We start from the raw sequence: 288,358 nt of genomic DNA, 5'->3' as shown, positions 1-288,358 counted from the left end.
GTTAACTCTAAATGGTACTAATAGGTTATTTTTTAAATAAAAATAATTTAAAACCGTTCTGAATAACTAAAACATTTTGCAGGATTTAAAACTTAAAAGGTTTCAAGGGATATATAGTCTCCTTTCCATAACTGTTCCTCATAACTGTTCCTCAGTTACCCAGTTTCCTTTCCTGAAAGTAATTGTTATAAAAGTGGATAGGTATATATGAACTTTAAATGAAGTACACTGAAATGTAATATCTATTACACTGTTTTTTGTTACATTTCTTCGTATGTTATTTGTTTTACTTACTTGATGTAGATTGATTTCCTTATAGTAGATAAGGTGAGCTATCAAAAAAACCTAAACAGGAAACCTAATAAAACACAGTAAAGGCTGCATCAATATTAAAATCATAGCTTTGTCAGAATAAATTAAACCCTAGAGCCTGGAAAAGGGGCATTAGGCCAGCTGTGGTGGCTCATGCCTGTAATCCCAGCACTTTGGGAGGCTGAGGTGGGTGGATCACTTGCAGTCAGGAGTTCAAGACCACCCTGGCCAACATGGTGAGGCCCTGTCTCTACTAAAAATACAAAAATTTGCTGGGCGTGGTGGCGTGCACTTGTAATCCCAGCTACCTGGGAGGCCAAGGTAGGAGAATCGCTTGAACCCGGGAGGTGGAGGTTGCAGTGAGCCGAGATCGAGCCACTGCACTCCAGCCTGAGCAACAGAGCGAGACTCCATCACAAAAAAAAAAGAAAAGGAAGAAAAGGGTCATTAATTGTAGCCCTTCAGAATCCAGGTTGATTCTAGATAAATTCTGGTCAACTTTGTGTCTTTCAGGTAAATTTCTAGGACTCTGTTTATGCCACAGTAAGTACATGGGGAATTTAATGTCTTTATACTCAGGCTGGAGTTAACACAAATTTATGTCAGCTAGCCTTTTATTGTGTGTGTGTGTGTGTGTGTGTGTGTGTGTTTTAATTTCACTGAAGGCCTTTTCTAATTGAACTGCCTATAGAAGATCATATACTTGTCGGGCTCGGTGGCTCACGCCTGTAATCCCAGCACTTTGGGAGGCAGAGGTGGGTGGATCACGAGGTCAGGAGATCAAGATCATCCTGGCTAACACGGTGAAACCCTGTCTCTACTAAAAATACAAAAAAATTAGCCGGGCGTGGTGACAGGTGCCTGTAGTCCCAGCAACTCGGGAGGCTCAGGCAGGAGAATGGTGTGAACCCGGGAGGCGGAGCTTGCAGTGAGCCGAGATTGCGCCACTGCACTCCAACCTGGGCGACAGCGAGACTCCGTCTCAAAAAAAAAAAAAAAAAGATCATATACTTATGAAATATGTGTAAAATTAACTATATTTGTGGTCATTAAAATATTTTTCCTAAGGAAACACATATATCAGTTTCTCCAATCTGTCTATGTTTCGAGTTTTTAATATGCCTGAGTTTGCAAGCACAAGCGGCTTTGAAGCCACAGATCGACTTGCTTTTGTATAGAGTCTGTTTGTTAATTAAGGAAATGCTGGTTTTGTATCCTCTGGTTTTTGTTTTAAATAGTATTTGAACACTACTCTAGTGAGCAGTTGCTCATTGAAATTTATGATATATATGTTTTTAATTTAAAGAATGAGCTTAGGGTTTAAACCTTTTTCTCACGTATGAACATAAACATAATGTAATAACTCTTCTTAATTGATGGTCAGACCAGTATGTATTGAGATTTAAAAAAAATGTTTTCCAAGTGAATGTCTAATCATTTAAATATAAGAATTCAGTGCTGTAAAGCTTATAGTAGGTAAGGAAATATAGATTCTTAAGTTTGTATCCTATCTGGAAGGAAGGCTAACATGTAAAGTCACATTTTTTGAGTCTAAAAGTTGCTGGACTATATTTTTTAGATCTTAATTTCATTAGCCCATTCAATTTTAGAAGACTTTGAAATGATTTGTGGGGGAAAATCTGTTATGTCTTTGCATTTTAATATATATACACAAACACTCCAAAAAGATACTGATGCACTACTGACTGGTTGAATTCGTTTTTTCTTTTATATAGTTGGGCATTAGGAAAAAAATACTCTGAGCTTTAACGAAGCATTTTTTTTCCACTTAAGATAAAATAAATAATGTAAATTATAGTTCATGAAAAGATTCTTTTAGCTAGGAGAACTCATTTTTAAAAAGAAAATGGAGGAAATTGGAGAAAATGTAGACTACCAAATAGTGCAGGTGGTAGTTCAGAGACTAAAGATAGATTTCTCCCTCATCCTGAAAGCTCTCCTAGACCAAAGACAGGTATGTGTTTCATATTTCTTTCAAGTCAAGATTTCAAGTGCTTACAGATCTAGAAGAATAACACAGTAGAAAAACCACTCAGCATTCATAACCCAGTAGACAAATGCTGTAAATAGATCACAGAAAAAGAAATACAGGACACTCAATCTCATAAGGAAATGCAAATGTAAAAACCACGTTAAGATGCCATTTTTTACTTATTTTATTGCAAAGATTTAAAAGATAACTATTAGTGAAGGTGTGAGGAAACATAAATATGTTGCTGGTGGAAGAATAAATTAGCAAAAAATTATGTAGAACAATGTGGCTTATTTGTCAAAATTCAAATGCACATCTTGGCCAGGCGCCGTGGCTCACGCCTATAATCCCAACACTTTGGGAGGCTGAAGTAGGTGGATCACCTGAGGTCAGGAGTTCAAGACCAGCCTTGCTAACATGGTGAAACCTGTCTCTACTAAAAATACAAAAATTAGCTGGGTGTGGTGGCACAGGCCTGTAGTCCCAGCAATTTGGGAGGCTGAGGCAGGAGAATTGCTTTAACCCTGGAGGCGGAGGTTGCAGTGAGTCAAGATTGTGCCACCGCACTCTAGCCTGGGCGACAGAGCGAGACTCCGTCTCATAGCAAAACAGAACAAAACAAAACAAAAAACAAATGCATATCTTGATTCTTGAAGTTCAATTTAAGGGAAGCTATTCTACATATATATTTCTGCATGTGAAAGTTATTTATGCCACTACATTAGTGTGTGGGAAGTAAAATTTTTCAAAATAAAAAGTTATTCATGCTAAGGGTATTCGTTTTAACATTATGATAGTGAAAGATTGGAAACAATATAAATGTCCTTAATTAGGATATTTTGATAAATTATGTTACAGTCATGCAGTGAGTTAAGGAAGCTCTGTGTACTGCTGTGAAGGAGATTCAGGGGTATTGTATTAGATCAGGGGTTGGCAAATGTTTTCTTGAAGTGCCAAACAGTAAATGTTTTAGGCTTTGCCGGCAATGTCGTCTCTGTTGAGACTGCTTAGCGCCTTGTTGCAGGAATGCAGCCATAAACAATTCTTAGATGAGTGAGTATGGCTGCGTTTTAGTAAAACTTCATTTACAATGACAGGTGACTGGCCTGCAAGCCATAGTTGCTGTACCTGTGTTAAGTGAATGACGTGAAGTGAAGAACCTTGGTATGTAAACTATAATAGAACTGTGAATGAATTATTGAAAGCATAGAGAAGAGAGTTCAGGGAACTTTGCCTGGGATATTTAGGAAATATAGATGAAGTGATAATTTATAATAATAAGGTAATTGAGTTTCTGTGGGTAAGAGCTCTAAAGAAGGTCTTCTGGGATCAGTGAGAAGTTGTCTGGCTGAAATAAAGAGTTCTTTGTTGGGAGTTGATGAAGAGGTAAGTTAGGAGATGCTAAACACTCCTGATTTATAGTCAGTTTTCTATGATGAATAAAAAAATTTTTGGCTGGGTGTGGTGGCTCATGCCTGTAATCCCAGCACTTTGGGAGGCCAAGGTGGGTAGGTTACTTGAGCCCAGGAGTTCAAGACCAGCCTGGGCAACACGGTGAAACCCCATCTCTAAAAATACAAAAATTAGCTGAGCATGGTGGCACACACCTGTAGTCCCAGCCACTTGGGAGGCTGAGGCAGGAGGATCGTCTGAGCCTGAGAGGCAGAGGTTGCAGTGACCTGAGATGGCACTATTGCACTCCAGCCTGAGCAACAGAGCAAGACCGTCTCAAATTTAAAAAAAAAGAAATTCAATACTAGCTCTGTTAAACCTTGACATTTTGCCATATTTGCTTTAGATCTCTTTTTCATATTAAAAAAAATTTTTTTGACTGCCTCTGCAGAGCAGGGCTACGCCACAGGCAGTGTGCTCAGGGCAGCCATATTTTTTAAAAGAAGCAATTTTATTTTTATTTTGAAAATTTCAATGTAATAAAAGATTATTAATGAGATGTTTTTCATTTTTGTACTGTCTTTAAATTTGGTGTTCATTTTACACTTACAGCACGTCTCAATTTGCAATAGCCACATTTTAAGTGTTCAGTAGCCACATGTAGTTAGTGGCTTTTACTGTACTGTACTGTGATTCAAAGAGAACCACTGCAGGTACTTAAAAGTTGTATTTACTTCTACCACTAGGGGTCAGCCAAGTGTCATAATGACCCAACAAGACAGCATTTTGTGTTGGAGTTTTAAAATTTACAACTGCAGTGCAAAGATTGTTCTGTGTGCAACAAAGGAAACCTCTGTCAAGAGTAATGTTTACTGCTGGTGAAAAAGCTGGAGCCGAAAGGGTGATGGAAGTGTGATTTATGGCCTCTTTAGACACATGGGCTGTATGTCCTTACAGATGTATCCCTTCTCCTTTCCTGTTTGTCTTGAATAAACTGTTGAAACTTTTCCTCCTGTTATTAGGGAGGTCACATTGTAGTAAATGTACTGCTTCTCCACATTTGGGCCTTATTAACTAGGTAAACTTGTTGGCTTGCTTGTTTTCACTAAGAATCTCAAGTAGGCACCATTTGATTACTGAGCCACATATTGTATGCCTTTCTATTCCTGCTTTAAAAAAAAAATTCAGCCTGGTTTAAGGTTGTCTCACCATTAAGGTCTGTATTAGATTTATGTTTCTTTTTCTCCACAGAAATGACCTCATAGAAATGCCCTAGACTTCATATGGATTCATAGCAGAAATTCCCACTTACAGTGCATTAGTTTCATACACATCACAGTTAGAGGAACTTTTCATTATGCTGTTAATATCCCTTGTGTAAAGACCAAATGAAGAAAGTCTAGCTAAGAACAAAGATTTAGGGAAAAATTTTCTCCATCTTACCCATTCATTGCATAGTTCCTGATCATTTTTTCAGTTCTAGAGGGTTTGTTTTAATGCATTTCTTACATGTCCACTTCCTCTTTGTCATAATGCCGGTAATTTACATCTATATTCATGTCTGTTAACTCTTAAGATAGGACTTTGATATATTCTTCATTCTGTGACTTGATGGGTAGCCTTTCAATAGCAGTTTTAATACAAGGTACTGTTAATATATTTTCTGCCGTTAGGTTGAGGTAGAGAGTTCTGTGGTTCTGTTTAGTTAAGGAGAATTTGATAAAAGCAGTCATTAAGTTAACTTTCTGTAAGTTAGCAAAATAATTGTTGTTAACATTATGTCACAGCTTTCCCTTCAGGGTAGCATAATTTCTAACTCCTGCATGGTAATATTTTACTGGGGTCATCAGCCATTTGGAAATTGATTGCTGGTTATTTTTATATAAAGATTTAAATACTATATGAATTTACTTCTAAATCCTTTTGCTTTCTGTTGCATGAGTTTGATCAGATAATTAAAAAAAAATTCTAAACTGAGAACAGCCACTTGCTGGGGTAAGGGTAGAAATGCATGTTATGATTGGACAGATGGGAACTGAGAAAAGTAATTCTCCAGAGTAGGGGTTTCGGTGAGTCTGGTAGGGAGTGAGAAATGAGAGAGCGTTAGGTCTCAGTAGGATGCCATCATGGAAGTTCCCTTATGTAAGGAATAGCACAGAGTCCTAGAGCTATGAGTTTTCAAAAGCCCCATAGTGTTCTTTCTTATTTTGAAGTGGGACATACAAAGGTTATATGGGCTACTAGTAAAGTGCCCTGTTGCTGCTTGGAGCATGCCAAACTTAAAGGCCACATAGTTAAAGATAAAAAAATCATTAGTAGGAGTAGATTTGGAAATTGGATTTGATTTGTGAACCAAATTTAGGAAATACAGTAGTGAAGTTTCTTTTTACTTCTTGACATGATATTAGCTGATTGTATACATTTTCCTTTGGCTTCTTATAAGACTACAATTTTAGTTTCCTCAGGATTATATTGATTTGCCAAAATTCCTGAGAAAAAGCCTTTTCTTGGTAAAACTTTTAGTGGTTTGAAAGTGGAATGATGGATCTTACGTGAAGGAAATATGTAATGGCAGTGTGGTGCTAGTAGGTAGAGATCAGTTTGGTTGTGAACCTCTGGTTTGGTGTAATATATTTGTTATCATGTATGTTTAATTAGAGGGCCGTTTCCCATTTTCCCCATGAAAATATCCCCTCCCCCAAATTCTTCTGTCAACAAATATACCTGACACATTAAACTCTACATCTGTTTAATCTAATGTAAACAATTGGGTTACATATAAAATTTAGAAATAAAGTTATGTTGTATTTATTGTCCCATATGATGAAGTACTTTTGTTCAAACTCTTCATATTTAATTGGGATCCCTTTGGAATAATTTGTCTTTCTAAGACAGTTGTTCAGGGTGACAGCTATTAGGAATATGAGTGACTTTATAAGTCTACAGATGTAAGGGGACTCCTTTTTTCTGAAAAATAATTTTTGAGGGCTAAAACCCTCATCTGATATCGGAACATACATAATAATTCCTTATACCTTTTATTTTTGATATTTAGAAGTATTTCTTGATTGTGAGAAGTCAGAGTCTTAGCTTATTCTTATTGAATAAATGAGTAAGTTTTTAGTTGTTAATGTGGATTTTGTCTTTTCCTTTTTTTCTTTGAGGGGTTGGACATAATTGCCTTATTTCATTTCAGGGATCCTTCTAAAGTAAATATTCTGGTACCTGGTGCTGGACTAGGAAGACTGGCCTGGGAAATAGCTATGCTAGGTTATGCTTGTCAAGGAAATGAATGGAGTTTTTTTATGCTCTTTTCTTCCAACTTTGTACTCAACAGGTATTTAATTTATTTTTTGCTGGAAATAGTAATTTCTCAGAATCAGATTGACTTACCTATTTTCTTGAACAATTTTGAATTTGAAGATAAGTACATAGTATTTGATTATTATATATATCACAAATGTGTCTTATGTTAAAATCAAAGTACTTACACAAATTATCACTTGAACCAATTGCCTAGTTATTAGAATGTTGAAACAAGATGGGTAAGTGACTTTACAGAAAGTGACTGGGCATTCCGTCAAATGATTTCTGTACAAAATCTTCAGGACTAAGTATGAACCAGGAAGGAGTATTTCTAAATTTATTCCTTAAGCTTCTTTACTTCCTTGTTTCTTTAGTTAAATAAGAGTTTAGTTTAGCAATTATAACTTTTTCTCCTTAATCAAGTTCTTATAAAATGGCCAAGTATGCTCTCATGACTGAGTTGGAAAGATCTCTCAGAACTTCTGTGGCCTCTTTTGGAAGGCAGTGGAAAACAATTGTTATTTTTAAAGCCAGAAGATGTACATTGAGTAGCTGCCTTGTTTAAATAATACATTGTCTCGGATGGCAGTATGAGTTTTAGGGGGTTGGTGAAAAAGGGAAAAAAGAAGAGGGTTATACAAAAAATAGCAAACTGTTTTAGTTGAAACCAGTACCATTTTAAAAAAACCTCGTTGGACTGTTTTACTTGGTTTTGAAGTTTAGAAATACATTTTAAAAAATCTGAATGAACAGCACATTTATATCTCTGAATTTACTTTTTTTTTCTGTCTTTAATCCATTGATTGGTTGCTCATCTACATGTATATGTACATTTTCAGATAATTAGGGAAGCTGTAATAGTGACTCTTTAAATATTAATTATATATGCAAATCTTCAATTAAACAGTATATTTTTAGTACTTAAAGTGGATTTTCTTGGTAAAATATTTAGTTAACACCTGATTTTATACTCATATTTTGCAGATGTTCTGAAATTAATAAATATAAACTTTATCCTTGGATCCATCAGTTTAGCAATAACCGGAGATCAGCTGATCAGATTCGACCCATCTTTTTCCCTGATGTTGACCCCCACAGTCTTCCTCCTGGTTCTAACTTTTCTATGACAGCAGGAGATTTTCAAGAGATTTATTCAGAATGCAGTAAGTCCAAATCAAGCGTTTAAAAAGTCTTGTCCTTTATTCTAAATTTAATGAGCTAGTTTTATCCTAAGCCAAGGTTTAGATCATTCATTTTGATGGTAGAACATAAGGCATATGTCAGTGTCAATTTAGAATGTTTTCAAGGTCGTGTACAAGGCAGTGATAGGAAATAAGAAGTGTAAGATATCTACAGTCAAGAAATTTAGAATCTGTTGGGCCCATTAATACTAAGAGATACCATGTAAACCAAGTTTAAATGAGTAATGAATACCAAAAAAATGAAAGGTTATTAGTGTAAGAAGGAAGCTGTTCATAGTGAGGCTATGACTTTGAAGGTTGAGAGAATAGCATTTGAGGCAGACAGAAGTACAAAGATATGAACAAGGTGATTGGGGATGGCAGCACAGCTGTACTGGCAGGGAAAGAAAAGATTTAATGGGAGATTTAATGAGATTTAATGGGAGCTATTGCTAGAAAAGTAAATTTGTTCCAGATCATGGAGGACTTGTATAGTCAGGCTGCACAGTTGACTTCAGCCTGGCAAACTGTTGAAGAAATCTGAGCTAGGCAGGAGAGAAAGGGAGATGGTAATAGGGAAAGAGGAGAGGGAGATTGGCACTAAAAGGAAAGCAAAATAGAATACCGAGGGTTCAGCAAGATCATTGAGTCAATAGGTATTTGTTGAGCACCTACTAAGTACTAGGTATTTTTCTAGGTGTCAAAAGAGAACAGTGAACAAAACAAAATCCCTGTCCACAGAGAACTTCCAATAGAGAAAGTGAGGCAATAACAAATACAATATTGTAAGGAAGAAAAAATAAGGCAGGGAAGAGGGGTTACAGAGTGACTGGGGAGAGGCTGCTGCTTTATATATATATATATAGAGTTGTCAGGGAAAGCCTTTCTAAGAGTAGAAACTAAAAAAAAAAAAAAATGTCTAGTAGAGAACCTTGAAAGAGTACAGAGGCAAACCACTGAGATATTTGAAGGCAAAATGTTGCAGATGGGGAATGGCAAGGGAAGAGGATCAGGGAGTAGAGCGAGTGCTTGCTCTGCTCAAGGAGGAGCTAGGCTGTACTAAGCAATGGGTACAGTGGTGAGAGGTCAGCCTCGAGAGGGTTTGATGAGGCAAACTTGTTGGCAGGCCATAGCAAGGACTTGGAATTGTACTCAGAGAAACAGGAAGCCATTGGAGGGCTTAAAGCAGGGATAGCAACAACAGATTGTTTTTATTTATTTATTTATTTTACAACATAGAAAGTTTTTGTTTATTTTTCTCTGAACTCTGAGATTGGGACAACCTGTACTCTGAAGGAAGAAAGGGAGAGATGGAAGATGTTAGGTGTTGTGGATAAGGAATGAAATAATGGAAAACATCACTTAGGCAAGTAAAAGTCCCCTTCTTCTGGAGCAAGGTTTGAGAGAACAGATGATGAAAGTAGTCCTCCATGAGATCAAGTGCCTTTATTGCACCAGCATTTGTATGACACCATACCTCCTAGAGGCAAACGGTGTTCTCTACTGGGTTCCCACCCACTGCTTCTGCCTGCCCCTGGCTCCCCTTTTTCCCTGGTAATTATTCGAAGTTGTGGTAGATGTTGAAGTATTTGGATGTCATTCATTTCTCAGTTGGCAACTGGTGCCTGCAGTCTTTCTGAAACCTGCCAGAATTGGTGGTTAACACTAGTTTAAATTTGAATGACTATTATTTTGTTTTAAGTGATCTTAAATGAAGGCTAGAAGTTGAATAGAGGATAAACAAAACTCTAACAAATATCATTTGGTAATAATATGTAGAGATTAGATTATAATATCAGTGTTATTGGGGATGATTTCCAAATTGATTACTTAATCAGATTATTGATATCAGTATTTCCCATAAATGACTGTCTGGTTACTGTAATTATAATGTTGATCAGAAGTTTAGCTTCTGTATCTCTGTCAAATATTAATACCCTGTAAAAGGTAACTGGCAGATTTAAATAATTAATTAAAAGAAAAAAGCAAAATAACATAACAGATGCAGTAATTTGATTTTTCTTCATTAGATACCTGGGACTGTATTGCTACCTGTTTCTTCATAGACACAGCTCACAATGTAATTGATTATATTGACACAATATGGAAAATACTCAAGCCAGGTGGAATTTGGATAAATCTAGGTAAGTTTTTTAGTATTTACTAAAATTTTGTATATTAATCTGAGTACTTACAGCTGTATTACATTTAACTTCACAGTCTCAAATGTGCATGAACATTAGAATTATGTTGTAAATGTTTTAAAACCACTACAGTTTCCTTTAGACTGCATCCTGGTGGTGATCCCTCCAAAGGCAGTGGAAGCTCAGAAGTTGTATATTCACACTTAGGTCGGTCTCACAGTCATTGTAATTTCAGTGTATACTAATTGTTGATCTGATGGTAGGTAATCATTCCCTCATTATCACCATCCCACATGCTGAGACAGTGGTCCATTCTGTTAGGAAGAGTGTGTTCTCTTTTTCTTTCTATAATGAAGCATGGGGGGAGATTTTACCTCTTCCGTGGAATCTTCCTCCCTAGTACATCCATATAGTGGGAAGGGTGTAGGTGTGATAACTTCTGTGATTACCTTGAGTTTAAGAAAGAATAGAAACACAATTTTTTTTTATGCAAAAATGTTTTTTTACTGCATTCTACTTACTACTCGATGTTAGAAATTAAATGTTGAATATAACATGGTCCCTCCAGTCCAGAATCTAAAGGAAATTGCCACTTTGCTCCTTTTTAAAATAAAGGGGGTATAATGATAATATTCAGGTAGATATACATGTATTCTTTCGTGAGATATATAATCTGTGTTCAGAAAGACATCACGACTAGAACGTAAAGGTTTTCAAGATAAGGATTATTATACTACATAAAAGGACATAACATACATGGTCTTGAGCCCTTGGCCTTCCGGGTGGGTCTAGTTTTGTGACTGATTTCTGACACCTACTCTCTTTTTAATTTTAATTTACCAGAAATTTTGCCATTTGGGACTAAGCCCTGGAGGTAGTAGTAAGTCTTTTGCAGACTTCTCTTAAGAATTCCTTAGGACCAGATGAAAGCAGCTGTACAATGCAATCATAATAAAATAAATATCCCAAACTGTAAGTCTTCTTTAAAAGTAGTTACCTTGGGAAATTTTTCCCAAGGAAAAATGGAAAGATATTACCTACTGGGTATTTGCTTACTGTGGGTTAGGTACTGTGTTGGTCCCTTATAAATACCTTGTGGAATCTCAAAGCAGCCCTATATTGAAATGGCACTATGTTATAGTTGAAGAGACTTAGAGTCTTGGGTTAAATAACTAGCAGAACAGTCCTGTAGCTTATGTGTGGCAAAGACAGGCTTGAAGCCCAGAGCCAATTTCTTGATTACCCTCAGTTAATTTGTAAGTTAGCATTAACATGACCCTGTGTTTACATAATTAAATTTTTTGACCCCCATTACTGAGTTATGGTAAGGTTTTATGTATTTCCAGAGCATGTGACTTTCATAGAAACAGCTTTTTTTTAACATTTGTTTTATTGGTTTATGACTATTTTATTAAGTTATATAATACAATAATTGTAACTACCTGAAGCACATAAAGTTGGCTCCTGGTAAGTATACTGTTTGATAAGAGTAGAGGTACTATAGTGTGACTTATGATCTGTCATGGGCATCAGAAGTAATGGAGCATGTTGGTTAACAGGAAGTCAATTCGGAGAGCTAATTCCATTATGGAGTCTCAAAACAATTTTGAAAATTGTAATAATGGAGAAACACAGTCCTTAAAAATAGTTATTTGGAAGGTTAGTACTTTATAAAGTATTAACTTATACATCTTTTGCATGTATAAGTTAAGGAATGTAAAAAAAAGTCTCAGAATCAGCTTTCTTTTAAATGTTATTGTGTTCTGGGCATCTAATCTGTGTTTTTCATTTTTTATGCCATGTACTCATTTTTGACTCCATATTCCTCCTACCTAATCTCATGGCTTTTCCTACTCTTTTGATTCCCAATCTGTATCTCTGGTCCAAACATCTCTCTTGTGCTCCAAGCCAGTATGTCCAACTTGGGTGTACCACAGATACCTCAAAATCTTTGTGTCTCAAGACCAGCCTGGGCAACATGCCCCGAGACCCCATCTCAAAAAAAAGCCAAAACAAAACAGAAAATGATTCCATGCCTCCCAATATCTTTTCTATTCATCATCTACTCAGGTTACCCCGAAGAAAAATACCGGGAGCCTTTCATTACCCCTTTTATTAGGTCACTCAGGCTACCATAACAATACCACAGATTGGGTGGCTTAAATAACAAGTTTATTTTCTCACAGTTCTGATGACTGGAATTCCAGGTGCTCACCAGGTTGGTGTCTAGTGAGGGCTCTTCCTTTGATTTGCAGGGGTTACCCTCTTGCTGTGTATTCACATAGCCTTTCTTTGGTTGTGCATAGAGGGAGAAGGAGTGAATGAGAGCATGAGTGAGCTCTTTGGTGTGTCTCTTCTTATAAGGACACTAATCCTATTGGATGAGGACCCCACCCTTACAACCTCATTTACCTTAATTACTTCCTTAGAAGTCCTACCTTCAAATACAGCCACACTGGGGATTAGGGCTTCAACATGTGAATTTGGAGGCGGGGGACACAAACAGTCAATAGGACCTCTCTTTTTCCTCGCTGTTTGTCTCTAGTCAGTCTAAAAGTTGTATCTCCTAAAGCTACTTAATCGCTCTTGAATATCCTTCTATTCCAGGGTTTCTCGATTGTGGTTTTGACATTTGGGCTGGATCATTCTTCAGTGGGAGTGGTGAGGGAAGTGGGGGTCTGACCTGTATAGTGTAGGATGGTTAACAGCCTTCTTGGCCTCTAAGACTCCAGTAGTACCTCCCAGTTTTGACAACCAAAATGTCTTTAGATATTGAAAAATGTTGCCCTCTAGGGGTGGAGGGTGTTGGCAAAGTCATCCCCAGTTGAGAACCATTGCTCCAATTTCATGGTTTCTTGCCTGGATTAGCATTAGGATTACTGTAGTAATTTCCTTAAGGACCCCCCTGCCTTCAAGTTGTCTTTGGCCCTTTTCATTTCTCCACATAATCATCAGTGACCTTCCTAACATGCAAATCTGTTCCTGTAAGACTCCCTGCATGAAATTCTAGCTTTCTGGAAAACCTAAACTCTTCAGGATTATGTTTTTTACCTTCAGGATTGTTTTTTACCACCCCTTCTCTGACCTCAAGTGCCAGTCCTTTGACTTAGCCCTTTCTTTCTCTTCTGTTTTCCCTTGGTTAGTCCTTATGTGTTCTTAAACACTTAGCTCAGGTGATCCTTTCGGGTTGGGTTAAGTATTCTGTATTTCTTATGTTCTAAGAGACTCTGCTGTAACATATACTTCAGTTTGGTATTAGCACCCATATGCTTTTGTTTCCACTGCTAGTCTCTAAGCTCCATAAGGGCAAAGATCTAATGCTTTCTAGTCACCTGGTACAAAGCCTGGCAAACAGTGGGTATTAATGACTGTTACATGTATGTATGAATGTATTGTTTCAAAATTTGAAAAAGGGAACATACTAAGATGTCTCGAAGACATGATGAAGTGCCATCTATATTGATAAATTCATAACATTCTTATGGTTTTGGCTTTAATTATATAGACCTGGAGGCTTAATTTACTCTGTAAACTGAGAGATCAACCTCTTAGGGATGATTTTACCCTAACCATGCTTAGGTGGACTAGAACATCAATATATTCATATATAATGGGAAATGTAATGGCCAGCCATTCTGGAACAAATGACATTGGAGGTAAAATTATATATGAAAATGTTGCCCAAACTGCATGAAATCAGATTTGGTGGGGATCATTAATTTACAAATGCTTTAATTAAGGAGGATTTGATGGACTCTTTAACACTACCCAGTTTAAGGAAAGCTAGTAAGCCTTTTAAGGGAACTATTATGCATATGTCCTTTGGGTAAGGCTATGATTTTGGCAAAGAACAAAAGAATGCCTGTGAATTCCCTTTTTCAGTTATTCATCCTGACCAGCACTCCTTAAACACATTTATTTATAATTTCTTCTAAAAAGAAAGTGTGTGTGTATGTATCCACTGATAAATTTGGGAGTCAGGTAGTGGAGGGCAGGCATTTAGCTACATCTGGAAGAATTAATAAAATGAATCTAACTACATCTGAAGAATTAAAATGTAACTACATCTGGTAAAAGTACCAAAGGAGATCTTTGTAAAGTGTACTGAAAGATAGGTCTTATCAGATTTCAGAGCATTATGAAGCTACAGAATTTTTTTTTCTTTTTTTTTTTTTTTAGACGGAGTCTCACTCTGTCACCCAGGCTGGAGTGCAGTGGTACCATCTCGGCTCACTGCAACCTCTGTTGCCTGGGTTCAAGCGATTCTCGTGCCTCAGCCTCTCAAGTAGCTGGGGTTACAGGCGTGCGCCACCACACCTGGCTGTTTTTTGTATTTTAAGTGAAGATGGGGTTTCACCATGTTGGCCAGGCTGGTCTTGAACTCCCAACCTCAGGTGATCCACCTGCCTCAGCCTCCCAAAGTGCTGGGATTACAAGCGTGAGCCACTGTGCCCGGCCTAGAATTTTTTAAAACGAGATTCCCTTTAAAAGATAGATGACTGAACACATACAGCCTTTCCTCATTATAGTAGTAGTAAAAATATAAAAAGATATAAAACACATGGACAAAGAATGGCAGGCATGTTATTGGGGGACAAAATAATGTGCCAGTTTTTAGAAGTTGGGGTAGATAGGTAAGTTTTGCAAAGAAAAACACATGTGAGAGCCACCTTACCCGAATAACTCTGGAAAACGAGGTGCTGTATGGAAAAACCTAACTTGAAAATCTGTATATATTGAACAGATGACTCCTCTATAATCAAGATGCCTACCTTATATGCCCATTTCCACTCCATGCTCAGGTGAGAGACCATAAGTTTAATTCCCTAGAAAAAGTAAATAGGAAAGGAGCAGGATTTAGGAAAGCGTGTCCTCATATAGAATGGGGGCGAAATGTAGGGCAGAAAAGAAGGGGATTAATTAAAAACTTTGGAAAATGCTCAAGCAGTGAACATCAGCCCAAGCCATCTCCAACCCCTACCCTGCCTATAAAACGTACCAAGGTTTGGCCGGGCATGGTGGCTCATGCCTGTAATCCCAGCACTTTGGGAGGTGAGGCAGGCGGATCACGAGGTCAAGAAATTGAGACCATCCTGGCCAACATGGTGAAACCCCGTCTCTACTAAAAATACAAAAATTAGCTGAGTGTGGTGGCGCACACCTGTAGTCACAGCTACTTGGGAGACTGAGGCAGGAGAATTGCTTGAACTTGGGAGGCAGAGGTTGCAGTGATCTGAGATTGTGCCACTTCACTCCAGCCTGGCGACAGAGTTTTCCAGACTCCCTCTGGAAAAAACAAAAACAAAAACAAAAAACTTACCAAGGTTTGAATTCCAGATGTTTTGCACAGATGCAAGTCACATTTCTTGGAGTGGGCATGTCAATATCGCTATATGAGCTTATTTTAAAATTAATAATTGTTTCTTGTATCTTTTTCTGTCTCAAATCTTTATGCCTAACTTTTTAGATTTTTCTGCCTTTTTGTGGCAATCTTTATGTTTTAGTGTGTCTCTTACAAACAGCATACAGTACATTTTTACTATCCAGTCAGACAATCTTTATCTCTTAACCAGAACTTTTAGAGCCTTACAGGTGTAAATGGTTTAAATCCACCTGTCACAGATTTGGCAAGTGGTTTGGCAACCCCCTTTAAGCTAGTTCCTGTTCTTTTGACATATCCCTGTCACTGTTTGGTACCTCCTTTGTGAAACAACCAGATATTCCAAGCCCATCTTGTACTTTCTCTGACCAGCCATTATTTCCAAGGATTCCTAGTTCCTTTTAATGGGGAATGGTTTGTAGAAATGGAAAATCTAGTTCCTACCACCGAAGTGGTATTTTGTCTAGGCCTTTTTGGCAAACAGGGTAGGAAATATATGTATATGTCCGTCTGTAAAAATCATGTATATGCGTGTATGTAAAAATCATCAAAGGAGGGCCTTAAGAAAAACTAAACACACACACATACATACATACACACAAACATACAGACAAAATCGTAAGTTCATACTGATAACTTTAGTTCCAATGCAACACTCAGTATAAAATACTAAGGTGGCAGGTAGCTTTCAACACTTAGAATATATCACACCCAGTGGCCTCTAGCTTCCGTCTTTGCTGTTGAGAATTCAGCTTTTTAAAATGTTGCTCCTCTGAAGGTATTCTGTTTTTTTTAAGATTTTTACCTTGTAGTTTTATCAGGTCTAATATTACATCTAGGTGTGGAGTTCTCTTTTTAATACTGTGCACAGTTTGTTAGGCTTCTTAAGTCTATGAATTGACCTTATCAGTTGTGAAAAATTCTCAGCTTTGCGGGGGGATCCCCTCTTACCAATCATAGGTTTAGCATTAAAATATGTAACAATAGCCATTATTTCTTCACATACTGCCTCTGCCTCATTCTTTTTCTCTGTTTCTTCCGGAAATGCAATCAAATATATTTCAGAACTTCTCATGGTAGCTTTCATATATCTCAACCACTTCTCTTGCTGTCTTTCTCGCCATGCTGCACTCTGGATAGTTTCTTCTGACTGATAGTCTTTTATTTGAAAATACTGAGCATATTATTTCTGATAATTCTGACATCTCAAGTCTTTGCAGGTCATTTTCTGCTTTCTTTTGCTTTTCTTGGTTCTTGTTCATGATTCCTTGTTTCTCTGTGCTGTTGACTTTGAGTGTTTATTGGGGATTGTTCATGAGAAATCGCACTTTGGATTTCTTAAGGCCTGGGTTGAAGTGTTTTTCCCCAAAGGAATTTGCATTTGCCACTTTTAAAGCATCAGATCTTGCAAGAACTCAGTATCCTGAGAACAGCATGGGGGGAACCACCCCCATGATCCAGTCACCTCCCACCAGGTCCCTCCCTCCACGTGGGATTATAATTTGAGATGAGATTTGGGTGGAGGCACAAAGGCAAACCATATCAGCAGTAAACTATATTTTTAGATTAAAAAAATTCTTTAAAGGGGGAACAAAGAGAAAACTACCCAGCAGTGAAATAGGCTGTACAACATAAATATGCAAGTTATTTTAATAATAAAAAAACTGGATGACGTAGCTCATGCCTGTAATCCTGACAACTCCTGAGGTCAAGCCAGGCAGATCACTTGAGGCCAGGATTTCTAGACCAGCCTGGGCAACACAGCAAGACCCTTCATCTCTAAAAAAAAAGTTTAAAAATTAGCCAGGTGTAGTGGCCTGTGCCTGTAGTCCCAGCTACTTGGGAGCTGAGGTGGGAGGATCACTGGAGCCCAGAAATTCAAGGCTGCAGTGAACTATGCTTATGCCATTGTACTTCAACCTGGGTGACAGAGCAAAACTCCAAAACTCAGTAAAAAAATGAAAAAAAGAATAAATGTAAACAACCTATATACAGAAAAAAATGTTCATTCTCACTGTTAAGTAAATAAACACAAATGTGCTACCATTTTTCACCTATCATATTCAGTAAGTTTTTTAATTTGCTTACTTAAAGCTTAGGTAAGTACAGTGAGATGGGATATGCTCTTGTTCTGTTAGTGGGGATGTAAAATGATATGACTTTCTTCTAGAAAAACAGTAACATGTTATAAAATAGTGTGTGGGAAAACCTTAAATATTCATACATTTAGTCAGGGGTTGGCAAACTGCAGCCCAATTTGGCCTGTAGCCTATTTTTGTATGGCCCTACCACTACAAGTATTTCTTACATTCTTAAAGGGTAATGGGGAAAAACACAAATAAGAATATATGCTAGACACTGTAAGTGGGACACAAAGCCTCAACTATTTGCCATCTGTCCTGTTACATAATTAATTCACTATTACCTATATTTATTAGATTAATTATACTTCTAGAAGTCTGTCAGAGGCAAATAATCAGATGTGGGCGGACTAAAGACTGATGAAATGGACAGACATACTCAGCAAGAACTTAGAGTGAACTTACATTTCTAACAGTAATGGAGTGGACAGTCATAAGACATTCATACAGTAAAACTATTTTCTAGAAATAATGAAATAGAGAAATGTTCCTAATGAAGTATAAGATGTAAAACTGTATATGGAATATACTGTACATCGAGGAAAGACTGCAAGGAGATAAATATTCAAGTGCTTACTTTGAATGTTAGACTTATAGGTGATTTTTAAATTTTTTAATGCTTTTTCATGTTATCTCAGCTTCCTAGTTTTGATCTTATAATCAAGGAAAAAAACATATCTTTGCTCCTTCTGTTATGGCCACTAAAAGAATATAAAGAAAGCTGCGTGTGGTGTTGCATGCCTGTAGTCCCAGCTATTTGGGAGACTGAGGCAAGAGGATTGCTTGAGCCCAGGAATTCTAATCCAGCTTGAGTAATATAACAAGACAGTGTCTCTAAAAAAAAAGTTAAATAATTAAAAATTAAAAAAGAAAAAAAGAACGAAGAGACATGAGAGTTGAGAAAATAAAGAACCCTTTGAGGAATGTGTCTCTGTTATTCATCTTCATATATATCCAGTGCCAGACATTAGCTAGGTGCTTGGTAAACATTTGTTTAAAGAATGGGCAACTAGGTCATAAATATGAAAAACTGCTCAGCCTCAAAGAGATGCAAATTCAAATTATATATAATTTTCCCCATATCAAATTAGCAAATATTTTGTTTAATAAAAATTCTTGTTGTGTTTTTTTTGTAAGTTGGATTTTTTGGAGATATAATTGACATATAATAAAATTCACCCTTTTTACAAATGTACAGTTTGATGCATTTTGAAAACTGGATAATTGTGTAACCATGGCCACTATCAAGACAGGGAATCTTCCCATTTCCATCACCCCAAAATGTCCCCTTGTACTCCATTCTCTCCTCTTACTCCTAATACCATGCTGTCACTACTTTGGATTCTGTTACTATAGTTTTCCCTTTTCTAGAATGTCATATAAATAGAATCATACAGTATGCTACTTTTTGTCTCTGGCTTTCTTAGCATAACACTTTTGAGATTCATCATTTTGTTGCATGTACTATTGTGGTGGTCTTTTTTTATTGTTGAGTAGTTTTCCATTTGATATATTACATTTTGTTTATCCATTCACTGGTTGGTGGACGTTTGGGTTATTCCCAAATTATTATGATTAAGAATAAAGTTGCATTAAATATGAGTATAAATCTTTGTGTGGCTGCAAATTTCCATTTATTCTGCGTAAATACGTACCTAACAGAATTGCTGGGTCACATATGGTGAGTGTATCTATAACTTAGAAACTGGCAAGGTGTTTTCCAAAGTGACTGTACTATTGCATTCCCACAACTTAATATAAGATGCTGAAATAAGTACTTATTGCAATTGTGAGTGAAAACTTATAACTCTTTGGGAAAGCATTTTTGGCAGTCTGAATCAGGTCAGTAAAAATGTTTATTCTCTGGCCTTCAAGAAACATCTTTGTAAGGGATAATCTAAAATATGCACAAGGATATTTGTCAAAGTACCATTGTATTAGAAGACTAAAAATATACACTCCAGCTGTTGTCTTTGGTAAAATTTATAAATTCAGCACTAAGCTAGGCATTGTGGTAGGTTCAAAAGCAACTTAAGATGTGTTCCTTGACTTACATAACTTGTAATCTAGTGAGAAAACTGTGCTAATTGCCTGAAAAATTTTCACTGAGCAATGCAACACTGCATTAAATGAGTGTTAAAATATGCCACATTAAGAACAATGAGCAGTAGGGATGAAGACTTGGATGGATTTCAGCAAGGTTTTGAAGCACGGCTAAAGCTTGAGTTAGAGGGTTGGAGCTTTCTAGGTGGAACACACCATGACTAGAGGTAAAAATGGTCTAAGTATGTAAAAATCATTGGAATATATGTATGTATGTAGAGATAATAAAACTATGTTATTGGAGGCTCTTAAAATAATGGAACAGGAACAGCATAATCTTTAAAAGCTAGAAAGACTCTGCTGTGAGGCTCTGCATTCTTATAAAAGCTTTGGGTAGTCTAGGAAACAGCAGTGCTCAGGAAATGGTAGAAAACAATCATTTTTACTACTACTAATATAACAAATTTCAGCTTGATAGAGTAGTTTGATAAGGAACCATTGTTATCTTTTGTAAGTAGCACTAACATATACATTTTATTCATGGTCATTTTTTCTAGTCGTTTATGTAGGATACAGAAAGGAGAAAGAAAAACTTTTTTACCCTGTGATCCACAGAATGTTAAGCCTCTTGGTAGCAGAACCTTTGTCTTGTTATTAAATACTTCTGTCTTCCATGATTAGCACATTGTATGGGGAGTAGGAGTAGAGAGCTGGTTGCAGGATTTATAATTAACCCAATGAAAGGTAAAGAGAAGATTGTCTAGATTAGCCTGAGGTATATATAACTGTGTTAAGTGATAATGGTTCCTGGATGAGGTTGATGGATTGGGCAAAATGATAGATTGAAAGATTTGAAAATCATGCTTTAAATCATATGTGCATTTCGTGAATGTATAGAATGAGCAAATAGTAAAGGGAGGATGTCATATAAACAGTGTAATACCTGTCATTTACTTAGTGCCTTGTTTATGACAGGTGTAATACATATTATCTCATATTAAAGTCATACTACAGGGCACACATGGTGGCTCACGCCTGTAATCGCAACACTTTGGGAGACCAAGGCTGGTGGATCACTTGAGGTCAGGAGTTCAAGACCAGCCTGGCCAACATGGTGAAACCCTGTCTCTACTAAAAATATAAAAATTAGCCTGGCGTGGTGACAGGTTCCTGTAATCTCAGCTATTCAGGAGGCTGAGGCAGGAAAATCACTTGAACCTGGGAGGTGGAGGTTGCAGTAAGCCCAGATCGTGCCACTGCACCCCACCCATCCTGGGCAACAGAGTGAGATTGTCTCAAAAAAAAAAAAAAAAGTCATATTGTAGATGAAGTGGAGTTATTGAATTGCCCACAGACACACAATTATTAGATGTTAGAGCTGGGATATGAACAGTGCACTTAAAAAAACAAAAGCCAGCTCTAATGTTACTTCTTCCTTTCAGGAAACCTTCCATATAACTTCTGTCCATCTTTCACTACCTAGGTTAACTTGAGGCTCCTCCTTTGTTTTCATATGATATACAGTTGGTAACTGCAGTTTTGCATTTGCTTATGGAATTATAATTGCAGAATACATTTGGAATTTGAGGACTTAGCATTCTCTGATTCATCTACTCCTTCAGTAACTTGCAAGTTAAAGGTGAAGGCCCATGGTGTGAATCACAGTGCAAGGCAGGTATGCCAGAGGGACTCACTCCTCATGAGTGTAGGCCCAACTCTTGAGGGTGTCACATACTAGGCCAAATTTTCAGAGGTCTGGGCATTTTCAGCAAATGCCCAGACTTTTTATGTTTGTCTCATCCAGTACCTAACTTAACTTGGAATTCAGTGTAACACAGCTATGAGTGTATGTTTATATTCAAGTAATTCGTAGTATCTTTAAACCATAGGTCCTCTGCTGTACCACTTTGAAAATCTGGCAAATGAACTTTCCATAGAATTGAGCTATGAGGATATAAAAAACGTTGTTCTGCAGTATGGATTCAAGGTAGAGGTAAGAATGGAATAAAATATTGCCAAAGTTTAACTCCCAAAGCAACTCAACAGAAGTGTTGATATCATGGCTGTTAGTGACTATTTGAATTCTCTGTTTTCTTATCTATAAAGGGAAGATAATACAGGTTGAGTATCCCTTATTCAAAATGCTTGGGACCAGAAATGTTTTGGATTTTGGATTTTTTTCCAATTTTGCAATATATGCATATACATGACATATCTTGGGAGGGGACTGAAGTCTAAATGTGAAATTCATTTATGTTTTATATATGCCTTATAAGCATAGCCCAAAGGTAATTTGATACAATATTTTAAAATTTTGACCACCTGCCACATGAAGTCAGATGTGGAATTTGTCACTTGTGGCGTTATGTAGGCGCTCAAAACATTTTGGATTTTGGAGCGTTTCAGATTTTCAGATTAGGGATGCTTGACCTGTGTTACTTAGCTTTCAGAATTATAAGGATTTGGGATAATGTGTACATAAAGGGAAAACTACTTTCTGGTGAAATAGCCTTTCAATAAATGGTAGCTGATCATTATAATACTGGTCTTACAGACTCTCACTGATAGAAAGTAGAGTAGGCTCTGGGGAAAACAAAAGGGGGTCGGAGGGCAGGTATAAGAGGGATATTCACAATATGTCCTTGTGTACTGCTTCATCTTTTTTTAATCATGTGCATTACTATAAAGTTTTGTGATATTTTGGCTATTGTGTTTCAGTTCATTTATTTAGAAGCATTCCATTTTAGAAACAATAGGTTTGTTTTTAAGAATGAACGAGAAGCAACATATTATGGTAGTTCAGAGCTCAAGACTGCCTGAGTTTGAATCTCAGTTCCACCACTTACTAGTGTGACTGTTCTTTGTAAAGTGAGACTACTAATATTAATAGTACCTCTCTTATGGGGGTAGTTGTATGTAATAAATGAATATGCTTAAAATAGTGCCTGCCACTGATACATATGTGCTCAGAATTTGTTAGTGGTGTGGTCATCATGACTGTCATAGTATTATGATTATTGTTTGCATTGCAGGTGGAAAAAGAATCTGTATTGTCAACATATACTGTGAATGATCTCTCTATGATGAAATACTACTATGAATGTGTCTTGTTTGTGGTCCGTAAGCCACAATAATGGTCTCAAGTGATACCACCTGGAAAAAAGTTTAGTAAGAACAAATGCTGAAATCAACGACTCAAAATCAACTATCAGTGATGACAGGACACAACCTCAAATCAGTGGTGCCTTCTTATTCCTAACGAAATTTAGAAATAGTGTCTATTTTCTTAATATGTCTATTGCTTTTTCAGAAATATACTATGCCATGCAGATTTGTACTACACAAGTAAAAATGGAGGAAATGTCTTGAAGTATACTTTTTCCTTGAAGCCCAGAATTGTGTTTCAGTAGGAAAAAAAAACCCTAATCTCCAGTGTCTTCATGATGCTGTCCATTGCAGGTCTGCTGAATTAATGACTAATAGTATTGAAGTCCATAATAATCTTCCTTTTTTTGTTGTTTTGTATGCATTGCACATGTAACTTTTAGAAGAGTCTAAGGATCCTCAGTCATATTCAACATCTGGAGTTGGGACTTTGTTCACTTTCAATCTAAGAAAACTATGCGTAAAATGTGTCTTTTTTTTTTTTTTCTTCAGAGACAGGATCCCGCTCTGTCTCCCAGGCCGGAGTGCAGTGGCACGATCATAGCTCACTGTAACCTCAAACTCCTGGACTCAAGCGATCTTCCTGCCTTAGCCTCCTGAGTAGCTAGGACTATAGGCATGTACCACCGCGCCTGGCCTGTGTCTATTCTTTTATCATTCAGATTAATTTAATTTGTATTTTCTGGCTCAGATGAACTTAAAGAAGCATCAAACATTTCTTTTTTATGAAATGTTAAATTTAATAGCATCACAGGCCAGTAAAATATATTCAAGTAACTGAGAAATATCCAAGTCTTTTGGCCACAATAAACAGAACACTTTATGAAAGCATACTCATCATGGATCACTTTGAAATATACGAGATCTCAACATTCAAAGTGAGAAATAAAAAGCCTTTATTAAAAGTAGTGCTAGGAAACAGAGAAAATAAGAATAAAATTTACCCATTTGAAATATGTGATTTTCAGACTCTAAATGAATACAGAGTTTGACAGTGTGATGTTTACAATAATGTCTTTTCTTTAGATTATCTGGATTATGAAAGCAAGCACTTTTTTCATTAAAAAAATTATATACTAGGAAAAACTGTCATAATAGTATTAATGTGGGGAATCTTGATTATGAAATTCAGGGATAAATTACTGCCCGTGGTCTGTGTCTTCAATATTGTAAGCAGCAGCCATCATGTAATTTCAGATTAATACCAATTTTGTTCCCTGATAGATGGAGCTTAAACAGTATATGCTGCTTTAAATTTCTACCTCTAGCAGATCTTTATTGGAGGGAGTTTTCCTTTATATTTTTTAATGTATGATATTCTGTTTCCAGTAGCTTGGAAAGTAGAGATGACTAATGTTTTAGCCTTTTCTTGGAGAAAAGGAAGAACTCTTCTTGAATATTTTCACAGATGATTGTGATTGCTTTACATGACCTCTGTGGCAATTTAAATTAGATGGATTTAATCTCAGTAATGTGCTGGTCGCATAAATGTCATGTTTTAATAGGAAAAGTTACTTGTAAATCTTTAGACCTTTGTTGTCACTTAGGCTGGGGAGTCACTACCCTATTTGGCATCTTACTAGTTGGGGGGACCTTTTCCGTGTACAGCGATGGGACTTTTGTGACCTTTACTCTCACTATGCAATAGAGGGTTTCATGTAGTTAATCTGACATGTCAAAATTGGGGAGACTAACCTTTTTTTTTTTTTTTTTAAAGATTTCTCCTTTTTGTGTCCCTCAATACTTAGCAGATGTTCATTTGGTGGAAATTCTTATTACTTACATGAATGAGTTTGAATTTAGTGGCAAGGAAGAAAAAAAGACTCAAATTATTGTTTTAAAAGAAGAAAACTTGCAAAATACATAAGTATTTTTTAAAAATCAATTGAACAGAAAGGAATGCATGCTGTTTTTCAATGGCTTAGACATGCTTTTTATTCACTGACTAGTATTCACTTTTTTACAACTTGTATCAAAACAAATGATCTTTGTTTTTGTCACAGGCAAAAACAGGTTGACACTGGTGGGTTGGCTTTATTAATTAATTTTTTTCTATTAGGTTTTCTTTAATAATGTTAAATTTCTAAATTATAGCATATGTTTTAGTTAATTCTGAAATCAGTTACTTCATTTGTTAATTTATCCCTCATATCATGAATATTGTTTTTTAAATGTTCTATACAAATTTGCATCACTTTTTTTCTTACAGCTTTTGCAGTTAATATATTCTAAACTTGAAAATGTGGTATCAATCAATAATAGAAGTATCACTGGAGGATTTATTTAACTTTGTATTTCTTAATTTTAGTCCTAGCTACTAAAGTATGTAAGCCTTAAAGTTTAAAATGTTTTTCTTAAATTAGCTTTATACACAAACATTTTCATTTACTTTATGAAATGGGAGGAGATAGTCCATTGTGCTTATGTTTTTTTGTTTAATTTCTATATTCTGAAGCAGTGCAGATATAGGGTATGCTAATCAAGTGAGCAAGGTGGAATATGTACAATATAAGGAGAAGCTGTAAAAATCACAGTATAAAATTATGAAGTTTGGTAACTGTAAAATGTACTGTATTTATATGTAACTCTCATTCTAAAAGTTGCCACAAAAGCTGAATTGGAAGCTTCATGTCTGCATGAAATTTCCTATATTTTTAATGTGTATGATGAAATTAATTTTTCTTGAATATTAAAGTCTGCCAATTGCTATGAAACAATAGTTGCTTGGTTTTCATCTAAGTTAATGTAACTATAGATGTGGGGATTTTAATGAGTTGAGCATATATACTTTTGAACTCTTGGATTAGCCTATTTTTATATGCTTCTAAGAAGTCAGTAACATGAATACTTCGCCTTATAATATGCCAGGCCTTACACTAATTATTTTCACTTTGTTTCATTCAAGTTCACTGTAATAAAGTTAGAATCCATTAAGGAAAATGAATAATCTTGATTTTCAGTTTTGTTAAATAATGGAAAAAGAACTATAAAAGGAACTAGTAGAAGACAGTTCTAGGACCAGCCATCAGTGGGATGAGCACTTAGATCTTCTGGGTTCATTTTCCTGAATGATTGTGATCTCAGGCAAGCCACTCTTGGCTTGTTTCCTCATCTGTAAGAGAGGATTAATACCATCTATTTCAGATGGTTTATTAGGTCATATGAGCTTTTATATATATTTTTGTGTGTATGAAAGCACATGATAGATGATTACCATAAAGGTAATTTCAGTCTGTGTTGACTGCTATATAGTGATGGAAAAAATAAGGATTGTTAACAGGACATTAGTTTTAATTATCTTACAGTGACCCTTTGAAAAAGGTTTCCGTGGAATCCTGGGGAAAACAGTAAAAAATGGTAGGTACAGATACAGATTCCAAAAGTTTGTTGGGAATTATAATGAAGTATAATAGTAGGTAATGGGTGAGGGCATAAGTAAAATTTAATGGCATGTTACTCCCACTTTTATTAACCTGCTAGCACATCCCTCTTATATATGTTTGATTCTTTCTCTTTGATACCTATTTAGATGTGGGATCTTTCAGTCAGTGTGTCTGTGCATTTTCAGTGAAAAGTTGCTTTTCAGAAGGACTGCACCAATTTACATGCCAGGAACAGTGTTTAAAAGTAACGTATATCCATTCTGTGGCCAGTACTGGATATTGCTGAGCTTTTCATTTTTGTCAGTACAGACATACCTCATTTTATTCTACTTTGCTTTATTGCACCTTGCAGATACTGTATTTTTTTTTATTTTTTTATTTTTTACAAATTGAAGGTTTGTGGCGACCCTGCATCAAACAAGTCTGTATTGGTGTCATTTTCCAACAGCATGTGCTCATGTCATGTCTCTGTGTCAGCATTTTTTTGCAATCACGTATTTTTAAATTAAGTATGTACATTGTTCTTTTAGACAAAATGTTATTGCACATTTAATACGCTACAGTATAGTATAAACATACTTTTATATGCACTGGGAAACCTCAAAATGTGTGTGACTCACTTTATCATGATGGCCTGGAACTGAGTCTGCAGTATCTCCAAGGTATGCCTGTATAAGAAGTGTTATCTAATTTGAATATTCATTTACTTAATTATTGGGAAAGTTAGGCAATTTCTCTGAGTTTAATGGCCAAAGAGAAGTGTTTTTAATCTGACAGTCTATATGATTTCATGTGGCAGACCTGATAGGCCATTGGCAACAGCTCCAAACCTAATTAAAACATAGTGAGGTTCATCAGAGAGAGTATTGGCCAGAGCCATGAGGACTGCCTTGAGTTCTAGTAATTGAGAGGAGCAACCACATCTGCTTTTGGATTTACATAGCTGGCACTGAAGCTGAACAGCAGCAGCAGCTCCTCATTGGACTCCATTATGTTTCATTGTAGCCAAACAATTCGTGAAGTAGGCCCAGAAATTTAGGGGAAACTAAGTCAAGGGCCCCATTGAACCAATGGGATTGCTTTATGCAGTGGAGTTGGCCGTACAGTTTACCTCCAAAAGGATAGCTGCCATTTTTTCATGTAGGACCAAAAAGCTGCTAGGGCCAGGCCAGCTATGCTATTTCTCTTTGACTAGCGAGGCTTGTTAGATACTTTTCACCTTGTTAGTCATCAAGTCGAAGTTGACCCATCCCAAAATGGGGAAGTCAAGCCAAAGAGTCAGAAGACCCATGTTAAGTCACATTAAATTTCAACAAAAGCTTAGCAGATTAATAGCTGCCTTCTTTTGTTAACATATAAAGATGTACGTGGTGGCTGGGTCAGGCAGCTGTTGCGATTGTTAGTATTGAGCTGTTGCCTCTCTGAGTACTCAGGCAGCCATTAAGTCTTTGAAACTTCTCCTCTTGGAGGCCTATATTACTTATACTGGACCACCTGGGGAGGGAGGTCAGTCTGTGCCGTATTCCTTGAAAGTGAGATGGAATAAGATATAGACCAAGAAGAGCAGGCATAAAATCCACGAATTCTATTATACATATATTGAATATGTCCAAAGAACCGTGGTGACATTATTTTTGAGGGGTCCAGCTCCTCATCAAAAACTTGGGGGCTGGGATAGGACAGAAGAGAGTTGGCACTTTCTCTAGTTTAACCTCTTGCTATTTCAGTAAGTGATTAAAGCTTTGACTGTTCGACCTGCCTGCTCAGCTCTCCCTGGCCCCTAACAATTTCAGTTTTCCTTCCCCACTCCAAGCCCTGTCCAAACCCTGTCAGTTGAATTAAAGTGCCTTTTTTCCTGTAGGAACACAGACCAAGAAGTTTAACATGTGCATCAGGTGCTACAGCACAGATTCCAAAAGATCAGGTTATCCCCCAGTTGGGAGTTCCAGGTGGCAGAGGAAGCTAGTCTACAATGACAGTAGGAGCAATGGTGGTGGGGAATACAGTTCATCTGCTCATAATTGTTATATCCACACAATTGTCATTAGTATGCCTGAGTGTTTATGCTTGCAAAAAAATGTTATTGCCTATTTCAATGTGTGAAGTGGCCTGCAAAGTGTTCTCTTGTGTTTTTATGTTTCTCAGTGGTGGTGGGAAAGAAATTTGATTCTCAGCATTTTTTTCCATTGACCACTGTCTCCAGGTTCAGTACCTGAGCACTGTTGCTACTTCTTCCCCCATCTATCTCCAGCATCCAATGAGTGTCCAGCTTCCAAGACCCCTTACTTTGGTGCTGATCATAATCTCAAAATACATAATCCTGAATGTTGAAATCCTGAAATATCAAAATCCTTAAGGTCTAAAGTCCCTAACATCTAAAATTTCAATGGATTAAAATCTTTGAAATCCCGTGAGACAAATTCTGGGGAAGGGATTAATGTGTTTTCAGTTGTATGCAGTGTACTTGCATCATGACAGGCAGAACTATTACCTTGTTATTGTCTCTACTAGGAAATTATGGTTTAAGGAGATTCATATAGGTGCCAAATTGACAAGAAGTGGACTTCTGGACATAGTTTTAAGTGTCACCTTGTCTGGATTAAGGAATACCTAGAAACCTAGTAAGGCATTATTTTCAGTGTATCTGTGAGAGTCCTTCTAGGGGAGACGTGTATGTGAGTCTCAGTGGACTAAGTGGGAAAGATCTGTCCTCAGTGTTGGCAGGAGCCATCCAATCAGCCAGGGGCCTATAGAGAACAGAGAACGCAAATTAGTCCCTCTCAGAGCTGGGACAGATTTTCTGCTGCTGCCTTGGACATCAGAAATTTGACACCACAAACTACATTATCACAGTATTAACCATGTGTAAGCATTATGCATGTATGTAAAAATGTAGAAACTTCCTCAGTAAAGGAAGAGATGTCCTCTTTGTACGTCTGCATTTGTCAAAGATAAAATTTCTGAAAATCTTGGCTCTTTGGGCTAATGTGTATGTGGTGGTGACCCACTGAAGGTTTTTGGGTTTTTTGTTTGTTTTTTCAAGACAGAGTCTTGCTCTGTCGCCCAGGCTGGAGTGCAGTGGCACCATCTCAGCTCACTGCAACCTCCGCCCCCTGGGTTCAAGCGATTCTCCTGCATCAGCCTCTCAAGTAGCTGGGACTACAGGCGCCCACCACCGCGCCTGGCTAATTTTTGTATTTTTGTAGAGACAGGGTTTCACCATATTGGCCAGGCTGGTCTTGAACTCCTGACCCCAGGTGATCCGCCCATGTTGGCCTCCCAAAGTGCTGGAATTGCAGATGTGAGCCACCATGCCAAGTTTTGTTTCTTGTTTTTTGTTTTTTTGTTGTTTCCTTTTGAGATGGAGTCTTGATCTGTTGCCCCAGCTTGAGTGCAGTGGCGTGATCTGGGCTCACTGTAATCACCTACTGGATTCAAGCAATTCTCCTGCCTCAGCCTCCTGAGTAGCTGGGATCATAGGTGCCTGCCACCACACCCGACTAATTTTTGTATATTTGGTAGAGACAGGGTTTCACCATGTTGGTCAGGCTGGTCTCGAACTCCTGATCTGAAGTGATCTGCCCGCCTTGGCCTCCCGAAGTGCTGGGATTACAGGCATGAGCCACCACGCCCGGCCCCCCATTGAAGTTTTTGATTGATCTCGTCAGGAGACTTAGGTTGTCTATCACTGTATTTCAGATGACTGCAGTTATAAAGCTGGGTGTATGCTTTTATATATTTAGCTTTTTCACCCATTTCTTTATGAATACAGTTTATCTGCTCATAATTGTTACATCCACGCAATTGTCATTAGTATGCCTGAGTGTTTATGCTTGCAAAAAATATGTTATTGCCTATTTCATTGTGTGAAGTGATCTACACAGTGTTCTCTAGTGTTTTTATGTTTCTCAAATAAATCCCCTTTTTAAAATGTAAATAAATGCTTTTTAAATAACTTTTAAGATATTTTTCCCTACATTATATTTTCAAGATTTTGAAATTTTGGGATTGCAATTTTCTGGATTTTTAGATTCAGAGACTTTGATCTTTCAGTATTTCAATATTTGAGATCATGGCATTCAGAATTGTTTTTCAGGATTATGATCCTAACTTCCTTTCTGTCCATGCTCACGCCACTGTGTTCTGCCCTGCAGTCTTTCAGCCTTGGCTGCCCTGGCACCCAGAGCCCTGTCCTCATTATAAGCCAGGTTGGACTGTTGACAGGAACCAGGTGTTTGCCTTTATACTATTAGGCAAGGTGTTTCCTTCACTCACTTTTAAGTGGCCACCCATGCTCAATTCAACCAAATTAACTTCTGTCTTCAGGTCACTCAAAGCTCTATATTAAATAGCAAAGCCTTCATTGCTGACACATTAATTTACCTTTGAGGACTCTCCATCTCAGCAGTCACAGCCGTACCGCCTTTTAGCTAGGATCATGGGACTTGCTGCTCTGTTGTCATAACATTTCTTCTTTCAACCTGGAAGAGAGTGAGCAACAATGAAGTTATTATTTGGGTGACTTCTTTCAGTCCTGCTTCTAGCAGCTCAGCATATAAACGGGAAGAAGTAGGGTCTCCTGCCAATTGGGCAATCGTATTCATTACTGGATCTTGGGAGTCTTATTTTCTTGAACCGGCCTGCAGAGCCTTGTCCTTCCTAATCCAGAAATCTATGTCTATCAGCATCCTTCCTTTCTCAACAAAATTGCTAAATCTGCTATTTGAGTTTACCCTACTTACAATCTAATAAGTTAGTCTGTTACAGTTTCCTAGATGCTAGTAAAGACATGAGAAATTACACAATACAGAGAGTTCTGTGTACTCTCACCCAGCTTCCCCCAAAGATAGCATTTTAAGTAACCATATTATGAAAACCTTGAAGTTGACATTGGTACAATACTATTACTAAACTACTGACAGACCTTGTTTGGAGTTTACCAGTATTTGCATGCACTGTTGTTTTTTTCCCTTATTTTTTCACTTTTAACCTACCTTAATATTTAAAATGGGTTTCTTATTAACAGCACATACCTTGGTCTTGCTTTTAAATTAATGCATAGTATTGGTACATATTTATATAGGGCACATGTGATATTGTTACATGCATAGAATGTGTGATAATCAATTTAGGGTATTTGGGGTATCCATCACCTTGAATATTTATTTCTATATATTAGGAACATTCCAAGTCCTCTTTTCTAGTTATTTTGAAATATACATTGTTGTTAACTATTAACTATAGTCACCCAACTTTGTAACAAACATTAGAACTTACTCTATCTAACTGTATGTTTGTACCCGTTAACCAACCTCTCTTCATAGCCACTCCCACTCATATGCCCTTCCCATCCTCTGATGGCTATCATTCTACTCACTACCTCCATGAGATCAACTTTCTTAGCTCCCACATATGAGTGAGAACATGCAGTATTTGTCTTTCTCTGCCTGGCTTATTTAACTTAATGTCCTCCAGATCCATCAATGTTGCCGTAAATGACATGATTTCACTCTCTTTTATGACTGAATAGTACTCCATTGTGTATGTAGACCACATTTCCTTTGTCTTTTCATCTGTTGATGGACACTTAGGTTGATTCCTTATCTTTGCTGTCAGTAGAGCTGTCACAAACATGGGAGTGCATGTATCCTTCTGGTATACTGATTTCCTTTGGATAAATGCCCAGTAGAAGAATTGCTAGGTGGTATGGTAGTTCTATTTTTAGTTTTTTTCTCTCTTGTTTTCCATAGTGGCTGAACTAATTTACATTTCCACCAACAGTTTGAGTTCCCTTTTCTGTACATCCTCACCAGCATCTGTAAATTTTTTTTGCTTTTTAATAATACGTATTCTAATGTAAAGTGAGACCTCATTATGATTTATTATTATTGCATCAGTCAACCTTTAATGTCCAAAGGAGGCATGGATGCAGAGCATAGGAGATGTGGCAGGGTCTCAGGCCTTGCTCCGGAAATGAGGGAGAGACGAACACAAACCAGACACTTTCAACTGACCACACAGTCTGGGAGGGCAGGGAGAAACACAGATTTGGACATTCATGAAAAAAATAAAACCTGAAATCAAGCACTCCCATTTTGTGCCCATTGAAGGGTTTGATATAGGAAACTCAGTCACCACCCTGGATACTGGAGGGGAGGTTCCCCCTCCACTGCCAACATCAAAAAGCAAGCTCGGCACACACTAAGGGCTTAGGGAGGGGCATTCTGCCTCCCCACCAGCCCCAAGAATGCACTTGAAAATAAAAGAATAAGCTGGATCCCCTACCCCCAACATTGTCAACCCTACACATGAGAGTTTTGAAGACCAGCCAACTAACAACAGGGGCTGCTCCAAGATAACTCCAGAGGAATGAGAAAACGGAGGGCTAAGCAGGGAGCAGACAGGAGAAGAGTGTAATGAAAAAAAAAAATTCAAGCTAATCCTACCCCCAACATCCTCCTCACATGATCTCTGGCAGGAAGAACAAAAGAAGGTAATCCACAAAGACACAGCCCTTACTTAGAATTTCTGACAAAGACAGCAAGACAAGTCTGCTCCCCACTCCCACACACCACACACACTATATATATATTATATAATCTATATTATAAATAATGTAATCTAGATAGTATAATCTATATTATATATAATTATATATATTTATATATATTATATAATATATTAATTATATATATTATATATAATTATATATAATATAGATTATAACTAGATTATATAATATAGATTATAATTATAGATTATATAATATAGATTATTAGATTATATAATATAGATTATAATTTATAAATTATAAGATAACCATTATAGATTATATATAATATAGATTATATTACATAGCTTATATAAAATATATTGCATATTATATAAAAAATATATTTTTTGAGACAGAGTCTCACTTTGTTGCCCAGGCCGGAGTGCAGTGGTGTGACCTCAGCCCACTGCAACCTCCACCTCCTGGGGTTCAAGCGATTCTCCTGCCTCAGCCTCCTGCATAGCTGGGATTACAGGCACCACGCCACCACACCCAGCTAATTATTTGTGTAATTTTAGTAGAGATGGGGGTTCACCATGTTGGTCAGGCTGGTCTCAAACTCCTGACCTTGTGATCCACCCGCATTGGCCTCCCAAAGTGCTGGGATTACAGGCTTGAGCCACCGTGCCCAGCCCCTCATGATTTTAATTTTTCTCTGATGATTACTGATGTTGAACATTTCCTGTTGATTGTTTGTATGTCTTCTTTTAAGAAATGTCTATTCATAGACATCTACAGAACTCTCCACCCCAAATGAACAGAATATACATTCTTCTCAGCACCACATCACACTTATTCTAAAATTGACCACATAATTGGAAGTAAAACACTCCTCAGCAAATGTAAAAGAACAGAAATCACAACAAACTGTCTCTCAGACCACAGTGCAATCAAATTAGAACTCAGGATTAAGAAACTCACTCAAAACCGCACAACTACATGGAAACTGAACAACTTGCTCCTGAATGAGTGCTGGGTAAAACAAAATGAAGGCAGAAATAAAGATGTTCTTTGAAACCAATGAGAACAAAGAACATACCAGAATCTCTGGGACACATTTAAAGCAGTGTGTAGCGGGAAATTTATAGCACTAAATGCCCACAAGAGAAAGCAGGAAAGATCTAAAATTGACACCCTAACATCACAAAAGAACTAGAGAAGCAAGAGCAAACACAATCAAAAGCTAGCAGAAGGCAAGAAATAACTAAGCAGAACTGAAAGAGACACAAAAAACCCTTCAAAAATATCAATGAATCTCGGAGCTAGTTTTTTGAAAAGATCAACAAAATTGATAGACCGCTAGCAAGACTAATAAAGACGAAAAGAGAAGAATCAAATAGATGCAATAAAAAATGATAAAGGGGATATCACCACCAATCCCACAGAAATACAAACTACCATCAGAGAATACTATAAACACCTCTATGCAAATAAACTAGAAAATCTAGAAGAAATGGATAAATTTCTGGACACATACACCCTCCCAAGACTAAACCAGGAAGAAGTTTGAATCTCTGAATAGACCAATAACAGGCTCTGAAATTGAGGCAATAATTAATAGCCTACCAACCAAAAAAAATCCAGGAACAGACGGATTCACAGCCGAATTCTACCAGTGGCACAAAGAGGAGCTGGTACCATTCCTTTTGAAACTATTCCAATCAATAGAAAAAGAGGGAATCCTCCCTAACTCATGAGGCAAACTTCATCCTGATATCAAGGCCTGGCAGAGACAACAACAAAAAAAGGGAATTTTAGACCAATATCCCTGATGAACATCCATGCAAAAATACTCAATAAAATACTGGCAAACTGAATCTAGCAGCACATCAAAAAGCTTATCCACCACATCAAGTCGGCTTCATCCCTGGGATGCAAGTCTGGTTCAACATACACAAATCAATAAACATAATCCATCACATAACAGAACCAGTGACGAAAACCACATGATTATCTCAATAGATGCAGAAAAGGCCTTTGGCAAAATTCAGCCCTTCATGCTAAAAACTCAATAGGTATTGATGGAACATATCTCAACATAATAAGGGCTATTTATGACAAACCCACAGCCAATATCATACTGAATGGGCAAAAACTGGAAGCATTCCCTTTGAAAACTGGCACAAGACAAGGATGCCCTCTCTCACTACTGCTATTCAACATAGTGTTGGAAGTACTGGCCAGGGCAGTCAGGCAAGAGAAAGAAATAAAGGGTGTTTAATTAGGAAATGAGGAAGTCAAATTGTCCCTGTTTGCAGATGACATGATTGTATATTTAGAAAACCCCATTGTCTCAGCCCAAAATCTCCTTAAGCTGATAAGCAACTTCAGCAATGTCTCAGGATACAAAATCAATGTGCAAAAATCACAAGCATTCCTATACACCATTAACAGACAGCCAAATCATGAGTGAACTCCTATTCACAATTGCTACAAAGAGAATAAAATACCTAGGAATCCAGCTTACAAGGAACATGAAGGACCTCTTCAAGGAGAACTACAGACCACTGCTCAACGAAATAAAAGAGGACACAAACAAATGGAAGAATATTCTATGCTCATGGATAGGAAGAATCAATATCGTGAAAATGCCCATACTGCCCAAGATAATTCGCAGATTCAATTCCATCCCCATCAAGCTACCAATGACTTTCTTCACAGAATTGGAAAAAACTAAAGTTCACATGGAACCAAAAAAGAGCCTGCATTGCCAAGACAATCCTAAGCAAAAAGAGCAAAGCTGAAGGCATCACACTACCTGACTTCAAACTATACTACAAGGCGACAGTAACCAAAACAACATGGTACTGGTACCAAAACAGATATATAGACAATGGAAAACAACAGAGGCCTCAGAAATAGTGCCACAAATCTACAACCATCTGATCTTTGATAAACCTGAACAAGAAATGGGGGAAGGATTCCCTATTTAATAAATGGTGCTGGGAAAACTGGCTAGCCATATGTAGAAACCTGAAACTGGCTCCCTTCCTTACACCTTATACAAAAATTAATTCAAGATGGATTAAAGATTTAAATGTTAGACCTAAAACTATAAAAACCCTAGAAGAAAACCTAGGCAATACCATGCAGGACATAGGCATGGGCAAGGACTTCATGACTAAAACACCAAAAGCAATAGCAACAAAAGCCAAAATAGACAGATGGGATCTAATTAAACTAAAGAGCTTCTGCACAGCAAAAGAAACTACCATCAGAGTGAACAGGCAACGTACAGAATGGGAGAAAATTTTTGCAATCTACCCATCTGACAAAGGGATAATATGCAGAATCTGCAATGAACTCAAACACATCTACAAGAAAAAAACAGCCCCATCAAAAAGTGGGCAAAGGATATGAACAGACACTTCTCAAAAGAAGACATCTATGCAGCCAACAGGCACATGAAAAAATGCTCATCATCACTGGTCATCAGAGAAATGCAAATCAAAACCACAATGAGATGCCATCTCATGCCAGTTAGAATGGCAGTCATTAAAAAGTCAGGAAATGATAGATGCTGGAGAGGATGCGGAGAAATAGAGCTTTTACACTGTTGGTGGGAGTGTAAATTAGTTCAACCATTGTGGAAGACAGTGTGGTGATTCCTCAAGGATCTAGAACTAGAATTACCATTTGACCCAGCAATCCCATTACTGGGTATATACCTAAAGGATTATAAATCATACTACTATAAAGGCACATGCACATGTATGTTTATTGTAGCACTATTCACAATAGCAAAGACTTGGAACCAACCCAAATGTCCATCAATGATAGACTGGATTAAGAAAATGCAGCACATATACACCATGGAATACTATGCAGCCATAAAAAAGGACGAGTTCATGTCCTTTGTAGGGACATGGATGAAGCTGGAAACCATCATTCTCAGCAAACTATCACAAGGACAGAAAACCAAACACCACATGTTCTTACTCATAGGTGGGAATTGAACAATGAGATCACTTGGACACAGGGTGGGGAACATAACACACTAGGGCCTGTCGGGGGTTGGGGGGCTGGGGGAGGCATAGCATTAGGAGAAATACCTAATGTAAATGATGAGTTGATCGGTGCAGCAAACCAACATGGCACATGTATACCTATATATGAAACCTGCACGTTGTGCACATTTACCCTAGAACTTAAAGTACAATAATAATAAAAAAAGAAATATTTACATACATATGAAGACACAGAAAAAGGAAAGGGAGTCACATAGAAAATAAAGAGGCCAGTAACTGCACACACTTTCTTCCCAACTCAGTGCCTTTGCTATATTAATTTACCTTCTATGTTATTAAACAATTATCATTATGTAGTATGTGTCCTATCTGCTATGTTTGTATTTTAAATAAAATCAGAAATGTAAAAAAAAAAAAAAGAAATGTCTATTCATGTTCTTTGCCCACTTTTTAATATTATTCGTTGTTGTTTTACTGTTCTTGGACTTCCTATATATTCTGGTTATTAGTCCTTTATCAGAGAAATAGTTTGCAGATATTTTCTCCCATTCAACAGGCTATCTCTTCAGTCTGTTTATTGTTTCCTTTGCTGTGCAGAAGCTTTTTAATTTAGTATGGTCCCACTCATCTAATTTTATTTTTGTTGCCTGTGCTTTTGAGGTCCTAGCCATAAAATCTTTGCCTAGATCAATGTCCTGGTGTTTCTCATATGTTTTCTTCTAGTAGTTCTATAGTTTCAGTACTTACGTTAAGTATTTACTCCATCTTGAACTGGTTTTTGGTTGTGGTGAGAGGTAGGGGGTCTTCTTTCATTCTTATGCATATGTATATCCAGTTTTCCTAGCACAATTTATTGAAGAGGGTGTTCTTCACCCAATGTATGTTCTTCACACCTTTGTCAAAAATCAGTCAGCTGTAAATACATGGATTTCTTTCTGTGTTCTTTGTTTCGCTCCACTGGTCTGTGTTTCTGTTTTTAAACTAATGCCATGCTGTCTTGGTTACTATAGGCTTGTAATATATTTTAAAGTCAAGTAGTATGATGCCTCAAGCTCTTTTCTTTTTGCTCTGGATTCCTTTGGCTATTTGGGCTCTTTTTGGTTCCATATGAATTTTAGGATTGTTTTTTCCTATTTATGTGAAAAATTGCATTGGTATTTTGATACAGGTTGTATTCAGTCTGTAGAATGCTTTGGGCAGTATGGTCATTTTAATAATATTAATTCTTCTGATCCACATGCTTGGGATGTCTTTCCATTTGTTTGTGCCCTTTTCAGTTTCTTTTATCAATGTTTGGCAGTTTTCCTTGTAGAGGTCTTTCACTTCCTTGGTTAAATTTATTCCTAGGTATTTAAATTTTTTTGTAACTATTTTAAGTGGGATTGCCTTCTTGATTTCTTTCTCAGCTAGTGTATTATTGGTATGTAGAAACACTACCGATTTTTGAGGCTGGGCACTGTGGCTCATGCCTGTAATCCCAGCACTTTGGGAGGCCAAGATGGGGGGATCACTTGAGCCCAGGAGTCCAAGACCAGCCTAGGCAACATAGCGAGACCCCATCTCTAGTTTAAAAAACCAAAACACTACTGATTTTTGTATGCTGATTTTGTATCTTACAACTTTACCGAATTTATTCATCGGATTTAATCATTTTTTTTGGTGGAGTCTTTAGGTTCTTCTAGATACAAGATTATATCATCTGCAAAGAGGTACAATTTGACCTCCCCTTTTTCAATGTGGATTGCTTTTATTTATTTATTTAAAGTTTTTAAAAAGTTTAATGGAGGCAATAAGGCATATAAATTGCCAATAAGGCTGGATGTGTTTTATTTCTTTCATTCGCTTGATTGCTGTGGCTGGGATTTCCAGTACTGTGTTGACTAGGAGTGCTGAAAGTAGTCATCCCTGTCTTGTTCCAATTCTTAGTGGAAAAGCGTTCAGCTGTTCCTCATTCTGTATGATGTTAACTGTGTGTTATATATGACCTTTACTATGTTGACACACATTTCTTCTATGTCCAGTTTGTTGAAAATTTTTATCATGAAGCGATGTTGAATTTTATTAAATCCTTTTTCTGCATCTATTGAGATGGTCATACAGTATTTGTCCTTCATTCTGTTGATGTGATGTAGCACGTTTATTGATTTGCATATGTTGAATCATCCTTGAATCCCTGGGATAAATCTTAGTTGATCATGGTTGGTATGCTGTTGGATTGATATGCTGTTGGATTGGGTTTCCTAGTATTTGTTGAGGAGTTTTTTGTTTGTTTGTTTGTTTTTTGAGATGGAGTCTCTCTCTTTCACCCAGGATGGAGTGCAGTGGTGCAATCTTGGCTCACTGCAACCTCCACCTCCCGGCTTCAAGTGATTCTCCTGCCTCAGCTTCCTGAGTAGCTGGGACTACAGGTGCTAATTTTTGTATTTTTAGTAGAGACGTGGTTTCATCATATTGGCCAAGATGGTCCCGATCTCCTAACCTCATGATCCACTCGCCTCGGCCTCCCAAAGTGCTGGGATTACAGGTGTGAGCCACCCGCCCAGCCTTATTGAGGAGTTTTGTGTGCATGTTCTTCAGAGATGTTGGCCTGTACTTTTTTGTTGAGTCTCTATCTGGTTTTAGTATCAAGGTAATGCTGGCCTTATAAAATGAGTTATGGAGAATTCCCTCTTTAATTTTTTGGAATAGTTTGAGGAGAATTGGTGTTAGTTCTTAGAAAGTTTGGTAGAATTTGGCAATTAAGCCATCCAGTCTTGCACATTTCTTTGTTGGAAGATTTTTAAAATTACTGTTTCAGCTTCCTTACTTGTTACTGGTCTGTTCAGGTTTTCTATGTCTTTTTTATTCAATCTTGGTAGGTTGTATATTTTCAGGAATTTATTCATTTCCACTAGGTTTTTCAGTTTATTAGTGTTTACTTGTTAATAATATCTGATAATCTTTTATATTTCTGTGGTATCAGTTGTAGTGTCTCCTTTTTCATTTCTTATTCTATTTAGGTTGTCTCTTTTTTTCTTGGTTAGTCTAGCTAACAGTATCCATTTTGTTTATCCTCTTTTAAAAGCCAACTTTTCTTTATTTCAATCGTTTTTGGGGTACAGGTGGTTTGGGGTTACATGGAAAAGTAACCAAAAGTATCCATGGTTACATGGATAAGTTCTTCAGTGGTGATCTCTGAGATTTTGGCATACCCATCACCCAAGCAATGTACACTGCTTTTATCCCAATATGTAGTCTTTTATCCCTCACCACCCCCTCCAAATCCCCAAAGTGCATTATATCATTCTTCTGCCTTTGCATCCTGATAGCTTAGCTCCCACTTATAAGTGAGAACATGCCATATTTGGTTTTCCATTCCTGATTACCTCACTTAGAATAATGGCCTCCGGCTCCATTCAACTTGCTGCAAAAGACATTATTTTTTTCCTTTCTGTGGCTGAGTAGTATTCCATGGTGTATATATGCCACATTTTCTTTATCCACTTGTTGGTTGGTGGGTTACTTAGGTTGGTTCCATTATCTTTGCAATTGTGAACTGTGCTACTATAAACATGCATGTATGTGCATGTGTCTTTTTCATATAATAACTTCTTTTCCTTTGGGTAGATACCAAGTAGTGGGATTGCTGGATCAGATGGTAATTCTACCTTTAGGAATCTCCATACTGTTTTCTGTAGTGGTTGTACTAGTTTACATTCCCACCAGTAGTGTAAAAATATGCCCTTTTCACCAAATCCACACCAATATCTATTGTTTTTTGACCTTTTAATTATGACTATTTTTGCAGGAGTAACGTGGTATCATTGTGGTTTTAATTTGCATTCCTCTGATAATTAATGATGTTAAGCATTTTTCATATGTTTGTTGGCCGTGTATCTTCTTTTGAAAATTGTCTATTTGTGTCCTTTGCCCACTTTTTGATGGGATTATTTTTTTTTTCTTGCTGATTTGTTCAAATTTGTTCAAATATCCAAATGTAGATTCTGGATATTAGTCCTTTTTCAGATGTATAGTTTGCAAATATTTTCTCCCACTGTGTGTTATCTCTGCTATTTCTTTTGCTGTGCAGAAGCTTTTTAGTTTAATTAGGTCCCATTTATTTATTTTTATTTTTGTTGCATTTGCTTTTGGGGTCTTAGTCATGAGTGTTTGCCTAAGCTAATGTCCAGAACAGTTTTTCTGATGTTCTAGAATTTTTATGGTTTCAGGTCTTAGATTTAAGTCTTTGATCCATCTTAAGTTGATTTTTGTATAAGGTGAGAGATGAGGATCCAGTTTCATTCTTCTACATGTGGCTTGCCAATTTTTCCAGTACCAGTTATTGAATAGGGTATCCCTTCCGCAATTTATGATTTTGTATGCTTCGTCAACGATCAGGTAGGTGTAAGTATTTCGTTTTATTTCTGTGCTCTCTATTCTGTTGCATTGGTCTACGTGCCTGTTTTTATACTGGTCTCATGCTGTTTTGGTAGCTACAGCCTTATAGTACAGTCAAAGTTGGGTAATGTGATGCCTTCAGATTTGTTCTTTTTGCTTAGTATTGCTTTGGCTGCAGAGGCTCATTTTGGATTCCATATAAATTTTAGGAGTTTTTTCCCATTCTGTGAAGAATGATGATGATATTTTTATGGGAATTGCATTGAATCTGTAGAATGCTTTAGGCAGTGTAGTCATTTTCACAATATTGATTCTACCCATCCATGATCATGGAATGTGTTTCCATTTGTGTCATCTATTATTTCTTTCAGCAGTGTTTTGTAGTCTTCCTTATAAAGATCTTTCACCTCCTTGGTTAAGTATATTCCTAGGTATTTTATTTTATTTTTTGCAGCTATTGTAAAAGGGATTGAGTTCTTGATTTGATTCTCAGCTTGATCATTGTTGGCATATAGCAGTGCTACGGATTGGTGTACATTGATTTTGTATCCTGAGACTTTACTGAGTTTGTTTATCAGATCTAGGAGCTTTTTGGATGAGTCTTTAGGGTTTTCTAGGTATACAATCATATCATCAGTGAACGTCGACGGTTTGACTTTCTCTTTTCCAATTTCAATGCCCTTTACTTCTTTCTCTTGTCTGATTACTCTGGCCAGGTTTGTTTGTTTTGTTTTGTTTTTTAAAATGGGGTCTTGCTATGTTACCCAGGCTGGTCTCAAACTCCTGAGTGAAAACAATCCTCCCTCCTCAGCCTCCAGATTAGCTGGTATACAGGCTTGCACCACTGTGCCTTACTCTTTTATCTGCTTGTTTAGTTCTCTGACCTTTATTATTTCTTAACTTCTACTAATTTGGGGTTTGGTTTGTTGCCTTCCTGGTTCCTTGAAGTGCATCAATAGATTGTTTGAAATCTTTCTACTTTTTTGATGTAAGTGTTTACTGCTATAAACTCCCTTCTTAGCATTGCTTTTGCTGTATCTCATAGGTTTTTATATGTTGCTGTTTTAGAGACAGGGACTTGCTCTATCACTCTGGCTGGAGTGCAGTCGTGTGATTGTAGCTCACTTTAACCTTGAACTCCCGCCTCAGCCTCCCAAGTAGCTAGGACTACAGGTGCACACCACCATGCCCAGCTAATTTAAAAAATGTTGTTTGTAGAGATGTAGTCTTGCTATGTTGCATAGGCTGATCTTAAACTACTGACCTCAAGTGATCCTCTGCCTCAGCCTCCCAAAGAACTGGGATTACAGGCATGAGCCACTGTGTCCAGCCAATATGTTGTGTTTTAATTTTTATTTGTTTCGAGAGATTTTTTGGCCATGTGTGGTGGCTCACGCCTATAGTCCTAGTACTTTGGGAAGCTGAGGCAAGAGGATCACTTGAGCCCAGGAGTCGAGACCAGGCTGAGCAACATGGCAACACCCCATCTCTACAAAAAATTAAAAATTAGCTGGGCATAGTGACACAGAGCTGTGGTCCCAGCTACTAAGGAGGTTGATGCTGGAGGACCACTTGATCCTGGGAGGTTGAGGCTGCGGTGAGCTATGTTCGTACTACTGCTCTGCAGCCTAGGCAACAGATCGAGATCCTGTTGCAAAAAAAGTTTTCTTTTTAATTTCCTCATTAACTCCTTCCTTGCCCAGTGGTCATTCAGGAACATATTATTTAATATCTGTGTATTTGTACAGTTTCCGAAGTTCCTCATGCTACTTCTTTTTTTTTTTTCTTTTTTTTTTTCTGAGACAGAGTCTCACTCTGTCGCCTATGCTGGAGTGCAGTGGCACCATCTCAGCTCACTGCAACCTCTGCCTCCTGGGTTCAAGCAGTTCTCCTGCCTCAGCCTCCCAAGTGGCTGGGATTACAGGTGCGCACCACCATGCCCGGCTAATTTTTTGTATTTTTAGTAGAGACGGGGTTTCACCATGCCGGCCAGGCTGGTCTCGAACTCCTGACCTCAGGTGATCCGCCTGCTTCGGCCTCCCAAAGTGCTGAGATTACAGGCATGAGCCACCACACCCAGCCCATGCTACTTATTTATTGTTTTATCCCACTGTGGTCTGCAAAGATAATTGATATGATTTCTATTTTAAAAATTTGTTGAGACTTGTTTTGTGGCTTAACGTATGGTCTGTGCTGGAAAATGCTTCATGTGCTGATTAGGAGAAAGTGTATTCTATAGCTGTAGGATGAAATGTTCTGTTTAGGTCCATTAGGTCTAAAGTGCAGTGTAAATGTTTGTTAATTTTCCATCTAGTTAGTCTAATTCTGAAAGTGGTATGTTGAAGTCCCAAACTCTATGTTACAGTCCATCTCTCCCTTTAGATCTAATATTTGCTTTATATATCTGGGTGCTCTAATGTTGGGTACATATTTATTTATAATTGTTATATCCTCTTGCTCTATTAATCCACTTATCATTATATAATGACCTTCTTTGTCTCTTTTAACAGTTTTTGACTTAAAGTCTGTTTTATCTAACATTAGTATAGCTACCCCTGCTTTCTTTTGATTACCATTTGATTGGAATCTCTTTTTCCATGTCTTTAATTTGTCTGTATATGTTCTTACAAGTGAGATGAGTTTCTTTTAGGCAGCTTATGGGTGGGCCGTGTTTTTTTTTAAATCCATTTGGCCAGCCTGTAACTTTCAAGTGGAAAGTTTAATCTGTTTACATTCAAGGTTATTATTGATACGTAAGAGCTAATTCCTGTCATTTTATTACTTGATAGCTACTTGTTTTATATATCCCTTGTTCCTCGCTTTCTCTCTTATTTATTATTGTGAGTTGATGGTTTTCTGTAGTGGTAATGTTTGAGTCCTTTCTCATTTGTGTCTTTGCTCTACCAGTGGGGTTTGTAATTTTGTGTTTTTTTGTGGTGGTGTGTATCATTGTTTTACTTCCAGGACTCTCTTAAACATTTCTTGTAGGGCTCACCTAGTGTGATGAATTCCCTCAACTGTTGCTTGTCTGGGAAAGACTACTTCTCATTCATTTACGACGGACACCTTTGCTGGGTGTAGCGTCCTTGGCTGGCAGTTTTTTCTCTCAGCTCATTGTCTATACCATCCCATTCTTTCCTGGCCTGTAGGGTTTCCATTGAGAATTCTGCTTAGTCAGTTGGGAGATCCCTTATATGTGACTAGACACTATTCTCTTGCTGTTTTTGGAATTCTCTGTCTTTGAAATTTGACGACCATGTGTCGTGAAGACCTCTTTGAATTGCATCTGTTTGGGGATCTCTAAACTTCCTGTATTGGATCTTTAAATCTCTTACTAGACCAGGGAAGTTTTCAGCTACTGTTTCATTAAATAGATTTTCTATCCCTTTTCTCTTTGCATTCTGGAACACCAAAAATTTGAATATTGGTCATTTTATGGTGTCCCATATGTTATGTAGGATTTGTTCATTCTTTTTTCTTTATTTTTGTCTGACTGGGTTATTTCAAAAGACCTGTCTGCAAGTTCTGCAATTCTTTGTTCTGCTTGATCTATTTTTGAAGCTTTTAAATGTATATTGTATTTCATTCAGTGAATTCATCACTTCCAAAATTTGGTGTTTTTTTTTTCATGATCGTTGCGTCTTTGGTAAATTTCTCGTTATTTTTTGTATTTGTTGTGTGCTCTTCTATCTCACTGAGCTTCTTTAATATCATTATTTTGAATTCTTTTTCTGGTACTTCATAAATTTCTTTTTCATTGGAATCTGTTGCTGGAGAATTATTATGTGCCCTTGAAGGTGTTATATTTCCCTGCTTTTTCAAGTTTGTTGTGTCCTTACATTTTTCTCGGCACATCTGTTCTAACAGTAACTTCTTCGAATTTTTTTGGATTTGCTTTCGTAGTGGAGGACTTTTTCCTGAAGATGTATATGTGGTGTTGGTTGGGTAGGGCACTGTGGCTTTGATTCTCAGTGTGTGCAGTAGTGTAGTCTCTGTATGTTTTCTTTAGGTATAAATAGTGTCAATGGTGTCTGTGATTTTCTCAGTGGCTTAGGGTCCATTTAGTGGAGGCTGTGGTGAAGTTTTGCTGCGGACAGGGACATAGGTGGGCCAGTCCTCAGTTCTTGGTGATGGCAGGAGTGGGCTCAGCATGCCTGTCCTTGGGCCCCCGGGTGGGGTATGCTGTCACTGGTATATTAGCAGGTTCAGATGGGCAGATTCTTGGCCCTCCAGTTGGCTTGCTTGGGTGCTGGGTAGTGACAATGGTGGGCTGAGCAGGTAGGCAGTTTGTCAGGCCCCTGGATAGTCAGCATGGCATAAGCCAAGGCAGTAGCACTGGTGGGACAGTTCTCTGGTTCCCGAGTGGTCCATGCTAGCATTGGCAGTGGCTGTGACAGGCTGGGAGGGCCAGTCCCTAGGCTCACAGGGTGGCATATACAGGTGGGTGACATCTGTGATGGTAGTGGCAGGTTGGGTGGGCCCGATGACCTCAGGATCCTGGGAGGAGTGCTCAGGCGTCAATGGCGGTGGGCTGAGCTGGGCAATCCCCAGGGCCCCTGACAGTGTGCTTGGGGACTAGGGGGTACAGAGCCAGTCTAGGCAAACCTGTCCCCAGGCTGCCTGGTGGCACATGGAGGTGCTGGCTCTCAAAATGGGACCTTGCTGTAGCGCTTAGAACTCAGGGTATGCAAGACTCAGCCTTAGCTCCCTTTCTGGAGCAATACCATCAGATGGTCTTCCAGCAGCTCCCTATGTTAGTCTCAGGGCCCACAAGGATTGAGGGGGCTCTCCTGTGGTTAGGATTGTAGGAGTCTGCAATAAAAATGTGGACTGCTGGGGGGTCTATCCCTTACCCTTTCCCTTCATTGGGAAGTCTCTACAGGCTCCCAGCCAATCCCAGCTGAGCAGGCTGCCTCACTTCCCTCTCCTTCCTTGTTTTAGGTGTTTCCTGTTTATTTCTCTGTTGAATTTTAGTGTTCTCTCCTAGATAATCTATTCGAACTGTGATTATCTATTCACTATTTTGGTTCTTTATGGAGAAGGTGAGTACCAGATGCTTCTAATCAGCCATCTTGAAGACCGATGGGTCTTGTTTTTTTATTCAATCTGATGTCTTTTAATTGGAAATTAGTTTACAGTAATTATGGATGTGGTTGAATGTAATCTCGCCATTTTGCTATTTTCTACTTGTCCCATTTTCTTTTTTCTCACTTTCTTTTGGATTGAGTATTTTCTTGATTTTATCTCCATTATTGGCTTATTAGTTACAGCTCTTTATTTAAAAAAAGGTTTCAGTGGCTTCTCCAGGTTTTAAAATATGCATGTTCAACTTATACAAACCTCAAATGGTGTACCACTTCATGTATAGTTAGAAGAACCTTACAACAATATACTTCCAATTTCTCTTGCATCATTTATGCTATTGTCATACATCTTAATTTTATGTGTGTAATAAACCCCAGAATACAGTGGTAATATTTTTGCTTTAGACTAAATTCTTTAACAAAAATATCTTTTATATTTATCATCATTTTTGAATAGTTTCTGGTGTGGGCTGCTTTAAAAATATGTCCACAAATTCTTCGATACTCCTACCTTGGGAACAGCCTAATTCCCGTTCCCTTGATTGTGGGCTGTAGTAATTTACTAAATGAATAGAATGTCGTAGAAATGTGTGATTCCAAGGCTAGGTCATAAAGGACATTGCACCTTCCATTTTCTCTCAGATCTCTGGCACTGGGGGAAGTCAGATGACATGTCGTGAAGATACTGAAATACCCCTATGGAGAATCCCACTTGGTGAAGAAGTTAGGCCTCCTCCAAAGAGTCATATGAATTGAATGAGCTTGGAAGTGGATCCTCCACCCCAGGCAAGCCTTCCTATAATCACACACCCAGCCAACCACATAATTGTAACCACATGAGCGACACTGTAACACCCAGCCAAACTGATGGTGAATTTCTAACCCACAGACTTGAGAAAATGTTGTTTTAACTCACTTAAGTTTGGGGATAACTTGTTATAAAGCACTAGTCATTTCTTTGTACGCATCCAAGTTTCTATCTGCCATCACACTTCTGCCTAGAGAACTTACTTTTTATATCATAGTCTGCTGACAGTGAATTCTCTCCGCTTTTGTCTAAAAAGTCTTTATTTCTCTTTTATTTTTCAAAGATTTATTCACAGAATACAAAATTGGAGGTTGATTTATTTATTTAAATGTCACTGTTGTTTTGATGAGTACTCCACTGTAATTCTTATCTTTGTCCTTCTGTTTCTTTTTTCCTCTGGCTGCTTTAATTGGTTTTGGTATTTATCCTGTTTGGGGTTCTCTAAACTGGTTAGATCTGTGGTTTGATGTTTTGTTATTATTTCTGAAAAATTCCTTGCCATTATCTCCTAAAATATTCTTTCCTGTTTTCTCTTCTCCTTCTGAGACTTTTATTACATGTATGTTAGACTGCTTGTTATTATTCCATAGCTCCTGGGCACTGTTTTTATTGTTTGTTTTTGTTTGTTTTGGAAGCGGAGTTTCACTCTTGTCACCCAGGCTGGAGCGCAATGGCGGGATCTCAGCTCACTGCAACCTCCGCCTCCTGGGTTCAAGCAATTCTCCTGCCTCAGCCTCCCAAGTAGCTGGGATTCCCAGCACCTGCCACCATGCCTGGCTCATTTTTGTATTTTTAGTAGAGATGGGGTTTTGCCATGTTGGCCCGGCTGGTCTCCAACTCCTGACCTCAAGTGATCTGCCCATCTTGCTCCTGCAGAGTGCTGGGATTACAGGTGTGAGCCAACACACTGGGCTTTTTTTTTTTTCTTGTAATTTTTTTCTCAGTGTTTCAGAATGACTTTTTAAATGTATCTTCCAATACATTGAATCTTTCCTCAGCTATCTCCATTCTACTAATGAACCTGTTGAAGGGATTTTCATCTCTGATATCATGCTTTTTATTTCTAGCATTTCCATTTATTTTTTATAGTTTTCATCTCTGCTAAAACACCCTGCGTCAATGTGTTGTCCACCTATTTCACTATATCCTTCAATATAGTATATTAATGTTAGTCCTTAACTGATAATTCAAATTTTATCTGAGTCACCTCCAAGTCTTGTTCTATTAATTGCTTTATCTCTTGACAAGGTGTTTTTTTTTTTCTTTACTTTTTTTCCCTTGAGTCTTATAATATTGAATTTCATTTATCATGTGTGGAAAAAAGCAGAAACTGAGGTAAACAGTATTTATGTCTGGCTATAAATACATGCCTGTTAGGCTGGTATGGAAGGTTGAGTCAGTATTGTAAGAAACTGAGTTTATGTTTTCTTACTGTTATCTGCAGCACATCACAGATTTCAAATTCCTCTAGCAGTAAGCTTTTCCTGTGCGCTTAAAGGACAGGATGCCAGAGGGTATTTTCCTCAATGTTTCAGCTCCCTCTCCACCTTCCAGCTGTCTCTGTATGCCTTTGCTCCCAAGACATTCTCTCTCCATGCTCTTGCCCCTCCCTCAGAGGTAGACTGCATTTTCTTGTTAGTCTGTGCTAGGCTCATGGTAGAGACAATAAGGAATCTTTGTTGTCTTAGCTCAGCCTCAGTCTTAGGCAGGCTTTGCACACCTGGCCTCAGAATTGTGTCCTTCTTAGCATTCCTATCCCTGTATTTATGACTGGTCTTCAGCAGGAATTTCCTACTCCTCTCCCAGTAGTATCAGTGGAGGATGCTAGGCCCCAAACTATTTTCTGTCTCTCTCCTCTAAACTAAGATTTGTGCTTCTACTTTTTCTCCTTAAATGAAAGATCTTTGCCTTTGTCCTTCCTTCTGAGGCAGAGACGTTTTGCCTCTGTTCCTCCCACAAAAGCATTTTCTGCCCTCAGAAAATGTCTGTTAACCCTCCATCAGTGGCTTAAGGCTTCTGTTTTCGGCAGAAAATGAACCAGGGAAACAGGTGGGTTTTTGTGCCTATCCCCACCTCAGGGGCAGCTATACTATATATCTTTGCTTTACAGGGGGCATCGCAGCAGACTCCTGCTATGTATGCCCCCACCCTTCTTGAGCACCCAATGGAATGACATGAAAAAAGCTTATGAGTGAAGATATGACTGGACTGCTACAATCTTATGGTAAAACTTGAAAGGTGAAGAGTTGCTTCTTATAGTTAAGCAAAGAAATTCTTGATGGAATCTATTCCTGATAAAGATGCTGTGAACACTACTGACATAACAACAAATAATTTAGAATAATACTTAAATGTAGTCAATAAAGCAGTGGTAGGGTTTGAAGACTGACTCCTGTTTTGAAAAAGTTCTTCTATGGGTAGAATGCTATCAAACAGCATCAGATACTTCTGTGAAAGGATGAATCAATTGATGCAGCAAACTTCATTGTTGTCTTAAGAAATTGCACAACCACTCCAACCTTCAGCAGCCACCACCCTGATGAGTCAACAGCTATCAACATTGAGGCAACATCTTCCATGAGCAAAAAGATTATGGCTCACTGCAGGTTCAGATAACTGTTAGCATCTTGTAGCAATAAGTTACTTGTAAGTTACAGTATATACTTTTTTTGATATGCTATTATACGCTTAATAGACTATAGTATAGTGTAAGCATCACTTTTTATTTTTTGAGACAGGATTTTGCTCTAGCGCCCAGGCTGGAGTGCAGTGGCACCATCTTGGCTCACTGCAGTCTCTACCTCCTGGGTTAAAGCGATCCTCCTGCCTCAGCCTCCTGAGTAGCTGAAATTACAGGTGTGCACCACCACGCCCAGCTAATTTTTGTGTGTTTTTTTGTTTTGTTTTGTTTGAGATGGAGTCTTGCTCTGTCACCTAGGCTGGAGTGCAATGGCACAATCTCGTCTCACTGCAACCTCCGCCTCCTGGGTTCAAGGAATTCTCCTGTCTCAGCCTCCTGAGTAGTTGGGATTACAGGCACACACTGCCATGCCCAGATTTTTTTTTTTTTTTTGTATTTTAGTAGAGACAGGATTTCACCGTGTTGCCCAGGCTGGTCTCAAACTCCTCAGCTCAACTGATCCACCCACCTCAGCCTCCCTTATGCTGGGATTACAGGCATAAGCTACTGTACCCGGCCAGCATAACTTTTATTTGCACTGGGAAACCAAAAAATTTGTGAGACTCACTTTATTAATTGCTTTATTGTGTTGGTCTGGAACTGAACATGCAGTATCTCTGAGAAATGCCTATATATTTGTGACCAATACAGTCTACTGTGCACCTTTTTTGTTACATTTTGACAATTATTCTATACCCATAAATACAAATTTACTTCAGTTAAAAAGCACAGGCTGGGCATGGTGGCTCACGCGTGTAATCCCAACAATTTAGGAGGCCGAGGCAGGCAGATCACCTGAGGTCAGGAGTTCGAGACCAGCCTGGCCAACATGGTGAAACCCATCTCTACTAAAAATACAAAAATTAGTCAGGCGTGGAGGTGCATGCCTGTAATCCCAGCTATTTGGGAAGCTGAGGAAGGAGAATTGCTTGAACCCAGGAGGCAGAGGTTGCAGTGAACCGAGATCGCGCGCCACTGCACTCCAGCCTGGGTGACAGAGCAAGACTCTGACTCAAAAAAAAAAAAAAAAAAAAAAAAAAAAAGCATTCCATTATACATAAAATCCATATTATACATATTATACTAATATTAATATAATACATAATATAGGCCATACTTTACTAATAAGTAACATTTGGTTGTTTTAAATCTTTTGCTATGTAGCATTATGCCACAATGTAATAATCCTGTACATAGTTGTTTATGTCTATTGTCAGTAGTATATCTGGAGTATAAGTTCCTAGAGTTAGTTTCTGAATGTGTGTGTGTATTTTTTAATTTTCACAGATATTGTCAGATTGCTCTTTTTTTTTTTTTTTGAGACGGAATTTTGCTCTTGTTGCTGCCCAGGCTGTAGTGGCAATGGTGCGATCTTGGCTTACTGCAACCTCCGCCTCCCGGGTTCAAGCAATTCTCCTGCCTCAGTCTCCCAAGTAGCTGTGATTACAGCCGCATGCCCCCACGCCGGGCTAATTTTGTATTTTTTAGTAGAGATGGGGTTTCACCACATTGGTCAGACTGGTCTCAAACTCCTGACCTCAAGTGATCCACCCAGCTTGGCCTCCCAAAGTGCTGGGATTACAGGCATAAGCCACCACACCCCGCCCAGATTGCTCTCTTAAAAGGTTATACTAACTTACACTTTAAAACAAAGAGAGCATCTGTTTCTGCATATCCTTATCCACACACTTATTAAAATTGTAATAACCAATATGATACAAACATTGGTAGCTGCACATAGAACACTGGAGATATGAGGACAGTGCCCCTTGAGTAATCTTCAGAGTACTACTGATCAGTGCATGTGTGAGAAAACAAACCATGGCCAGAGAAAAAAAGCACCTGAAGTATCAGAACAGTAGCCAGGGCCCACACAGGGCCAGAAAGAGTGTTTGTTCTCACACCCAGACTATAAAACCTCAAAATGTGTAGGGCACTAGGTGTGGTACAGAGAAGTCTTGCCTTGGTAATGTGGAGTCATTAGCCCTAGATTAAAAAAGCTCAGGTCCCACTTGACAAATCTTGTAAGCAAGATCCAAATGGGTCGAACTATGTCTGTGTACTTAACAGCATCCTAGAATAAATCTCAAGAATACTTATTGAAATACAAAAATAGCACCCAACAAAGTAAAAAAATATCTGGTGTCTGATCAGAAACTACCAGGTATGCTGACAAACACGATACCACGTATGCTGGATAACACGACCCACAGAGAGGAGAAAGATCAGGTGAACCCAAACCAGACCTGACACAGATGTCAGAATTAGCAGAGAGCATTAAAACAGAATAACTGTATTCCATATGTTCAAAAAGTTACCTAGATTTGGAAGATAGAAAAAAAGACCCAAATGGAACTAGAGATGAAAAGTACATCGTGTAGGATGAAAAAATAGTGTGTGGGGTTAACAGCAGATAAGGTACAAGAGAACGAACTAGTGAACTTGAAGAAACAGACACTACCCAAAACAAAACATTGAGGAAAAGGCAGCACTGGGTTTTTGTTTTGTTTTGTTTTTGTTTTTTTGCCATCCTTTGCTCATGCTTTTGCTATTTTACACTTTTGGACATTCATACTTGCTATTACATCTGACTAGGATCACATGATTTGCCCCCCCTCACTTTCCTCAGGTCTTGGCCCAAAAGTCTTGTCAGAGATGCCCATCTTGACCTTTTATCCTGCCTTATTTTTATTTTTCCTCAGCACCACCTGATAGATGTGCTTATTTATTGTCTGTCTCCCCCAAGATTCCTTGGACAGTCATGGGGTAGGGATTTTTGTTTTACTGTTGTAACCCAGTGCCTGGTCTGTAGCAGATGCTTAAAATATGTATTCAAAGAATAAATTGAGTGAATGTGATTATGAAAGAATACAGTTATATTTCTGGTATGGGTACCTGTATAGATGACTGATGACACTGGAGGATGGAATGAGATGCCTACAGAACACCCAGATGGAAATAATGGACACTCATTCAGGCAACGAATATTTACTGAGCACCTAACATGCTAGTCACTTTGAGTATATGACTGAGGACAAAACCCAAAAAACAAACTGGAACCCTACCTTCAACGAGCTTACTTTCTAGAAAGGGAGACAATAAGAGTAATAAGTAAGTGAAATATATAATAGATTAGAAAGTAATCATGCTATGGGAAAAGAAGGGAATCAAGAGTCAGGAGAAATGTAGAGTGAGTTGCAATTTTAAATAAGGTGGTTAAGGTAGACTCATGAGAAGTCACATGGATCTGATGCTCAGAGGAGAGGTTTATCTGTTAAACTGGCAATAATCTGCCCCAAAGTTTTTGGGATCAAATGAGATATGTAAAAGTTCTGGCAATTAAAAAATTTTAAACTACTTCCCCACCCTACACTGCTGTGAGGCTTCAGTTAGTCTGAAACACACAAGTTTAAAGATAAGCAGAATAAGTTTGTGTGTATTCCTTTTTCAGTAAGAAGAAAAAAAGTTTCCCTTCTTTGTTGTTTTGTTGTAACTAATGACTTCTGAGTTATTATCCACAAAATTATGGGATATGTAGAATAGGTAGAAGATCCTATTACGTCAATAAAAAATGCATTTGGATAGGGCAGGGGGAGGGATGCAAGGTATTTATGTTTTACATAAAGTGGTACAATGTTAGCTCGAACTAGAGTGTGAAAAAATAAAGATGTATATGAACAGTCCTTATGGCAACCACATTATTAATTCAAAGAGGTATAGCTAAGTAAATACCAATAGGTTAACTTAAAATGAAATTCATAATGATAGGAAGGAGGTAGAGTAACAAGAAAGGAAATTTTGCAAGTATTTCAAACTGAAAGATAATAAAAATACAACATACCAAAATTTGTAGGATGTAGCCAAAGCAGTGCTACAGGGAAAGTTACAGCTTTAAGTGTTTATTTTAGAAACTAACAAAGACGGCTGGGCGCGGTGGCTCACGTCTGTAATCCCAGCACTTTGGGAGGCCGAGGTGGGTGGATCACCTGAAGTCAGGAGTTTGAGACCAAGCTGGCTAGCATGGTGAAACCCCATCTCTACTAAAAATGCAAAAATTAGCCAGGTGCGGTGGCATGCACCTGTAGTCCCAGCTACTCGGGAGGCTGAGGCAGGAGAATTGCTTGAACCTGGGCGGCAGAGGCTGCAGTGAGCCAAGATAGTGCCACTTCACTCCAGCCAGAGTGACTCTGTCTCCAAAAAGAAACTAACAAAGACTACAATCAGTGACCTAGGTTCTATTAGAAGAAGCTAGAGAAAGAAGAGCAAAGTAAATCCAAATTTAGTAGAAGCCAATGAAATGGGAAAAAGAGAAACTAAGAAAATATTCCAACAAATGTGATGAATGAAATGGACAAATTCCTTGAACAAGTGGATCTGGTTACTATTTACAACTTAGGGTAAACTAATTTCAAATTCTACTTCTGGGGCCTTAAAAAAAAAGAACCCAGAGCAGCAACAAAAACTCAGAAAATGTTATTTAAAAAGAAAAAGAATATTGTCTACAAAAATTATAAAGTGCCTAGGGATAAACTTAACAAAGATATAAGCTCTTTATGTTGAGAAATATAAAACTTTATTGAAAGATTTTTTAAAACTTAAATAGTTATATTCTTGAACAGGAAATGAGCTTGGTATTGTAAAGATAATAATTCTTCCCAAATTGATCTATAATCTCAATGTAATTATAACCAAAATTCCAAAAGGGTAACTAAATGTTACAGAGGATGCTATTATGGAAGAACAAAGGGCCAAGTATAGTTGACACACTCCTAAAGAACAAGATGTCAAAGATTGCTCTCAAAACTTTGATCATCTTGATTGTGGTTATGGTTTCACAGGTGTATGAATGTCAAATTGTACACTTTATATGCACATTATTATATGTCATTTAGACCTAGGTAAAGCTGTTTTAAAAAAACAAAACAAAAACAAAAACAAAAAAAAGCCCGGCAAAACAAGCCTGGGCAACATAGTGAGACCTTCTCGCTACTAAAAATAAAAAATTAGCTGGGTGTGGTGGCACAAGCCATGGGCCCAGCTACTTGGGAGGCTGAGGCAGGAGGATTGCTTGAGGCCAGGAAGTTGAAGCTGCAGTGAGCAGTGATCACGCCACTACATTCCAGCCTGGGCAACAGAGCAAGACCTGGTCTCAGAAAATATATTAAGCTGGGTGTGGTGGCTCATGCCTGTAATCCCAACACTTTGGGGGGCCAGGGCAGGCAGATTGCTTGAGTTCAGGACTTTGAGACAAGTCTGGGCAACGTGGCAAAACCCTGGCTCTACAAAAAAATTTTAAAAATTAGCTGGGTGTGGTGATGTACACCTGTAGTCTCAGCTACTCAGGAGGCTGAGGTGGGAGGACTGCTTGCCCCTGAGAAGTCAGGGCTGCAGTGAGCTGTAATCATATCACTGCTCTCCAGCCGGGGCAACACAGCAAGCCCCGTCTCAAAAAAAAAAAAAAAAAAAAAAAAGTTATTTAGCAATATATATACAGACATACAAATGGAAGAGTTAAAAAGCAAAGGAATGATTAACTCAACATGTAAAACAGTAATTACCGGGAGTGAGGGAAAGGGAAGGGTATGTGCCAGTGGGGAAGGGGCGCATAGGGAGCTTGTCATGTTCTAGTATAGGTAGTATTCTATTTCTGAAATAGAATGCTGTATGTCTTGCTATCATTCTTTTAACTACATGTGTATTTTATACAACCTTTTGCATATACGATTTCACAATTTTGAAAAAATTAGCGTTTGTAAAGAGGAACACAAAAGAACCAACCATTAGCCAAACATTATTTTGGGGGCACTCAAAACCTTTCAAACAGCACTTGATGGCTACGATTAAGATCTTTCCTGCTGATTTAAAAATGGCAAAACTCTTCCTGTTTGAGACAGACGGGTTTTCAATTTATTTATTTTTTTTTTTTGGAGACAGGGTCTCACACTGTCACCCAGGCTGGAAGTACAGTGGTGCAATCTTGGCCTCTGCCTCCAGGGTTCAAGCGATCCTCCCACCTCAGCCTCCCTGGGACTACAAGTGCAAGGCACCACCTCTGGCTAATTTTTGTATTTTCTGTAGAGATGGGGTTTCACCATGTTGGCCAGGCTGGTATGGAACTCCTGGGCTCAGGTGATCTGTGCACCTCATCTTCCCAAAAGTGCTGGGATTAAAGACGTGAGCCACCGCACCCGGCCGGTTACCAATTTCAAACAAGAAAAGTAAAAACCAAACAGAAAAGCTATTGCTTACTACCCTAACTTGGTACATTTCTGTGCTTGTTAATAACTAATAATTAACTTGTCCTCTCACAACCACCTTGAGATGCAGGGGTACAGGGTAATTAGTACTGACATAGTACCTAGCACTAAAATAGAATTATCTTTCTTGCACACTTTTTCTACAGAGGATGATAGTTTTTCCCTTCAAAGCACTGGTAATAGTCTTATTTTCTTCCTTCCATTTCTGCTTACTTGGTTACTGTCTTTATCAAACTATTAAAATAGTAAATACGACCAGATGCGGTGGCTCACACCTATAAACCAAGCACTTTGGGAGGCCCAGACAGGAGGATCGCTTGAGCTCAGTGGGGCCCGGCTGCAGTGAGCCGTGATGGCACCACTGCACTCCCGCCTAGGTGGCCGAGAGAGACCCTGTCTCAAACAAAATAAAAAATAAAAATAATAAAATAGTAAATATACTGCAATTGTTTCCACCTCACTTCACCGGACAACACTATTTTGCTGTAATGGCCTTAGAATCTTGATCTGACCACCGCCCATAGTAAGCAGGGAACTCAGCCTTCCAACATTAATTTAAGAGCCCAACAATTTTAGGTTTCAGTTAGAAAGGACAGCTGCGCTTCAGGCTTGGTTCTTGCCAACTACTCAGCTATTTTGGATGAGCTGCACATTTTGTCTGTAACTTCCTCCCTAAGTTTTTAATCAAGAGATCTTCCAGGATGTAGTGCCTGCTTCACCTTCCACAGCAGCTGCGCAAAACATGCAAAACATACACTTCGATTTGTGTGTTTTCTGTTAGCTTTAGCTACTTCCCTCAGCCCAGACTCCCCTTCAGTCTTTTGTTTTGAATAACAACCTACTGTGAAGCTTCTTAAACACTAGTTTTATTTAAACCTTGTATTATCCTTTTCCTTTTTTTTTTTTTTTTTTTGAGACGGAGTCTCGCTCTGTTGCCCAGGCTGCAGTGTAGTGGTGCGATCTCTGGCTCACTACAGCCTCCACCTCCCGGGCTCAAGTGAATCTTCCTCCTCAGCCTCCCGAGTAGCTGGGACCACAGGGGCAGGCCAACAAGCCTGGCCTATTTTTGTATTTTTTGTAGAGACGAGGTCTTGCTATGTTGCCCAGGATAGTCTGGAACTCTATTATAATCTTTGTCTTAATCTCATGGAGACGCCCCCGTGGTCACTGACTGGAGGAAGGAAATACACATTTTAAAGGTTTTAAATTTCCTATAGAAGGGTCTAGAACGTACCGCGCTATAACGAACATAGTAGTAAGACCACCGCCACTTTCCTGAGGAAACAAGGTCACGCCCCTCTGCGGGCCGCTTGATCGGGTCTTTAATTAATCCCGCCGCCGCCTTCCCGCCTACCCCCGAGCGCGCACTTCCGGTCGCGAGGGCGCTCGGGAGCGCGCCCCGCGAGCCTCCACCAACCAGCGGCTCCGCCTGGCCAGACAGAGTGCGCGCGCGCACGTTGTGCGCAGGTTCGAATCTCCGCCGCTTCGCGGTTGCTTCTCAACGTCCGGGCCGCATCTCGGCGGCGGCGAGGGCTGAGCGCGGGAGCTGCCTCCGAGCCGGAGCCCCAGCCCTAGCTCCTGCGCGAGCCGCCCCGCCCTACCCCCTCCAGCGTCCTGTCGCCTCCTCGCCCGACTTCGGCCTGTCCCTCTCTCACGCGCTCAGTCCTCGCTCTTCGCCCCCCGCAGCTATCGGCACTCGGTCTCCCTCGCCTGGCGGGCTCCGCCCGAGCCTCTGGGCCCATGGCCAAGCGGCGTGCGGCCGAGCCGGTGACGTTCCACGTGCCTTGGAAGCGGCTCCTGCTTTGCGACTTCGCTGAGCAGCCGCCGCCACCGCCTCTCTGGATCCGGCCGCCCGGGGTCGCGCATGCTGGGCAGCTCCTCGGCGTCCCAGAGCAGCACCGAAAGCGCAAAATCGACGCAGGGACCATGGCAGAGCCCTCGGCTTCGCCCAGCAAGCGCCGTGACAGCGGGGACAACAGCGCCCCGAGCGGCCAGGAGCGTGAGGACCACGGTCTGGAGACAGGCGATCCGCCGCTGCCGCCGCCGCCCGTACTGCCGGGGCCGGGGGAGGAGCTCCCGGGCGCCCGGCCCCCGGGGGGCGGTGGCGACGACGGGGCGGGGCGCGCAGGACCCCCGCGGGGAGACTGGGGGGTCGCATCGCGTCAGGTAGGGGCTGGGGGCGGGTGGGCTGAGGGGCGAAGGGGCTTGCCTTTTCCCCACACACACAAAACGCCCCGGTTCCCACTTATGACTTGGGTAGGTTAAGACGCCTGAGGGGGGTGAAAGAAGGGGTCACCGCTCCGGGAGAGGACGCCGACCGCCAGAAGCACACCCCGAGAGTCCGATGGGCAGAAAGCACTGGGCTGGGCGAGGGGGAAACAGACCGTGGTCGGGAGCGATAGAAGTGGCCTTGCGGCGTCAGCGCCGCGCTCCGTAAAAGGGAAACGGGACCGTGGGTCGTGGCGGGCTGTGAGCATGGCGAGAACGCAGACCGTCAGGGCATAGGTTCAGCCCAAAGACAAACGACAGATAAAGGTGTAGAGGGCCTTCCTGGGTTTAACGATGATTAGTCTGGAATTCGGGATAGAGTTCTTTTTATAGAGGGAGACCAGTGTGGTAGCCATTGATTAATTGAACGTCCTACAGGCTGGTACAGCTTCTGGAGAAAAGGATGGACCACCGTACCTTGGTCAAAGCTTTGTTTTAACTCATAGTGTTAAATCTGATCCTAGGCAAAAGTATCGTTGAAAATTAATTTGGGGGCGGGGCGTGGTGTCTCACGCCTGGAATCCCAGGACTTTGGGAGGCCACGGCGGGTGGATCACCTGAGGTCGGGAGTTCGAGACTAGCCTGGCCAATAGGGTGAAACTCTGTCTCTATTAAAACACAAAAACTAGCTGGGTGTGGTGGTGTATGCCTGTAATCACAGCTACTCGGGAGGCTGAGGCACAAGAATCACTTTAACCTGGGAGATGGAGGTTGCAGTGAGCTGAGATTGGGCCACTGCACTCCAGCCTGGGCAACAGAGTGAGACGCTGTCTCAAAAAAAAAAAGAAAAGAAAGAAAAAAGAAAATTAATTTGGGCCTTAAGGCGTATATGAGAATCATTGGCGGGTTTCTATTCAAGACATGAGCCTGCCTCATCTCTGCATGTAAGAATCCTGAGAAGATCTAGACATGCCTCGGTTTGCCTAGATCTCTGCTGCCCGGCCGCTAGCCGGTAAGAACACTTGAAACGTGACTAGTCCAAATGGAAATGTGCTCTGAGTTTAAAATATACACGAAATTTCGTGGATTTAATAAGAAATGAAGATAAAATAGCTCAATTTTATATTGATTACACATGAAATAACTTGGCTATATTGAAGAAAATATATTAAAATTAATACCAGAAGTTTCTTTTACTTTTTAAATACAGCTACTAGAAAATTTTAAATTATGTTTTTGGAGCATTATATATTTATTGGACAGCTTTGGTCTAGACTTAGGAATTCATACTACTTTTTCACAATCCTGAATGACAGGGGACTTGGGAGATGAAGAACCAAGTACAGGTTTCTCAGAATTCACCAAATTCTCTTCAGCTGTCTGATAGCATCCTCCCAACGTTTTTCTATTTTCTCAAGTATCTTATGTCAGGGTTTTCAAATACCTTTCCAAAAAAATAAATGAAATTTCTTAGGCATGACTTGTTCATGTGAAAAAATCCAATAAAATAACGAGAGTTTTATAGTTGGGAAAGACTTTTTTTTTTTTTTTTTTTTGCCTATGGTTGAAACATGAGCCTTATTTAAACTTTTTCTTCAGATTGCTCTCAGATATTCAAAATCAACTGAAAACAGATGGATAGTCTTCTAAACCATCCATCCATAATGGATATGGAGATTAGGGACTGTGTAGTTTGAAAACTTTTTGAAAGCTCTTCAGACCATTTTAGTACTCCACTCATGCATAGGCTTGTCTCCTACCAGAATACACTGTCTATAGTATGCCACACAGTGGTAAGAGGGAAATATGGAAATGGCAGTAGGCAAAGCGTAAGAGTTCTCTAGTAGCCTGAAACGGTGATGCTTGCTTAGAGTCGTAGACTCAACTCTTTTCCCCCACAGCAGTAACTAGATCTGGCAGCTGTCTACTTCCTATAGTCGCTGCAAGCACATGACAGGGAAAAAGGTTGGCTCCAGGGGTTCTTTCTTCACCAAGACTACCCTTGTTCTCTTTGTTGTTTTTAAAAAAAGGGTCTTGGGGTCTTGCTCCCATGCCCAGGCTGGAGTGCAGTGGCACCATCCCAGCTCACTGCAACCTTAGCTTCCTGAATAGTTGGGACTGCAGGTGCACACCACCACGCTGGACTAATTTTTTTTTTTTTTTTTTTTTTGTGGAGATGGAGTTTTGCCATGTTACCCAGGCTGGGCTCAAGTGATCCTCCCACCTCTGCCTACCAAATAGCTGGGATTACAGGCGTGAGCCACTGTCAGGCCCTCTTTTGAGGAAAGCCCAGTAACACTCCTCTTCCTTCTTTTTGTTAGATTTGTTCTGGAGGCGCTTCTCTTTTACAATCATGCTCTCTCCAGCTTCTGTTTTTCCTTCCTGCCTCCAAAGACACAGGCTTTTTGTTTTAAGGATTTTATACCTGATTACCAAGGGAAAATTGAATATAACAAAAAGAAGTAAACAGTTCAATACAGTAAATGCCTGGTTTCTTTTGTGCTCAGAATAGGGCTTAAGTCCCAGCCCTCACCCTTGGGACTTCATTTAGGAAATACTACCTCAAATACCTTTTTTCTACATTGAGAATACAATCTAGGCAGGATAATGTTACGTCATTTCTGTCCCGGAACTTCAGGGTATTTCCTGTTTCAGATGTTTTTTGACTACAGAAATAAAATCAGGTATTCATTAAATATTCATGTATTTTTTTCATGTTAGTATCACTATGTAGATTCACTGCTCTGTCAGTGTTAACTGTTAGCTTTTTGTTTGTTTGTTTTTCATAAATTTGAGATGGAGTCTTGCTTTGTTGCCAGGGCTGGTCTCAAACTCTGGGGCTCAAGCGATCCTTCTGCCTCCCAAAGTGCTGGGATTACAGGTGTAATCATGCCCAGCCAACTGTTAGATATTCTTAACAGAAAGTAAGCAGAAATGCTCTAAGGAGACAGTGATTAATGATTCATAGGCTTATTGGGATATAATACCTAGCAATATTGAGCAATTACTATGCCAAGCCTGAATTTTTACAACAGTCCTCTATTTTATCAATAAGGTCAAGATCAGAGTTAGTGGGCGGTGGAGTTATCTTGCAAACCCAGGTCTGTCTGGTGGCAAAGTTTGTGTGCCCTTAGTCACTATGTTTTACTAACATAATTAAAAGACCTTTTTTTGGTCCATGTTTATAAGTAGATAATTTGTACAGTAGATTTTCCAAAATATTAAAGTGAAATTTTTCTTAATATCTTTTGACTTATTGTGTGTTTATCCCAATATTAAGAAATTCCCCCAAAACTTAATTCTTTAAGGCTCAGCATAGAAGACAGTGAACTTCCTAATGAGACTTTCTTACAGACCTGTGCTGTCCAGCACAGTAGCCACTAGGTCATGTGGCTACTGAGCATTGATTTTTTTTTTATCTTTAATAAAATGATCAGTTTAACATTTTCTTGCTATTCATCATGTTTATAACCTAATACTTTTTGGAAGATTTCAAAATATTTTGGCCTGTGTAAAGTAAATCTCCTAAAGTACCAGACCTTAAGAACAAGACCAAAAGTAATACTTTTGGTCTAATACTATTTGGTCTAATACTATTCTATTGAAAGATAAAAAATTTTAAGACTTTTTAGATAATTTTCTTTAGGTGAAAAATGGAAGAAAAACTGTGGAAAGAGATGCTCTTGGAGGAAATTCCTTTAAATTTAACAAATACTTTCACAAATTGTAAATATTAAAATGCACAGATTTCATTGAGTATATGAAGTACTTAGATGAGACAAAATTTAAAATGTATGTTTGTTAAAAATACAAAATAGAAGACTACAAAATCTTATATGAGATTGCCTTTAAAACAAATTTGTTTTCTGAAAAAAACTTAATTTTTTCTAAGCTACTGATGCACTTTGATCTCTCTTTTTTCTCTAAAGCACAATGAAGAATTTTGGCAGTATAATACCTTCCAGTACTGGAGGAATCCTTTGCCTCCTATTGATCTGGCAGACATTGAAGATTTAAGTGAAGACACCCTGACAGAAGCAACACTTCAGGGCAGGAATGAAGGGGCTGAGGTTGACATGGAGTCCTGATGTAAGGAGCCGAAGCAGTGGGATTGGCTGATTTGAGGAGATGTCTCTAAGTGAATTCTCGTATTCTTAAGGGAAAAGTTATTTTCCATACTTGAAGTTATATTTCCAAACCTGAGAAATGAAGAAAGATTGTTCTGACATTAAATACCTACAGTTACTACTGAACCTCTTAATAAGGATTTGTCAAGGATAGAGTACAGTTGTAGGGGAAGTATTTTATGTATGCATTCTTAGAGCAAAAAGTTTTGTTTAAATTCTAGAATTGAAGGTACTGATCTTATAAAAAGAAATTCTAGCAGTTTTAGAAATAGGTGGGAAAAACTCAAATATTCCTCCTATCTGTACCAAAAAGTTTATTTGTGGTATATAAAATGAATATTGTTTTATAATAACTTGTTAATAAAGTACTTTCTAATACATTCTATTGACTCTGTTGAACAAATAGCTGACTTGAACATCTATGCAAACTTAAGATGGGCGGGATTGTTGTAAAAGCTATTGTTTTAAAAGAGCTTTCTAAATGTGAAGTAGTGATAATTTCAGTTTGGGTAGCGTGTTTGCAAAGCTTCCAATATTTGATGTTGGTTAAGCTCTACTATGGGCAACTGAAGATGGATAAAGAAAAATGAAAACTGAGTCGGTGCCTGCTTCCCCCTGTTTTCCCAGGATTAGAGGAAAAAATTTATTGAATGATCAGCTTCTTGGTTTTGAATTGCTTCGAGGCATGGTTTTATTCCTTATTACTTTAGACCTGTAGTTTTCAACACTGACAGCACTTTAAAAATCTTTGCCTGGGCCTCACTCTTGAGAGATTCTCATTTAATAGTTCTGAGGTGGGTCTTGGATATAACTATTTTTTTAAACACCCGTCCTGTTTCCCTCCATTCCTCTCATGTGCAGACAGGGTTGAGAACCAGTAGACTAATGGTCGTTTTTCCTGTTTAAAGGAGATAACTAATTTGAGCTGAAGCAATGCTTCTTAATTAGCTTTGTTTTTGTTTTGCTCTGTTGGTGGCTTTGTTACAACTGAATTATTGTGTTATTACTATTTCATTGTTAAAGAAATAAAGTAAGCAATTTGTGATGTGAGTATCAGTGATTAAGTTAACTAACTTTGTACTGCATCCAGAATGTTGGTTTTGTAATTGAATAACTGGTTCTTGCTTGCATTTTTTGTTGTTGATGACATTAGATCCAAAATTTAAGACAAATGGTAAATGCCATTGAGAGGGAAAGAGAAAAACTTGATTTTTTGTGTGTAATGAAGGATTTAAGAATGGGTTGACATTAATAAGAATGCTTTAGAACAGAAGACAAACTGTATAGCATTGTGGTCAGACATGGTTCAAAGTCTTGTACTGCCACTTCCTACCTATGTATCTTTAAGCCAGTTATTTTTCATCTCCAAGCCTCAAATTTCTCACCTGTAAAATGAGAAATAATAAATAGTATCTACCTCAGAGAGACTGTGTATTGTCAAGCAATGTTATAAGTACTTTACTTGCATCATCTTGTTTAGTTCTCATAATAACCTTAAGGTAGGTTAAAAAAAATCATTAGAATAAACATGCTGCCTATAGTTAAAGTTTTAACTGCCTCTAGAAGTTTCAGGATAGAAATTGGAATTGAAACTTTCAGCTTATGATATTTTCAACTTATGATGGGTTTATCAGGACATAACCCCATGGTTAGTCAAATGTACTGAATTTATATCACTTTCACACTGTGGTAAAGCTGAAAAATCCTGTCAAACCAGCAAGTCAGGGGCAGTCTATATATAGAAAACAGAAAGAGTTAAAATAATTCCGTCCTTTAAAAAAGTTGTTTACTAAGTAAACTTGAGGTAACAGCAAAATTTCATTGTGGATAAATTGAGGTAAAATGTGGGTGTTTAAATGTGTTATAACCCTTCACCCCAATTCCCTAATGTAACATCTTAAATTACCACAGTACACTTATGAAAATCAGGAAATTAACATAAAATTTTCTTGTGTGATTTTGAGGACATGGAAAGAATGACTTCAGACAACTCTTAGAGGATATATGTCAAAAACCTGAAACAATTATAAAATTTATAGACTATTCGACTTTCGCCATTGTCCTATTCTTTTTCTAGCCCAGCGTCAAATTCAGGTTCACATGTTATATTTAGTTATAATATCTCCTTAGTCGTCTTTAATCTAAAAACTCAGAATTTCTTTGCTTTTCATGACCTAGGTACCTTTTGAAGAGCACTGCTCAGGTATTTCATAGGATAGCCCTCGATTTTGGTTTGTCTGATGTTTCTTAAAAATATGCCTTTTGGTAAGAACTCCATGGAAGTGATGTTGATGTATCAGTGCATCATGTCAACAGGCACAAGAATCTCAGCTTGTCTGATCAGTAATCATAACATTAATTACTTGGTTAAGATGGTGTCTGCCAGGTTTCTGTTTTGTAAAGTTACTGTTTTCCCTTTTGTAATGAATTATTACCTTCTGGGAAAATATTTTGAGACAGTAAATACTCCATTTCTTATACTCTGCCCACAAATTTTAGGATTGATGAGTCTTGCCTTACTGCCTTACTGCTCTGGTATATGTCAAATGGTAATTTTCTATTTTTTTTTTAATTTAGAAAAATAGCTTACTTAAAAATTATATAACTACCTGACAGATCTCTATAATGCTCTCTCTCCTTACCTATTTTGGCTGATTACTCTCTAATTATCTTTTCATAGGATGATAATTTTGTAATATCTTTGTCTATAGGAGTATAGAAAGATACTCTATTCTGGCCGGGTGTGGTGGCTCATGCCTGTAATCCCAGCACTTTGGGAGGCTGAGGCGGGTGGATCACCTGAGGTCAGGAGTTTGAGACCAGCCTGACTAATATGGTGAAACCCCGTTTCTACTAAAAACTCAAAAATTAGCCAGATGTAGTGGTGTGTGCCTGTAGTCTCAGCTACTTGGGAGGCTGAGGCAGGAGAATTGCTTGAACCCGGGAGGTAGAGGTTGCAGTGAGCTGAGATTGTGCCACTGCACCTCAACATGGGCGACAGAGCAACAGTCCATCTCAAAAAAAAAAAAAAAAAGAGGAAAGATACTCTATTCTTCTTGCATGCTGATAAAAAAATTTTTTTTTAACTTTTAATTTCAGGGATACATGTGCAGGATATGCAGGTTTGTTACATAGGTAAACACGGGTCATAGGGGTTTGTTGTACAGAATTACTTCATTTCACCCAGGTATTAAGCCTAGTATCCAGGAGCTGGAGGCTATTATCCTTAGCAAACGCAGGAACAGAAAACCAAACACCACGTGTTCTTACTTATAAGTGGGAGCTAAATGATGAGAATACATGGACACAGAGGGGAACGATGCACAGAGGTGTATCGGAAGGTGGAGGGTGGGAGGAGGGAGGAAATCAGGAAAAATTTTTTATTTTTATTATGACTTCTACATTAATTGGAATTCTGTAAAGCAGTGGTCTACAACCTTTCTGGCACCAGAGACCAGTTTCATGGAAGACAATTTTTCCACAGACCTGGGGGTGGGGGATGGTTTTGGGATGATTCAAGTGCATTATATTTATTTTGCACTTTATTATTATTACATTTTAATATATAATGAAAAAATTATACAACTCACTATAATGTAGAATCAATGGGAGCCCTGAGCTTGTTTTCCTGCAACTAGAAGGTCCCATCTAGGGGTGATGGGAGACAGTGACAGATAATCAGGCATTAGATACTCATAAGGAGCCTGCAACCTAGATCCCTTGCATGCACAGTTCACAATAGGGTTAGCAATCCTATGAGAACGTAATGCTGCTGCTAATCTGACAGGAAGCAGAGCTCAGGCAGTAATGCAAGCGATGGAGAGCGGCTATAAATACAGATGAAGCTTTGATCACTTGCCCACCACTCACCTCCAGCTGTGCAACCCGGGTTCTAACAGGCCATGGACTAGTAGTGGCCTGTGGCCCAGGGGTTCGGGACCCCTGCTATAAAGGAAGAGCTTTCCTTTCACCCATTTCTTTATTCAGGTATTTATTGATACCAATATAGACTAATGGGCAATAATTTATTCTGAGTTATCCATTGCTATCATTTTGTGGCACAGATCCCAGATTTAGCTGTTGGAGGCCCTTCAAGTTGCCTCTTGTTCCTCCTTGCCCCACTTTTCAATATATTTTATTATTTATTGTGTGAATACTGGTTAACGTTGACAGTGGACTTTAATGTTTACATGTTTCATGGCTGGAAATCAGTATTGGCTGTGCAACACTGTCATTCACTAAACAATTTGAGCCTCGGAATTCTCAGAAAATGAGGACACTGATACCCATCTTAGAAGCAGAATGGGGATGGAATGACATGATGGCTGTTGGGAACTCAGTGGACACTAAATAACATTTCAGGCCCCTCTTCCTTCTCTGTAGTACTTGGAATGTATGTATTTGCTATATCTCTGATAGATATATGATTGATAGATAAGTATTAGTGATGTCTGGCAAAACCTGACGTGAACCGAGGCAAACATTCTGATTAAGGTCACTTTTAAAGAAGTTTAGCTATTGGAGTCTCTTGAGTCCACAGACCTAAACAATAATACTCTAGCAATTTATATGTATTGATTGTTGTATCTTGTGTCTTTCTGATGTGACCCTGTAGTGGCAGAATCCTAAGATCGTCCCTAAGGGATGATTCCCTTTCCCTGGTGTAACATCCACTTACTTAATCAAATGCTAGTTGAGGCATTACTGTGAAGAATTTTGCAGATGTAATTAAAGTCCCTGATACTGTTTGGATCTGTGTCCCCACCCAAATCTCATGTTGAAATATAATCCCCAATGCTGGAGGTGGGGCCTGGTGGGAGGTAATTAAATCATGGGGGTGGTTTCATGGTTTAACACCATCCCCCTTGGAGCTGTCATGATAGTGAGTTCTCATGAGATCTGGTTGTTTAGAAGTGTGTGGCACCTCCCACCCCACTTCCTTCTGCTCCTGTCATGTGAAATGACTCACTCCCCCTTTGCCTTCCGCCGTGACTATAAGTTTCCTGAGGCCTCCCTAGTAGCAGAAGCTTCTATGCTTCCTGTATACCCTGTGGAACTGTGAGCCAATACCCAGTCTCAGGTATTTCGTTATAGTAGTGCAAGAATGGACTAACTACTGTCCCAAACCAGTTGACCTTCAGATAGGGAGATTATCCAGGTGGATCTAATCTAATCACATGAGCCCTTTCAATAAGGATGGAGTGGTCAGAGACAGGAAGACAGGGAGAGGCACAATGTGCAAGGGATTTGATGTGAAAGTAATTCCCCTGCTGGCTTTGAAGATGGAAGGAGCCAGGGGACAAAAACCTGAGAGTGGTTTCTAGGAGCTGAGAGATTCCTAGCGGCCAGTCAGCAAAGAAACAGGGACTTCAGCCCTACAATTTCAAAGATCTAGATTCAGCCAATAAACTAAATGAACTTGAAAGTGTATTCTTCTCAAGAGGCTCCAGAAAAGAACACAAACTAGCTGGTGCTTTAATTTCAGCTTTGTGACTTTTTTTTCCTTAAGAGACAGAGTCTGGCCAACTCAAGGGAATTCAAAAACAAAAACAGTTTCACTCTGCCACCTAAGCTCGAGTGCAGTGGTCCCATCATAACTCACTGCAGCCTGGAACTCCTGGGCTCAAGCCATCCTCCTGCCTCAGCCTCCTTAGTAGCCACAGGACCACAGGTATGCACCACCGTGCCCGGCTATGTTTTTTTTTTTTTTTTCTGTAGACAGGCCCAGGTTGGTCTCAAACTCCTGACCTCAAGTAATCCTCCTGCCTCAGCCTCCCCAAACACTGAGATTACAGGCATAAACCACTGAACCCAGCCCATCTTTGTGATCTTTGAACTAGTAATTCTGTATCTAAAAATATATGTTAAATAATCAGAAAACAAGATGCAAATTTATGTCACAGTGTTATATATAATAGTAATATATTAGAAGTAAACAAAAATAGCTTTTGGGCTGTGCATGGTGGCTCCCTCCTGTAATCCCAGCACTTTGGGAGGCCGAGGTGGGACAACTGCTTGAACCCAAGAGTTTGAAACCAGCCTGAGCAACAGAGGGAAACCCCGTCTCTACAAAATAATAATAATAATAAATTAGCTGGGCATGGTGGCACATGCCTGTGGTCCCAGCTACTGGGGAGGCTGAGATGGGAGGATCACTTGGGCCTAGAAGGTCAGGGATGCAGTGAGTTGTGATTGTGCCATAGCACTCCAGCCTGGGTGACAGTGTGAGACTGTGTCTCAAAAAAACAAAAACAAACAAAAAACAACAACAACAAAAACGGTTTAAGAGAATGGATGCATAATTAAAATACATATAGTGGAATATAATGAAATGATAAGATGGTATTCTTAAAAATTTTAATGGTATAGAAAAATGCTTAAAAATAAGTGTGAAAAAAGGACTTTCAGTGTTGATCAAGTAAGTTACTATACCCCATGTGTCTCTCCACTTACAAGTAAAAGCGGCCGGGCACAGTGGCTCAAACCTGTAATCCCAGCACTTTGGGAGGCCAGGGTAGGTGGATCACTTGAGGTCAGGAGTTCAAGACCAGCCTGGCTAACATGGTGAAACTCTGTCTCTACTAAACTTACAAAAATTAGCCGGGTGTAGTAGCGCAGCTTGTAATCCCAGCTACTTGGGAGGCTGAGGCACGAGAATCACTTGAACCCAGGAGGCAGTGGTTGCAGTGAGCCAAGACTGCACCACTGCACTCTAGCCAGGGCAACAGAGCAAGACTCTGTCTCAATACAAACAAACAAACAAACAACAACAACAACAACAACAAAAACAAGTAAAAGCTCTGGCTAGAGTACACCTGTAGTCTCTGAAAAGTAAATGAAAGCATTATTGGATTGGGAATGGAAGTCGAACTGGGCAAAGAAACTCATGTAGAGTTCAGTTTTCTGGTTTCATTTTTTTCCTGTCTCTCCCAGCTCTGAAGCAAGAGTGAGCATCTAGCAGAACTGCAGTGGGCAGTATGAACAGCAGAAATTGATAAAAACCTATCTTTTTTGGCCAGGAGACCAAGAAAGGGGGAACTACTTTGAGCAAGAGAGAGCAGGAGGAATTCTGGAGCAGAGAGGACTGGATTACGGGTCCCATGATTCTGTGCATAAACTGGCAGTGGTCCCAGCCTCATCCCTGAGGTACAGATACAGGAGACAGATTGAAAGCCACCTAGCGAAGCCTTTGAGAACTAAACTGCAATATAAACTTCTGCCCAAGCTCCATACTAACGCCAGAGTGTGATACATGTATGGGACAGTCCCAAGGCAGCATAGCCAAGGCTTTGAAAACTTAAGTGACGTTAGAACCGTGTTCACAGAAGAACAGACAGAACTTAAAGCCTGAACCTAACTGGGTTGATTACTCATTTAAAAATCGATATTCTCCAGAGGATTTTAAAAAGACCCAGATTCTCACAACATAATATTCAAAATGTCCAGGACACAATCCGAAATACTTGACACACAAAGAATTAGGAGAATGTGACTAGTTTTCAAGGGAAAAGACAATCAATAGATGCCAAACTCAAGATGACACAAATGTTAGAATTATCAAAGATTTTAAAGCTATTTATAATCCATAAAGAAAATAAACTTAATGAAAAGATATGATTTTTCAGAAAAATCAACTATAAGAAAAAATCAAATGGAAATTTGAGAAGAAAAAATTACAATAGGTAAAAGATTCAGTACATGCAGTACATGTGCTAAGCAGCAGAATTAGGAAGACAGGAAAAATCGGTGAACTTGAAAATAGGCCAGTAGAAATTATTTGAAAACCATTTGAAAAACAGGAAGAAAAAAGATTTAAAAATGAACAGACCCTCATCAACCTTTAAGACAATATCAAAATGTACAATATTCATGTCATTGGTGTCCCAGATATCACAAACAACTTTATTCCTATAAATTTGAGTGGGCAAACTTCTTTAAAGGTGTAAACTGCCAAGACTTATTAAGGAAACAAATAGATAACTTGAACAGTCCTATGTTTATTTAAAAAATTGAATTCATAGCTTAAAATCTTCTAACAATAAAACTCCAGACTCATATAATTTCACTGGAAAATTCCACCAAACATTTGAGGAGGAAATGTACTATTTCTCAGAAAAATAGTAGGAATTACTTTCTAGTTCACTTTGGGAAACCAGCATTACTTTGATACCAAATCCAGACAAACATATTACAAGAAGAAGAAAGCGGCCGGGTGCAGTGGCTCACTCCTGTAATCCCAGCACTTTGGGAGGCGGAGGCGGGTGGATCATGAGATCAGAAGTTTGAGACCAGCCTAACCAAAATGGTGAAACCCCGTCTCTAACTAAAAATACAAAAATTAGCTGGGCGTGGTGGCGTGTGCCTGTAATCCCAGCTACTCAGGAGGCTGAGGCAGGAGAATCGCTTGAACCTGGGAGGTGGAGGTTGAGTCAAGATTGTGCCATTGCACTCCAGCTTGGGTGACAGAGTGAGACTCTGTCTCAAAAAAAGGAGAAGGAGAAGAAGAAGAAGACTACAGATCAATACAATATCCCTCATGAATATAAACACACAGATCCTCTACAAAATATTGACAAATCTAACAATATATGAAAAGGACAGTATATAAAAATATATGTATCCCTCTCTGGACTACTAGAATAAGTGTAATACATATAAACATTATTATTTTGTCCTTATAATAAGCTAATTCTGTTTTTTGTTTGCCTGCTCATTTTGGTTTTTAGTCCAAGATTTTATTATTCCTGGACATTTTATTAGAATATTTCTAAGGCTTAATGAGTCTTTTGAACACTTAGAATTTTAAAAATAGTATTGCTTTTAACATTTAGAATTTTAAAAATAGTATTTGAGTACTTAGATCAAGTGGACAAATTTTTTTAAAGGTGGAAACTGCCAAGACATATTAAAGAAACAAATGATAACCTGAACAGTCTTATGTTTATTTTAACAATTGAATTCATAGCTTATTCCGTCTAGTAGTTCATATTTTTAATCAACTGATTAAAATACGTTGGCTTGCTCTTTAAATGAAAGATGGTAACTATCAGAATTACAGAGAGCATTAATACAAAATTCTGTAATGCTTATTAAAAATTGAAGACAATATTTTTATTTTTTATATATTTACGTTACCAGTATTATGCTTTACCTTGTAAGTTTTTTTTACTACAACCTATGATAAGAAATAATTATATACAGTACATATACACATATATGCTTACACACCAATAATTGCCACAAAAGCTTCACAAACCAATATTTACCTTTATCATGAGCAGTGTATTCTGTTATTTTCTATTCTATTTCATTTTTCAAAAAAATGGTTAACAATTCACTAGTGATTTTGTAACCCCCTGTGCTATTAGCCTGGAAACTCTCTCCCTGGTGTCAGGCTCCACGCCACTCAGACCTGCCTTTCCCATCCTCTGCTGTTCTCTTCAAAGACTAGACATTAACAAGAAGCACTGCTATTATTGTTTTTTTATTTGTTTGTTTAGTGATAGAGTCTCACTCTGTTGCCCAGGCTGGATGGAGTTAGGTACAGTCATGGCTCACTGCAGCTTGGAACCCCTGAGTTCAAGCGATCCTCCCACCTCAGCCTCTTGAGTAGCTAAGACTATAGGTGCACACCACCACACCCAGCTAATTTTTTTTAAAAAAGTCTTTTAGAAATGGGAGTCTTGCTATGTTGCCAGGCTGGTCTTCAACTCCTGGCCTCAAGCGGTGCTCCTGCATCAGCCTCCCAAAGCACTGAAATTATAGGCATGAGCCACTGCACCCACTATTGCTTTTAGGAATTGTAAGCCAACGGGATGTGGGTTGAATATCTCAGTTTATGATCTCTGAAAATGAGACCAGGTAAAGATTTAATTTTGACAGACAGCATCACTGAAACCTCATTCAGCCAACTCCAGATGCATGCTGTTCTACAGGGCTAAACAAAATGAGTTTGGTGCAACTATGGGAACAAAACAAAGTCCACATGCTTTCTGACACAAAGCAGAGTCTTTTCCTCGTCTCAGTCAAGAGTTGTGTAAAGGGTTTACCAGCACTATGGTGGCCGTATGAAAATGGAGTGGCCCTCAATTTGGGGCAGATGAAAGTCAGTCTTGGTCCTGGGGACATATTACCTAGTCATGCCAAGACTGCTTTCTCTATGAAAAGTAAAATCTTCAAGTTATCTCAGGTCACTTTAGAAACATATGTCCCTCTCCTTCTCCTCCTTCTCCTTCTTCTTTGACAGAGTCTCGCTCTGTCACCCAGGCTGGAGTGCAGTGGCCTGATCTTGGCTCACTGCAACCTCTGCCTCCTGGGTTCAAGAGATTCTCCTGCCTCAGCCTCCCAAACAGCTGGGATTACAGACACACACCACCACCACGCCTGGCTAATTTTTGTATTTTTGTAGAGATGGGGTTTCACCATGTTGGCCAGGCTGGTCTTGAACTCCTGACCTCAAGTAATCTGCCTCGGCCTCCCAAAGTGTTGGGATTACAGACGTGAGCCACCACCCAGCCAGAAACATATGATTTTCTATTATTTTCCTGTGCTTTCCGAAAGACAGCACAGGCTTCTTTTTGCCAAATTCCGACTGAAGTCATTGTCTATCGTGTTATATAATATCTTCTATAACAGGACCCATGAAATAACTGACTCCTTAATTTCAGCGCCGGAAAAAATTATTTCTCTTAAGATATTTTTATGTTTTTACTCTGCCCTCCCCCACAACAATAAACAGCAAACAATAAATCCCAGGACGATTTCCTCTTTTAATTACTGGGCCTCTCAAAACAAAACATTCGACTAGATTATTCATTTCAGGTATTTTATAACATTTATTTCTCTGTTCATGTCAACTATTTGCTTTGACTAATATGTGACAGTATTTATTATCTCATTTGAAACTATGTTGAATGTTGAAAATTACTTCAAATCCTTTCCTGGCAGGAAGTAGAAAAAAAAATCCTAAAGAAAAATAAGAAATGGTATTTAGGAAAATTGCTTCCAAGTCTAAGGGATGGCCCAAAGAAACAGAGCCTAGGGAATTCTCTGGCTGTATCAGCTCCTTCCTAAGAAACCTGAGGCACTGTGCTGCTAGATGTAACAAAAGAACAACATGAGTTGAACTTTCTCTTTTTTGGATCTGCCATGGATTCAGGTTTTTACACTTAATGTCATCTTGGACACTTAAATACTGAATTTCCCAGGTTACCCCAAAGCTCCAGCAAAAGGAAAGGGGGAACAATACTTGCACAACGCTTCCATCCTTCACATCCTGGGTTCACAGAAACCATACAAGAATTGAAACCATTCCAGAATCCAACACAAAAACCATTTGTTAATTCCTAGCTTCAGGATCTGAGGATGAGTAAAGGTATGTATACTTTTCTAAGGGGTGTCAGCTACACCATAATAAAAACACAGCCAAAATTAAACAGGCTCAGGGGTTACGTTTCAGAATCAAGACTTAAAGACAGACATTCTAACCTGTTTTCTGATAGATTCAGAAGTCTTCATCAAGTTTAAAATATCTTTAATGTTGATGACTATCGACATTAAAGATCCTCTTGCCTCTTTCCGATCTTTTCCAATTTAATAAACATTTAAGTACAAGGCACAGTTCTAGGTATTATGCAAGATACAAAGGTTACCAGGGGCTTGATTTTGACCCTTAAATTGTTATTAAAGGAGAAATGCAAATTGTAGCAGAAAAATTCCCATAAACCCCTTGCAGATGAATAAAAAATACCCCCTTAAACCTTAAGAGGATAAAAAAGCAAGGCCCTCTTCCCCTGCTGCTTTTGGAGTCTATCCTAGTGTGTCATTTCACCGCCCCACGCACAGTTGCCACAGGCTAATAAAGGCTTATCTGTCTGCAGAGTTACAATTTTTTTTTAAATTTGATGAAGAATTTCTAGTTTTTTTTTTTCTAATGGGTTTTGTGTTGTTTTTTTACAGTTCCGTTCTTAGACTGGACTTAATACTAGTCCTCTTTTTCAGTTCCCTTAGACCAATAACTAAATCTTTTATAAACTATATTTTCATGTTTTATTGCCTGTATTTTGTTTTTATATGTATCATTAATTCTTAAAAATTAAGATTTTGAATCCCTTTGAATATTTATTATGCTTCAAAGATCTTGATGAAGAAGTCTGAGTTGACTGCCATTTCTCTTATGTTGGTGGTAAGGCTGGGGTGCAAACGCACACTGGTTTAGCGTGGGCAATGATCACTAAGCACAAGAGCCGTGGCCACCCCCACTTTACCTCGTTCACAGACAGAACGGGAAGGTTGGTCCTGGATGGCTGCCTGGTCCTGGATGCTTTTAGTGGTCTCTTGATCTGTGGAAAGTCTTGTTTTGGAACAAATGTTTCCATTGATACAGATAAGAAATGCCTCTTTAATATTTTAATAAACCATTTAGAACCCAATAGATTTGGTTTGTGGGTCACTCTCCTGTGAGTACCAAAGGATTTCCTGGTTGGAAGGTGTGCTTTTTCATCTTGGCAACGAGCAGCATTTAATGGAGAGAGCATGCTAGTATTTGATCTTTTTTTTTTTTTTTTTTGGTTCATTTCGAGGATCTGAGATTTATTCAAACCACCAGCTGTTTTATCAGGAAGGAACAAATCCAAGTTTTGACGTATTGTCAGTGTGCTGCATGTGGTATTTTCAAATTCCTTAAGTGGTTTTAACATTAGATGACCAATTCTTCTGCACTGATGTGCTTTTGATAATATACGGTGAGATCTGGCCACGGCTCTGAGAAGTATGGCTGGCATTACCACATCCCAAGCTCTCCGCCTGAAGAGAAGGAAGCGCCAGGGACGCATGCTTCCTCAGCAGGACTGCAGGGAAAGAGCCGCAGCACCAGGCTGTCACTACGGCAGCCACCTCTCTCCTGGAAGGGCGCTCCCTCCAATATTTTTATTTTTATTAACATGATAGGTTTTCTCATTTGAGCTTGTAAAACTGCAAGTGCAAAAGCGTGGGTGTATTCAATAGTGTCTAAAAGCATTCCCACCCTAAGCTTTCTGGGTATTCTTTGATTACTGTGTTCCATTGTTAAACAAGCAGTTGTAAAGTCTAGCAGGCAAAGTTGTTAACCTAGTACATAACTCTCTATCTGTACTTAACTAATCTATTTATTAATTTTTTATATAATGAATACTGTTTTTATGATTATTTAAATGATATGTGCCCATTGTGGAAATTTACAAAGGCACAAAACGATATAGAAAAAATCAAAATCTCATTTCCCAGAGACAACCACAGTTATTATTTTGGCTTATTGCTTCTTACCTACAGTTATACACATATATTTGAATTCATCCTTTTTTTGTTAAATCAAACTAATATTTGAAAATGGCTAAACCTGTATTTATTTTTTTCCAAATTCACATGATTTTTAGAGCACTCCTTTTTTTTTCTTTAATTTTTTTTTAGATTCAGGGGCTACATGTGCAGGTTACCTGGGTATATTGCATGATGCTGAGATCTGGGGTGCAAATGAGTCCATCACCCAGGTACTGAACATATAACCCAACAGTTATTCAACTCTTCCCCTTGCCCCTTGCCTCCCCTCCCCCTAAGAAGTCCTCAGTTTCCATTGTGCCATCTTTATATCCCTAAGTACCCAGTGTTTAGCTCCCACTTATAGGTGAAAACGTGGTATTTGGTTTTCTGTTCCTGCATTAATTCCCTTAGAATAATGGCCTCCAGCTGCATCCATCTTGCTGAAAAGGATATGATTTAATTCTTTTTTATGGCTGCATGGTATTCCATGGTGTATATGTACCACATTTTCTTTATCCAAGTCACTATTGATGGGCACCTAGGTTGATTCTGTGTCTTTGCTATTGTGAATAGTCCTGCAAAGAACATGCAAGTGCATGTGTCTGTTTGGTAGACAGATTTGTTTTCTTTTGGATATATACCCTAATGAGATTGCTTGGCTGATTGGTAGTTCCGAGTTCTTTGAGAAATCTCCAAATTGCTTTCTACACTGGCTGAACTAATTTACATTCCCACCAGCAATGTATATGTGTTCCCTTTTCTTTGCAGCCTTGCCAAGCATCTGTTGTTTTTTGACTTTTGTGTGTGTGTGTGTGTGTGTGTGTGTGTGTGTGTGTGTGTGGAGACAGAGTCTCGCTCTGTCTGTCGCCCAGGCTGGAGTGCAGTGGCACGATCTCAGCTCACTGTAACCTCCCAGGTTCAAGCAGTTCTTGTGCCTCAGCCTCCCGAGTAGCTGGGACTACAGGCATGTGCCACTATGCCTGCCTAATTTTTTGTATTTTTAGTAGAGACAGGGTTTCGCCATGTTGCCCAGGCTAGTCTCAAACTCCTGAGCTCAGGCAATCCACCCACCTTGGCCTCCTGAAGTGCTAGGATTACAGGAGTGAGCCACTGCACCAGGTCGTTTTTTGACTTTTTTTTTTTTTTTTTTTTTGAGACGGAGTCTCTGTGTCACCAGGCTGGAGTACAGTGGCATGATCTCGGCTTACTGCAACCTGTGCCTCCCAGCTTCAAGTGATTCTCCTGCCTCAGCCTCCCAAGTAGCTGTGACTACAGCTGCGTGCCACCACACCCAGCTAATTTTTGTATTTTTAGTAGGGACAGGGTTTCACCATGTTGGCCAGGATGGTCTCGATATCTTGACCTCGTGATCCACCTGCCTTGGCCTCCCAAAGTGCTGGGACTACAGGTGTGAGCCACTGAACTTGACCTTGACTTTTTAATAATAGCCATACTGACTGGCATGAGATGGTATCTCATTGTGGTTTTGATTTGAATTTCTCTGATGATTAGTGATGTGGAGCATTTTTTCAGGTTTGTTGGCCACTTGTGTGTCTTCTTTTGAGAAATGTCTGTTCATGTCTTTTGCACATTTTTAAATGGGCTTATTTTTTTTTTGTTTGTTCAATTGTTTAAGTTCCTTATAGATTCTGGATATTACACCTCTGTTGGATGCATAGTTTGTGAATATTTTGTCCCATTCAGTAGGTTGTCTGTTTACTCTGTTGATAGTTTCTTTTGCTCTGCAGAAGCTCTTTAGTTTAATTAGGTTCCACCTGTCAATTTTTGTTTTTGTTGCAATTGCTTTTGAAGACTTAGTCATCATAAATTCTTTCCCAAGGCTGACGTCTAGAATGGTGTTTCCTATGTTTTTTTCTAGGATTCTTATAGTTTGAGGTCTTACATTTAAATCTTAATCTATCTTGAGTTAATTTTTGTTTATGGTAAAAGGTAGGGGTCCAGTTTCATTCTGCACATAGCTAGCCCACTATCCCAGCACCATTTATTAAATAGGAAGTCCTTTCCCCATTGCTTATTTTGGTCAGCTTTATCGAAGATCCAATGTTGTGGCTTTATTTCTAGGTTTTCTATGCTGTTCAATTGGTCTATGTGTCTGTTTTTGTACCAGTACCACGCTCTTTTATTTACCTAATCCTTATAGTGTACTTTGAAGATGGGTAATGTGATGCTTCCAGCTTTGTTCTTTTTGCGTAGGATTGCTATGGTTATTTGGGGACTTTTTTGGTTCCTTGTGAATTTGAGAATAGTTTTTTCTAGTTCTGCAAAAAGATGTTGGTAGTTTGATAGGAATAGTGTTGAATTTGTAGATTGCTCTGGGCAATACAGCTATTTTAATGATACTATTCTTCCAATTCATTAGAAATGAAGTGTTTTTCCATTTGTTTATGCCATGTTTTACATCTTTCAGCAGTGTTTTCTAGTTCTCCTTGGAGAGATCTTTCACCTCCTTGGTTAGATGTGTCCCTAGGTATTTTATTTTGTGCCTGTGGCTATTTTAAATGAGATTGCATTCTTCCTCTGGCTCTCAGCTTGAACGTGACTGGTATATAGAAATGCTATTTATTTTGTACATTGATTTTGTATCCTGAAACTTTACTGAAGTTTTTATCAGTTCCAGGAGCCTTTTGGCAGAATCTTCAGGATTTTCTAGCTATAGGATCACATTTTCCATAAAGAGAGATGGTTTGACTTCTTTTCCTATTTGAATGCCTTTTATCTTTCTCTTGCCTTATTGCTCTGGGTAGCACTTCTAGTACTACTTGAAATAGGAGTGATGAGAGTGGGCATCCTTGCCTTGTTCCAGTTCTCAGGTGGAATGCTTCCAGTTTTTGCCTGTTCAGTATGACGTTGTTTAGAACACTCTTGTATTGTTTTAACATACTCTTGTGACCTTTTGTGAGCTTGAAATCTCTTAATATTTTAAAATAGAATGGCTTTGACTTTACTGAAAAGAAACATACTTGTAAAAATTTAAGCAACACAGATAAATACAAAAAAGAATTTTATGATATCACTGTAATTTAGAAGTAATGTTTAGTAACACTAGATGAGCATCACATCTAGAACTTCTTGATGGACAGAGGGATTGGTGAATTGAAATATATAGATGCATAGAGGAAAGGTAGATAGAAAGAATTTTGTAAAATGCTTATTGGCTTATCATGCAATAAGCCACTTAAAATAAAATGTATTACATGCAATTTTTCTTGAATTTAATAGAAGGTAAGAAATTGAAGTAAAATAGAAGAAACTGCTAAATCTCAAGATGTTTCTCTTTTAAATTTGTATTTATTTCTTATTTTCCAATGCCCTCTAGTGTTCCTAGGATGTTTCTTTTTTAAACACTTTTTTTTTTTGAGACAGAGTCTTACTCTGTCGCCCAGGCTGGAGTGCAGCAGTGTGATCTTGGCTCACTGCAACCTCCTCCTCCTGGGTTCAAATCATCCTCCTGCCTCAGCCTCCCGAGTAGCTGGGATTACAGGCATGCACCACCACGCCTGACTAATTTTGTATTTTTAGTAAAGATGGGATTTCTCCATGTTGGTCAGACTGGTCTCAAACTCCTGATCTCAGATGATCCACCCGCCTTGGCCTCCCAAAGTGCTGGGATTACAGGCGTGAGCCACCACACCCGGCCCACAATTTTAAAAAATTCATCTCCTGGCTGGCTGATTTCATTGCTATGTAGTTTTTTTTGTTTGTTTTTTTTTTGAGATGGAGTCTCACTCTGTCACCAGGCTGGAGCGCAGTGGTGCAATCTCGGCTCACTGCAACCTTTGCCTCCCGGGTTCAAGTGATTCTCCTGCCTCAGCTTCCCGAGTAGCTGGGACTACAGGCACTTGCCACCACGCCCGGCTAATTTTTGTGTTTTCAGTAGAGACAGGGTTTCACCATTTTGGCCAGGATGGTCTTGATCTCTTGACCTCATGATCCACCTGCCTCAGCCTCCCAAAGTGCTGGGATTACAGGCGTGAGCCACTGCACCCGGCCCATTGTTATTTTTTAAAGTTCATTTTTATATGTGTTGCTTGGCTTGTTCAAGGTTCAATTCCTTCAGCTGATTATTTTATTTTATGGCTCTATATCCCTCAATAACATGTTTTTATTGTTATTTCTTGGTTAGCTTTAGGTATTTTGTTTTGATAACTCACCATGGAAGCTGAGAACTTAGCTCCTTTTGCCACCCCCACCACACATACGCACACATACATTTCTCCATATAGATATATTGTAACCTTGGCTAGTTCCGTATTCAGGATTTTCAGTATTATGAAAATGCTACTCACAGGAGAATACGTAGTATACTAAGATTCCTTATCTGCACAGAATAGGAAACTGTAATATACTATGTGTATTAGTCTGTTATCATGCTGTTACAGACATACCTGAGGCTGGGTAATTTATAAAAGAAAGAGGTTTAATTGACTCACAGTTCCACAGAGCTGGGGAGGTCTCAGGAAACTCACTATCATGGTGGAAGGGAAGCAAACATATCCTTCTTCACATGGTGGCAGCAAGAAGTGCCAAGCAAAAGAGGGGAAAACCCTTATAAAACCATCAGATCTTGTGAGAACCCACTCACTCTCACAAGAACACCATGGAGGTAACCGCCCCTGTAATTCAATTATCTCCCACTGTGTCCCTCCCACGATATGTGGGGATTATGGGAACTACAATTCAAGATGAGATTTGGGTGGGGACACAGCCAACCCATATCACCATGATTATTCCTTTCCTGGAATTAGTTTTTTTTTTTTTTTACTTGCTTAGTTGTCTATGTATTTTCTAGTATTTCAAGCTCAATCTCCCCCCACCCCGATTAGTAAATTATTTTCAACATGTTCTAGGTATTTTATCATTTGCAACTTATTGAAGAAAATCTCCCCACATTCTCCATGCCTGCTCAATTCTGTCTAGTTGCTCATTGCACCTACTGCACAGCCCTTGTTTTGGGGCCTCCTTTCCCTCTCACCCTGTGGATTCTTTTTACTTTTTCTCATATTGGCTCCCCTGTTCCCTGAACCCCTTACTTTCCATTTTCAGTTTATTCCATTGTTTTTGTGGAGCCAATCCTCTAGTAGCTCTTAAGAGGTGAGCATGTTAGGAAAATCTCAGGTTCTGAACACCTGAAAATATTTTTATTCACTTTTGCATTTTATTGTCTAGCTGAATGTGTTACTCTACATTGGAAATAATTTTTCCTCAAACTTTTGATGCCACTGGACCATTGTCTCCTAGTTTCCAATGTTGCCATTGAGTTATCCAATACTCTTCTGATTCTTCAGTTTTGTATGACATTTTTATCACAAAAGCTTATAGGGGCTTTTATTTTTTTCCCACTGTTGTAGACTTTCACAATAATTTGAATTCCTTTTCATCCATTGTGATGGATGCTCAATTTAGAATTTAGACTTATATGCTGGGAAATTTTCTTGAATCAATTTCTTGATAATATCCTTGACTCTGTTTTTTCCCTTCTCTCTATCTTAGGACTCTTGGGCTGGTCTACAAGTTTTCATAGCTTTTCCATTTATTTTTCAAATTATTGTCTTTTGCCCTACTTTCTGGAAGATTTTTCTGGAAGATTAATTAATTAAATTAATTAATTGATTTTTTTTTAAGACAGGGTCATGCCATCACCCAGGCTAAAGTGCAATGGCACAATCATAGCTCACTGCAACCTTGAACTCCTGGACTCAAGCAGTCCTCCTGCCTCAGCCTGCTGAGTAGCTAGGACTACAGGTGCAAACCACCATGTCTGGCTAATTTTTTCATTATCTGTGGAGACAGGAGTCTCGCTATGTTGCCCAGGCTAGTCTCGAATTCCTGGCCTCAAGTAAGCCTTTCACCTTGGCCTCCCAAAGCACTGGGAATACAGGTGCAAGCCACTGTGCAGCTCACAGAACTTAAACACTGCAATTACTTTTGCACCAGCCTAATACGTATATATGTTTTCATCCACAGTTCCTGGCTCATAACTCCCATAGCCCTTGTTACAGTCTTTTGTTAAGACTCAGAAGTAGGCCTCAAGTGACAGAATCACTCCCTCTGACCTTCTCCTGCCCTCTTTTCATTAGAGTCCCAAGGCAGCACTCGAATCTGTGGGTCGTAAGACCCTCATTCCAGATACGGTCTTGCTGCATACTCTGGAGGAAGGAATGCTGCACGGAAAGCAAGAAGAATCTGAACTGAACAGACAGACCTTGCTGGGTTTAGATCACACCCTTTTTGTGCAATCAATTATTTTTATTTTTTAATTTTTTTTTTTAGACGAAATCTTGCTTTGTTGCTGGGCTGGAGTGCAGTGGAGTGGCCTCAGCTCACTACAACCTCTGCTTCCCGGGTTCAAGCGATTCTCCTGCCTCAGCCTCCCGAGTAGCTGGGATTACAGGCGCCAGCCACTATGCCCAGCTAATTTTTGTATTTTTAGTTGAGACAGGGTTTCACCATGTTAGGCCAGTTTCAAACTACTCACCTCAAGCAATCCACCCGCCTCGGCCTCCCAAAGTGCTGGGATTACAGGCCTGAGCCACCGCGCCCGGCTATCCAATCACATTTCGCCATGATTGTTCGTGCTTCAACCATGAACAACCAATGAAGTCTCCGTAATAGGCCCAAACGAGCGAGTTCAGAGAGCTTCCGGGGAACTGAACACTTGGAGGCCAACAGGAAGGTGAGGAAGAACTCATTCGTGTGCTGGGAGGGTGGCACACCCCAACTCCACAGGGACAGAAGCTCTTGCACTCAGGACCCTTTCAGAGCTGGCCCTGTGTATGTCGTCATCTGGCTGTTTATTTGTATCTTTTAAAATCTACTTTGTAATAAACTGGTGAAGGTAAGTGTTTCCCTGAGTTCTGTGAGTCGCTTTAGCAAATTAACCCAAAGAGGGACTCATAGGAACTCCAACTTGAAGCTAGTCAGTCAGAAGTTCCGAAGGCCCGGACTTGTAACTGGAGGGAAGGAGGGGACGGACAGTCTTGCGGGGAGAGCCCTCAACCTGTGGGATCTGACGCTATCTCCAGGAAGACCGTGTCAGAACTCAACTGGGGGACACCCAGCTGGTGTCTGCTGCTGAAATGATTGCTTGCTTGCTTGCTTGCTTGCTTGCTTGCTTGCTTGCTTGCTTGCTTGCTTGCAGGTGGGGAGAAATCTCCGCATGTTTTGGGGTCACAGAACTCTTGTCTGTGTTGATCGTTGTCGGGGGAGAGCAGAGGGAAAACCGGTTCGGGAGTGTTTTCAAAACAATCGACATCACCCTATTTCCAGTCTACCTCCTCTGCCCCTGGGAACCACCGTTCTACTCTGTGTTTCTATGTATTCAACTCTTAAGATTCCACATAGGCTGAGCACTTGGCTCACGCCTCCAATCCTAACACTTTGGGATGCAGAAGTGAGAGGATCCCTTGAGGACGGGAGTTTGAAACAAGCCTGGGCAACATAGTGAGATCGAGTCTCTACAAAACTACTTAAAAATTTACATTTTTACATTTTTATGTAAAATGTAAAAATTTACATTTTTACAGTTTACATTCTTATCAACAGTGTGGAAGCGGTCCCTTACTTCCTCATCCTCACCAACACTTGTTATCTTTTGCCTTTTTGGTAATGGCCATCTTAACAGGTGTGAAGTGATATCTCATTGTGGTTTTGATTTGCATTTTCCTACCTGTTGGACATTTTTACGTCTTCATTGGAGAAATGTCTATTCAGGTCTTTGCCCATTTTTAAATTAGGTTATGATTATTATTATTTTGCTATTGAGTTGTGTGGATTCCTTATATATTTTGGATATTAACTCATCAGATATATGGTTCACACATATTTTCTCCTGATCAATAGGTTACCTTTTCATTTTGTTGATTGTTTTCTTTGCTCTGCAGAAGCTTTTTGTTTGATGTAGTCTCACAGGAATGATGTATTTTTTGACAATTTTTTCCTCCCTGCTTTGTTTTCTTTACTTCATATTAAATTTTTTCTAAAATATCCAGTAGCCTTTGGCTATCTGAGCATATTTAAGATTTGCATATTAAAAAGCAAATTATTTGGAAGGCCAAGGTGGGTGGATCACTTGAGGCCAGGAGTTCGAGACCAGACCACCCAACATTGCAAAACCCCATCTCTACTAAAAATACAAAAAAAAAAAAAAAAAAAAAAAAAAATTAGCCCGGCGTGGTGGTGCATTCCTATAGTCCTAGCTACTCCGGAGGCTGAGGCACAAGACTCACCTGGACCTGGGAGACAGAGGTTGCATTAAGCTGAGATCACCCCACTGAAGCACTCCACCCTGGGCAACAGAGTGAGTCTGTGTCAAAAAAGCAAAAACAGAAAACAAAAAACAAAAGCTAATTAATGCTGTGTGCATGTGTGAGGCTTGTCAGCTGGAGCCTTCATTACAGAGTGATCTGCTAAGCCTTATGTTGGAGAACTCCTCTCCTAATATCAAGTCTTTTATTTTTTTGAGACAGAGTCTTGCTCTTGTTGCCCAGGCTGGAGTGCAATGGTGCGATCTCAGCTCACTGCAACCTCTGCCTCCTGGGTTCAAGCAATTCTCCTGTCTCAGCCTCCCGAGTAGCTGGGATTATAGGTGCCTGCCACCGTGCCTGACTAATGTTTGTATTTTTAGTAGAGATGGGGTTTCACCATGTTGGCTGAGTTGGTCTCAAACTCCTGACCTCGGGTGATCCGCTCACCTCGGTCTCCCAAAGCGCTGGGATTACAGGTGTGAGCCACAGCGCCTGACCGTAATATCAAATCTTTTTTCCTAGTTTGTCAAAGTCTCCAGAGAAGAATCACCTAACCTGTCTGGAGGGGAAAGCCCTGGCTGACTAAGTTCTGGGATTCAAGTAAAAGGAAGCCTGGGCCGGGTGCGGTGGCTCACGCCTGTAATCCCTGCACTTTGGGAGGCTGAGGCGGGCAGATCACGAGGTCAGGAAATCAAGACCATCCTGACTAACATGGTGAAACCTCGTCTCCCTAAAAATACAAAAAATTAGCTGGGCGTAATGGCACGCGCCTGTGTCCCAGCTACTCGGGAGGCTGAAGCAGGAGGATCTCTTGAACCCAGGAGGCAGAGGTTGCAGTGAGCCAAGATTGCACCACTGCACCCCAGCCTGGGTGACAGGGTGAGACTCCATTTAAAAAAAAAAAAAAAAAAAAGGAAGACTGGTAGTTTTGACATTTATTACATAAACTTTCAATTAATTTCTCTCTCCTCAGTTATGCTTAGTGTTTCCTAGCATAAAGACCATTTTCTCATTTTTAAAGAAAACATTTTAATTGAAATATAACGTATACACAAAAAGCATACAAATCATGGGTATATAATTCAATGAATTCTTAAGCAGTGAAAATGTTGTGTACGCACCACCCAGATTAAGTAATTGAACATTTGAGCACCCCAGATGCCGGCTTCGTGCATTCTCTCACTCTCCTCCCACCTACAAAGGTAATTAATATTCTGATGTCCATTGGTCTAGATTAGTTTTTGTGTGTTAAATATATACATATACTCATACACACACACAAATATATATATATATAATTTTATTTTGCATTGCTTCTTTTACCCAACATTATGTTATTGAGATGTATCCATATTAATTCATATAAATATTTATTATTTCCATGGCTTCATAGAATTCTACAGTATGAATTTACCACAATGTATTCATCCATCTTATTATTGAAAAATAACTAAATTAGAATCAAATAATTTTGGTACTTTATTTAAAGTACTGTGTTAAATGCTTTATGTGTGCTATCTTCTTATCCTCATAATAATCATTTGAGGTAGGTATTATTCTTCATTTATTTCTCAGTTAACAAATATTTATTTATGTACCAGGCACTTTTCTAGTTCTTGAGGGATCAGCTAAATAAAACAAATGGAAATGTATGAATAACTAAATGAAACAAGAATCTGTGCCCTCCTGGAGCTTACATTCTCTAAGCAAAATATTTGCTATATTAGATATGGATAAATGTTACCGAGAAAAATAAAGCAAGGAAGAGGATGTGAGGACCTGGTGGTGAAGGAGGGATGTTTGCAGTTTTAGATAGCATGGCTAAGGAAGATATGACTGAGAAAATGACCTTCAAGTCCAAGTTTAAAGAAAGTGAGGGAGCATACCATGCAACTATCTGGAGGAAGAGCATTTTAGACATAATAAAAGGCAAGAGGAAACCCTAAAGGAAGAAGCTTGTTGTTGTTTTAAAAACAGCAAAGAAGGCAGTGAGGGTGGAGTGGAATAAGCAAGAAGGAGGATGTTAGGAGTTGCAGTCAGGGAGGTAAAGGATAGATCAGATCGTATAGGCCTTGCAGGCCAAAGTAAGTACTTCGCTTTACTTGAGTGAGAATGAAGGCACTGGGAGTCTTTGATCAGAGGAGGGACATGACCAGACTTACACATTAACAAAATCATTCTATCTGCTATATTGAGAATAGATTGAATGACAGCAAAGGTGAGGGCAAGAGGCCTGTTATCAGCTATTGTTCTCCCCACTTGATAGATGAGGAAAACGAGACTTGAACATGACCAAGGTCATAAATCTTCAACACGTGGCCCATAACCAGCAGTATCAACATCACCCCCACCCCCCACCCCCATGGAGCTGGGAATGCAGACCCTCAGGACTCACCACAGGCCAGTGGAATCCCAATCTGCATTTTAGGAAGAGCCCCAGCTGACTTGTATCCATGTTAAAATGTGAGAAGCCCCAGTCTAAACCTTTATAATAATACTGTCGTTGAAGCTTATGGATCAGAGGAAGGATACTATCAAAGTGGTGCTCTAAGGAAATTGTATTTGGTAACAACAAACAAAAAAAAAAATAGAGAAAAGCAAAGGATGCCATCTACGAGAAAATAATGGTAACCCAGAAATTTTGGGCTGAATGGCAGAAGTAGGATAACTAGAATAGGAATGAAAAAAAAATTGAAAATGAAGGAATGCAAGAAAAGCCTTTTTTTTCTTTTCTTTTTGTTTCTCCTTCTCCTTCTCCTTCGGCAGGGTCTCTTGTCACTCGGGCTGGAGTGCAGTGGTGCAATCTTGGCTCACTGTAACCTCCGCCTCCCAGGCTTAAGTGATCCTCGTGTCTCAGCCTCCCCACTAGCTGGGACCACGGGCACATAACACCATGCTCTGCTAATTTTTTAAGGTTTTTGTGGAGACAAGGTCTCACTATATTGCCCAGGCTGTATCTTGAACTCCTGGGCTCAAGAGATCCTCCTGCTTCTCCCTTCCAAAGTGCTGGGATTACAGGTGTGAATCACCATGCCTGGCAAGAAAAGGCTTTCTAATGCAGGAAAAAAAATCCATTGAAGTTTGGCAATGATTATTAGTAGATATACTAGGAAGGGTGTGATGGCTCTCGCCTGTAATCCCAGCACTTTGGGAGGTCGAGGCGGGCGGATCACCTGAGGTCAGGAGTTCGAGACCAGCCTGACCAACATGGCGAAAACCCATCTCTACTAAAAACATAAAAATTAGCCAGGTGTGGTGGTGGGCGCCTGTAATTCCACCTACTCGGGAGGCTGAGGCAGGGGAATTGCTTGAACCTGGGAGGTGGAGGTTACAGTGAGCTGAGATCGTGCCATTGCACTCCAGCCTGGGCGACAGCGTGAGACTCCGTCTAAAAAAAAAAAAAAAAGATATGCTAGTGATTGGGAAGGGGCCATGACACAGAGAGTTGAATAAAATATGATATTGAAGTTTCAAGTTTTGGTAAGATGGTGGGTAATTGGATCATTACTAGAAATAGGAACACGAGAATGGGAAGATAATTTGGTGAGAATAATCATAGGCAAGCTTAGAGTTATTGAACTGGACTCAGTGGTTGTTGCATATGTTTAGCACATAGGACTCTCAGGCAGGAGAAGTCTTGGGGCTGAAATAATATATTTATTTTAGAGTTATTAGCCTGGACATGTCCACTGAAGCAAGGGGAGTTTTTGAGCTATTAAAGGAGAAGAGAGAAAGAAAACTATTATCACATACCTAGGACCAATACCTCATTTAAGTTACAGAAATGGTAGGAGGCAGAAGAGTGGTCAGAGAGGAAAGAAGAGAGGGCAGCATCTCTAAAACCAAGGTGCGGGGGTGCAGGGGGAGAATTTCTACTTGGACACATGTCATAGAGGTCAAGAGAAATCAAGAAAGATTGGAAAGATTTGTCCTAGCAAAAGTCAAATTAAGTTATTGATTTTAAGAATGACTTTTCTGTATTTCAATAATGATTTTTTCTTTTTTCTTTATTTGTTTTTATTGGCTTATTTCTCCAAGAAAAAAAGGAATGATTATTATTTTATTATTTTTTTTTTTCTAGAATGAAAGCCAGAGGTTCATAGAGATAGGTGATCAGGAAACAGAACCCTCACTCTTAGGTATGTCTCAACCACCGATTCATATTCGTTTTTGTTTTTAACCCATCAACATATTATATTGATATATGCATGGTTCTAGGATTTGAAAATTCTAGAGAAAAGTCAAACTTGAGACCAGATATAGTCCTATTTGTTTTTTTCACAAAATATTATGAGAATTTTATTTGTCACATTTTCTCTGACCTGTGCACAATGTTGCTATGGATGTTGTTTTATTATTTTAATTGCTGGTCATTAAGTGTAAGAGAATTTTTTTAAAGCTCATCTTTGCTGTTTATCAAGTGTTACTCCGCCTATGACTCCATTACTGTGGAGTACTGATAGTGCTATGAAACAAACTATCCCTCAGAAAATGGCCATCACATGACAGTGTTTATGGCCTCATTGGACCAAATGTCACTCAATGATGCCAAGTCATAAGAAGGCTTCTAGAGCAGTCTTCCTGGCAGGGAAAATCACTCATGTGTTACAATCAACCATAATCACAATCATAGTAGATTTAAGTTATTCTAAGTAAGTGGTTGACAATATTCAATGTGTTCTAAAGATTAAATATGCCAAAACACATTTTCCCTTTTAAAAACCTGAAAATTTGACTGAAAATATGAATGAAGCATGAGTATTAGAGTGTTCTCAATCCCAGTTTTTTGTATTAAGCTACAGAAGTGTTTGTTTTTGGCTACTCCAACCCCTTGCAGCAGTGGTGAGGCCTCTAGGCTGGCTCATCTTATGCTTCAGTGGCTCTGTGTGGAGGATGAGGATGAATTGGATGTACACGATGGAGGATAGAAGACCAGATAGGCACAGTTTAGTAGTTCAGAAGTGAAGAAATAAAGATTTACACCAAAGGAGAATAAATAAGAACTTATAGATGAGTCATTAAGATTGACTCATAAAAATTACAGAGCTCTAGTGTAGTTCTCTTCAAACTGCACTACTTTTGAGTCTGAGAAGATACAGCCTATTAAATGGGAATAATCATAGTGCCTACCTTATAGTGTTGTTGTGAGGATTAAATAAGAAAACGAAGGTAAAGCAAGTGCCCCATGTTTAATAGCTGCTCAATAAATGATGGTGATTAGGCTCTTCATACAGATTCTCCCCTTTGCAGCATGTGCTGGGGAGGACCACACCTGCTTTCTTTTCTGTTGGAGGAATTTTGGGTGTGTGCAGGTAGGTGGAAGCTGATAAACCTGATGGAGTCTCTCTAGGAAGGGAGGGAGGACATGAGAGAAGAAACACTCCCTACCCTCTTCCAGACACCCCGTTCCACAAGGATCTGTGGTTACCCAGCCACTGTGGGGGTACATGGAGCAGTGTTTGTTCTAGCACAAGACATTCCCTGCTTAAGTTTTGTCTGCCAGCTCCAGGCCTCCATTCCCTGTCCTGATGTTCTGCCCTCCCTGGATAATCTTTTGGACCCGGAAGGAATTCCTTCCTCTCTTTAAATACCAGGTATATAGAGTTCTTTTCTTTGGGACTTCTCTGCTCCCTGACACCAATTTCCCTGTCTGGGTGAGGACAACATCATCTTAGGTAGGACTGTTGGCATTAGGGTTACCTGCAGCTATTACAAAAATTAAAGTATGGAGAGCGATATCTGATTCGACCATGTAAAAGTAACAGAGGTTTCAGGCATTTACATTTTATTATCCTCTCTGTCTAATTACCTTGTAACACTGTGAGTATGGCTATCATTAATTGACTCTGATTCAGTTAAACATGCACCACGATCGTCTGTTCATGTGTGTTTATTATGCTGTAACACTAGTCACCTTATAATGTTTGTAACTGAAAAAAAAACAAAACAAAACAGGCCATGCGCGGTGGCTCACGCCTGTAATCCCAGCACTTTGGGAGGCCGAGGCGGCCAGATCACCTGAGGTCAGGAGTTCAAGACCAGCCTGACCAACGTGGTGAATCTCTGTCTCTACTAAAAATACAAAATTAGCCGGGCTTGGTGATGCAAGCCTGTAATCCCAGCTACTCTGGAGGCTGAGGCAGGAGAATCGCTTGAATCCTGGAGGCAGAGGTTGCAGTGAGCCGAGATCGTGCCATTGCACTCCAGCCTGGACAGCAAGAGTGAAACTCCATCTCAAAACAAAACAAAACAAAAAGCGGGAGAGTAATATTGCACTCAAAATAGTTAATATTGATCTTTGCCATATTATGGAGATAATATATAATCTTTCCCTGAAAGTTGCAATCCAAGTCTAGAGTGTACTTCCCAAGCTTATCCCCAGGAACTACATAATTTTTTAAAATTTTTCTTATTTTTTTTTTCTTGAGACGGAGTCTCGCTCTGTCACCCAGGCTGGAGTGTAGTGGCTCAATCTCAGCTCACTGTAACCTCCACCTCCCGGGTTCCAGACATTCTTCTGCCTCAGCCTCCCAAGTAGCTGGGACTACAGGCTTGCACCACCACATCCAGCTAATTTTTATATTTTTAGTAGAGACAGGGTTTCACCATGTTGGCCAGGCTGATCTGGAACTCCTGGCCTCAAGTGATCTGCCCACCTCGGCCTCCGAAAATGTTGGGATTACAGGTGTGAGCCACCGCGCTTGGCCACAAGCACATATTTTACATACAATTTCAGGGTGTTCACAGAACCCTTGGTCCCCTTAAAATCTAGATTGAAAACTCCCTTTCCAGAAAATTTTTTTTGCTTTTTTTCGTGTGCTTATGTAGACACCAACCTTTAGATAACTGAATAATTAAATTGGCCCTCCGTATCCACAGGATCCTTGTTCATAGATTCAACCAATCACAGATTGAAAATGTTAAAAAAAGAAAAAATAAGACAAAAAATAGTACAGATAACACAGTATAACAACTACTACATAGCACTTACATTGTATTAAGTATTATAAGTAATCTAGAGATAATTTAAAGTATATGGGCAAATGTACATGGATTTTATGCAAACACAATGCCATTTTATATAGGGGACCTTAGCATAAAAGGATTTTGGTATCCATGGGAGTTCCTGTAACTTATCCCTTGTAGATTTGGAGGGACAACTGTAATGGAAACTGATTATTCAGTGCCTACAATGTGCCAGACACTTATAACGTTGAACAATGAGGTTGACTTAAAGCTCCTGTGTGTGTGTGTGTGTGTGTGTGTGTGTGACTTTTCTCAAACTTTTAAGCTAATTGACGTAGCCCAACAAAAAGAAATGAGAACATAGTTACACGTATAAAGTACCCCCATTTTTATTGATACATAATAATTGTACATATTTTGGGGTCCATATGATATTTTGATACATGCATCTGATGTGTATTGCTCAAACCAGAGTAATTAGGATATACATCACCTCAAACATCTATTACTTTTTTTGTATTAGGAACATTTCAAATATTTTTTCTTGTTCTATTAATATACACAAGAAATTACTTTCGTCATCTTACTGTTAACAAATGCCAGAATGTATTTCTTCTATTTAACCGTATTTTTGTACCCATTAACCAACTTCCCTCTCTCTCTCTCTCTTTTTTTTTTTTTTTTTTTGTTTCTTTTTTGTTTGAGACAGGGTCTCTCTCTGTCTCCCAGGGTGGAGTGCAGTGGCGCCATCTTGGCTCACTGGAACCTCCACCTCCTGGGCTCAAGTGATTCTCTTACCTCAGCCTGCCAAGTAGCCGGGATTACAGGTACACACCACCATGCCAAGCTAATTTTTGTATTTTTTTGTAGACATAGGGTTTTGCCATGTTGTCTAGGCTGTTCTCAAACTCCTGAGCTCAAGTGATCCACCCACCTTGGTCTCAAAAAGTGCTGGGATTACAGGCGTGAGCCACTGCTTCCAGCCAACCAGCCTCTCTTCACCCTCTCCCCACCTACCTTTCCAAGCCTCTGATAACCACCATTCTACTCTCTATCTCCATGAGATCAGCTTTTTAATGAAATTGATGTGAGTGAGAACATGTGATATTTGCCTAGCTTATTTCACTATATAATGACCTCTGATTCCATCCACGTTGTGGCAAATGACAGGATTTCATTTTTGTGAATTAATTCATGACTGAATTCATCTGTCGATGGACACTTAGTTTGATTGGCTATTGTGAATGGTGCTGCAATAAACATGGTTGTGCAGATATCTCTTCAATATACTGATTTCCGTTCTTTTGGATATAACCCAGTAGTGGATTGCTAGATCATGTAATAGATAGATTTATTGTCAGTTTTTTTTTTTTTTTTTTTTCCTCCGAGACTGAGTCTTGCTCTATCGCCCAGGCTGGAGTCCAGTGGTGCGATCTTGGCTCACTGCAACCTCCGCCTCCCAGGTTCAAGTGTTCCCCTGCCTCAGCCTCCCGAGTAGCTGGGATCACAGGCATGCACCACCACACCCAGCTAACTTTTTTTTTTCTTCTATATTTAGTAGAGACAAGGTTTCACCATGTTGGCCAGGCTGGTGTCGAACTCCCGACCTCAGATGATCCTCCTGCCTCTGCCTCCCAGAGTGCTGGGATTACAGGCATAAGCCATTGCCCCCGGCCCTATTTTCAGTTTTTTGGGGAACCTCCATACTATTTTCCATAGTGGCTATACTAATTTATCTTCCCATCAGCAGTGAATGGGGGTTCCCCTTTCTCTGCAGTATTTATTTTTTGTCATTTTTGTTTGGTTTTAGTTTATTTATTTAGATATTGCAGTGAAATGCATACTTTTTGTCTTTTTGATGATAGCTATTTTAACTGGAGTGAGATAGTATCTCATTGTGGTTTTGATTTGCATTTCCCTGATGATTATTGATGTTGAGCATTTTTTCATAGGCCTATTGGCCATTTGTATGTCTTTTGAGAAATGTCTGTTGAGATCATTTGCCTATTAATTTTTTTAATTTTAAAAATTTATTTAAAAGACAGGGTCTCGCTCTGTTGCCTAGGTTGGAGTGCAGTGGTGTGATCATGGCTCACTGCAACCTCGAACTTATTGGCTCAAGTGATCCTCCCACCTCAGCCTCCTGAGTAGTTGGGACTACAGGCACTTGCCACCATGCCTGGCTAATTTTTTAATTTTAATTTTTAGTAGAGACAAAGCCTCATTATGTTGCCTAGGCTGGTCTCAAACCCCTGGGCTCAAGCAGTCTTCCCTCTTTGGCCTCCTAAATTCTTGGGATCACAGGTGTGAGCCAGTGAGACTGACCTTTTGCCTGTTTTTAAATTGAATTGTTTTCCTAATGAGTTGAGTTCTTTATATTTTCTGGTTATTAATCCCTTTTTGGATAGATAGTTTACATACATTTTCTCCCATTCTGTAGGTTGTCTCTTCACTCTCCTTTGTGGTGCATAAGCTTTTTAGCCTGATGTAATCCCATTTGTCTATTTTTGCTTTTGTTGCCATGCTTTTCAGCTATTACCCAAAAATCTTTGCCCAGATCAAAGTCTTGAAGCATTTCCTTGATGTTTTCTTCTAGTAGTTTCACAGTTTCAGGTCTTACATATAAGTGTTTAATCCATTTTTATTTCATTTTTGTATATGGTGAGAGATAGGAATCTAGTTTCATTTTTCTGCATATGGGCATCCAGTTTTCCTGGCACCATTTATTGAAGAAACTATCCCTTACCACTGAATGTTCTTGGCACCTTTGTCGAAAATCAGTTGGCTGTAAATATGTGAATTTATTTATGTGTCTTTTATCTTGTTCCACTGGTCTATGTGTCTGTTTTTATGCCAGTATGATGCTGTTTTGGCTACTATGCCTTTCTCATGTATTTTGAAGTCAAGTAGTGTGATGCTCCCAGATTTGTTCTTTTGCTCAGTATTTCTTTGGCTATTCAGGGGTCTTCTATAATTCCATTTGAATTTCAGGATCTTTTTTTTATATTCTTGTGAAGAATATCACTGATATTTTGATAGGAATTACATTGAATCCATAGATCACTTTTGGTAGTATGGTCACTTTCATAACATTAATTCTTTCAATCTATGAACATGGAACGTCTTCATTTTTTTGTGAACTCTTCAATTTCTTTCATCAGTGTCTTACAGTTTTCCTCATAGAGATTTTTCACCTCCTTGGTTAAATTTATTCCTAGGTATTTTTTTTTAAGCTATCACAAATGGGATTGCTTTCTTGATTTATTTTTCCAGTAGTTCATTGTTGATGTATAAATATGCTACTGATTTTTCAATGTGTTTGTAGAGATGTGATCTCATTATGTTGCCCAGCCTGGTCTCAAACTTCTGGCCTCAAGTGATCATCCTCCCTTGGCCTCCCAAAGTACTGGGGTTACATGAGTAAGCCACTGTGCCCAGCCAGATGCTACTAATTTTTGCATGTTTATTTTGTACCCTGAAACTTTACTAAATTTCTTTATCAGTTCTAAGAGTTTTCTGATGGCGCTTTTAGAGTTTTCTATGTATAAGAGCATGCCATATGCAAATAGGGACATATGCAAATATGACTTCTTCCTATCCAATTTGGAGCCCCTTTTTTTCTTTCTCTTGCCTAATTGCTCTGGCTAGAACTTCCAGTACTATGTTGAATAAAAGTGGTGGAAGTGGGCATCCTTCTCTTGTTCCAGTTCTTAGAGGAAAAGCTTTTAGCTTTCCCACATTTAGTATAATGCTAGCTAGCTGAGGGTTTGTCCTACATGGCTTTTATTGTGTTGAGGTATGTTCCTTCTATACCTAGTTGGTGAAGACATTTGTCATGAAGGTATGTTGAATTGTATCAAATGCATTTTCTGTGTTTGTTGAGATGATCATGTAGTTTTTGTCCTTCATTCTGTTGTTGTGATGTATCACATTTTTTGATTTGTGTATGTTATACCATTCTTGCATCTCTGAGATAAATCCCACTTGACCATGGTGAGTGATCTTTTTAATGTGCTGCTGGATTTGATTTGCTAGTATGTTTTTGTGGATTTTTTTTTTCAATCTATGTTCACCAGGAATATTGACCTATAGATTTCTGTTTTTGTTATGTCCTTATCTGGTTTTGGTATCAGGGTTATGCTGGCCTTGTAGAATGAGTATAGAAGAATTCTCACTGGGTGCGGTGGCCCACGCCTGTAATCCCAGCACTCTGGGAGGCCGAGGCTGGCGGATCACGAGGCCAAGAGATTGAGACCATCCTGGCTAACACGGTGAAACCCCATCTCTACTAAAAATATAAAAAAATTAGCCGGGCGTGGTGGCTGGCGCCTGTAGTCCTAGCTACCCAGGAGGCTGAGGCAGGAGAATGGCGTGAACCCGGGAGGCGGAGCTTGCAGTGAGCCGAGATCGCGCCATTGCACTCCAGCCTGGGCGAGAGAGCAAGACTCTCTCTCTCTCAAAAAAAAGAATCCTCTCTTCTTCAGTTTCCTGGGAGAGTTTGAGACTAATTGGTATTAATAGTTATTTTTAAAATGTTTGGCAGTTAAACCATCAGGTCCTGGGTTTTAAAAAAAAATTATGGGAGACTTTTCATTACTGATTCAATTTTTTTACTCGTTATTTGTCTGTTCTGGTTTTCTACTTTTTCTTGGTTCAATCTTGGCAGGTTGTATATGTCTGGGAATTTATCTATTACCACTAAGTTTTCCAATTTGTTGGCATATAGTTGTTCGTAATAGTCTCTAATGAATCTTTGTATGTCTGTGGTATCAGTTGCAATGTCTAGTTTTTCATATCTGATTTTATTTACTTGGATTTTTTTCTTGGTTAGTCCAGCTAATGGTTTGTTTTGATTATCTTTTCAAAAAACTAACTTTTCATTTCATTGGTTTTTTTCTGCTCTTATCTTTATTATTTCTTTCCTTTTACTGATTTTGGGTTTGATTTGTTCTTGCTTTCCTAGTTCCTTGAGATGCATTTTTATGTTGCTTATTTGAAATCTTTTTTTTTTTTTGAGATGGAGTTTCACTCTTGTTGCCCACGCTGGAGTACAGTGGTGTGATCTCAGCTCACTGCAACCTCTGCCTCCAGGGTTCAAGCGATTCTCCTGCCTCAGCCTCCCGAGTAGCTGGGATTACAGGCATGTGCTACCATGCCCGACTAATTTTTGTATTTTTAGTAGAGACAGGGTTTCTTCGTGTTGGTCAGGCTGGGAACTCCTGACCTCAGGAGATCTGCCCGCCTTTGTCTCCGAAAGTGCTGGGATTACAGGCGTAAGCCACCACGCCCAGACTTGAATATTTTTCATGTAGGTATTTATTGCTGTAAACTTCTCTCTAATACTGCTTTTGCTGTATCCCATAACTTTTGGTAGGCTGTGTTTCTATTTTCGTTTAAGACATTTCTAAATCTCCGTCTTATTTTTATTTTTGAGTCAGAGGTGCACCCTGTCGCCCATGCTGGAGTGCTGTGGCATGATCAGGGTTCACTATGGCCTCAACCTCCTAGGCTCAAGTGATCCTCCTACTTCAGCCCTTCAAGTAGCTGAGACCACAGGCTTGCACCACCACACTTGGCTAAATTTTTTTGAATTTTAGTACAGATGAGGTCTCATTATGTTTCCCAGGCTATTCTCGAACGTCTGAGCTCAAGCAATTTTCTTGCCTTGGCCTCCCAAAGTGCTGGGATTACAAGTGTGAGCCACCACACCTGGCCAAAATTTCCTTCTTAATGTTTTCATTGATCCATTGGTTGTTCAAAAACATGATGTTTAATTTTTATATGTTTGTACCATTTCAAAACTTTTTCTTGTTGTTTATTTCTAGTATTATTCCAGTAAGAATAAGAATTCCTTTCTAGTCAGAAAAAATACCTGATGTGATATTAATTATATTAAATTTGGTGAGTCTTATTTTGTGGCCTAACATGATCTATCCCAGAGAATGTCTCATGTGCTACTGAAAAGAATGTGTATTCTGCAGCTGTCAGATGAAATGTTCTATAAATGTTTGTTAGGTCAATTTGTTCTAAAGTGCAGTTTAAATCCAATGGTTTTTGCTGATTTTTCTGTCTAGATAATCTGTTAAATGTTGAGAGTAGGGTGTTAAAGTGTCCAACTATTGGTGTATTGGAGTCTATACCTCCCTTTAAATATAATAATATTGGCTTTTCTATATGTGGGTGCTCCAACGTTGGGTCATATATGTTTACAATTGTTATATCCTATTGCTGAATTTATGCCTTTATCATTATAATGGCCTTATTTGTCTCTTTTTACAATTTTTGACTTAAAGTCTGTTTTATCTGATATAAATATAGTTATTCCTGCTTGCTTTTGGTTTCTGTTTGTGTGGAATTTCTTTTTCCCATCCCTCCACTTTCAGTCTATATGTCTTTAAAAGTGAAAAATTAGTTTCTTGTAGACAGCAAGTAGTTGGGTCATTTAAAAAAAATCTATTCAGCCAGTCTATATCTTTTTATTAAATTAATTAATTGATTGATTAATTTGGAGACAGGATCTTGCTATGTTGCCCAAGCTGGCCTCAAACTCCTGGGCTCAAGAGATCCTCCTGCCTCAGTCTCCCAAGTAGCTGGGACTACAGGCATGCAATACTGTACCTTGCTTAGGCTATATCTTTTAAATGGAGAATCTAATCCACTTCCATTCAAAGTTGTTTATTATTATTATTATTTTGAGATGGGATCTCAGTCTGCCACTCAGGCTGAAGTGCAGTGGTGCAGTCTTGGCTTACTGCAACCTCTGCCTCTCAGGCTCAATCGATCCTCCCATTTCAGCCTCCTGTGTAGCTGGGACTACAGGCACACACTACCACATCTGGCTAATTTTTGTATTTTTAGTAGAAATGGTGTTTTGCCATGTTTCCAGGCTGGTCTCAAACTCTTAGGCTCAAGCAATTCACCCACCTTGGCTTCCCAAAGTGCTGGGATTACAGGCGTGAGCCACTGCACCTGGCCCAAGGTTATTATTGAGAGGTAAATACTTATTTCATTTTGTTAATTGTTTTCTAGTTGTTTTGTATATTCTTTGTTTCTTTCTTCCTCTCTTAATTTTTATAATTTCAGTTTGGTAGTTTTCTACAGTGATAAGGTTTGATTCTTTTCTCTTTCTCCTTTGTGTATCGACTCTACCAGTGAGTTTTATACTTTTTCACATTTTTATGATGGTTATTATCTTTTCACTTCTAGATGCAGGCCTCCCTTGAACATTTGTCGTAAGTCCAATCTAGTGGTGATGAATTCTCTCGGTTCTTGCTTATCTGGGAAAGAGTATTTCTCCCCAGTTTCTGAAGAGTAGCTTTGCTGGGTATAGTATTCATGAGTAGCAAATTTTTTCTTTCAATACTTTGAATATATCTCTTTTTTGCCTGGCCTGAAGGTTTCTGCTGAGAATTCTGCTGTTAGTCGAATGGGAATTCTCTCATATGTGATTTAACACTTTCCTATTGCTGTTTTTAGAATTACCTCCTTGTCTTTGACTTTTAACCACTGACTATTAATATGTCTGAAGTTGGGGGACCCTTTGAGTTGAATTTATTTGAGACTTTTTAGATTTCTGGATGTAGACATCCATACTGTTCCCTAGACTTGGGAAGTGTTCAGCTATTAATTCTTTAAATTGGTTTTCTATGGCTTTTCCCATATTTTCTCCCTCTGGAATACACAAAATTTGAATATTTGTTCACTTAATAATAGTGTCCTATAAGTCCTATAAGTAGCCTTTCTTCACTCTCTTTTTCTCTTATTTCTTTTTTGATTCTCTAACTGGATAATTTTATTTTATTTATTTATTTTTTAGAGATGAGGTCTCATTATATTGCCCAGGCTGATCTTGAACTCCTGGGCTCAAGCAATCCTCTCACCTTGGTCTCCCAAAGTGCTGGTGTTACAGGTGTGAACCACTGCGCCCAGTAATTTTAAACAACCCATCTTCAAATTCAGAGATTCTTTCTTCTCCTTGATTAGGTCTGCTATTGGAGCTCTGTATTGTATTTTTATTTCATTCATTGAATTCTTCAGTTGCAGGATTTCTGAGGTTTTTTTTTTAATGATATCTCTTTGCTGAATTTCTCGTTCATACCCATGAATTGTTTTCCAGATTTCATTGAATTGTCTATCTGTATTTCCTTTTATTACATTGATTTTCCTCAAGACCATTACTTTGAGTTCCTTTTGTAGCAATTTATTGATTTCCATTTCATTGGGATCTGTAACTAGAGAGTTATTATGTTCCCTTGGTAGTGTCACATTTCCTTGCTTTTTTATGTTTCTTGTGTTCCTGAATCGATGTCTGTGCATCTGGTGGAAGAGTTACTTCTTCCCAGCTTTCCAGAGTGGCTTTTGTAGAGGAAGAGTTTCACCTGCAATTGGGTCTCAGTGTGTCAGTTGGGAAGGGTGTGGTGACTCTGTTTATGGGTAGGTGCAGTGGTATAGTCTCCATGCAGATTTTCAGCTGCATTCAATGTCACTAACAACTGTGGGTGCCTCTGAAGACTAGGCTGCAGAAGTTTTTGTAGGGTAATCACTATCATCACTATAGGTAGTTAATGTCCTTGGTGGCAAGGACTTTTGGGATTCTCCTATTCTCATTTTCCCCACAATAGGGAGATTTAGCTAAGGGGATCCCTCTTGGTATTAGGTCTGCCATTGTTTACAAGCAGCTGCTGTGGCGCTCTGTTCTAGGTGCAAGGTGCTTAGGGTGGCTGTGGGGTCCTAGACTCAGGGTCTCATGAACCTATTGTGTCACCTGGATCTTGGTAGGTTTGTGTTCTGTGCAGGGTTGGATGTAGGTAAACAGCACCAGGATCTATGTCTTTGAGGCACGTCCCCTTCCCCAGCAGCTCAGGTTCTGGAATTCAGAAGATGGAGCTGTTCTGCCAAAGTACCATTTCTTCAGGAGGGACTATACAGATTCAGCTCAGTCCAGAGGGTAGGCAGAGGGATAATGGAACAGTTCTGTCACTGCATGGCCCCATGAGGAAGGGTATAGCAGTTGCTCACAGCTTGGCTCTGGGATGTCAGGCCACCAGGCTGAGGTGATTCAGTGGCTCCTTAGACTCAAGGATGAAAAGGAGCCATGGCTACTCAACTCTGGAGCAAGACACACTCCAGCAGTATTTCTAGTTTCAAGATGGCGTAGTGCGGTAGCTGTGCAGGCCACAGGGGGTGGGGCACAGTGTTGGCTCCTTTTCTGGGGGAGTGCCGCTATGTGGCCTCTAGGCAGCTCCCTCAGCTGGGCCTGTGAGGGCTGTAGGGGATCCCAACAAGGAAAACTGTAGGTATCCAAGATATTGGTGAGAGCTACTGGGACCCTTTTGCCTCCCTTTTTGCTTTAGGGAGAAGTTCCTCCTGATTCCTGGCTGATCCTGGCTGGAGAATGGGGTGGTGGGGTCCAGTGCATCCTTCCATTCTCTATGTGGATATCATGAGCTTCTATGCTCTCCAAGGTTTCTCTTGCTGTTTTGACATATTCCAGCATGCTCCTTTGATTATTTTTCTTAAAATGTAGTTGTTTATTTGTTGTTTTGTCTCTCTTTGTGGAAGGGATGAATGCTAGGGGCTTCTAGTCAGTCATATCACTCAGTTTCTCCTTCTAGTGCCCACCATTTTAGGCACTGCATAGAACATTGGAAACTGACCCAGAACACTTGTTGTATTTTACAGACAAAAGTGGTATGTGGGTGTAGAGAGAGGAACTAGCTGAATTACTTAGAATAGTTTCACAACACTAAAATAGTTAAAATTTGTTTTCTTTGATGAGGGGAGTTGAGGTAGGGAAAGAAAGATCCATTGATTTTTTTCTTTTTCTTCTTCTTTTTTTTTTTTTTTGGGACAGAATCTTGCTCTATTGCACAGGCTGGAGTGCAGTGGCGTGATCTCAGCTCACTGCAACCTCCGCCTTCCGGGTTCAAGCGATTCTTATGTCTCAGCCTCCTGAGTAGTTGGGATTAAAGGCACATACCACTATGCCCAGCTAATTTTTGTATTTTTAGTTGAGACGGGGTTTCACCATGTTGGCCAGGATAGTCTTGAACTTCTGGCCTCAAGTGATTTGCCTGCATTGGCCTCCCAAAGTGCCCCAAAGTGCTGGGAATACAGGCGTGAGCCACCGCACCTGCCACACATTGATTTCTTAAAATTAACTTGGCAATTCACGGTGAATATCTCAGGAAGGATGATAAGAACTCTGAATCATCAATCTACTTCTAAACTAGCAATCTAAGGGCGATCAGGAAAGTGATGTTTAAAAGTTTATAGCATAATAAACACAACTGACAACTAGCTCTTAAGTTCTTTTTACAGCACAGTAATGTAGACCCAGTTTTGACTCTCATTGGTTGCTTGGCAGGAAATGCACAATCCACTTCACCCTATTGGTGGCATGGAACGCCACGGTATGTCCTAAAAGAAGCCATGTATTTACAATGTCATCTCAAGCTCCTGTTCACAGGAGGCTAGACAGAAATTTATCTAAATACAATAAATCTGCCATTCCTCTGTCCTGGGTGAGTTTTTTTTTTTCTTTGAGATGCATTTATGAAGAACTGATGGTGTAGTATAATAATTGCTATTCATAACAACCATTTAAAGAAAAAATAATAATCCTTTGATGACTTTTTAGTGCCTCCAAGTTATGTATACCCATTAATTTGTCCTTCCCCTTTTTTTCATACCCTTGGTCTGCAGAAGAGTACTTACTCGCAATTCAAAAGCGCATTGAAGTTTTTAGAAATGAGCATAGTTGGGAAGACAAACAAGGCTGAGGGAACACAGAGATCCTGCTAATATTACTTATAAACCTCTGGAATTTTAAGAAAGTGTGTAAGTGATAATCCGTCTTTTAATGTGAGGCTCAGAAATGAAAGGTAAAAATAGAACATTTTATGACAAAATATTCTGCAACACATGAGCCCCACATGAGGTGAAGGTGTTGTTTGGTGAAATGGGAATTGTTGTTCCTGCTTGGCAGGGTTGGATACTGACATTCAAGAAGGTTAGGAATATGCTAAAGGTTGCATGAATCCTAAAGTCAGTTCTCAAATTCAGATCTTGATTTGTTTATTTATTTATTTGAGATGGAGTCTCACTCTGTTGCTCAGGCTGGAATGCAGTGGCACAATCTTGGCTCACTGCAAACTCCACCTTGTGGGTTCAAGTGATTCTCCTGCTTCAGCCTCCCGAATAGCTGGGACTATAGGTGCGCAGCACCACACCCGGCTAATTTTTTTGGTATTTTTAGTAGAGATGGAGTTTCACCATGTTGGCCAGGCTGGTCTCAAACTCCTGACCTCAGGAGAGGTGGCTCACGCCTGTAATCCCAGCACTTTGCAAGGCAGATGGATCATCTGAGGTCAGGAGTTCGAGACCAGCCTGGCCAACATGGTGAAAACCTGTCTCTACTTTTTGCAACATGTTCCCTCCCTTTTCTTTCTTTTTTCTTTCTCTTTTTTTTTTTTTTTTTTTTTTTTGAGGCAGAGTCTCACTCTGTCGCCCAAGCTGGAGTGCAGTGGTGCAATCTCGGCTCACTGCAACCTCACCTCCCAGGTTCAAGTGATTCTCTTGTCTCAGCCTCTTGAGTAGCTGGGATTACAGGCACCCGCCACCATGCCTGCCTAATGTTTCTATTTTTAGTAGAGACGAGGTTTCACCATGTTGGGCAGTCTGGTCTCGAACTCCTGACCTCAGGTGATCCACCCGCCTCAGCCTCCCAAAGTGCTGGGATTACAGTTGTGAGCCACTGAGCTTGGCCCATCCACTTTTTTTAGACATGGAATCAATGCTGTCTCGGGCGATTTTGAAATGTTTCCTGGGTTAATGCTTTGCATCCACCGTTACATTGTAGGTTCCCGGAAATAGGGATCATAAGACATTTCCTTCATATCCTCTTAGTCCCCAGAATAATACTTTATGTACACTTAATATTTGAGTAAGCACTTAAGCACTTATTGAATAAATGAATGAATGAGTCAGATGAATAAAATGTTATAAGATTGAAAACACTGCTGAAAAAGGAAGTCAGAAAATGGAAAATAAACAGAGAAGATGCTAATAGGACAGGGAAGATAATTTTCACTTTGCAGTTAGAGATATTCCAAAAAGTTAAGTTTTAAGGAAAAATATTTGAAGTAGGAACTCAGATGTGGACAAGTGAGTTAACTACTTCTGAGTTTAGGGCACTTCATGTTCATTGATCTTTGCAATTTATCTTCTTGATCTTTGCAATTTATCTTCTTGTTTGTGTATCTTTTTGTTCATTTGTTTATATAATCCTCTTTATCTTTATTCTCTATTGTCATTCCTTCTTAATCCCACAGCAACCATTCTAATGTGGTTAATGTGCATCCTCTTCGTGTATGTGGTTTTGTAAAATCTGTAGCTTTGTTTTTTTAGCAGGTATTGTACAATTTGTATAAATATGTTCATATGTTATGGATCTTAATCTGCTTTTTACTTTTTTCACTAAACATTAAGGATTTTAGGATCTATATATATTGCTGTGGTATAGATCTATTATTTTGAATTGCTACATAATGTATACACTCCACGGTGTGAATTCATTCATTGTACCTATTTACACCTCCAGTGATAGAAATTAATATTACCTCCAATTCCCTGTACTACAAACTATGATGAACTTCCTCCTACTATCTCTTCATAGATCTAGTGTGAGAATTTATTTGGACTCTAGATCCAGGAATGGCATTGCTGGATCACAGAGCATATGTTTGTTTACTATGAGTAAGAGGTACCATGTTCCTCTGCTGAATGGAAGTGCTAGTCTACACACATATGTTACTTCTCTGCTCCCCAACCCCTGCAACCAACCAAAAAGTGCCTATAAACTACAATCACCAACTATCACAGGCTGAATGTTATTATCATCTATTTGGGACACAGCAGAAGGAAGCAATGGGGTGTCAGGTGGACTGAGAACAGGAGAGACTCAAAGGGGCCAACAGGTGGCCAGCTCCTCCTGCACCCTGGAGTGGAATCTGAGAGCCTGGAGGCTCTGGCTTTGCAAGGTAAGGGTGGGCCAGGGCTGGGCAGCAGGAGACCCCAGACCTGACCATGGGAGCTTACCTGAGCCGTGGCTTAGACACCCAACAGGTGTGCTTTCCTCACTGCCTGCACTTACCAGTGCTGACCCGGCCGCCTTCCAGGGTATCCTGCCGCCCAGCGGCTGCCTCCTGCTCTTCTTATCCATGTTGGCCTAGTGGGGCCCTCCTCTCTCCAGGTCCCTTTGTCTCCCTTACACAGCTCCTCCCCTAACCTGGTGACACAGAGACTACCAGAATTTGAATAGATTGCAAGGAAACTGGAGGGAAGTCCAGGCAGGGCCACCTCCCCAGATTCTCCATGGGGCACCATCTTGCCCCCATTTCGGAATCTGTTCACTCCCAGCCTGCATCCAACCCCAGCTCAGACCCTTGTGCTCAGCCCCACCCACTTCTCCACCTCTCTGGGTCCTGGGGTAGCCCTCTTTGTCACTGGCATCCAGAACCAGGCCAGGTCTTCTGGTAAGACCCTAAGGCTGGTGACCTGTTGACCTCGCTTGTCCTTTATTGCTGAGAACTGAGCTCTTGACTGTGTCAATGTCATGGCGCCATATTCTTTGACCTCTGAGAAGTCCTTGCCACAGTGACTCTCTCCATGCTCCCTTGAGGGGAGTTGCTCTGCCATTCGGGATGGCAAGAGGCACCATCAGGTTGTATTCCTGAGACCTCAGTGCCACTGGGCCTCCAGGGCCAGCCACCTCGCCCAGCCTCAGAAGACAATTTGAAAAGGCTCCCACTGACCAGAGATGGGACAAATCACATTTCAATAACAATGAGAATTGCAACAGACTGTCAATTAGTTATCTATTGCTGTATAACAAATTACCACAGGGCTTTGCTTAAAGCCAACAACACGTTTATTGTATTACACAGTTTCTGAGAATCAGGAACCTAGGAGCAGCTTAACTGGTGGTTCTGTCTCAAGGTCTCTAATGACACTGTAGTTAGGCTGCCAGCTGGGGATACATTAATCTGAATCTGGGTCTGAAAGATCTGCTTTCAAACTCACTTATGTAGCTTTTGGCAGGAGACTTTGGTTCCTTATGATGTGTGCTTCTTCACATGGCTGTTTATAACATGGTTCCCCGCAGAGTGGGTATACAGAGAAAGTGGGAGTTGTCCAGCGAGTGCGCACCTAATCTCAGAAGTGACATGCCATCATTTCTGCTATATTTTACTGGTTATACAGACCAATGCTTGTGCAATGTGGGAGGGAACTCTATAACTGTGACTATTATAAGACAGGGGTCACTGGGGACTGTCTTGGAAACTGACTCTCACAGTCCGAAACCCTTCAGATATGCTTTAATCTATGAGTTTACAATAATATTTAAAACAAACAGCTGGGCACGGTGGCCAGCGCCTATAGTCCCAGCTATTCAGGAGGTTGAGGAAGGAGGATTCTTTGAGCCCAGGGGTTTGGGGCTGTAGTGTGCTATGATGGTGCCTGTAAATAGCCATTACACTCCCGCCTGGGCAATATAGCAGACTCCATCTCTAAAAACAAACAAACAAACAGACAAACAAGTTGTTCTTCTAAGGATGACAGAGAACCATATGTTATCTTAAAAACTGGGGAAATAGCGTGGTGGCTCACGCCTGTAATCCCAGCACTTTGGGAGGCCGAGGCGGGTGGATCACGAGGTCAGGAGAATGAGACCATCCTAGCTAACACGGTGAAACCCCGTCTCTACTAAAAATACAAAAATATTAGCCGGGCGTGGTGGTGGGCGCCTGTAATCCCAGCTACTCGGGAGGCTGAGGCAGGAGAATGGCGTGAACCTGGGAGGCAGAGCTTGCAGTGAGCTGAGATCGTGCCACTGCACTCCAGCCTGGGAGACAGAGCAAGACTCCGTCTCAAACAAACAAACAAACAAACAAAAAACCTGGGGAAATAGGCTGGGCGCAGCTTATGCCTGTAATCTCAGCACTTTGGGCGGGCAGATCATGAGGTCAGGAGTTCAAGACCAGCCTGACCAACATGGTGAAATCCCATCTGTAGTAAAGATACTAAAAATTAGCCAGGCATGATGGTGCGCACCTGTGATCCCAGCTCCTCGGGAGGCTGAGGCAAGAGAATCGCTTGAACCCGGGAGGCGGAGGTTGCAGTGAGCCGAGATTGTGCCATTGCACTCCAGCCTGGGCAACGGAGTGAGACTTCGTCTCAAAAAAACAAAAACAACAACAACAAAAACAACAACAGCAAAAACCAAAGAATGGATGAGTAAAAGTTTCTCTTTATAAAATTATTTCAGCTAGGCTGGGCACGGTGGCTCACACCTGTAATCTCAGCACTTTGGGAGGCTGAGGTGGGTAGATCACGAGGTCAGGAGATTGAGACCATCCTGGCTAACACACTGAAACCCTGTCTCTACTAAAAATACAAAAAATAAGCTGAGCATGGTGGCATGCACCTGTAGTCCCAGCTACCCAGGAGGCTGAGGCAGGAGAATCGCTTGAACCTGGGAGGCGGAGGTTGCAGTGAGCCAAAATTGTGCCATTGCACTCCAGCCTGGGCAACAGAGTGAGACTTCATCTCAAAAAAACAAAAAACAAAACAACAACAGCAAAAACCAATTAATAGATGAGTAAACGTTTCTCTTTATAAAATTATCTCAGCTGGGCCAGGCATGGTGGCTCACGCCTGTAATCTCAGCACTTTGGGAGGCCGGGGTGGGCAGATCACAAGGTCAGGAGATTGAGATCATTCTGGCTAACACGGTGAAACCCCGTCTCTACTTAAAAAAAAATACAAAAACAAAACAAAACAAAAAATTAGCTGGGCATAGTGGCATGCACCTGTAGTCCCAGCTACCCGGGAGGCTGAGGCAGGAGAATCGCTTGAACCCGGGAGGCAGAGGTTGCAGTGAGCCGAGATTGCACCACTGCACTCCAGCCTGGGTGACAGAGTGAGATTCCATCTCAAAAAAAAAAAAAAAAAAAAAAAAAAAAGAAGGCGGTCCTCGTTAGTATGGTGGTGAGTATCCCTGCCTGTCACGCGGGAGACCGGGGTTTGATTCCCCAACGGGGAGGCTAATAATGTTTGGCCAGGTACGGTGGCTCACGCCTGTAATCCCAGCACTTTGGGAGGCTGAGGTGGGTGGATCACAAGGTCAGGAGATCGAGACCATCCTGGCTAACATGGTGAAACCCCTGTCTCTACTAAAAATACAAAAAAATTAGCTGGGCGTGGTGGCAGGCTCCTGTAGTCCCAGTTACTCGGGAGACTGAGGCAGGAGAATGGTGTGAACCCGGGAGGCGGAGCTTGCAGTGATCCGAGATCGCGCCACTGCACTCCAGCCTGGGTGACAGAGCGAGACTCCGACTCAAAAAAAAAAAAAAAAAATTATTTCAGCTAATGAAAATTAAATAACAGTATTAGAATTTCCTATTATAAGCCACCTATAAATTAATGAATCTAGGTACTAAGCATCAAATGTTGTTGATAATGATAAGGAACAGAAACCAGACATAAAGTGCCATCTGATGAAAGAACAGATCACCCACTAGATCCTGCCAAACAGACTGAACTTGTCTGATGAAGCCTCTGGATTCAGTTGTCAACTTGCAGGAAGAGAGGTAGGAGGAACGTATTGCACTATTCCCCAAATGTGCAATCAGCAAAATCCATACTGGAGAGAATCTCTATAGGCCAAATGGCTTGGGTTATTCAATAGAAAAAGTGTAAGGATGGAGGGAACCCGGACATTAAAAGAAACAGAAAAGACCAATTTTTTTTTTTTTTTTTTTTTTTAGATGGAGTCTCACTCTATTGCCCAGGCTGGAGTGCAGTGGCGCTATCTCGGCTCATTGCAACCTCTGCTGCTGGGGTTCAAGCAATTCTCCTGCCTCAGCCTCCCGGGTAGCCCGGATTACAGGCGCTTGCCACTGCGCCTGGCTAATTTTTGCAGTTCTTAGCAAAGACATGGTTTCACCATCTTGGCCAGGCTGGTCTTGAACTCCTGAACTCGTGATCCACCTGCGTCGGCTTCCCAAAGTGCTGGGATTACAGGCGTGAACCACTGCGCCTGGCCCCAATTTAAAAAAAAAAATAGTCAAGACTAACTCCAGAAGCGAGGAGTGTACACTTGGTTGATATAATCATAAAGAAATGCAAGGAAGGTATAAAAGTCTGAATAGTGGAAGGAAATTATTTCTATAAAAGTCAAGATCATGGTTACTTTTTGAGGGATGGACAAGACAGTGATTGAGATGTGGCACATGGAGAGAGGCTTCTGGGTGGCTGGCAGTTTTATTTCTCAGCCTGGTAGATAGTTACAAGAGTGTTTACCTGGCAATAATTCACTAAGACGTTAATTAGAGTTATGGGATTTTTCTGGATCTGTGTTTTAGTTTTACAATAAAAAATAAAAAACAACATATCTGAAGATAATACATGAATGTAGTAAAATATTCAAGGTGTGTGTGTATAAAATTCCCTCTCTCATTTCAAAAGCATGAATGGTAGAATTACAATACCATGCATATATTCTGTTCTTTGCTTATTTTACTGAATATTTTATTTTGTAGATCATTCTGTATCAAATAGGGCCAAATGGGATAAGAATTCAGTCTCAATTTCTAGGTTAAAACCAATATATTTTAACTTACATATAACAGATTAAATAAGTGGGTACTTTTTCCTAAGAATATATTCCATTAAATCAGAAGATGTCTCAATATAGAGATAGCATGCACATTCATTTTGAAGGTACGCATTTCTCATAAAATTTAAAATTTACCTGTTCTTTTTCCTCCCCAAGTTCTCAGGTTAAACAAACCTGCTCACACTTTGATTCAGACAAGATTACCTGGGGGAAGGGTGGATGGTAGAGTTAGTAAACTGCTTTTTCAGCATTTCCCTGGATGAACTCTCAGAGATATTTTATGGCAAGTGTTAAAACAACACACTGGTGACTAACCTTTGTGCTTCTTTGTTGATAATGGCCTGTTTCTGATAATAATTAGGATTAAAGGAGACAGATGTACAGGCTTCTACAGCCTTTAAACTGTAATCTTGGGCCAGTAAATATTTTCTAGGCACCAGATTATATTGAGTTTTTTTAAAAGACCAACTTGGCCAAGTGTTTTAACTATCTCTTTATTTCCTTTAATATTTCTTACTTTTTCAGGTACCTGAATAGTATTTTCTGAGTACCTACCAGGAGTTAGCAATGCTCAGTGCCCTGGGATACAAAGGAAGGAAGTACAAAGATTTAGTGCTTACAGTCTTAGGAGATTCAACATATGTACCCATATCACACAGTTAGAAAACAAGACAGTATTATATATGTCTGTGGGTTTAAGTCACAATGTATGTAGAACATATATTGACTGGGGGTGAGGGATAAAAGTCGGGTTCAGTGTATACTGCTTGTGTGATGGGTGCACCAAAACCTCACAAATCACCACTAAAGAACTTACTCAGCTGGGCGCGATGGCTCACATCTGTAATCCCAGCACTTTGGGAGGCTGAGGCAGGCAGATCACCTGATGTTGGGAGTTTGAGACCAGCCTGACCAATATGGAGAAACTCCGTCTCTACTAAAAATACAAAATTAGCCGGGCATGGTGGCACATGCCTGTAATCCCAGCTCCTCGGGAGGCTGAGGGAGGAGAATCGCTTGAACCTGGGAGGTGGAGATTGTGGTGAGCCGAGATTGCGCCGTTGCACTCCAGCGTGGGCAACAAGAGTGAAACTCTCTGTCTCAAAAAAAAAAAAAAAAAAAGAAAAGAAAAAGAAAGAACTTACTCGTGTAACCAAATACCACCTGTTCCCCAAAAAGCCTATGGAAAAAACAACAACAACATTTATTGACATATGCAATATATATATAAATACACCAGCCTCGGCAAGACCTCCCGTGCCTTTAATCCCAGCTACTCGGGAGGCTGAAGCAGGAGAATTGCTTGAACCCAGGAGGCAGAGGCTGTAGTGAACCAAGACCATGCCACTGCACTCCAGCCTGAGTGACAGAGACTCTGTTTCAAAAACAAACAAACAAAAAACCCAAAAAATAAAGTGACTTTCCTTGTAAAGTTAAAGCAGAAGAAACATCCTTATCATGCCCACTAAAATTGGCTTGTTTGGGGATTTGGCTATTATCTTTCACTGTCCTAATTTCTTGGAAGGAAGGATAAACAACTTAGTTTCAGCTTGGTGGTATGGAACTTTAGCATGAGTGACTCGATTTTGGTTTGGTCTGTTAGGTCTAGTGCAGGAGCTCAGTCCAAACCAATGGCCTCCTATACATTTCATTTAACATCACAAAATAAAATTTTTCCCAATTAAAGCATTTACATATTTAACTATCAATTCTATTAAAAACATGACATTAAAAGTGCAAGACAGGGAACCGATGAGAAGTGGGCAAAGAAATACTGAAAAGAGAGCTTCTAGAAGGAAATACACTAGAATAATGACAGTTGTTATCTGGAAGAGGTAGAATTACCAGTGATTCACTTTCTCTCTCTCTCCCTCTGTGGTGGGAGACCACTCTTTCTCCCTTTCCCGTGTACCCTTTTGAATTTCCCCAGTTCTCTACAACCAAGGTGTACTTATTTATTTATTCTTTTAGAGACAGAGTCTTGCTTTGTTGTCCAGGCTGGTGTGCAGTGCCATGATTATAGCTCACTGCAGCCTCAAACTCTTGGGCTCCTGAAATCCTCCTGCCTCATCCTCCTGAGTAGCTAGGACTACAGGTGCGTACCACCATTCCAGCTATTTTTTTTTTTTTTTTTTGCAGAGATGGGAGTCTTGCTATGTTGCCCGGGCTGAACTGTTGCTCTGGTCTTGAACTCCTGGCCTCAAGCAATCCTCCTGCCTTAGCCTCGTAAACTGTTGGCATTACAGGCATGATCTACCACGTGGGGGCATTTTGCTTTTTTTTTTTTTTTTTTTTTGAGATGGAGTTTCACTCTCGTTACTTTTTGCTTTTTGCTGGTCCATTTTGCTTTTATAATCAGAAAAATAATAATGCTGGCTGGGAGTGGTGGCTCATGCTTGTAATGCCAGCACTTTGGGAGACCAAGGCGGGCGGATCACCTGAAGTCAGGAGTTCGAGACCAGCCTGGCCGACATGGTGAAACCCCTTCTCTACTAAACATAGAAAAATTAGCCCGGCATAGTGGCAGCCCCCTGTAATCCCAGCTACCTGGGAGGCTGAGGCAGGAGAATTGCTTGAACCTCCTAGGAGGTGGAGGTTGCAGTGAGCTGAGATGACGCCACTGCACTCCAGCCTGGGCGACAGAGTGAGACTCTGTCTCAAAACAAACAAAAAAACAAACAAATAAAAAACAAAAAAAGAAAAATAAGAATGCTTCTGGAATGAAGGAGACACATGCAACTTTGCAACTTTTTGGAAGCAGTTTCTAGTACTAGTTGAAGGCGGGGAGGTGGAATATGGAGCAATGTGCTCCTTCACAGTAGAGGTGAGGTTGTTGCTAGGTCCAGCAGCATCATAGGAGAACCTTCTGAGTGCAGCAGACACACATGCACACATTCGGAACTTCACAGAGAAGGAGTATCTGTGTAGAGACAGAACCAATTCTGCCCTTTTCTTGTTTCCCTCAATGGGATGCAAAGTCACCACTGACACCCTCAGACAGTGTCTTGCCAGAGTCAAAAAAAGAACCCAATTCCTTATGGACCACAAATCCTTTAAACTCTTGGATTATATTACTATTCCAGAAGAAGTTATACTGAAAACTTGGCCCTCTGTTAAGGGAATGATGACAAATATCCAGTTCTCCTCCTTCTTGAACCAGACCTGATATTAAATGCTCATTCTCAACAAGGGGAAAAAGAAGGGAAGTATCCGGATATCGCTGAATAATGTCTTCCTGAAATACATTTGCTTTCCTGGTGGTCCTGACTGTGAACTTGGTCCTGTGATCGTAGTCACAGAACCATTTCCATTTCTGTCCTGAGCTTGATACAGCAGTGACTTGGTTTCCTGGGTCCTGTGTTGTTCTAGATGGGACTTTAAGACTATAAATACTTACAAATTCTTACTCTGTGTCATTTAGATAGCGTTTACAGCCCAAATAAGAGTGTTTGTCTTCTAATCTCTGCTTATCTTGATGATGAGTTGCATTATTTGCAGTAATCATTTTCTCCTTTTGTGGTTTTTGATTTTCACATGCTATACAACTTTGTAAAATACTTTAGAGAAATTTGATACGAATGCATGTGCAATATGTCCTTTTTCTCCCTGTAGATACAATCATGCTGGCCTAAGTGTACTAATGCCATAGAAAACTACAATGCTTCAGATTGCTTATTCTTCATGCTTTTTTTTTTTTTTTTTTAATAAGAATTTCTGGCAGGGCATGGTGGCTCATGCCTGTATCCCAGCACTTTGGGAGGCTGAGGCGAGAGGATCATTTGAGCATAGGAGTTCTAGACCAGACTGGGCAACATGGAGAGACCCCTCATCTCTACAAAAAATTAAAGAAAAATTAGCCAGGCATGGTGGTGAGTGCCTGTAGTACCAGCTACTTGGGAGGCTGAGGTGGGGGGATCATATGAGCCCAGGAAGCTGAAGCTGCCATGACCCGTGTTCACACCTCTGCACTCCAGCCTTGGTGACAGAGCGAGACCTTGTTTCAAAATAAATAAATAAATAAATAAACAAATTCCTGAGCTCTATTAAATATAAATGCTTAGCACTTTGCCTCCATTTTTGTTAACTTTTTTTTTTTAACTTTAATTTTTTTTTTAGATGGAGTCTCGCTCTGTCACCCAGGCTGGAGTGCAGTGGCATGATCTCAGCTCACTGCAACCTCTGCCTCCCAGGTTCAAGTAATTCTTCTGCCTCAGCCTCCTGAGTAGCTGGGACTACAGGCGAGCACCACCACACCTGGCTAATTTTTGTATTATTATTATTATTTTTTAGTAGAGATGGGGTTTCACCATATTGGCCAGGCTGGTCTTGAACTCCTGACCTCATGATCTGCCCGCCTTGGCCTCCCAAACTGCTGGGATTACAGGCATGAGCCACCATGCCCGACCCATTTTTGGTAACTTTTAAAGTAAGAGATTATAATTTTGAACAGGTATGATAGTTCGTTAAAGAAAAGATATCAAGGTTTTTAGAATTTGGGGAGAAAAATGTAAAGATAATAAGGCTACTACTTCAATTTAATTGGGCTAAGTAAACATTTCTTGCATGCTGGACCTTGTAAATGCTGGGTAAGGCAAAAATGGGAAATGGAAGGAAGGCTGAAGCTGCAGGGGCTGCCTGAGGTTTAGGCTCAGAAACTTAAACCGTGTCACTTTTGCCACTTTTATTGGCCACAAATCCAGCTCAGGCTCAAGTGAGTGAATAGAAACTCTGCCTTTGCATGGGAGGGCTGTTGCAAATTGGTGTGCCACTGGCATGGGAAAAGTTTGTGGCCATTAAACAATCTACATTGTCAATTTTGATTTAAAAGAGCTGAAGAAGATGGTTATCTATCAGCTTGTCTAGCGCTTTGTTGGTGGCAGTTATCTAATTTTAATGACCCTCCTTTCTGCCCTTTAGGAATCATTCAAAGCTGAATATGGGCTGGCCACAGTGGCTCACGCCTGTAATCCCAGCAGTTTGGGAGGCCGAGGCAGGAGAATTGCTTGAACCTGGGAGGCGAAGGTTGCGGTGAGCTGAGATCACGCCACTGCACTCCAGCCTGGCTGACAGAGCGAGACTCCATCTCAAAAAAAAAAAAAAAAAAAAAAAAAAAAAAGAAGCTTAGGTTTGGTGTCAAAGCAAAGCACCCACAGCTGTCTGAAGCTACCAATCTAGGCTTGCATAACAATCTTGTGTGACGGGGATGTGAAATTTGGGGCTGGATTAAAAAAAAAAAAGACAAGATGCTCCATTAAATTTGAATTGCAGATAAGCAACAAATAATGTATTTATTATAAGTATGTCTTCCCTTGTTAACAGTTCAATTCTGCATATTTTCTTCTACAACCTTCCTGTGAATATTCCATCCTACATATGTAAATTTTTAAAAATGGGATTGTATTTACTTTTACTGGTTGCTATTTTCCCCTTTCCATGTCAGTAAATTTCAATCTAATTCATTTATCTCTGCTGTGATCTTTATTATTTCTTTTCTTCTACTAATTTTGGGTTTGGTTTGCTTTTACTTTTCTAGTTCTTTAGATGCATCATCAGGCTGTTTATGTGAAGTGTTTCTCTTTTCTGATATAGAAGCTTATAGCTATAAACTTCCCTCTTAGTACCTCTTTTGCTGTATCCCATAGGTTTTGGTATGTTATGTTTCCATGATCATTTGTTTCAAGAAATTTTTCAGTTGTTTTTCTTAATGTTTTCATTGACTCGTCATTCAGGAGCATATTGTTTAATCTCCATGTGTTTGTATAGTTTCCAAAATTCCTCGTTTATTGATTTCTAGTTTTATTCCACTGTGGCCAGAGAAGATGCTTGATATTATTTCAGTTTTTTGAATGTTTGAAGACTTGCTTTGTGACCGAACATATGATCTATCCCTGAGAATAATCCATATGCTGAGGAAAAGAATGTGTATTGTGTAGCTGTTGGATGAAATGTTCTGTAAATATCTACTAGGTCCATTTGGTCTATACTGCGGATTAAGTCTGATGTTTCCTTGATGAATTTCTGTCTGGAATATCTTTCCAGTGCTGAAAGTGGGGTGTTAAAGTCTCCAGCTATTATTGTATTGGAGTCTAAGTCTTTCATTAGCTCTAATAATATTTGCTTTATGTATCTGGATGCTCCAGTGTTGAGTGCATATATATTTACAACTGTTATATCCTCTTGCTGAGTTGACTCTTTTATTATTATATAATGACTTTCTTTGTATCTTCTTGTAGTTTTTTTCTTGAAGTCTATTTGTTCTAATATAAGTATAGCTACTCTTGCTCTTTTTTTGTATCCATTGGCATGGGATATTTTCAGTCTATGTGTGTCTTTATGGGTGAAGTTTGCTTCTTGGAGGCAGCAAATCCTTGAGTCTTTTTGTTTTATCCATTCAGCCACTCTAAGTCTTTTAATTGGGGAGTTTAGTCCATTTACAGCCAATGTTATTGTTGATATGTAAGGACTTACTCCTTCCATTTTGTTATTTATTTTCTGGTCTTCTTTTCCTTCCTTCCTGTCCTCCTTTTAGTGAAGGTGATTTTCTCTGGTGCTATAATTTAATTTCTTGCTTTTTGTTTTTTGTGTACCATATACACACACATACATATATATGTACACTTTTTTTTTTTTTTGAGACATAGTCTCACTCTGTTGCCCAGGCTAGAGTGCAATGGTGCAATCTTGGCTTACTGCAACCTCCATCTCCCAGATTCAAGCAATTCTTATGGCTCAGCCTTCCAAGTAGCTGGGATTACAGGCATGTGCCACCATGTCTGGCTAATTTTTGTATTTTTGTAGAGATTGGAGATTGGGTTTCGCTATGTTGGCTAGGCTGGTCTCGTACTTCTGACCTCAGGTGATCCACCCACCTTGGCCTCCCAAAGCGCTGGGATTACAGGGCGTGCGCCACCATGCCTGGCCTGCTTTTACACTTTTTGTTGTTTCTGTTTCTATCTTATTGTACTGACTATGTCTTGAAAAGTTGTTGTAGTTAATATTTTGAATGGGTTCACTTTCAGTGTTTCTATTTAAGAAAGGGTAGTTTATACACCACAATTACAGTAATATAATATTCTGTGTTTTTCTGTATACTTTCTATTGCCCATGAGTTTTGTACCTTCAGATGATGTCTTATTGCACGTTAATGTCCTTTTCTTTCTGATTGAAGTACTCCTTTTAGCATTTCTTGTAGGACAAACCTGATGTTGATGAAATTCCTCTGCTATTGTTTGGGAATGTCTTCATTTCTCCTTTTTGTTAGATATACTATCGTAGAGTAAAAGTTTTTTTCCTTCAGCACTTTCAATATGTCATGACTCTCTTTCCCAATCTCTAAGGTTTCCACTGAAAAGTCTACCGCCCGATGTATTGGAGCTCCATAGTATGTTATTTGTTTCTTTTCTCTGGCTGCTTTTAGGATCCTTTCTTTATCTTTCACTTTTGGGAGTTTGCTTATTAAATGCCTTGTGGTAGTCTTGTTTGGGTTAAATCTACTTGGTGCTCTATAACCTTCTTGTACTTGGATATTGATATTTTTCTCTAGGTTTGGGAAGTTCTCTAATATTATTCCTTTTAATCACCTTTTTACCCCCATCTCTTTCTCTACCTTCTCTTCAAGTCAAATAACTCTTAGATTTACCCTTTCCAGGCTATTTTCTAGATCTTGTAGGCATGCTTCATTGTTTTTTATTCTTATTTCTTTTGTCTTCTCTGACTGTGTATTTTCAAGTAGTCTGTCTTCAAGCTCACTAATTTTTCTGCTTAATCAGTTCTGCTATTAAGTGATTTTCATGCATTCTTCAGTATGTCAGTTGCATTTTCAACTTCACAATTTCTGCTTTTTTTTTTTTTTGAGACAAGGTGTCATGTTGTCATTCAGGCTGGAGTGCAGTGGTATGATCACAGCTCACTGCAGCCTTGACTTCCCAGGCTCAGACAATCTCCCACCTCAGCCTCCTGGGTAGCTGGGACTACAGGCATGCACACTATGCCTGGCTAATTTCTTGCATTTATTGTAGAGACAGGGTTTTGTTATGTTGCCCAGGCTAGTCTCGAACTCCTGAGCTCAAGCAATATGTCCATCTTGGCCTCTCAAAGTGCTAGAATTACAGGCATGAGCTACTGCAGTCAGTGATTTTTTAAAAATTATTTCAATCTCTTCGTTAAATTTATCTGACATAATTCTAAATTACTTCTCTGTGTTATCTTGAATTTCTTTGAGTTTCCCAGAATAGCTATTTTGAATTCTCTGTCTGAAAACTCACATATCTCTGTTTTCCCAGGATTGGTTGTTGGTGCCTTAGTTAATTTGGTGAGGTCATGTTTTCCTGGATGGTCTTGATGCCTGTGGATGATATTTGTCAGTGTCTGGGCATTGAAGAGTTAAGTATTTATTGTAGTCTTCACAGTCTGGGCTTGTTTGTATTTGTCCTTGGGAAGGCTTTCCAGGCATTCAGAAGGATTTGGGTGTTATAATCTAAGCTGTATTTGCATTAGGGGGCACTCAAGGCCCAGTAATGCTGTGGTTCTTGCAGACTCCTAACAGTACTGCCTTGGTGGTCTTGGATAAGATCTGGAAGAATTCTCTGGATTACCAGGTAGAGACTCCTGTTAGCTTCTCTTACTTTCTCCCAAACAAATGGCGTCTCTCTATCTCTGTGCTGAGCTACCTGGAGCTGGGTATGGAGTGATGTAAGCACCCCTGTGGCCACCACCACTGGGACTGCTCTGGGTCAGACCTGAAGCCAGCACAGCACTGGGTCTTGCCCGAGTCCCACTGTAACCACTACCTGGCTACTGCTTATGTTTACTCATGATCCTAGGGCTGTACAATCAGCAGGTGATGAAGCCAGCCAGGGTTGTGTCCTTCGTTTCAGGGTGGTGAATTCCCCCAGGCCTTGGGTGGGTCCAGAGATGCTGACTGGCAGCTAGAGACTAGAGTCGAAAACCTTAGAAGTTTACCTGGTGTTCTATTCTACTGTGGCTGAGCTGGGCCTCAAACCATGAGACACAGTCCTTCTCATTCTTCCTTCACCTTGCCACGGGCAGAGGAGCTTCATCCCATGGCCACCACCGCTACAGGCCCATGAGGAGTATTGCCAGGTTACTGCTGATGTTCACTTAAGGCCCAAGGTCTCTGAAGTCAGCTTGTGGTGAATGCTGCCAGGCCTGGGACTCATACTTCAGGGCAGTGGGCTCTCCTCTGGTCCAGGGCAGGTCCAGAAATGCTGTCCAAGAGCCAAGGTCTGGAATTAGGGACCCCAGGGGCCTGCCTGGTGCTCTACCCTACTGTGGCTAGCTGGTGCCTAAGGTGCAAGACAAAGTCCCCTTTACTTTTCCCCCTGCTTTTCTCAAGTAGATGGAGTCTCTCACTGTAGCCACCAGAGCTGGGAATGTGCTGGATCTCACCTGAAGCCAGCACCTCTCAGAGTCTCACCCAAGGTCCACGGTGTACTGCCTAGGTATCACTGCTGGCTACTCAGGACCCAAACACTTTTTAGCCAGCAGGTGATGGTTCCTGCCAGGATTGGGTCCCTCCCTTCAAGGGAGTGGGTTCCTTTCTGGCCCAGGGTGTGTCTGGAAATGTCATCTGGGACCTAGGGCCCGGAATGGGGGCCTCATGACTCTGACCGGTGCCCTGTCTTACTGTGGTTGAGCTGGTATCCAAGGTACAAGACAAAGCCCTCTTTACTCTTCCTTCTCCTCTCCTCAGGTGTAAGAAGGAGGTCTCTTTTGGCAGGAGCTGTGTTGCCTGGGGATGGGGGAGGGGTGGCGCAAGCACCCCGTTAGCTGTCCTAGCTTGTGTCTCAGTAGGTAACATGCCCCCCAAGTCCACTTGGTCTGAGCCCAGCTCAGCACTAGGATTTACAGTTCCCGTGGCCTAAACTGCCTTTCAAGAATATTTAGAGCCTCAGAGCACTCCAGTCTGTGGTGTGGCGAGGCTTGCTGGAACTTGAGTTCTGACTGCTGGGATGGATGATTCCTCTCTATCTAGAGCTGGTCTAAATGTTCTCTCAGTGGGCAGGCGTTGGCTGAGTTCAGCCTGGTTTTGCTTTCGGCTGTGACAAGGCAGCACTGAGTTCAATGCAAAGCCTCACAACCGCTGCTTTCTCCCTGTCCCAATCACACAGATTTCTCCATGCCAAGTGGCTGCTGTGGATGGGTGGGGAAGGGGTAGCATCCACAATTCAATACTGTCTTTCCTCTTATAGACTGTTGGTAGGAGTGTAAATTAGTTCAGCCATTGTGGAAAGCAGTGTGGTGGTTCCTCAGAGAGCTAAAAACAGAACAATCACTAAACCCAGCAATCCCATTACTGGGTATATACCCAAAGAAACATAAATTGTTGTGCCATAAAGACACATGCACACGTATGTTCACTCCAGCATTATTCACAATAGCAAAGACATAGAATCAACCTAAATCTCATCAATGGCAGATTGGATTTAAAAAGTGTGGTACATATACATCGGGGAATACCATACAGCCATAAAAAAGAACAAGATCATATATTTTGCAAGAAATGGATGGAGCTGGAGGCCATTATCCTTAGCAAATGCAGGAACAGAAAACCAGATATGGCATGTTCTCACTTACAAGCTCACTGTGAGCTAAATGATGAGAACACATGGACACAAAGAGGGAAGAACAGACCCTAGGGCCTCCTTGAGAGTGGAGGGTGGGATGAGGGAGAGGATCAGAAAAAATAACTATTGGCTATTGTTATGACATGACTTTACCTATAAAACAAACCTGCACTGTACCCCTGAACCTAAAATAAAAGTTAAAAATAAAAAGACTATCTTTCCTACCTCTTCAGTGCCTCTTCCAGTAATATGAAGTTAAAACCAGTTACTGTGAGTGCTCACCTGATTTTTGGTTCTTAGAAAGGTGCTTTTTTTGTGCGTACATAGTTGTTGAATTTGGTTTTCCTACAAAGGGGATGATCGGGGCCTTCTATTCCACCTTCTTGCTCCACCTCTTCCCAGTTTCATTTTTGATTGTTCATCTTCCTCTTATAAACTTGAGCTACTTGTAGACTGGACAATGTCTTATTCATCTTTGTTTTCCTGGTGCCCAGCATGATGCCTGACAAACAGTCTATGTTCAGGAAATATTTGTTGGCCTGAATCAAACCACACTAATGAATATTTTAAAATTTAATTTTCACAGCTACCCTGGGCATAGGTATGCTTGTGCCCAGAATAGTTTTCTTTTTATTTATTTATTTTTTGAGATATGGTCTTACTCTGTTGCCCAGTCTGGAGTGCAGTGGTGCCATCATAGCTCACTGCAGCCCCGACCTCCTGGGCTCAAGCAATCCTCTCACCTCAGCCATCTAAGTAGCTGGCACCACAAGTGTAAGCCACCACGCCTGGCTAATTTTTGTATTTTTTTTGTACAGATGGGGTTTTGCCATGTTGACCAGGCTGGTCTCGAAATCATGAGTTCAAGTGATTCTCCTGCCTCGGCCTCCCTAAATGCTGGGATTACAGGCATGAGCCACCATGCCTGGACAAGAAGTTTTATATACAAGTTTGACAACTGATTAAAGTGCTTGTGAAAGATACAGATTCCTGGGCCCCACCCTATAAATCCTGATACAAGAGATCTGGGTAGGGTGGTTGGAGCCTGGGAATCTGCACTTTTGACAAATGCCTCAGGTGTTTCTGATACAGCTTGGGAACCAAAGGCAGCTTGTAAACTAGTACATTCAATGCTTTAAGCACTTCAAATTGCCCTTGTATTTCAGGCTCTAAATGCCTTGAAGCTTGATCTGAAAAGAATATATGATCATCCTAACATGTAGATTTATTAAAGATGGTAAACTAGAAGATGGTAGACTTCTTACGAATCTTGGGTTCCAAATGGCCACTCTTCTTGGTGGGTCTGAAGATTTCTGAGAACTCTCTGACCCAGTCACTGTAAGAGACCTAACAAAGAAATTGTATGGAAGACAGAGATCCAGAAGGATTTACTTGCCTTAGAAGAGCTTTCAGAACCTGTTAACTGTTTACAGATTAACTCTTTAAAGGAGATGGGTTAAGGAGAGGAAAGGAGATTAAATGTGTTTATAGAAGAACAACAAATGCCTAGCACTTAGGGAGGCTGAAGTGGGTGGATTGCTTGAGTTCAGAAGTTCAAGACCAGCCTGGGCAACATGGTGAAACTCCGTATCTACAAAAATTACAAAAATTAGCCAGGTGTAGTGGCTTGCACATGTAGTCCTAGCTACTTGCGGGGGCTGAGGCTGGAGGATTGCTTGAGCCCAGGAGGTGGAGGTTGCAGTGAGCCGACATAGTGCCACTGCACTCCAGCCTGGGTGACAGAGCGAGACCCTGGCTCAACAACAGCAGCAACAACAAAAAGAAAAACAACAAAATGCCAATACACATGAGAGATTACAATTTTCCAATAAACAAAGAAATGCTCATTAAAACCACATTGAGAAATGAGGGAAAAAAACCTGTAAACTGTCTGCAAATGTGAATTCACCAGGCAAAAATTCATAATAAACTAAATGAGTAGGTGTCCCTAATTTTAAGTCGGTTGTCAGGGATGAATGACTAGCATTGTTAATTACACTTGTAATAATGTGAGCATCATTTTGCCTGTGTGCTTTGTGCCACCTCTGCCAACACCCTGGGATCCACCCCAAATCACTGACCACAGCCTTAATCAACACTGCCTAGGCCGGGCATGGTGGCTCACGCCTGTAATCCTAGCACTCTGGAAGGCTGAGGCATGAAGATCGCTTGAGTCCAGAGTTTGAGACCAGCCTGGGCAACATAGTGAGACCCCATTTCTAAAATAAATAAATAAATAAATAAACAAATAAACAAATAAATAAATAAATAAATAAAATTAGCCAGGCACTGTGGTGTGTGCCTGTAGTCCCAACTACTCTCTGGAGCCTGAAGTGGAAGGATCACTTGAGCCTGGGAGGTCAAGGATGCAGTAAGCCATGATCTTGCCACTGCACTCCAGCCTGGGCAACAGAGCAAGACTCCATCTCTAAAACAAGAAAAGAAAGAAAGAAAGAAAGAAAGAAAGAAAGAAAGAGAGAGAGAGAGAGAGAGAGAGAGAGAGAGAGAGAGAGAGAGAGGGAGGGAGGGAGGGAGGGAGGGAGGGAGGGAGGGAGGGAGGGAGGGAGGGAAAGAAGGAAGGAAGGAAGGAAGGAAGGAAGGAAGGAAGGAAAGAAAGAAAGAAAAAAAAAGATGCCTATCCAGAGGAATCCACCAAAACAAAACAAACAAAAAAATGAAAAAAACCAGAAATAACAAAACATTTGTATTGTATGTTACACATGAAGCACATTGAGTGATTTCCTTTGTTCATTGTAACCTTGTGAGGGAACTGGATTTTTGTCCCTATTATTCCCATTGCATAGATAAATAAACTGAGGCTTGACATGCCCAATAAGTCACAGGTAGTAAAAGCAGTGCGTTAGCTTAAATCTCTGATGTCCTCACCCCCCACACTGACTCAACAGTAACAATACATTACTACAAAGGATGTCTGTGATGACAGTGGCCATCCCATTTGATCCTCATTATTCTTCTTTTATCGAAGGAACGTGGGAGTCACCTTCTTTTCTAGGCAGTTAGGTAACTGAAGCCGAAAGGTATTGTGACAGATCCACTGGGCTGTAAAAGGCAGCGTGTGGAGGTGGAGCCCAGAGTTTCTGCCTCCACAGTTAAAAGCTCAGACACGGCTTTGGGAGCAGGGCCTGCAAATCAAAGATGAAAGAACAACCTGTCTTGGAGCGCTTGCAGGTAAGCTCAGGCTGCTCGACTGGCGGGGAACAAGGACCTTAGGCGATTCGCTAGTTCTGCGCCCCCGGCCTTAGATAGAAGTGGGTGGGGCCAGGGACACTACATCTAACGAGGATCTAGAATAGCTAGGATTTATGAAATACCAGCTTTCAAGTTCTCTGGTCTCCACCCAAAGATGATTATCCTATCTAAGGTAATGTACGCTACTACAGGGCAGGTCCCGCAGCCCCCGTTTCAAGAGCTGGGATGCGGCCATAGCGGAGGTGGTGTCAGAGCGGAAACCTAGCGGGGGTCGGGGGTTCAGCCCTGGGCTGTGGGAAACACCCCGGGAGAGGAGGCAGCTCCGTGGTTCCGCTCCACGCCGGAGGGAGAGGAGTTCGGAGGTGGCTTGAGCTGAGAATCCGGAGGAGAGAAGGCGCATTTTGAGCTGCCACGGGCACGGATCTCAGACCCGGACGCTGACTAGCCGGGGGTCGCGGCTTCCCGAGGCGGCTGGAGAAGTGCCCAGACCGCCGTCCCTCCGCGCCCCTGCGCGTCCCCGTGAGCCCAGTGTTCCCCGTGCCGGAGTCCCGGAGCGATGACAGCGCCGGTTACGGTAAACGCCCGCCCCGCCGCAGTCCGCTTCCTTCCCCAGCGCGGCGCCGCCCGGACTTGCAACCTCAGGAGTCCCCGCTGGCTCCTCTCCACCGCTGGCATGTGGCGCAACAGGAAGTTCTGGGGGCTTGGAGAGGGAGGGTGCTCCTGGCTGTTGGGAGAGCACTGGAGACGCTTGGGAGAGTAGTGGAGATCCTGGTAATTTCTTGGTCTCGCCTATTTTGTCTGGACTTTCTCACACTGTGTATGAAAAATAAGTATCATTGAGCACATTGTATTTCAGGAATAGTCCAGGCAGCTTAGCAAACGTTAGCTCATTTCAGCCTGCTCTGATAAGAACATATGCTCTGGAGCCAGGTAGCCTGAATTAGCATCCCAGCTGCATCACTACCTGTGATTTTGGGCGAGTTAACATCTGTTCTTCGGCTTTCTTATCTGGAAAATGGGATAATACGATTTGTAGTTTCAAGATGAAATGAAATGCTACATGCCATTTGCACTTAGAATAATGCCTGACGTATTTAGCAGGTTGTAAGAGTTTGGGATTCTTAACTATTTCATCCTGGCAGTAATCCTATAAAGTCAAAGCATCCTGTCTCTCCCATCCCCACCGGTTTACAGGTGAGGAAGATGAAACCAAAGGAGAAAAGCAGATGTGAGATTTGAACTCAGGTCAGTGCTTTAAGACACGGAGAACATAAAAAAGAAAAAAAAAGAGAAAAAAAGACACTGAGAACATAGATGTTCTAGTCATATACATCATTTGTGATTATTTGTTCTAGGGAGAAATGATCACCTTTAATTGTTGAAGTGGGAAACGAGTTATTCAATTTCTTTCCCCTTGTATACAGATTTTGATGTTTCACTGTCATCTGCTTTGGGTTCTTACAGGACTGATAAAGCGTTAGCTATTTTGGCCAGACTGGAATCTGGGCTTGACTTTAAGAATCTGGTTGTTTCTTATGTTTCCCACCAGGAGTGGTAACCATCTAGGGTAGGAGTTAGCATAAGCTTTGTTTTTTGGGCCAAAACTGGAGACTAGTACCCTTTGGTAGTGTTAAACTTGTCTTGGTAGACAAGGGCATGAATAGCATTTGAGATCATTATACCAGAGGTGAAGGGAAAGAATCGTGCAATATGTTGCAATTTGTCACAAATTTTGGTCTTATCTTGCCTATTTACAATTATCTATCATAGTTAATTTTTTGGATAGGACATCTATGCCAAAACTATCAAGCATTTGGTAAATACTGTGCCTGAAATATGGCTTCTCTCTTTTTCCTTCTTTTTCAAATTTCTCACTTTTTATTTTATTTTATTTTTTTGAGACAGAGTCTCGCTGTGTTGCCCAGACTGGTCTTGAACTCCTGGGCTCAAGCAATCCTCTTTGGCCTCCCAAAGTGCCAAGATTACAGGCCTGAGCCACTGTGCCTGGCCTCACTGTGTTTTAAATCATGAGTTTTCAGTATAAACAGCCCAAATAATCTGAGTGATTTTCATTATACTTCTGGTAGAATCATACCATGCTGGAACTGAAAGTGACCATCCTACCTATAACTCAGTTATTGCTTTGTGACACATCAGAAGTCTACATGGCAACTATTTTCTGTAAAATCCATCACTGTTAGGTAAGATATTATGATGTGAGTCACTAGTGCCTTTTTTCTTTACTTCTTAGTTTTATTGAAGTTTTACGTTCTCATTGTTCAGAATCAATTAATTCCATAGGGTTAATATCTAAAAACAGTAGAATCCTCCATCACTTCCTGCTTTTTAAGAGAAGTAATCATGTTCATCTCTTTTAACTAGTTACTATTTGTCTGTATCTCTAGATATTCCTTATAATTGCTCCTTCTTGGTTTTTGAGGTTTAGTCATCATGCATTGGCTTTCCTGCAAGAAATGTGTGGATTTAACTCTTTTCTGTTTTCCTGCCACTACCACTTACATGCATCCTACCTATTCCTTCCATAGATCCTCTGAATATAGTTATCTCATAATTTTTGTTTAGGTCAATATTTAGTTAGGTCAACATTATTATGCCTCCCTACATGCTATTAAAAGCTTTCTTCCTTGTTTTTTTCCAGAGTTGTCTCTCTGTGTTTGCAAAGTTTTCACCAATTTAACCACAAGTTCTTTGCTAGTTGTCTAAATCTTCCCTCAAGATGTCCAGTGCAACAGCTATTTGAATCAATTTTATTTCTATCACAGCTTTCTTACCTGCTTTGCCAGTCCAGACTGGTTGCTCTTGATGTTTGATGCACAGCTATTACCTTGGGCTCTCTCTTCACCATCATTTGGGGACTGATTCACTTTGCATCTCTGTTATGCTGGCTCCTGTTTCCCATATCCCACACCTTAGTCTTTTTTGATTTCTTCTATCATTTTGATGGAGCACATTCTCCAGTAGCTTTCTAAGAAAAGGTACATGTAAGGTAAACAGAATTGAATATGTTTTTTTCCTTGATTGTGTATCACAGAAAATAATTGTCCAGATGTTTTTCCCTTAAAAACTTTGTCACTAACAATATAAAAATAATTTCTTGTTGTAAATAATTCAAATACTACAAATAGAAATCCAAATAGAAAGTTCCCTTTCTACCCCTCAACTACTCCCCCTCTCACCCAGAGGTGATCAAACTGTTGATTTGGAGCATATTATTTAGATGTGCTTTTATATACGTATGTATGTATGTATGTATGTATTTATTTTTGAGATGGAGTCTCACCCTGTCTCCCAGGCTGGAGTGCAGTGGCACGATCTCAGCTCACTGCAAGCTCCGCCTGCCGGGTTCACACCATTCTCCTGCCTCAGCCTCCTGAGTAGCTGGGACTACAGGCACCCGCCACCACGCCCAGCTCATTTTTTGTATTTTTAGTAGAGACGGGGTTTCACCGTGTTATGCAGGATGGTCTTGATTTCTTGACCTCGTGATCTGCCCGCCTCAGCCTCCCAGAGTGCTGGGATTATAGGCATGAGCCACCATGCCTGGCCATACATTTGTATTTATTATTTTGATTTGTGCATTTATTTATTTATTTACTTTATTTTTTGAGATGGAGTTTTGCTCTTGTTGCCCAGGCTGGAGTGCAATGGCACAATCTTGGCTCACCACAACCTCTGCGTCCCAGGTTCAAGCGATTCTCCTGCCTCAGCCTCCCAAGTAGCTGGGATTACAGGCATGTGCCACCATGCCCAGCTAATTTTGTACTTTTAGTAGAGACAGGGTTTCTCCATGTTGGTCAGGATGGTCTCGAACACCCGACCTCAGGTGATCCACCCACCTTGGCCTTCCAAAGTGCTGGGATTACAGGCATGAGCCACTGCACCCGATCTATTTATTTTAATTTAATTTTATTTTATTGAGATGGAATCTTACTATGTTGCCCACGCTAGTCTTGAACTCCTGAGCTCAAAGGATCCTCTTACCTCAACCTCTCAACTATCTGGGATTACAGGCACATGACACCGTGCCTGGCTTTGCATGTGTTTTTAAATAAATTGAATCATATTGTATATATTGATCTGTAACTTGTTTCACTTAACAGTAGTTCCCGTAGATTTTTCCGTGTCAATACACATTAGTGCCTTCTTGAATAGTATGTTCAGATGAACTGGAGTGATCAAGATCATAGGTATAGCATTTTCTCTTCACGATCAGTCACAAATACTGACCGAGTGTTATGTGCCAAACTGTGTTCCAGAATCTGGGAATATACAGTGAACAAAACTTCTCTTTTTGAGATAGAAAGGGATAGTGAGATGCTTCTCGATGAAACTGAGCTCAGTTTCAGCTTTAATTTGGTTTTCCTTTCCTAGAGTGCAAATATACAATCACATCTCTTTTTCTCTTGGTATAAAATCACAATCATTAAAAATTGAGCTAAATACCTGTTGTGCCACCAGACCAACAGAACAATACCACCGACATAGAAATAGATTTTCTGGATGGATAAACAAAATATGGCATATATACACAAGGGAACATTATTCAGCCCTAAAATGGAGGGAAATTCTGACACATGCTACAACATGGATGAACCTTGAGGACATAATGCTAAGTAAAATAAACCAGTCACAAAAAGATAAATACTGTATGATTCCACTTATGAGGCATCTATAGAAATCAAATTCATACAAACAAAAAATGGAATTATGATTGGCAGGGCTAGGGGAGGGGAAATGTTTAGTTGTTTAATGGGTATAGAGTTTCAGTTTTTCGAGATGAAAAAGTTCTGGAGATTGGCCACACAACAATGTGAATATACTTAGCAAAACTGAGCTACACACTTAAAAATCGTTAGGATGGTAAATTTTACATTATATATTTTACCACAATTAAAACAAAAACGGAAAAAGAGATTCTCACACAGACTCCTTTGTAGTGGGCTTTGTCTTATACTTTGAATAGGTGGTTGAATCTGCTTTCAGCTGGATGAATACCCAGTAGTGGGATTGCAGGATTGAATGGTAATTCCATTTTTAGTTTTTGGAGGAACCTCCATTACTGTTTTCCATAACGGCTGTACTAAATTACATTCCTATCAACAGTGTACGAGGGTCTCCTTTCTTTGCATCCTTGCCAGTATTTGTTAATTTTTGTCTTCTTTATGATAACCATTTTAACTGGAGCGAGATGATATCTCATTGTGGTTTTGATTTGCATTTTACTGATGATTAGTGATGTTGAGCATATTTTCATATGCATGTTGGCTGTTTGTATGTATTCGTTTGAGAAACGTTGATTCATGTCCTTTGCCCACTCTTCAGTGGGCTTATTTGTTTTGTGTTTACTGTTGAGTTGTTTGAGTTCTTTTAATATTCTGGATATTAGTCCCCTGTCAAATAAATAGTTTGCAGATATTTTCTCCAACTCAACAGATTGTCTCTTCATTTTGTTGATTGTTTCCTTCACTGTGCAGAAACTTTTTAGTTTAACATGGTCTCATTTGTGTATTTTTGTTTCTCTTTTTTCTTTTTAACCAACCAAGAAGCACTGAATCAGTTGTGTACTTTTGTTTTTGTTGTCTGTGCTTATGAGGTCTTAGCTGCAAAATCTTTGCTTAGATCAATGTCCTGAAGTGTTTCCGTTATATTTTCTTCCAGTATCTTTATAGTTGAAGTCTTGCATTTATGTCTTTAATGCATCTTGAGTTGATTTTTGTATATGGTGAGAGATAGGAGTTCAGTTTCATTCTGCTGCATATAAATATCCAGTTTTCCCAGCATGATTTATTGAAGATGGTGTCCTGTAACCAATGTATGTTCTTGATGCCTTTGTCAAAATTCAGTTAGCTGTAAAAATGTGGAATTACTTCTGTGTTCTCTATTTTGTTCAATGGTCTATGTGTCTTTTTATACCAATAGCATGCTGTCTTGGTTACTATAGCTATAAGAATACTTTTGTACAGTTTCCAAAGTTCCTCTTATTATTGATTTCTAGTTTTACTTTATCTTGTGGTCTGAGAAGATACATGATATGATTTTGATTTTTAAAAATTAGTTGAGATGTGTTTTGTGTTTTACCATATAGTCTATTCTGGAGAATGTCCCACATGCTGATAAAAATGTGTATTCTGGAACTGTTGGATGAGATGTTCTGTCAATATTTATTAGGTCCATTTGGTCTAAAGTACAATTTAAATATTATTTTAATTTTCTGTTTAGATAATCTGTCTAATGCTGAGAGTGGGGTGTTGAAGTCCCCAACCGTTACTGTATTGGAGTCTATTTGTCCTGTTTGATCGAATAATATTTGCTTTATATATTGTGGTGCATGCTTTGTTAGGTGCATATATGTTTAGAATTGTTATACTTTCTTGCTGAATTGATTGCCTTATATAATTATAATTATATAATTACATTTTTTGTCTCTTAACTTTTTTTTTACTTAAAGTTTGTTTCATCTGATATAAGTATAGTTATTTATGTTTGCGTTTGGTTTCTGTTTGCATGGAATATCTTTTTCCATTTCTTTACTTTCAGTCTATATCTGTCTTTATAGGTGAGATGAGTTTCTTACAGGTAGCATATAGTTGGGTCTCTTTTTTTAATTAAAAAAATTTTTTTATAGAGATGAGATGTCGCTACGTTGACCAGGCTGGTCTTGAACTCCTGGCCTCAAGTGATCCTCCCATTTGGGCCTCCCAAAGTGCTAGGATTACAGGTGCAAGCTACCACGCCCGGCCAGGGTCATTGTTTTTTTCCAATCCATTCAGCCAATCTATATGTTTTAAGTAGAAAATTTAATCCATTTACTTTCACGGTTATTATTGATCTGGGAGCACTTATTCTTGCCATTTTATTAATTGATGTCTGGTTGTTTTGTATGTCCTTGGTTCTTTTCTTTCTCTCTTATTGTTTATCATTGTGGTTTGGTGGTATTCTGTAGTGGTAACATTTAAGCACTTTTACTTCCTTATTTGTGTGTTTGTCCTATTAGTGGGTTTTATACTTTTGTGTATTTTCATGATGGTAGATACTGTCTTTTTGCTTCTATGTGCAGGACTTGCGTAAACATTTCTTATAGGACTGGTTTAGTGGTGATGAATTTCTTCAGCTTTTGCTTATCTGGGAAAGACTTCACTTCTCATTTATTTATGAAGGATAACATTGCTAGGAATAGTATCCTTGGATGGCAGTGCTTTTTTTTTTTTTTGGTATTTTGAATATATCATTGCATTCTCTCCTGGCTTGTAAAGTTTCTGTTGAGAAATTTGCTGTTAGTCTGATGGAGGTTCCTGTATAAATCACTGGACATTTTTCTTTTGCTGTTTTTAGAATTTAGAATTCTTTCAGTTTGACTATAATGTGCTCTGGAAAAGATCTTTTTGAATTGTGTCTTTCTGGCAATCTCTGAGCTTCCTGTTTCCGGATGTCTACATCTCTTGCTAGACCTGGGAAGTTTTCAGTTATTATTTCATTAAATAGGTTTTCTGTTCCTTTTGTTTTCTCTTCACCTTCCAGAGCACCAAAATTTTGAATATTTGGCTTCTTTATGGTGCCTCATATGTCACGTAGACTTTATTCTTTTAAATTATTTTTTCTTTATTTTCGTCTGTGTCAGGAAAAATCCTCATTTCTCCTCTACTTTTACACCACAACAATCAGCACAGAGGACTTCCGTGACAAATATGTGTGTGGGAGTTTTCCCAACACATCAAGCAGCGGATGCCAGGTAGGTGTCTTCCAATTCAGTTCTGACACTATCTACCTGAAGATAGTGCCAGATCACACAAGTTGGGGACTCATTCCCCAAGACTACACCTGCCTCCTTCAGATGGAACTTCTAACTGACTGGCTTCAAGTTGGGGTTCCCATGACCTCCTCTTTGGATTTCATTAATTTGCTGGGGCGGCTCACAGAGCTTAGGGAAACACATTTGCTGGTTAATTATAAAGGATACTACAAAGGATATAGATGAAAAGATGCACAGGGCTAGGTATGGGGGAAGGGTTGCACAGCTTCCATGCCTCCCTGGGCATATCACCCTTCAGGAACCTCTATGTGTTCAGCTATCCAGGAACTCACCAAACCTGGTCCTCTTGGATTTTTATGGAAGCTTCATGATGTCAGAATTTCTTCTCCCAGGGTATAGGGTGGGACCCTCTCTGGGAAGGGACTTAAGGCCCACAATCAGAAAGGAGCAGAAAGATTAGAATCCTGCATTGGGCCAGGTATAAGAAAGGCAGGAGACAAATTCTGTTTCCTCAGAACTTCCCCTGAGGCCTAACACACCCGACATTATAACAAAAGACTCAAAGAAAGGATATGGGAGTTATTAACAAGGAACCATGTGTAAAACCCTATATATATCCATGGTTCCTTTATATATATAAAATGGTTCCTTGTTTTATATATATAATATATATATATATGTATGTAAATCATATATATATAAATCATATACAAATATATGTATTTAAATCATTACACCACATTGACTGGGTTATTTCATCACACTTGTTTTCAAGTTCTCAAATTCTTTCTGCTTGATTGAGTCTATTGTTGAAGCTTTCTAATATATTTTGTATTTCATTCAGAGAATTCTTTAATTCTAGAATTTCTTTTGGTTCTTTTTTAATGATATTTATGTCTTTTGTCAGTTTTTCATTTGTATCCTGAATTTTCTGATTTCTTTGTATTGTATTTTCAAGTTCTCTTGTATCTCACTGAGCTTTTTAAATAAAACTTTTTTAAAATTAAAAAGAAATTTTTTTTGAGATGAGGTTTCACTCTGTTGCCAAGGCTGGATTCCAGTGGTACAATCATAGCTCAATGGCAGATTGAACTCCTGAACTCCTGAGGTTGAGTGGTCCTCCTGCATCAGCTTCTCAAGTAACTAAGATTATAGGAATGAGCCACCACACCTGGCTGAGCTTCTTTAATGTCATTAGTTTGATTTCTTTTTCCTGGGTTTTATGAATTTCTTCATTGAAATCTATTGCTGGAGAATTATTATGTTCCTTTGGAGGTTATCATATTTCCTTGCTTTTTCATGTTTCTTGTGTCCTTACATTGATATCTGTGCATCTGGCATAACCATTGCTTCTTCCAGTCTTTTGAATTTGCTTGCACGGTGGGGATTGTATTCTGAAGACATTTATGTGGTGGTGTTTAGGTAGGGCACTTTGGCTTTGATTCTGGGTGTGTGCAGTAGTATAGTCTCGGTATGATTTCTTCAGCTATAAACAGTGTCAGTAATGTCTGAGATTTGCTCAGTGGCTTCGGGTGTGATTGTTAGTGGAGGCTTTGGTGAGGTTTTGCTGGGGATGGGGACATAAGATGGGCCAGTCCTTGGGCCCTAGTGGTGATAGCAGTGAGCTGAATGTGCCAGTCTTTGGGCCCTTGGGTGGCATATGCTGACACTGGTGTTAGTAGGGCCAGGTGAGCTGATTCTTGGGCCTGCAGGTGACTTTCTTGGGTGCTGTCAGTGGCAATGGTGGGAAGGGCAGGCAGGTGTGTCCTTGAGCCCCTGGACAGTGGGTGTGGTGTGAATGATGACAGTAGCAGTGGTGAGACAATCCTCTGGTTCCCAAGTGATCCATGCTGGTGTTGAAATTGGCTGTGATGGACTAGGTGGGTCAGTCCCCAGGCCTGCAGGTGGTGTGCGTGTGGGTGCCAGCTGTGGTGTTGGTGGCAGGTTGGGTGAGCCCATTCTCAGGTTTCTGGGAGGAGTGCTCAGGTGCCAGCTGTGGTGGGTGGGGCAGGTGATCCCTAGGCCCTTGGATGGTGTGCTCCAGCACTGGGTGGGATGGAGTTGGACAGGGTGGGCTTCTCCTCAGGCCCCTCATGGTGCATGTAGCCACTGGCTGTGGTAGGAGGGGTGAGGTGATCCCCAGGCCCCTGGTGGAATGCCTGAGTTGGAGTGGCAGCGGCTGCATTGTGGCCCTGCTGCTGGGGAGGGCAGAGTTGTTTCAGTGGCAGAAGCTGTAAACAGGCAGCAGGGGAAAGCTAGCTTGGCTCCAGCTGGGGGCTTTAAATGAGGCTGCCTTTCCTCAGGGCATTTTTAAATGTGTGGTGACCCCAATATGGAGCATGGTGGGGTCACTGCCAGTGGCTCATGGTTTGGCCCTGTAGGCAGCAGCAAACAGTGGAGGTGGGCTGTGGGCAGGGGATATCAATGGGACTCCAGAGATATGGAGATGTGGGGCTGTTGGGTCCCAGGATAGGATGCAGTCTGGTGGGGGCTGGGCTCTAAAAATGGCACCTTGCTGTAGCTGCTTAGAATTCATAGTGTGCGTGAAACTCAGTGTGAGCTCCCTCCCTGGAGCAATGCCATCACATGGTCTCCAGGCAGCTCCCTGTTAGTCTCAGGGCCCACTGGAGTCCAGGTGCTTTTTTCCTGTGGCTGCATTGTATATTATTTGTCCATTAATCAGTTGATGGATATTTGTGTTGTTTCTACTTTTTGACAATTATGAATAATGCTGGTATGAACATTTGTATACAAGTTTTTGTATAGACATATGTTTTCATTTCTTTTGGGGCGATACCTAGGAGTGGAATTTCTTGGTCATATGATAACTCTTGTGTTTGTCCTTTTGAGGAACTGCCAGAATTTGTTTCAAAGCAACTGTATCATTTTACATAATCACCAACAATCCATGATAATTCCAGTTTCTCCCTATTTTTTGTATTGTCTGACTTTTTGATTATAGCCATCCTAGCGGGTATGAAGACTGCATGGTTTTGCATTTCCCTTATGACTAATGATTTTGAGCATCTTTTCATGGGTTTATTCGACATTTGTTCTTTGGAGAACTATTTAGATCCTTTGTGTGGCACTTATTTTTGATCCAGTGCTTCAGATTTTCTTCCGGAAAATGTGCACATCCACACAAAAGTTAGTATACAGTTTCTAAGGGTTCATGACCCTCCCAGTATCTGTAAGGGCCTGAGGCTTCTCACAGAGAACATGCTGTGTGGCAGATGTTTTTCAGGGCGTTTTATATGCTTAGTCTCACCCATAATTATTATGTACCAGATTTGTGTGATGATCAGGTATTCAGCAAAGTGACTGGCCAACCCCAAAACACTATAGTGCTTCAGGGATTGGTATAAGCACAAGTGTTGTGGGTAAGCGATAGTAAAGTGAAGTTGCTAAGGGAATGAACTCAAGTCAGACTGCCTGTATATGAATCCTAGTGTCACTTTTATGAGCTGTTGTGTTCCTTAGGGAAATTACTCAGCCTCTCTAAGATTCAGTATCCTCTTTCATAAAATGGGTTTAATAACTGCACCCAGGTACTCTTGAGCAATTTAAGTGAGTTAATAAACAAAATGTTTTGCATTGTCCAGGTGGGCACACAGAAAGTGCTGAATAAATTGTTACCCTGGCTGGGTGCGGTGGCTCACACCTGTACTCCCAGCACTTGTGAGGCTGAGGTGGGTGGATCACGTGAGGTCAGGAGTTTGAGACCAGCCTGACCAGCATGATGAAACCCCGTCTCTACTAAAAATATGAAATTTGACCAGGCATGGTGGCGCATGCCTGTAATTCCAACTACTTGGGAAGCTGAGGCAAGAGAATTGCTTGAACCTGAGAGGCGGAGGTTGAAGTGAGCTGTGATCATGCCATTGCATTCCAGCCTGGGCGACAAGAGCGAAAATCCATCTCCAAAAATAAGTAAATAAATAAATAGTTACCCTGCAGTTAATATTATATGACAGACCAGGTTGACCTTTGAATATGAAAACATCTTTCTTTTCTTGGGGGATGTAGATATCTTCTATTGATCTTTAAAAGGGCCAAGAAGTTTCTGCAAATTGAATCTTGTAATCTTCTCAGGAAAGAGAATTATCTTCTTAGATAAGCTTAAGTTTACCGGGTACTTTACAGATCCTTGGCCTGTTTAAGTTAATCCTTTCTAACCTTTGTCACCACTGTTAGTGTCTGCTTTAGAGGGATTTTAAAACAAAAGAAAACATATTTTAGCCTTTGTCCTTATCTGGCCCAGAGAAACAACCTTCCAAATAGGCAGTTTTTGCTCTTTCACCCCAAGGTAAAGCAAGTAGAGAGAATGGGGTCCAAAGTCCTCAAATTTTAAAATCTTTCTAAAATTAACTATCATTTTTAGGACAGCCTTAAGAAAGGCAAACTAGGAGGGAATAATGAATTGACATAAGGCTTTATAGACTGCATCTTTATTATTATTATTATTATTTTTAATTTTTTGAGGTGGAGTCAAGCTCTGTCGCCCAGGCTGGAGTGCAGTGGCACGATCTTGGCTCACTGCAACCTCCACTTCCCAGGTTTGAGCAATTCTCCTGCCTCAGCCTCCTGAGTAGTTGTAACTATAGGCATGCGCCACCACGTCTGGCTAATTTTTGTATTTTTAGTAGAGACAGGGTTTTACCGTGTTGGCCAGGCTGGTCTCGAACTCCTGACCTGAGGTGATCCACCCACCTCGGTCTCCCAAACTGCTGGGATTATAGGCGTGAGTCACCACACCCAGCCCTCCTTCAAGTTTAATGGAAGGGAAGAGTTGCTGTAAGGTGCAGGCCAACATCTCTGAATTCCAGTGTTTTATCAGTTTTGTTGTCTGACCTGCAGATGATGATGGTGGTTTTAAAAATTATTTACTTATTTGGTGGCCTGTGTTTGCAACTGGAAGAGGCTAAGATAAAATATTCCTTCTTATAATACAATTACAGGCTAGGCGTGGTGGCTTATGCCTGTAATCCCAGCATTTTGGGAGGCTGAGGTGGGCAGATCACCTGAGGTCAGGAGTTTGAGACCAGCCTGGCCAATATGGCGAAGTTTGAGACCAGCCTGGCCAATATGGCGAAACTTGTCTCTACTAAAAGCAGCAAAAAAAAAAAAAATTAGCTGGGCATGGTGGTGCATGCCTGTAATCCCAGCTACTCTGGAGGCTGAGGCAGGAGAATCACTTGAACTCGGGAGGTGGCGGTTGCAGTGAGCTAAGATTGCACCACTGCACTCTGGCCTGGGTGACACAGTGAGACACTGTCTCAAAAAAAAAGAAAAAATACAATTACAAAATGTTATGAGCATTTGAGTGACACATTCTTAAAAAAAAGAAAAAGAAAAACTGCTTTGCTTTTGTTTAATCCCTCTTTTATGATTGCCTTTTTGGGTCATTTCAAAGTCTCTTTCTATGGATAAAATATATTTCTTCTCACTTTACAATATCAGAAGAAATTAAATACTGAAGAAGCATCTTCAGCATCAAAACCCAGTGAAAATGAAAACCTGTTCTGGAGTTGCGGTCCTCAGTGACTTAAAGAAAGGCATTATGTGGGTAACTGTGCTCTCCTTTCCTTCCTGAATTGCACTGAAAGTACAGGCAGTCTCTAAACAACAACGCTGGAACTTTTAATATCATGTGTTCCAGCAAGAGAGAGAAGTTGGGAAATTTCAGCCTAGCAAACGATAGTGTCCTATCTGCCAACCTCTGTTAACTCATAAGATTCTTGGTATCCCACTGACAGACTTCTGAGTCTCAATTTCCTGGACAACTCTAATTCTTGTTTTTTTTTTTTTTTTTTTTTAAGACAGATTCTCACTCTGTCACCCAGGCTGGAGTGCAGTGGCACAATCTCGGCTAATGGCAATCTCTGCCTCCTAGGTTCAAGTGATTCTTCTCCCTCAGCCTTCTGAGTAGCTGGAATTACAGGCATGTACCACCATGCCCAGCTAATTTTTGTATTTTTAGTAGAGGCAGGATTTCTCCATGTTGTCCAGGCTGGTCTTGAACTCCTGACCTCAGGTGATCCGCCTGCCTCAGCCTCCCAACGTGCTAGCATTACAGTTGTGAGCCACCATGCCAAGCCTGGACTGCCTTAATTCTATTAAAACATCTTTTTCCTCCTAAAAATTTTAGGGGAATCAGTTATTTTGAATGTGAGGGGTTTTTTTTTTTTTTCTGAATAAAAAACTTGTCTATACCCTACCCTAAATCTTTAAGTTACAATAAAAGTCTCAAAGATTTTTAAGATCTTTTAAATTAAAAGATTTTTTTCTGTTAAAAAGTTAAAAATTCTAAATGTTAAGATAAAAAATCTTTATAATTTAAGATGAGTCCCTCAAAGATTAAAATAAGAATCTTAAGGTAAATGATTTAGGGGAGGGGATATTCTTAATTGATAATTGTTGGAAATCTCTTAGAAAAGAGTCTCCCGAAATTGCATCCTGTGGAAACAAGTCTATAATATCCTCAGAGAAAGTTCTTGATCAAATATATTTTGGGAAACAGACAGTGTTTCCCTTCTGGACAATCATAATTCTCGTATGTGCTTATACAGCCACAAAACATTTTCCTTTCCAATTTTAGTATATGTGCTGCCCAGGAAAGCACATTTTGTTTTTCTTCCATGAAATACAGTATCTTCTTCAGGCTGTACTTCAGACAGTTCCCTGTCTTTGGAGACATAGAGTACAGGGGGTCTAACTAGGTCATGATAGTACAGTGCAGGGGATAAGCACAGAAGGCTCAGGCTGAGAGAGCATGGGGAAGGAGGTCCTGATTCAGACTTGAGAGTTTCCAGAAGTTTTCTAGGAGGCATGATGTCTAAGTTGGCGGAGAAAGGAAGGGAGTGGAGAGTATTCTAGGTGGAGAGAACAGTGTGTAGAGAACACCTGCAGGTGAATTCAGACAATTCAGAATTGCTCAGTATATTTAGAATGTAGAGATGGAGGCAGGGAGGGGCAAGAGATCAGGTAGGAGCTGGAGCAACCAAGATGTGGCAGGCAGTGCTTTGTAAAGCGTGTGAAGGACTTTACAACTTTATCTTGAGGATAATGACGAGCCCTTGGAAGGTTTTATGTGATAATGACTTGTTCACTTTATTTATTTTAAAAGATTATAAGATTTATTATAGAGAATGGATTGAAGAGAAAATTAGAGGTAGAAAGGCCTGGGAGGCAATGTAGGCAAAAGTTTGTGGTGACTTTAACTAGGGCAGTGGCAATATACATGCAGAGAGGTAGGCAGATACAAGAGATGTTTAAGAGATAGAATCAGGTTCCGCGCAGTGGCTCACGCCTGTAATTCCAGCACTTTGAGAGGCTGAGGCTGGCGGATCACTTGAGGTCAGGAGTTTGAAATCAGCCTGGCCAACACAGGGAAACCCTGTCTCTACAAAACATGTACACGCGTGCGTGCGTGCGCGCGCACACACACACACAAAATTTGCCGGGCGCGGTGGTGTGCACCTGTGGTCCCAGCTACTTGGGAGGATAAGGCAGGAGAATTGCTTGAGCACTGCGAGGCGGAGGTTGCAGTAAGCCAAGATTGTGCCACTGCACTCCAGCTTGGGCACAGGAATGAGAAACCCTGTCTCAAAAAGAGCTCACAGGCATGGCAGCTCATGCCTGCAACCCCAGCTACTTGGGAGGCTGCAGTGGGAGGATTGCTTGAGGCCAGGGGTTTGAGACCAGCCTGGCCAACAAAGCAAGATCCCATCTCAGTGTATTCCTTAATGCTTAAAAACTGCTACTGTTGGCTGAGTGTGGTGGCTCATGCCTGTAATTCCAGCACTTTGGGAGGACAAGGCAGGATGATTGCTTGAGGCCAGGAATTCAAGGCTACCCTGGCCAACATAACAAGACCCTGTCACTATTTTTAAAAAGTTGCAGCCAGGCATGGTGGATGACACCTGTAATCCTAGCACTTTAGCAGGCCGGGGCAGGTGGATCACTTGAGGTCAGGAGTTTGAGACCAGCCTGGCCAACATAGTGAAACTCTGTGTCTACTAAAAACACAAAAATTAGCTGGGCGTGGTGGCGCACACCAGTAATCCCAGCTACTCACGAGGCTGAGGCAGGAGAATTGCTGGAACCCAGGAGGCAGAGGCTGCAGTGAGCTGAGATTGTGCCACTTCACTCCAGTCTGGGCAAAAGAGCGAAACTCTGTCTCAAAAAAAAAAAAAGTTACTACTGAGTTGGGTATGGTCGCACATGCTTGTAATGCCAGATACTCGGGAGGTGAGGGTGGGAGGACTGCTTGAGCCCAAGAGTTCAAGGCCAACCTGGGCAATATAGTGAGACCCCTTCTCAAAAAAAAGTTGCTCGTAAGTCATCTATTGTGCTTATAAATTGGTACCTCTCTATGGAGGGGAATGTGGAAATCTGAGTTGACTTAGAAATTTTACTTGCAGGTGTATATTCTGAAGATATACATGAACATGAAAGCTATGCCGTATGTATGTTGTGTAAGATGAAAAATAACGTATACATACATGACCAGGTGCTTAGCTATGTCAATTATGGGACTTCCATGTTAGGGAATACTGGTCAGCCTCATAAAATGAAGCAATTCTATATATAAGGTTATTACATATCATTATTAATCAGAAAAAAAACAAAGTGCAGAACAGCATGTATAATTTGCCTATATCTATGTAAGAATTTTTTGGGGGATATACCTGTAAACACATTGACTATCTTTAGAGGAATGCACAACAAACTGTAATAGAGGTTAACTTTTGAGAGGGAAACTGGATGGCTGGGGAACAGGGGTGGGAGGGAAATTTAACTTTTCCCTGTATCACCTGATGTACTTCCCAGATTTTATACCATTTGCAATATTATCTATTAGAAAAAAATTGCCAGGAGCTGGTTTAGCATATCCCATGGATGATACAGTGAGGACTTAGATAAGAACTAAGTGCAGCTTTGTCACAGTTATAACATTGTAACTATCTGTTTTGGTTGTTTTTTGCTATGTGGCAATTTAGGCACACAGTTATAGAGGGTTTACTTGAAGCTATTGTAATTATTATTATTTTTTAAAAATAGAAGTGGAATGCCTATTTCTTTTCTTTTTCTTTTTCTTTTTTTTTTTTTTTGAGACGGAGTATCTCTCTGTCACCTAGGCTGGAGTGCCGTGGCACGATCTTGGCTCACTGCAACCTCCCAAATTCAAGCCTCCCGAATTCAAGCAAGTCTCCTGCCTCAGCCTCCTGAGTAGCTGGGATTACAGGCACACACCACCACACCCAGCTAATTTTTGTATTTTTAGTAGAGACGGGGTTTCACCATGTTGGCCAGGCTTGTCTTGAACTCCTGACCTCAGGTGATCCACCCACCTCGGCCTCCCAAAGTGCAGGGATTACAGGCGTGAGCCACTGCGCCCAGCCCGTGGAGTGCCTATTTCTAAGTGCAGCTAAAGGAATGTTCATGAAGCTTTATAGCTGGACAGCTGGAAATTAACAATTCCTGGGGTCACTCACCCAGGGAGAACAAGATTTCTCTAGTTTTCTGGTAGAGATTACCTACAGGCTACAGAAGAAAACAGTGTTATCTTGTTTTTCCTCCCTTTCTTTTTTCCTTTCATTATAGCTTGACATGATTTATTGAATGCCCATGATCCCCAGTTACATTTACTCTTATCCTTTATCCCAAACTCCTATTCCCTTAGTGTAGATGTCTGCAGACCCACGTATTCAAAGGTACATGTTTTTAGGTTATTAGCTTATTAGGGAAATTCCTGCAATGTTGTGTTTCAGGAATATTATATTCCCCATGGGGCTTCCAATGAGATACTATAGGTGTATCCTAGGTATTTAATTGAATTCATTATTTTTTTCAACGATTTTAAATTTAGCAGATACTTTGCTGAGAGAGGATTTCATATGCTTTGTGATCCGTAGAACCTACTTTGGGAAATGTCCTATACTGTGCTGCTATACTGCGAAGTGTGGGTAATAAAAAGGGTGTCTGTGAATGCACATGGGTGTTTCCTACCATCCTTTCTCTCTGGGCAAGAGGGGCAAAAATAAATGCTGAAGTTGGCAACCTCCAGAGCTAAACGGGCTATCAGTTTCTATAGAACATGGATAATAAGGTCTTGGGCAAATTTACCAAGAAGGAAAATTTGTCATTCTTTCTGATATCTATCAGAGATATAAGATTACTTCAAGGCAGAGCCTTCCTCTTCAGCTGTCCATACCATTTCCTTCCTTCCTTCCCTCCCCACCGCTCTCCGAGATCTCTACAGTCATTTTGCATTCGCTCATTGCATCTTCACTCTCTCTCTTTTTGTTGACTTCTCCCTTAGTCTACAAAGTCCTGTTTTCTCAACATAAAATAAACTGTGCCTATAAAACATCATGTAAAAGATCTCTGGCACTAGCATTAGAACCTGCTCCTCCTCGGTGAAGAGGGAATAAATAGTACTGTGATGAGCCACAGAATTGTGAATATTGCTTTAGCTAAAGCACCTAAGACATTTAGCCCTCCCAGCCTTTGGCAGATACGACAGACTACTTTAGTGTTGGCTTTTGCTTTATATCATCCATTTATGACAGTTTTTTTTTTTTTTTTTGAGATGGAATCTCGCTCTGTTGCCCAGGCTGGAGTGCAGTGGCGTGATCTTCGTTCACTACAACCTCTGCCTCCTGGGTTCAAGCGATTCTCCTGCCTCAGCCTCCCGAGTAGCTGGGACTACAGGTGTGTGCCACCACGCCTGGCTAATTTTTTGTATTTTTAGTAGTGATGGGGTTTCACCATGTTAGTCAGGATGGTCTCGATCTCCTGACCTTGTGATCTGCCTGCCTCGGCCTCCCAAAGTGCTGGGATTACAGGCCGGCCCTGACTGTTGTTTTTAGTATTGCTTCTCCCAAGAGAATCTTACACTAACTACCTATCTCCTCTGTTTTACAACCTTTTTCCTGAATCTCTTGAAATTGATTTGTTCATAGTGGACAAAATTGCCATTCTTCTTATCTTCTTTTTAGTATTAAGTATGTCTTATCAGTTTTTCTTTGAAATTTTCTACTTTGGTAATGATGCAAACATTTTACTAAAGTGAGAAACTTTCTCTCTTCCCTAATTCAGGTATCAAACCACCATCCTGGCTAGTAAGTCTCTATTCTCTATCCCCCAAACTCTTTCTTCTGCATCCTTGTTTAGATGTTTCTGAAAGTTCTTGACCCTTTGATCGTCTCTATTATCTGTCCTTCAGTGACCTCATGGCTTTTGTCATCACCTTAAAGTGAACCTCTTTTAAATTTTCCTCTAGGCTGAAATCTCCGCGTTTCTAACCACCATGGACACCCTCGCCACCTTTTAAAACCTTTGTTGTCTTTCAAGAACTTTCATAAATTCCATGTCTTCCATGAAAACTTCTCAAGTATCTACAGGCAGAAGGAATTTCTCCTTCACTAGTGTCCTGTTGCCTACGATTGTGACATTTATGACCCACTTCCTTACTTAGTATCCATTTGTTAACATAAGTGCTTCTCATTTGCTGGTGGCATTTGGGACACTTTTTATTTTATTTTATTTTATTTTATTTTTTGAGATGGAGTCTCGCTCTGTCGACCAGGCTGGAGTGCAGTGGCACGATCTCAGCTCACTGCAACCTCCACCTCCTGGGTTCAAATGATTCTCCTGCCTCAGCCTCCCGAGTAGCTGGGATTACAGGCGTGCACCACCATGCCCAGCTAATTTTTGTATTTTCAGTAGAGATGAGGTTTCATCATGTTGGCCAGACTGGTCTCAAACTCCTGACCTCAGGTAATCCACCTGCCTCGGCCTCCCTAAGTGTTGGGATTACAGGCGTGAGCCACCACACCCAGCGGGACACTTTTTTATTTTATTTATTTTAATTAGAATAACATGAGGTGTCAAAGTTTTTTGTTTTTTTTTTTTTGCGGAGTCTCGCTCTGTCAGGCTGGAGTACAGGGGCACAATCTCAGCCTACTGCAACCTCTGTCTCCCGGATTCAAGTGATTCTCCTGCCTCAGCCTCCTGAGTAGCTGGGATTACAGGCCTGTGCCACCATGCCCAGCTAATTTTTTTTGTTTTTAATAGAGCTGGGGTTTCGCCATGTTGGCCAGGCTGGTCTGGAACTCCTGACCTCACGTGACCCTGTGCATCGGCCTCCCAAAGTGCTGGGATTACAGGCGTGAGCCACTGCGTCTGGCCATCGAAGTATTTTTTTTTTTTAATGAATGAATAAACCTATTATTCTTAGAGGTATCAATTTTTCTTTTCATTTGTTTCTTCCTTTCGAGGTTTCAATGTTTTAAAAGAGGTGGATAAACTGATAGGATGTATCCTGCCTATGGATTGTAAAGGGCTGGTTCCACACTTCGCAAGCTTCCCAAGGTCACTGAATTTAACGACATCTTCCGGAGGGTGGGTGTGGTAGGCATTAAAGTTGGCTGTAAGTTTAGAAATTGAATGCATTCCAAACTACCCTTGAAAAGTCCCTTTCATTGAGCATAAAATACAGTACATGAAGATTTTATCTTGTGTTGGAACTTTCTTCAGTTGAGTACCAGATTAAACAGGGGATCTTGAAGTACTAGAATCTACTCATTAAGATGAGGTATGCAGACTAAGATATGCATGTGGGAACTGAGACCATCTGGGAAATGGTATATTCTTGCTCTCACAGATTCCACTCTAGTGTCTACACACAGTCACTTGTGTGCAGTAGTTCTCTGTATGTGGTCCAAGGACTCCTAGAGGTCTCTCTAAGACCTTTTCAGAGGGTCCTCAGAGTCAAAATTATTTTCATAATGGTACTAAGATGCTATTTGCCCTTTTGACATATTCTCTCATGAGTGTACAGTGGAGTTTTCCCAAGGGTACATGATGAATACACAATGATCTAAAAAGGCCATTAAAATACTCTCCCTTTTCAACTACATGTCTCTGTGAGGCAGATTTTCTTTGTATACTTCAAGCAAAACCACTTATTGCAAAGGATTGAGTGCAGAAGCAAACATGAGAATCTAGCCATCTTTAGCCAGACATGAAGGAGATTTGCAAAAACATAAGACAGTGCTCTGTTTATGAACTTTTTTGGAAAATTTTTGTGTTAGCATGTAACAGGTTAAAATGAACTAATGAGTAAATATTTTTAAACGTCTCAGTTTTAATTTCATATGTGGTAAGTATTGGTAGACATAATTTAAATAAACAAAATACTTTTTGGAGTACTTGGTAGTTTTTTATGATTATGAAAGGGTCCTAAGCTCAAGAAGTTTCAGAACTGCTGCTTTTGGATATAAGATACTCCTGAGGCTGGATGCGGTGGCTCACGCCTGTAATCCCTGCACTTTGGGAGACTGAGGTGGGTGTATCACCTGAGGTCAGGAGTTCAAGACCAGCCTGGCCAACATGGTAAAACCCTGTCTCTACTGAAAATACAAAATTAGCCGGGTGTGGTGGGGCATGCCTGTAATCCCAGCTACTCAAGAGGCTGAGGCAGGAGAATCGCTTGAATCTGGGAGGTGGAGGTTGCAGTGAGCCGAGATCATGCCATTGCACTCTAGCCTGGGCAACAAGAGTGAAACTCTGTCTCAAAAACAAAAAAACAAAAAAACAAAAAACCCTCCCAAAAAAATCAAACCTACTGATAGTGGAATGACAGTGAAACTGCCCATACTATTAAAACTGTTTTTCTCTCTGTCTTATTTTTCACCTTCTAGCCTTCTCTCATTCTTTTAGCAAAGCTTTTGAATTTGTCTAAGTTACACATGCGGTATGAGTGTCCACCAAATTTTAAGGAGCAAAATCCAGTTGTGTCTTCTTTCTGCTGTGCTATACTGAAAAATTAATAAGACAAATAATCTCCATTGTCTATATAAACCTTACTATGAATGTCATAAATAAAATTTAACCTGTAACTTCTTTTTAAAAATGTTTCTATTTTTTATATTATTGGAAGTAGACACAGGGTCTCGATATGTTGCCCAGGCTGGCCTTGATCTCCTGGGCTCAATGATTCTCTAGCCATGGCCTCCCAAAGTGCTGGGATTCTAGGCATGAGCCACCATGCCTGGCCAAACATGTAACTTCTAATAAAGGCTTTATTGTCTGAGAGGTTGGTAAGTTTCCTAAAAGTCAATTATTTAACAGTATATTTTCCCCAGTCATGGTGGTACATATCTGTAGTCCCAGATTCTCAGGGGGCTGAGGCAGGAGTATCACTTGATCCTAGGAGTTCGAGGCCACAGTGTGCTGTGATCACGCCTGTGAATAGCCACTGCACTTCAGCCTGGGCAACATAGCAAGACTCTGTATTAAAACAAAAATAAAAGCATAGTTTCATGAGCCACTCCAAAAAAGACTTTTTTTTAGGTCATGTAGTTCATTTGCATGTAGTACTAGTAAAGTTTTGGATAATTTAACAAGATATTTGGAGCATAAATGAAGACCATCTGTGTACATAGATAACAAATTTGTGAGCATTTTGGAGCTTGGAAATTGGAGAGAATTGAGTGCATGTAGGTGGAAAATCTAACCAGATTAGAGTGGTTGTACTACAAATAGGCCCAGCATTTGGTTAAATCTCTGTATTTTACTATCTAGGGACAGTTGTAAAGTACACTCATAAAGGAGACTTCCATTTCCTCTTCCCTTTTCATCAGAATGATTTAACAAGATCTGAAATTACAAATGTTTCATTTGCATGTTTTATTCCCCAGGAGACTGGTTAAACCCTGAAGCGTGAGTGACAACTGAGGAAAAGGATGTCTTTCGCTGCTATTTTGAAATTGGGTTTTGGGGCTGAAATAATGAGGGCTTCAACCAATTTGGAAAGAGGAAGGAAGGGGTATGATATCACTTCACTTTTCACCTTTCTGATGCACTTTACTTGGAAGGTTACTGTTGAGTTCCTCTAATCCCCTATTTGGCTCCAGGAAGATTTATAAATGTTTTACTCCTTTACTCTTGAGTTTATATAATCTAGAAATTCATTCTGACCTTCCATTTTTTTTTTTTTTTTTGAGACGGAATTTCTCTCTCGTTGCCCAGGCTGGAGTGCAGTGGCACGATCTCAGCCCACTGCAACTTCCACCTCCTGGGTTCAAGCGATTCTCTTGCCTCAGCCTCCTGAGTAGCTGGGATTACAGGCGCCTACCACCGTGCGTGGCTAATTTTTTGTATTTTTAGTAGAGACAGGGTTTCATCATGTTGGCCAGGCTGGTCTCGAACTCCTGACCTCAGGTGATCCACCCACCTCGGCCTCCCAAAGTACAGGGATTCAGGCATGAGCCACTGCACCAGGCCTCATTCCAAGGTTCTAAATGCCTTTGCTTAGCAAAGCACTGTGTGAAAATGTTAGTAAAATTTCTCAGCTACTCAGGAGAAATGGCGTTTTAGGGAATTGTGAATTATTTAGTTGACATTCAATTTTTAGAGATGTTACCAAAAATAAATTACTACCAGCTAAATAGTGCTCACCTTTTACCACCAAAGTGCGATGAAGGTGTAAGGTTACTTTGTGTTCTCTGCCTCCTGGACAGAGTATTTAGTGGAAAATCAGTCAACACACTTTCTGGTAGTGTTGGTGGAACAGGAACTTGGTTTTTAGATATTTTTAGCTTGGATGCTGTTTTTCTGAGACTGCCCCTCTTGGATCAAGTGTCAGGTAGGTATCTTGCAGAATTTGGACAGAACCTGATACAAGGCCCTGAGCTGACACTTGAAAGTGGATGGGCTGGCTTTGCACTGATGGATTCCCTGAGCCAACAGATTGATTGATGGTACATCCTGATGTCCATCTACCTGGCACTTTGAAGGGGTTCTTGCTTCAGGGGAGGCACTCTGAAGAAAAAATAACAAATGTTGATCTGGAGTCTGAAAATATTGTCTATTTGGCCCATTCTAGTGTTGTGAATTCCAAGATAAATAAAATAATGCCCTCTTTTGAAGTGGATTACAATAAGGTTAAGAGAGAGAGAGAGATGGCCCAGTGAATGCAAGTAAACATTGTTAGTGCTGTGATGTGTGTAAGAGAGAATGCAGGAAATCAAAATGGGAGTCAGTTATCAGTTCCACTGAAGAAGTAGTTGTTAGATGATAGATTTTTTTTAAGGTGCAAAAAAGTTGTAGAAAGAAAACAAATGACATGTTATCTTTGTCTCCCTTTACCTCCAATCATGCAAACTTGTGGATGTTTTTTTTTAAAAAAAAAAAAAGGTTGCCGGGCGCGGTGGCTCATGCCTGTAATCCCAGCACTTTGGGAGGCCGAGGTGGGCGGATCACAAGGTCAGGAGTTCGAGACCACCCTGGCTAACACGGTGAAACCCCATCTCTACCAAAAATACAAAAAAAATTAGCCGGGCGTAGGTGGTGCATGCCTGTAGTCCCAGCTACTCGGGAGGCTGAGGCAGGAGAATGGCGTAAAACCCGGGAGGCGGAGCTCGCAGTGAGCCGAGATCGCGCCATTGCACTCCAGCCTGGGAGACAGAGCGAGACTCCGTCTCAAAAAAAAAAAAAAGTCACTTTTTTGAAGATTAAGGAACATCTGTGAAATTATGCCTTCTCAGAGAGTACCCCAAGATAATTTATCTGGGAACCCTAAAAAGCCGTAGAGCGGAAATACAGTTTGAACATCCCTAATCTGAAAATCTGAAATGTGAAATGCTGTAAAATCTGAAACTTTTTGAGTGCCATGAGCGGGAAATTTCACATCTGACTTCATGTGGCAGGTGGCAGTTGAAATGCAGTTAAAACTTTGTTTCAGTCAGGCACAGTGGCTCACGCCTGTAATCCTAGCACTTTGGGAGGCCGAGGTGGGTGGATCACTTGAGGTCAGGAGTTTGAGACCAGCCTGGCCAACATGGTGAAACCCCATCTCTACTAAAAATACAAAAATTAGGTTGATGTGGTGGCAGGAACCTGTAATCCCAGCTACTTGGGAGACTGAGGCAGGAGAATCACTTGAACCCGGGAGGCAGAGGTTGCAGTGAGCCGAGATCGTGCCATTGCACTCCAGTCTGGGCAATGAGAGAAACTCCGTCTCAAAAAAACCAAACCAAACCAAACAAAAAACAAAACAAAACAAAAAAACTTTGTTTCACACATCAAACTATTTATTTATTTATTTGGAGACAGAGTCCTGTTCTGTCACCCAGGCTGGAGTGCAGTGGCATGATCTCGGCTCACTGCAACCTCTGCCTCCTGGGTTCAAGTGATTCTCATGCCTCAGCCTCCTGAGTAACTAGGACTATAGGCGCCCACCACCACGTCAGCTAATTTTTGTATCTTTAGTAGAGATGGAGTTTTGCCATGTTGTCCAGGCTGGTCTCGAACTCCTGACCTCAAGTGACTTGCTCGCCTTGGCCTCCCAAAGTGCTGGAATTACAGGCGTGAGCCACCACACCCGGACAATTTTATGTATAAATTTTTAAAAAATATTGTGTAAAATTACCTTTTGTCTGTGCATATAAGATGTATATGAAACATAAATGAATTTCACATTCAGACTTGGATCCCTCCCCAAGATATCTCACTATGTGAGTCTGTGAACATTTCTTTGCAATTCCCCAGCCTGACCTCAGGCCAAAGATTAGATATAAAATCTGATTATGTTTTAGGATGACACAAATTGAGACCAACACACCATTTCCCTTCTTTCTCCTTTGCCTTTCCCTCCCCTAAATTACAACAATTAAAAAGCAAAAAACATCCAGTCGATGAAGACTGCCATGATAGCTGCAGAAATGTCAAAATCCTTACTCTCAACTACCACGACCACAACAAATTTGCTGCTCTAGTGGCAGAAGCTAGCACACTTGGTGTTTGTCCTATCAGAACCAACAAACATTTGGTTCTCTGTTGAACTGAACATGGAGGCCTCTCAGAAGTGTGCTGGAGAGTATATTGCAAAGGAACTATTATGAGGTTGGCAGGGTGGGAAGTAAAGTTCTAAATTGAGAATTATTTGAAACATTTTCAAGCTAAAGGCTGCCTTTTTTTTTTTTTTTTCTGGTAGTTTTGAGATAAGGTAACCGGAGTTGAAGGAGGAAAGTTTCCACATTCTTGTTATGACACGGGCTTCCTGTTTACACCTTTGGAGGGAAAATGGTATACATGGGTTCCTGAAGTTCTATTTTCAGCATGTTTGTTGCTCATTCAACAATCATTGGGTTAGGCCCTGGGGCAATAGAAATGACTGGCATGGGGCCTATAGGAGCTGGAGTCCAGGGAAGATGTGAGCCTGTAAATGTCATTAAATCATAGTATGAGAGGAACTGTGAGGGAAATTTGGAGGTCAGGAGGCATTATTCTATGAAAAAAAAAAATACACCAAAGTTAAGTTCCCAGACCATTAACCCAAAGCCAGTTTTTACTTTTAATATTGCTAGTAATAATACCTGAGCTTTATTCAGACTTAATAAGTCCCAGGAAGAATTCTAAACCTTTATCTAATCCTTTCAATAGTTCTATGAGGTACTATTATTATCCCCATTTTGATAGACAAACAGGCATGAAGAAATTGAATAATTTGTTCAGGTAGTCCTACTACAAAGCTGCCATTCAGCATTTTGAAAGAAGTGAATGGTTGAGCACAGCTTGCCTATTTTGTCTATACAGGCTTCTACATTAGATACCCTTTTAGCATCTGTTTTTAATAGTTAATTGGCCTTGAACTTGTCTCAGAGGCATGAAAAATACAAAAAATTAAAAAAAAATAGTTAATTGGTGCACATAAAGTTTAATGATATCAGTTTCTTATCTGTTTCCTCCTTTTTATTCTAACTTCCTTGAGAGCAGGAACTTTGTCTCGTTTGCAATAGAAGTCCCAGCATGCAGCGTGGGGGCCTATTCAAAATATTTGTTGAATAAATTCATAGATTCAGGTATTTTGAATTTCAGAATGAAGAATTCTTTGAGGACATACTGACTTTTTGTAACATGTTTGTCAGTGCTTTGCAAAAATTAGGTATTTAATAAATGTTTGGAGAATGAATAAATGAAATTGTTAACGTTTTGAATAGGGGACAGGGCTGACTGATTCAAAAAGATTGTGTCATTTCTTTCTTTCTTTCTTTCTTTTGTGACAAGGTCTCACTCTGTTGCCCAGGCTAGAGTGCAGTGGCACAATCATGGCTCACTGCAGCCTCGACTTCCCTGGGCTTAAGCAATCCTCCCACCTCAGCCTTCTGGGTTGCTGGGAATTATAGGCACGTGCCACCATGCACGGCTGTTTTTATTCCTGTATTTTGTAGAGACAGGGTTTCACCATGTTGCCCAGGCTGGTCTGGAACTCCTGGGCTCAAGTGATCCACCTGCCTCGGCCTCACAAAGTACTGGGATTGCAGGTGTGGGCCACTGCGCTCAGCCAGATTGTGTCATTTCTTATTGAAATATAGATTTTGAATTCCCTGTTCATTTAGTTCCTTTTAAATTCTATGATTCTGGGTTGGGTGTGGTGGCTCATGCCTGTTATCCTAGCACTTTGGGAGGCCAAGGCAAGCAGACAACTTGAGTTCAGGAGTTTGAGACCAGTCTGACCAACGTGGTGAAACCCTGTTGCTACTAAAAATACAAAAATTAGCCAGGCATGCTGGTGCACGCCTATCATCCCACCTACTCAGGAGGCTGAGGCAGGAGAATCGCTTGAAACCTAGAGGCAGAGGTTTCAGTGAGCCGAGATTGCGCCAGATTGCAGTGAGCCAGGCTGGAATGCCTGGGCAACAGAGCAAGACTCCGTCTCAAAAAAAATAAAAAAATAAAAATAAATAAATAAATAAATAATTAAATTGTATGACTGGATTTTCCCAAGTTTTTTAGTGTTTTGCCAATTTAGTGAATGTCTTTTAATACATAGAAAATGCTGCTGAGCATGCAAAAAGAATGAGAGTAAAATGATTTAAGATGACTCTGGCCTTGATCTGGGAAATTTTCCTTGTTTATAGATAAGATTTAAATACACAGGAACCCATCAACTAATCTGTTTTTCGCCTTTCTATTTTACTTAAAAAAGTCTGGACTTCCATTATCTACAGTTCTGTTCGGTGATGAACACTTATGTTTAGGATTGGTGCATATTGGACAAGATCCACTGAATTTTTTTGAGGATAGTGTGATAATGAGGTACCACAGCTGGATTTGTAGCATATTTTCTGGCCCAGTGCATTTCCTTCCACAGTAGAATGAGAGTAGATATAAGAGTGAGGTGGGGACTGCACTGACGTGGAGTTTGAAAAAGCTCCCTTTTAGAAAGCCTTCCTTTCATCTCTGTTCTAATGTCTATGTGTGTATAAAGTAATATGGACACATATTCTTTTTTTTTTTTTTTTGAGACAGAGTCTCGCTCTGCCACCCAGGCCAGAGTGCAGTGGTGCAATCTCGGCTCACTGCAATCTCTGCCTGCCAGGTTCAAGTGATTCTCATGCCTCGCCCCCTGAGTAGTTGGGATTATAGTTGCCTGCCACCATGCCCAGCTAATTTTTTGTATTTTTAGTGGAGACGGGGTTTCACCATGTTGGCCAGGCTAGTCTCGAACTCCTGACTTCAAGTGGTCCACCCCGCTTGGCCTCCCAAAGTGTTGGGATTACAGGCATGAGCCACCACGCCCGGCTAGGACACGTATTCTTATACCATTTACAGCCAAAATATTTTTATATTAGAACTACTCACAAGTAGCTGAGATGTATAGTCCATCCAGTGTCCTCTGCCACTGGACTTGTAATATAGCTTATGGAGGAGCTTGGCTATGATATGGATTCTGTAGAATGGGAGAGAGTTTATTGGGAGGAAGAGTGAGTATCAACATCTCACTTGGATTTAGGGACAGTTCTAGGCTGTGCAACCTGAAACAACACACCCAATGGTAAAACTATGCTTGCAGAATGTGTATCGAATCTTGCTGAGTCACATCTCTTCTCTGACACTCTTTCCGGCTTCCTGTGAAATCTTAGCCAAAGTGGGACTTGATGGGTAAAAATTTTGAAGTTTTGGGAGCTTGGTATTTATTCCATAGGATTATGGTACAAGATATAAAAGTGACTTTTGGCAGATTTAAGAGGATATATCAGTTACATCTTTACTTCCTTGCTAGGGGTTTGTTCATGTAGGGCTTTTGTTACTCAAAGTGAGATTATGGGCATATTCACTTTGCGTGTCATTTAATGTTCACATTTGGCTTATTTGTGCCTATGTTATCTGTAATAGAAACTGGTAAATGCTTAGCCTGTATGGGGTTGGTCTTGGCATTTTAATTAGCATTCATGATACTTGAGTATTTCTTACCTGCGGGAACTACTATGGTTACATTGTTTTGTCACATAATTAGAGTATAAAATAATGACACTTTCTTTTTAGTCCCAGAAATCCTGGATTAAAGGAGTATTTGACAAGAGAGAATGTAGCACAATCATACCCAGCTCAAAAAATTCTCACAGGTAAAATTTTCAATTACATTCTTCTTTTAAAAGCAACACTACCTGATGGACTATTTATAGAAATTTAGAAATATGACTTGTTTAGAAGTTTTGATCATATCTATACAGTTAGATTTTTCAATGTTTATTTCTTTCACTTTATAAAAATAATACATGATTATTGTAGAAAATCTGGGAAGAACAGGGACCTTGTCAATTTTTACCTTACTCTTACTCCAGTGTCTGTGACAGTGCCTGCCACATAGTAGGCTCTTGATAAATATCTGTGTTTTGGTTTTTGTTTTTTTGAGACGAAGTCTCGCTCTTGTCCTCCAGGCTGGAGTGCAATGGCACAATCTCAGCTCACTGCAACCTCCACCTCCTGGGTTCAAGCAATTCTCCTGCCTCAGCCTCCTGAGTAGCTGGGATTACAGGCACCTGCCACCACGTCCGGCTAATTTTAGTATTTTTAGTAGAGACAGGGTTTCACCGTGTTAGCCAGGATGGTCTCAAATCTCCTGACCTCGTGATCCACCCACCTCGGCCTCCCAAAGTGCTGGGATTACAGGCGTGAGCCACCGAGTGATAAATATCTGTTTAAGGAATTTAATGAAGTATAAAGAAGTTATTCTTAATGCCGTCACTGTTAATATTGTCGTGGATTTCATTCTACTTGATTCTTCTGTTCCTCTTGATGGGGGGATAGACGTTACAGAAATATCTAGTGTTACATCGATTTCACTGGGTTGGAATCAATAAATTACATTTTCTGAATACTGAATATTCAAAATATTGTGAATGTTTCTTATCCCCAACTGAAGTATCTGTGGAAAATAGTGACTGGTATATTTCAGTACACTGTGCCCAGATTAGATGAACAGGTAATTTCAGTTCCGTTTTCCTTCCATAGACTTTATTTTTATGGAATGCTTTATGAATTTGCATGTCATCCTTGAGCAGGGGCCATGCTAATCTTCTCTGTATCATTCCAATTTTAGTATGTGTGCTGCCGAAGTGAGCACCCATAGGCTTTTGGATTGAGCAGATAATCGGTAGCAGAACGGAATAATTTGAGTTTGACTACTGAGTTCTTGACAATGCTTTGGAAGCTCTACTTGTAAAACAAAGGTCAAAAAAGCAACTAGTGAAAGATAGGGGAAGAAAGGGCTATGGAAAATTCCTCTGGGTAATCAGGTCTGTGAAATTAAGATTGACATTGCCCTTGGAAAAATAAATTAAAAGGAAAATAGAAGAGTAATATTTTAAGTAAGGGAACCAACCTATTTTTAGATTTTTTTGGGCATTTGTCCTTATATGCCTTTAAGGTTTAGAACTCATAACTATGTGTTATGAAGGGTAGCATGGTAAGGTTTTTGAAATTCTAGTTCTTTGGAGATGACTGAAATAGTGTTCCTTGCCTTTGTTAAATATTTACTAGTCCCACCCTTATTGAATTACCTATGATTTGTAAGTCTTGTGATTGGAAATTCTCTTTTTACCTGCTTAAGAAAGGTTTATAGTATGTCAAGATAACCTTGTTTTTCCCCTTCATTTTTTATGACATCATGTGGTGGTGACTGCAATGGAATGCAAGTTGATTCAGGTGGCTCATTTTGTGTCTGTGAATAAAAAAATCATTTTTACAATAATCTTGAGTCTCAAAAAAAGTGATGAAATTACTGAGTCTTTTTACTAGCCCATAGACTCAAGAAGAATATCAACGATTGTAATTCCATGAATGTTCCAAGGCATGATGTACTTTAGCAAGTGAAAAAACTGTCTCTATATTGTGGGATTGTAGATAAAAGTTAATGGATGATTATGGCTATTTCTTCTAGCCAGCCTTTTTTTTAGATCCTAGTAAAATTCTCAGAATTGTAGCTTTTTTGCAGTTTTCTTCATTATTGGTGCACAGGAAGTGGGTGATAATTCACTTTTTAAAATATCGATAAAAGTTTATTTGTTTTATTCTTTTTGTAGCTCCCAATAAGAAACAAATCTGATACACTTGATTATAACATCTTTTTCCTTCTCATTTTCAATTTACTGTTGAAGGAAAGCTTCTGAGAAAAGGCGTTCCCAAAAGGCTGGGACAGGATGATAAAAGTCCTGAATATTAGTTTCTGAATAACTTAGAACGGCCCTTATTTTAGGGACATTACCTTTTCTTCCATTATTTTAACTAGGCTTCCCTGTTAATACTTCTTCACACACACACACACACACACACACACACACACACAGACACACATACACACACACACAGACACACATACACACACATATTTTGAGACAGGATCTTGCTGTGTCCCCCATGTTGCAGTACAGTGGCGTGATCTTGGCTTACTGAAGCCTCGACCTCCTGGACTCAAACAACCCTCCCATCTTAGCCTCCCAAGTAGCTGGGACCACAGGCACATATCAGCACACAGGGCTAATTTTTTGAATTTTTATAAGAGTCAAGGTCTCATTATGTTGCCCAGGCTAGTCTTGGACTCCTGAACTCAAGCAATCCTCTCACCTCAGCCTCACAAAGTGCTGGGATGGCAGGCATAAGCCACTGTGCCTGGCCCAAAAATATAATTGATGACCACAGTGCTAACCCCTAAATCTATAAGGTTCTTCTGAATAATAAAAAAGAAAGATTAATAAAGGATAATTTGTAATTATACCAAATGTCCCTTATTTGATAGTGCTTTATGGTTTTAAAGTGGTTTACATATATCTATTTTCTTGATTCTCAAGAAATCTGTGTTATCTTCATAGTTTAATAAGAATAGTAGCTACCATTATTGTACACACTGTCTTTACCAGGTACCATAAGACACATTACATATTACAATTATCTCTGATAATTATTTTAATAACCTTATGAAGCAGATATTATTTTCAGATATAAAAACTGGGGCTTAGAGTAATTGTTAAATCAATGAGATTTAAATTGAGGTATTTTGGTTCTAAACTGAATGTTGTATTAATTAGATCATAGTTGCTGCAGTAATTATATGTGGTAAATGCCATAATGGAATATTTGGAACATGATATATGAATTTCAGCAAACCTTGATTTCTAGATCACGGAAAATAATAGATATTTACTGTACAAGCATTAAATGTATTTTCAGATACACCAACAAACTAACAGAGGTTTTATTTCTTTAATTTAGATGTACTCCAGTATGCCAAGTCTGCCAGAATTTAATCAGGTAAGACTTAGATAAGCAAGATTCCTTTTAGCTTTTAGGCACCCTATTTAAAATTCACTGGGACAGTTTCCTCATATCTTGAATGTACTCAGTCAATGGGGCATGCCATTTACCTTTCCAAGGGAAGTTTTAAAAAGATGTTTTTGATGGAGAGTGAGTATTCCAACGTAACAGACTACTTGAATTACTGAGACATGTAAATTGGCTAAGGGCCTTCGACAAGAATTTCTACCAAGGGAAACACTTGTAAAGCATTACATTTTAGTTTTATAATCACATTTGGATAATGAAGATGCTGCATGCGCATATGGGACTGAAATTGATGTATGACTTGCAGGTGCCTTGTATGCATACTAAGCTTATGGGCAAAAAGCTCTTTAGTGCAATACAAATTTTAACAGTGATTTGCATTTTAAACTATGTGAACGTTTTTACCTTTCTCTTTTGTAAGTAGAAGGAAATGAAATTTTCTTAATTCTGATCATAGCCTGAAGTTTATATAATGGATTGAACCAAAGTTAAATTTATTCTGGGAAAAAAACATTTGGGACTAGGCACGGTCACTCACACCTGTTATCCCAGGATTTTGGGAGGCCAAGGCGGGTGGACTGCTTGAGCTCTGATTTGAGACCAGTTTGGACAACATGGTAAAACCCTGTCTCGACGTACAAAAGCAAAAACAAAACCCCAAAAATTGTAGCGGGACTTGTTGGTGTGTGCCTGTATACTCAGCTACTCGGAAAGCTGAGGTGAGAGGATTGCTTGAACTTGGGAGGTCAAGGCTTCAGTGAGCTGTGATTACGCCACTGCACTCCCACCTGGGTGGCAGAGTGAGACCCTGTCTCAAATAAAAAATAAAATAAAATAAAAAATTGGAACCCTCAGTTTAGCAAATCATGGGGAGAGGAAACCAGCATCCACAGATATGGAACAAGAAGAAGGAGGAGGTTGCTGGAGGAAGAATTTCTACTTGGCTGACCTCTCACTTTTTCCTCAATTTTTTTCTTTCCTTTTAGTAATTATTTAAAATTTTGCTCTTAGGTTGGTGCAAACGTAATTGCGGCGTTTGCTACTGAAAGTAATGGTGAAGACCACAATTAATTTTGCATAAACCTAATAAAATGCAAAGCAAAATAAGAATATAATAAAAAGAAAAGACCTCATATATTCTACCTAGTTTCTACTATATTCTTTAGAAACTCTCCTTCTCAATGTCCTCCAAAATCTAAACCCCACAACCTTCAGAGACAACTAACATGAAAATATTGGAAAAGCATCTACTTTTATACCTCTCAGAAATTAAAAATGGTTAAAAACTAGTCATTTTTGCACCTAGGTGAGACTAGTTTTATTTTTTTGATAGGGAGAGCCAAATGTCCTAATACGAGTTACTGAGCAGTCTCTCCTAGTCTCACTCATTTCTGATGCTGTCTGTGTTATATACCACATTTCCATCCATTTATGGCTTTGTTTCTGAGCTTTCTTTTCAGTATTTTGATCTACTTCTGTGCTTGTCAAATGCCACTCTGTTTCATTATTATAGTTTTGTAATATATGTCTTGATATCTGATAGGGTAAGTTTCCTATACTTTACTTACCTTTTAAAAATTGTTTTTACTTTTCAAAACACTTTTATGCTTTTATTTTATTTTATTTTATTTTTTAGTATTTATTGATCATTCTTGGGTGTTTCTCGGAGAGGGGGATTTGGCAGGGTCATAGGACAATAGTGGAGGGAAGCTCAGCAGATAAACATGTGAACAAGGGTCTCTGGTTTTCCTAGGCAGAGGACCGTGCGGCCTTCCGCAGTGTTTGTCTCCCTGGGTACTTGAGATTAGGGAGTGGTGATGACTCTTAACGAACATGCTGCCTTCAAGCATCTGTTTAACAAAGCACATCTTACACCGCCCTTAATCCATTTAACCCTGAGTGGACACAGCACATGTTTCAGAGAGCACGGGGTTGGGGGTAAGGTTATAGATTAACGGCATCCCAAGGCAGAAGAATTTTTCTTAGTACAGAACAAAATGGAGTCTCCTATGTCTACTTCTTTCCACACAGACACCGTAACAATCTGATTTCTCTTCCTTTTCCCCACATTTCCCCCTTTTTCTATTTGACAAAACCGCCATCGTCATCATGGCCTGCCCTCAATGAGATGTTGGGTACACCTCCCAGACGGGCTGGTGGCCGGGCAGAGGGGCTCCTCACTTCCCCGATGCGGCGGCTGCTGGGCGGAGGGGCTCCTCACTTCTCAGACAGGGCGGCCGGGCAGAGACTCTCCTCATCTCCCAGACGGGGTGGCGGTCGGGCAGAGACACTCCTCAGTTCCCAGACGGGGTCACGGCCGGGCAGAGACACTCCTCACTTCCTAGATGGGATGGCGGCCGGGAAGAGGCACTCCTCATTTCCCAGACTGGGCAGCCAGGCAGAGGATCTCCTCACATCCCAGACGATGGGTGGCCAGGCAGAGACACTCCTCACTTCCCAGACGGGGTGGCGGCTGGGCAGAGACTGCAATCTCGGCACTTTGGGAGGCGAAGGCAGGCGGCTGGGAGGTGGAGGTTGTAGCCAGCCGAGATCACGCCACTGCACTCCAGCCTGGGCAACATTGAGCACTGAGTGAGCGAGACTCCGTCTGCAATCCCGGCACCTCGGGAGGCCGAGGCGGGCAGATCACTTGCGGTCAGGAGCTGGAGACCAGTCCGGCCAACATGGCGAAACCCCGTCTCCACCAAAAAATACAAAAACCAGTCAGGCGTGGCGGCGCGCGCCTGTAATCCCAGGCACTTGGCAGGCTGAGGCAGGAGAATCAGGCAGGGAGGCTGCAGTGAGCCGAGATGGCGGCGGCACAGTCCAGCCTCGGCTCAGCATCACAGGGAGACCATGGAGAGAGGGGGAGAGGGAGACCGTGGAGACGGAGAGGGAGAGGGAGAGGGAGCGGGAGAGGGAGCGGGACACTTTTATGCATTTATACAAAATTTTTTTTTTAATTGAAAGAAAATTTTAGCCAAGTGTGGTGGGCACATGCTTGTAGTCCTAGCTTCTCAGGAGATTGAGGATGGGGGATAGCTTGAGCCAAGGAGTTAACATTCAGCCTGGGCAACGCAGCAAGATCCTGTCTCAAAAAGAAAAAGAAAAAGAAAAAGTAAACATTTTCTTTAAAATAGTGTGTTTTAAAAAGTAGTTCTGCTACACTGCAATACTATCATTAAAAAAATAATTCTAATTTTTAAAGGCAAGGTCTTGCTCTGTCTCCCAGGCTGAAGTGCAGTGGTACAGTCATAGCTCATTGCAACCTCAAACTCTTGGGTTCAGGTGATCCCCACTCTTCAGCCTCCTGAGTAGCTACCCCCCTCCTGGCATGTACCACTGTGTCTGGCTGATTTTTTTTGTTTTTTATTTTTTATAGAGATGGGTTCTTGCTATGTTGCCCAGGCTGTTCTAGAACTCCTGGCCTTGAGTGATCCTCCTGCCTCGGCCTCCCAAAGTGCTGGGAGCCACCACACCTGGACTATATTGCAATACTTAAAAATAATCCTAAATCTCCTTGTCAATAAGTGATTGTAATATATATATTTTATATATATTATATATTTTTATATATATTATATAATATATATTTTATATATATTTATATATTATATATTTTTATATATATTATATAATATATATTTTATAAAATATGTTATATAATATATATATAATATATAATATATATAATATATTTAATATATAATATATAATATATATAATATATTTAATATATAATATATAATTATACAATATATATAATATATTATATATATATATAAAATATAATATATATAAATTATAATATATTATATATATAATATATAATATATTATATATATAATATATATATAATATATATAATATAATATATATATATTTTTTGAGACAGAGTCTAGCTCTGTCACCCAAGCTGGAGCGCAGTGGCGCAATCTTGGCTCACCACAACCTCCACCTCCCAGGTTCAAGCGATTCTCGTGCCTCAGCCTCCCGAGTAGCTGGGATTACAGGCACCCACCACCACGCCTGGCTAATTTTTTGTATTTTTAGCAGAGATGGGGTTTCACCATGTTGGTCAGTGTGATCTCGAACTCCCGACCTTAAATGTTCCGCCCTCCTCGGCCTCCCAAAGTGCTGGGATTACAGGCGTGAGCCACCGTGCCCGGCCGATTTAATATAAATTTTAGAATCACCTTGTCATGTTCCCTGAAATATATTTTGAGATTTTTTTTTCTTTTTAAATTTATTTTATTCTTTGTTTTTAACATGGCTGTGAAATGCTCTGAGTGATGGGTATTTTACTGAATTTATAAAACAATTTGAGAGGGAATTGGCATTTTTTTTACCCCCCTCCTGGAATTGACATTTATATAAAGTGAGCTTTTAGTACTTGTTGGTGATATGTTCTTTGAGACTTCAAAAGTTGTAATTAAAGAGACAAACATGAATATATATTTTTTAATTTTGGATATAGTTTCAATTTTAATTTTAATTTTAATTTAATTTTAAATATAGTTTATTCTATGGGACCTTGCTACAATTTAATGAATTAGAAAAAAAAAGAATAAAATGTCAACTCAAATCAAATAGATAATCAGAATAGAAATATACTTAAGCTGAACATTGGTTTGCACTAAAGAACTGCCTTATAAAAGCATAATGAGTTATCTCTCCAGATGAGATAACCTCAATTTATGTTCTGTGTAGAAAAAGCCAGGCAGATGAATCATTATTTGTCTTGTATTTGAATAGATGCTGCTTCATTTTGAAGGGTGACCCTTGTTCCAAAAGATGATCAGATGACACCATTCTAACTAGTAGATCCTGATTATGTATATTCGGTACATTTGGGATTACTGTGCCTCCCTTTACATTAAGAACCTTTCCATATGGAACCCCAATATTCTTACTTTGCCTTTTTTTGTTTGTTTGTTTTTTTGTTTTTTTTGAGACAAAGTTTTGCTCTTGTTACCCAGGGTGAAGTGCAATGGTGTGATCTCGGCTCACAGTAACCTCTGCCTTCTAGGTTCAAGCAATTCTCCTTCCTCAGCCTCCCGAGAAGCTGGGATTACAGGCACGTGCCACCACACCTGGATAATTTTTGTATTTTTAGTGGAGACAGGGTTTCACCATGTTGGCCAGGCTGGTCTTGAACTCCCGACCTCATGTGATCCACCCACCTCAGCCTCCCAAAGTGGTGGGATTACAGGCGTGAGCCACCGCGCCCGGCCTTACGTTGGTTTTTACATACACAGAAGTTTTCATCACCTGCGCTTGTTCTGGTTATCTTTTTTTTTGAGACAGAGTCTCCCTCTGTCGCCCAGGCTGGAGTGCAATGACCCAATCTCGCCTCACTATAACTTCTGCTTCCCGGGTTCAAGCGATTCTCGTGCTTCAGCCTCCTGAGTAACTGAGATTACAGGCACGTGCCACCACGCTCAGCTGATTTTTGTATTTTTAGTAGAGACGGGGTTTCACCATGTTGGCCAGGCTGGTCTTGAATGCCTGACCTCAAGTGATCCCGCCCGCCTTGGCCTCCCAAAGTGCTGGCATTACAGGCGTGAGCCACCGCGCCCAGGGCTGTTCTAGTTCTCTGAAGAGATTGTAAGTTGTAGACACTTCTGTTTCCCCTGTAACTTCTCACCATGTGCTACCTGACATGCTGCTCAATACAGTAGATGCACAGTAAGTATCCTTAGCCCACTGATCACCTCTTTCAGAGCAGGGTCCTGCAACACTGAGCATTGCTACAGGTTCTCAGTTACACAATGAAAGGAAAGGGAAGGCATTAGAGACCACCTTGTCCAACCAATCCTTACATTACTGCAGTTGAAGAAATAGAGGCTTTGGGAGAGTAGAGATTTGCATGGCGTTGGCCATCTCCTGGTCCAGTGCTTTTGCTCCGGGACACATTGCTTCCTAGATGCTTCCTGTTTATGGCCTAGGCTGCCTGCACTTCAGCTCTTGTTTTTGGTTCCCCTGCTTGTCAGGTGCAATCCACTGTTCTATAGCCAGGATTTTAGTCATCTAGAGCTGCCATAACAAAATACCACAAACTAGGTGGCTTAAACAACAGAAATGAACTTTTCACAGTTCTGGAGGTCAGAAATCCAAGACCAAGTTGTTTGCAGGGTTGGTTTCTCTTGTGATCTCTCCTTGGCTTGCAGATGGCCACCTTCTTATTGTGTCTTCAGATGGTTTTTCTCTGTGTGCACACATTCTGGGGCTCTCTCCTTCTTCTTCTAAGGACATCATTTCTATCAAATTAATCCTTCATCCTTATGACTTAATTTAACTTAACTTTTTTTTTTTGAGATGAAGTTTCACTCTTATTTCCCAGGCTGGAGTGCAATGGTGCAATCTCAGTTCACTGCAACCTCCGCCTCCCGGGTTCAAGCGATTCTCCTGTGTTAGCCTCCCGAGTAGCTGGGATTACAGGCATCTGCCATCACACCTGGCTAATTTTTTGTATTTTTAGTAGAGATGAGGTTTCACCATGTTGGCCAGGCTGGTCTCGAACTCCTGACCTCAGGTGATCTGCCCACCTCGGCCTCCCAAAGTGTTGGGATGAAAGGCGTGAGACACCGTGCCCTGCTGAATTTAACTAAACTTTAAGGAGGTAATTAATGCAGTCACATTAGGGGTCAGAGCTTCAGCATATGAATTTTGTCGGAAAACAATTCAGTCCATAACAGCTAGCCACATTTCTCCACCATGTACTCAAATGTATTTGTCTCTATTGTCTCCTTGGAACATTTTGGAAATTGAGCTCTGGCCCTGTCTAGATTTCTTTACATTTTTTCTTCTCACTGTATGTATTTGTCATCAGATAAGCAGATATATAGAAGTTAAATATAACATTTACTAATGTATACTGCACCTTACGTAGTCCATGGAATTAATTGTGCATCAGAATATAGACACAAATTTAGAATGAAAAGCTGTCAAGAAGAATATTGACTCTTTCAGGCGGGGCATTGCAGGCATTACTATCTAGCTGGAGGCATGGCAGTTGAGGAAAACTGTGGACCAGGATGCAATTTTTAATTAAAGAAGGTTTAGAAATTTGGAAGGAGTAGTCCCCCCTTTTCTGCCATTTTACCTTCCATTGTTTCAGTTCCTCATGGGCCAAAAAGATTAAATAGAAAATCCCAGAAAAAAAGCAATTTATGGGTTTAAAATTGCGTGCCATTCTGAGTGGCATGATAAAATCTCTTGCCATTTGCCTTGTCCAACCTAGGACATGAATCATTCGTTTGTCCAGCCTAGCCATGCTACAGACGCTCCCCACCCGTTAGTGGCTTAGTAGCTGTCAGGGTTATCTGATTGACTGTCTCGGTATTGCAGTACTTGAATCCAAGTAACCCTTCATAATGGCTCCAAAGTGCAAGAGTAGTGATGCAGGCAATTTGGACATGCCAAAGGGCCATAAAGTGCTTTCTTTAAGTGAAAAGGTGAAAGTTCTCAGCTTAATAAGCTAAGAATAAAAGTTAGCTGAGGTTGCTAAGATCTGTGGTACAAATCCATCTTCTATCCATGAAATTGTGAAGAAGGAAAAAGAAATTCATGCCAGTTTTACTGCTGTACCTTCAGTTGCAAAATTATGGCCACAGGGCCATAATTTTGATAAATGCTTAGTTAAAATGAAACAGTCGTTGCATTTGTGGGTGGAAGACATGAACAGAAACCTGTTCTGATTGACAGCAATTAGGTTTGGTACTATCTGCGGTTTTGGGCACCCACTGGAGGTCTTGGAACATATGCCCTGAAGGTAAGGGAGAACTACTGCTACATATATATTTTTTCTTGAGACGGGCTTCATAACTTCATTATTTATCTATTTTTCAGAATTCCTGAGTGTAGGCTTCATAACTTTAATCAGAGACACAAAGTTACTTATGGGTCTTAAAATCAAGAATGACAATGGTTTAGAGTATACTTTGTCTTTGACTATATATGACTATATATATGTGACTTTGACTATATATGACTATATATATGACTATATATGACTATATATGTGATTATATATATAATGACTATATATATATATTAAAGCCAGTCAAATTTAGCAGTGGGGGGTTGTATACCAACTTTAGTGACACTAATGTTAGTAAGTTCTGATAACCTACTACCATCAGAGCAGCCTGCCTTTGACAATATTGAATGCAAATTAACATCTTAAAATAATGATTAAAAATCCCAGCACTTTGGGAGACTGAGGGAGAAGGATTGCCGGAGCCCAGGAGTTCAAGACCAGCTTGGGCAACATGGCAAAACCCCAAATTAGCCAGACGTGATAGTCGTTGCCTGTAATTCCAGCTGCATGGGAGGCTGAGGTGGGAGAATTGATTGAGCATGGGAAGTTGAGGCTGCAGTGAGCCATGGTCACACCACTGCACTCCAGCCTGGGTGACAGAGTAAGACCTTATCTCAAACTAAACAGTGAAAATTTTAAAAAGTGAGAATGTTATAATAATTAAAAAAATTTTTTTTACAAAGGAAATGTGTCCTTGCTAGTACTTGACATTGTCAGCCATTTTCAGTTAAAACTTGATGGTGTGTGAATAGCAGGACCTAATTGTGAAAAGACCATTGTTGGCTTGCAGAACACCTCGTCTGTGTACTCAAGGTAGGAAAGGAATAATGTCATGGTGGATTAGTGCATGGAGCCATGTGTGGTTTGTAGATTCATAGGACTGATGACTAGGCTTTTTGGAACTTGTAAACAAACCCAAGTCTGAAGATTTTAATAGATGAAGATAATTTCTTAAAAGTGTGCATTTTAGAAAAATATTGTAAAATAGCCGGGAGCAGTGGCTCACGACTGTAATCCCAGTACGTTGGAAGGCCGAAGTGGGTGGATCACCTGAGGTCAACAGTTCAAGGCCAGCCTGGGCAACATGGTGAAACCCTGTCTCTACTAAAAATACAAACAAGTTATCCAGGCGTGGTGACACACCCCTGTAATCCCAGCTACTTGGGAGGCTGAGGCAGGAGAATTGCTTGAATCCAGGAGGTGGAGGTGGCAGTGAGCAGAGATCGTGTCACACTGCATTCCAGCCTGGGCAACAGAGAGAGAGACTCTGTTTCAAAAAAAAAAAAAATTCTAAAATATCGATAAGAAAAATGTTTTCAGTTTTTAAAGTTCCTGCTATACCTATCTAATTCTCATTTAAAAATGTGTCACTGAAGTTCATACCAGAAAACAATATAATTGTTTTAAATGAGAATTAGGTATAGCAAAAGCTTTAAAATAATATGATAGAGCCCTTCTTGCAAAGGAGTTACATAAATGTAGAAATATGAATTTCCCTTTAAGAAGAGAATGAGCTTTAATTATAGGGAAAAAAAAGCAAACAATTTGCGCCTTAAATGTCTGTTCATGTACTGGGCCATAAATTGACTTGTTTGTATTGACAAGAAATCTAAAGAAAACAGAAATTTAATATTTAGGCAGCTAAGCAGAATCAACTTGCCTGATCAACTTATCTGTTGATTAATCAAGGTTAGGTGAAAGTCACAGTAGGAACTGTACTCAATTATTTATAATAAATGACAAATTTTCTCTGCTTCTTGATATTCATTTTGAAGAGATAAGAACTCTCTTGATGTCAAATTGATTTCCTAGAGAGGCTCTTTTTGTTTATTTTTTACGTAAATTTTTTTTTAAATCATCCATCCCAAAATGTCAGAGAGGCTCTTATTACTCATCTAAATTATAACTCTTTCCCTCTTCATTTGTATTTTTGTTAGTTTTATTCAACATGTTGTAGATAATGCATAAAATGATAAATTATTCTTACTTTTTGTTTTGTTTTGAGACAGAGTTTTGCTTTGTTGCCCAGGCTGGAGTGCAGTGATGTAATTTCGGCTCACTGCAGCCTCTGCCTCCCAGGCTCAAGTGATTTTCCTGCCTCCCTAGTAGCTGAGATTACAGACTTGCTCCACCACACGGGGCTAATTTTTATATTTTTTTGTAGAGACAGGGTTTTGCTGTGTTGCCCAGGCTGGTCATGAACTCTTGGCCTCAAGTGATTCTCCCACCTCACCCTCCCAATATGCTGGAATTACGGGCGTGAACCACTACCCTTGGCCTGTTTATCTTTTTGTGATTGGCTTCTTTTAATTAGCATAATGTCTTCAAGGTTTTTCCATGTTATAGCATATGTCAGAATTTTCTTCCTTTTTAAGGCTGAATCATATACCGTGGTATTTATATACCACATTTTGTTTGTCCACTTCTCCACTGATGGACATTTGGGTTGCTTCCACTTTGTGGATATTCAGAATAATGCTGCTATGAACATGAGTATGCAAGAGATTTTTAGTACAGGCATACCTCATGTGTGTTACTTTATTGTGCTTTACTGATATTGCATTTTTTATAATGTGGAGGTTTGTGGGAACCTTGCATTAAGCAAGTCTGTCAGTGCCATTTTTCCAGTGGCACGTGCTCATTTCTTATCTCTGCATCACATTTTAATAATTCTCGCAATATTTCAAACTTTTTTATTTTATCATTGTATCTGTTATGACAATCTTTAATCGGCGACCTTTGATGTCACTATTGTAATTGTTTTGGAGTGTCATGAACTGCACCCATATAAGATGGGGCAAACCAATTAGATAAATGTTATATATGTTCTGACTATTCCACTGACCGATCCTGTCTCTCTCCCTCTCCTTGTGCCTCCCTCTACCTTGAGATGCCACAGTGTTGAAATTTGGCCAATTAATAATCCTATAATGGCCACTTAGTGAAACAAAATGAAATAAAGAGTCTTGCATATCTCAGTTTAAATCAAAAGCTAGAAATAATTAAGCTTAGTGAGGAAGGCGTGTTGAAAGCTGAGATAGGTTGAAAGCTAGGCCTCTTGTGCCAAACGGTTAGCCAACTTGTGAATGCAAAGGAAAGGTGCTTGATGGAAATTATAAGTGCTACTCCAGTGAACACACAAATGATAAGAAAAGAAACAGCTTTATTGCTGATATGAAGAAAGTTTGAGTGGTCTGGATAGAAGATCAAACCAGCCACAGCATTCCCCTAAATGAAAGACTAATCCAGAATAAGGTCCTAACTCTTTTCAATTCTATGAAGTCTGAGGGAGGTGAGAAAGCTTCAAAAGAAAAGTTTGAACCTGGCAGTTGTTGGTTCATGAGGTTTAAAGAAAGAAGCAGTCTCTGTAATATAAAAGTTCAGGGTGAAGCAATAAATGCTAACAGAGGAGCTGCAGCGAGTTATTTAGAAGATCTAGCTAAGATTATTGATGAGGTACCTACACTAAACAAAGATTTTCAATGTAGACCAACAGCCTTATGTTGGAAGAAGATGCCATCTGAGACTTTCATAGCTAGAGAGAAGTCAATGTCTGGCTTCAAAACTTCAAAGGACAGGCTGACTCTCTTGTTAGGAGACAATTGGAGGTTTTTGGGAACCTTGGATCGAGCAAGTCTATCAGTATCTGTGCTGGTGACTTTGTGTTAAAGCCAGCCCTCATTTACCATGCCAAAATTTTAGGTCCCTTAATAATTATGCTAAATGTACTCTACTTGTGCTCTATAAATAGAACAACAAAGCCTGAATCTCAGTACATTTGTCTTTAGTATGGTTTGCTGAATATTTTAAGCCCACTGTTGAGATCTACTGCTTTAAAAAAGAAAGATTCCTTTAAACATATTTTTGCTCATTGACCACACACCTGGTCACCCAAGAGCTCTTATGGAAATATTACAAGGAGATGAATGTTGTTTTCATGCCTGCTAACACAACATCCATTCTGCAGCCCCAGCCCATGGATCAAGAAATAACTTTAAATTTCAACTCTTTTTTTTTTTTTTTTTGAGACGGAGTCTCGCTCTGTCGCCCAGGCTGAAGTGCAGTGGCGCTGTCTCGGCTCACTGCAAGCTCCACCTCCTGGGTTCATGCCATTTTCCTGCCTCAGCCTCCCAAGTAGCTGGGATTACAGGCGCCTGCCACCATGCCCGGCTAATTTTTTTTCTGTATTTTTTAGTAGAGACGGGGTTTCACCATGTTAGCCAGGATGGTCTCTATCTCCTGACCTCATGATCCACCCTCCTCGGCCTCCCAAAGTGCTGGGATTGCAGGCGTGAGCCACTGCACCTGGCCTTCAACTCTTATTATTTAAGAAATACATTTGGTATGACTTTAGCTGCTGTAGGTAGTGATTCCTCTGATGGATCTGGACAAAGTAAACTGAAAACTTTCTGGAAAGGATTCACCATTCTAGATGCCATTAAGAACATTCGTGATTCATGGGAGGAGGTCAAAATGCAACATTAATGAGAGTTTTAGAGACGTTGATCCCAACTTTCATGGATGACTTTGAGGGGTTCAAGACTTCAGTGGAGGAAGTCACTGTAGAAGGTGCTGGAAATAGCAAGACATCTAGGATTAAAACTGGAGCTTGAAGGGTGTGACTGAATCTCATTAAAAAACTTGATTAGATGAGGAGGTGCTTCTTATGGATGAATAAAGAAAATGGTTCATTGAAATGGAATCTACTGGTGAAGATAGACCATTGTAGAAATGACACCAAAGGATTTAGAATATGACATAAACCTAGTTGATAAAACAGTGGCAGAGTTTGAGAGGATTGACTCCAGTTTTGAAAGAAGTTCTACTGTGGGTAAAATGCTATCAAATAGCATCACATGCTACAGAGAAATCTTTTGTGAAAGGAAGAGTTAATCAATGTGGCAAACTTCATCGTTGTCTTATTTTAAGACATAGCCCCAGCCACCTTAACCTTCAGCAACCACCATTCTGATCAGTTAGCAACCATCAACATTGAGAGAAGACCCTTCACCAGCACATAGATTACAACTCACTGAAGGATCAGATGGTTGGTAGCGTTTTTTAGTAATAAATTATTTTAATTAAGTTATGTACATTGTTTTTTAGATGTAATGCTATTGAACACTTAATAGACTACAGTGTAGTGTCAGCATAACTACTATATGCACTAGGAAACCAAACTATTTGTGTGACTAGCTTTATTGCCATATTCACTTTATTGCAGTGGACTGGAACCAAACTTTCAACGTCTCCAAGGTATTCCTGCCTTTAAAGAAAAAATATTCTCCAAATTATCCTAATGTGCAGCCAAGAGAGAGAACCACTAATAGTGTTTCTAAACTTAGAAGACAGTCCTGTGTTAGAAATTTAATATAAACCTTAATGTGAAGTTTTAAGAAATAGTATATGGCATCTATACATTACTTTAGAAAAAGGTAGACATATTGCATCTATTTTCTATTTTGAAGTTGAGTTTTTTTTTGGTCTTGAATTTAAGGTGTTACTGTGGCCGACTGATTGGAGACCATGCTGGGATAGATTATTCCTGGACCATCTCAGCTGCCAAGGGTAAAGAAAGTGAACAATGGTCTGTTGAAAAGCACACAACGAAAAGCCCAACAGATACTTTTGGCACGATTAATTTCCAAGATGGAGAGCACACCCACCATGCCAAGGTTTGCTAATAACCCAAATTGTTTTGCTGGTTTCTTTCTTTTTTTTTTTTTGAGACGGGGTTTTGCTCTTGTTGCCCAGGCTGGAGTGCAATGGCACGATCTCGGCGCACTGCAACCTCTGCCTCCCGGGTTCAAGTGATTCTCCTGCCTCAACCTCCTGAGTAGCTGGAACTACAGGCATGGGCCACCACTCCTGGCTAATTTTGTATTTTTAGTAGAGACGGGGTTTCTACTAACAGGTTTCTGCCTGTTTGAAGTATTTGTGCCTTCACATTTTTCAATAGCTGCACCATTCCTGATGTTCAGAAATTTTAATATTTTAATTTTGGAATAAAGGAATTATGTATCAAGAAGTTCAGGCTGGGCACGTTGGCTCACACCTGTAACCCCAGAACTCTGGGAGGCCAAGGCAGGTGGATCACCTGAGGTCAGGAGTTTGAGATCAGCCTGGCCAACATGGCGAAACCCCGTCTCTACTAAAAAATACAAAATTTAGCTGGTGTGGTGGCACAGGCCTGTAATCCCAGCTACTTGGGAGGCTGAGGCTGGAGAATCACTTGAACCTGGGAGGCAGAGGTTGCAGTGAGCCAAGATTGCACCACTGCACTCTAGCCTGGGCGACAGCATAAGACTTCATCTCAAAAAGAAAAAAAAAAGAAGTTCAAAGATGAATTGGAAATTGTTTTAAATTACTGTCATGTTCTGGAGGATCATGTGTTAATTCCTATTTGCATGTATGGAGATCTTTGCCTGTGGTTTTGTTTCATAATTCATGGTTTCTTATTGTCCTTACTTCTTCCTATAAATCTGGCTTATTCTTGCTGTTGGTTCGCATAAGTTTGAGGGAGGCAAATTCATCTCAATATCCTTTGAGTGATCTGCGTTTGCTGGAAAAAGCAAGCCAGCTGTGCAATACAATATTAGGTAAAATAAAAAGTGATTCTGGGGCTACCTGCTGGCTTTGATTTCCCTCATCTTTTCTTTTGCTTACATTGACGATTAAAGAGAAGACTGTTTTGTGAAAAGTATTTGTTTCAGAACAAAAGTGTTTTCAGAGGGATAATGGTTAGAAGGTAAAATTTATAATTTTAATGGAATGATTAGAAGGTAAAATTTACAATAAATTAAATGTCCATGCTCTAGAATCTTAATTTAAATTATGCAAATCTGTGAAATGATTAAGTAAACAGAAAGCCATAGCATTTATGAAAAATCCCATTTCACCTATTTGTTATAGCTTCTGATGAAAAGGTTTGCTGACATAGTGATTTTGGCCAGTTGTTCGAAATATTTCTTGTTCTTTTCTTTTTTTTCTTTCTTTCTTTCTTTTTTTTTTTTTTTTTTTGAGACAGAGTCCTGCTCTGTCAGCCAGGCTGGAGTGCAGTGGCGTGAGTGGAGTGAGTGATCTCAGCTCACTGCAACCTCTGCCTCCTGGGCTCAAGCAATTCTCCTGCCTCAGTCACCCGGGTAGCTGGGATTACAGACGTGTGCCACCATGCCTGGCTAATTTTTTTGTATTTTTAGTAGAGATGGGGTTTCACCATGTTGGCCAGGCTGGTCTTGAACTCCTGACCTCAGGTGTTCCGCCTGCCTCGGCCTCCCGAAGTGCTGGAATTACAGGTGTGAGCCACCACACCCTGCCTGTTTGAAGTATTTCTGCCTCACCCCAGGTTCTCTGGAGAGCATTGGTGGGCCAGCCTTGAAAACCAGAGGAAGCTTTCCTACAGTGACTTGTAATTCCCAGAAGGAACTTAATGGGAGTGTGGAATCTTTTAAAAGTAAATATTTCCATTACATGAAGATGAACTTTAAAGAGATCCCACATACTTCCTTTTAGATTTTGGCCATTTCAGTTGCCCTGCTGTGTGCTCATTGTTTCTGTGCCTGGCATAACTTTTTTACAATGTTCTATTCACCTACATGTGCTTTTCTTGCAGTATATTAGAACTTCTTATGATACAAAACTGGATCATCTGTTACATTTAATGTTGAAAGAGTGGAAAATGGAACTGCCCAAGCTTGTGATCTCAGTCCATGGGGGCATCCAGAACTTTACTATGCCCTCTAAATTTAAAGAGATTTTCAGCCAAGGTTTGGTTAAAGCTGCAGAGACAACAGGAGCGTGGATAATAACTGAAGGCATCAATACAGGTAAAGCTCCCTCCCTCCGTTTCTCCCACCCTCTCTTCCACCCTCCCTCTCTCCCTCCCTCTCTCCCTCTTTTCTTTTTTCCTTTCTCTTTCTTTTCTTTCCCTCCCTCCCTCTCTCCCTCCCTCCCTCCCTCCCTCCTTCCTTCCTTCCTTCCTTCCTTCCTTCCTTCCTTCCCTCCTTCCTTCCTTCCCTCCTTCCTTCCTTCCTCTCTCTCTTCTCTTTTTCTTTCTTCTTTTTTCTTTCTAACTGTGAATCAGGTAGTGTGCCACATAATCTCTGCTCTGTAGCACTCCTAGGATATGTGGTGCTGTGAGGAAGAAAGATGAAAATCCTAGTGACTAGAAAATAAACCCAGAAGAATCATAGGTTTTTCCTGGAATGTGTTTTTACCATTGTCAGAATATACTATTTTAATGTAACTTCAGATAAACCTCTGGAAAAGAAAATAGTCTTTCCTGAGCTCCCAACTACAGTAAGGCTAGAAGGGACATCGAATCCATGCAAGTGCATAGTGTGTGTGGGCCTGGACCTTCACTAAACTCATATAATCATTGTCAGTTTCTCAGATTTGGGAAATCAGTGATGTGGGTAAAACTTGCATTGCGTGTTTTGGGCATGAGTAGATACTTTTTTTTTTAACTACATGATTGCCAAAACACTCACCGTCTCAATCACTGACTCTTCTATACTTCTTAAAATCTGAAATTCCAGAATTGTATGTGGTGGGCTCTGACCTTATTTCTTTGCTTCAGTGTTTGTGAACTGTCTGCACATAAGGGCAACCTGGAGAGCTTTTAAAATACAAATGTACAGGCTCTTCCCCAGATGAATTAGAGGCTTTTAGTCCGGAGCTTCTGAAGTATGTCAGCCAGGATTGAGAACTAGTGATTCCATAAACTCTTGTCTCTTACCAGTTTGTTACTAACCTGTGGTTTTCTTTTTCTTTCTTTCTTTTTTTTTTTTTTTTTTGAGATGAAGTCTTGCTCTTGTCACCCAGGCTGGAGTGCAATGGTGCAATCTTGGCTCACTGCGACCTCCGCCTCCCAGGTTCAAGCGATTCTCCTGCCTCAGCCTCCCAAGTAGCTGGGATTACAGGTGCCTGTCACCACACCTGGCTAATTTTTGTATTTTTAGTAGAGACGGGGTTTCACCATATTGGCCAGGCTGGCCTCGAACTCCTGACCTCAGGCGATCTGCCCACCTTGGCCTCCCAAAGTGCTGGGATTACAGGCATGAGCCACCGTGTCTGGCCTAACCTGTGGTTTTCTATCTTCCCTTTACTTTTCTCTCTTTTGATTTGGCATGCCCTGCCCAGTGTCTCCTATCAAAGTTTGCCCATGTTTTAAGATCTACACGAGATGCCAACGCACTCATCAAACAGCCTCTTGAATATCTCAACTAGAGCTACTCACTTTTGTCTTTTAATTTCTACAGCATTTACTGCCTGTAGCACTTGTAGAATGTTGGTATTTTGCCTTACAGGCTAGGATGAGTCAGTGTGTTAGCTCTCCTTCTGGTTGTGTACTAGAGGCAAGGGCCTGAGCATCTGCCTAAGCATTTAGCACCTTGTACTGACATAACAAAGTTCCTTTTGACTGAAAAGGAATGAAGGAAGTGAATGACTGAAAAAACAAAGCAAAATAAAACCGAGGGATTTGGCCCATCACAAATAGGTAACGCACACTTTATCATACATATTTTATAGAGATTGTTTCACATTCTTGGAAGAAACTGAAGTTGGCAGAGTTCTAAGTCCATTGTATAGTTCTTATTTGATTTCCAGTTAAGTGGGTGGGTAGGGAAGTTTCACATCATTCATTGAAAAGACAGGCTTGGGCAAGGCTTTTTCTTTGAATAACTAACTGCGTGTCATGCTTCATTTTACTTAATGCCTTAAAAAGATCATTGAGTTTATGGCCAGTTAACCTAAAGGAACACAAATAGAGTAGTGTGGAGATGATTGAAATACTTCATAAAAACAAAAGAAATGGGACATGAGAAATACTTGGATCTCCACTAAACAACAGTCAGGCCAGATGCAGTGGTTCATGCCTATAATCCCAGCCTTTTGGGAAGCTGAGGGCTGGTGAATTGCCTGAGCTCAGGAGTTCGAGACCACCCTGGGCAATGTGGCAAAACCCTATCTCTAAAAAATTGCAGAAATTAGCTGGATGTGGTGGTGTGCACCTGTAGACCCAGCTACTGGGGAGGCTGAGGTGGGAGGTTTACTTGAGCCTGGGAGGTCAAGGCTGCAGTGAGCTATGATCATGTCACTCTACCCAGCCTGGGTGGCAAAGCAAGACCCTGTCTTAAAAAAAAAAAAAAAAAAAGGGCCGGGCGTGGTGGCTCACGCCTGTAATCCCAACACTTTGGGAGGCCGAGGTGGGTGGATCACGAGGTCAGGAGATCGAGACCAACCTGGCTAACATGGTGAAACCCCGTCTCTACTAAAAATACAAAAAATTAGCCGGGTGTGGTGGCGGGCGCCTGTAGTCCCAGCTACTTGGGAGGCTGAGGCAGGAGAATGGCGTGAACCCGGGAGGCGGAGGTTGCAGCGAGCCGAGATTGTGCCACTGCACTCCAGCCTGGACGACGAGCGAGACTCCGTCTCAAAAAAAAAGAGAAAACAACAACAACATAAAACAATCAGTCTAACCTGATTCAACCACAGCTCCTCTATGGCCTGGCTACTTAAGGATTAGTCCCTGGACCAGCAACATCAGCATCAACTGAGAGCTTGCTGAAAGTGCCTATTTCAGGCCCCACCCCAGACCTGCAGAATCAGAACCTGCATTTTAACAACATCCCCAGATGATTCCCGTGCACGTTTAAATTTGAACTCTGCTTATGAGCTCCTGTCTATTCTTGACAGGCTTCTCAACCATAGTTGAACATAATTTGGCATGAATCTTTGACATTTACTTAAACTGAATGCCACAAGCCTTAAGAATCTACTATGTGAAAAGCATTTGGATAGGTGTTAGGAATAAAAGAGGAGTAACATGGACCCTGAATTTAGTGATGGGTTGGGCTGTGACAGACAAAAAGCAACTAGTGAGAAATTGATGCTGACTGGGTTATAGTTGAGATTCAAAGGAAGTGTTTTGAGAATACAAGGAAGAGGGACATGAATTCTAGTTTCAACTGACGGCACCTTGGAAGTCTTGGGAAGGATATAGCACTTGGCATTGATCTTGTGGTAAAGGTAGGAAGTGGCATTAGTAAGAAGTGGCAGCTCAGGGTTAGGCACACAGCTAGAGGTGAAGGTGTGTGTAGAAAGAAGTGATAAAGCTCCTGGCTGGAGTGTGTGCCATGTGGCAGGGGACAGGGACTGCAAAGGAGACTGGAGCCAGATTGGGTGCCATGCTGAAGTCTTATTCTCTACATAGCAAGGAGCCCCGAAAGGAATTTGAACAGCAGGATGAATAGGGGAATAACATGGTCAAATTGGGTTTTACGGAGAGTCTCAAACAACGATATGTGTTAGGATCACTTGTAAGGTGCTTAAAACAACAACAATGTTGGCACACCATGCCAAACCATGGAATCAGAATCTCTACTGGGGTGGATGGCTCCACACTTAATATTGATGTGTGCCTGTGATCCAGATCCCAGGTTCTAGAGATGGCTCTGGGAGAGGGTCAGAAAATGAGTTGGAAGGGAAGATGCCAGGAACAAGGAAGTGATTTAGCTGCTAAGCATCAGATCCATGCCATATGCAGGCTATTTTTCCTTCTGTGCTAATGACACATATAAGGTCAGTACCACACATAGGAAGAATAGGAAGAATAAGTCTTACAATGCAGTATTGTGATTTAAAGGTCAGATCAAGCCAATCTCAAAGGCTAATTACTGTATGATTCCAACTACAGTATATGACATTCTGGAAAAGGCAAATCTATGGAGACAGTAGAAAGATCAGCAGTTGCCAGGAGCTGAGGGGAGAGAGGGATGAGTAGGCAGAGCACAGAATTTTTTCAGGGCAGTGATACTAACATGGTGGATATACATCATTGTATCTTTGTCAAAACTCATAGAATGTACAGCAGCAAGAGTGAACCCTAATGTAAACTGATGTAAACTGTGGACTATGGAGAATAGTGATATTCTATTGTCATGACCCTATAATGTAGGGTCATCAATTGTAACAGATGTACCAGTCTCATGGGGGATGCTGTTAGTCGGGGAGGCTGTGTTTGTGTGGGAGCAGGGCATGGCATGGGAACTTTCTGTACTTTTCATTCAATTTTGCTGTGAACCCAAAACTACTCTAAAAAATAAAGTCTATTCTTGAAAAAGGTCAAATTGCCTAAATTGGAATCCAATCTCTACAAAATCCAAGCTCTAAATAAATTGTCCAAAGCTCTACAAACCTGGGACAATTTATTTAAACTCTCAGTGCCACAATTTTTTGCCTATAAAGTGGACTAAAAACATTCCTACTTAAAGTGTAAATACATACAAAGTTAGCCAACACTTACTGAAATCTTACTGTAGGCCAGTAAGTGTTGGCTACTGTACTAATTACTAGTATTAATTCCAGAAGGGCGAACATTAACGTATTACTCCTCAATGTATTAGCTTTGAAATATTTGTGCATATAAAGCTATTAAATTAGTTTGCCTTAATGAGCAAGGGACATATCTGCAGGATGTTGTGCTGGGACATTGGGTAAGATTAGGGATAAAAAAAAATTCATAATAGGAGAAAATTTTTGCAATCTACCCATCTGTCAAAGGGCTAATATCCAAACTCTACAAAGAACTTAAACAAATTTACAAGAAAAAATCAAACAACCCCATCAAAAAGTGGGCAAAGGATATGAACAGACACTTTCATTAGAAGACATTTATGCAGCCAACAGACACATGAAAAAATGCTCATCAGCACTGGCCATCAGAGAAATGCAAATCAAAACCACAATGAGATACCATCTCATACCAATTAGAATGGTGATTATTAAAAAGTCAGGAAACAGGTGCTGGAGAGGATGTGGAGAAATAGGAACACTTTTACACTGTTGGTGGGAGTGTAAACTAGTTCAACCATTGTGGAAGACAGTGTGGCGATTCCTCAAGGATCTAGAACTGGAAATACCATTTGACCCAGCAATCCTATTACTGGGTATATACCCAAAGGATTATAAATCATGCTACTATAAAGACACATGCACACGTATGTTTATTGCGGCACCATTCACAATAGCAAAGACTTGGAACCAACCCAAAAGTCCGTCAGTGATAGATTGGATTAAGAAAATGTGGCACATATACACCATGGAATACTATGCAGCCATAAAAGGGATGAGTTCATGTCCCTTGTAGGGACATAGATGAGCAAACTATCGCAAGGACAGAAAACCAGACACCGCATGTTCTCACTCATAGGTGGGAATTGAACAATGAGAACACTTGGACATAGGGCGGGGAACATCACACACCAGGGCCTGTCAGGGGGTGGGGGGCTGGGGGAGGGCTAACATTAGGAGAAATACCTAAAGGAGGAGTTAATGGGTGCAGCAAACCAACATGGCACATGTATACATATGTAACAAACCCACTCGTTGTGCGCATGTACCCTAGAACTTAAAGTATAATAATAATAATAATAATAATAAGCATTCATAATGTTAGGGCTGGGCTTGCTGAGGAAGGACAGTGCACAGCATTTTGCTTAGGCAAGAGTAGGATCGGATCTGAAGTTGTAGGCAGAAATTGCCCAAAGGGCTCAGAGGAACATTGTTCAGGTAGAGAGAGGTAATGATAAGAGGAAGATGTGTCTAGAAAGAATAGAGGAAGCCAAGGTATCAGAAACTAATTCCACTGTGCCAGCAACTCTCCCTAAGAATAGCCCTTTGCATATGCTTGCCTATTTATTTGTCTGTTTCTGGCAGTCTCTTTGTTTTGCATGATTTGTGAATTAAAGTTTGACTTCTAAACTGGTTGTTCATAGGAGTGTCCAAGCATGTTGGGGATGCCTTGAAATCCCATTCCTCTCATTCCTTGAGAAAAATCTGGACAGTTGGAATCCCTCCTTGGGGTGTCATTGAGAACCAGAGAGACCTTATTGGAAAAGATGTAAGTAGACAATCCTTTCATAACAAAAGCAAATGAACACGTGTGCAAATTGCCAGCTTAACACTGTACCTGGATGTCTAATGAATGAACATCACAGATGCAATATATTCACTACCAACTCCTGACTTTCTGCTGCTTCCCTCACTCTGTCTTAGAAGATGACAGTCCCACCCTTGCAGTTGCTCAAGTCAAAAGCCTTGGACTAATCCTGGGATGATCTCTTTGTCTCACACTCAAACTTGATCTATCAGTTCCACTTTAAAAATATATCTCAAATCTGATTTCTTCTTCTCACTGCCCTTACTGTTACTGAGTGAATCCGAGCCACCATTATCTGTTGCCTGAATGATTGCAATAGCCATCTTTACTCTTACCTTTGTCTCCTAACAGCATAGTCTCAACGTAGTAGCCAGAATGATTCTTTAAAAATATACAAATCAGATCATGCCATTCCTCTGTGTAAAACACTTCAAGGACTTCTGTCTCACTTAAGGTAGTAGCCAAGGTTCTTGAAGTGGTTTGCCCGTAGTGAAACAAGGGACATTCTTAATTTGGACCTCCTAGTTCTCATCTGTTATCTTGTATTACTCTGCTTCGTTCCTTCTTGTGTATTGATTCTTTGATCCTATGTATTCTTTCAAAGGGAATGGACTTGTCTCAGTCTCTTTGTAAGACTAATATAATTTTTTGGTAAAATGTTAGATATAAGAAAATGTTCTAAAGAAGAAAGATGACTACTGTTAATATTTCTGTCAGGATCATTTCAGAATTTTTTCTATGTATGTGTGTATATGTACAGCAAAAAAAGTGTGTATTTAAAAATAGTAACAGAACTGATTGCTATAAAAGTGCTTTTTTTCAGCTTACCTATTTGCCATAGTTATTTCTCCATGTCGATTAATACAGACATGCTTATGGGTTGTTTTAAATTTTTTTTTTTTTCCTGAGATGGAGTCTCGCTGTCTTGCCCAGGCTGGTGTGTAGTGGCACAGTCTTGGCTCCCTGCAATCTCCACCTCCTGGGTTCAAGCAATTCTCTTGCCTTAGCCTCCCAAGTAGCTGGGATTACAGGCACCCACCACCAGGCCCGGCAAATTTTTGTATTTTTAGTAGAGACGGGGTTTCACCATGTTGGCTAGGCTGGTCTCAAACTCCTGACCTCAGATGATCTGCCTGCCTCGGCCTCCCAAAGTGCTGGGATTACAGGCGTGAGCCACCACACCCAGCCTGTTTTAACTTTGATTTTGGAAAACTTCCAACATATTAGGCAGTAGAGAAATTAGAAAAATGAACTCTTTTCTATGTACCTATCTCCAGCTTCAACAGTTACCAGCTCATAGCCAATTTTGTTTCGCCTCTTCCCTTATCCGTTCAGCCGACACCCTCCGTTATTTTGAAGCAAATTTGAGACATCAAATAATTTCATCTATAAATATTTTAGTAGTTCTTTCTAAAATATATGGACAATGAAAATATATAATCACAATGAAGTTATTATATCTAAAAAATTACCAGGAATTTCTGAGTATCACTGACTATCCAGTCTAGTCAAGTTTTTCATTGCCTCATAATGTTTTTTTCAAAAACAGGATTTCTTAAGTCTTCATTATTTAGTGATTTGATTTCATTATCCAAAAAAGTTTCATATATTGTGATGGGTTGATATATCTCTTGACTTGCTTTTATTTTTGTCACTTTTAATCTATGGATTTTACCTCCATCTCATTTTTTTATGTGTGTGTAATTTATTTGTTGAGGAAACTGGGTCATTTGTTCTGAAGAGTTTCCTCCAGCTTGGATTTTCCAGATTTAATCTTTTGTAGTGGTGTTTAGCATGTTTCTTTGCTTCTTTTCTGTAAATTGGTAGTTTGATTGAGAGGTATGATCAGGTTCAGGTTTTCTGTGTAAGTTTATGCCATAGGAGGAGGTATGTCTTTCCCTTGTAATATATGGGGGTCTCTCTTTTTATAATGTTAGCAGTCGTTGCATAGATTCATGATTTCAACAGAGTTCCAACATGATGACATTTAATTATAATGTCCTTTGTTTATTAGTTTACATGCTCTATGTACTTAACACTCTAATACTTAAATACTCCATATGGAGAAACGTTTTCTCACCAATCACTTGGTTTACCTTGTGGTACAGTTGTATAGGAAGGGCTGAATAAATGCTTGACTCTTTTCTTTTTATTTACCAGTTTTCAAAATAATGAAAGGTGAATGATGAGTTTTCTTAACTCATAAATGTAAACATCTTTGTCATATTTCAATCCATTAATCAATACAGTTATTATTCTTAATAATGTTCAAATTATCCCATTTTGGCCGGTGGAGTGTTTTCAAGATGTCTCCTCGTCTTTTCATACAATTCCATTGTCTATCATGACTTCCTTGCTTTTTAGTATGAAAAAATATTCCAGGCTTATTGTGTATATTTTTTGTTTCCCAGAGTAAAGGCTGTTTGCTTTTAGTGGGACATAGCTTTTTTTTTTTTCCCAGAGATGGAGTCTCGCTGTGTTGCCCAGGCTGGAGTGTGGTGGCACGATCTTGGCTCACTGCAACCTCCGCCTCCTGGGTTCAAGCGATTCTCCTGCCTCAGCCTCCCAAGTAGCTGGGATAACAGGCGCCCACTACCACGCCCAGCTAATTTTTTTATTCTTGGTAAAGATGGGGTTTCACCATATTGGCTGGGCTGGTCTCGAATTCATGACCTTGTGATCCACCCACTTCGGCCTCCCAAAGTGCTGGGATTACGGGCGGGAGCCACTGTGCCTGGTCAGTGGGACACAGTATTAGCAGAGCACATCTGGAGGCCAAGGAAACATTTTGATTTTTCATGTCAGCTAGTATCATACTGTACTGTATTGAATCAATGATTCCTCTATTATTGTCCATTTAGGTCATGTTCTGTTTTTCACTTTTGAGGATAATAATAATAATACTGTGATAAGATATGTAAATCTTTGATACTAGCTTGCTTATTTCCCTAGAATTAATTCTCAAAGTGGAATGCTTGGACCAGTCTGTATAACCGTTTAAAATGTGACACATTGCCTTCTGGAAAGGTGGTAACAATTCACATTCTTGGCTGGGCATGGTGGCTCATGCCTATAACCCCAGTACTTTGGGAGGCCGAGGCCGAGGCTGGCGGATTGCTTGAGCTCACGAGTTTGAGACTAGCCTGAGGAACATGGTGAAACCCTGTGTCTACAAAAAAAAAAAAAAAAAAAATACAAAAATTAGCCGGGCATGGTGGTGCACGCCTATAGTCTCAGCTACATGGGGGGCTGAGGTGGAAGGATTGCTTGAACCTGGGAAGTTGAGGTTGTGGTGAGCTGTGATTGCACCACTGCACTCCAGCCTGGGCAACAGAGTGAGACCCTGTCTCAAACAAACAAACCAAACAACAACAAAAACAAAAATAGCCAGCATGGCAGCATGTGCCTGTGATCTTAGCTACTCAGGAGGCTGAGGTGGGAGGATCGCTTGAGCCCGGGAGGCAGAGGTTGCAGTGATCCCAGATGGGCACTACTGCACTCCAGCCTGGGCGACAGAATTAGACCTTGTCTAAAAGAAAAAAAACAAAACAAACAAACAAAAAAACCCCAAAACAAAACAATTCATATTATTTTCAATGGGGTATGTGGATGCCCGTTGAGTTCTGAGTATTCTGTTTTTTTTTCAAGCTATACCTTTCTGTTAAGGTATAAAATAATACCTAATTTTTCTTATTTACATTTCCCTGATTGCTAGTGAGGTTCAACATCTCTTCATCTGGTTTTTGTACATTTTCAAGCAGGGATTTTAGACTTCTTAACCTTCAAGTTTTTTTGTTTTGTTTTGTTTTTTTTAAGATAAAATTTGCTCTGTTGCCAAGGCTGAAGTACAATGGCATCATCATAGCTCACTGCAGTCTTGAACTCTTGTGCTCAAGTGATCCTCCCGTGTCAGCCTCCAGAGTAGTTGGTACTACATGCATGTACCGCCACACCCAACTAATTTTTAAAAATTTTTTTCTTTTAGAGATGGGGCCTTGCTGTGTTGCTCAGACTGGTCTTGAACCCTTGGCCTCAAGTGATCTTCCTGCCTTGGCCTCCCAAAGTGTTGGGATTATAGGAATGAGCCTCTCTCTGTGCCTAGCCTTGAAAGATCCTATAATTCAGCCTAGTAACAATTTTGTTTGTCAAGTATGCTGCATTTCTCATAGTTTTTATTTTATATTATTTCTTATCTTTTTAAAATAAATACAAAATATGTATTAAATCTCTCAATTATTTTCCTTTTGGTTTCTTGCCTCAGTGTCATGCTTCGAAATTATAAAGGTAACATTTAAAGCCTAATGTTTATAAAGTTCATAGTGCCTTTTGCATCCATTATTTCTTTGAAGCCTCACAACAACCCTCTGAATAAAAATTATCAGTATCATCATCCTTACTTATACCTGAGGAAAATAAGCCTGAGAAAGAAAGCAAGAATTACTCAGAGTTAAGGTTAGTAAGTAGAAGAGCCTTGACTTAAACTTGGGCTTTCTTACTCTAAATATTGTGCTTTTGCCTCTAAAAGCAAATACGAAGTGGAGCAGCTTAAGAAAATGTCCATTAATGTAATAAAGATTTTGACGTTTTATAATGAATGAAATGCTGTTTGGCTGGTTGGCTGTTCCACTGTTTTATTTATTTATTTATTTTTGAGATGGGGTCTCACTGTGTCGCCCAGGCTGGAGTGCAGTGGCAAGATCTTGGCTCACTGCAACCTCCACCTCCCAGGTTCAAGTGATTCTTATGCTTCAGCCTCCTGAGTAGCTGGACTACAGGCGCATGCCACCATGCCTGGCTAATTTTTGTATTTTTGGTAGAGATAGGGTTTTACCATGTTGGCCAGGTTGGTCTCGAACTCCTAACCTCAACTGATCCGCTAGCTTTGGCCTCCTAAAGTGCTGGTATTACAGGTGTAACCGCTCCTGGCCAGCTGTTACTCTTTATTTTGTTTGAAATACTAGAGAAAAGTCAGTGTCAGAATATTATTCTGGAATAAATCTATAAAAAGACACTATTTTTGAATAGTGGTGTGGTCTATGTACTGGTGCCAGTCCTTGAACTATTTTTTAATGGTTTGAAACAAGGTAAGCACAGAAATGAAAAAGAAGGCTGGGCGTGAAACCCCGTCTCTACTAAAAATACAAAAATTAGCCAAGTGTGGAGATGTGTGCCTGTAGTCCCAGCTACTCGGGAGGCTGAAGCAGGAGAATCGCTTGAACTTGGGAGGCTAAGGTTGCAGTGAGCCGAGATCATGCCACTGCACTCCAGCCTGGGCGATAGAGCAAGACTCCATCTCAAAAAAAAAAAAAAAAGAAAGAAAGGAAAAAAAATATTTAGAACCACTGCCAGAAATGTGACCATGCTGTGTCATTCAAGCACGTGGAAAGCAGGCTAATCTTGCTGAACAGGGTTTGTTTCAATACTGTTGAACTTGTGTTGTGAATCTCATGTACCACAAGCTGCCTGCTAGTTATTCATAGTAGGATCACGTATCGGTCCATTAAAACATGGGAAATTTAAAAAATTGATACCACAGATAGTTCGAGAAGCACTGCTCTAAATTGCAAGTAATACTTTTTTTTTCTTTTTGAGACGGAGTCTCGCTCTGTTGCACTGGAGTGCAGTGGTGCGATCTCACCTCACTGCAACCTCTGCCTCCGGGTTCAAGCAATTCTCCTGCCTCAGCCTCCCAAGTAGCTGGGACTACAGGCACCCGCCACCATGCCTGGCCAATTTTTTTGTGTATTTTTAGTAGAGACGGGGTTTCACCGTGTTAGTAAGGATGGTCTCTGTCTCCTGACCTTGTGATCCGCCCACCTTGGCTTCCCAAAGTGCTGGGATTACAGGCATGAGCCACCATGCCTGGCCACAAGTAGTACTTTTTAAACTAGACAGGAACTCTGTTAGCACATAAAGATAGGCCTTTGGAGCAGGTGAGCCTGGGGAAGGATCTAGAGCTCTGACCCTCCCTTGTCCTTGCTGTCTCTCAGGTGGTGTGCCTGTACCAGACTCTGGATAACCCCCTCAGCAAGCTCACAACACTCAACAGCATGCACTCGCACTTCATCCTGTCTGATGACGGGACCGTGGGCAAGTATGGAAATGAAATGAAGCTCAGAAGGAACCTGGAGAAGTACCTCTCTCTGCAGAAAATACACTGCCGTGAGTATCACAGGGGCTCAGTCACCCGGTCTGGTTGCAGGCCTGCTGAGGTCTTTCATGGGCTTCCCTGACCATCAAAGCTCACACCCCTAGTCCCCTCAGGCTAGCCTCCTTAATACTCTTCAGCCACCCCCCTTCCCACATGGGTATCTCCCCTCCTCTCTCCCTCCATCTACCCAATCCAAATGACACTTCGAGGATCCACTAAAGTCTTCATCCTTCCATGATCCCCCCAAAGATTTCTTCCTCTCTCTCAACTATCATCCACAAGTCGGCACCGTCTGATATCCTGTGTTCTTCCGGCTGTGGGTTCACCGTGTTCAAGGTGCTCACTTATCACCTGCACAGAGTAGAGGCCCAAGTTGGCCCCTGCCTTAGAGCAGCCAGAGGGATTAAGTTAACATAGTGAGCCCGAAGCCAGAAGAAAGCAGGATATAAGACCGTGCAGACTTGTGGGTGACAGTTGAGAGAGAGGAAGAGATGTTTGGGGGATGATGGAGGGATGAAGACTTTAGTGGATCCTCAAAGAGTCATTTGGGTTGGATAGATGGAGGGAGAGAGGAGGGGAGATACCCGTGTGGGAAGGGGGGTGGCTGAAGAGCATTAAGGAGGCTAGCTTGAGGGGACTAGGGGTGTGAGCTTTGATGGTCAGGGAAGATGACATTTCATGTGCGGGTGGGGTGGCCCTAGGCAGGGAAGGGGTTAAGACCAGACAGGATTTTTAGAAATAGGGACCTTGGGGCTGGGTGTGGTGGCTCACGCCTGTAATCCCAGCACTTTGGGAGGCCGAGGCGGGTGGATCACCTGAAGTCAGGAGTCGAGACCAGCCTGGCCAACATGGTGAAACCCTGTCTCTGCTAAAAATACAAAAATAGCCAGGTGTGGTGGTGCATGCCTGTAATCCCAGCTACTCAGGAGGCTGAGGCAGGAGAATGACTTGAACCTGGGAGGTAGAGGTTACAGTGAGCTGAGATCGCACCACTGCACTTCAGCCCGGGTGACAGAGCAAGACTCTGTCTCAAAAAAAGAAAAAGAAAAAGAAATAGGGACCTTGGAAAGTGTCAAGTTTGTGTCATGCTCACAGTGGTGCTTCAAGAGGGCCATTTTGGTAGTTTTATCTGGAGGAGGGCAAGGAGAAGGGAGGGCCAGAATCAGCATGCACCACTGGGCAGGGAAGTGTGAATCCTTTACAGAGAGCAGGAGGGCTGAGTGCTGCCTGGAAAACTGTAGACTTTTGGTTCAAGGCACCAGAAAGTCGACCCCTGCCTCTTGTGCCAAATTAAATCTTCCACAAAATACTTCCTTGGGACAAAGGGCCAGGGAATGGGAATGCCTTCAGGAGGCTCAAGTCCTCTTCAGCCTTTGAGCGTTGGGCTGAAAAAATGAAAGGCTGGAAGTCCATTTAGTTTTTGGCCTTGATCCCTGGAGGCAGCAGAATGTAGTGAGGTCAGAAAGATTGAAGCGCTGTGATTTTGTGCCTGTGACCTTGGCCAGATGGCATTAACATCTGTCAGCTGTTTTCTTATTATAAAATGGAAAGGACTATCTACGTCTTAACGTTTGTTGTGACAATTAATTGAGAAGATGTATATTAGGGATGTCTAGAATTGTGTTGGGTGCACGGTATGTCTTTAATAAATGTCTGTTTCTTTCCTTCCTTTTTCCCTCCTTTGGTACAGTGATCATCTCATGGTTGTGGGGTAGGAGGAGGGGAGGGACTCTGGGAATTGTGGTCGTTCACTTAACTCTTAGTGTGAATAAGGATTCTGAGGCTTATGCAGGTCAGGAAAAGGGGAGAGAGGATCAGGTATGTGGTCTTCTGCGGGGTAGGAATGGCTGGGAGAAGGGAGACCAGCAGAGCAGAGGGAAGGGAGGTCAGAGAAGGACCTTGAAGAAGAATCCGTATAGAGAGGGATCCATTAGGGGCCTGAAATATTACCTGAAATGTCCTGTTGCCTCTGTTGACCTTTACCCACCACCTAAATTGCGTGGGGTTCTGTGCAGCGCTATAATGTATGCTCCATGGGAGGTATGAGAGTCTTTGTCTTTCTTATTCCCTGCTGATTGCCCATTTTAGTATGAATGCAACAACCCTGAGCTTGCTTATAGTAGCAGATGACATTTCTACTTTCAAAGACCTTGAAACCTAGGATTTATCTGGAGGCTTTTGCTGACTATGGAGTCAATTCCAGTGGACTGGTAACATTTATTATTCTAAGGAGAACCCATATAAAAACAGCAAAAACAAGAAGCCACCTATACACACACACACACACACACACACACACACACACACACACACAAGGAAGAAAGAGAAGACATGCCCTCAAGAAACTCAAAATTCTTATGTATCAAGCTGATCTTCATACCTAACATACTTATGAGGGAGGTTGGCTACCATATTTGTATTTGTTGTTGATATGATCAAAACGGGATTTATTTTTGATGGCATGAAAATACTTAACTAGTGGTTGATTTATTTGACTTTTTTGTTTTTTCTGGAGACTGAGTCTCGCTCTGTCACCCAGGCTGGAGTGCAATGGCATGATATCAGTTCACTGCAACCTCTGCCTCCCTGGTTCAAACAATTCTCCAGCCCCAGCCTCCTGAGTAGCTGGGATTACAAGCGCCTGCCACCACACCTGGCTAATTTTTTTCTATTTTTGGTAGTGACAGGATTTTACCATGTTGGCCAGGCTGGTCTCGAACTCCTGACCTCAAGTAATCCACCTGCCTTGGCCTCCCAAAGTGCTGGAATTACAGGTGTGAGCCACCGTGCCCAGCCTGTGGTTGATTTATTTTATTGCTTTTCAGCCAGTCTTCTTGGCGACTCTGGCAAACCCTTGTTGTTGGCAGAGAATACTTAAAAAAAAAAAAAAAAAAGACTCACATTATAAAGTTGCTGTAGGAATCCCTGGCTTTCAGCCATTTGAAATGTGGCCAATGTCAGCTTCTGTTTTGTAAGACTCTAAGGATGTGATTTCAAGATAGGAAACATAGGCTCTGATGCCTCTGTATCTTTTCATAATCCAAGTCTCAAGGGAGAAGAGTGCTCTTTCCTGGAATGTCTGTTCTAGGAACTTTTAATTTGGAGGTCTAATATTGTATTCCTGCCTCACCCTGGGACCTTACAGTAGAAGCAGCTCTCTAGTGAGATTTCTCAGCAAGAATTTTACATTTTTTTCTTTTTAAACCAATTTTTATTAGTGTATCAGTAAGATTTTTTTTTTCAGAAAAAGCCATAAATATATTTGATTTTGTGGGAATAAGTTATTACTTCAAGAGAAGTGGGCCAGGCGTGGTGGCTCACCCCTGTAGTCCCAGCACTCTGGGAGGCTGAGGTGGATGGATCATCTGAGGTCAGGAGTTCAAGTCCAGCCTGGCCAACATGGTGAAACCCAGTCTCTACTAAAAATACAAAAAAGCAGCCGGGCATGATGGCGCGCACCTGTAATCCCAGCTATTCAGGGGGCTGAGGCAGGAGAATCACTTGAACCCAGGAGGCAGAGGTTGCAGTGAGCTAAGATGGTGCCACTGCACTCCAGCCTGGGCAACAAAGTGAGACTCCATAAAAAAAAAAAAAGTGTACCTAACAGAAATTGAATTCTCTTCCTCTTCCACAAAAATGCCCATATTAATTTCTTTTTCTTTTTCGGATGGTAAAAGTATTATATACTTCCACATTCAGGTAATGCAAAGAAAGCATATTAACAGAAGAAAGGGACAGTTTTCCGTAATCTCACTATCAAAACTAACCATTTTCGTATGAAAAACTAACCTTTTCATATGTATATTTTCACAAATTTTCTACACACACATGCAGACGCACACACACACACACAAGCAACATCTTTTAAGCAAAAACTGGGGTGATTTCATAATGCTTCTTTTGTAGTTTTTCCCCTCCCCCACTAAACACGGTCCTATTTCCATGTCAATGAGTATAATTTAGTATATTTTAATGGCTGAATAACGTTTTATTGGACAAGATACAAAAAATTCACTTACAAGTGTTTTTATTCCAAAATCAATAAAATATTAATCGAAATTTTCTTCTATTACTTTTGTGCCTTATACTATTTTTGCCGTCTCATTTGGCTTTTATAAGACTATTTAGAGAAACCCTATGTCTATTAGTTGGTACATCATAGATATGCTTTTTAGTGATATGGAGAAAATAATGAGGTGGAGGTGTATGGAAAAGGAGTAGAATGTCAAAGCAACTAAATCGATGGAGTGAAGTTTTTGGATGGTTGCTAACTGACCCATCCCTAACATTTGAGAGCCTGACACAGGATACACATGGAAGACCACATACTATATGTCTAGATATTTAAATGCCTTAAATCTAGATAACTGTATAAAATATGTTCTAGCCTTTTATCTTGACACATATAGCTGGAAGGCCAGACTTGAGTTTGGAAACCTTGGATTTTTGGAAGTACTGAGCAACGTGGTGTTCTTTGGGCATCCTAGTAAGCTGGGGAGGGAGCACAGGCTTCCCTTGACCCTTGACCCTGTAGATGTCTCACCATGAGGGCAGGGGTGTGGCCAGAGGAAGGCCAGTGTGCGCCCCTGAAAACATGGGGCTCAGAGTAAAGTCCTCTTTTGCTCAGGGGTGAGTGTGGCATTGCTTGCCAAATTTTCTTCTTTTGGAAAATAAAATACAGTGATTTAAATGTAGTATATCAATATATGTGTGGTGTGAAAACATAAAGCAAATAAGAAATCTACAGAATAAATAGACAAGGTCCCTTTTCAACATTTTCCTAAACCTTCCCTTCTCTTTTCCACTGTTCATAGTGTGATGTGTATCCTTCCAGAATTTTCTGGTCATTTATATAACATGCTATACATACAGGTATGTGCATATATACATATAAAATATGTATATGTATATAAAATATATATGTATATGTATATTGTTTTAAAAATACACATAGGATAATACTGTGCATATTATTCTGTAAGCTTTTTTGCTTACATCTTTTTTAAAAGAATGACCCCTGCAGTTATTCCTTTCTGTTCTTTCTCCCTTACTTTAAGAAAGTAATATATATATGGGCTTGGGTCATGTAGTCTGCAAGAAAAAAAGGTAATATATAGTCATGATAAAAAATTCAAACAACAGAAAATGAAATAAATGGCAATGCAAAAGTCTTTGAGGGTTGTCATCCTACCTTGTTCCTAGAAATAACCACCATTAAAAGTTTATAGAGTCTAGGTGTGGTGGCTCACACCTGTAATTCCAAGACTTTGGGAGGCTGAGGCAGGAAGATCACTTGAGACAAGGAGCTTGAGATCAGCCTGGGCAACATAGGGAGACCCCATCTCTACACATAACTGAAAAAAAAAAAAAGCGAGGTGTGGTGGTACATACCCGTGGTCCCATCTACTCTGGAGGCTGAGACAGGAGGATTGCCTGAGCCTGGTAAGTCGAGGCCGCAGTGAGCTGTGATCACACCACTGCATTCCAGCCTAGCTGACAGAGTGAGACCTTGTCTTATATAAAATAAATAAGTAAGTAATAATTAAAATGTTTGTTGAACTGGTTAAGGTTGTTCATTTTTGGAGATGAGTGATGAACACATTGGGATCTATTATATTGTTCTGTTTACTTTTAGATACTTTGGGAGTTTCCCGTAATGGAATACTTATTTCTTAAGCAATACTTATTTTTTTGAAAAATTATTGAAAGCCTTTTTACCTGGTAAAAGCTTGAAGATGCTGTCACCATATTTATGCCACATTTTATTTGAAGTCCAAGTTTCTGGCTTGGTCTTGATCTAAGCAAACCAGGGTAAAATGAGAGAGGGGCCAGTGCGAGGAATGAACATAGGTGGTAATTGAGAGACTTGTGTCTGGAAGTCAAAATGGCCGACTGGCTGAGCTAGGGATTCTCTAACAGTGTGGTATTGTTTGTGGTCTGGAATAGGCTCAAGACAAGGTGTGCCGGTGGTGGGGTTGGTGGTGGAAGGCGGTCCCAACGTCATCCTGTCAGTGTGGGAGACTGTCAAGGACAAGGACCCAGTCGTGGTGTGTGAGGGCACAGGCAGGGCGGCTGACCTCCTGGCCTTCACACACAAACACCTGGCAGATGAAGGGTGAGTTGTTGGCTCTTCTTTTTTGAAACTATAGGGGCTGTTTATTCCTCCATTTTAGTTCTTTTGGCTGTGCATTTATGTGGGCCAGATATTCTTGGATTATAGAAGTTGAGACTGGATTTCATTTCTCAGTGACTGTGTTTGTTGTTCAACATCAAAATGCCCTTCAGCAATGAGAGTTGCTATTTTCTTAGCTGAAGAATGGCCTGCCTTTAAAGGGAAGCTTGAGTCTTGCTTGAACTTTGGGGAAAAGGTGTTTGCAGGGGGAGTGAGGGAGGTGTGGCTTGAGCAATTGGCCATTACAGCCGTAAGGACCTTGTAAGGGAGGTGGCCAGTGTTGGGCCCAGAGCACCTTCAAATTCATTTGCCCTTAATGGAAATAGCAGAAATTGGGAAGGTCTACATCCTGACATTTTCATAGCATATGTCGTGCTTATTTCAGGCTTTAATTCTTTCCCCTTCTCAAATAAGAAGATAATTTTTCTCTTGCCATCCCTCTAGCCAGTGTGATTCTTCCAATTTCAAAAGCATGATATTTCTACTGTATAAATAAGTACAGTGCCTAAGAACTAAAATGTTGACCCCACTAATTTATTTAGTAAACAGTTATTTGCTGCTTATGCTGTAACAGCTGTCTGGAGTGCCTTTGCTTATGATTGCTCTCCCTGTTCATTTCTCCTGCCTCCACTTCCGCCCTCTACCATCTTCCTCTGCTTTCACTCCTCTCCCTTTTCTAAAATCATCCTGGATGTGTGGTTATTAAACCTTTTAGGGTTTCAGATCCTTTAGAGAATATAATACCTATAATTTCTGGAGATTCCCAGCCCTCTGGAAATCTACCAGCTTCAGAACTCCACTTCAGAGTATATTCTTTTCAGGATGTGGCAGATCAACCCATTCTCACTTTCTTTCTTCTTTTATAAATGTAAAAATAGAGGCAGGGTCTTGCTATGTTGCCCAGGCTGGCCTCGAACTCCTGGCCTCAAGTGATCCTCCACCTGGGACTCCCAAAGTGCTGGGATTACAGGTGTGAGCCATCATGCCTGGCTCCATTCCCACTTTCAAATTCAGCTTTCTTCTTGAGCTCCTGCTTCCATTTGCTCCCCCTCATTTGCTCTTCTGGCAGAACTGTCCATAGACACCTTTTCAGTCTGGGGAGCTGATGGGGTGTTTTCTTGTACTGATGTTGCCGGCTCATTCCCCTCTCTGGCTTGTGTCAAGACCATTTATTTCTCTTCCAGGATGCTGCGACCTCAGGTGAAAGAGGAGATCATCTGCATGATTCAGAACACTTTCAACTTTAGTCTTAAACAGTCCAAGCACCTTTTCCAAATTCTAATGGAGTGTATGGTTCACAGGGATTGTGTGAGTATGACGAGTTGATGATTCAACTGACTTAAGAACTGCTAATTTATAAACACTGTAATATTTATTTTCACAATTAAAAAAAAACATGGTGGACACAGGAAGGGGAACAACATACAGGGGCCTGTCAGGGGGGAGGGGGGAGGGAGGAAATCAGGATAAATAGCTAATGCATGGAGATCTTAATACCTAAGTGATGGGTTGATAGGTGCAGCAAACCACCATGGCACACATTTACCTGTGTAACAAACCTGCATATCCTGCACATGTATCCCAGAACTTAAAGTAAAATTGTTTAAAATTAAAATAATAAAAAATAAAAAATATGGATTTTTCATTTTGATTTTGAGTGTATCTAGCTCTACAGAATTTGATTCTTCGTTGAGTAAACTTGACTTCTTACTGTCACTGCTGTCCGCACTCTCCATGCTTCAAATACTAGACTCTACTACAGAAAAAGCACTTAGTATAACAATGTTCCAGAAAAGTTATCAGATTTAGTGAAAATTACACAGAAGTATTTTCAGAGGGTAAAGGAACAGCTCCATGTCTTCAATGAACACAGCTTCATGGTGCTGAGTTACATGACTGCCTCACAGCGTCCTGAGTAAATCCTGCAGGAAATCATTGGGAATGTACTGGACAATGGGAAAAGTGAGAATAAACTCTGGGATAAAAAATGGAGCCCACAAACTATGGGCTATTACCATAATGTAGACTCAGGAAAAGTTTTTAGTGTTTTAGGGTACTGTGATAAAAAGATTAATTTATTTAATTAATTTATTTGGTAAAGACAAGGTCTTGCTCTTTTGCCCAGGCTGGAATGCAGTGGTGCAGCCATAGCTCACTGCAGCCTTGAATTTCTGGGCTCAAGTGATCCACTTACCTTGGTCTCCTAAAGTGCTGGGATTATAGGCATGAGCCACCATGGCCAGCCTATGAACAAAATGACTTGGATGATATGAATTATCAATTCTTTTTTTTTTTTTTTTTTTTTTTTGAGACAGGGCCTCACTCTGTCACCTAGGCTGGAGTGCAGTGGTGAGATCTTGGCTCGCTGCAACCTCCACCTCCTAGGCTCAGGTGATTCTCATGCTTCAGCTTCCTGAGTAGCTTGGACTACAGGTGCATGCCACCATGCCTGGCTAATTTTTGTATTTTTTGGTAGAGATGGGGTTTCATCATGTTGGCCAAGCTGGTCTCGAACTCCTGGCCTCAAGTGATCTGCCTGTCTCGGCCTCCCAAAGTGCTGGGATTGCAGGCATAAGCCACTGTGCCTGGCCGAATTATCAATTCATATCAATGACTCAGATGATATGAAGCTGACAATTACAGTAAATATACAGATATGTTGTGATTCAAGGTGATCTTTCTAGAATCTGAAGGCTGGACCAAATTGTATAAGAATTTTGGTAATATTTAAGTACCTGGCCTCAAAAAAAAAAAACCAACTGAAATGTTCTGGCTAGAGGAAGCATGACGAAATCTATGTGAAAAACTCTTTGGGGTTTTAGCTGGCCCAATAACAACAATAATAGCAATCATGTTTCTAATTAGCAGCGTGCTTCTAAATATATTCTTTTCATTTGAAATAGCCCTGTGAGTGAGTTCAGTATGGCAGTGGTTATTTCCAGTTTGGAAATGATGAAGCAGAAGGCTAGAGAATTTAAGGGATTTTCAGTCATGCAGTTAAGAAATGACAGATATGCTCGGACACGTTGGCTCACGCCTATAATCCCAGCACTTTGGGAGGCCGAAGTGGGTGGATCACCTGAGATCAGGAGTTCGAGACCAGCCTGGCCAACATGGTGAAACCCTGTCTCTACCAAAAATGCAAAAATTAGCCGGGCATGGTGGCGGGTGCCTATAATCCCAGCTACTTGGGAGGCTTAGGCAGGAGAATCGCTTGAACCCGGGAGGCAGAGGTTGCAGTGAGCTCATATCGCACCATTGCACTCCAGCCTGGGCAACAAGAGCAAAACCCTGTCTCAAAAAAAAAAAAAAAAAAAAAAAAAAAAAGAAATGATAGATCTGAAACTTGAGTTTCAGAAGAGTTGAAATCTTCTTAGTCTATTACACTTTCTATTTGCCACAGTAATCAGTAAGTTAAGAAAAGGACAGGTAAAAGAGATTGCCCTTATGTTTGCCTCTTCCTGCCATCAAGCAGAATAATTAATAAGCAATGTAATGACCAAGAGGGTCAAGAGAAGGCAGCAAAGGGCTTGCAGGTGATAGGAATTGGGTTGTACAATTGAGGGCTGATTTTATTCATGCACATAGAGGGCGTGTCAGGTGAAAGGAAACTGTGTGAAGTTATAGAAGCATAGTTTTTTATCTTTATGATACCTTAGAGATTATTCAACAGGTTCCTCTCATTTTATGGATGAGGAGCCTGAGATTCAGCAGCCTCAAGATATTTACCTAGGACTAGCTTGTTAGTGGCATACTTGGAACTAGGTCTTGCCAATCTTGGCTTTTTCATTAAAATAGCTCCTTCTACTATATGAAATGTATTTTAATTTAAAAAGACTGAGATATAGTCATTAATAACAGGTGACTCCCCCCCCCTTTTTTTGAAGCAACAAAAGCAGAGATTTATTGAAAATGAAAGCACATCCCACAGGGTGGGAACGGGTGAGCAACTGCCTCAAGGGCCCATAGGTGACCCTTTGGAACCATAAGTAATGAACTTACTTGTCTTTAAAAGAGTCAAAGACCGTCTGTGTTGCCCAGGGTACTTGCTCATTGGGTCCACTGTAATTACCTCAGTTATTTTATGACAAACCCTTGAGGATTCATTTCTCATAAAAAAGCAAGTCTGGCTGGGCGTGGTGACTCGCCTGTAATCCCAGCACTTTGGGAGGCTGAGACCGGAGGATCGCCTGAGCCCAGGAAATTCAAGACCAGCCTGGGCAATATAGTGAGACCTTGTCTCTACAAAAAATTAAGAAAAGAGAAAAAAAAGCAAAAGTCTTAGTTTCCAAGGCTAGGTGAATGATGGATTTCATTCGTTGCCTCTTTGAAAGGAGACATGATTTTATTTACATCAGAAATTAACATTGAGGTTCTTTTTGTTGTAGCATGTACATAGTAAATTCATGTAATACCATTCCTTCATAAATGTTTCCTCTGGATATGTGGAATTTTTAGTTTTTTTCCCCCCAAGTGCCCATAATTCTTTGTTATCCTATTTAAAAGTTTTCTCTCCTGTAAGTAAAAAAAGGTTTTAAAGAAGAATGTTTTCCTCAATTCATTAGCTCCAGTCTGAATTCTGTGGGTACTCTTTGAAAGCATTTATTTGGTAGTTCCCCAAATGTATGGCTCTCTGTTTTTCACTGTTGTAGATTACCATATTTGATGCTGACTCTGAAGAGCAGCAAGACCTGGACTTAGCAATCCTAACAGCTTTGCTGAAGGGTGAGTATCTGGATGGGGTTGCAATTGTTCCTTATTTATGCTTCTCATGTTCCACAGTACTTTGTGCTTCTTGCGTAGATATCTTGAAAAGAATATATGATTGTTCCTTTCTTTTACCCTAGGCACAAATTTATCAGCGTCAGAGCAATTAAATCTGGCAATGGCTTGGGACAGGGTGGACATTGCCAAGAAACATATCCTAATTTATGAACAACACTGGAAGGTATAGTGAAAATGAAGTTATTCGGAAAAAATATTTTGTGTGATGGTCTGTTAGGAAGGGGCAAAAGAGAAAATGAGAGGAGATATTGATTGGTTTGGTAGAAGTGTGGGGTAGCATCTCTGTAGCTGGGATAGCTAAGACACTTTTCCCATCGACTTTGGCTTCCTGAAAACCATCTGTTTTTTTTGTTTTTTGTTTTTCCTGGCTCTGCAATCTAACTGAAGCTGAAAAGGGAAGTTGAGTGAAAGACAGAATGGAAGGTTTTTATTTTAATATATTTATGTTATTTTATTTTTAGACACAAGGTCTCACTCTGTTGCCCAGGATGTCTTGCAATGGTATGATCATAGCTCACTGTAGCCTTTAACTCCTGGGGTCAGGTAATCCTCCCCCATTAGCCTCCTGAGTAGCTGGGACCACAGGCGCATGCCACCATGCCCAACTAATTTCTTTGGAAATTGTATTTTATTTTATTATTTGAGACAACGACTTGTTATATTGCCCAGGCTGGTCTTGAACTCCTGGCCTCAAATGATCTTGCTACCTTGGTCTCCCAAAGTGCCAGAATTACAGGCGTGAGCCACTGTGCCCGGCGTACAATTTTTAATTTATTTTTGGGTAGATTTCTATCTTGTTATTTAAAACTCAAAGTTTACTTTTTGCTTTAAAATGTAGTAAGTGCTCACATTAGAAATTAGTGAAAACATAAAAAAGAAGAAAGATTATCCATAATGCTAACGATAATCACTATTAACATTCATTTTAAAAGATTATAGTTGTGACTGTATTACAGGTATATTATTTTTGGGCCAAGCTAATACATGCACATTGTTTAAAATATCAAATTATATTAAAAGGCAATTTTAAAAGATGGTAGTTCTCTGCCCTGCTAATCACAAGAGCTAGTACTTAAGATGTTTTTGATTTTTCTAACACTTATAAATCTCCATATTTCTAAATAATGTCATATTGCTATATTTTGGTTCATTTAGTTTCAGAAATTTTTCAACACTTCTGTCTTGTGGGCCTCACGGCTGCAATGTGGACCTGTTGCCTTCTCCTCCTGGTGCACAGCTGTCATCCCGGGACGCACCCTCATCATCTTGGGGATTCCCTTGCTTCTTTCCCATGTTAGAGGGCATGTCTTCTATGTCCCTTGTCTTCCTCTTTGTTTACTCATTTATATTGATGGTATACATGTTTCAATAAGTTCCTGAGAAAGGGAGTATGAGAAATACATATTTTGAGGACTTACATGTTTGGGTGTATTTTAATTCATGATTTAAACTATTTTCTCCTACAGAAATTTGAATGCCTAGTTTCCAGCACCCAGAATTTCTATTGAGAAGTAAACACTTCTTTTTTGTTTTCAGATTCTTTGTCACCATTTTTTTTTTCCTATCTGGAAGTTGAAAAAATCTTTCTTTTCCAGTGTTTTGCTGTGTGTTGTTGTGAGTCTCTGTATCCATTTTGTTGGGCACATGATTTCAACTTGGCAATCATATGTTTTCATTGCATTCCATTCCGTTCTCTTCCATAACACCCCCAACCTTTGTTCTCTTTTGTAATTCCTATTATTTGAATATTGGACCTTATGGACTGCTCCTCTAATATTCTTATCTCTTTCCTCCCATGTTCCCTATCTTTCCTTTGATAGCTTTGCTGGACTTTATTTTTTATTTTAATTTTAATAATTAATTAACTAATTTATTTATTTTTGAGATAGGGTCTCACTCTGTCACCTATACTGGAGTGCAGTTGCATGATCTCGGCTCACTTCAACCTCCACCTCCCACACCAAGCAATCCTCCCACCTCAGCCTCCTGAGTAGCTGGGACCACAAGTGTGTGCCACTACGCCAGGCTAATTTTTGTATTTTTAGTAGAGATGGGGGTTTGCCATTTTGGCTAGGCTGGTCGAACTCCTAGGCTCAAGCAATCCACCTGCCTCAGCCTCCCAAAGTGCTGGGATTATAGGCTGAGCCTCAACTTTAATTTTCAAGCCTTCTACGAAGCTTTTCTTTTCTGGTAGCATACTATGAATCTATTAATTTCTTCTTTTTTTAGTTTTTAATTTTTGTGTGCTCACAGTGGGTGTAAATATTTATGGGGTGTCTGGGATATTTTGATACAGGCATACAATGTGTAATAATCACATCAAAGTAAATGAGGTATCCATCCCCTCAAGCATTTATCCTTTGTGTTACAAACAATCCAATTATAATCCTTAATTATTTTAAAATGTACAATTAAATTATTATTGACTATAGTCATTCTGTTGTGCTATCAAATAGTAGATCTTATTCATTCTTTCTAACTATTTTTTGGTACCCATTAATTATCCCCCTAATCCCCCTCAGTACTCTTCCCAGCTTCTGGTAACCATCCTTCTGCTCTCCATCTCCATGGATTCAATTGTTTTCATTTTCAGCTCCTACGAATTATTGAGCACATGTAAATTTGTCTTTCTATGCCTGGCAGTCTATTAATTTGTGACACCAAACTTGCTCCCTGATTGCACCCTCCCCTATGTTTTTCATTAGCATCCAGAATCCAATATTTTCTTTTTCTTTGAGATGGAGTCTCACTCTGTGGCCCAGGCTGGAGTGCAGTGGTGCAATCTTGGCTTATTGCAATGTCCACCTCTCAGATTCAAGCAATTCTCCTGCCTCAGCTTCCCGAGTAGCTGGGATTACAGGTTCCTGCCACCACACCTGGCTAATTTTTGTATTTTTAGTAGAGATGGAGTTTCACCATGTTGGCCAGGCTGGTTTCGAACTCCTGACTTCAGGTGATATGCCTGCCTCAGCCTCCCAAAGTGCTGGGATTATGGGCGTGAGCCCCTGTGCCCGGCCCAGAATACAATATCTTCTTTTACCTTTTTGAGGATATGAATGAGAGCTCTTTTGAAGTTTTCTTCTTCTTGCATTGTCTGCTTCCTGCTAGTTGATGTTTTTTGATCTGTTTGTTTTGGTCTTTTTGTTTAAGTGTAGGGGATAAAAAACTCTTTGGAAATTCCGAGCCTGTAGTTGGAGGTTGCCTATAGGTTTGAGTTTCACAGTAGGGTGATCTGACTGCCATTAGTTCAGGGGCCCCCAGATACCAACATATTCATGTCTTTTCTCTTGTATTGGTGACATTACCAGAAAAGAATCCTCTAGTTCCCTGACTGGAAGGTGTAAGCCTTGTTGCTAGTGTTATGGGACTCAAAGGGGAAAGATGACTGGAAAGACCCCAACATTAGGGATTCAGCATGTATACATGTATTATGTTGCTGTTGGAATTCTGTAGTATAAATCTGTTTGTCTCTTGACATTTTCCACTTCCACTATTTGGCTTTCTGGTGACTGCTCAGTCAATTATGACTTGACCATCTGCTTTCCAGCTTCCAAAATGTTGCATTCTTGTCTCCACTCTTGTCCTCCTTGTCCTTGTAGATTTATTTCGTAACAAAAATCCCTTTACTGTAGTTTTAATGAAGTTTTGAGTGGGAGAAAAATTAGATGAGCATGTTCAACTTGCCATTTTTACCTAGAAGCCAGGTAGAGTTTAAATGGACACATGACAAGTAACAAAAACAAAAGAAGAAGAAGAAACCTTGAATGTCTATCAGAATTGCATTAAGCCTGTACATTCATTCATTTGGGAAGCTTTGAGATCTTTACAATAATCAATTTTCCCATACAAGTACATGGGATGTTCTTTGATTTATTCAAGATGTCTTCACTTAAGTCCTGCACATTTCTTAGTAAGACTATTTATTCATTCATTCATTCATTCAAGACAGGGTCTTGCCCTGTTGCCCAGGCTGGAGTGTAGTGATGCGTTCATGGCTTACTGCAGCCTTGACCCCTTGGGCTTAATTGGTCCTCCCACCTCAGCCTCCCAATTAGCTGGGACCACAGGTGCATGCCACTATGCCTGGCTAATTTTTGTATTTTTGGTAGAGACAGGGTTTTGCTGTGTTGCCAAGGCTTGTTTGGAACACCTAAACTCAAGCAATCCACCTGCCTCAGCCTCCAAGGGTGCTAGGATTACAGGTGTGCGCCACTGAGCCTGGCCTAGTAAGACTGTATTTAAATTTTTTTCTTTTTTTTTTTTCTGTACCCACTGATGGCAGGATTTTATTTTAAAATTATTGTGTTTGTGTAATTTTGAGTTCAAAAACATGTAATTCTTTAGTTATTTCTACTTTCTTAATTGTCTTTACATTTCTTATTTGTGCTTTCTGAAGCCTGATGCCCTGGAACAAGCAATGTCAGATGCTTTAGTGATGGATCGGGTGGATTTTGTGAAGCTCTTAATAGAATATGGAGTGAACCTCCATCGCTTTCTTACCATCCCTCGACTGGAAGAGCTCTACAATACAGTGAGTATGGAACATTTCATCAATCATTTCCCTCCAGATTCGAGAAGAGCAAAGATCATCAAGCAGACCATGCAGAGGCAGAACTCCTTATCTGAGGAAATTAGAAGTAATTGGACTTCCCTATTATCTGAAGCTGGATCTAGTTCCAGGCTTCTTTCCTCAACATTTATAAGTAACTAGAATTTCTGTACATCTTCAAAATGCATACATGTTAAAACTCATTGTGCAACCCTTCCTCACATGAAGGCACCAAAATGTCTACAAATGCAATCATTTATCATGACCTACATGGCTAACATGGTTCAAATTACCCTTAGGCTCCCACTTTAAGGTCCATAAATACTCCTGAGGAAAATCCACTGCTGTGAGCTCAGTTCTCTCTTGCTGTAGCTCCCTTCAGCACTCTTCTCCAGCGTTCTTTCCTTCTAATAAAACGTTCCTTATTCAAAACCTATACTGTTGTCAGTAAATTCTTCTTACTACCTGCAAGTCAGTCACTTTCCATTGCCAGGGGTCTGACACCTTGCCTGGTAATTATTTATTGATCAGCTTAAGACTTATTTATCTCCTTGAATATTCTTGTACAAATATAGTTTATAGATAGACTCTTCAACCAAAGGAGAAACATTCTTACCAATTCTATTTTATCCTAGTAAAAACATAAAGACTAAATTGTAAATAAGAACAAATTACCTTTTATTGAGTTATTGGAAGTATCTCAACCTAAGGCCACTATTAAAATACTGTTCCTGTACCTTTCCCATGTAAACCCTTTGTTGAAACTAGCCTGACTTACACACTGTGAAAACACCAGTTGCTCAAGCCATGGACACTTCTTGAAATAGCCTTCCTTGTCCTTTAAATCTTATTCTTTCTTCAATGATTTATTCAAGTCTTGTCTTGTTGATTACTACAGTTAGTTCACAGTGATTTGTTCCTAGAGTACCAATTATTTGTAACTCTTTTTGAGCCCACACATATTGTTGGTTATTTTTTAGTGTAAGTAGCCACTCTTTTCTATTATTATAAACACTCCAGGAAAATAGTGCTTATATTTGTCATTGAATCCCTGATTGAATATAGTAAGTTTTCAATAAATATTTGTTGCTGGAATGTGCTCGTGTGACAGGATTTGTAATTGTATGATAAAGTATAGTAATAAATTACCTAAGATTCATTTCTATCTCTTATCACGTAAAGTCTTTACTATCTACGTATTTGCATCTTGCTTTGAAAAATATTTCATATAAATACATCTTCTCTTGGAAAACACCTTCTTTAGAATTAATTGGCTTAAGCGTTGTTACTAAAAATGTTGAACACAATTTTCAGTATTCTGAGTTACTTATGCATTCTGAAGTAAAGGTTTTACCCCCCAGCACATGGTAATTAAAGAGAATAATTCTTCCTTTTGTTCTTTATTTCAGAAACAAGGACCTACTAATACACTCTTGCATCATCTCGTCCAAGATGTGAAACAGGTAACCTAATTAAGAAGGCGTGAACGTGTCTTTGTGTATTGCCTTAGCTTTGTGTTGGAGGAGTCACTGAATTTTGCTTTGTAAAATGCAGATTTGGATTGTTTTGTTAATTACCTATCTTCTTTACCTTAATTTGAACAAGTTCATCAACAAACCACATTCGTACACTTTTTTCCTTAATTTATGTTTTAAAAGACTTGATCCATCAGTTAGGTGATATTTGCTAATAAAAAGCCATGAATCAGAGACATGCAATGCTTCCAATCAGAACTTCAGCTTACCCCGATACCGTGGTGGTGCCTATGATGATGATACCAGCTGGAAATAAAGAACTTTGTGGTTGTGTTATCCTTATTGGAGGACTAATATGTGATTTCCATTGTTTTTGATATCAGTGATAGTTCCGGCACTCTCTTGCTGCTTTTGTGAGTCTGCATTGTTCTAGGCCGTCAGGTGGTTCCTCTCCCTGTTCTATACTCTTGGTCATGTTTTGCTCATGGTGTTCTCACTGAACTGTGAGTTAGGTCAAACTTAAAGTATTTGATTTCCCATTAGTTACCAAAGCCTTCCAACTTTAACAAACTTTTATACTTCAGTTTCTTCTCTTTCCATTACCAGTGACTTTTATCCACATCCCCTGAAAATTGGGAGTATATTTTATTTATTTGTCACTATGGTTAAAATCCAAGGCACATTTTTAAAATTCTCTTGTTTTTCCAAAGTCTGATATCTTGTCAGAAGGAATGTGAGCTTTCAGGTTATGTTGACGTGGAGAGAGAGCCAGAGTGAAAGGAAGGCATATCCTTGTTTTTTTTTTTTTTTTTTTGAGATGGAGTTTTGCTCTTGCCCAGGCTGGAGTGCAATGATGCGATCTTGGCTCACTGCAACCTCCGCCTCTTGGTTCAAGCGATTCTCCTGCCTCAGCCTCCTGAATAGCTGGGACTACAGATGCCTGCCACCACACCCGGCTACTTTTCTGTATTTTTGGTAGAGATGGGGTTTCACCATGTTGGCCAGGCTGGTCTCGAACTCCTGACCTCAGGTGATCCACCCGCCTTGGTCTCCCAAAGTGCTGGGATTACAGGCATGGGCCATCGTGCTCCACCTATTCCTTGGCAAATAAGCAGTAAGCAAAAGTGTCCGTGCTCATGTAAATTTAGTTTGTATTGATTTATGCAATATAAAAATGATTTTATTTTTTTTAAACTGTGCCATAGTAAACTGAAAAAAAGTGATGAACTAGGTTAAATATGTTCTAACTAGCAGCAGTAAGAGCATTACTTTTGGCATTCCTTGAAAAAAGTAAATTATGCATGTGAAAAAGAAAAATTAAATTATTTACATTCATTCATATATAACCTTATTTCTTGTTCCAAGCTTTGTGAATATTAGTCACAATCTTCATTTCAGAGACCTTGTTCAACACTCTGTGTGCCTTTAAAAATTTACTATAAATGGACAGTTCAAAAGTGAACAGTTATGAAGAAGCAGTAAGGTGCAATTTAAGAAGTCAAAATAATTTTCGTTTAGACTAAGACCCACATACTTGGAAATCTACCACTCAGCCCTCCTGCCAACCAATCATAACACTTGTCTTGGCACAGCCTCATGGTTTTGTTTGTTTGTTTGTTTGTTTGTTTTGCTTTATTGCAATATTCTCTTTATTGTGGTGGTCTCGAACTGAACCCGCAATATCTCTAAGGTATGCCTGTATGGAGTTTCAGATAGTTACTCAGCTTGGCCAAGTGCATATGCTAAACTCTGGGTAGACAAAGACAGACCCTTTCACACAGTCTGTAAAGGAAGACAGACATGCAAGCTGACAACTTCAATACCCTTGTAATATATCCTGTGCGATTTTGGACCATAGGGAAAGTGGATTATAGACACAAAGACCCCCAAATATGCCCTGAAATATAGAAAACACTATACTGTCTATACTGGATTAAGTTCAATTTAAGGAAGAACGTGGCTGCATAAGCCTCATGTTTTGGTATCGAATTTGACTCTGTCATTCTATATTCCTTGTTTTCATTTGTTCTACTTCCTCCCATATTCTTGTTTTACATATGATGTAGTCAACGCAGTGCAAAGTGTTATATCCGTTTCAACAAAGAGAGAAGCTGAAAAGCTAACCCAATGTTAATTTTGGATCACACACATTCAGTGTAGACTTTAAGATTTTACTTCTGTTGGAGTAGCTATATTATTTCTAGTTAAAAAACTCTCTATATACATATTTATTTGTTTGTTTTTCTACTTGTTTAATATTTTTCTCTTCCAATTAGGAACTCAATATTGAATAAAAAATATTTAAATGTATTTTACTCAAACGTGTGTGTATATATGTTTGTGTGCATGATAAGGAGAGTGAGAGCAAGAGTAAGAGAGAGAGCATGCATAGATGGAAGCACACATTTAATGTCTATGAAATGAGAAAACATGTTAAGGCTAAGATATTTTTCCTTCTGAACTAGCAGATTGTATCAATGGCTGGTCACTTAAATTAATCAGTTTGTAAAGATATTTAAAAGGTATGTCTACCTCTTTGCAATTAATTTGATTATGTTCTAATGGCATGGCAAGAGAAATGGAAGAAGATAACTAAAAGTTAAAAGTCGTTGCATGTTTTTGTTGCAGCATACCCTTCTTTCAGGCTACCGAATAACCTTGATTGACATTGGATTAGTAGTAGAATACCTCATTGGTAGAGCATATCGCAGCAACTACACTAGAAAACATTTCAGAGCCCTCTACAACAACCTCTACAGAAAATACAAGGTAGAGTAATTGAAAAGTGCCCAAGTAAAATTGAGAATGATTAGGAATTGTTGTTTTGGAAAAATGGCCTTGGAAGTTCAGACAAAAATAGCTCCTAAAATGGTCATTTTATTTATGGACATTTGTTATCTGCTGTATGTGAAGTATACTGTACTAAGTGTTGCAATGTTGGCTTGGGATGCGTAAGGATCAGAAGTTTAGAAACTCTTAAACAGATTTTTGAGTAACTAGCCATAATACAAAACAGTATATAATACATGCTATAGTGACATAGAAGTAATGTGATGAGGCAGGTTAGAGGGAGAGATGACTAGTTCTTTTTTTTTCTTTTCTTTTTTTCTTCCGAAAATACTGATATCAAAAGCTTAATCAGATTAGATATGTAAACTCATCCTAGTCCATAGTCTGGAGATAACAAACTTGGTATAAGCATGTAGTGATTATATTGAAAGATGCGTGTAGAATATCCTTAAAAACATAAGTGATACATATTTTATTTTCCATGATAGTTTTGAGAATCTAGGAATGTAAATTAGAGCTGTTGGTTAGTAGTTAGCAGAGGAAACATTGCCTATTTCTTGAAATTGCCATTATGGATTAGCAACCTGAGGAGACTCATTCTTATTAGAAGATGAGGGGAGGATTAGAAAATGTAGTTTTGGGTATTTTTGTTGAGAGAAGAGAAGGAGCAGTAAAGGGCACAGCCTTTGGATATTCAGGTATGTTTCTGCTGTGACAAGGAGACTTTTGTTGCTGGAGAATCAGTGTCATATAGTTTGAAGGGAGGAGACTGGAAAGGCAGTTTGGGGTAAGATTCCATAAACAGCCTAGAATATCAAGCTACTTGGGATCCTTTATAAAGAATCAAGTGACGTGAAAGCCCAGCTTGGCTTTCAGAAATGAAAAAGCAAAACAGGAAAGCCAAATCTGACACAGAAAAATGTTCTTTATTAAGATTTCAAAGGCATAAGGATACACTTAAGGAGGTATCAGCTACTTCATTTAAACAGAACAGACATTGCTGTGAGGTTCCCAGTGACAAGTAGGAGGACTGACTGTGGTGCTGGTGCAGCCCAGTGTGGAGCTTGCTAGGGAAGTTCCTTTAGTGCCCTTTCTTTAAATGGCCTGCCAGTACGAAGTCACCCATTTCTTGGATTGTCTTCCAGTGGAGTGCAGAGTTTATTGTGTGTCATATTAAACTAGATTATAGTAGTTACAAGCACATGATTTTGGAGTCAAGAGACATCTGGCTAGGACTGCCTCCAATTTTGCTCTTTAGTAGCTGTGTAATCTTGAACGATAAGCTTAACTTCTCTGTGCATGTTTTCTCATCTATAAATGGGAATAGTAATGCCCCTTTTATAAATTTGTCAGAAGGATTAAATAATATATGAAAAATCCATGTTCCTGGTACACAGAGGGTGCAGAGTCATCGTTAGTAATAATGGTCATTATGATAATTACTATAATGACACTATTAATTCTGTATTACAATAGTAGTAATAATTTGGGTGTTGCCTTTAAAAAGTCTTCACCTCATCATTTCTATGTTCAATTTTTATCAACAAAACAGAAACTTAAATAAAGCAGTTCAAAGCCTATAGTTTGGGCTGGGCATGGTGGCTCATGCCTGTAATCCCAAGACTTTGGGAGGCCAAGGCAGGAGGATTGCTTGAGCCCAGGAATTCGAGACTAGCCTGGGCAACATGGTGAGATCCAGTCTCTAAATAAATAAATAAATAAATAAAATAAATTTTTAAAAAGCCTATGGTTTTTTTTCTCAGTTGTATTTTTTAATGGAAAATTTTAAACATACAAAAATAGAGAATAGTATAATGAATCCACATGTACCTATCACTCAGTTTCAATAATAGCAACAATGGCCAACCTCCTGCCCCCAGATTATTTAAGATCAAATCTTACACATCATATCATTTCATTCATAAATTCTTGTGAATATCTCTAAATGAAATGTATTTAGGAAAATGTAATTGTGATGCCATTATCATACATAAAAAATGAATCATTCCTTAATATAATCAATGAATAATTCCTTAATATAATGAAATATCCAATCAACATTCACAATGCTTTCTGATTCAGCTGTGAGGGTTTCAATTTAAGCAGTTCCAGCTTTTCTGAACTGGTCTAACTACTGCTTGCTTGCATTTGACTCTTTGTGTTTTCTGTATTAAGATTTCCAACCTCAAAGTAGGCAGGCACTTTTTTTTTTTTTTTTTTCCAGTCGTCTTTTCGATACTTAAGAAAAACCAGCTAGGGCTCTCCTCACCTCCTCCTCATCCCCAAGTCATTATACCACCCTAATGCCTGCCTGGGGCTCCTGGGCATCCCTGCCACAGTCACCCAGGTATAGTTTGCTTTAAGGACACCAATGATCTTAAACTTCAACTTTCAAATTTTCGTCCAGGTGAAAATGTGAAAAATTCACATTCACAGATAGCACATATTTGTCACATTCTGAGACATATTACTTAAGCAACATCTCAGTTCTATGGCCTCCTCATTTGGTTCTGGAGTAGCATTGTCTGAAGATTGTTTCTATTTTCTTTATAAGTTTCCTCAGTAATGAGGGAGTAATTTCTGGGATTAGCGGCCAGAGCCACTCTTTACTGAACCTGTGAGCTCTTAGTGTGGGCAGATTATCTAGCGGTAAATGTTCTCCCTCAACAAGTGAAGACATTCCTTTTTAAGAAATTGCATTAGGGAGCATAGGTTTGCGGATGATCTTCCAAATCAATAGCAAGGTGAAAATGAATCTGTATTTCTTCCTAGGAGAATGACTTAAGTATCAAAAACTAAGAGAGGCCTTAGGAAAAATGGAAACATTCATGCCAAAAGCATCCTGCTTATGGTTTTGCCTCTAAAGTTAACCACAAATTAGGATTGGAGATTTTATCCAATTATGTTAGAAAAATTACTTGATTCAGTCTTTGCTCAGTTGAAGGAGTTGTGCTCAGTTGCAATGATCATCTAACCTTTGTTATAGCTAATGTAAAATTAAACTAATTTTAATTAGTCTTTAATTGTTTAAGATGACATTTCAAACAAAATTTTTATTATTTTTCTATTAAAAAGTTCTCCCTCTTTAAACTTTATTTTCCATAAATATTTATAATCATTCATTTGCTATGTGCATATTTTGGGATTTTTTGTGCTTCGGACTTTTCTTTTTTTAGAAACTGATGTTTATTTTACATTAAGCTTATTTCCATGTTGCTTACGAGCCCGTGCAAGGGCAGCTTAAGACCATTCAGTGGTTGCTTCTACCCATTCAGTGGCCTGAGACTGGAAGCTGCAGACCAGTCTTCCATGGCAGGCTGAGTGCTCCAGTCTTCAGTAGGGAACTGCTGAATAGTCACAGAGGGCACCTGCATGCCTTCAGACCAGTTTGTAACCTCAGGCTGAGTAGCAGTGAACTCAGGAGCTGAAGCAGTCCATTCACCCTGAAATTCCTCCTTGGTCACCGCGTTTGCAGCAGCAGCCTGCTCTTCTTTTTCAATCTCTTCAGGATCTCTGTAGAAATAGAGATCAAGCAAGCTTATGGTTTTTATCATATTTTATGTTAGTCCCTTTAAGAATGCTTCTTTTTGTTTTTGTATCTTGTTGATGAAAACTTCCTGCTAATGGCAGAGTTGTGTTGTTATTGGGCCTGGCCACTGGAGTTCCAGTGGAGATATTATATAATACCTGAGAAATTCCATAACTTTCTGACTTAACCTTAACCTTGGAACTGCTTGTGAATGGGAATTTTTTCTTATCAGAACTGTAAATCTTTATTGCCTATTTTGAACTTGTTCCAGGGAGAGAACATCCATTCATTCTAATGGAATTTCCACTTAGTGAAGGTATGCAGATATATAACAGGGAAGAAAAGAGTGTGTTCTCTAAGATGTTAGGAAATAACAAAATGCACAATGAGATCATTAGAGGCTCTTGTTGGGTGCTAATCATGGATGAGAAACAGAGGCATGGATATTTGGTAGGACACAACATTATATTTGGTTTTCATTATTGTCTAGAAATAAAATATTGTTACCACTATAATCTCCCCTCCTTTTGTTTTATTTTAAAAATAAAATAATAACATGTGCCAGAGAGTGACCAGCTTTGTTCAAAACCTTTCCCAGCACCAGAGACACTCCTCAGGAAATAGAAATGAGTCTGCAGAAAGTACGCTGCACTCCCAGTTCATTAGAACTGCACAGCCATACAAATTCAAGGTACCATTTACTTGTTTTTCGACTTGAAAGGAAAATGTTTTTTGCAGCTCGAGACTGTTTCTTCATTTACATCAAAGAAAGGGAGGTGCAAATAGAGGGACCATTTATAAGTGCCATAAACAGATGGTGCAAGTCAAAAGCATAACACACCTGTCCGGTAACAACAGTGAGCAAAGGCACAGTGATTCTCTGGACTTGCACTTTAGCCTCTCTTCCTTGCTGCTATCCCTGCTGTGTCTAGACAGTGACTCAGTCAGGTGATCTATGGGATGGTACTTAAAAAATGTGATCATTAACCCAACAACATACTCTTATGTCCTGTTCCCTAAGGCCAGTTGGATGTGAAGTCTGTTTCCTTCTTCTCCTTCGCTTCTCTGTCGCATTGACTTTTTGCATTTTTTTAAAATTTTTTCCTTTTTGAGGCTTTCTTGAATTTATTATGAATCTAATATTACAGTATGACAATGATGATGAGTGTGTGTGTGTGTGTACAACATTGTTATTCCTCCTAGTCTCATACTCCTCCAGTCCCACTTTACTCTGAGAATAAATGCTTTCGCTCAAGAATTTCCATGCAAATGGTTATTATGTTAGCTGAAAGAGGTTTGCTTTCCATAGCTCCTGGTATGAAAGAGGTATTTTATAAAATTACTCTTGGTCATCATCAATGAACATGAATTCCTTTTATTTATAGAAATAGAGGAAATGGATTATAATTTTTTGCTAAGACCTCTCAAATTAAAAGGAGTAATTATTGAATCTTTAGTATTTGCCAGGCATTATACTGAGTGCTTGGTTGAAGTTGGAAGGTGGGTGGGGAGGGGAGGAATTGTGTCCGAGAAATGGTCTCATCTTCCTCAAAGTCATAACTGTAGTGCAGTATGATGAGCCCAGAGATAAAGACACACAAAGTGATGATACAGGATTATGTGAGGAGGTAGAATGGCATGATGAATGGGGATTTATCAGGTGGAGAATGGTATTTCATGATCACCTGTTACCTTTGCTGATAAATATAATCAGAATAAAGGAAAAGAAACTTCAAATCAATCTATTTGGATACATGTTGGCTACACTAGGGATGTTTTCCCAAAGGGAAGATAATGAATCTATTTGCTAAGTGAGGTTAGAGCTTTTTAAAAATACGTCACTCCCATGTATCCAATATGCTATTTCAACCCATTTCCTTGAGAAAGTAAAAGTTGTCATGTAGTCTCTATTTCAGCACTCATCGTACTGCTCTGTGGTTATTACTTTGAGGAAGATGGAACCATTTCTCAGGCATTGTTATATCTCCCCCTACCCACCCATCTTTCAAATTCAATTAAGCACTCTGGGTATATCCTAAAGAGGCACTGCTTTAAGTTATGCTAAATGACCTTAAGATATATCAGTTCAGGGACTCTGGATCTGTTAAATGCAACAAGAAGTAGATTACCTTTTATGGTCTAAATTTTGCTTGCTGGCTTGTAAAATCTTATTATTATTTCCATCTCTTTTTTAGTAGCGATTAAAAAAATGTCTAGGACACCTGCTGTGTTGAATTACGTAAAACATCATATATCTGAGTATTTGAAAACTCATTCCTATTTTATTTTCCAACAGGAAAAGTCTATAGTCCTTCATAAATCAAGGAAGAAGTCAAAAGAACAAAATGTATCAGATGACCCTGAGTCTACTGGCTTTCTTTACCCTTACAATGACCTGCTGGTTTGGGCTGTGCTGATGAAAAGGCAGAAGATGGCCATGTTCTTCTGGCAGCATGGAGAGGAGGCCACGGTTAAAGCCGTGATTGCGTGTATCCTCTACCGGGCAATGGCCCATGAAGCTAAGGAGAGTCACATGGTGGATGATGCCTCAGAAGAGTTGAAGAATTACTCAAAGTAAGTGTTCTCTCTTCACTTCATACTAAAACATCAACACTTCTTAGAATGGTTAGACACTTTTATCTCTCTCATCTTTAAACTTGTAGGACAAATGGACTTACCGCCATGCATTTTATGGACTCTCCTGTTAAAAGGGTCTTCAGGTATTCTAAGGAGCTTTGTGAAGTAAAGAAAAGAGAGGTGACCTTCAAGTCAGGGGACTTGGGTTCTAGTCCAGCTATTGACTAATTAGACAAGTCAGTTGACCAGATTTCGGGGCTTTAGTTTCCTAACTATGAAATGTTCAATTAATGATTTTGAAAGCTCCACCTAACTCTAGAAGTCTTTGATGCTAAATTAAATTAAGACATTGTTTTCATTAAGTATCTCTCAGGTGGGAAAACAAATAAATGCATTGTCTTAAAGAGCCAGAGAGTAATGGTGGAAAATAGAAGTTAAAAATGCTTTTGGTTTTTAAGTGTTATAGTAATGAAGAAAGAATAAAAGCTAGAATCAATGGAAACTAATTTATAATTTTGATGTAAAAATTCCCAGGCTGGAGGCAGAGGTTGCAGTGAACTGAGATCGTGCCACTGCACTCCAGCCTGGCGACAGAGGGAGACTCCGTCAAAAAAAAAAAAAAAAAAAAAAAAAATTCCCAGGCTGGGTGCAGTGGCTCACACCCTTAATCTCAGCACTTTGGGACACCAAGGTGGGAGGATTGATTGAGGCCAGGAGTTCAAGACCAGCCTGGGCAACACAGCAAGACCCTGTCTCTACCAAAAAGATAAATTCCAGAGCATGACAATGTCTACCTTTCAGAGGAAACATTCTCCTCAAAAATCACATGGGGGTGTCTCTAGGTCTAGGTCTATAGCTTTCTTAAGTCACGTAGATATTTTATAAAATCTTAAAAAAACAAGTGACTCCACAGCTTTCCTTACTTGCTAGTTGGGTTCTGAATAGTTTTTTTGTCAAAAAAAAACAAAAAACAAAAAAAAAACACTTTATTAGGTCTTATCAAGGAGTCCCAAACAAACCAAGCTATCTATAAGCCTATGTATAAGTCCCAAACCAAGCTATGTCCAATAGTGTGGAGTGGCTACTCCCTATGAATAGCTCAGGTGTAAATTAAATTCTGTATGCTACAATGTAAACCTCCTAGTTCTGTTCCTTCAGGAAAGGGAGAAAAATCCCTTTCCTGAGCTGTAATTCCGTTCAAATAGTTTCTGGAAACTAAGATTATTAAGTTGCTGTTTGGTGTTGTTGGCTTTTTTTTTTTTTTTTTTAAGGAAGCCTTATGAATTGATACTTTCTGAGCCTCACATCTAATCTTTTACAATGTTTCTAAATGTTCTAAAATGTTTCTAATAATGCAGCTCTCTCACCTGCCTTTGTTTTCTTAATTGGCCACCGTCATGGCAGACAGTTTGGCCAGCTGGCTCTGGACTTGTTGGAGAAGGCATTCAAGCAGAATGAGCGCATGGCCATGACGCTGTTGACGTATGAACTCAGGAACTGGAGCAATTCGACCTGCCTGAAACTGGCCGTGTCGGGAGGATTACGACCCTTTGTTTCACATACTTGTACCCAGATGCTACTGACGGACATGTGGATGGGGAGGCTGAAAATGAGGAAAAACTCTTGGTTAAGGGTAAATTTACTTTACTTGTCTTATGGAGTTTAATGTTAGTCTTGTATAAAATTCTGTACTCGAGTTACATTTTGTTCCAGAATTGTGTCTTCAGGAAAACCAGTTAATATATTTGAGAGCTCATTTGGAGGTTCTAGCAGGGGACTGCAGCTACTCGTATACCCTTGACGGAAGATTGGTCTTCCTCTATCGGGGATGGTCGTCTTCTGCGACTGAGCGACAGAGCGCGCAGCTTTGGGAGGGATGCACATGGAGTGGTGAGGGAGGAAGGGGACACCTGCCTAGCCAGCCAGATCAGCTGAATCAACCCTGGCGATCAATGGGGTGACAGATGTCACAGCCAGATCGCCCTCACATCCCAGTTAATATATTTGATTCTCACAGAAGATCTGGGGTCTTCCCAGAGGAATCTGTGAAGATGACTTTTATCTCCCATGGCCACAGTTTCCTTTTGAAAAATGGGTATAATTTTACCTGCCCTGTCCACCACAAAGGTGAGGGTGCTTACACGTTAAAAGCATAGACAAACATGCAAGATTTCATTATTACTAGTTGCTATTGCCTCCAATAATTACAACAAAAGTAAATGAGACTTTTTACTGAATTTTTTTCTCAGTGTAAGAATACTAACAGATAATAAACTAAGTAGAATTAGTAACTTCTGTTGTTCTGCTCACCCAGTGTGTGTGTGTGTGTGTGTATGTGTCTGTGTTTTTTTTTTTGAGAGAATAAGTGACTGTTTCATAAGGCTGCCGTCCAATACATTTGTTCATATGACTAACCATCTCAAATTTCTCAGCCTCATCTATTATCTTAAATTATCAAGAATAATTTAGTTGACTGCTAAAGACATTTAATCTTTGACATCAAACCTAAGTCTAAAGGCTTTAGGTTATGGACAAGCTTAAGGAGTACATATACTTATGAAACCAAATAAATAAAAGGAGATAAAGAGTGACTATTAAGAACTACATAAGTCTGTATTTTATATTTTAATTTTATTTTTCCTAGAGTTCTTAAAAATATGATGTGTCCCAAACATGACTATTTTTCCACTGATGAAATTATAGAAACAAGAGAAATGTCAACCAAAAAGGATCTCAACATAAATCCTTTTAAAGAAAATATCAGAAACAATAATTGTTTTCAGAAGTTCTGCAATGATTTGCTTTGATTGCACCCTTGGAACTGAGGAATCAGAGATGTGAACGGGTTCACCTCTAGCTACATAAGTTCAACGTTCAGGGAGTGAGATAAGATATAGATAGCTGGTAGTTTGAGAAATACTTTTCCTCATGTTTCTGTCCTGTATATACTCTAGTTTACTAGAAATCCTTATTTCTGAGAACTTAATGAATTCTTGTTCTTCATATACTTCATACCAAAAAGGAGACTTGTGAAGTAAGACTAAATGTTTTGCCCCAAAACATAGAGTGAGTTAATAATAAAAAAGGCTGAGTTAGCTACTTAAAGTGTCTAAGCTGCAGTAAACATTCTTCTCCAGTGTTTAGATGCTACTTTATCAGTGCTTGGTTGGTGAGTTTTAGAAACACATTTGCAAATAATTGTGAGATGTCCTGGCTAGGCTAATTCCAAGTAGAAGAATACTGTAGGAAAACCATGTAGAGAGATGTGGATGGGAAAACTCATTGTAATGCTCCATCAAATCCCTTAGAGATGGGATACTGATGTTGTCAAATACTATTTCATTAGCCAGCTGTTCTGCAATGCACAAGGGCAACAGAATGTGGGGCCTCTTCAGGAAGTTGTCTAGAGATTAATTAGTACAATATTACCACTGGGCATGGTAACTGCGATTTTTCCAGACCTAGAAGATTGCAGTATTTTGGGTTGTACATCTGGACAAAAAACAAACACACAAATAAAATCCTATTAGAACTGGAGAAAGTCCAGAGAATCTTCATAGGAGATCAAGCTTTAAAACAGGATGACAAAAGATAATTTCATCATGAAAAAAAAAAAGAAGGTTGACAAGGATATGACTTCGGTTTACCATACTTAATAATGAATGCCAACTAGTCAATTTAAATCTTCTTTTTCGTCACTGAATACCAGAATACTAAGGCCTACTTTTAGCTTGAAAGAAGTAGTGTTCATCAAGTTGATATCAGAGCATTTAGTAAATCTTTTAAACTCTTTACCTTGGAAGGCCATTACAAGTTGAACTTAAAAATTTTTTTTAAACGACTGTTAGTAATTAATGAATAATAGCAATATAATGAAAAAAACTTGTGGATGTCTGGATCTATACCCTCCTTGTGTTTTACTAGTAGAGAAAAGATACGTGTGGGATGGGAGATGGATCTAACAGAAGGTGATGGTATAGTTTTAGATTCTTGATTTTATAATATCAACAAATTTTAATGTGTTTTATGTGGTAATAGCTACTTAATGGCTTTAAAATATTATTAAAGCAGTGTGCTCATTGAAAAATAATACTTGTCACTGCCCTGTCCTGCTACTCCTAGAGATAAATAATTACAGTGTAGTATACATATTTTTAAACTTTTAAATGCATATTTATATGCATATAAATAGCTAAGATTTTTAATTTTATTTTTTAACAAAAATGGGATCACTCTATGTTCTTCTATACAGTTGGCTCTTCATATCCATGGGTTCCACATCTGCAGATTTAATCAACTTCAGATAAAAAATATTTGGAAAAACACCCCCAAATAAATAACAATACAATAAAAGTTATACAAATGAAAAATCAATACAGTACAACTATTTATATAGCATTTACATTGTATTAGGTATTATAAGTAATTTAGAGATGCTTTAAAGTATAGGGTAGGATGTGCATAGGTTATATGGAAATACAACACCATTTTATGACAGGGACTTGAGCAGCCTCAGATTTTGGTATCCTTGGGGTCGGGGGTCAGGGGTGTCCTGGCACCAATCCCCTTTGGACACCAAGAGGTAACTGTAATTTGATCTTTTCACTTAACAATATAGCGTGGCTGCCTTTTCATTATATTCAACATTGCCTTGGTCTTTTTAATGGTTGCACAGTATTCCACTATTAGGTTATTCCAGACCAGCAGTCCCTCTCTAGATAGACATTTAGGTTGACACCAGTGTTTTGCTTTTACAAATAGTCCTGCAATGAACATTCTTATCCGCAAATGCTTGTACTCATGAGTATTTCTGAGAGAAACACTAGAACTGAAGTTGCTGAGTCAAAAAATTATTTATAGAAATGGGATGAAAATTGACTGGGATGGGTCTGGCATTTTATATACACTGAAATTCTTAATTTCGTTATTTGTCTAGTATGTGCTTTTGTAGTCCCTGCTACTTTGTTTTGCTTTTTTTTCTTTTACAGATTATTATAAGCATTATTTTACCACCCACCATTTTGACACTGGAATTTAAAAGCAAAGCTGAGATGTCACATGTTCCCCAGTCCCAGGACTTCCAATTTATGTGGTATTACAGTGACCAGAATGCCAGCAGTTCCAAAGAAAGTGCTTCTGTGGTTAGTGCAAAATCATAATGAACTGAATTTTCATTGTATTGACTGCACGCAAATATACACATCCTTAAAGTTTACTTATATAGCCATCTATTAAACAAAAGTTATGTTGCCTCTATTTCAGGCCCGTGATGACATATGGTCCTGGGGTTATACATTATTTTAAAATGCCTCTGACCAATCAAGCATTTAGTTCACTTAATGTTAATCATATTATGCTATGGTCAGGTATACTATGTACAATAGACCTAATTAAGCCCCGTATACAATTAAGCAAAATATTCTATTTCTACTTCAAAGCCAAAATGAAAGACGTGGTTTGGACATAGCCATATACCAATTTATTAATTCAATGACTCATTAGTGGCCACTTTACATGTGCTAGAGGTTCTGTGGACACTGAATTAATTAAGGCAGATGCAGCCTTTTCAACTGTGGGGCTTATAATCAGACAGAATATCCACAATATCTCACCATTGTTCAATTAAAACAGATATTGAAAAAGTGTTTCAAGTCTGTTCACTATAAATGGCTTATAATCATAACAACAATATTTCTTTTGCCTTTGAATTTAACTTAAGCAGTAATTATTAATAAGCTGCTATGTTTTTAGAATTTTGCTAGGCATGGTGTAAGGGGTGGAGGCAGCACTTTTGATGGGGTAGATAAGATTTCATAACACTGATTAAGCAATGCAATTTATTAGTTGAGGAACATAATTTGCATTATGTATTGTGGCAGGAAACTGAAGGCAGGTGATACTTAGATGCTCTTTAGAGTGTCACTGTGTTGTCTTCTTATGGTAATAGTGGGTAATAATGAATATAAAGAAGGCACTTCTGGTAATTAGAGAAGGAAAGCCATTATTCTGGAGCTGAAGCTGTATAGCATCAAATACTGCATTTACTCACTGAGGTTTTATAAAACTCCTTACTGAAATTTCTACAGGCAGAATAACTTTGCCATGTGAAATTTAGATCTTTTTAGCTGATAACCTCTTGAAAACATGACCTGTGATGACATGAGTTTTCTTAGGACTAAATTACAGTAAGATGGCAGAATGGGTTAACCAACAGCAGAAGAAGACTCTTCCCATTAGGAGTCAGTAGGTAAGGATTAGGGGTTAGTGACAGTTTTATGATTGGGTTGGTGTTTGAGCTCAACTTGATGATGTGGTGAGGGAAAAGTGCATATCAGTGAGAAGGAGACTATCAACAGGGTCATGGAGTTGGGAAGTGGCAAGGTATATGTAAAGCATCGCAAGTGGTATGGTTCAGCTGGAATCTAGGTTATGAAGGTTATGTGACAAGCTGGGAGTACTTGTAGGAATGGCTGGAAAGGAGATTGAGGCTAGATCATGTAGAATCTTGTATATCCTGTGAAGGAGTATGATTTTTATTCTGTAGGTTACGGACAGCCAGTGAATGTGTATGCCAGAGTAGTGAGATGATCTGACTATTAGAGAAATTATTCTGCTTCCAGGGCATAGGATGGTTTAGCAAGAAGACTGGCTGGAAGCAGGGTAGGCCAGGGTAGCCATCCAGGTGAGAAACAATAAGTCCTTTAACGAGAGTCAGTAGCAATGGACATGGAGAGGAAGAGGGTCTTTTAAACAAGGCCGTCTTGAAGGGACACAAGGATAACTGGAGAAGGAGTGGGTTCGGAAGGGGAAAGATGAGCTTGGTCTTAGACAGGTTGATAAATCACAGTGAAATAATACTAAGAAAGTTGTATAACATAATCTATTCTATCAGAGCATAATTAAGTGGGAAAGATGACTGCAAAACAGATATGGGGGGAAGACTTATTGTTGTAGTCATAATTTTAATCTGTGTATGAGATTACAATTAGAGAGAAAAAAAGAGTGTGGGGTGGTCAGGGGGCGTGGGGGGTGAGGGGAGCTATATATATATAATAAAAGTTATTCAAGTCATATGTTTTTGTCTTTACCTTCTTCTCAGTAAAAAAAAAATCTGAATTTACGTTCTCAGGTTGTCTTCATCATAGCAATTGGTGTGTTTGAATTCAACTCAGAGACAGGCCCGATCAGCACTTTATAATCCACTCCAAACTGTCAAGAGCAATTAAGAGCTAATGAAACACTCCTAGAAAAATAATAAGAGAAGTTATTTAATAATAAAGTCATTACTTAAATTGCTTTCTGGGGTCTTTCTGATGTGGTGTTGATGTCATTAAAAGCTCATAAATGATGACTTTTCTAATTGGTTTTACACCATTTTAATTCTAGGCTGGTTCAAACCTGCTAGGAACTGGGCCAATTCCTACATTTCTAAGTCAATCCTAATCTCACTGCCCAAAGTGAAATAAATGACTGAATAATTAATTAGGCACTGTTGATAACCCATCTAGATGCCCGAGGCCTTAAAAGTCACATTTTTCTGCAATTATATGGACAACTCAAGCAAAATTTGATTCATTCCTTGGCTTAAAAAATTTTGCTAATCTTGCAGGTCTGACATTAAAGAGATAACTTTTGTGGCTACGTTGCAAGAATGGACTAGTTTGAGAGGCAGCAGAGAACATTCTTTTCTTTTAATATTACTTTAAAAAAATTAAAAATTACATGTATTTCCTATTAAAAAACTAAAACCACCTAGAAATCTATACAGTAGAGTGATATCACTTTTGCTTTCCTTTTGCTACCCTTACATTGCTGCTGCTTAAAGGTAGCCAGGCTATAAGTGCTTCTTTTCTTGTCTTGTCTTTTCTTCTCCTTTTTCTCTTTTCTTTTCTCTTCCTTTCCTTCCTCTTTTCAAAGCTCATTCTGCGTGGGTGTTTGTGTAGTCACATTCAGGCAACTCCTGCTCTGCCTTACATATACTCATTGCTAATTCTCTACATGAGTTAATTCTCTTGGACTGACACATACCTTTTTGGTAGTTGATGAAAAATCTGATTCTTTCCCCAGAAAAATGCATGTACAACACAAATACTTGCACATGGTTGCAGGGTGTTCAAGGAACTCTGGAAGCTCAGAGAGCACATGAACTGCAGGCAAACAGACCCTCTGCTATAAATCAGTGGGGATGCTATCGAAGGTCAGAATCCTAAAACGAATGCAGTGCCTGAATTTCCTATGACAAGGAATGGCCATGCATCATCAATGTATGCTCAATTTCTTCTGTGTTAAGGAAATAATTGTATTGTTCATTACTGATTTCACAGGGATTTTATGAGTATCCTTAGGTTCCAAAATTTAAAAACATACAAAAATTAGCCAGGTGTGGTGGCGGGTGACTGTAAGCCCAGCTACTTGGGAGGCTGAGGTATGAGAATCTCTTGAACCTGGGAGGCGGAGGTTGGTTGCAGGGAGCCGAGACCACGCCATTGCACTCCAGCCTGGGCGACAAGAGCAAGACTTCATCTCAAAAAAAAAGGATATTGGGAACAGGGACCAATTTTTAAATCCTTGGAACTATTGTTACTTTGGGTTTGATTACTACAGAGTCAGCTTGCATTTCAGAAATACTTCATGTGTTTTAACTGGTCAATAATTTATACAGTACATGCAGTTTTCTCACCCTTCAAAGGTAAGATTATAATTTGGCATGTGGGTGCCCAATTATTATTATTATTATTTTTTGAGACAGAGTCTCACTCTGTCACCCAGGCTGGAGTGCGGTTGCATGATATTGGCTCACTGTAACCTCTGCCTCCCGGGTTCAAGCGATTCTTTTGCCTCAGCCTCCCAAGTAGTTGGGATTACAGATATGTGCCACCACACTCTACTCATTTTTATATTTTTAGTAGAGGCAGGGTTTCTCCATGCTGGCCAGGCTGGTCTCGAACTCCTGACCTCAGGTGATCTGCCCACCTTGGCCTCCCAAAGTGCTGGGATTACAGGTGTGAGCCACCACCCCCAGCCAATTAATTTCTAATATATTATTTATGATATTTTTTGGATGTTCATGCTTGTCACTATTTTAGTTAAGCTGCTGACAAGAAAATGATTGTTTATTTTATAGAAAGAGTATGATTTGGAAAGGGGCCATGATGAGAAACTGGATGAAAATCAGCATTTTGGTTTGGAAAGTGGGCACCAACACCTTCCGTGGACCAGGAAAGTCTATGAGTTCTACAGTGCTCCAATCGTCAAGTTTTGGTTTTATACGGTTGGTCTCATTACAACAATATATGTCGGATTAATGATGATTGATAGCTAGTGATGATGTTGATAATATGCCTGATTTGCCACTTTGCAATAAAAATGTAGAAACCTAGTTAAAAAAAAGTGAGGGCATGACAAAGTAGGTAGCAAAGAGGACTGGAGGAAGGCAGGGAGAAGTTAGGGTGGAGCTCACCTACTTTTTGGAGTTTGAGAACAAGCATTTTCTTCTCTCTTTGAGTGCTAAGAGTTAACACTGTTATTGTGGGAAGATCTAGCTGGCTTTGCCCTGTTGCTTAGGTTTGCTCTTGTCTCTAAAAACTCCTGAGCTAGAAATTTCCACGGAAAGAAACACTGGAATATTCTTTTCTTAACAGTGTGACTGTGGTTAAAACTCTCTCGGTGCTCCTATCAGAGTCCCTCAAATATGTTGTTGCACATTCCACAAAAGTGGTAAAACCTCACCATTTGAAGGGAGACTGAGCATTCAAAGATTTGTGGAACAACCAAATTAATAGCAGTGGTTGTAGAATTAAGCAATAGGTGGGTGGATTCTTCTTAGAAAATCAGCAATTGAGGCCGGGCGAGGTGGCTCACGCCTGTAATTTCAGCACTTTGGGAGGCCGAGGCGGGCGGATCACGAGGTCAGGAGATCGAGACCATCCTGGCTAACATGGTGAAACCCCGTCTCTACTAAAAATACAAAAAAATTAGCCGGGCGTGATGGTGGGCGCCTGTAGTCCCAGCTACTCGGGAGGCTGAGGCAGGAGAATGGCGAGAACCCCAGGGGGCGGAGCCTGCAGTGAGCCGAGATCGCGCCGCTGCACTCCAGCCTGGGCGACAGAGCGATACCCCATCTCCAAAAAAGGAAAATCAGCAATTGAATCAGCTTTTTGTTTGTAGGAATGTGTTATATAGGTAGAAAATGATGCAAGTGTTTGTTTTGTTTGCCTTCAGTAGTATATGTTTATAAATATAGAGAGAAAATGAAAAATTTTAGAAGCTGAACTGTGTGAACAAATACTAAATCTATTATGGATAGTAGAGCTACAGAGAAAGCATGAGCTGTGCTTTAGATGTGTTTGGTGCTTTTCACATTTATTTCATAGAATTTTCTTTTCTTTTTTTTTAAATATTTTTTTCCGTGACACAGCCCTCAGGAGATCTGAGAACATGTGCTCCCATAGCATTTATTTTCCTAATGCTTATCTATACTTAAATAGCTCATGGCCAAGAATTTGTATATCTAAAACATTTGAAGTGTGACTATAAAAGGATATTTATCTAAATGTGTTGTATTTCCAAATATTTACCTGGCCAACCACACACTTATTTCCTATACTTATTGAATAAGTATGTAGCTGTGTATGATTTTTATCTGTTTCCAAAAATCACATCTGTTTTCAAACAATGAGGTTTTGCTATTTTTGTAATGCGCAACAACATATACGAAAGACTCTGACAGGAGTGCTGGGAGAGTTTTAACCATAGTCATACCATTGGGAAAAGCGTATTTAGGCATTTCTTCCCTTGGAAATTTCTAGCTCAGGAGCTTTAAGAAACAGGAACAAAGCTAAGCAATAGCACAAAACCAGCCAGATCTGCCCACCATGGTGTTTTTAATAATTGGAAAGAAACAAAAAGAGTCAGAAGCAATACTGCCAATGTCCAGAGTGTTTAGTGCTTAATTTTACCTAGGTGTGAGTACTTTGGTTGCTTGTAGCCTTTGTGTGATGCCACTTTGGGCTAAAGAGTAAGTGGACTTAACATAGCCTTTAGGAATCCAACCTGTTCTCAAGTAGAGGAATTGTGCTGCTTTCTCAATCTGAATATCTACTTATCGAATATGTTTGTAGTCTTTTGCTTATAAATCTTCCAGATTCGTATAGTTGCACACTATATAGAAAGAAAGTTATGGCTGAGGGTAACCTAAGATTCAGGTCATTCAATTCGATTTTATTGAGACCTAACTGCTGTCTTTAAGACATAGTATACTAGGCAGCAGAGGGGCGGTGAGAAGACGACGTTGCCAAACATCAATACTGACCTCAAACAGCTTACAGTTATGTAGGGGAGACCATTAATGTACATAAATGAGTCCAGTATAAGGAATCAGTATAAGGAGATAACAAAATACAAATAATAAAATATATACAGACAAATGGGCTAAGGTCTGAACCTCAGAGTAAAAGTTAAGGAGTAAATTGTCTAATCATGCTGAAACCAATGACAAAAAACTTTTAAGTTGCTTGAAAGAACAAATTAACTTAAAGTGTGTCCCTAAGGAGTCATCAAAAAAACTCAGACTTTGAGATATAGACCAAGAGAAATATAGAATTATTGAAATTTACCTTTACTTTCTTATATGCTTCTCTTCTACACTTCCTTAAATCATAGGCACTAATATCCATTATGACTGCCTAAAAGACCACCTATTGCCAATAATACCATTCTTACATAGTTAGAAATGGTTTAAGCTATTCTCTATGTTATCTGTGCAGACTTATCCATTTAGGTAGATAAAAATGTATGAGAAATAGGAATCAAGGTTAAAATAATATGACTTGTGAGAATGAATACACACACACACACACATACACACACATTTTTCTCTCAACTGATTTTCTTTTTTTTTTTTTTTTTTGAGATGGAGTCTTGCTCTGTCACCCAGGCTGGAGTGCAATGGTGCGATCTCGGCTCACTGCACGGCCTTCTGGGTTCAAGAGATGCTCTTGCCTCAACCTCCTAACTGGGATTACAGGTGCGCACCGCCATGCCCAGCTAATTTTTTGTATTTTTAGTAGAGACGGGGTTTCACCATGTTGGCCAGGCTGGTCTCGAACTCCTAACCTCGGGTGATCCACCCGCCTTGGCCTCCCAAAGGGCTGGGATTATAGGCATGAGCCACCGCATCCAGCCGATACAAGGTTTTTAAATGCAAGTATTGATCAGTGAGCACTGGGTGTTGTCTCTGAGGCTATTTAGAGGACTGCAGTCTCATACATTGTTGATAATAGTGTAATTTGGTAAAGCCCTTCTGTCAGAAAATTTAGTAATATTTGTCACAGTTTTCAATGTGCATGGACAGATATTCTGCTTCTGGGACTATATCTTAAGAAGATAAGAATATTAGGTAAGATTGCAAAGCTATTAATCACTATGTATCTATATGTGTGATCACTATGTCTTAATTCTTTCAAAACTTTGGAAATCTAGGCATACATATATATACACACTAATTAGACAAACATTTACTGAATGTCTATCATGTGTCAAGCAGAGTGCTGAGTGCTGAGTGCTGAAGATATAAATATTGACAAACGGTCCTTAATTAAAAGGGCTCACAGTTGGACACAACTTTTCTATTAAACAGAGTATTTTAGTCAACATAAAATAGAACTCCCAGCAGTGGTAAATGCCACAGTTCATTGTATTTGAAAATAAGCATCTATTGCCACTGTGGATCTGGCATGCTTCACACATGTTTTCTTTCTGTGTTTAAGATGGAGGGTAAGACCTGTGATTCCTCGTGGGCTTGCTGTTAGCTTGCCAGTGCCCCTGTTGGATGTGCAGGGTCCTGGACATGCCAGTCACGAGCCAGCAGAACGACACAATGTGTCCTTCCATGCATCTGAGAACAGTGATTTCATTCCTGCCTCTAAATCCTAGACTAGAACACCATGGATTGTTGTACTTTCCTTGATAGTAGGTCATCAATAACCCGAAGGTGGTCCTAGTTCTGTGTTCGTGTTATCATGTTGAAGTTCATGCCTGGGTTTCTGCTCCATCTGCGTCTCCTTGGCATGCTCCATGCTTGCTCTCACTCACATCTGGGGAATGTGTGTCCCCCTCACAGATGGCGTATTTGGCATTCCTCATGCTGTTCACTTACACCGTGTTGGTGGAGATGCAGCCCCAGCCCAGCGTGCAGGAGTGGCTTGTTAGCATTTACATCTTCACCAATGCTATTGAGGTGGTCAGGGAGGTGAGTTATGCCATCTACCTTTATCTTTTGCATATGTCCTTAGCTTTTGTAGGTGTCTGCTAAAAGACTCCTTGGCTCTGGTGATGAAAATGGACATGTCAAGGGTGGGGGAAGACAGGACACACTGACCTTGACTTACATGCTGCATAAAGGTTATTTGGGGGAGAATCCTTTATTCCAGCCCTTTATCCTTGTCAGCTGCTTTCTGCTGGTTGGTGCACTTTGGAAGCAGTTATTTTTGAAGTGGATATCTTGGTGTGTTTACTAATCCTGAAGGATAGATGATGCCATAGAATTGTATTAAACCCTCCAACTATTTGATTTCCCCAAGTTTTTTTGTTTGTTTGTTTTTGTTTGGTGGGGTTGATTTTTGTTGCCTAGCATTATTTTCATATTATCAATTTCATCTAATGAGTGGCATAAATGGCTGAAGTTGTGCAATATGTAAGGAATATGTTTATAGCTTTTGAAAGCTCCTACCAAACACTTTGAGAATTGAAGCTGGAAATCTCTCTGAGGCAAATAGTCCAAGAAGCAAAAAAACAAAACTTTTAAAAATTTCTAGTTCGTAATGAGTTACTTTAAAAAAAAAAGGGAGGGGCCAGGCGTGGTGGCTTATGCCTGTAATCCCAGCACTTTGGGAGGCCGAGGCAGGCAAATCACGAGGTCAGGAGACCGAGACCATCTTGGTTAACATGGTGAAACCCCGTCTCTACTAAAAATACAAAAAATTAGCCGGGCGTGGTGGCACGCACCTGTAATCCCAGCTACTTGGGAGGCTAAGGCAGGAGAATTACTTGAATCCAGGAGGTGGAGGTTGCATTGAGCCAAGATCGCGCCACTGCACTCCAGCCTGTGTGACAGAGCGAGACTCTGTCTCAAACAAAAACAAAAACAAAACCAAAAACTAGCATTCCTATCAGTTATAACTGTAATCATAAATATTTGTGACTTAGACTGTTTTAGATGTCAATGTATGTCTCTGTGTCTGTGTATTTACCTATATTTGTTTTGTCCTAGAGGTAATATAACCAACATTATATACTTCTTTGTAATTATACCTATGTTGCCTGCTAATTCCTATGCGGAGTTTATAGATTATAGAAAATCAGGAGAGAAACAGATAGTTATCTGAATTGTACCATTTTTTTAATGCTTCAGGGAAAATCGGTGTACTATTTTACATTTCTGTTTGTCTGATACGATGTTTCAGGGGTATTTTCTTATCTTAGTGAGTTCCAATATCACATTCTTTTTTTTTCTTTTTTTTTTTCTTTTGAGACAGAGTCTTGCTCTGTCACCCAGGCTGGAGTACAGTGGTGAGATCTCGGCTCACTGCAACCTCTGCCTCCCAGGTTCAAGCAATTCTCCTGCCTTAGCCTCTGGAGTAGCTGGGATTACAGGTGCTTGCCACCACACCCAGCTAATTTTTGTATTTTTAGCAGAGACAGGGTTTCACCATGTTGGCCAGGCTGGTCTTGAACTCCTGACCTCAAGTGATCCACCTGCCTCGGCCTCCCAAAGTGTCGGGATTACAGGCGTGAGCCACTGCACCCAGCCTAATTTTTGTATTTTTAGTAGAGACGGGGTTTCATCATGTTGGCCAGGCTGGTCTCGAACTCCTGACCTCAAGTGATCCACCTGCCTCGGCCTCCCAAAGTGTTGGGATTACAGACATGAGCCACTGCACCCGGCCCAATATCATATACTTAGTAGTTTGTCAACAACTCGCTAAATAGCAGTAGTCGGACTGGATTACAGGATTCCTTGCTCCATCCAGTGTTCTTTGCACCCTGCTGTGCCTCCTGAAATGAAATCGTAGCTATACAGATCCACTGCAGTATTGAGTTTTATTTATTTATTTATTTATTTTGAGACAGAGCCTCGCTCTGTCACCCAGGCTGGAGTGCGGTGGTGCAATTTCGGCTCACTGCAAGCTCCGCCTCCCGGGTTCATGCCATTCTCCTGCCTCAGCCTACCGAGTAGCTGGGACTACAGGCACCCGCAACCACGCCCGGCTAATTTTTTGTGTTTTTAGTAGAGATGGGGTTTCACCGTTTTAGCCAAGATGATCTCGATCTGACCTCTGTGATCCACCCGCTTCAGCCTCCCAAAGTGCTGGGATTACAGGCATGAGCCACCGCGCCCAGCCTGCAGTATTGAGTTTTAAAATGTCTTGGTGTTTTCTCATGCTATTTCAGGATTATTGAAAGCTAGAAAAAGTGCTTTCTATTTTTTTTGACTTCTAGTTGGAGTTTCAAGTGACAATCTGGCATTATCAAATGACTTAAATTATATCTGTATAGCATTGTTTAAATAATTCATTACTGATGATAACTTAAGTCTCTGAAATCCGCGAGTGATTTAAGGTTTGGCAGGTTTTAGATTACTCTTTCAGTGAATGGTTTGTGTATTTAAGAAGATCATATTGATGGGATTCTTTGGTTGTACCTCCTTTTTAAAGTTTCCTTCTTCCTTCTTTTAGATCTGTATTTCAGAACCTGGGAAGTTTACTCAAAAGGTGAAGGTATGGATTAGTGAGTACTGGAACTTAACAGAAACTGTGGCCATTGGCCTGTTTTCAGTTGGCTTCGTCCTTCGATGGGGTGACCCTCCTTTTCACACAGCGGGAAGACTGATCTACTGCATAGACATCATATTCTGGTTCTCACGGCTCCTGGACTTCTTTGCTGTGAATCAACATGCAGGTCCATATGTGACCATGATTGCAAAAATGGTGAGTACAGTCTAGTTTTATATCCTGGTATTCTTTTTTAAAATTATTTTTAGCCGGGAGTGGTGGCTCACACCTGTAATCCCAGCACGTCGGGAGGCCAAGGCGGGCGGATCACAAGGTCAGGAGATCAAGACCATCCTGGCTAACAGGGTGAAACCCCGTCTCTACTAAAAATACAAAAAATTAGCCGGGCATGGTGGTGGGCACCTGTAGTCCCAGCTACTCAGGAGGCTGAGGCGGGAGAATAGCGTGAACCCGGGAGGCGGAGCTTGCAGTGAGCCGAGATTGCGCCACTGCACTCCAGCCTGAGCGACAGAGTGAGACTCCATCTCAAAAAAAAAAAAAGTTTTTAAAAGAATTCTTGTGGGTACATAAGTAAGTGTATGTATTTATGGGGTGTATGGAATATTTTGATATAGGCATACAATGCATAATAATCATATCAGGGTAAATGGGGTATTCATCACCTCGAGCATTAATCCTTTGTGTTACAAACAACTCACTTATACTCTTTTAGTTATTTTTAAATGTACAATTAATTATTATTAACTATAGTCACCCTGTTGTTCTAGTGTTCTTTGTAAAGATGCTATGTTGTGCAGGCTAGATTTGAACTGTTGGGCTCAAGGGATCCTCCTATCTCAGTGTCCTGAGTAGCTAGGACTATAGGCATGCACCATCACGCCTGGCTTCTTTTTAATGGTTCTTCATGGTTTATATCCAATAGTTTAACTTTCGAAATTATTATTATTATTATCATCATTATGTGAGACAGGGTCTCGCTCTGTCACCTAGGCTGGAGTGCAGTGGTGCGATCACGGCTCACTGCACCCTCACCCTCCCAGGCTCAAGAAATCCTCAACCACCTGAGTAACTGGGACCACAGGCACACACCATCATGCCAAGCTAATTATTTTTTATTATTTATATAGACAGAGTCCCACTATGTTGCCCAGGCTGGTCTCAAACTCCTGAGCTCAAATGATCCTCCTGCCTCAGCCTCCCAAAATGCTGGGATTACAGGCATGAGCCATTGTGCCTCACTATCTTGGAATTATTTATAGAAGCACAGCGAGCAAGATCATGTCACCACTGCCTTCCATATAACCACAAACTAGTATTAGCAAATGACCTTGGATAGTATATTGCATAGTTAGTTGGTTGGGACACTCAGCTTACCCTTTTGATTAGGACCAGATGGTATGGGATTGAGTCAAATCTGTCTCTGAGCACAGTAATTCCCAAGGACAAGATTCATGTGAGGCTACCACCAATGATATTTTCTGCTAAAATGTCCATTTATTCTTGTATCACTCACTGACTCTCCCCTGCCATCACACTCTTAAATCGTGCTTACTATAGGCCACACACTGTTCTAGCTAATTAGTATGTATTAACTCATTTAATCTTAGTAGCAACTTTAGGAGATAGGTAGTGTTATTATACACACTTACATACAAGGAAATGGAGGTTAAGCAAATTCCTCAAAGGAATATATGGGGAGCCAGGATTCAAAATTGGGCCACCTAGCTCCAGTCTGTCACCTGAGCTTGCCGTACAGTTGTGTCAGCTTTTTCTTTTTTTCTTTTTCTTTCTTTTTTTTTTTTTGAGATGGAGTCTTGCTCTGTTGTCCAGGCTGGAGTGCAGTGGCGCAATCTCTGCTCACTGCAACCTCCACTTCCTGCGTTCAAGCGATTCTCCTGTCTCAGCTTCCCAAGTAGCCTATAGTAGGGACTACAGGCGCTTGCCACCATGCCCGGCTAATTTTTTATTTTTTAGTAGAGATGGGGTTTCACCATGTTGGCCAAGCTAGTCTCAAACTCTTGACCTCAAGTGATCTGCTCGCCTCGGCCTCCCAAAGTGCTGGGATTACAGGCGTGAGCTGCTGAGCCCGGCCGGCTTTTTCCATCTGGCTGTTCACAAGGACCTAAGACCTACGCTTTAATAAGTACAGTGTCTCAAGATCATCTTTGGCTTTTCCTTCTAGAATACTTACTGGCAGGGAAGGGGCAAGTTCTGGAGAATGAAGGGTAGTGCTGAGACAAACAAAGAGGACAGAAAAGAGACAACCTCCAGGACTCTAAAGATTTTTCCTATTTGACATTTTTCTCTTAGACCAGAAATGTTTTCTCTTGTCTTGGTGACATTAGTCTTTATGAGATAGGCTATGCCGAGATAACCAATATATTTCAATGACTTAGCACAAGGGTATTTCTCCCTAATGCAAGGTTTGGTGAGTGCTCATGGGGGCTGTCCTCTATGCAGTGACTCAGGAATCTGGGATCCCTTTGTCTTGTGACATAGGTATGTGAACATTTATCTCCTAAGGTCTATGGTAGGGAGTGAGAGGGATGGAGAAAGTCTAATGGCTTTTAACTGCTCTGGACAAGAAGTGCCCAAGTCACCATCAAACCACAGCCCACTGGCTTGAATAGGTTTCACAGCCCCAGCCTAATGGAAGGAAAGCTAAGAGATGTAGAGTAGCTCTTGAAATAATGATGGGAATTGTGGTGAATGCTCTCTCTGTTACAGTAAACTAATGGACTGAGTTGATGTACATTTAGTAGATGGAATTAAACTGGCTTGATCAGTTTCTTAGACTCTAATCAATTCCTGAAGACAATTCTGGGAATAAGGAGCCATTGGACTAATTCAACAATACCCTATTTTTTTTTTAATTTTCCTAACCTATGGTCCAACTGGGGGCAAACTTAGATATTAGCTAATCAAAAAGTGTTCACAATTCATTAATGCTTAAACAAAGAAGCACAGATTCTCTCCTCTCAGCACATTTATATTATTCCATAGACCAAGTTGACTTGAAATGCATACTGTGTGAGAAAACAAGAGTTTAGCCAAAGAAAGTCTAGCTGTTCCTGCACAAGGGTGTTTTAGTCAATGACTAGACAATCTTATTATTTGCAGGTATAATTATGATGGCTGCTGGTGTTTGGTTTCTTTTGAACTTCAAATCTGTGGTAAAATTCTGGTTGTACTATGCTCTTTTGCAGACAGCAAACATGTTCTATATTGTGATCATCATGGCCATAGTCCTGCTGAGCTTTGGAGTGGCACGCAAGGCCATCCTTTCGCCAAAGGAGCCACCATCTTGGAGTCTAGCTCGAGATATTGTATTTGAGCCATACTGGATGATATATGGAGAAGTCTATGCTGGAGACATAGATGGTGTGTATGGGATTTTACCATCATGCAGAAGTTGTGCCTTCATAGTTAACAAGAGTAAAATAAATCTGAAAAACAATCATCTAAATCTTAAAAATGTTTGAATTTATGGTATTCTGTGCAGTTAATGTGCTAAATGTGTGTCTAGAGTGGCAGGACTGTGATTCATCTTATCTTTCATTCTTTTAAAATTCTTTATTTGTAGTTTGTTCAAGCCAGCCATCCTGCCCTCCTGGTTCTTTTCTTACTCCATTCTTGCAAGCTGTCTACCTCTTCGTGCAATATATCATCATGGTGAACCTGTTGATTGCTTTCTTCAAGTAGGTTATTTCAATTAAATATGATTATTTAAATAAGAAATGTGGGTAGATATGTTGAGTAGATTCACATGTACTTTGAGTATGTAACCTTTGATTTTTGTGTGTTCTATGTTTTATTATTATTGTTTTGAAATATGCACATAAAACTACTGATAAGAAGGACACGGAGCATGGGAAACGGTGAAATAATAAATGCAGTCATCCATCGTTATCTGTGGAGGACTTGTTCTAGGACCCCCTGCAGATACCAAACTCTATGGATGCTCCAGTCTCTTATAGAAAATGGTGTAGTATTTCATATAACCTAGGCACATCCTCCTGTATACTTTAAAACATCTCTAAATTCTCTATAATACCTAATATAGTATTAATGCGATGTAAATGGTTGCTATACTGTATTGTTGAGGGAATAATGACAAAGATAAAACGTCTCTGCATGTTCAGCACAGACACAATCATCCTTTTCTTTTCCCCAAATATTTTCAATCTGTGGTTGTTTGAATCCACAGATGTAGAACCCGCAGATATGGAGAACTGACTGTGGGGGGAAAGTACAATGTAACAACATCAAAATGCAAGGAGATCTTGAGTTGTGATTAGGCAGTACATTCGAATTATGAAAGGATAGCAAGTGATGGAATTGCAAGTTGGTTAAGGAGTTCTTGATATGCTTTCTTCACTTGCTCCCAGCTTCCCCTGTTCTCTGTTTTCTCTCTTTCTCTCTCTGTCTTTCTTCCTCTCCTTTCCTCTCCTCTCCTCTCCTTTCATTTCCTTTTCTTTTCTTTTCCTTTCTTTCTTTTTCTTCTTCTTTTTTTTTTTGAGATAGAGTCTTGCTCTGTTACCCAGGCTGGAGTGCAGTTGGTGTGACCCCAGCTCACTGCAACCTCTGCCTCCTGGGTTCAAGCAATTCTCCTGCCTCAGCCTCCCAAGTAGATGGGATTACAGGCGCCTGCCACCACGCCTGGCTAATTTTTGTATTTTTAGTAGAGACGGGGTCTCACCTTGTTGACCAGGCTGGTCTCAAATTCCTGACCTCAAGTGATCCACCTGCCTCTGCCTCCCTAAGTGCTGGGATTATAGGAGTGAGCCACTGCGCCAGGCCCTCTGTTTTCTTCTCTGTCACTTCTCACTACTTCTCAATCTTCTTTTCTGGATCATCTTCTCCCCAACCTTTTAACATTGGAATGTCCCTGAGCCTGGACCTGCCTCTTCCTTTATTTATGCTTTTTGTGATCTCTTTCAGTTTCCTGTATATCCTGAGCACACCCAATTTATATCCCCAGCCCAGTTCTCTTTCTTAAACTCCAGCCATGGAGATCCAGCTGGCCCCTTCCTTCACCAGTTAGAAATTTAATAGATTTCTAAAATTTAAAATACCCAAACTCTTCATCTCCCCTCTTTCCCAACATACTTTTATTTATAATATTTAATGTAGTCTTTCCCAAATCTGTGAGGAAGAACACGAGTTTTTGTTGATGTTCCAGCTTTTCAGTTGTTTACACCAAAAACTAAGCAGTCATTCTTACTTTTTCTCTGCTCTACACCATGATTCTGTACATGGAGTCATTCTTAATGTCTCTTGAACCTCTACCTCTAAACTCTCAGGAACTTCTGTTAACTCAACCTTCAAATAGATAACTGATTTAGTGACATCTCACTACCCCCCTGCTACCACAGAGCCTCTGATTTATCTCTCTGCTTCTGTCTTTGACTCCCTATATTCTTTTCTCAACACAGTAGTCCAAATGACCCTTTAAAAGCAGACATCAGAGGATATTATTACTCTTCTGCTCCAAACTCTTCAGTGCCTCCCATTTTATTTCTGGGTAAAAGTTTAAGTCGCTACAATGACTTATATGGCCCCATGTGAGTTGGCTTTTCTGTCACTTTGTTTTTTTTTTTTTTTGAGACGGAGTTCCACTTTTGTTACCCAGGCTAGAGTGCAATGGCACGATCTCAGCTCACTGCAACCTCTGCCTCCCAGGTTCAAGCAGGTGTCCTACCTCAGCCTCCTGAGTAGCTGGGATTGCAGGTGTGTGCCACACACCTGGCTAATTTTTGTATTTCTAGTAGAGACAGGGTTTCACCCTGTTGGCCAGACTGGTCTCAAATTCCTGCACCCACCTCGGCCTCCCAAAGTGCTGGGATTACAGATGTGAGCCACCATGCCTGGCCCCTGTCACTTTTTTTTTTTTTTTTGAGTCTCTCTCTTGCTCAGGCTGGACTGCAGTGGTGTTATCTCGGTTCACTGCAACCTTTGCCTCCCGGGTTCAAGTGATTCTTCTGCCTCAGCCTCCCAAGTAGCTGGGACTACAGGTGCATGCCACCACACCCGGCTAATTTTTGTATTTTTAGTAGAGACAGAGTTTCACCATATTGGCCAGGCTGGTCTTGAACTCCTGACCTTGTGATCCGCCAGCCTTGGCCTCCCAAAGTGCTGGGATTACAGGTGTGAGCCACTGCGCCCAGCCGTCACTTCTTAAATCATGCATCACACTAGTCTTCCCCTGACCCATTCCTCTCCAACCACACTGGCCCCTCAGTTTTTCAGACCATACAGGTGCCTTTGCACTTGCTATTCCCTCTGCCTAGAATGCTCTTCCTGCAGCTACCAGTATGGGCCACTTCCTCACCTCTTCTCGTCTTGCTCAGAAGCAAGCAATTTACCTCAAACACTGAAAAGAGTGCCTGACACATATTTGTTTCCTAGACAAAAGAAACCAAGTGAAGTAATGGGAAGAAACTCATATTTTCTAGATGCCTCTTAACTGTCAGGCACTGTGCTAGGTATTTGATTCCTTGCTTATCTTACTGAAGAGGAAAAGATAAGAAAAGGGAAAATCAATTTATGCTGTATAAGTAACAAAAGTAGGGAAGACGGGTTGAGAGTCAGCAAAGTAAATCAAAATTCTTTAAAAAAAAAGTGACTGCTGTGTTGTTACCTAAACATGGGGAAGACATACCTTCCTGCTTGTTATATGATAGTCATCATCTCTCTTAGCCCAACCATTTTAGGAACTTGGAATATTTGCTGGTGTTTAGTTATAATAGCTATTTTTATAGATCAAATAATAAAAGGGTCTGAGTTTTTTGTGGGGGCATGGGGAGAGATACGGATTCACTCTGTCACTCAGGCTGGAGTGGTGCTGTGGTGTGATCTCAGTTCACTGCAACCTCCGCCTCCCTGGTTCAAGCAATCCTCCCACCTCAACCTCCCCAGTAGCTGGGACCACAGGTGCATGCCACTATGTCCAGCTAAATTTTGTATTTTTGGTAGAGATGGGGTTTCACCATGTTGCCCAGGCTGGTAGTCTGAGATTTTTGTTTATTAAAAATGTCCAGTGTCTCACTGCCCGTTTGCTCTCAGGGGAAAGGCTCACACCCCGCATCTTAGCCCCAGGAAGGTAAGTGGGGGCTGTTGATGGGATGGCATGATGCTCCTGCTGTGGGTGTCACCAGGAGGCTCTTTGGACTCTTTGGGAAGGAGTGTCACCCGGTGAGGTGGTGCACTCCCAGTCACTAGGGGTGTACACTCGAGGTTGGGTGAACACCTGCTGCTCATGGTACTCAGTGAGTCTTGCCCAAGTAGGCAGCTGGGCAGAGGCCCTTCTGGGTCTTGGAGTCCAAAGAACTGTAGAGCAGCCCAAGGGGTGTGGGTCAATTTTGAGTGGGAGCCAAGTCTGGGAGCCCGTGTGCATCATGTTTGGGTCTGGTTGGCTTGGCCACCACTGAAAGAAGTGATAAGTACGGGCTCCTGGTACATGCAGATCTCCTGCAAACGGCCCAGAAAACAGCCTTGAAGCCACCTTTCCCCTCCAGGGGACTGACCCTGTTCCTAATGCTGCAGTGGCGTCCAGAGATCAGTGGAACATTGCTTTGAGAACTCTCCTGCCTGTTACGGAGGCAGCACAAAGCTGGTGCCTCCTGAACCAACATGGCACTGGGATGGCTTTTTAGGACAGAACTCTATTGGTGACAGTCACATCTCAAACATAATAGCTGATTTTAAAAGCCAGCAGCAGCAAAGCCATATACCTGAGTACAGGTGGCAGTTGCAGAGAGCCATGGGCTGGAGAGGGTCAGATGGAGCCTCCCACAGGGGGATCCTGTGGGGGCTGCAGCTCAGAGTGACTCCCAGCTCTGTCACTAGCAGGGCGACCCCTTCCTTCTGGAGCCTTAGCTCTGAAAAGCCCCTGGTGGGGGTGCCCTTTCAGATGCCCTCTTTCCATTTCAAAGGCTCTGATTCTCGATCTTGAAGCCAAATGCAGCACCGACACTCGGCTTCACTTTCCACTGGGACAGATGGAGGTCTCCTTTCTAGCCCCAGCCCAGGCGGCCAAGCCCATCCTGGCATCAGAACATGCTGAGCGCATTTTGTAGGGTGACACCTTTTTATCCAAGTTGCTAGCTACACATCAGTGTTTAAAGAGAAAAGAGTGACCTTTCATTTTTTTTCTTGAAACTTGAGGAAACAGGATACATAACTACTGATTTGTTTGTTCTTAAAGAAAACTAAATGCACGACTGCAGAGTGCTAGAGGTGTGTATTTTTCATACTGTGGGGGGAAAGTATTTGTGCCGCTTTTTGGAGATGTACTGGGATGTCTGGTTTCTGTCCCCGGGCCTGGCAGCTATGTCTATTTTCTGTAGAAGGTGCCACAGTGAGACCTGGAGCCACCCCTTCCTGCCCTGGCACTGTTTAGAGCTGGGAGCCTATGGACTCTTGGCCTGTTTCTACCTTCTATTCAACCACTCTGATGTGGGGAGACAAAAAGAAATATAACTTTTTGATAGTGTGGTAGAAACATTGATTTGAACTATTTTAGTAGAAGGAGTAGCAGACAAGACTGTGGTAGTGTATACTATGAGCTAGATAAATAAAGGCCTCTTTGTGAGCCTCCTGGCCAACAACAACAACAAATGTCCAGTGTCAAAAAAGAAGTTGAGAAATCCTCGCATAGGACAAATTTCTCACGTTAGAGATGAACACACTGAAGACCATATAAAGTGACCAACCCCAGATCTGACTACTTGTCCAGGAGCCGGTTACAGACAATTCTTTATAAAATAATTGAAAAAAACAAAAACAAACCAACCAACCCCCAAAATTTAAATACACTGTTAAGTCGCCACCTGCTGGTGGAAGGCTGTTGTCACGTTGGAGTGAAACTGCTATTAATAGCATGTGCAACCCTAGAGTTTCCCACTCATTGACCAGGCACCAAAAAAGTGCATTTCTGACATGTTCTCAGGTGATGCTGCTGCTGCTGGTTCAGAAAACATGCTTGAGAACTCCTGATATAACCCAGTCATCTATATTTCAATCACCTTCTGTATGGATTCTGAGAAACTTCTATTCTTACCCAAAGATGGCTTTCTCCAGGATAATCCTGGTTCCTTTTCTTTATCACTGTTCAAGTTTAGGGTTATCTGTGTTTTTATTTGCTAAATTTGGCTGCCTTCCTCCAGTTCTACTCTGCTATCTTTATCTAAAGAAACTAAAATTTTGACACTGCAAGAAGAAGAATTGTTTTAAAAAGAAACTAAATTTTGTTAGTCTATGCAAAATATTAAGATGGACATCTTATTTTGTTCCTCTTATATCATATTTTATACTTAAAGTTAAGTAGTTAAGGATGGTATATTGTTTCAGAATAACTGTACCTCCAATCATTACCCCCATGGCAAGTTCTATAATATCAACATTCACCATCCTATCTCCATGTTACAACTACAAAGTGACCTACCAATAAGGAGTTACTTTTATTGTAAAGTTAATGTAAATAATTTGTCTGGATTTTAATAGAAGCTCTGCTTTTTAAGATGAATTGATTCTTCTTCCATTTCTTCACTAACACTGTTCTGTTTGCGTATTTTAACTGGGATTTTTCTAGCAGTTCTCACATTTGACATTAGGTAGATGATACAGAGGAACATTAAAGCTGTTTCCCATAAACGATGAATTATGGACTGAAAAAGAGCTTCTTATGTGAGAAGAGATGGTGACTTGAGAATAGTGTTGAGTTCCAGAATGGATTTTCTGTTCATTACACTGAAAATGTTGGCATTTTCTTTTCTCTGATTGTAATGTCTGCCTTCTGCTTGTTATTCTGATTAGCATGTTTCATTGCAGAAGGTAGCTAATATATTTTGTTTGGTGGAAGAAGAATTGTAAACACGTGGATAGTATTTGTATTGGGTAACTGCTGGTAATGTCAGGTGAGCCAATCATAAATGTTGGAAAATATAGACTCTGTTACCTTTCAAGACTTCATATTAAAACATTGTCCCTCTCTTACTTCATCTTACAGCAACGTTTACTTAGATATGGAATCCATTTCAAATAACCTGTGGAAATACAACCGCTATCGCTACATCATGACCTACCACGAGAAGCCCTGGCTGCCCCCACCTCTCATACTGCTGAGCCACGTGGGCCTTCTCCTCCGCCGCCTGTGCTGTCACCGAGCTCCTCACGACCAAGAAGAGGGTGACGTTGGATTAAGTAAGTTGTTCTATGTGAGGCAGGAGAAAGAGAGCAAAAAGTAGGATTCAAGGCAAAGATGCACTGGAGTATTATAAATTAAGTTCAGGGCACTGTGGGGCTCTGGGAGTTCCCTGACAATAGAATATCAGCTGATGCTCTGGGTCTAAGTAAATATATTGACCTCATTATGAGGTCGCAGTGCCTTTTGCCAAGATGAACGGATACTTAGAAAGGGATAGGTAGGAAGAGAATCTCTGCTTGATTGTGTAAAGGCTTTATGTCACATGGAAAACTTGTGTTTTCTCTGCTGACCGGAGAACTCATCAGAATAACTCCTAGAGAGTAGTCATGTGACGTGTACTGTTCTCCTTGTTGTGGAAGATGGAATTCAGACAGAATGGAGTTACAGAAGGCCTTGGGGTCTAAGAGAAAAGATAAGCAAAGCTGGGCTTTAACCAGAGTCACGATCCTCTGGTTCTCTAATCTACTGAGCATGGAGATGATTCTGAAATGGATGTTTCTTATTTTCAAGAACCTCAACTCAGAAACTGGGTGCGGTAGTGCATGCCTGTAGTCCTAGCTACTCAGGAGGTTGAGGCACAAGAATTGCTTGAGCTCAGAAGTTTAAAGCTGGGGTGCACCATGATCATGCCTGTGAATAGCCACTTCGGCCTGGGCAACACTGTGAGTCAGGATGCGGAAATAGGGGTTCTCACTTGTGTTTTTTCATAAGCTTGTATATTTTGAGGTTTTCCTAATTCATCTTGTTTAGCCAGATCTTCACTGCATGATATGACCATCGTACTAATTGTTGTCAGAGAACATTGCGTTTGGTGGTTTTATTCTGTAGTTCCTGTCAAGCAGTTCCACAATTGGTACCAGGCCCATTTCTAGATAGTTCCCAGAAATACAGGAAGCAGGGGGCATAAATGCACAATCCTCTTCCCAATTCCTAAATCTAAAATACCTCTGAAAACTGAAAGCCTTTTTTCTTCACAAATTGGGGAAGGACTCATTTGGCCAAAAAAGGCTGATGAGAATTGATGTGAAGCCATTTATTCTCTTTATTTCTTGTAGTATGAATATTCATTGATGTTGGCTGCAGAAAATAGCAATATGTTTGATTTTAGGGATTGCTTTAATCTTAACTAGGGATTTCACTTCATTTATGACATACTCACTATATTAATTTTCTGAAACTAGAAAAAAACAGTTCTGAGTTCTAAAATACTCTGGACTCCAGGAGTTTCAGCTAAGGGGACAGCGGGCTATTTATGTGTTTAGGTAGGTCCTTAGGGGGATAGGTCATCCCCTGCAGTATATTATGGGGTTGACAGGGTGATATGCTTTTGCTGGTGGTAGGTGACTCTGTGAAGTATTTTTTCTCCTCCTAAGTCACTTTGAAGATTTTTTTTTCTTTTTCATACCCTGCTCCCTTTGTACGAAAGCCAAAGCATACCTGAAGTTAACTTGAAGGCTTATAATTATACTGTAAATTTCAGGCTGCTAATAGAGAGACGTCCCAGGCTTTGGCTGCAGAACCATTGCAACCTAATAGCAGAATGTGAATCGCTTGATAAATCCTGGAATTGACTGGGATTTGCCCAGACTTCCTAGTACCATATGAAAGAACGTTTCCTGGGTTCACCTTGGTCTGTGCTTATAGGATGATTCATATAAAACTCAAGTAAAGTTTAAAATGAATTCACCCTGAGCTTTCTGGAACATTGTTGAATTTTCATAACATTGCTTCTGATCCTTTATATTGAGGATAAAGACATTTACACAAGGGGCAGCAGTGCCACCTTGCGGACAATTACAGGAAAGCGCCACATACTGCAAGCTGCACCTGTCATTGGAATTACTCTGGATTGTTTGCTCTCAGGGATCCACATAAGGTTCACATCATGACACCTGTAAAGTTTCTTGCTCATAGGAGATTCTTTAGTGAAAGAAGACATTAGAGTTGGGTAGGGGATGGGAGATACCGAATCTTTTCAGTGTCTGAAAATTTTTTTCCTGCCATTTAAATCAGCACTGTATACCTGAGTTGTGAATACATTTTACAGCTGAATAATACTTTTAGTCATGTTTTCAATTTAAAATTCAGATTTTTTGTCATTAATTTTAACAGAAAATAATGTAACAATTGCATTTTAAATAAATTCTGGAGAATCGTGTTAGTTCTTTTTCTCCTAATGTAAGCAAAACCATTCAAGAAAGAGAACTTTCCAATTTAATCCTTTTAGCAGCATCACTTCATTTATATATTTTCTAAGTATTATAAACTTGCTTAAAAGATGGTATATTATTCCATTAGGCAGGAGTGAAAGCCAAGGTAATAGACCAAATGTGAATGCTGGAGTTTGATGAAGAATTGTGTTAGCCTTATAATATCACTTAGTGATGTGTCTTTTTAATGAGTTATTTATAATTGTGTCAGAGAAGGTATACAGCTGTGATTGGCCATTGAATGGTAATAATAACATCTCATTCTTCAGTAGAAGGATTTAGTATGCACAAACTCTGCGTAACAAAGTAAAACTTTCTTATACTTACTGGATTAATTTCAATAGACTGCCTTCTTCTAATCTTGCATTTAACCTATTGGTTATTTACTGTCATTGTAATAGCTAAAAGAGTTGGAAGACAGGTTGATTAATGAGCACAAATATACACTTTGATAGAAGAAATAAGACCTAGTGTTCAATAGATCGGTAGGGTTTTTGTTGTTGTTGTTGTTGTTGTTTGAGATGGAGTCTCGCTCTGTTGCCCAGGCTGGAGTGCAGTGGAGCGATCTCGGCTCACTGTAGCCTCTGCCTCCTGGGTTCAAATGTTTCTCCCACCTCAGCCTCCTGAGTAGCTGGGATTATAGGCATGAACCACCACACCCAGCTAATTTTTTTTTGTTTGTTTGTTTTAAGGAGCTGAGAGTTTAATAGGCAAATAAGAAGGAAGAAGCTCCCCGGTACAGAGACAGAGGGAGGGGGGCTCCAAAGCCGAGAGAGGAAACCCCCAATTTTTGTATTTTTACTAGAGGTGGGGTTTCACCATGTTGGCCAGGCTGGTCTTGAACTCCTGATCTCAAGTTATCCACCTGCCTCGGCCTCCCAAAGTGCTGGGATTACAGGTGTGAGCCACCATGCCCTGCCATCAGTAGGTTGACTACAGTTAAAATTAATTGATTATACATTTCAAAATAGCTAGAAGAGAATAATTCAAATGTTTCTATCTTAAAGGACAGGTAAATATTTAAGGTGATCTGCCTCAGCCTCCTGAGTAGCTGTGACTACAGGCTTGTGCCACCAATTGCCCTGATGTGATTATATGAATGTATCAAATTATCACATGTATCCCAAAAATATGTACATCTAATATGAATCAATTAAAATTTAATTAATTTTAGAAAGTGTTGGCAGAGAGAAAAGAAGACAGATTCCCCATTTTCATATAGACGCAGTGAATTTTTGTTAAATGTGAAAGCATTCTAACCTGTGAAAATATTGAAGAGAAAGAATTCTATATATGAGTCATTTTCAAAGAATGAGTAGGAGAGACCCAGGCTGGTGTTTCCAGTTCTTTCTTTTCTTTTCCTTTTTTGAGACAGGGTCTTGCTTTTTAGCCCACGCTGGAGTGTAGTGGCGTGATCACGGCTCCTGCAGCCTTGACCTCCCAGGCTCAAGCCATCCTTCTGCCTCAGTTTCCTGTGTAGCTGGGACCACAGGTGCCTAGCTAATTTTGAAATTTTTTTGTAGAGAGAGGGTCTGCCTGTGTTGCCCAGGCTGGTTTCTAATTCCTGAGCTCAAGCGATCCACCCCTGCTCAGCCTCCAAAAGTGTTGGGATTACAAGCGTGAGCCACTGCGCCCAGCTCCCAGTTGTTTATTGGTGCTGTTTCTGCATTAATATTAGAAATAGTTTGACAAGGTGACAAACTTTTATCACAACAGGCTATAGTTTCTCATTTTCAATACAAGTGGAAGAAAAGCCACTCATGCCCTGAGGTGAATAATGATTCTTTCTGTGTTTCATACTTATTTCTATAGAACTCTACCTCAGTAAGGAGGATCTGAAAAAACTTCATGATTTTGAGGAGCAGTGCGTGGAAAAATACTTCCATGAGAAGGTGGAAGATGTGAATTGTAGTTGTGAGGAACGAATCCGAGTGACATCAGAAAGGTAAAAGATATAAATCTTTTCCATTTTGAAACCACTAACACAACGTGATTCTGCTAGAATATCTAAAGGAGTAGAAAGATCTACTTTCAAATCCCAGAGGTTTGAGTTCTTTATAATTTGAAACATTTAATAACATATAATATTCATGTAATCAAAGTATATTTATTAAGCATCTACTATATTCCAGGCACTCTTTTAGTTACTAGGAATAAGTGGTTAATAAGACATAAGAATCCTTGTCCTCATGGGACTTACATTCATGCGCGCGCGCGTGTGTGTGTGTGCGCATGTGTGTAGGTGGTGAGAGAAATGAAGTGGATGGAGAACAAAACCTAAGTAAGGAACCACAAAAATAGATTTGTAATTTATTATCAGGCAGTAAAAGAGCTATGAAGAAAAATAAAGTAGCTGGAGAGAACAGGAAATGATGGTGGCGTGAAATCTAGCGGAGCTGGGGGTTGAGTGGATTGTTTGGATGGTCTGGTCCTAGAAGGTCGCTCTGAGGGCATTGAGTGGAGGCCTGAAGGAAGTGAGGCAGTGGGCGAGGCAGGGGCGTCTGGTGGAATAGCGCCCCTGGCGGAAGGAACAGCAAGCGCAGCCGCCTGAGGCCACACGGTGTGTCTGGCAGCAGCCAGAGGGGAGGAGGAGGTAGATGGAGGGTGCTGGTTGGATGGGGAGTGGGGTTCTCAGGGCGTCTGACGGGCGGTTGTTGTGCAGTGGAGTTGGCGGCTGCTTCACTGAAGTGGGTGAAGACAGAATAGGAGAAGCAGAGACTGCAATTACAGGTGGCTTTTGGGAGAAGTATTACGGTGCAGGGAAGCTTGGTATGGGGACACGGTAAGGTTTTTTTGTTGGATTTTGCTTAATGTGGCAATAAATAAAACAGCATGGTCCTGAAAATGATCCACCAGCAAGGGAGAAACTCAGGAGTGGAGGGAGGAGGCCATTTGCTGAAGAGAAGTCCCTAAGAAGCTGGGAAAATGGAGGGTCTGGCTTTTTCCCCGAAGCAGGGGAACGGGGCAGCATATGGCCAGAGTAGACGGGAAGGCAGACAAGGTTGGTGGGGACCCAGGTCTTGAGGCAGAGTGGTCGGCTGGGTGTGCCTGTGTGGGGGATTTTGAGGGAGGCAGGCGGTATGGGGGACATTCAGAGGTTTGAGGAAAGAGGAGGAGACGTATTGGAGAGATTGAACATATTAGGAAGCTATAATGTGATCTGAGTTACTGTGGATTTATTACTAATTGTGGGTGCATGGCATCGTGTGAAAATATGGAAGGCTATATGTGATGAAATGCATTTTTTTAAAACATAGAATTGTTCTTGTAAATGGAAGCAAATTGACAGAAGTTAAATGTGTTCCTCTATTTTTGAACATACATGGAATTGACTATGATGTATTATATCTAATTATGCATGTTTTTTTCTGATGTCCAAATATCAGATAGAGAGATGTGAATCCTTAAATATGGCTTTACTTAAACTGAATCACATGAAGAACTTTCTAAATGGTTCACTATGGGCATAAGTCATGTTTATATAAATCTGGACTTCTCTATTGGTACCATATTTATATAAATCTGTGTTTCTGTGCCTGATTGAATTTCAGATCAAATTTAATATGGAGAAAAAATTGAATATCAAAGATTGAGTCCACAAAAATTGATTTCACCTACATAATATCTTTAGTCCATAGTTATATGAATTTCTCTTTCCTTCTTCTACACGTTCTGCACCCCTTTATAGCTATGCTCATTGAGTCCGACGGGCAAGCTTGGTTCTCCGTTTCGTATGAAGCATAGACTCATATTAGGAGCTTACGGAGCTGGGATGAAGTCCTGCTTCAGGCACTTACTAGTTATATGGACACAGGCAAATTTACTGAACCTCCTTGGTTTCCTTCCTTCCTCCCTTCCTTCCTTCCTTCCTTCCTTCCTTCCTTCCTTCCTTCCTTCCTTCCTTCCTTCCTTTCAACGGAGTCTCACTCTGTCACCAGGCTGGAGTGCCACGGCGTGATCTCGGCTCACTGCAACTTCTGCCTCCCGGGTTCAAGCCATTCTCCTGCCTCAGCCTCCCGAGTAGCTGGGATTACAGGTGTGTGCCACCACACCCGGCTAATTTTTTGTATTTTTAGTAGAGACGGGGTTTCACTGTGTTAGCCAGGATGCTCTGGATCTCCTGACCTCATGATCCGCCCCCCTCGACCTCCCACAGTGCTGGTATTACAGGCGTGAGCCACCATGCCAGGCTGTTTTCTTATTTGTAAAATAGACATGGAGGCCGGGCAAGGTGGCTCACTCCTGTAATCCCAACACTTTTGGAGGCTGCGGCAAGTGGATCACTTGACATCAGGAGCTCAACACTAGCCTGGCTAACATGGCAAAACCCCGTCTCTACTAAAAATACAAAGAAAATTAGCTGGGAGTGGTGGCACACGCCTGTAGTCCCAGCTACTCAGGATGCTGAGGCAGAAGAATCACATGAACCCAGGAGGCGGAGGTTGCAGTGAGCTGAAATCGCACCACTGCATTCCAGCCTGGGCAAGAGAATGAGACTGCGTCTCAAACAAACAAACCCCAGAAATAGCCCTACCTCTTAGAGATGCTGTGAGGATTAAATGAGATAATATAGATGAACTGTGTGGCAGAGTGCTGACTCATAGTAAGAGTACAATGAAAGTTATCTATTATTAAGTAAAAATGGGCCCCTCAAAATTGTTAGTATAATTTCTTTTTAAATACAAATTCCCCTCCAACCCTTAAGGAAAGGGGGATGAACAGATGAGATGTGGACAGGATAGCCTCCCTGCCTCCCCAAGATTATGAAGTGGGATAAGTTTATGGAGAGCCGTTTACTCTAAACTATAAACTAAGGAAGGATTTTAGGTGGACAAAGATATGGACAGATTTACCTTCAGTAATGGTGTGGATTTGAGGGGGTCAGAATAAGAACCAGGAAGACCATTTGAGAGAATAGTGCAGTGCACTGATGTGTCCACAGCCTCACCACGGTTGGTGGTGGTGGGATTGAAAGGAAGGGGTGAATATGACATTTAGAAAGAACAATTCATTAGGCATGTTAAGGATCAGATGTGGAGCTAAGGGAGAGAACAGAGTCCAGCACGACTTTCAGAAAAGAGTGGGGTAATCAGGTGAAAGGTGGCACCACCGAAATAAAGAAGGCACAGGAGGTGTGAGGAAAAAGTAATAAGTTTTAGATTTTTTGCGCTTGAGATTCTTGTAGTATATTTAGCCAGGGATGTTCAGGAGGCTTTGGATGTGTGCATCTGAAGCCCCCGGGGAGCATTTGAACTGGTGGAGGAGCTCATCTGCTTATTGGGACAGTCAACTGTAGGAGTCATCTGCCTATTGTAGGAAACTAAAAGTATGACAGAGGAAGCGATTATGCCCAGGAAGCAAGAGTGAGGGAACCTAGTGAGCTGAGAGTTAAATCCTGGGAGGTGCCAACACCTGTAATGGGCAAAGAGAAACTCATGGAGAAGACCATAAATAACCATTCAGAGGAGTACAAAGAGAACTAGAAGAAGGCGGTATCATAAACTAAGGGAACATAGAGTGAAAATTGAGAACCAGACATTTATAAACAATTCAATGATAAAATCCTAAAAACATTAACCATCATAAAGCATTGTCTTTCTCTTGGATTCTTTTCTTGGGATTTGAGTAGAGGGTTAGAAATTAAATGGATATGTACCGTCTGAAAATTATGGGTACTTCCAAGAGATTTAGAATTTGGTTATGAAGTTCTAATTTATTATTATTATTATTTAGATAGAGTGATCAGAGCTCATGCACCCTTGAAATCCTGGGCTCAAGCGATCTTCTTGCCTCAGCCTTCCAAGTAGCTAGGACTACAGGCACATGCTACCATGCTGAGCTAACTTTTAATTTTTTCATTTTTATAGAGGCAGGGTCTTGCTAATGTTGCCCAGGCTGGTCTTGAACTCCTGGCCTCAAGCAACCCTTCTGCCTCAGTCTCCCAAAGTGCTGGGATTACAGGCATGAGTTACCGCATCTGAGCCTGCAGCTCTAATTAAACTTCAAAATAGAATCTATTTTCCCTCTTGATGGAGCTATCTCAGTGGCACTGTTCTTATACTGCCATCTTTGTTGAGGTCATTTATGGAGACCTCATAAATGAGGTATGGGAAAGAGGGGAGAATATTTCCTGAGGTAACTGAGCAATAGTTTGAAGAGGGAAGGGAAAAAGATTCAGAGGATTTTGCACGTTAGCCTACTTCTGAAGAAGAGATTGCTATATCCTTCTCGAATCAAGTGAGTTGTGACAGTGGAAAAAGAGAACATAGCAAGGCTGTTTTAAATCTTACTTTCCCTATTTGGGACTCTAACTTCTTTTTTGATTCTAGTAGTGTAAGTCAGCTTTTCCCTTTCTCTGTTCTGTGGAGTGAGATGCTTTTAGGTGTTTTTCCACATTAAGCATGTTTGGTACATTATATTTCGGAAATGCTGTGGTTTTAAAAAATATTTAACATAATGTGCATTGTAATTCATCAGTACAGTTATAGCTTAAGCAGGTCCCACCACTATTTGACCATGAAACCTTACTGAGGAACATCTGTGACACCTCCCAGCATGAGAATTGTTGTTCATTTAGTACTTCATGGTACTCTAGGAACCCCCAAAAGAAATTGCCTAGATCCTAGGTGAGTTGCTGAGAGGTACCAGAAGGCAGTGGTCAATGCCACTGAATATGGAGTCGGCCTGTCTAGGTTTGATGCCTGACATTTTCATGGGCCATGTGACTCTGGCTATGTGACCTAACCTCTCTTTTTTTTTTGAGACGGAGTTTTGCTCTTGTTGCCTAGGCTGGAGTGCAATGGCATGATCTCAGCTCACTGCAACCTCCGCTCCCTGGGTTCAGGTGATTCTCCTACCTCAGCCTCCCCAGTAGCTGGGATTACAGGTGCCTGCCACCACGCCCGGCTATTTTTTTTTTTAGTAGAGATGGGGTTTCACCATATCGGCCCTGCTGGTCTTGAACTCCTGACCTTAGATGATCCACCTGCCTCAGCCTCCCAAAGTGCTGGGATTATAGGCATGAGCCACCGTGCCCGGCCAACCCAGGCTCTTTTCTATGAAAGGATAATAGTAATGCCTACTTTATAGGGTTGTTACATGGATTAAATAAAAGAGTATAGGTAGAACCTTTATAAAATGCTTGGCACATAGTGAGCACTCAGTGAATATGGTGATTTTCATGATGATTGTAATTATACTTGCCGTTATCTCATTTTAAGGCATCTTGCCTAAAGGCCCATAATAAAACAATTACCATTCTCATCTTTCTTCCATCCTCGTACCTTGCATGGAGGAAACTAAAATTATAAATTTTATGTGTCAGAATGACTGAAAGGCTAAATTAATGTCGTTGGTGGTCCAGCAATATAATTAAAATATGTTTCACGGGACATCCAGTTTTAGAAAATAAGTCTATAAAAGCAAGGGACCTGATTTGAGGGTGACCAGGTTGTTTGTCTAACAGGTTTCTATTGTAGCATGTTACCTGTGGCTGTGAATAGTTGCTAGTTTCTATTGTATCCATTCGATGTGACTGCTGCTAATGGAACTTAATGAGTCTCCATTACTGGTGTTCAGACTGTACTGTTTTTGAATTAGATGAAACAGTTCACTGGATGGAGAGGCTCTAATTAAGCATATTTGGAAGGGAGTATACATATATTTTGTGCTGTTTCCCACATCATCCTTGCCAGTTCTAATTTTGCAGATTCCAGAAGGTCAGGAAGCATTTGTTAAGCCTCTGTTGAGTTATAGAAGTTGAATTCTATAGCAGAAGCAAGAAAGAGAGGGTTCTACTCACATAGAATATAATAAAAATGGAAGGTGCCACTCTTTTTATCTTTGATTTCTATTTACAAAGGTCCCAGAAAGAGGAAGTGGAAGATCTTTCTTTCAATCCCTGTGACTTGAGATGTGTTCTAAAGATGGGAAGTCTAACACTATTTTGGGAAGTGCTTGTTACAGCTGAGTGTTAAACTCTTCATGGCATAATCACGACTTCTCCCTGCCCCCAGATAAGAGCGGGAATCATTTTTCGTTTCTGCAATGGTCACGTCAGCCATGACACAATTGGTTAGGTTCCCTCCCATGCTGTTTTTTTATTTTAATCTTGTTTATTGAAGATTTTCATTATTGAGAAACTGAAACTATACCTCCTCTCCCCCAAATAATAGAACGAAACAAGGGAAGAAAAGAAAGAAAAAACAATGTGATATGCCAGAGTTCACTGTGAAAATTTTGGCTTTTTAAAATTTAGTCTTCCACATATTTCCAGTTAAAATGACACTATTTTGTATCCTGTTTTTTTTTTTGCTCTTAACACATCAAAAATATTTTCTCCAATTAATTACATATACTTTGTAAATATATTTTAACTATTGTTTCTGAACTTAAAATTTTATACCAAATTTGAAAACATAATGCCGAACATAACAGACATCCCCAGCCCTGCCTCTACCACCAGAAATAGCCCAAGAAAATAATTATCCACAATGTATGATTTTTAATGGATGCGTAATATTCTCTCATAATATAACATATCTGTCTGCTTTAGCATAGTAAGATTATGTTTCCTTTATAATATTGTGTCCCTATGTTCCATCCTTGCTACCACTGAGTTGTTTCACTTTTTCTTTTTTTAATTTGCTAGGTTAAAACAAATGCTGTTATGATATAGATGAACTCATTATTATCTTAATTTTCATCTGTGATTACCTAATGAGGTTGACTATTTTACTGGGTTTCCTTACCTTTTGTATTGTATCTTTTCATCTGTTCATGTCCCTGGGAGTCTTTGTAATTTTTTTTCCTCAATAAATTGTGAAAGTTTTTGCTTAATCAAGAGATATCAATGCCTCATCAAATTTATTAGAATACAGTTTTCCAATTTATTTTTGTTTTAAACCTTTGTATTCTATTTTTGCATACAAGTTTCTTTTTATGTAATCAACTCATACATGTTGTAATTTATTCCATCACTCATGAAGTTTAGATAGCTGCATTAGTTTCCCAGGGCTGCTGCAGCAAAATACCAAAAACTATGTGTCTTCTAACAGAACTTTATTGTCTCAGACTTCTGGAAGCTAGAAGTCCAAAATCAAGGTGTTGGCAGGGCCGTGCTTTCTCCGATGTTGCTATCCTTCCTTGCCTCTTCTAGCTTCTGGTGTTTGCTGGCAACCGTGGATGTTCCTTGGCTTGTAGATGCATCATTCTAGTCAATGGCCATTTTGTCCCTGTGTGTCTTCATATCGTCTTCCCTCTGTGTGTGTGTGTCAGGATTTCACGTTATAAGGACACCAGTCATATTGGATTAGGATTCAGCCTGATGATCACATTTTAACTTGATTACTCTATCAATATCTGATTTCCAAATCAGGTCACATTCTATGGTTCTGGGGTTAAGGCTTCAACATATCCTTTTTGGGGGATACAAAACCAACCTCATCCACATACAGAGATAATTACAAAGAAATGTACAGACAAATAGTAACCATCTCTAAATTAAATTAATTTTTACTTTTTTTTTTTTTTTTTTTTTTTTGAGATGGAGTCTTACTCTGTCGCCCAGGCTGGAGTGCAGTGGCGTGATCTTGGCTCACTGCAACCTCCGCCTCAGTCTCCTGAGTAGCAGGGATTACAGGTGCCTGCCACCATGCCCAGCTAATTTTTGTATTTTTTAGTAGAGATGGGGTTTCACCATGTTGGCCAGGTTGGTCACAAACTCTTGACTTCAAGTGATCCACCTGCCTCCCACAGTGCTGGGATTACAGGCCTGAGCCATTGCACTTGGACTAATTATTACATTTAATTCAATTTACTTGCAACTTACATTTACATTTGAAAGGTGAACATGTGTTGTGTTGCTTTTACATGAATCAATGACTGAACATCATAATCTTGGGTTAAAGTATTCAAAACAACTTTAAAAATTTGCATTAGGCTTTTTCTGAATATAAGTCTTCTAAAATGGATTTTGTTTGAAACTTGGGAAGCCTGTTTGAACAGTAGAGTTAGAGTTTTTTTTTTTTAATTTTAAAGATCTGTGTTTTTTTTCTTTTTCTTAATTACATATTTGATTATTGATTCTGTTTCTGTCATTCTTATTTCTTCCTCAGGATCTCCTACATGCATTAAAATTGTACGGTGCTTGCTGTTAGGAAGTATTCAAGTGTTTGTCATGTAAATGAATAAATATATTAATGAGTAAAAATGGGATGATTGATCACACAATTGAAGGAATCATTAGCTGGAACTGGAAATGTGGTTCTGAAATATTAAAAAGAAATAAGGGCTGGAAATGTAGATATGTAAGTTTTTCCTCTCCTATGGGTAGTAGTGGGCATTATAGGAGTGGATGAGATCACCTGAGTTGAGAGTTATGTATTGGGCGAAGAAGAAGGCAAAAGACAGACTTAACCTAGGGAAGCAGCTGAGGCTCAGGAGCCATTTAAGGATGGAAGTAGGGTAGGAAGAGAGCAAATTCCCACTGGCTTAATGTGCTTGTTGGTTTTCTCCCTTCCTTCACCACTAGGGTTACAGAGATGTACTTCCAGCTGAAAGAAATGAATGAAAAGGTGTCTTTTATAAAGGACTCCTTACTGTCTTTGGACAGCCAGGTGGGACACCTGCAGGATCTCTCTGCCCTGACTGTGGATACCCTAAAAGTCCTTTCTGCTGTTGACACTTTGCAAGAGGATGAGGCTCTCCTGGCCAAGAGAAAGCATTCTACTTGCAAAAAACTTCCCCACAGCTGGAGCAATGTCATCTGTGCAGAGGTTTTAGGCAGCATGGAGATCGCTGGAGAGAAGAAATACCAGTATTATAGCATGCCCTCTTCTTTGCTGAGGAGCCTGGCTGGAGGCCGGCATCCCCCAAGAGTGCAGAGCGGGGCCCTTCTTGAGATTACAAACAGTAAAAGAGAGGCTGCAAATGTAAGAAATGACCAGGAAAGGCAAGAAACACAAAATAGTGTAGTGGTTTCTGGGGTGTCTCCTAACAGGCAAGCACACTCAAAGTATGGCCAGTTTCTTCTGGTCCCTTCTAATCTAAAGCGAGTTCCTTTTTCAGCAGAAACTGTCTTGCCTCTGTCCAGACCCTCTGTGCCAGATGTGCTGGCAACTGAACAGGACATCCAGACTGAGGTTCTTGTTCATCTGACTGGGCAGACCCCAGTTGTCTCTGACTGGGCATCAGTGGATGAACCCAAGGAAAAGCACGAGCCAATTGCTCACTTACTGGATGGACAAGACAAGGCGGAGCAAGTGCTACCCACTTTGAGTTGCACACCTGAACCCATGACAATGAGCTCCCCTCTTTCCCAAGCCAAGATCATGCAAACTGGAGGTGGATATGTAAACTGGGCATTTTCAGAAGGTGATGAAACTGGTGTGTTTAGCATCAAGAAAAAGTGGCAAACCTGCTTGCCCTCCACTTGTGACAGTGATTCCGCTCGGAGTGAACAGCACCAGAAGCAGGCCCAGGACAGCTCCCTATCTGACAACTCAACAAGATCGGCCCAGAGTAGTGAATGCTCAGAGGTGGGACCATGGCTTCAGCCAAACACATCCTTTTGGATCAATCCTCTCCGCAGATACAGGCCCTTCGCTAGGAGTCATAGTTTTAGATTCCATAAGGAGGAGAAATTGATGAAGATCTGTAAGATTAAAAGTAAGGAATAAACATTTAAAATATCAGCATTAAGTCCTTTGCATTGCTACTGGTTTTGTTTTGTTTTGTTTTTTAAATCTGTGACTCTTAACCACGTTGTCATTCTCCCCATTCTCTCAGCTTTTTCTGTAAAACAAAATGTTCTCTCCTTACTGTTGTCAACTTTCTCATGTAGACCATTTCCTTGCAGATCTTTCAGGCTCTTCAGAAATAGGGCAGGGAGCATGGGTCAAAGCGAAAATGCTAACCAAAGACAGGAGACTGTCAAAGAAAAAGAAGAATACTCAAGGACTCCAGGTGCCAGTAAGTATACTGTTATTCTGTCTTTTAGGTTTTGAGCAGTCAAGGTAGTGGCCTATCTTAGTTTGATTTATCTTTACTGTAAAGTGCCATCTACACGAAATAACATTGTGTTGAAAGGATTGAAGATATAATTTGTTCCTCTTTTTAAGAGATGGGGTCTTGCTATGTTGTCCAGGCTGACCTTGAACCTCTGGGCACATGTAGTCCTACCACCTCAGCCTCCCAAGTAGCTGGGACTACAGGCATACACAGCCACACCCAGATATAAATTTAAGAGTCATTAGAGTGGATATACTGCAATTTACTTATCTGCTAACATGTTGAAGGACATTTGGGTTGTTTTCAATTTTTGGCTATTCCAAAAAAGCTGTTATGAACATTTGTGTACAAGTCTTTTTGTGGACATATGTTTTAATTTCTCCTTGGTAAATACTTAGGAATGGAATGTCAGAGTCATATGGTAAGTGTTTTTTAATTTTTGAAGAAACTTCCAAACTGCTTTCCAAGGTAATCGTAATAACATTTTACATGCCCACCAGTAATTTATGAGCATTTCAGCTGTTCTATATCCTCACTGTCTTAGTTTGTTTTGTGTTGCTATAATAGAAACCTAAGACTGGGTGATTAATAAAGAAAAGAAGTTTATTTCTTACAGTTCTGGAGGCTGGGAAGTCCAGGGTGGAGGGAACATATCTGGTAGGGACTTCTTGCTGGTAGAGACTCTGCAAAATCCTAGGTGGCACAGGGCATCACATGGCAAGGGAGGCTCCTGAGAGAGCCAAACAGGCTTTCATAACAGATCCACTCTCATGGTAAATAACCTATCCCCTCCATAATCCATTAGTCCATTAACTCATGAACGAATTAATCTATTCATGAGCCAGAGCCCTCATGATCCAGTCACCTCTTAAAGGCTCCATCTCTTAATATGATTACACTGGGAATTAAGTTTTAACATGAGTTTTGGAAGGAACAAACGTTCAAATCATAGCACTCGCCAATTCAGTATACTCAATCTTTTAAATTTTAGCCATATTAGTGAATGTGTAGTGGTATCTCATGGTACAATTTCATTTGTATTTCCATAGTGACTAATGCCACTAGGCATCTTTTCATATGTTTATTTGCCCTCTGTATAGTCATGCATTGCTTAATGATGGGGATACTTTCTGAGAAATGTGTCATTAGGTGATTTCATCATGGCACAAACATCATGGAATGTACTTACACAAACCTAGATGGTCTAACCTACCACATGCCTAGTCTGTATGATGTAGCCTGTTGCTCCTAGGCTATAAACTTGTACAGCATGTTACTGTACTGAACACTTTAGGTAATTGTAACACAATGGTATTTGTGTATCTAAGCATATCTAAACATAGAAAGGGTCAGTAAAAGTACAGTATAAAAGATAAAAATTGGTACACCTGTATAGGGCACTTACTTGCAGGACTTGGAAGTTGTTCTAGGAGTGTCAGTGAGTGAGCAGTGAGTGAATGCAAAGGCCTAGGACATTACTGTATACTACTGTAGACTTTATAAACACTGTACACTTAGGCTACACTAAATTTATAAAAAACAAAATGTGCTACGATGTTATCACAGCTGTAATGTCACTAGGTGACAGGCATTTTTCAGTTGCATTATAATCTTATGGGACCACCGTTGTATTAGTGGTCTGTCATTGACTGAAATATTGTTATGCGGGGCATGACGGTATTTTTGGTGACATGTTTGTTCAGATCTTTGCCCATTTAAAAAATTGGGTTGTTGTCTTATTATAAAGTTGTGAGCATTTTAAAATGTATGTTAGATATAAATCCTTTTTTGAGTAGATGTTTTTGCAAATATTTTGTCTCAGTGGTTTGCCTTTTAATTTTCATAAATGTCCTTTGAAACCATAATTTTTTTGATGAAGTGTTTGATTCTTTTCTTTTATAGTCTATGATTTTTTGTATCACATTTAAAATATTTTTGCCAAGATCACTAAGACTTATTCTCATGTTTTCTTCTAGGAATTTTATAGTTTTAGCTCTTGCTTGTAGGTCTATAATCCATTTTGAGGTAATTTTTGTATATGAAGATAGCTAAGAATTGAGTTTCTTCTGCCCTTCTCTTTCTTTCTTGAATATGAATATCAAAATTTTCTACCATTTTTTGGTAAAAAGATATCTTTTTCAACTCTGTTCTTGACCATATTAACAATAATAGAAGATATCTTTTTTCTGTTGTTGCCTTGACATCGTTGTCAAAAATTAATTGACCATATAGATCACAATATGTATGGATCAATTTCTATCTCTGTGCCAATATTATGTTATCTTGAATACAACTTTATAATAAATTTTGAGTCATATATTAAAGGTCGATTTTCTTTTTCAAAAAGTTTGGCTATTTTGTGTTCTTTGCATTTCCATATAAATTTAGAATCAGCTTGTCAGTTTTTATAGAGAAGTGGACTGGGATTATGAATAGAATTGCCATAGATCTATATGTCGATGTGGGGAAAGTTGACATCTTAATAACAATGAGTCTTCTGATTCACGAACATGATGTATTTCTCCATTTAGGTCTTCTTTGACTTCTTGAAGTAATGTTTTATAGCTTTTAGAGTACTGATCTTGCACATATTTTGTTAAATGCATCCCTATTTCATATTTTTGAATTTTATTATAACTGCCATTAGTTAACAATTTGAATATCTGATTATTTGTTTATGGTATATAGAAATTTTTTAATACTGGTCCTATATTTTGCAACCTTGCTATACTTCTTTACTTGAGTAGATATTGTGTAGCTTTTTAAGAATTTTCTATATACATGACCATGTCATCTACAAACATAGATAGTTTTACTTCTTCCTTTCAATCTGGACATGTTGTATTTCCTTTTCTTGCCTGATTACACTGAACAGAACCTCTGGTATAATATTGACTAGAAGTGATAAAAGCAGATATCTTTTCCTGTGTCTGTTCTTAGGGGAAAAGCATTTAATCCTTTACCATTAAGAATGCGGTTAGCTATAGGTTTTTCTATAGATGCCCCTTATCAGGGTGAAAACTTTCCTTCTGTTTTTAGTTTTCAGAGAATTTTTATCATTCATGGATATTAGCCTTTGTCAAATGCTTTTTCTGTATCTACTTAGGTGATCAGATATTTCTCCTTTTGATTTTGTTATTTTACAGTGAATTTCATTCATTAATTTTATAATGTTAGAATTCTTAGAATATTAAATTACCTTGCTGGGATAAACCCCACTTGGTCATGATGTATTTTTTTTCATATTGTATTCATTTTGCTAAACTTTTCATTAGTTTTTTTGCATCAGAATTATTGAGGGATAGTTGTCTTTAGTTCACTTTTGTTGTAATATCTTTGTCGGGTTTTGGTATCAGGATGATGCTTGGTTTATTTAGTGAGTTGGGAAGTATTCCCTCCTCTTCAGTTTTCTGGGTGAATTTGTAAGGAGTTGATATTATTTCAGTCTGAAGTATTCGGTAGAATTAACCAATGAAACCATCTTTGTGGGAAAGCTTTTAACTACAAATTCAATTTCTGTAATAGATACAGAGCTATTTAGGTTATGTAATTCTTCTTGAATGAGCTTTTTTTGCGTATGTCAAAGAATTTATTCATTTTGTTTAAGTTGTTTAATTTATTGGCATAATGTTCATAATCTTCTCTTATTATTCATTTATTGTCTTTGAGATCTGTGGTTAGTGACATCACTTCTTTTGTTCCTAACATTTTATTTTATTTATTCATTTATTTATTTTTGAGATGGAGTATTGCTCTGTCGCCTAGGGTGGAGTGCAGTGGCTTGATCTTGGATGACTGCAACCTCTGCCTCCCAGGTTCAAGCGATTCCCCCACCTCAGCCTCCCAAGTAGCTGGGATTACAGGCGCCCACCACCATGCCTGGCTAATTTTTGTATTTTTAATAGAGATGGAGTTTGACCATGTTGACCAGGCTGATCTCGAACTCCTGACCTCAGGTGACCCACCCGCCTCGGTTTCCCGAGTGCTGGGATTACAGGGTGAGCCACCATGCCTGGCTGGCCCGTTCCTAACATTTTAAATTTGGGTTTTCCCCTTCCCTCCCCTCCCTTTTTTTTTTTTTTTTTTTTTTGACACGGTCTCTCTCTGTCGCCCAGGCTGGAGTGCAGTGGTGCAATCTCAGCTCACTGCAAACTCTACTTCCCAGGGTCAAGTGATTCTCCTGCCTCAGCCTCCTGAGTAGTTAGGATTACAGGCCTGTGCCACCCCGCCCAGCTGATTTTTGTATTTTTAGTAGAGACAGGTTTTCGACATGTTGGCCAGGCTGGCCTCAATTGATCTGCCTGCCTCAGCCTCCCAAAGTGCTGGGATTACAGGCGTGAGCCACTATGCCCAGCCTCTGATTTCTGTTTCATTCATGCTTTCTCTTATCTTTATTATTTCTTTTGTTCTGTTTACTTTGGGTTTAACTCTGGTCTTCTCTTTCTAGGTTTTTTTTTGTTAGTTTGTTTTTTTAGACAAAGTCTTTCTCTGTCGTGTAGGCTGGAGTGCAGTGGCACGATGTTGGCTCACTGCATCCTCCGCCTCCCGGGTTCAAGTGATTCTCCTGCCTCAGCCTCCCAAGTAGCTGGGACTATAGGCATACACTACCACACCCAGCTAACTTTTGTATTTTCAGTTTTGGCCAGGCTAGTCTTGAACTCCTGACCTCAGGTGATCTGCCCACCTCGCCTCCCAAAGTACTGAGATTACAGGTGTGAACCACCACGCCCAGCCTCTAGTTTGTTAAGGTAGAAACTTTGGTCATTGATTTCAGACTTCCTTCTTAATTTTTTTTTTTTCTTTTGAGACAGGGTTTCACTCTGTCACACAGGCTGGAGTGCAGTTGTCATCTCAGCTTATTGCAACCTCTGTCTCCCAGTCTCAAGTGATCCTCCCACCTCAGTCCCTTGAGTACCTGGGACCACAGGTGTGCCACCACACCTGGCTAATTTTTTTTTTTTTTTTTTGTAGAGATGGGGTTTCTTCATGTTGTCCAGGCTGGTTCTTAAACTCCTAAGCTCAAGCTATTCACCTGCCTCAGCCTCCCAAAAGTGCTGGAATTACAAGTGTGAACCACTGTGCCTGGCCTTCTTTTCTAATGTAGTCATTTAGTGCTATAAAATTCCCTCTAAGCACTGTTTTAGCTCTTTCCTACAAATTTTGATGTGATGTTTTTATTTTCATTCAGTGAGTCTTTTTATATTTCGTTTGGAAGTTTTAGATCTCAAGTAGCAATTCTGTAAGAATTCACCTTTCATGATCTTAATGCTCTGCCTTATTTAAAAAATGTTTACACTTATTTTTCCAAATAATAATCTGGATGCATTAAAAAAATACCTCAGCCTTTTTTAGAATGAGAAGCAGAAGCAAAGAGATTAGTATTGAGACAATTATGTAAAAGAACCTTTTAGGGGAGAGATAAGAAAGGCTGTTCTTTCAGGAAAAATGCCATGAGTTTCTGGAATCCCAAGAAATATGCACTTAAGTAGATTTATTTTTGGAATAGTTCAAATGTCCAGAGTTCAACTAGAAATTGCAACTGAGTTCAATAATTCAAGCTTGCATTTATTTATTTATTGCTTTTGAGTTACCAATTTACCGCATTTGTTCTGCAGCTCGGAAGTATATAGGACAGTCATATTACTGACTATCTATTATTTTAGTAATGAAGGAAAAGGGGCTCAGAGACATTAAGTGATTTTCCCAAATTCACATGGCTTCTAAATGACAGGGCTAGAATTCCAACACAAATTCTTTGGATTCTAATATTTTCTCAAAATATGATCTCCTATTAGCAGCACGAGCATCACCTGGGAACTTAATAGAGATTCAAATTCTTCCTCCTTCCAGACCTGCTGCATTAGAGATTCCAGAGGTGGGACCCAGTGACCTGTGGCTTAAACCAGCCCCCAAGCCCTTGGTGATTCTGATGTGCACTCAAGATTAAGAACCAAGGTGTGGAGCAGGGGTTCTCAGTCATGACTGCAAAGAGAAATCACATGGATGCTTGTGTCCTGCCAGCCTAAGTGATGGGATTTGTCAGCCCTTCCCAGGCAATTGTCATATGCAGCCAGTGTTAACAGACACTGCCCTTCACCATGGTGCTTCTGTTAGTGTGACTCACAGTGCTTTTGAATTAATGTCACTGTGTTCCAACAAGTGTCTTTCTCTCCAGATCATAACAGTCAATGCCTGCTCTCAGAGTGACCAGTTGAATCCAGAGCCAGGAGAAAACAGCATCTCTGAAGAGGAGTACAGCAAGAACTGGTTCACAGTGTCCAAATTTAGTCACACAGGTATGTAACATCTACAATTTTGGATCCCAAAAACCCTGGTGGGGTTTTCTCAGGGTACAGTCTTTAGACCATTGGCGGTCCCTCCTGTTCTTTCACATGGAGATGAGGGAAAGAGAAGATGGCTACACTCTGTAAGGAAAATAGCATTTTTCTGTTTTTCATTTTTATGAAAGGGACAAAATTTTGTTTGTCTAAAGGACTCCAGAAAAGAAAAATTAAGATTTAGATAGTCTCTTGTATTCAAAGCTGTTGAACCTGACTCAGAGTGTTTTATCCAGACAGCATTCATTTAGTCTGATTTATGGATAGGGGATTGTCTAATTTTATAAATTCTTAAAGTACACGTGACACTGATATGGACTGCTACACAGAATTCAGTGGGTTAAGTTATATTTGGTTATTTACTACTGTCTACATTTAGTGTTTATTCTGTGGGCAATTATCTCTTAATAAGCTTAATAATGGTGTTTATAGAGGAGAGAAGATGGATCATCCAGCTAGGAATGAATACTATGGGCTAGGCCTGGACGGTGAAATAGGTCTGGACAGGTAAGATGAGGGCAGATTGTGAACAGAAAACAGCAATGATAGGAACTTTGGACTTCTTGCATTAGATAAGAGACACTTACCAATTTTTAAACAGAAAGGACTAAGTGATTAAGTAGTCATAAGGTTTTAAAAATATTTAAAATACTAAGTTTAAGGTACAAGTAGACATTGTATTGAAATTTAGGCTATCAGACTTTTCTAAAAATCTGCTTGTTCATATGGTAAATGGTTCTCAACCAAGGGGTGATTTTACACGTTCCCTTCACTTTCCCCATGGGACACTTGGGAATATCTGGAGATATTTTTGTTGTCATAACTAAAGTGGGGGGAATGCTCTTGCCACCTAGTGAGTAGAGGCCAGGGATGCTGTTAAACATCTTACAATGAACGGGATAGATAGGTCCTCATGACAATTATCCAGCCCAAAATGTCATTGCTAAGGTAGAGAAACCCTGATTTTATGTTTAAAAATACTCAGTTGTCTGTTAAATCACTGAGAATCAAGTGGTCTCTAAGCCGAAAGAGACATGTAGAGATTAGATTAGTCAGCACCCCCTCAATTTATAGATATAGCATGAGAGCTTAATTTACCTTGACTTTAATCATACCATTTACTAGAGACCATAAATTTGGATAAATTAAATCCCACACCTAAAGACATGACTCCAGGACCAATTATAAATAGATTCATTTTATTTATAAATGTCATATGTTTATATTATATATATTAGGTATTATATTTTTTATAAATAGTATAATTTATGTTTAGGATGTTATATATCATTCTTAAATCATGTAAGTTCTTTCCAATGAATTTCAAACATCGAGAGATACAAGTGGCAGGAGATTTCTGGGAAAGAATCTCATTAAGTCAGATGATCAGAGGGGGAGGTAAGGCTAGGGAAATAGGTTGATCCGAGTGCCCGGCTAATCTGAGTGAGTAATGAGGCCCACTGTCTTTCTTGAACCACATCCAGAGTTGAGAAGCTTGTTTTTTTTGAAACGTGTCTGAGTTAATAATTAATTGGAAAAGAATTAAAAAAATGAAAGGCTGTGAATAGGCAGATGCCCTGTCAGGTAGCATTCTCTCTCTCTGTTTTTATTTTAAAGACAGGGTCTGGCTCCATCACCCAAGCTGGAGTATAGTTACGTGATCACAGCTCACTGCAGCCTTGACCTCCTGGGCTCAAGCGATCCTTCCACCTCAGCCTCCCGAGTAGCTGGGGCTATAGCATGTGCCACCATGCTTGGCTAATTTTGTTTATTTTTTGTAGAGATGGGGGGTCTCACTATGTTACCTGGGCTGGTCTCAAACTCCTGTCCTCAAGTGATGCTCCTGTCTTGGCCTCCTAAAGTGCTAGGATTACAGGCATGAGCCGGCTACTCCACTTGGCCGTCAAATAGTATTTTTTATACTTCTTGTATACTTTTTTTTTTCCAGCACAAAATCATTAGGAAAAATGCAACCGTTATCTCCTATTTTTAGTCAGGACTCCTAATAAGTATTATTCTCAGAATTAATCCAACCAAGTATTCATTAAATATTTATTATGCGTCTACTATATGTAGTAACTCTGTAGGTACCAGCTACAAAAAGAATAACAGTAATGAACCTCATCATCCTTTTTAATAAAAGGCTAAAAATTAAATCTATTTATTTGATGGCATTCCTTTCTTTTTTTTTTTTTTTGAGACAGTCTCACTCTGTCACTCAGGCTGGAGTGCAGTGGCACAATCTTGGCTCACTGCAACCTCCGCCTTCGGGGTTCAAGCGATTCTCTTGCCTCAGCCTCCTGAGTAGCTGGGATTACAGGTATGCACCACCACACCTGGTTCATTTTTATATTTTTAGTAGAGACAGGGTTTCTCCATGTTGGTCAGGCTGGTTTTGAACTCCTGACCTCGGGTGATCCACCCGCCTTGGCCTCCCAAAGTGTTGGGATTACAGGTGTGAGCCACGGCGCCTGGCCTCTATTATTCTTTTGTTGTTCTTTTTAAGTAGCCTACTATGATGTTTGATGCAGTTGCTAAGGAAGGATTCCTAACTAGACTAGGAATGGAATTAAATTTCACATATTTTAAATAAAGCATGTGCAATAGTGTGCAGGATAAGGTAGATATAAAAAATTGCTAAAGATGTTGTCTTATAAGAGGACAGTTTATGGATCATTTAATTCTTGACTTCAATAGAGAAGTGTAAGTTGTTATAAATGTGAAAGTAACTATAGAAGAATAGAAATAGAATATATAGTTTTCAACCTCTTGAGAAAAAAAGGATAAAGGAAACTTGGTAAAACTTGCTAAAAACAGAAAGGGAAAACTATATCCAAGTTTAAATGAATGTACTGTGTTCAGATTTTTCTATTTGGGAACTGTGATTTGAATGTAACACATTTTCATGTATTTTCTAATCTTTCTCTTCCTCTTTACAAGGTGTAGAACCTTACATACATCAGAAAATGAAAACTAAAGAAATTGGACAATGTGCTATACAAATCAGTGATTACCTAAAGCAGTCTCAAGAGGTAAAAATATTTTAGGAGTTAAAAAAAAAGCATTCGAGCATGCAGTGCTACTCTTGACTACGCCCATTTTACCTTTATGTCCCTTAATTGGCTTCTACTTTTTATTGACAGTCTGCTTAATCTTTGTTTTGAAGCTATGCTCAGTTGAATTCCTGTTCTATTTTTTCAATCCCCTCCACATTATTCTTTCTTTGACATTTTTCTTTATACAATTTACCTATCCACTCAATAATTTATCCTGGGGATGTTCAGCATGAGAGAGAAAGAATTCAGGAGTTTTCGAAACTGTTTTCAAATATATGAAAGTTGTCATGTGGAAGAAAAATAAGCCATTTTCTATACACTTTTAAGAGGTAGTTCTAGAATCAACATATAGAAGCTACTGGGAGACAGATTTCAGCCCAATCTGAGGAGAAATTTTTAGCAATTGGAGCTTTCCAAGCATGGAATGATTTATTTCTGGAAGTAGTGAGTCCCTCACCAGTGCGATCAGTCAAGCATAGGCTGAACAAACCTCTTTGCAGGCATGATGGAGGGGATTCAAGCCTTGCAGGGTAAAGACCCTTAGTGTTTCTTCAATGCTGAGATTCTCTGGTTTTGCAGTCTGTTTTTCTTGCTGTCTAAAAATATGGGCCTTGTTTTGTGCCATCCGCCACGTGGGAAGTGTGAATAGTTAGCTTAACCCAAGAAACCTAATTTTAAGTCTTTGTTTGAATATTACCTGTTTGAACTTGAGAACTGTTGAGACATGACCTTTATGGCTAACAACCTCAGATATTCTTGTAGGAATAGCATCTGTGAAAGATTTTCAAAGTAAAGTGTCAGACTACTTGAGGGTAATTGGAAGCAGGGACCTGTGTTCAAATTCTGGCTCTGCCACTTTCTACGTTTCAAAGCTATGTACATCAGTTAACCTACGAGCTTCATTACCTGTATCTCTAAAGTGGGACTAATGCCATCCTTATAAGATTATTGCTAATGGACAGCAAAAATAACAACTATGAAAAGGCCTACCTAGAGTAATGCCTGGAGTATACTAAGTCTTAGGAAATAATTGAATTTGAGTAGGAAATCAAATGAGGTAAATCCAAGGTAATGTTATTTTAAATAATCATCATGACCTGAGATGAGAATCTTTTCATAAGACATAACAATGTGATGATCCGTGTTGTCTGTCAACTTGTACTTTCATTTTTCTCCATGTCATTAGCTGATTGTGTATGTTCAGTCCTGATTAACTGATTGTGTATGTTTAGTCCTGATTTTCTATGTTCAGTCTGTAAAAAATTTCATATATTCCATTTTCTGTTTGATATCTCCTTAAAGGTAATTTCATTCTGTTAAAGTCCATCAACACACTGAGTAACTCTGACATTGCTCTAACATTATGCATCTTTCTAGCTTGGGTTTAGTATGTTTTTTAAAAGAAGAATATTCAGGTAGATGAAGAAAAAAGAAGGATTCTCCAAGGAGCGTGTTTGGCACATCATTCCTAGAAACTTGGGGTGGGACTATGTTGAGCACACACGTAACGGCCTTTCCCTTCTGCTTAGGATCTCAGCAAAAACTCTTTGTGGAATTCCAGGAGCACCAACCTCAATAGGAACTCCCTGTGAGTATTTCTAAATGTTTATGTTTAAGAATCTTTGGCTTCTATTTTTTTAACTTGGTTAGGAACAAAGGTTTAATTTAGTCAGAAAGGGAGAAAAAAGAAGTGTGTGTCAAATGACAATACTTTTCTCTTGTTAGCAGAATGAAAATGATTTCTTCTCCAAGTTTTCCTGTTTCTGGCAACAAGATCTCACCTGAGTTCCTTTTAAGAATATAACGAAACACATACTCCTACAACAAATTAAACATTTGCCTTTTCAGTGTCAAAACACACATAGAATAATGATTATCATATCTTTTTGGATAGATAAGATTGTGAATTTGCATAAAAGAGTAGAAATAAGTCTGTCTTGCTTAAAGAAACAGACTTAGACTGAACACCTGGTTACGTTTATTCTTTAATTTTAAAAATAATTATTTTTTCCTTTTAGTTTATAAGGCATATCTTTTTTGTTTTTGGTTTCTCAGTAGCATGCTAATCATCAAAGCAATAACTCTGAGAAAGATTGAGACAGAGAGGGAGAGGAAGACGGGTTGGAGAGAGAAAGAAGATAGAGAACTCACTTGAGTATCTTCCTGGAATTTTATTAATATATATCTAGAGAAATAAAAGTTGTAAATCAACCAAGCAAAGATTATTCTATTTTATTTGTAGTATTTTCTGGACTTTCCTAGTTGCATCATCACATTAACTATTCATACAGGTAGAATTCAAAACCATCTACTCTATGGAAGTGCCAGTTGATACCCAGCAGGTAGAAGGTGACTTTCAGTTTGCAGTCAGCTCTGTTTAGAGATGGTCTTTCTCTAGGGCTCCCATCGTGGACCCTGTGCAAGCCTGCCTCCAGACTTAAAGGACACATGACTTTCTTCTCCCAAAGGTTCAGTAGTTTGTGCTCATGCAGAGTAGGGGTTTATTGCAGCATGAAATTGAACAATAATCGTAATTGTACTTTCTTTCTTAAGGACCTTAAATGCTGAAGATATTATTTGAATGTATTTATTCAGACTCGCCTGTGGCCACTTGTGCATTTGAGCAGGGCAAGTAACAGTTTAAAGAGAACTAATTTCAGCCTGTGAACATTTAGCGGCCACGTGGGCTAATGAAACTGATTTGTAGGCTTGTCCAGAGACATTCACAGACTCATTTGTAGGCATCTGCTTTGCATAGTTCAGGAATCCTTTAGTTTAATTGATCCAGAAGAACACAAACACAGTTACATCTTATATATATTGTGTGATCACAAAGCTAATTAACAAACAACAACTGCTTTTCAATTAGCTTAGGATGTACACAGTAAATGACTTACATACATATCTGGTGCTCATTTTTCTATAAAAACACTTGCAGCGCTGAAAAGTTACTTCTTTATTGATATGATAGGGATTAGATGTAACTAATACTTCTCTTTCAAATATATATACAGTCATGCATCAATTAACGACAGGATACATTCTGAGAAATGTGTCATTAGGTGATTTCATCGTTGTACAAATACCGTAGAGTGCATTTACACACACCTAGATGGTCTAACCTACTACACACCTAAGCTATATGGTCTAGCTTATTGTTCCTAAGCTACAAACCTGTACAGTATGTTACTGTACTGACTACTGTAAGCTATGGTATTTGTGTAACTAAACACAAAAAAAGTACAGTAAAAATACAGTATAAAAGATAAAAATGGTACACCTGTATAGGATGCTTACAACGAATGGAGCTTGCAGGACTGGAAGCTTGCTCTGGGTGTCAGAGTGAGTGAGTGCTGAAAGAATGTGAAGGCCCAGGACATTACTCTACACGACCAGAGACTTTATGTGTACACTTAGGCTACACTAAATTTCTATAATTTTTTTCTTTTTTAAATAACCAATTAACCTTAGCTTTACCGTAACTTTTTAACTTGATAAACTGTAAAACTTTTAAAAATCTTTTTGACTCTTTTACAATAACACTTAAAACACAAATACATTGTATGGCGGTACAAAAATATGTTCTTTCTTTATATCCTTATTCTAGAAGCCATTTTCTGTTTTTAAATTATTTATTTATCTTCACTTCTTAAACTTTTTAAAAATATGAAGACACAAATACACACATTAGCCTAGACCTACACAGGATCAGGATCATCAATATCACTGTCTCCTGCCTCCTCATCTTGTCCCACTGGAAGGTCTTCAGGGGCAACAACACACATGGAGCTGTCACCTCCTATGATAACAATGCCTTCTTCTGGATACCTCCTGAATGACCTGCCAGAGGCTGTTTACAGTTAACTTAAAAAGAAAACATAAATATAAGGAGTACACGCTAAAAGAATGAAAAAGAGCAGAATATAATAAATACATAAACCAGTAACATAGTCATCCATCATGATCATCAAGTATTATGTGCTGTACATAGTTGTATGTACTATATTTTTATATGACTGGCAGCACAGTAGGCTTACTTACACCAGCATAATTACAAACACATAAGTAATGCATTGCGCTGTGACATTATGATGGCTAAGACATCACTAGGTGTTGGGAATTTTTCAGCTCTGTTATAATCTATGGGACCATTGTAATATATGCTGTCTGTCGTTGACCAAAACATCATTAGGCAGTGCATGACTGTATATGTATTTCACATGTATATAAAATATATACTTTGTGTTGTTACTGTTCCACGTGCTGTTTCCTTTTTTTTTGATAACTGTAAGATTTAAGGCAGCATTATCTAAACAACTTCATTTTTTTTTCAAACAGGCTGAAAAGTTCAATTGGAGTTGACAGTAAGTTTTTCTATTTAAACATTTTATTTTTTATTTTTTCATCTTTTTAATGCTGAGGTTCACTGTCCTGCTGATATTTTTGTCATTCTTGAAATTGTATTTATGATTTTTGTCCATCATGCAATGTAGAAAGTTCAGTAGAAGAGTAGAAAGTTGAATATCTTTCTTCAGACAAATTGGGATTGATGTCTGGTTTAAAACTTTTTGAATGACTGTTTCTGACTGTTATTTCTCCATTTTCTGTGTGAATGAGAGTATAACCACTGAGCTCATTTTGCTCACCAATTCTTACTGTCCTTTTGTTTTTTCACACATTACTCATTAAGAGCCATTTATAAGATTGTTATATGGGTGCCTTTTCCTGTAGGGTTTTAGTAAGATCTGGGCTAAATAGGATTAGGTCATGTGAGACAGCTCCTTGGTAAAGCCACTATAATTATTCTCAAACTTAACTACAATTTACAAACTCCTTTCCATATTCTTGACTCCTTGATGTAAAGGCATCTTCATCTTCTGTGTTCTTGTTCCATCACACTTTCTTGGGTTTCCAGTACTCCCCCACCTCCTTTGCAGTTGATTCCTTCTCCTCAGCCTACTAACAAATTTAGGTTGTTTCTATACAAAAGAAACAAATAGTCTTTTTCTTGATTTACCTAGCTTTCAAGCTGCCACTCCAACCCTTCACCTCCAAATTAATTGAAAGAGCAATTAACATTTGATCTTTAGCCCATGGGGTGTGCCCCATCACTTTCCTGAAACTCCACTACAACTGCTAACTCACATGACTCTTCTCAGTTCTTGTTGAACTCGTGGCATTTGATATTGGCCATTTTTTCTTCATGGCACCCTCTCTTTTCTATGTTTCCTTGAGGCTCTTCTTCTTTGGCTGTTCTACTTCTTTGTCGACTTATTTTGGTCTTTCTGAGAGCCTCTTGTTCCTTCATGCAAGCTGGAAATCTTAAGTCATTTACAATCTCCTTCCCACCCCATTGCTCTTAGCTATTAACCTTGCCTTCTAACTCCGTCCCTCCCCCGCCACTCCCCACCCCCTCATCTTCAGAGTGATCTGTTTGGTCTACCCTACTGCTCCTGCCTTAAAGCCACCATTATTTATTTTCCAAAACAGAAGTGTATACTTTCCTTTGCCCTTGAGTTTGTCTTAGCAGTCTGATTGGTTTATCTCCTTTTAAACTTTCCTATGTTTCTATCAGAATTATCTTTATGAATGCTAAATCATCACTCAGGTAGAAGCCTTCAATGGCTCCCTGTTACCCAAAGGTAGATTGCAAACCCCTGAGTTTTTCCTCAATGCTCTTGAAAGCTGGATCTCAATTCAAATTTCCAGGCCCATAGGCATGATCCCTTTCATTCATTATTTCTGCCTTGCAGAATATGACTGACCACATAGTAACACCTCCATGTGGAGGTCTAAAAGGTGTCTCAAACAAAATGTTCCAACACTGTCCTCTCTCTTCTCAGGAAATGGCAACTCTATCCTCCCAGTTCCTGAGGCCAAAGTCTTGCAATACTTGTCTTCCATTTTTTCACATCCCTACATCCCATCTATCAGTAAATCTTTCAAAATATATCAAGACTCTGATAATGTTTTGCTATTTCCACATAACACCATTTTTTTTTTTTTGAGATGGAGTCTCACTTTGTCGCCCAGGCTGCAGTGCAGTGGCGCGATCTCAGCTCACTGCAAGCTCCGCCTCCTGGGTTCATGCCATTCTCCTGCCTCAGCCTCCCGAGTAGCTGGGACTACAGGCACCCACCACGCCCGGCTAATTTTTTGTATCTTTAGTGGAGATGGGGTTTCACTGTGTTAGCCAGGATGGTCTCAATCTTCTGACCTCGTGATCCGCCCGCCTCGGCCTCCCAAAGTGCTGGGATTACAGGCGTGGGCCACCGCGCCTGGCCATAACACCATTTTTAAGCAATCATAATCTCTTCCTTGGATTATAGTATGGCCTCCAAACTATTGTTCTCTAGTAGTCTTTTTCCAGAAACAGCCAGAATAATCCTTTTAAACTGAAAGTTGAACTGAGTCACTCTTGCTCAAATGGCATTCCTCCTCACTTTGCAAAAGCAAAGTCCAAACAGAGTCTACAATACTCTGTTCTGCTTTCCAGCCACCCCTCAACCTCATTTCTGTCAGTGCATTTCACTGTGGCTACACTTTCCTTAAACATGACAAGCATGGACCTGCCCCAGGGCATTCGCACTTGCTGTTACTTATCACTGGAATACTCTTCATTTATTCATATTGCCGCCCCTCTCTTCCTTCAACTCTGTGCTCAAATTTCACCTTATGAGAGAGGCTTTGCCTAACCACCCTATATAAAACAGCAACTTTCCTTTCCCCTTGCTTTCTAACTCTCTTAAGTTGATGCATACACACACACACACACACACACACACACACACACACACTATACTATATGCACTATATATTTATTTTCTATTTCCTTTTACTAGAATGTAACTAGAGACTTTATCTGTTTTGATTACTCCTCTTCCTCTTGAGCATAGACCAGTGCCTGGCACATAGTAGGTACTCAATAAATGTATATTGAATAAATACGAATGTGGTCTCACAGCTCCTTAAGCAGTGAAGCCAGGACTGAAACTCAGTTTTATCAGACTCAGATGCCCATACACTTTAAGCATTTCACACTGTTTATGAAGGCCCTACCTTCCAGGTAGAATTAATGTGTTCCATAAACCTCTGTATATACCTTTATTACGTATATTACTTTAACTGTGTTGTGATTATAGTTACCTCTCTCTAATACATTTGCTTTTCGGTAGGGTGGGAACCACACCTTACCCATATCTCTCATGCCTAGTATGATCCATAGTGGGCGAGGAATACTTTTTGTTTTTATTGATGACTTCAGAAAGAAACAGTCTTTTCTGCTGATCTTACTTTTTGCCAACACTCCCTAAAGGAAGTGATTCTCGTTCCTTTCCTTATCCAGCAACAAAAACCCAGAGAGATCTGCGAAATTGGGCTCATTATGCTGTTTACTCTACGAGGTATAAAACAGTTGCCATCATGAGACCAAAGTTCTCCACTTTAATTTTGATTTTATGAAATAGCAAAACTGTTGCAAGGGATTTCTCTAGAGCCTTGTAATTTAGGACTGGAGCAGACAGAAGAGAATGAGTTAAACTTGGAAGAGGTGTTCCCAACACATAGTCCTTGTATAACCAAACAAATCTCTTGGTGCTATATTATCCACCCTCTTCTTTGTTTCCAGTGTATAGCTTTTAATGTGTTTTCAGCATTTTGTTGTTATTTTAGGTCAGTGAAGTAGTCTGTTAATAACTTGGTATTAATACTGTCTTTCTACGGGTACTGCATCTTGGTAGGGAACTCAGAGAATCATGCTTCTGGGATGTCGTGAAGTATGATGGGCAGCTGAGTGCCTTCTGCAACCCAGAGGTGTAATTGATTCAGAGGAAATACATCTTTGAGGCTAATATTACCTGCCTTTCTTCAATTCCCTATATAAATATGTTTGGAGATATTACATTGATGATTGGAAGCTGTCAGGATACCATACGCAATACTGTGGTTAAAAAATATTAGGCAAGCTTTTTCGAATACTGAGAAGCCATTCTGATTAACCTGTTCAATAATAACTTTGAAGGCAATATATTCATAAGCATGTATTTATCTCCAGCCACATAATTAAAATGCCAATCTCCTCTCTAATTTCAGAGATCTCAGCCTCCTTAAAAAGCCCTCAAGAGCCTCACCATCATTATTCAGGTAGGATGCATATGCACATAGACATGTCAGCTGAGCTAAATGTCTGTGCTTCTGCATTTGTAAACAGAAACATTGACAAATTCTGTGTTACTGACATGGCTCGCAACTTGAAAAGTTATTGTTCACTTTGATGGGAAGAACATTCCAATTTCTAACTTTGCCATTGACTTGGGAAAACAAGTTTTCAGAATTTAAGAGAATTTGGATTTTTGCAAAATGTTTGCATTCTCAAGTTCCAGATTGCAAAGTAGAAAGATGACCTTGAGATCTAAAAATTCTTTGCACGCTCAAAGCAGCCCCAAGCCAGAGATCTCAATGTTTTGGACTGGGGAAAAGGCAGACCTGAAAGTAGTTCCTTGAGGGAGGGTTTTGTACCCTCAATGGGGCCTCAGTGAGTATGATCACTGAATGAAGGCCAACCCCACAAAGTGAGTTCAACAAAGATGTTATTAAACAAAGATGTCAAGGGTCTTGACTCTCTTAAGCAACATCACTTCACAGTGCTTCAGTTGTCTTTCTTTCAAAGTGGGAATAATTGTACTTGCCCTTCCTGAGGAACAGTCTGCCAAAGGGCTAGTTGAGAATTAAGAGGAAAACACTTTGAAATGCAAAGCAATATAAAAACCAACTGGACTTGTGCCATTGGATGGTTTCTTGGGAGTCATTGCTCTCAGCATTGGATGAGATAATACATGGGCAAGTCTTTTACAAATCTAAAGCTCAATACATGAGTAAGAGCTTATTGGTGCGATAATTACTGTTATAATTATATGAGGTTGTTTGTTCAGGGTCTAGTAATAGATTGCCTTATCCTGAATTCTCCTTTGTAGTGAATAGAGTTGCAGTGGATTCCAGACTCCTCAACCCAGGCTCTTACAACTGAGTCTTTCAGCTCGGCAGTAATCTATTATTTTGACTCCAGCTGTCAACTTAAGAAAGTCTCTAGTGAGGAATACTGTAACTCATATTGACTCTGATCTGTTAGGCTATAGCTCTTAACAGGAAAATGCAGATCACTCGCTTCTAATTAAAATCGGTCTTCAGCTCTCTCTGGAAAAAGAAGATGAACTGTGCAAAGTGAACAGTAGGTGTCCCCACAGCCCACTGTGCTTTGGATTTGCTTCGGAAAGGAAAACCAAAGTCCGCGGATTAAAATGCCATTTAAAAGAAAGTTCCACATATGTATGGATTAGTATGTGATTTGGTATTCAGGAGAGTGGAGGTGATAGTCCTACCTCAGACCATGTGACATAATCTCATATTAAATGCCTCTAAAATTGGGATTTCTTTCCTGTTTAAGGCATAGTTTATTTTTAAGACTGTATTATAGATTATATTTTTGATAATGGCAAAAATAAGAGGTCTTTGAAATTAAATAGCATTATATGAATATATTGATGTGGAGGGGCTTTCTGTAAGTTCAGCCACTGATGCATACTTAAAATAGAAAATCTGTTTTTGTTTGCAGCCATTGAAAGGAATAATTTAATGAGGCTTTCTCAGACCATACCATTTACACCAGTCCAACTGTTTGGTGAGTAGCATTTCTACCTTCTTGAGTTTATGCCAGGACAGAGGCATAAAATCTGAGTGAATCAAAGGAGAAACCACATTGCATTATTTTAGTTGAAAATTTTGTTTTGTTGATAGTTGTAGTTTAGTGAGATTCATTTCCTAAAATGGAAATTCTTGTTAACTGTCATGGCCAGCATTCAGTGACAAAAGCTAATACTATGGGAATAAGACCTATAATGAGCAGCAGTTGGGAAGAAAGCAATAATATTGCACCTGGCATTCACTGACTCAAGGCTGGAAGTAAGTAGGAAAGAAAAGAACAAACCAACCATTTATAATAAGCACAGGAGAAAGCGATAAATGTCAATATGGTGAAAGCCAACAGGCATCTGAAGAGAAATGCTTTGTGTATTGTTTTTTGTTTATTTTGTTTTGTGTACACTAATTGCTCTTACCTCAGACTGCAAATGTCATTTTAAAAGTCTGGAGTAGTAAAGAAAAACAATCTCACCCTGGCTAAAGCTACCAAAATTTCTCTGGCAGGATAAGGAATGAGCAAGTTGACAATATAGCAAGGGTCCCCAAAGTGTCCTTGATCTTGATTCTTCTCACACTGTTCACATGGGGACAGACCAGGTTGGCTTCTGATTGTTTTTATTTATTTATTTTTATTTTTATATTTTTTTGAGATGGAGTTTCACTCTTGTTGTCCAGGCTGGAGTGCAATTGCGGGATCTTGGCTCACTCTAACCTCTGCCTCCTGGGTTCAAGTGATTCTCCTGCCTCAGCCTCCCATGCAGCTGGGATTACAGGCATGCACCACCACGCCCAGCTAATATTTGTATTTTTAGTAGAGATGGGGTTTCACCATGTTACTAAGGCTGGTCTCAAACTCCTAACCTCAGGTGATCTACCCACCCCAGACTCCCAAAGTGCTGGGATTACAGAATCACCGCACCGGCCTGGCTTCTGATTGTTAATGCAGATGCCTTCCCCTTCCATTTGGCCCCATGGCTGGCTTTGCAAATCAATAGCTCTGCTCTAAAGCCCCTAGGGATTTAGAACTCCAAAGAGATCTTCAGTGGCATTTATCTGGGCACCAAGAATAAATATTTGAAAGGTTTGAAAAGTTGTTACTGAGCATTACCTAGATGTGTTTATTGGTGAGGAATTAGATGCAAGAGGGAGAGAATGGATTCCTTTCTTGGTAAACCAGTACGTGTTCATATATATATATATATATGCTTCTATATATATATATAGAAGCAAAGGTGTAAGGGGGAAATGAAACACCAGCTGGGGCTGGACAGAAGTTGTATATAGATTATGTTGCTCTGTTAAGAAACATTAAACACTGACTTGGTAGCGTTTAGGTTCAACAGGAATTTTTCCCTCTTCAACAGCCTAAAAGTGGAAGCTATGTAGCAGTTAAGTAGTATTTTGTGTCTAAAATCCTTTAAGTGGGATTGAGTTTGTATCTGAGGTTGTAATTCACTTTAGACATGTTAGCCTATTTAACCTTTACAACAGCCCAATGAGAACAGTATTTTCGTCCCCATTTTTCTGATGGGGAAATTGAGGCTTTAAGTAACTTGTCCAAAGGCACAAGGGAAGGAAGGAGAGGCTCTGGGATATGACCTTGGTACTGTTTGACTCCAGCTGAGTTAAACCATGCATTTTCAATGAAGTAATATCACCCCTAGAAAAAAATAAGTTTTTTTATGATATAAAGCACAGATCTACATAGAGTACACATAAACAGATATACAGAATATTTTTAATACGAGTTGAGCTTGTATTAAATTCAAGCTGAAATCCACCTGAAATCCAAAATGCTCCAAAGTCTGAAACTTTTTGAGTGCTAATGTGATGCCACAAGTGGAAAACTCCCACAACTGACCTCATGTGACAGGTCAGAGTCAAGACACTGTCAAAACTTTGTTTTGTGCAAAAGATTATTAAAAATATTGTATACAATTACTATGAGGCTATATGTATAAGGTGTATATGAAAAAAATGAATTTTGTGTTTGCGCTTGGGTCCCATCCCCAAGATATGTCATTATGCATATGCACATATTCCAAAAATCGGAAAAAATCTAAAATTTGAAACACTTTTGGTCCTAAGCATTTTGGATAAGGGATATGCAACCTGTATTAATAGGTTGTGAGAAGAACAATTAGAAAAGAATGTCTAATTAGGCTCCTTAGGAGGATGATAATGAGCAACACCATCAGGTTAAACCGTCTCTTTAGAAGTATTTGTCTTTAACAAAAGAAGCATATCCTCACCACTTTGTTTTTGCCCAGTTATAGTCTACAGTAAGAACAGCTTAATTCTTTTGTATCCTCTGATACTTGTCCCTTCTCCCCTTCCCCACATCTACTAGGTAATAAATAACATGGAAGCATGGCCAGCCTGATACATGTCCTTATTCTGTTCTGTTCCCTGCTAGTCCCATTCTCCTCTGGTCATTTGGGTAACTGAACTGATTCTGCATTGATATTTAGGATACTATCCGTGTCACAGACATGGCAATCTTATTGAATTCCTAGCCTTCACTTCTCTTTGCAGCAGGAGAAGAAATAACTGTCTACAGGTTGGAGGAGAGTTCCCCTTTAAACCTTGATAAAAGCATGTCCTCTTGGTCTCAGCGTGGGAGAGCGGCAATGATCCAGGTATTGTCCCGAGAGGAGATGGATGGGGGCCTCCGTAAAGCTATGAGAGTCGTCAGCACTTGGTCTGAGGATGACATTCTCAAGCCGGGACAAGTTTTCATTGTCAAGTCCTTTCTTCCTGAGGTTGTGCGGACGTGGCATAAAATATTCCAGGAGAGCACTGTGCTTCATCTTTGCCTCAGGGTAAGTCTGAAACTCAGAGACCCATAGCCCAGAGGGACAAGTCAAAGAAAAGAGATCTGGCTACATCCTTATCTAAGGCCATTATCTTCAACCCAAAGGGGAGCCTATTATTTTTTAGAGGTAGTATTGCTTTGTAGGACTTTTGCTTTTGGGGCAGGCAGTGGTGGGAGTTGAATAAGGCTAAAAATCACATTGGGGTAGCCTATAGTAATTTCATGATCATAGCTGTACAACAGTAAATCAGTATTTTTATCAGTGCTCCCTATTTTGTAGGAAATTCAGCAACAAAGAGCTGCTCAAAAATTGATCTATACCTTCAACCAAGTGAAACCACAAACGATACCCTACACACCAAGGTAAGAAAATCTTGGCACCTTGGCCCTTTGTTTCAAGTAGGAATTTCTATCATGTCTTCTCAGCCCATTACTCATGAGAAATCTTATCCATGGGGAAATTCCCCATGATCTTATTTTTGGATTCTTCCTTCCATAATTTCGGAGACTGGCAAAAGGAGAATTAGAGACCCCAGAGATACCTTGGTGTTAATCACTGGACTTAAACATGAGTGGAAAAAAGAGGTTCAGAGGCTGTAACTAAGATTTCAGTTATGGGAAACAGACAGATCTTGGGTGTTATTAATGTCCAGGGGCATTATGGTAGAAAAATTATTCTTATTGTAAGCATGGTCTCTTCCCCCAATGTCTTATAGAAAGTAGGAATTTTGTAAGAATAAACTCTTGTTACTTTCACTTGAGTGTCTTCATACACTTGCATTCATTTATTGAGACACAGATCATAATTTGGTGCTGGACAGAGTAAAGCTTCATTCTTTCATTTACAAGGAACTTTATAGAGCACAGCAAGAAGAGTTGGGTCTGGTACTCATAAAAGAGTTGGAAAGTTACCTCAAAGCAAAGGGAGGTGGGTAAGCATGGAAAGAAAAATTCCCAATATTTGCATCCTATCCCTTCCATAGAAAGGGCAAGGGCATGTGCATTGAGGCTGCATCATACCAGAGTTAGGTAATCTTCCCTGCTGATGACTGCTCAGTAAGGTAAGTCCCACTTTTGCTGTATTGTGGGGGATCAATGGCCTCTTTTTCCCTAACAGGTTCCTGGAAGTTTTCTTAATCTACTGCCATTCAGCCAACCAGTGGTTGACCATTGAGAAGTATATGACAGGGGAGTTCCGGAAATACAACAACAACAATGGTGATGAAATCACCCCCACCAACACCCTGGAGGAGCTGATGTTGGCTTTCTCTCACTGGACCTATGAGTACACTCGGGGAGAGCTGCTGGTTTTAGATTTGCAAGGTGATTGATGATATAGGATTTGATACAACAAGCATGAGGCAAAGTGTAAAGAGATCTTGCAAGAACCAGGATGGGTAATATATGGAGTTGCTGTATTTAGCTTTGAAGGGAGGTGGGCACATTTATTTCAGAGACATTGTACAGTGATAATCATGGAATCTGCTATGTTATTTCCCACTTAGGGGGAAAAATGTAGGCAGATGATTATCTATTTAAAATGTAAAGACATCTAAATTTTTGAGCAAAATGGGGAATGATTTTTGTAACAAATTTTTCAGTTTTATGACTTCACTTAGCCTTATGTTAATATTTAGGCATGCATTTATACGCATAGGAACATTTAAATTCTGGGTGTTTTTCATGATTTTGAGCTCATTGCTTTAGCAATTTATAATTTAGCTTGCTCTCTTTGCTGTGTCCCTTGTTACAACAGTTCATGAAAATACACAGACTGAGAGAGGCAACACAGCACACTCTTATTTAATGGAAGCCTTTGGTCAGCACATCTCCTGGCTATCAACACCTCACATGTGACTTATAATCCTGCGGCACAAAACAGAGTATCTCCAGCAGGCTTTCCCTGCAGGGACAGAACAAAATATGTATTGAGGTCAACATTTATTCCTTAGGCTCACTGACTAGGGCTTTGGTTTGAAATAAGAGGTTTAGTCCAGGAAGTTCATAGAAGTTACCTCATTTAATCCTAGAAGCAGCACCTTGAGGTAAATATTATGGGAATTTAGGCCCAGAAAGTTTAATAACTTGCCCAGAGTTGCACAGCTACTTAAGGGGGAGCCAGGATGCAGACTTCAGCTGTTCTTAAGACATCCCTGTGCTTTTCTTTTCACTGTTCTTTTATTTCTTTTAAGAGTTTCGTATGTAGAGGGTATAACCATCTTATGGTTTGTTTAAACAACTTGGGCCTTTTTCTTGTCCTGTCTGACTTTCCCAGCTCTCTGGTTCTGGGATTCTATGCTGAAAGCCAGGCTTGGAGGTTGGAGAATGTAGAGATAAGCAGACAGTCCTGGGGCATCATGAGCAATGTCCGGTAAGACTGCAAAGTCACTTTGATTGAAACTTGTGTCACATGCTCAAGGATGTGACACAAATTTTTAAACTACATATAAGTGCATTTTTTAAATGACATATAGGTGCTTCTGTCCTTTCAGATTTATGCTGCTCACAGAGTTGAATTATATTTCTAATTCAATTCAAACCCAATATTTTAGGAAACAATATAAACAAAGTTAAAATGACCAAGTTGATTCAGCTTTTAAACCAGCAAGTACCTGATCCCTATAAACCCAGAGCATTGATGCCCAAGGCATCTATTTTTGTAGCTCAAATTGGAGAGAGGTTGATTGTTTTCATCTGTATTTGACTGTTTGTGCTTTGAGTTTTGGGTGGAGTTGTTTAAAAAGGAAAAACAGAAACACACACACAAAAAAAACAACGAAAGAAAAACTTTAAGGAATTAATGATGACTCTTCAGTGTGTTTTGTATTCCACTTGAATAGGTTTTTGTTTAATGATGTTTATGTTTGGGGATTTTTATGTCTCTTAGTAATCCAAAGTAACATTAAACAGAACAAATGCTGCGTTGACAGTCTTGAGGGAAAAAGAGAATTAACTTTATTCTTTTAATGGGCAATTATGTGAATTGCAGAAATAGGCCGCTCCAAATAAACGATGTCAAAACACTGACCTTCAAAGAAGGAAAGAGTGGACATCATAGAATGAATGTTATGAAATTTGAGATACTTATCAGAGAGTTTTGGCCAATTGGTTAGACCTGGATTTATGGAAGAATGTGAATCCTATAATAGTAATTATGAACAGTTACACCACTACTACTAGCTAACATTTACTACGTTTGTGCCAGGCACTTGGCTAAAGGTTTACATGCATTATTATATTTAATCCAAACCATGTTGGAAAGGGAAAATAGAATGTATTTTTTAAATCTCTTAATGGTTTTTAGTTCAGTTTTATATTGTATTTAATTTATTTGTATTTCTAGTCTTTGGAGAGATAATGCACATTGTCTGGGTGGTGGAAGTGGAGACAAAGGCTCACCAGCAGCAGTTAGGAGGAGGAGCTCTGGAGTTGCAATGCCGGAGTCTGACTTCTGGTTCCACTGTGAATTAGCTGCATAACACGGAGGAGCAACCACCTTGAGTCCCACTTCCCTCATTTGTAAATAGGGAAAACAGTATTAGGCACTTAGCCATAGAGTTGTTAAGGGCAAGAATTGAGACAAGTTCCTGATACACTGCCTTCAGTAAATGTTAGTAATTGTTGCTGTAAGCATTAATCTCTGTGTGACTCTTTAATATGGAGGTTAATCTGCAGTTGCAGGGAGTCCGCCCTCAGCTGTGTGGTCCTGTTGGAGCTGCAGAGAGACTGCAGCTTCAGCTTCTATAGAAGAAGGCCCTGCTCAGTATGCTGTGGTTCCCTACTGCTTTGAGAGAAAGAAGGAGTGTGAAATACTCGAGCAGTTTATTCTTTCAGTTTCTTTTCTTCTTCTCTTTGCTTTCTTCCAAGGGAGTGCCAATAACTAACCCCAGAAGCTGCCACACCAGGTCAGAAACTGTACTCTAAGGAGAGACCTGACCAATTTCCAATCACTTGTAATTATGCTGAAGTTTTTTGCTCTCTTTCCACTTAAAAAATCCTACATGTGAGGGCCTGAATCATCATCATTAAAATCCAACCTTTAGTTCCCAGCAACAGAAATTAAAAACAATTGTATTTCAAATTACAGTGGTTTATAGCATTTTTTAGCTCATTGTATTTTTCAACATTAATTTGGAGATATTAATATTAATTTTTAGAGATATTAATTTTTTTATTCAACAAAGCAGATTCCAGAATGTCAGCATTGGCATCGACATCATCATCATCATCAATTCTGCTACTACATAAAAAAATTTCTACCAAGCTACATAAATTGGTAGCTTCTTTCCACCAATGTACAAGTTCATTGATGTACTCAATGGTGGTTGGGATCAGAATGTCAATCTTGAGTTCCTCATAAAGGGATGCTGCATATTACCTGACATGAGCATTTACTCTCTTGAAGTCAGATTGGTACTTGGGGCTGCTCTTTTCTCCTTTTCTTTTCTTTTCCCTCTTCTGTGCTCTCCTCTCCTCTCCAATTCTTTCTTTTTTGTTTTTTTTTTGAGACAAGGTCTCACTGTGTAGCCAAGGCTGGCTGGAGTGCAGTGGCAGTCATGGCTCACTGCAGCCTCAACCTCCTGGGCTCTAACGATCCTCCTACCTCAGCTTCCCGAGTTAACTGGGACCACAGGCACACGCCACCACACCTGGCTAATTTTTGTATTTGTTTGTAGTGATAGTGATGGGGTTTCACCATGTTGGCCAGGCCAGTCTCAAACTCCTGGGCTCAAGAGATCCGCCTGCCTCGGCCTCCCAAAGTGCTGGGATTACAGGTGTGAGCCACCGTGCCTGGCCTATTCTCTATTTTCACACACTGAAAGGTCCTTCTGCCATTTGTGTGCCCCAAAATATGTATTTATTAGTTAATCTTTGGATTGTCAGATTGGGTTTAGGGGTATAAAGTTTTGTGGATACTCTTTACCCTCATTCTTATTAGGAGTTCTGTTCCTTAGGGAACATAGCACTTTAGGGAAATGAGATAATCAATCAGAAACATGATTTTACTAGTGATAAGGAAATAAAATTTCACTTCTCAAGAAGTTCTTGATAGGAGAAAAATAGTACAAGTAACAGTGAACATTTTTTCAGCTTCCTAGGGGGCAGACACTTTGCTAAGCAGTTTGTGTCCAGTAGTTAATTTAATCCTCCCAGTAACCCTGTAAGATTAGGCCCATTATTATTCACAATTTCAGATGATAAAACTGAGGTTCAAAGAGATTAAGGGAGGTATCCAGGTCACCCAATTTCAAGCTCTAGGTTATTTTTCTAAGGAAGTCAGTTTCATAGGGTGAAAGTCTATAAGGATTACATTTTCTTATGAAAGGTTTAGCATATTGTAAAACCTACAGATGATAGCAAAAATCTTTTTAAAACATAACCAGCTAGAAAACATGAGTTTTCACAAGTAGAAATACACTAAAATTTACAAATTTTATATAATTTTAAAATAATCTTCCCACAAGGTTAGTTGCTTTCAAGCAAACAGAAGCATGGTTGATTAGAGAATGATCTCAGAAATCGCTGGATTGTGCCCAAATCTTACTGGCTGGCCTGGAACATTTCCACCAATGGAAATCAGCCTCCTCACCACTTGTATTTTATAAGAGATTCACTTTAGGTGCTGATTCCTGTTTTGATAAATTTTAGCTTTACATTGCACCTATGTTACCTTTTTAGGCTTTAGTGTCATCTTTTTTTCAAAGGTAAATTTTATTGAAGACTTATATACGTTTAGAAAATTCACATACCATAAGCATACATCTCAAAGAATTTTCACAACTGAATACACAGGTGTAACCATCACCCAGATCAAGAATTTGGTGGTTTCTATTCTACTGTTTATAAGTAGAATAAAAGTATAAGTATGTGGCCGGGCATGGTGGCTCACGCCTGTAATCCCAGCACTTTGGGAGGCTGAGGTGGGCAGATCATCTAAGGTCGGGAGACGGAGACCAGCCTGACCAACATGGAGAAACCCGGTCTCTACTAAAAATGCAAAATTAGCCGGGCGTGGTGGCACATGCCTGTAGTCCAGCTAGTAGGAACACAAACTTTGGCTCAGCATTAATCCTGTTCTGACCATGTATGGACTGTGCAAACTCTGACAGATGACATAATTGGTTTGAACATCAGTGTACTCATTGATGTAAATGAGGATAAAATGTAAAACGAGGCTACGAGGATAACACTTTTCTTTTATAATTGCTGAGAATTACAGAAAATAAAATTAGAATATCTGCTATATACAAGTGGTAAATGAATGACAGATGCCACTATCAGTAACTGTGAACACACCACTAAAACAATCATTTGAGGCCTAGAAGTTTATTATAACAGAGGGTTTGTGGGAAACAGTGCATTAACTAAAATTTTCAAACATTTCTGAACAATTTTTATAGTGCATTTAATTTACATGATTTTTTGAGAATTAAAATATTTAATTTTTTTATATTTAGTTTTTATATATCTTCATATATTTGGGGGTACAAGTACAGATTTTTTTTACATGCTTTTTTTTTTTCTTTGAGATAGAGTTAAGCTCTGTTGCCCAGGCTTGAGTGCAGTGGCGTGATCTCGGCTCACTGCAACCTCTGCCTCTCAGGTTCAAACGATTCTTCTGCCTCAGCCTCCCTAGTAGCTGAGATTACAGGCATGCACCACCAAACCCGGCTAATTTTTGTATTTTTAGTAGAGATGGGATTTCACCGTGTTGGCCAGGCTGGTCTCGAACTCTTAATCTCAGGTCATCTGCCCACCTCCACCCGCCAAAGAGCTGGGATTACAGGCGTGAGCCACCGTGCCCAGCCAGATTTTTTACTTGCCAGTATTGCTTAGTGGTGAAGTATGGGCTCATGACGTTTAATTTACTACAGAGTGACTGTGAGTTTTAAATTAAGAAATTAGAATTTAATTATTATTTTCTTGAATTTCTAAGAAAATGAAATCTCCATTTGCTAAACGAATTTTGTTTCTTCTTTTGAGGTGTTGGAGAAAATTTGACAGATCCATCTGTTATAAAACCTGAAGTCAAACAGTAAGTTAATTTATGTGTTATCATTTAGAAAATTGCATTTAACACATAGTAAATGGTTTTAAAAATAATTTACAAACATATATGTTCCCTGCCTAGATCCTAGAAAGGTTTTTACATAGCTTATGTATATAGACCAAAAACAATAAAATTATAAAAAAGCATAGGTTAGGAAATGGGGGGAAAATATGGAAATATGTAAAATGATATTAAATCTGCAGTTAGATTTGTACACATAAATGGAAATTATAAGGACTAATGCAAATTTGACTGAGTTCCCAATGTGTAAGTTTAGCCTCTGTGGCTTTGATATGAGAGCAGTGTCATAGGAGAAGCACAGTTTCCTTTTTTGTCTTCACAATGGAGTCATTGCATCTTATCATGGGCAGCATCTTCCATCATATGCTTATAAAATGAAAGCTAGGGGCATAAAGTGTGCTATTTAGTAACAGCAAATCTTATGAGAGGACAAAACAATGGAGCTTAAATATGAAGTATCAGATTATCTGACTTAAATAAGAGCTGAAGTTTAAATTCTATAGAGAGATGACTCATCAACCTGTCCCTTGAATTCCCTTGGATATTTTATCCCAGAAGCAGGTTTTTGGGAAGACTTGGCAGTAAAGGATCTCAGGTTGTATTCTTCTATTAAAGGTGGGGTAGAGGCCGGGCGCGGTGGCTCACGCCTGTAATCCCAGCACTTTGGGAGGCCGAGGCGGGTGGATCACGAGGTCAGGAGATCGAGACCATCCTGGCTAACACGGTGAAACCCCGTCTCTACTAAAAATACTAAAAATTAGCCGGGCGTGGTGGCGGGCGCCTGTAGTCCCAGCTACTCTGGAGGCTGAGGCAGGAGAATGGCGTGAACCCAGGAGGCGGAGCTTGCAGTGAGCCGAGATCGCGCCACTGCACTCCAGCCTGGGCGACAGAGCGAGACTCCGCCTCAAAAAAAAAAAAAAAAAAAGGTGGGGTAGAAAGAAGTGATAGTGAGGGTTAAACACTGATCAATATGGCTGGCAACAATGGTTCTCAAATAAGAGCTTACATCACAATCACCAGGAGAGCCTGTTAAAACACAGATTGCTGGGCCCCACTCCCAGAGTTTCTGCTTCAGTAGGTTTGGGGTAGGGCCAAATAATCTGCATTTCTTACAAGTTCCCAGGGAATTATGATGCTGCTGGTCCAGAGACCACTCTTGAGAACTGCCAGCATACATTTTTACTTCTTAATTGTCATAATTGTCTATACTTGACCCCTGGGTGGTAGTTTTATATATATATATATAAAACTACATAAGTGGGCAATCAATAAAATCTGAAATTTTTACTTTCCCTCCCCAAGAACTCATAAATATTCACTGCTTTAGTGCTGTGTTATTTTACTGAGTGATTTAATCTAAACATGTAGGCTTCTATGCAAAGAGGCCCATCTAAAAGTGTATTAGATATTTAATTGGACTAGGTGAACTAGAGAAAATAAAGGTGATCCATATTGAACATACACATCTAATTCCTATGATAGTTATTTGACTGTGGAGACCATGTTACCACTCTTATATACATAAAGACTTTATTATTTTTCACTTTAGCTCTGCTAAAGTGTTTTTAGCTAAGAATATTATTTCTTCAGTAGTCCTGTGTGCCTAAGGGTTAGTAGTAGGAATCTTGTACTAAAAGTACTTTATAATTTTGCAGTGGAAATTTTTTGCATATATAATAAACCAAGTTTATGTATACCCCATCTATCATTTATTAAATTTTGACCTTGGCATATGTCACTTAATATGACCTGAATATTCTATCATTTAGAATTCTAAGATTATATTATCCCACTTGACAGGTAGGTATTTAATTGCATGCTGTAGGCCAGTGGGCCTCAATTTCTATTAAAGTCACCTAGGGAACTTAAAAACAAAAGCCAAGGATTGGCATCAAATTGGAATCTCTGAAGATAGGGCCCTGATATCTGTATTTTTTAAAAGTTTCTCATGTGATTCTATGGGCAACCAGGGTTGAAAAACTCTGTCTTAGGGCGACTTTATTTTCTTATGACTTAAGGATAGGAACTCTGGAAACTGATAGGATGGCTTCATTGTGGCCTTCCTGGTTTTGTGGGGTTACCCAATTTTGGATGCAATTGGCCTTCATGGTCAAGATAACAAGAAGCACTATTTTCCCATGATCATGGGGAATTACGTCTGATTAGTTCAATGGGGCTCACATTTCGAATGCCTTACATGTCTGAAGCACTTGCTACACGAAGCATGGGACATGGACCAACAAGGTGAGCATCACCGGGAAGATGGTTAGACATGCAAAATCTCAGGACCCTCCCCAGAAATACTGAATCAAAATCTGAATTTCCACAAGATCCTCAGGTGATCCGGTGTAAATTAAAGTTTGGGAAGCACTGATTTAAGCAAGTGCTTTCACGGGTTATTTATTTTAGCCTTTGCAACAACAATGAAAGGAAGCATTTTCAATCCCAGTTCAAAAATGAGAAAACTTAGGCTCAGTGAAGATGGTAACATTCCTATGAGGAGAAGGGGTCAATGAAAGGATAACCCTCTACCAAAAGAGAAGATATTCTTGTGGTATAAATTCTCATATTGTTTCTAATGCTTATTGTCTCTTAACTTTCCCTAACCTTCTGCCTTGGTTATTGGTCATTTGGGATTACAGTTTTTTAGCTTGCTGCTTTGATAGTTTTGGGCATTTGACAAGTATGAAACGATGATGAGATGTTCTTTAGTAAATCTATGTATAGATGGCACTAATTAGCGTTTCCTCGCATGTGGAACCAAGCTACCACCTGCTTTTCCTGTGTTGTGAAAAATCTGGAAAACAGCTACTTGTATTTTTTTTAAAACCTGGTTATCTAAGACTGCAAGGCTCTAGGCGTGCTGTAGGGGGTAGATGCAAATGAATTTCCTTACAACTCTCCTTCATTCTCCCTTACACTGGGAGTGGTCGAACTCCTGCTACATGCATTTGGTATTAATTTTGATTCTTTTGTCTTAACTTTCCCAAAGCTCATAGAGGGAAATCATTTAACTTACAGGTTTTATCTGAGATTCAGTGTTGCATCTCTAAGTTGGGGGTTTTTATGTTTTACTGGGAGAAAGAAATGGCAGGTATGGAAAGCAAATGAGTGAAATATTCTAACAGGGTCATGTTGGAGAGACTATGAAAAGGCATTCTTCAATTTAAACGACTAAAATAACACTGTGTTTCACTTTATTGGCATCGTAGAATCCTGGTCTAAATGCTGAGTGCTTCGACTTTTTTTGCTACCTTCAGTTTCACCTTATTGAAGTGGTTCCTTACCAGATGGACAGAGAGAGAGGAATAGTTAACAAGAGGCAGCTTATGCAGCCGGGTAAATACCCCCAGAGCTGTACTCTGTAAGAGCGATTGAGTGACCAGGAAAGTTAATCCTGGGTGTCTGTTCACTTTGTCTTCCCAAGAGATTTCCTCCACCTACTCGCCTCGGAGCAAAGAGGCAATCTGAGATCAAACTGACATCAGCCCTCATTCTGAGCTTGGCACATCTTCAGAGCAGCTACTGTTATTCTGCCAAAAGGAAGTGGAAATTGAGATAAATGTTTCAATCCTTGGATGGAAAAAAGTCCATTTTTACACCACGTCCCTTTTGAAAAACCGCATTCCTTAGAAGCAAAGTTTATTGTTTCCTTTTGTGATAGTTTGCTTTTCTTTTTTCTTAAGACGTGGTATTTAAGAGCAGTAATTGAGTTCAGATTTTAAAATGTGCTGTTTCCACTCTGCATGTCATTAAAATAAAATATTAGCTTTCATAAAGTTTCTTGGGAAATGTTTCTGGTGTGCTCTGCTCTGTGGTGTGCAGTGTCAAAATCCAAAGAATGATGGTCGCCTTTGATATGATAACGGATGAACACTGATCTTAGAATCTGCTAGGGATTTGTTATGATTATAGAGTATTCAAAAGGTGCCTTATATATACTGATTCTATTTGTAACTCTGTCACCTACATCGAGCATATGTACTTTACTTCCACCAACACATTGTGTCATAGTCTTGTCTTTCCACAAAAAGCCCAGCTCTAGCAGTTTGCAGGAGAGCAAGTGGCTTTGAAAGAGCCATGAGTAAGGATCTAGGGTTTAGTCAGGAATTTGTTTTTGAGGACGGTTATTTTCAGAAAAGTATATGGGTTTGAAACAATGTCTATGCATCGTTTTAGTAGGCGTTTCCCAAAAGCAAATGTATTTTACTTTATATCTTACCTTTGGGGTATTCTAGTAGAACATTTGGTAATGAATGTCACTCTTTCACCCCATACGCATTAAAAAGGATTTCGCTGTATTTTGTTTTAATGTGGTACATAGAAAATTCACTCTTCTATCAGATTAGCGTTGAAATGCCGTTGAAATGCGTTTCACAGTAGGTCTTGGAGTTGGGAACAAAGATTTAAGTGCATTTGAATTTTAAATTTGCAAACCTAACATTGTTGTTTCCCCAAAGTGCTCTGTTTTTTGTTGGCTCCTTCAAGTTTACTGGGTTACTATGGGATACTGTTCGGTATCTCGGAGAATCCTAGTTGAGCTCCTTTTTCTTAGCTGTGATCTAATTGATATTCTGATATTTCCTCTAGATCAAGAGGAATGGTGTTTGGACCGGCCAATTTGGGGGAAGATGCAATTAGAAACTTCATTGCAAAACATCATTGTAACTCCTGCTGCCGGAAGCTCAAACTCCCGGGTATGCCACTAACAGTTCTATTTTTCTCTAAGTAAATCTCTCATAGAACAACATCCTTTGTAACCTGGGATAAAGTAGAAAATCGTAATCACATTTTTATCTCATTCACCGTCATTCGCAGAGCCTGACTTTCTGACTGCAAAATTTTCAAGTCTCTAAAGGGATTAAAAGGACAGGGATTTACTTTAGGTTCTGCCAAAATGTGATAAAACAACTTGGGGCCCAATACTTGTCACAGTCACTCCAAAAGAAAAGTTCCACCAACTTAAATGGGATGAAATCTGACCGAGGCAGGTCTTTGCCCCCGCCCCACCCCCCACATTTGGGTCCTGCCAGCTGCCGATGGCCACAGCGTGTTGCCCACAGCATTTCTATTCTATTCTAATTTCGCCATTGGGTACTTGGGAGGGTGTGGTATGGAGGGAAATGACACCCTCAATTAAAGTAGTGCCTTTCTGGATATTAGCCCTTTGTCAGATGAGTAGGTTGCGAAAATTTTCTCCCATGTTGTAGGTTGCCTGTTCACTCTGATGGTAGTTTCTTTTGCTGTGCAGAAGCTCTTTAGTTTAATTAGATCCCATTTGTCAATTTTGGCTTTTGTTGCCATTGCTTTTGATGTTTTGGACATGAAGTCCTTGCCCACGCCTATGTCCTGAATGGTAATGCCTAGGTTTTCTTCTAGGGTTTTTATGGTTTTAGGTCTAAGGTTTAAATCTTTAATCCATCTTGAATTGATTTTTGTATAAGGTGTAAGGAAGGGATCCAGTTTCAGCTTTCTACATATGGCTAGCCAGTTTTCCCAGCACCATTTATTAAATAGGGAATCCTTTCCCCAAACAACCCCATCAAAAAGTGGGCGAAGGACATGAACAGACACTTCTCAAAAGAAGACATTTATGCAGCCAAAAAACACATGAAAAAATGCTCATCATCACTGGCCATCAGAGAAATGCAAATCAAAACCACTATGAGATATCATCTCACACCAGTTAGAATGGCAATCATTAAAAAGTCAGGAAACAACAGGTGCTGGAGAGGATGTGGAGAAATAGGAACACTTTTACACTGTTGGTGGGACTGTAAACTAGTTCAACCATTGTGGAAGTCAGTGTGGCGATTCCTCAGGGATCTAGAACTAGAAATACCATTTGACCCAGCCATCCCATTACTGGGTATATACCCAAAGGACTATAAATCATGCTGCTATAAAGACACATGCACACGTATGTTTATTGCGGCATTATTCACAATAGCAAAGACTTGGAACCAACCCAAATGTCCAACAATGATAGACTGGATTAAGAAAATGTGGCACATATACACCATGGAATACTATGCAGCCATAAAAAATGATGAGTTCATGTCCTTTGTAGGGACATGGATGAAATTGGAAACCATCATTCTCAGTAAACTATCGCAAGAACAAAAAACCAAACACCGCATATTCTCACTCATAGGTGGGAATTGAACAATGAGATCACATGGACACAGGAAGGGGAATATCACACTCTGGGGACTGTTGTGGGGTGGGGGGAGGGGGGAGGGATAGCATTGGGAGATATACCACCAGCATGGCACATGTATACATATGTAACCTGCACAATGTGCACATGTACCCTAAAACTTAAAGTATAATAAAAAAAAAAAAAAAAAAAAAAAAAAATAAAGTAGTGCCTTTCACTGTAAAAATCTGCTACTTTGAACACACATTGCAACATATATTTTTTTAAATCTGATTTGATAATATGACATGCTTAAAAATTCCTATTATAAAAGCAAGCAGCTGGAGGCCTGTGCCCTCCAAATGGGCAGTCCTGGCTCTGTTTCATTCCTTTCTTTTGTCCCAGAAGGGAAGCATCATGTGTGCCTCAGCTTGCCCACTACTTTTGGTCACACCGGACTTGTCCTTACAGTGGGATTTCATGTATCTTAAGCTGAGTAGCTCTTCTTGCCTTATAATAAATGATCATACCCTGAATTTGAAGTCAGTAAAAGAGCACTATCCATCGTAACCTGGGATGGGACAGGTGTAAATTTATTACAAACGAAGGAGATTTCTTTTTTTTTCTTTTTCTTTTTTTTTTTTTTGAGACGGAGTCTCACTCTGTCACCCAGGCTGGAGCACAGTGGTGCAATTTCGGCTCACTACAACCTCCGCCTACCGGGTTCAAGCGATTCTCCTGCCTCAGCCTCCTGAATAGCTGGGATTACAGGTGCTCACTATCATGCCCAGCTAATTTTTTGTATTTTTTGTAGAGATGGGGTTTCACCATGTTGGCCAGGATGGTCTTGATCTCCTGACCTCATGATGCGCCCACCTCGGCCTCCCCAAAGTGCTGGGATTACAGGTTGGAGTTAGAGGTAGGGGGAGCTCTTGTGGTGAAGGCATAGAAAGACAGAGTTGGAGCAGGCTTCCAGTTCCACTGGGAATATAGTGGTCAGCCAGGGGTGGGGAGATCAAAATGCAGCAGTCAGAGAGCGGAGGGCCATAACTCTCACAACTGGCCAGGACTCACTCTCACAAATCACATACCTGATGTGAGCAAAGAGACTAGTGCACAGCCAAGCTGCCCACTGGCTTCTCTGGTCAAAAGGAGCTCAGGAAGGGGCTGGGACTGGACTGAGAGTCATCAGGACCTCCAGGTAAGGGCCCTCTGGAAGGCAGGAGCTGATAACGATCAGAGTCATTCCATGATGGCAGGCTGGAGTCCGGCTCATTCACTCAACATCCTCCGATACTGTCCTTTTCCCAGGTCTGATTCATTCCTACCCTGGAAGGGCAGCCTGCATTCTTGAAGACACAAGTACTACATCTAAGGAGCCAGGACACAGGGAGACTTGAGACAGAACTCACTACTTCCAATCCTTGAGCTCAGTTAGTGGTCCTGTACGATTAAGGTTGAGATAATTTTTTTATACTACACTGGTAGGTGTTTTTTGTTTGTTTGTTTGTTTTTTTGAGACAGAGTTTTGCTCTTGTCATCCAGGCTGGAGTGTAGTGGGGCAATCTCGGCTCACTGCAACCTCCGTCTCGCGGGTTCAAGTGATTCTCCTGCCTCAGCCTCCCTAATAGCTGGGATTACAGGCGCCCGCCACCACGCCCAGCTAATTTTTGTATTTTTAGTAGAGATGGGGTTTCACCACATTGGCCAGCCTGGTCTCGAACTCTTGACCTCAGGTTATCCACCCGCCTTGGTCTCCCAAAGTGCTGGGATTACAGGTGTGATATACTGGTAGGTTTTGAGTAATTCAATAATTCCACCACATCTAGTCCGAATTCATGTTTTCTTTCAAAACCTTAGTTTTTGACCAACATTTAAGTGGAAATAAGAAATATCCTTGTTTATTCAGACATTTGGTAATCTAAATAAAAAAAGAGTTTTGTCTGGAAAATAGGATTAGAGGTGATTTTTCATTTTTGTTTGACTACGTTTCCCTTCATATTTTTTTATATGAGAGGCAGTTTAGGATAGTATAAAGGGCATAGGCTCTGTAGCTAGAGAGGCTGAACTCAAACATTTTAATTCTGCTTTTTACCAGCTATATGACCTTGGGCTTCAGTTTCCTTGTCTGTAAACCAGGCATAATAGCACCTGTTTTATAAAGTTTGTGTGAAGATTGAATTAGGTAGTATATGTATTAGTCTGTTTTCATGCTGCTGATAAAGAAAATACCTGAGACTGGGCAATTTATTTAAAAAAGAGGTTTAATGAGCTTACAGTTCCACATGGCTGGGGAGGCCTCATAATCATGGCAGAAGGCAAGGAGGAGCAAGTCACGTCTTACCTGGATGGCAGCAGGCAAAGAGAGAGCTTGTGTAGGGAAACTCTCGTTTTTAAAACTATCAGATCTTGTGAGACTCATTCACTATCACAAGAACAGTGCAAGAAAGATCCACCCCCATAATTCAGTCACCTCCCACTGGATTCCCCCCATGACACGTGGGAATTGTGGGAGTTACAATTCAAGATGAAATTTGGGGTGGGGACACAGCCAAACCATATCAATTTACGTGTTCAATAAATGTTGATTGTTTTATTATTAATATATAATATGTATTAGTTTTATTTCCACATAATCCTCATTTAACATTAAAAAAATAAGAAATACATGTTCTAGGCTAGCAAATACAATAAGTACAGCACAAAAAGGTCACAAACATTTTAACTCCATTTTCCTCCATACGTGTCTTACAAAGGTTATGCCTATTAATATTTTCTTTTAACTTTTTTCTTTTCAAATGGAAGGAGGGCTTAGGAAGCATAGGATCTGATAACTGGATGGAGCTTTTATTGGCTGTACCAAACCTGAGGTGGAGCTTTTGTCACAGAAAACTGACCACTGAGATGAGGAGTCAGCCTTCTTGGCTGACCTCTCTGCCTCTGCCTGTCATTCAGTAGTAAAATGCCCCATTTCCCATTTGGTTTTACTTAACTCTGGCCAGATTATGCCTTATAGGGCACTGTGTATTGAAGCAAGCAACCAAGTCTTTCTTCCCTGCCCCCATAAACAGCACCCAAACAGCATAGGGAAGGGAGAGGGGGTATTGGGGTGGGAAAGGAGGCTTAATCTAGACATGGTTGAGGGTTTGAGTTCCACATATCTATGGTCTGAGGAAGAGGAGATCTCTCTGAACACTTGGCAAAGCCTAAAGTCCCAGTTGTCTTCATGAACAGTAGGTTCTTGGGGATCCACTATAACCTTTTTACTTGTCCTCCTTGCAGATTTAAAAAGAAATGACTATTCCCCTGAAAGGATAAATTCCACCTTTGGACTTGAGATAAAAATAGAATCAGCTGAGGAGCCTCCAGCAAGGGAGACAGGTAGAAATTCCCCAGAAGATGATATGCAACTATAAAAAGGGAGGAGCAAGAAGATCCCAGTGCTTGCCCTGCCTGCCAGGAACTCTGTGATAACATAGATTGATCAACGTGATGTTGATTACATCAGCATCTCCTTGGGACACGCCTTCTGAGCCTCACATCTCCTTCTGTTCAAAGGCCTCATTGGTATATGATCAATGGGTTCTCCTAGACACTGACCTCTGTCCAGGGCACTTTGCAGCTCCATCCTCAAGTTCCACACGAAGATGCTTGGATGAGTCAGCTGGGAATATTGTTCTTGTGTACCTCATTGCTTTAGCTGGTCACTTGGAACTTTGGAGCAGAATCCTGCACATTAAAGGATGGGGTTGGGGGGGATACTTATTTTATTTTCTCACTATGTATGCAGACTGGACCCCCTACTACTATTTGTCACCTCACCCACAGATTGTATTTATGTCTATATATATGTTCATAAAAAGTTATGTGATTTCCTCCTCTGTCTTTTCCACAACATAGGACTTTGAATAGCAATGATAGGAAAAACAATGGAACAAGGGTGGGTTTGCACAGATTGGAGCGCATTCCTGCACAAACTACCAAGTATACTGGTGAAATCTCGATGGGTTTCAGATATTGTCAGTGAATCATATGATGCCTGGATATTTCAGGTTTCTGTAAAAGAAAGGGAAACCTAAAACAAATACCCTTCCATATATAATATATATGGAATATGTATATTATATATATTTTTTATATATATAATATATATGGAATATGTATATTATATATATATTTTATATATATTATATATGGAATATGTATATTATATTATATATGGAATATGTATATTATATTATATATGGAATATGTATATTATATATATTATATATATAATATATATGGAATATGTATATTATATATATTATATATATAATATATAT

At 39.9% G+C, this 288,358-nt stretch overlaps 4 protein-coding genes, 1 long non-coding RNA gene and 1 other non-coding gene across 10 annotated transcripts in view; 3 read left to right on the top strand and 3 right to left on the bottom strand.

The window, feature by feature from the left end:
* The window catches only part of CARNMT1 (carnosine N-methyltransferase 1), a 47,198-nt gene extending 21,427 nt beyond the window's left edge, over positions 1 to 25,771 (top strand). For 4 of the 5 annotated variants that reach the window (XM_019034247.4, XM_055351164.2, XM_055351166.2 and 1 more), the window contains 5 exons: positions 6,894 to 7,034; positions 7,988 to 8,166; positions 10,215 to 10,328; positions 21,782 to 21,885; positions 22,925 to 25,771. In XM_019034247.4, the coding sequence (XP_018889792.2) occupies positions 6,894 to 7,034; positions 7,988 to 8,166; positions 10,215 to 10,328; positions 21,782 to 21,885; positions 22,925 to 23,026 (640 nt within the window). In that variant the 3' untranslated portion in view covers positions 23,027 to 25,771. Of the gene's footprint in view, positions 1 to 6,893; positions 7,035 to 7,987; positions 8,167 to 9,456; positions 9,608 to 10,214; positions 10,329 to 21,781; positions 21,886 to 22,924 lie in introns of those variants that run through there. The other variant, XM_019034248.4, reaches the window with a different exon arrangement.
* Positions 9,081 to 57,545, bottom strand: LOC109028412 (uncharacterized). Its single transcript, XR_002007452.3, has 5 exons — positions 57,402 to 57,545; positions 30,824 to 30,921; positions 15,490 to 15,614; positions 15,101 to 15,154; positions 9,081 to 10,777 (listed from the first exon to the last, which is right to left on the bottom strand). It is a non-coding gene; the product is annotated as an uncharacterized lncRNA (long non-coding RNA).
* C13H9orf40 (chromosome 13 C9orf40 homolog) lies at positions 55,820 to 63,925 on the top strand. The gene is made up of 2 exons (XM_031014802.3): positions 55,820 to 58,333; positions 62,305 to 63,925. Exons 1-2 carry the CDS (start codon positions 57,908 to 57,910, stop codon positions 62,461 to 62,463), a joined length of 585 nt encoding a protein of 194 aa, XP_030870662.1. The 5' UTR covers positions 55,820 to 57,907; the 3' UTR covers positions 62,464 to 63,925.
* A 10,750-nt stretch (positions 63,926 to 74,675) lies between these two features.
* Positions 74,676 to 75,284, bottom strand: LOC101141667 (required for meiotic nuclear division protein 1 homolog). Its single transcript, XM_063696219.1, has one exon. The coding sequence runs from the start codon at positions 75,282 to 75,284 to the stop codon at positions 74,676 to 74,678; it is 609 nt and encodes a 202-aa protein (XP_063552289.1).
* A 47,295-nt stretch (positions 75,285 to 122,579) lies between these two features.
* Positions 122,580 to 288,109, top strand: TRPM6 (transient receptor potential cation channel subfamily M member 6). The gene is made up of 39 exons (XM_019034278.4): positions 122,580 to 122,676; positions 151,615 to 151,694; positions 154,840 to 154,878; positions 168,228 to 168,405; positions 170,343 to 170,556; positions 176,509 to 176,633; positions 182,663 to 182,834; positions 188,770 to 188,938; positions 190,180 to 190,303; positions 193,648 to 193,720; positions 193,843 to 193,943; positions 198,177 to 198,311; positions 199,739 to 199,792; positions 202,433 to 202,573; positions 206,722 to 206,814; positions 208,420 to 208,697; positions 210,105 to 210,333; positions 213,689 to 213,841; positions 217,825 to 217,971; positions 221,821 to 221,949; positions 224,435 to 224,686; positions 227,698 to 227,872; positions 228,075 to 228,189; positions 234,501 to 234,694; positions 238,721 to 238,853; positions 247,440 to 248,575; positions 248,766 to 248,878; positions 255,093 to 255,213; positions 258,196 to 258,287; positions 259,841 to 259,899; positions 262,650 to 262,675; positions 266,403 to 266,453; positions 267,922 to 267,987; positions 270,543 to 270,829; positions 271,103 to 271,185; positions 271,940 to 272,145; positions 277,807 to 277,858; positions 282,485 to 282,591; positions 287,316 to 288,109. The coding sequence occupies exons 1-39, from the start codon at positions 122,659 to 122,661 to the stop codon at positions 287,447 to 287,449; spliced, it is 6,054 nt and encodes a 2,017-aa protein (XP_018889823.3). The 5' UTR covers positions 122,580 to 122,658; the 3' UTR covers positions 287,450 to 288,109.
* On the bottom strand, positions 152,589 to 152,695 carry LOC115935953 (U6 spliceosomal RNA). Its single transcript, XR_004071536.1, has one exon. It is a non-coding gene; the product is annotated as a U6 spliceosomal RNA (small nuclear RNA).
* Positions 288,110 to 288,358: the final 249 nt, after the last annotated feature.

This window comes from Gorilla gorilla, chromosome 13 (genome assembly GCF_029281585.2).
Source record: "Gorilla gorilla gorilla isolate KB3781 chromosome 13, NHGRI_mGorGor1-v2.1_pri, whole genome shotgun sequence".
In the NCBI taxonomy this organism is placed as follows: Eukaryota; Metazoa; Chordata; class Mammalia; order Primates; family Hominidae; genus Gorilla; species Gorilla gorilla.
The sequence above is the reverse complement of the archived record's forward strand: the minus strand, read 5'-3'. Positions and strand labels throughout refer to the sequence as shown.

Excerpts from the sequence above, each read along its gene's own strand:
- C13H9orf40 (XM_031014802.3), top strand. The coding sequence starts at position 57,908 with ATGGCCAAGCGGCGTGCGGCCGAGCCGGTGACGTTCCACGTGCCTTGG. Across the intron at positions 58,334-62,304 it reads GGGGGGTCGCATCGCGTCAG|CACAATGAAGAATTTTGGCA; the intron begins GTAGGGGCTGGG and ends TTTTCTCTAAAG.
- LOC101141667 (XM_063696219.1), bottom strand. The coding sequence starts at position 75,284 with ATGCCAGCCATACTTCTCAGAGCCGTGGCCAGATCTCACCGTATATTA.
- TRPM6 (XM_019034278.4), top strand. Across the intron at positions 217,972-221,820 it reads TCAAGTTTTGGTTTTATACG|ATGGCGTATTTGGCATTCCT; the intron begins GTTGGTCTCATT and ends TCCCCCTCACAG. Across the intron at positions 227,873-228,074 it reads CTATGCTGGAGACATAGATG|TTTGTTCAAGCCAGCCATCC; the intron begins GTGTGTATGGGA and ends CTTTATTTGTAG.